This window comes from Pongo pygmaeus, chromosome 22, assembly GCF_028885625.2.
Source record: "Pongo pygmaeus isolate AG05252 chromosome 22, NHGRI_mPonPyg2-v2.0_pri, whole genome shotgun sequence".
In the NCBI taxonomy this organism is placed as follows: domain Eukaryota; kingdom Metazoa; phylum Chordata; class Mammalia; order Primates; family Hominidae; genus Pongo; species Pongo pygmaeus.
In genome coordinates, this window is record NC_072395.2 from 26,417,233 (window position 1) to 26,664,733 (window position 247,501).

The 247,501-nt window shown below is 38.4% G+C and overlaps 3 protein-coding genes across 4 annotated transcripts; 2 read left to right on the top strand and 1 right to left on the bottom strand.

Moving 5' to 3' along the window:
- Window positions 1-48,138: 48,138 nt before the first annotated feature.
- On the top strand, window positions 48,139-65,180 carry LOC134738938 (uncharacterized). The gene is made up of 4 exons (XM_063659621.1): window positions 48,139-48,309; window positions 48,800-48,882; window positions 52,842-53,036; window positions 64,145-65,180. The coding sequence occupies exons 1-4, from the start codon at window positions 48,139-48,141 to the stop codon at window positions 64,275-64,277; spliced, it is 582 nt and encodes a 193-aa protein (XP_063515691.1). The 3' UTR covers window positions 64,278-65,180.
- Window positions 65,181-84,216: 19,036 nt separating this feature from the next.
- LIPI (lipase I) lies at window positions 84,217-190,376 on the bottom strand. Of its 2 annotated transcripts, XM_063659625.1 has the most exons (12): window positions 189,585-190,368; window positions 185,205-185,358; window positions 159,406-159,456; window positions 156,816-157,201; window positions 153,750-153,858; window positions 151,531-151,632; window positions 142,300-142,389; window positions 141,139-141,306; window positions 139,320-139,424; window positions 128,547-128,658; window positions 120,613-120,789; window positions 84,217-84,487 (listed from the first exon to the last, which is right to left on the bottom strand). In XM_063659625.1, the coding sequence occupies exons 2-12, from the start codon at window positions 185,227-185,229 to the stop codon at window positions 84,400-84,402; spliced, it is 1,413 nt and encodes a 470-aa protein (XP_063515695.1). In that variant the 5' UTR covers window positions 185,230-185,358; window positions 189,585-190,368; the 3' UTR covers window positions 84,217-84,399. The 2 variants fall into 2 exon arrangements, with proteins under 2 accessions (XP_063515695.1, XP_063515696.1); XM_063659626.1 differs by lacking the exon at window positions 142,300-142,389 and having other exon boundaries at window positions 84,218-84,487; window positions 189,585-190,376.
- A 106-nt stretch (window positions 190,377-190,482) lies between these two features.
- Window positions 190,483-202,702, top strand: RBM11 (RNA binding motif protein 11). The gene is made up of 5 exons (XM_054468474.1): window positions 190,483-190,622; window positions 193,880-194,042; window positions 195,407-195,479; window positions 198,760-198,859; window positions 201,211-202,702. The coding sequence occupies exons 1-5, from the start codon at window positions 190,527-190,529 to the stop codon at window positions 201,622-201,624; spliced, it is 846 nt and encodes a 281-aa protein (XP_054324449.1). The 5' UTR covers window positions 190,483-190,526; the 3' UTR covers window positions 201,625-202,702.
- The last annotated feature ends 44,799 nt before the right edge of the window (window positions 202,703-247,501 follow it).

Genomic DNA, 247,501 nt, shown 5'->3' on the forward strand with positions numbered 1-247,501 from the left:
TCACATATCTCAATTTTTCCAGTATTTGTCCCTGGTGCCTTATTTAGCTTGCTTAGTGAGGTCATGTTTTCCTGGATGGTCTTGATACATGTAGATATTCATCTATACCTGGGCATTGAAGAGTTCAGTCTTTATTGTAGTCTTCAGAGTCTGGGCTTCTTTGTACCAATTATTTTTGGGAACACTTTCCAGGTATTCAAAGAGACTTGGGTCCCAAACCCAATAACACAGTAGTTTATGCAAACACATACAGATACTGCCTTGGTGGCCTTGGATTAACATCAAGAAAAATTCTCTTGATTTGTCAAGTAGAGACTCTTGTTCTCTTCCCTTACATCTTTCAAACCAGCAGAGTCTCTCTTTCGGCACTGAGCCATGTGGAGCAGGAGTTGGGGTAATATAAGCACCCCTGTGGCCACCACCATTGAGACTGTGATAGTTCACACCTGAAGGAGGCACAGAACTTGGTCTCACCCAAGTCCCACTGTAACCACTACTTGTCTACCATATAAGTTTACTCAAAGCCCTAGGACTCTATGATTAATAGATGACAAAGCCAGCCAGGTTTGTTTCTCTGCCTAAATAGGGTGGCAAATTCCTCTGGCCATAAGTGGGTACATAGAGGCTATCTGGAAGCCAGAGATTAAAGTATAGAATCTTCCAAATTTACCTGCTCTTCTATTTTACTGTAGCTAATCTGGCACGTAGGGCATAAGACAAAGTATTTTCTACTCTTTCTTCCCCTGTCTGCAGGCAGAGGAGCCTCTTCTTTTTACTTATTTATTTATTTATTTATTATTATACTTTAGATTTTAGGGTACATGTGCGCAATGTGCAGGTTAGTTACATATATATACATGTGCCATGCTGGTGCACTGCACCCACTAACTCGTAATCTAGCATTAGGTATATCTCTTAATGCTATCCCTCCCTCCTCCCCAGACCCCACAACAGTCCCCAGAGTGTGATGTTACGCTTCTTGTGTTCATGTGTTCTCATTGTTCAGTTCCCACCTATGAGTGAGAATATGCGGTGTTTGGTTTTTTTTTCTTGGGATAGTTTACTGAGAATGATGATTTCCAATTTCATCCATGTCCCTACAAAGGACATGAACTCATCATTTTTTATGGCTGCATAGTATTCCATGGTGTATATGTGCCACATTTTCTCAATCCAGTCTATCGTTGTTGGATATTTGGGTTGGTTCAAAGTCTTTGCTATTGTGAATAATGCCACAATAAATATACGTGTGCATGTGTCTTTATAGCAGTATGATTTATAGTCCTTTGGGTATATACCCAGTAATGGGATGGCTGGGTTAAATGGTATTTCTAGTTCTAGATCCCTGAGGAATCGCCACACTGACTTCCACAAGGGTTGAACTAGTTTACAGTCCCACCAACAGTGTAAAAGTGTTCCTATTTCTCCACATCCTCTCCAGCACCTGTTGTTTCCTGACTTTTTAATGATTGCCATTCTAACTGGTGTGAGATGGTATCTCATTGTGGTTTTGATTTGCATTTCTCTGATAGCCAGTGATGGTGAGCATTTTTTCATTGTGCTTTTTGGCTGCATAAATGTCTTCTTTTGAGAAGTGTCTGTTCATATCCTTTGCCCACATTTTGATGGAGTTGTTTTTTTGTTTGTTTGTTTTTTTCTTGTAAATTTGTTGGAGTTCATTGTAGATTCTGGATATTAGCCCTATGTCAGATAAGTAGGTTGAGAAAATGTTCTCCATTTTGTAGGTTTCCTGTTCACTCTGATGGTAGTTTCTTTTGCTGTGCAGAAGCTGTTTAGGTTAATTAGATCCCATTTGTCAATTTTGGCTTTTGTTGCCATTGCTTTTGGTGTTTTTGACATGAAGTCCTTGCCCATGCCTATGTCCTGAATGGTAATGCCTAGGTTTTCTTCTAGGGTTTTTATGGTTTTAGATCTAATGTTTAAGTCTTTAATCCATCTTGAATTGATTTTTGTATAAGGTGTAAGGAAGGGATCCAGTTTCAGCTTTCTCCATATGGCTAGCCAGTTTTCCCAGCACCATTTATTAAATAGAGAATTCTTTCCCCATTGCTTGTTTTTCTCAGGTTTGTCAAATATCAGATATTTGTAGATATGCGGCATTATTTCTGGCTTAGGATTGACTTGGTGATGCGGGCTCTTTTTTGTTTCCATATGAACTTTAAAGTAGTTTTTTCCAATTCTGTGAAGAAAGTCATTGGTAGCTTGATGAGGATGGCATTGAATCTGTAAATTACCTTGGACAGTATGGCCATTTTCACAATATTGATTCTTCCTACCCATGAGCATGGAATGTTCTTCCATTTGTTCGTATCCTCTCTTATTTCCTTGAGCAGTGGTTTGTAGTTCTCCTTGAAGAGGTCCTTCATGTCCCTTGTAAGTTGGATTCCTAGGTATTTTATTGTCTTTGAAGCAATTGTGAATGGGAGTTCACTCATGATTTGGCTCTCTGTTTGTCTGTTATTGGTGTATAAGAATGCTTGTGATTTTTGTACATTGATTTTGTATCCTGAGACTTTGCTGAAGTTGCTTATTAGATTAAGGAGATTTTGGGCTGAGACATTGGGGTTTTCTAGATATACAATCATGTCATCTGCAAACAGGGACAATTTGACTTCCTCTTTTCCTAGTTGAATACCCTTTATTTCCTTCTCCTGCCTAATTGCCCTGGCCAGAACTTCCAACACTATGTTGAATAGAAGTGGTGAGAGAGGGCATCCCTGTCTTGTGCCAGTGTTCAAAGGGAATGCTTCCAGTTTTTGCCCATTCAGTATGATATTGGCTGTGGGTTTGTCATAGATAGCTCTTATTATTTAGAGATATGTCCCATCAATACCTAATTTATTGAGAGTTTTTAGCATGAAGGTTGTTGAATTTTGTCAAAGGCCTTTTCTGCATCTATTGAGGTAATCATGTGATTTTTGTCTTTCGTTTTTTTATATGCTGGATTACATTTATTGATTTGCGTATACTGAACCAGCTTTGCATCCCAGGGATGAAGCCCACTTGATCATGGTGGATAAGCTTTTTGATGTGCTGCTGGATTTGGGTTGACAGTATTTTATTGAGGATTTTTGCATCAATGTTCATTAAGGATATTGGTCTAAAATTCTCTTTTTTGGTTGTGTCTTTGCCTGGCTTTGGTATCAGGATGATGCTGGCCTCATAAAATGAGTTAGGGAGGATTCCCTCTTTTTCTTTTTTTTTCTTTTTTTTTAAATATTTCAATTTTATATATGAACATCTTTTTCTTTTTGTTTTTTTCTCTTTTTATGTTTGTTTGTTTGTTTTCTGTTATTATTATTATTATTATTATCATTATTATACTTTAGGCTCTATGGTCCATGTGCGCAACATGCAGGTAAGTTACATATGTATACATGTGCCATGCTGGTGCGCTGCACCCACCAACTCGTCATCTGGCATTAGGTATATCTCCCAATGCTGTCCCTCCCCCCTCCCCCCACCCCACAACCGTCCCCGAAGTGTGATGTTCCCCTTCCAGTGTCCATGTGTCCTCATTGTTCAATTCCCACCTATGAGTGAGAATATGCGGTGTTTGGTTTTTTTTCTTGCGATAGTTTACTGAGAATGATGATTTCCAATTTCATCCATGTCCCTACAAAGGACATGAACTCATCATTTTTTATGGCTGCATAGTATTTCATGGTGTATATGTGCCACATTTTCTTAATCCAGTCTATCGTTGTTGGACATTTGGGTTGGTCCCAAGTCTTTGCTATTGTGAATAATGCTGCAATAAACATACGTGTGCATGTGTCTCTATAGCAGCATGATTTATAGTCCTTTGGGTATATACCCAGTAATGGGATGGCTGGGTCAAATGGAATTTCTAGTTCTAGATCCCTGAGGAATCGCCACACTGACTTCCACAATGGTTGAACTAGTTTACAGTCCCACCAACAGTGTAAAAGTGTTCCTATTTCTCCACATCCTCTCCAGCACCTGTTGTTTCCTGACTTTTTAATGATTGCCATTCTAACTGGTGTGAGATGGTATCTCATTGTGGTTTTGATTTGCATTTCTCTGATGGCCAGTGATGGTGAGCATTTTTTCATGTGTTTTTTGGCTGCATAAATGTCTTCTTTTGAGAAGTGTCTGTTCATGTCCTTTGTCCACTTTTTGATGGGGTTGTTTGTTTTTTTCTTGTAAATTTGTTGGAGTTCATTGTAGATTCTGGATATTAGCCCTTTGTCAGATGAGTAGGTTGTGAAAATTTTCTCCCATTTTGTAGGTTGCCTGTTCACTCTGGTGGTAGTTTCCTTTGCTGTGCAGAAGCTCTAGAGTTTAATTAGATCCCATTTGTCAATTTTGGCTTTTGATGCCATTGCTTTTGGTGTTTTAGACATGAAGTCCTTGCCCATGCCTATGTCCTGAATGGTAATGCCTAGGCTTTCTTCTAGGGTTTTTATGGTTTTAGGTCTAACATTTAAGTCTTTAATCCATCTTGAATTGATTTTTGTATAAGGTGTAAGGAAGGGATCCAGTTTCAGCTTTCTGCATATGGCTAACCAGTTTTCCCAGCACCATTTATTAAATAGGGAATCCTTTCCCCATTGCTTCTTTTTCTCAGGTTTGTCAAAGATCAGATAGTTGTAGATATGTGGCATTATTTCTGAGGGCTCTCTTCTGTTCCATTGATCTATATCTCTGTGTTGGTACCAGTACCATGCTGTTTTGGTTACTGTAGCCTTGTAGTATAGTTTGAAGTCAGGTAGTGTGATGCCTCCAGCTTTGTTCTTTTGGCTTAGGATTGACTTGGCTATGCGGGCTCTTTTTTGTTTCCATATGAACTTTAAAGTAGTTTTTTCCAATTCTGTGAAGAAAGTCATTGGTAGCTTGATGGGGATGGCATTGAATCTGTAAATTACCTTGGACAGTATGGCCATTTTCACAATATTGATTCTTCCTACCCATGAGCTTGGAATGTTCTTCCATTTGTTCATATCCTCTCTTATTTCCTTGAGCAGTGGTTTGTAGTTCTCCTTGAAGAGGTCCTTCATGTCCCTTGTAAGTTGGATTCCTAGGTATTTTATTGTCTTTGAAGCAATTGTGAATGGGAGTTCACTCATGATTTGGCTCTCTGTTTGTCTGTTATTGGTGTATAAGAATGCTTGTGATTTTTGTACATTGATTTTGTATCCTGAGACTTTGCTGAAGTTGCTTATTAGATTAAGGAGATTTTGGGCTGAGACATTGGGGTTTTCTAGATATACAATCATGTCATCTGCAAACAGGGACAATTTGACTTCCTCTTTTCTTAGTTGAATACACATTATTTCCTTCTCCTGCCTGATTGCCCTGGCCAGAACTTCCAACACTATTTTGAATAGAAGTGGTGAGAGAGGGCATCCCTGTCTTGTGCCAGTGTTCAAAGGGAATGCTTCCAGTTTTTGCCCATTCAGTATGATATTGGCTGTGGGTTTGTCATAGATAGCTCTTATTATTTTGATATATGTCCCTTCAATACCTAATTTATTGAGAGTTTTTAGCATGAAGCGTTGTTGGATTTTGTCAAAGGCCTTTTCTGCATCTATTGAGGTAATCATGTGATTTTTGTCTTTCGTTTTTTTATATGCTAGATTACATTTATTGATTTGCATATATTGAACCAGCTTTGCATCCCGGGGATGAAGTCCACTTGATCATGGTGGATAAGCTTTTTGATGTGCTGCTGGATTTGGGTTGACAGTATTTTATTGAGGATTTTTGCATCGATGTTCATCAAGGCTATTGGTCTAAAATTCTCTTTTTTGGTTGTGTCTCTGCCTGGCTTTGGTATCACGATGATGCTGGCCTCATAAAATGAGTTAGGGAGGATTCCCTCTTTTTCTATTGATCAGAATAATTTCAGAAGGAATGGTACCAGTTCCTCCTTGTACCTCTGGTAGAATTGGGCTGTGAATCCATCTGGTCCTGGACTCTTTTTGGTTGGTATGCTATTTATTATTGCCACAATTTCAGCTCCTGCTATTGGTCTATTCAGAGATTCAACTTCTTCCTCGTTTAGTCTTGGCAGAGTGTATGTGTTGAGGAATTTATCCATTTCTTTTAGATTTTCTATTTTATTTTCATAGAGGTGTTTGCAGTATTCTCTGATGGTAGTTTGTATTTCTCTGGGATTGGTGGTGATATCCCCTTTATCATTTTTTATAGCATCTATTTGATTCTTCTCTCTTTTTTTCTTATTAGTCTTGCTAGTGGTCTAGCAATTTTGTTGATCCTTTCAAAAAACCAGCTCCTGGATTCATTAATTTTTTGAAGGGTTTTTTGTGTCTCTATTTCCTTCATTTCTGCTCTGATTTTTGTTATTTCTTGCCTTCTGCTAACTTTTGAATGTGTTTGCTCTTGCTTCTCTACTTCTTTTAATTGTGATGTTAGCGTGTCAATTTTGGATCTTTCCTGCTTTCACTTGTGAGCATTTAGTGCTATAAATTTCCCTCTACACACTGCTTTGAATGCATCCCAGAGATTCTGGTATGTTGTGTCTTGGTTCTCGTTGGTTTCAAGGATCATCTTCATTTCTGCCTTCATTTCGTTATGTACCCAGTAGTCATTCAAGAGCAGGTTGTTCAGTTTCCTTGTAGTTGAGTGGTTTTGAGTGAGATTCTTAATCCTGAGTTCTAGCTTGTTTACACTGTGATGTGAGAGATAGTTTGTTATAATTTCTGTTCTTTTACATTTACTGAGGAGAGCTTTACTTCCAAGTATGTGGTCAATTTTGGAATAGGTGTGGTGTGGTGCTGAAAAAAATGTCTATTCTGTTGATTTGGGGTGGAGAGTTCTGTAGATGTCTATTAGGTTGGCTTGGTGCAGAGCTGAGTTCAATTCCTGGGTATGCTTGTTGACTTTCTGTCTCGTTGATCTGTCTAATGTTGATAGTGTGGTGGTAAAGTCTCCCATTATAATTGTGTGGGAGTCTAAGTCTCTTTGTAGGTCACTCAGGACTTGCTTTATGAATCTGGGTGCTCCTGTATTGGGTGCATATATATTTTGGATAGTTAGTTCTTCTTGTTGAATTGATCCCTTTACCATTATGTAATGGCCTTCTTTGTCTCTTTTGATCTTTGTTGGTTTAAAGTCTGTTTTATCAGAGACTAGGATTGCAACCCCTGCTTTTTTTTGCTTTCCATTTGCTTGGTAGATCTTCCTCCATCCTTTTATTTTGAGCCTATGTGTGTCTCTGCACGTGAGATGGATTTCCTGAATACAGCACATTGATGGGTCTTGAGTCTTTATCCAATTTGCCAGTCTGTGTCTTTATATTGGAGCATTTAGTCCACTTACATTTAAAGTTAATATTGTTATGTGTGAATGTGATCTTGTCATTATGATGTGAGCTGGTTATTTTGCTCGTTAGTTGATGCAGTGTCTTCCTAGTCTTGGTTGTCTTTACATTTTGGCATGATTTTGCAGCAGCTGGTACTGGTTGTTCCTTTCCTTGTTTAGCACTTCCTTCAGGAGCTCTTTTAGGGCAGGGCTGGTGGTAACAAAATCTCTCAGCATTTGCTTGTCTGTGAAGGATTTTATTTCTCCTTCACTTATGAAGCTTAGTTTGGCTGGATATGAAATTCTGGGTTGAAAATTCTTTTCTTTAAGAATGTTGAATATTGGCCCCCACTCTCTTCTGGCTTGTAGAGTTTCTGCCGAGAGATCTGCTGTTAGCGTGATGGGCTTCCCTTTGAGGGTAACCCGACCTTTCTCTCTGGCTGCGCTTAACATTTTTTCCTTCATTTCAACTTTGGTGAATCTGACAATGATGTGTCTTGGAGTTGCTCTTGTCGAGGAGTATCTTTGTGGTGTTATCTGTATTTCCTGAATGTGAATGTTGGCCTGCCTTGCTAGATTGGGGAAGTTCTCCTGGATAATACCCTGCAGAGTATTTTCCAACTTGGTTCCATTCTCCCCGTCACTTTCCGGTACACCAATCAGACGTAGATTTGGTCTTTTCACATAGTCCCACATTTCTTGGAGGACTTGCTCATTTCTTTTTATTCTTTTTTTTCTAAACTTCCCTTCTCATTCGTTTAATTCATTTCATCTTCCATCGCTGATACCCTTTCTTCCAGTTGATCGCATCGGCTTCTGAGGCTCCTGCATTCTTCACGTAGTTCTCGAGCCTTGGTTTTCAGCTCCTTCAGCTCCTTTAATCACTTCTCTGTATTGGTTATTCTAGTTATACATTCTTCTAAATTTTTTTCAAAGTTTTCAACTTGTTTGCCTTTGGTTTGAATATCCTCCCGTAGCTCAGAGTAATTTGATCGTCTGAAGCCTTCTTCTTTCAGCTCGTCAAAGTCATTCTTCGTCCAGCTTTGTTCCGTTGCTGGTGAGGAACTGCGTTCCTTTGGAGGAGGAGAGGTGGTCTGCTTTTTCGAGTTTCCAGTTTTTCTGCTCTGTTTTTTCCCCATCTTTGTGGTTTTATCTACTTTTAGTCTTTGATGATGGTGATGTACAGATGGGTTTTTGGTGTGGATGTCCTTTCTGTTTGTTAGTTTTCCTTCTAACAGACAGGACCCTCAGCTGCAGGTCTGTTGGAGTACCCGGCCGTGTGAGGTGTCAGTTTGCCCCTGCTGGGGGGTGCCTCCGAGTTAGGCTGCTCAGGGGTCAGGGGTCAGGGACCCACTTGAGGAGGCCATCTGACCATTCTCAGATCTCCAGCTGCGTGCTTGGAGAACCACTGCTGTCTTCAAAGCTGTCAGACAGGGACATTTAAGTCTGCAGAGGTTACTGCTGTCTTTTTGTTTGTCTGTGCCCTGCCCCCAGAGGTGGAGCCTACAGAGGCAGGCCTCCTTGAGCTGTGGTGAGCTCAGAGGAGCCTCTTCTATGACTGCCAACACCTCCAGACCATGGTGGGGTTCTGCCAAATCATCATCAATTTCTCACTTAAAGCCCAAGGACCCTTTAGTTAGCTTGTGATAAATTCTGCAATGCCTGGGACTTAACCTGTGGCCCAGGGCAAGTGGAGAAATGCTGATCCAGACCTTAGGCCTAGACTCAGGGACTCTAAGAATCTGCTTGGTGCTCTACCTCACTGTGACTGAGCTGCTATATGAGGTGCAACACAGAGTTCCCTTTACTTTCCCAACTGCTTTTCTCAAACAGAAGAAGTCTTTCACCATAGCTACCATGGCTGGAAATGTGCTGTGTCACACCAGAAGTTAGCACTTCTCAGATCCCAATACCCATGGCATATTACCTGGCTATCACTGTTTTTTATTCTGGGTACAGGGGTTCTTTAGTCAACAAGTGATTAATTCTTCCAGGTCTTTACTGACATGGCAGCACTGAGTTTAATGTTATGTCCTCCAGCCACTGTGCTCTCCCTTTCCCAAATTCACAGGTTTCTCTGTGTTGTGTGGCTGCTGCTGGGTAGGGGGTGGGGGAGTGGTGTTGTGAGCACTCCCTTCCTTAGCTGCTCTGGCTGGTGTCTCAGTAGGCCACATTCTCCCCACTCTCCACATTCCACTGGCTCTGAGTCCAGCTTGGCAGTATGGCTTGCCTAATAATGGAAGTCCTTTTGGCCTAGACTGCCTCTTAAGTTCCCTTAGGGTCCAATATCACTTCAACTCATGATGGCAAGGCTTGTAAAGACTCAAGCTCCCAACATTGAGATGGGAGATTTTCCTCTTGCTAGGGCAAATCCAAATGCTCCCTCTATTGGCAGATGTCAGCTGAGTACAATCTGGTTCTTCTTTTTACTGTGACAGGGTAGTACTGAGTTTATTGCAAAGCCTCACAAACTGTGCTCTCCCTCTCCCAATCTCTGAACTGTGAGGCCACTACTGGTGATTGAAAAAGAGGTGGCAGCGGTGTTTCTAGACTGTCATTTTTTTGTCTTCTCCAATGTCTCTTTCAGTGCTATGAAGTTAATACCAAGTACTGTGATTGCTCACCTAATTTTTGGTCCCTTTGACAGTGTTTCTGGAATATAGTGAGTTGTGAAAATTTGGTGTTTTGGTATGGTGGATGAGTGGTGTAGGCTTCTATTCTGCCTTCTTACTCTGTCTCTGCCTTAAACTTTTTAGATTCAGGGACTACGTTTGCAGGTTTGTTACACGGATATATTGTGCGATGCTGAGCTATGTCGGATATTATTGATCCCATTACCAGGGTAGTGAGCATATATTGTGGGATATAATTGATGCCATCACCAAGGTAGTGAGCATAGCACCCATAGTTTCTCACCCCCGTCCTCCTCCTTCCCTCCTTCATCTAGTAGTTCTCAGTGTCTATTGTTGACATCTTTATATTCATGAGTACCCCATTTATAGGCAAATTTTGATTAGGCTTCAGAGAAAATAAAATGCTTATACACTGTGGTAAGAATGTAAATTTGTTTAGCCACAGTGAAAAGCAGTTTGGAGATTTTTCACAAAATTTAAAACAGAAGTACCATTAAACCAGCAATTCCATTACTGAGTATATATCCAAAAAAAATTAAAAATTCTACAAAAAGAAACAGCGCATGCACTTGTGTATTCACTGAAGACTTGACAAGAAGGTTTGAGAAGGCAAGAGTGTGTGAACTCAGCAGATGTTTGTGACGCACCTACTGCGTGCCAGCAGCTATAGTGTCACAGCATCTGCCTGTCTCCTAGGAAAGGTGAACACTAAAAACATTTTAAGCAACAAAGAATGCTAATAATGCAAAGTGATGTAGAAGGAAAGCACTGGGTCCCAAGAGTATAATGAGCACTGAGCCTAGCTTAGGGTCCAGGCGTCTCTGGCATGGTGCTCTCCTAGGTCATGGTTGTCCCTCCTTGTTGCTCCTGCTGTCTTCTTCAGTTACATCTGCTTCTCTGCATTTCTTCATCTTACACTGTTTGGGATCCAGTTATCTCTGAACAGGAATAGGCAACTGTACACCTGTTATGCTGTTCTTGATGCTCTGCATTGATGTACACTCAGCCCAGGTTTCCCTGGTGGACTGCTTGGGCCGTTCTTGTCATCTGACTCTGAAGACTTTGTTCACAGAGGTGTACTTGCCAGACAGGGAAGCCAGAGATCTGGGGTCCTCTATTGAGGCCACTCTCACCCTGCTTATCTTCCCTGACTTACCTAACAGATGAAGCTCAGGTGAGTGATGCACGTCTGGTCACAGTGTGGACCATGTACAATTCTTCAAGCTCCAGCTTTAACTGTCTTTCTTATTGCTCTCTTAGGACAGTATATAAATGAAAATAATGTTATTAGGGGATAAGATTAAAATCGATCCCATTTGTAAAAAAGGAAGTAGATTATTTGTGAACTGTAATACTTTATTTTTAGTGAGAAATCACCTTAAAACTTGGAACCTGGATACAACATAATTACTTCATTCTGCAAATGTTTAGTAGCAAACTATATGCCAGGACTGTGCTAGGTACCAGGGATACATTGTTACATATATAGTATAAGACGCCTTGGAGTTTCATATAAATGGCTAATGCAATATATAGATAGTGTGGTAAAAAGAGACTTCTGAGATGCACAGAGGACAGGCAATAAAGGGTCTTTGAATGGTGGATAAATGTGTTTGGATGTTTCACTCAGGGCTGTTGAAGTTTTTGAAGGTCAGTGGTCTCAGAGTTTTGGCATTTTCAGGCCCTGCTAAGTACTTTGTTTCTAGCTGATTATTGGCCACCATTACTGATCATCAATTGGCTCTGTCTGATCCAGCAACTCCATGACTGGTTATCTGCACAAAGGAAAAGAAATAAATTTATCAGAAAGATAGCTGTACTTGTATGTTTGTTGCAACACTATTCACTGTAGCACAGATATAAATAGACCTAAATGTCCATTAACAGATGATTGGAGAAAGAAAATGTAGAAAATATACACAATGAAATACTATTCAGGCACAAAAAAGAATAAAATCATAACTTTTGGAGACACATGGATGGAACTGGAGGCCATTATTGTAAGTGAAACAAGCCAGACACAGAGTAAACATCATATTTTATCACTCATAAGTGGGTGCTAAAAGATGTGTGGGTATTGATATAGAGAGTGAAATGATAATAGAGACTCAATAGGGTGAGGGGATGGGAGGGGTGAATAGTGAGAAATTGCTTAATAGGTACAATGCGCATTATTCAGGTGATGGATACCCTAAAAGCCCTGATTTCACCACTATGCAATCCATGCCTACAGGAAAATTGCACTTGTAAGCCATAAATTTATATACAAAATGTCTTGGACCTCTCTCTCTTCTCTCATAAGCCTCAGAGCTCAGTCATCCCCTTGGATCTCCTCATCCTGCTAAGATTTGACTTTCCTACCTAAGGTGATTTTGGGCAGAGATAAGGGAGTGTTTCAGGAAGATGCTCTCAGGCACACTGCTTCTGAAGAAACATTAGAGGCTCTTCTGGTGGCCTTTATCTATTCACTGCTTTAAGCAAAGAATAAAACATCTGTGGCTAAAATTTTAAAAATTGTATTTCCCACACACCCTTCAGACCTGACAGAGATATTTTAGAATTTTAAGGGAACAGCTGTTTCCTGACCCAAAAGGGCACAGTAGTGCAAAGGCCAATGTCACGTAAGTACATTTTCCCCACCTGTAACATAACTCTCAGATTCTATTCCCACAGCTGGAATCAGTACAATGTTTTCACTGAGGTACTGGAAAAGCCTATGAGCTCATTATCATTTGAACATATGAATAACGTAAAATTTAGGCAGAATTTTATTTGAAAGAATTACTTATGCAATTTTTAGTTAACTGATTTATATTGTGGTTATTTCAAACAGTAGAAATCAGGTTGTTATGTTTTAAGCTAGAAATATTTACAATAACACATTGTCTTGATTATCTCACATGATGAACTGAAGATTAAAACAAAATAATTTATCTTAGGGAACTTTGTGACAGTTTCTGTTTAACTTTGCCTAATAATAACTTCAAACTGTTGTGCATATAGAGAGAACTCCTGACTGAAGAGACTTTTTTTGATTATTGTGCTACATTTATCACTGTAACTTTTTAAGATCTGGAGGAACATACATTTAGTCTCAGTTGGCCCAGTAAATGTTAGGAAGTCAGCTTCTGTGTTATGTGCTGAGTATTGAAGCAACAGTGGAGACAAGGCTGCTGCCCTCGCAGAGTCTGGGGGAGAAAACCTGATGGAGTATGGCAGGGAACATGCTGGGAACATCCCAGGATGCCAAAAGCACACATGGATGGAACACCTGCCTTAGAACGGGGGAGGGTCAGACAAGGAGAGGTGTCATGGAAAACAAGGAAAGATCTGCAGGAATAGAAACACACTTGAGAAATCCATGGGGAATGAAAAGAGAATGGCTGAGCAGCAGCAGATTGCCAAGAAGGAAACCAAGAAGGAGCAGCCGAAGAAGTCGATAGAGAATGAGGAAAAAGAAGGTGACACTGAAGCCAAGGAAAGGAAAGGAAAGGAAAGTGTTTCAACATTTCTGGAAAAAAAAATCACATGCTTTGTCTTAACTTTGCTGTTTTATGAGTCATATAACATTCCAGTTTCTGAGATGTCCAGCACTAAAGATGTTTCTTTTAGTTTGCTTAACCCGGCAGTTGCCAGAATAATCTGGGCTCAGTGTGAGTGTGTGCATGTGTGTGTGTGTGTGTGTGCATGCATGCCTATGTGTTCCACTAATATCTCACTGGGGCTAGTGTTCTATACAACATAATTTTTAAAACACTGGTTTTATCCATCCTATGTTCAGCTGCAGCAATACTTACAAAGGTCAACTTTGATCATATGTCTTAACTACTAAAGAAAACAAAACAAACTAATGAATGAAGCCCACACTGCAGTGGCTCCTCACTACCTGTACAATGGAGCCCACCTGGCTTGGCCTGGGTGCCCTGTGCTGACCTGGCCATGCTGCCATCTGCCTGCTCCTTTGTCTCCCCTTTCCTCCTGGAGAAGGTAGGGATGCTCTGAGATTTGGCCAGCATGGAACGTGTGTCCTTCTCCTAAAGCAGACCATGTTTTCCTGAGTCCACTTTAATCTCTTTTAAGGGTACAGATCAAACAATTTATGTTTTCTGGCCTCTCCTTGTCTCCCCTTCCAATCTCCATAAAGAGATCTGACCTTTCCTTAAAGCTTTTGGTCAGGTCTCACTCTGTAGGCAGTTTTCCTGCCACTTCTGCAATGTACGCACTTTACTGGTATGTAAATTGTGCTATACCAGACCAGGTTTTTCATTTCTGTATCATTTTATATCATCTTTTTTTCTTAGAGCTTACTTCACTTATTTATTCAATCTTTCCACAGTATAATTGTAGGTTATATAATTTTATACTTATTTTCATTGGTATTTATATATGTTTTGTATAAATGTAAAATACATTTATACAAAAGTCTCTGTAAAAATGGAGACTTTCTAAATATATCTTCATTAATGTTGAAAGAACAAAGTTTTAAGTCTTGGTCTCAGCCAAAAGGAGTTCCCCACATATCCAGGAGGGAATGAAACACTTGCATTGTTGCATTAGATATTATTACAGAGAAAGAGAAACACGTGTAATAGAAAATTGCTAACTCTGCCTCAGGGAGATCAGGTTGATTCACTGAGAAAGTTTGAAATGGTTTAGAAAGCATGGTTCTGAGTTTTCTAGGAGAAGGAGAAAAGTTAGGGTAGGGCATGAGAAGGAATGCCTATATCAAAAAGTTAGAAAGATCTCATATTAACAATCTAACATCACAACTGAAATAATTAGAAAATCAAGAAGAAATCTGGTCCTGGACTCTTTTTGGTTGGTAAGCTATTGATTATTGCCACAATTTCAGAGCCTGTTATTGGTCCATTCAGAGATTCAACTTCTTACTGGTTTAGTCTTGGGAGAGTGTATGTGTCGAGGAATTTATCCATTTCTTCTAGATTTTCTAGTTTATTTGCATAGAGGTGCTGGTAGTATTCTCTGATGGTAGTTTGTATTTCTGTGGGATCGGTGGTGATATCCCCTTTATCATTTTTTATTGCATCTATTTGATTCTTCTCTCTATTTGATTCTGCTAGTGGTCTATCAATTTTGTTGATCCTTTCAAAAAACCAGCTCCTGGATTCATAAATTTTTCTAAGGGTTTTTTGTGTCTCTATTTCCTTCAGTTCTGCTCTGATTTTAGTTATTTCTTGCCTTCTGCTAGCTTTTGAATGTGTTTGCTCTTGCTTTTCTAGTTCTTTTAATTGTGATGTTAGAGTGTCAATTTTGGATCTTTCCTGCTTTCTCTTGTGGGCATTTAGTGCTATAAATTATACCAGAGGTACAAGGAGGAACTGGTACCATTCCTTCTGAAACTATTCCAATCAATATAAAAAGAGGGAATCCTCCCTAACTCATTTTATGAGGCCAGCATCATCCTGATACCAAAGCCGGGCAGAGACACAACCAAAAAAGAGAATTTTAGACCAATATCCTTGATGAACATTGATGCAAAAATCCTCAATAAAATACTGTCAAACCAAATCCAGCAGCACATCAAAAAGCTTATCCACCATGATCAAGTGGGCTTCATCCCTGGGATGCAAGGCTGGTTCAATATATGCAAATCAATAAATGTAATCCAGCATATAAACAGAACCAAAGACAAAAACCACATGATTATCTCAATAGATGCAGAAAAGGCCTTTGACAAAATTCAATAACACTTCATGCTAAAAACTCTCAATAAATTAGGTATTCATGAGACGTATCTCAAAATAATAAGAGCTATCTATGACAAACCCACAGCCAATATCATACTGAATGGGCAGAAACTGGAAGGATTCCCTTTGAAAACTGGCACAAGACAGGAATGCCCTCTCTCACCACTCCTATTCAACATAGTGTTGGAAGTTCTGGCCAGGGCAATCAGGCAGGAGAAGAAAATAAAGGGTATTCAATTAGGAAAAGAGGAAGCCAAATTGTCCCTGTTTGCAGATGACATGATTGTATATCTAGAAAACCCCATTGTCTCAGCCCAAAATCTCCTTAAGCTGATAAGCAACTTCAGCAAAGTCTCAGTATACAAAATCAATGTACAAAAATCACAAGCATTCTTATACACCAATAACAGACAAACAGAGAGCCAAATCATGAGTGAACTCCCATTCAGAATTGCTTCAAAGACAATAAAATACCTAGGAATCCAACTTACAAGTGACATGAAGGACCTCTTCAAGGAGAACTACAAACCACTGCTCAATGAAATAAAAGAGGATACAAACAAATGGAAGAATATTCCATGCTCATGGGTAGGAAGAATCAATATCATGAAAATGGCCATACTGCCCAAGGTAATTTATAGATTCAATGCCATCCCCATCAAGCTACCAATGACTTTCTTCACAGAATTGGAAAAAACTACTTTAAAGTTCATATGGAACCAAAAAAGAGCCCGCATCGCCAAGTCAATCCTAAGCCAAAAGAACAAAGCTGGAGGCATCACGCTACCTGACTTCAAACTATACTACAAGGCTACAGTAACCAAAACAGCATGATAGTGGTACCAAAACAGAGATATAGATCAATGGAACAGAACAGAGCCCTCAGAAATAATGCCACATATCTACAACTATCTGATCTTTGACAAATCTGAGAAAAACAAGAAATGGGGAAAGGATTCCCTATTTAATAAATGGTGCTGTGAAAACTGGCTAGTCATACATAGAAAGCTGAAACTGGATCCCTTCCTTACACCTTATACAAAAATCAATTCAAGATGGATTAAAGACTTAAACATTAGATCTAAAACCATAAAAACCCTAGAAGAAAACCTAGGCATTACCATTCAGGACATAGGCATGGGCAAGGACTTCATGTCTGAAACACCAAAAGCAATGGCAACAAAAGCCAAAATTGACAAATGGGATCTAATTAACCTAAAGAGCTTCTGCACAGCAAAAGAAACTACCATCAGAGTGAACAGGCAACCTACAAAATGGGAGAACATTTTGTCAACCTACTCATCTGACAAAGGGCTAATATCCAGAATCTACAATGAACTCCAACAAATTTACAAGAAAAAAACAAACAACTCCATCAAAAAGTGGGTGAAGGACATGAACAGACACTTCTCAAAAGAAGACATTTATGCAGCCAAAAAACACATGAAAAAATGCTCACCATCACTGGCCATCAGAGAAATGCAAATCAAAACCACAATGAGATACCATCTCACACCAGTTAGAATGGCAATCATTAAAAAGTCAGGAAACAACAGGTGCTGGAGAGGATATGGAGAAATAGGAACACTTTTACACTGTTGGTGGGACTGTATACTAGTTCAACCATTGTGGAAGTCAGTGCGGCGATTCCTCAGGGATCTAGAACTAGAAATACCATTTGACCCAGCCATCCCATTACTAGGTATATACCCAAAGGACTATAAATCATGCTGCTATAAAGACACATACACATGTATGTTTATTGCGGCACTATTCACAATAGTAAAGACTTGGAACCAACCCAAATGTCCAACAATGATAGACTGGATTAAGAAAATGTGGCACATATACACCATGGAATACTATGCAGCCATAAAAAAGGATGAGTTCATGTCCTTTGTAGGGACATGGATGAAATTGGATATCATTATTCTGAGTAAACTATCACAAGAACAAAAAACCAAATACCGCATGTTCTCACTCATAGGTGGGAACTGAACAATGAGAACACATGGACAGAAGAAGGGGAACATCACACTCTGGGGACTGTTGTGGGGTTGAGGGAGGGTGGAGGGATAGCTTTAGGAGATATACCTAATGCTAAATGATGAGTTAATGGGTGCAGCACACCAGCATGGCATATGTATACACATGTAACTAACCTGCACATTGTGCACATGTACTCTAAAACTTAATGTATAATAATAATAAAAGAAAATCAAGAAGAAATCAACCACAAAGCTTGCCAAAGACAAGAAATAACTAAAATCGGAGCTGAATTGAAAGAAATTGAGACATAAAAAACTGTTCAAATGATGACTTAATCAAGGTTTTTTGAAAAAATTAATAAGATAGGCACTAGCTAGACTAATAAAGAAGAAAAGAGAGAAGATTCAAATAAACACAATTAGAAATGGTGAAGGGAATCTTACCACTGATGCCACAGAAGTAAAAATAACAATCAACAACTACTACGAACACCTCTACACACACAAACTAGAAACACTAGAAGAGATGAATAAATTCCTGGACACACACACCCTCTCAAGACTGAACCAGGATGAAATGACCAATAATAAGCTCCAAAAATTGAATCAGTAATAAACAGCCTACCAACCAAGAAAAAAAAAAAAAAAGCCCAGGACCTGATAAACAGTCAAATTTTAATGAATGTACAAAGAAGAGCTAGTAGCATTCCTACTGAAACTATTTCAAGAAATAGTGGGGGAGGGACTTCTTTTCAACTTGTTCTACGAGGCCAGCATCATCCTGATACCAAAGCTTGGCAGTGACACAACAAAAAAAGAAAACTTCAGGCCAGTATCCTTGATGAACGTCCATTCAATAATCCACCACAAAATCCTTGCAAACCAAATCCAGCAGCACACCAAAAGGATAATTCACCACAGTGAAGTAGGCTTCTTCCCTGGAATGGAAGGTTGGTCCAACACAAATAAAACTAAAGACAAGAACCACATGATTGTCTCAATAGATGCAGAAAAGGCTTTCAGTAAAATTCAACAACACTTCATGTTAAAAACTCTCAATAAATGAGATATTGAAGGAATATTTCTTAAAATAATAAAGGCCACCTAAGACAAACTCACAGCCAACCTTACACTAAATGGGCAAAATCTGGAAGCATTCTCCTTGAAACCCACACAAGACAAGGATGCCCTCTCTCACCACTCCTATTCAACATAGTATTAGAAGTCCTTGCTGGAGCAATCAGACAAGAGAAAGAAATAAAGGGTATTTAAATAGAAAGAGAAGTCCAACTATCTCTGTTTGCAGACAACATAACTCTCTATCTAAACCCTATAGTTGTGACCCAAAAAGCTCATTAATCTGATAAGCAACTTCCACATGGTTCCAATATACAAAATCAATGTACAAAATTTGCTAGCATTCCTATACACCAAGAAGAGCCAAACTGAGAGACAAATCAGAAAGGCAATTTTATTCAAAATTTCCACAAAAAGAATAAAATACCTAGGAATACAGCTAACCAGGGAGGTGAAAGATCTCTACAATGAAAATTACAAAACACTACTCAAAGAAGTCAGAGAAGACATAAATAAATGAAAATTTATTCCATGTTAATGGAGAGAAAGAACTAATATCATTTAAGTGGCCATGCTGCCCAAAGCTATTCTTACTAAACTACCAATGACATGCTTCACGGAACTAGAAAAGGCTATTTAAAAATTTATATAGAACCAAGAAAGAACATAAGTAGCCAAGGCAATCCTAAGCAAAAAGAACAAAGCTTGAGGCATCACATTACCCGACTTCAAACCATGCTACAGCACTACAGTAACTAAAACAGCATGGTACTGGTACAAAAACAGACACGCACACCAATGGAACAGAGTAGAGAGCCCAGAAATAAGACCACACACCTACAACTACCTAATGTTGGACGAAGCTGGGAAAAAAAAGCAATGAGGAAAAGTCTCCCTATTCAATAAATGGTGCTGGGATAACTGGCTAGCCATATGCAGAAGATTGAAGCTGGACTTCTTCCTTACACCATATACAAAAATCAACTCAAGATGGATTAAAGACTTAAATGTGAAACCCAAAGCTATAAAAGCCCTGGAAGACAACCTAGGCAATACCATCCTGGACATAAAAACAGGCAAAGATTTCATGATAAAGACACCAAAAACAATTACAACAAGTGCCAATATTGACAAGTGGGATCTAATTAAACTTAAAAGCTTCTGCTAAGCAAAAGAAATTATCGATAGAGTGAAGAGACAACCTACAGAATGAGAAAACATTTACAAACTATGTATCTGACAAAGGTCTAACATTCAACATAAGGAACTTAAATAAATTTACAAGAGAAAAACAAACAACCCTATTAAAAAGTGGCCAAAGAAATGTCTATTCGCCGGACGTGGTGGTTCACGCCTGTAATCCCAGCATTTTGGGAGGCCGAGGCAGGCAGATCACCAGGTCAGGAGATCAAGACCATCCGGGTTAACACGGTGAAACCCCGTCTCTACTAAAAATATAAAAAATTAGCCGGGCATGATGGCGGGCACCTGTAGTTCCAGCTACTCGGGAGGCTGAGGCAGGAGAATGGCATGAACCCAGGAGTCGGAGCATGCAATGAGCCACTGCACTCCGGCCTGGGCGACAGAGAGAGGCTCTGATGCCAAAAAAAAAAAAAAAAAAAAAAAAAAAAAATTGTCTATTCATGTCCTTAGCCTACTTTTTTATAAGATTGTTTGTTTTTTTCTTGCTAATTTGTTTGAGCTCATTGTAGATTCTGCATATTAGTCCTTTGTCAGATATACAGATTGTGAAGATTTTCTCCCATTCTGTGGATTGTCCGTTTACTCTGCTGACTATTCCTTTTGTCGTGAAAAAGCTCTTTAGTTTAATTAAATCCCACCTATTTATCTTTGTTTTTCTTGCATTTGCTTTTGGGTTCTTGGTCACGAAATCCTTGCCTAAGCCAATGTCTAGAGGTTTTTTTAGATGTCATCTTCTAGAATTTTTATAGTTTCAGGTCTTAGGTTTAAGTCCTTGATCCATCTCGTGTTGACTTTTGTAAAAGGTGAGAGATGAAGATCCAATTTCATTCTCCTACATGTAGCTTGCCAATTATCCCAGCACCATTTGTTGAGTAGGGTGTTCTTTCCCCACTTGGTTTTTGTTCACTTTGTCAAATATCAGATGGCTGTAAATATTTTGGTTAATTTCTGGGTTCTCTATTATGTTCCATTTCTCTGTATGCCCATTTTTATACCAGAACTATACTGTTTTGGTGACTATGGTCTATAATATAGTTTGAAATCAGATAATGTGATGCCTTCTGATTTGTTCTTTTTGCTTAGTATTGCTTTGTCTATGAGGGCTCTTTTTAGTTCCATATGAATTTTAGAATCATTTTTTGTAGTTCTGTGCGGAATGATGGTGGTATTTTGATGGCAATTGATTGAATTTGTAGATTGCTTTTGGCAGTATGGTCATACCCAATTCTTAGAAGATATACAAATGGCCAACAAACATGAAAAAATGCTCAACATCACTAATAATCAGGGAAATGCAAATTACAACCATGATGCGATACCACCTTACTCCCACAAGAATGGTCATAATGAAAAAAAAATTTATTTATTTTATTTTTTTAAAAATTTTAGATGTTGGTGTGAATGTCGTGAAAAGGGAACACTTCTACGCTGCTGGTGGGAATGTAAAGTAGTACAATCACTATGTAAAACAGTGTGGAGATTCCTTAAAGAACTAAAAGTAGAAGTACCATTGGTCCTGCAATCCCACTACTAGCTATGTATCCAGAGGAAAAAAGAAGTTTTTATGCAAAAAAGATACTTGCACACACATATTTATAGCAGCACAATTGGCAACTGCAAAAATGTAGAACCAGTCCAAATGCCCATCAATCAATGAGTGGATAAAGAAACTGTGGTATATATGTAGGATGGAATACTATTCAGCCATAAAAAGAAATGAATTAATGGCAATTGCAGCAACCTGGATGGGATTGAAGACTATTAATTTAAGTGAAGTAACTCAGGAATGGAAAACCAAACATCCTATATTCTCACTTATAAGAGAGAGCTAAGCTATAAGGATGCAAAGGCATAAGAATAACACAATGGACTTTGGGGACTCATGGGGAAAGGGGTAAAGGGGGCAAGGGATAAAAGGCTACAAACTGGGTTCAGTGGATACTGATTAGGTGATGGATGTACCAAAATTTTACAAATAACCAATAAAGAACTAACTAATGTAACCAAATACCACCTGTTGCCCCAAAACCTATGAAAATAAAAAACAATTTAAAAAGTGGGCAAAAGACATGAACACTTCTCAAAGGAATACATACATGTGACCAACAACCATAGAATACAAATCTCAATATCACTGATCATTAGAGAAATGCAAATCAAAGGCACAGTGAGACACCATCTCACACCAGTCAGAATGGCTATTATCAAAACGTCAAAAAATAACAGACGCTGGCAAGGTTGTGGAGAAAGACAACACATACACTGTCAGTTGGAGTGTACATTCGTCCCACTGTTGTGGAAAGCAGTATGGTAATTCCTCGAAAGAGCTAAAAACAGAACCATCACTTGACCCAGAAATCTCATTACTGGGTATATACCCAGAGGTATATAAATTGTTCTGTCATAAAGACACAAGCACGTGAATGTTTATTGCAGCACTATTCACAATAGTAAAGACATGGAATCAACCTAAATGCCCATCGATGACAGATTGAACAAAGATAATGTGGGACATTGTGGAGTAAAAGTTAAATATGAAATTTGAACTCAATTGAACATGGACACAAACAATGGTCACTAAGACCCGGAACAAATTGTGTGAGCCCCTTGAGGCATTCTTTCAGCACTGTTTCGGAGAAATAGTTATTGAAAAACAACAGACAATTGCAAAAACAATTGCACCATCACGCCGGGCTAAATTTTGTATTTTTAGTAAAGATGGGGTTTTACCATGTTGGCCAGGCTCGTCTCAAACACCTGACCTCAAGTGATGCACCCACCTTGGCCTTCCAAAGTGCTGGAATTACAGGCTTGTGAAGGTATGCTTTTGATGACCTTTTTGTATTCCTTGAGCCCAGTCAAGAAGGGCCCTCATGACTGGGCCTCATGTCAAACAACTTGTTACAAAAAGAGCTAGTTTTCCAGACCATGCTGAAGCTTCATGGGACCTCCTTTCGTCTGTGCGTGGACTAGTGGCCAACTCTGGAGCCCAGGTAGTTGCTTCCCGGTTTGGTGATGAATCCTCCATCATCTGGTGAGTATATATATATATACACACACACATACACACACACACACACACACGTATGTATATGTATATATATTATATATGTCTTTTCCCTTTTCCCCTTCCCATTGCAATTTGTTTATTATATCATTGGCTTATTAGATGACTTGCTTATTATATCTGTATTGCCATATACTTGGGATAAAGTCTGTTTACCCTTAACATTATTGTGTGTTTCTTTTCTTCTCTCCTCACACATTTCCCACACAGAACACACATATGCACCATAGAATACTATGCAGCTACGTGTTCTCACTTATAAAGTGGGAGCTAAATAATGAGAAGTTATGAACACAAAGAAGGAAACAACAGACACTGGGGTCTACTTGAGGGGGGAGGGTGGGAGGAGGGAGAGGAACAGAAAAGATAACTATGGGGTACTGGGATTAATACCTGGGTTATGAAATAATCTGTATAACAAGCCCCTGTGATACGAGTTTATCTATGTAACAAAACTTCACATGTACCCCCGAACCTAAAATTAAAAAATTTAAATCCCTTATGAAAGCTATAAGATCTGCTCCTGTGTGTTTTTATGTCTGTATGTGTTACATGTATGTTATAATTTGTAAATAAAGCTAGTTCTTAAATCATTAGTAAAACAGAAATGGCTTTACAATTATCAGTTAAATATAATTAGATACTTGCTTGATTTAACTGTGAGCTTATGTCTTTTGTTGAGAGTTTCTGGATTCAGGGGGTCTTGATAGGTGTCCATGATGAATTCTGGAGACATGTTCTCAGTGTCTAGACCAGCAGTTACAAGCCAGAATCAAGCCCAATTGGCCCCTTCTTTCTGTGTTTTTCCTATTTTGCTTCCTGGCTATTTTAGAAGGGATTGGATCCTCCAGGTATAGCCTTCACAGCTCTGTCTTTAGTCCTAATGGACTCAGGCAGGCCCTGATCTTCATACTTTTCCTGGGTGCCATGTGGCTACTTGGGACCTAAAATTACTGAGGGAAGACATTAGGGATGCTACCTGTGTCACAGTTCCAAAATTCTGTTCAGTAATTTAAAACCTTTAGGTCATGTTAAATTCAGTAATAGATAATTATAAAATGTCTTGAGTCATTTGTAAGCTAAAATAATGAAATATTCACCATTAAAAATTAGGACTATATACCATGACATGCTACTTGTATATGGTATAGAAAACCTAAATATCTTTAGTTCTGTTAATAAACAATAATTTGAAGAACTATATTTCTTAAAAACTATAAAATGTTTTTTATCTAAAAATACTGATTGAAAATCACTTTTTAGGGTTTTCACTGAAAATTGGGGTTACTAAGACATTAATTACTAGATATGAGAGAAACAATTCTGCATACAGAATGTATAAAAAAGCAAGATATGCTTCTTTTTATTTTTTTGAAACCGAGTCCTGTTCTGTTGCCGAGGCTGGCATGCAGTGGCCTGATCTCAGCTCACTGCAACCTCCGCCTCCCAGGTTCAAGTGATTCACCTGCCTCAGCCTCCCAGGTAGCTGGGATTACAGGTGCTCACCACCACACCAGGCTAATTTTTGTATTTTTAGTAGAGACGGGGTTTCACCATGTTGGCCAGGCTGGTCTCGAACCCCTGACCTCAAGTGATGCACCCGCCTTGGCCTCCCAAGGTGCTGGGATTACAGGCTTGTGAAGATACACTTTTGATGAGAAAACTTATAAAGGCATAAAAATGTGTTTTAATTTTTTTTGTTTGAGTTGCTTAAAGGTTTCAAATTGAAGAAGTAAAAAATAGATAAAACTAGATAAATATAGAAAGTTGGGGGGAAATGTGAAGCATAGGTTCACAAAAATCTGGGATTAAAAGATGACACATTTGATAAATTTATTTATAAAATTTTATTAAATTAACTTCAGAGGCCAGGCGTGGTGGCTAATGCCTGTAAATAATAAATGTTTCTTGTCAATTGTGTCTATGACAATTTAAAATCATTTCCACTGTAAATTGCTTAATTCTGAGGCAGTTTCTGAAAACTTTACAAGCCTGCAAAATTACAGAATATTGTATCTTTAAGGAGTTTCATGAAAGGATGGAAAAGGTCCTGAGAAGCACTCTTGAATACAGATTTTTGAGAACTTTAGAATCATATCATTTGAACTGGGTAAGTATTCCCAGAACTTTAATGAAGAGACTGACTGGTTTATAAAACTGCTAACCCAAACAGAAGAAAATCAATTGAATACCAAGAAAATACTTTGTCAGATTTTCATGCCAAATCAGCCAGTACTTAAATTGTCTAGATAAAGTATTTGAATGAACTCCATAGTCCAAGTCAAATTATCTATGATAATCCCTGGTTAGTCAGTGCTATGCACCTAAGTTGAACAAACAGTTCAGTGTTAAACATGGAGAACCAGGATGTCTTCCGTGTACTTCCTGAGTTCTGAAAGCTTTTCTTATTAAAAGCTCTGCATTCTGATTCTTGGGTGTGAGAGGAAAGCAAGATGGCAGAAAGAAGCCTCCGCTGATCATCCCTCCTGCAAGGACACCAGATGAACAACTATTAATATCTACATAGAAAATACATTCATAAGAACCAAAAATCAGGTGAGTACTCAAGGTACCTGGTTTTAACCTCATATCACTGAAAGAGGCACTGAAGAGAGAGAAAAAACAGTCCTGAATCACCAGTGCCACCATTTCCTCACCCCCAGCAGTGATGGCGTGGTGCAGAGATCAACTCTGGGTTCTGCAGGAGGGAGAACATAGCAATTGTGAGGCATTGAACTCTGTGCTGTCCTGTTAGAGCAGAAAGGAAAACCAGACCAAACACAGTTAATGCCCATCCACAGTGGGATCATTTAAACCAGCCCTAGCCAGAGGGGAATCAGACTCCAGTGGTTGGAACTTGAGTGTTTGGAAACCTGGCGACTGAGGGCTCCAGCACTCTGTGTATCTAAGAAAACTTGAAAGGCAGCCTAGGCCATCAGGACTGCAACTCTTAGGTGAGGCCTAGGGCTGAACTGGGCCCAGGAACAGTGGACTGGGGTGGGGAGGGCATGCAACATACTGAGACACCAGCTGGGGCAGCCACAGGAGTTCTGGAATTATCATTCCCCTAATACCAGGCTGCACAGTTCATGGATCCAAAAGGAACTCCATCCTTTTGCTTGAAGAGAGAAGGGAAAAGTGTAGGGCGGACATTGTCTTCCATTCTGGATACCAGCTCAGCCACAGCAAGGTAGCACACTGGTCAGATTCCTGAGGCCTCCTTTCCAGGCTCTGGCTCCTAGACATTCCTAGACACACCCTGGGCCAGAAGAAAACCTGCTGCCTTAAAGGAAAGAACGCAGTGCTGGCAGCATTTATCAACTGCAAACTTAACAACCTTTGGGCCCTGAATAACCAGCAGCCATACCCAGATACTACATCAAGAGCCTTGGGTGAGCCTCATAGACTTACTAGATTTAGGTGAGACTCAGAACATTACAAACTGTGTTGGCTAAAGGGAAAAACTTCTTTTACTTGGGAAAAGCAGAGGGAAAAGTAAAGGGGACTTTGTCTTGCCACTTAAGTACCAGCAAGGCCAGAGGTGGGTAGAGCACCAAGAAAGCTTTTGGAATCCCTCTAGGACTTGATCCTTGGTTGGCATGTATGAACCTGCCCAGGGTTCAGCCCACTGGCCTGAAAACAACAAGTCCCAGGCCAGGCAGCATTCATCACAAGCTGAAAAGAGGTTTTGGGCCTTAAAGGAACATTGGTGGTAGCCTGGCAGTACTCCTTGTGGCCTGGGGTGCTGGTGGCTACTCTGCCTTTGGAAAAGGAAAGGAGGAATAGGAAGGACTGTGCCTTGTGGTTTGAATGCCAGCTCAGCTGCAATGCAATAGAATGTCAGGTGGACTTCTAAAACTTTTGACTCTACTCCCTGACTTCTGAATGGCACTTCTGGACCCAGCCAGGGACTGATGAAACTCACTGCCCTGAAGGAAAGAACACAGATGTGGCTGGCTTTGCCATCTGCTAATTGTAGAGACCAAAGGCCTTGAGTGAACATAGACAGCCATCAGAAAGTGCATGCAGCAGGACTTGAGCAAGACCCGGTGATGTGCTAGCTTCAGGTCTGACCCAGGGCAGTCATAGTGGTGATGGCCAGGGGTGCTTGTGTTACTCTACTCCCAACTTTAGGTGGCTTAGAATAGAGAGAAACACTCCGTATCTTTGAGGGAAAATAAGGGTAGAGAACAAGAGTCTCTGGCTAGTAATCCAGAAAATTCTCCTGGATCTTGTCCAAGACTGTCAAGGTGGTACTTCTATGAGTCTGCAAGAATTACAGCATTATTGGGTATAAGGTGCCCCCTAAATCAGATATGGCTTAGATCACAACACCCGTCTTTTCAAATATGTGGAAATCCTTCCCAAGAAAGATGGCTACGAATAAGCCCAGACAGTGAAGACTACAATAAATGCTCACCTTTTTTAAAAAAAATTCTTTTTTTAACCTCTTATATGGTGCTGCATGCCAAAGTTTTAATGTCCAGACACTGAAGAACATCTACTGGCATCAACACCATCCAGGAAAACATGACCTCACCAACTGAACTAAATAAGGCACCAGGGACAAATCCTGGAGAAAAAGAGATATGTAATCTTTCAGACACAGAATTCAAAATGGCTGCATTAAAAAAAAAAAACCTCACAGAAATTTAAGATAACAAAGTAAAGAAATTCCAAATTTTATCAGCTAAAGTCAACAAAGAGATTTAAATAGTTACAATAAATTAAGCAAAAATTCAGGAGCTGAAAAGTGCAATTGGCATGCTGAAGAATGCACTAGAGCCATTTAATAGCAGAATGATGGATCAAGCAGAAGAAATAGTGAACTTGAAGACAGGCTATTTGAAAATACATAGTCAGAAGAGACAAAAGAAAAAGAATAAAAACAACAAATAATGCCTACAGGACCTAGAAAATAGCCCCACAAACACACGTCTAAGAGTTATTGGTTTTAAAGACAATATAGAGAAAGAGACAGGGGTAGAAAAATTTATTCAAAGGGATAATAACAGAAAACTTTCCAAACCTAGAGAAAGATATCCAAATCCAACTACAAAAATATTATAGAACATTAAGCAGATTTAACCCAAAAAAGACTACTTCAAAGCATTCAATAACCAATCTTCGAAAAGTCAAAGAAAAAGAAAAGTTATACAAAAGAACAATATACAGAAACAATATACAGGGGAGCTCCAACACATCTGGCAGCAGACTTTACAGTGGAAACCCTACCGGCCAGGAGAAAGAAGCAATAAATATTTAAAGCACTAAAGGAAAAGAACTTTTACCTTACAATAGCATATACAGTGAAAATGTTCTTCAAATAAAAAGAAGAAATACTGACTTTTCCAGACAAACAAAAGCTGAAGGATTTCATCAATACCACGCCTGTCCTACAAGGAATGCTAAAGGGAGTACTTCAGTGAGGAAGAAAAGGACATTAATGAGCAATAAGTAATCAACTGAAGGTAAAAAAAATCCTCGATGATAATAGTAACTATACAAAACAAAACAGAATATTATAACACTATAGCTGTGGTGTGTAAACTGCTCATTCTAAGTAGGAAGACTAAATAATAAACCAATCGAAAGTAATAACTACAAGAACGTTTCAAGACATAGTACAAAAAATATAAACAGAAACAACAAAAAGTTAAAAAGCGAAGGGATGAGCACACCCGTCCTGAGCCGGCCTGATGTGGCGGAAGCTCGGGAGCCGGGTGAAGGCCTGGAGCGTCCGCAGAAGGGAGGCGCCTTGAGAGCCCAAAGCCTGGGCAGGGGACGGAGGCCTCTGGCGCCCCCCAGCAACAACAGGGCGGCGCCACGGCGGTTCTGCACTTGGCCCAGCCGCCGGCGATGGCGGGAGGCTCTGGGAGGCTGGAGGAAGGCACAGAGCGGTGGCCGGCGATGCTCAGGGGAATAGAGGGGGAGAATAGCCAAGCCGAGGGAAAGCGGCTCGGGGATCCCGGATCCAAGCCTCGCAGCCCCGGGGTGGCGATGACGCCTGGAGTCGGGCGGGCGTGGCTGTGCCGGGCTCTTGCTGCATCCAGGCGCCACTGCCAGCACCTACAGCCATATCACCCTGCCCGTCTTGTCGGACCTCGAAAGCTAAGCAGGGTCGGTCCTGGTTAGTACTTGGATGGGAGGCCGCTTGGGAATGCTAGGTGCTGTAGGCTTTTGGCTTCCTCCTCCCTCCCTCTTTCCCCCTGTTGTCTCCATGCTTCACAACCTTCCCCTGACTCTGCTCCCACTTTTCCCCTCGCCTGCGGTCCCGAAGCAGCCCGGGACCTCCTCGTGGGGGTCCACCGCTGCAGCAAGGCCAGACAACAGCATCCCACATCTTCTGCCTTACTGCAGCCCCACCAGGAGCCCGGCTCCATCCAGGGCGGGACGGTATATGTTCCCTGAGGTACCTGGTGTCTTCACGCTCCCGGGACGCCCAGACAATTCAATTTATTCATCCCGTGCCATGCAACAGTTCAAGCCGGGGAGAAGTGGCGGCCAGGGGCAGAGGGTCCCACAGACGCCAGCCAAAACCTCTGCTCCAGGACTTATGGGCTGTTTTCCCCAGGGGAAGGACATTGCCATTGCCAGTCACGAGGAAATCCATCCCTGTGCACCCGGATTCCCATTGCCACCGACTTCGTGTAAACTCCGGTCCCCATGAAACGAGAGAAACCCAGGCCTAGGGCCCCCGTCGGCACGCTCAGCACCACGGCTCCCACAAGACGGACGGACTCACTCTCCAAATCTCGGGGTGCACCGCACCAAGAAGACAGCGAGTAGCCAACAAAAGAAGGACCCTATGCTTATACACCAATAACAGACAAACAGAGAGCCAAATCATGAGTGAACTCCCATTCACAATTGCTTCAAAGGGAATAAAATACCTAGGAATCCAACTTACAAGGGATGTGAAGGACCTCTTCAAGGAGAACTACAGACCACTGCTCAATGAAATAAAAGAGGATACAAACAAATGGAAGAATATTCCATGCTCATGGGTAGGAAGAATCAATATCGTGAAAATGGCCATACTGCCCAAGGTAATTTATAGATTCAGTGCCATCCCCATCAAGCTACCAATGACTTTCTTCACAGAATTGGAAAAAACTACTTTAAAGTTCATATGGAACCAAAAAAGAGCCCGCACTGCCAAGTCAATCCTAAGCCAAAAGAACAAAGCTGGAGGCATCACGCTACCTGACTTCAAACTATACTACAAGGCTACAGTAACCAAAACAGCATGGTACTGGTACCAAAACAGAGATATAGACCAATGGAACAGAACAGAGCCTTCGGAAATAATGCTGCATATCTACAACTATCTGATCTTTAACAAACCTGACAAAAACAAGCAATGGGGAAAGGATTCCCTATTTAATAAATGGTGCTGGGAAAACTGGCTAGCCATATGTAGAAAGCTGAAACTGGATCCCTTCCTTACACCTTATACAAAAATTAATTCGAGATGGATTAAAGACTTAAACGTTAGACTTAAAACCATAAAAACCCTAGAAGAAAACCTAGGCAATACCATTCAGGACATAGGCATGGGCAAGGACTTCATGTCTAAAACACCAAAAGCAATGGCAACAAAAGCCAAAATTGACAAATAGGATCTAATTAAACTAAAGAGCTTCTGCACAGCAAAAGAAACCACCATCAGAGTGAACAGGCAACCTATAGAATGGCAGAAAATTTTTGCAATCTACTCATCTGACAAAGGGCTAATATCCAGAATCTAAAATGAACTCAAACAAATTTACAAGAAAAAAACAAACAACCCCATCAAAAAGTGGGCGAAGGATATGAACAGACACTTCTCAAAAGAAGACATTTATGCAGCCAAAAAACACGTGAAAAAATGCTCATCATCACTGGCCATCAGAGAAATGCAAATCAAAACCACAATGAGATACCATCTCACACCAGTTAGAATGGCAGTCATTAAAAAGTCAGGAAACAACAGGTGCTAGAGAAGATGTGGAGAAATAGGAACACTTTTACACTGTTGGTGGGACTGTAAACTAGTTCCACCATTGTGGAAGTCGGTGTGGCGATTCCTCAGGGATCTAGAATTGGAAATACCATTTGACCCAGCCATCCCATTACTGGGTATATAACCAAAGGATTATAAATAATGCTGTTATAAAGACACATGCACACGTATGTTTATTTCGGCACCATTCACAATAGCAAAGACTTGGAACCAACCCAAATGTCCAACAATGTTAGACTGGATTAAGAAAATGTGGCACATATACACCATGGAATACTATGCAGCCATAAAAAAGGATGAGTTCATGTCCTTTGTAGGGACATGGATGAAGCTGGAAACCATCATTCTCAGCAAACTATCACAAGGACAAAAAACCAAACATTGCATGTTCTCACTCATAGGTGGGAATTGAACAATGAGGACACATGGACACAGGAAGGGTAACATCACACACTGGGGACTGTTGTGGGGTGGGGAGAGGGGGGAGGGATAGCATTAGGAGATATACCTAATGCTAAATGACGTGTTAATGGGTGCAGCACACCAACATGGCACATGTATACATATGTAACAAACCTGCACGTTGTGCACATGTACCCTAAAACTTAAAGTATAATAATAAAAAAAAAGAAAAGCACCCCCAAAGCAACCAACCAATCCAAGAAAAAATACGTCTCAGAGTTCTGTTGGTCTTCTTGCATGGGCGGCCCTGCCCCCATGTTCTGGCCTGGCTCAAGCAACCTCCACGCTACCCCAGCCTGCTCCGAGGAGCCCTGTCTACCAGAGCAGAGCGCTCCCTCTCCCAGGCTCTATCACTCTGGCTCTCTAGCTCTCTCACCCTCTCTCTATTTCTCTTATTCCCCCTCCATCTCATGGTCTTTCTGTCACTCTCTCTCTTTCTCTCTCTCTCTCTCCTTCCTGTGTCTCTCTCTACTGCGGTCTCTCTCCCAGTTTCTAGCTCTCCATCCCTCTTTCCCTTGCTCTCCTTCAAGCTGTATCTTTTTGTATCTGTGTGTGTGTGTGTCTGTGTGCCCGCGTGCATGCACCCGTGGATGTCTGTGGTTGTGGGTGTGGGTGTGGGTTTGCTCGTGGTGGTGGTGTGTCCGGCTGTCCATCAGCCTCTCTCTCCCGGGATCAGTCGCCAGCTCTAGTGGCAGCGCGGGGCAAAGCAGCTCCTCCCACTCACTTGGCCACGGGCCATGTCCTTGTCGGGACAAGCGACGCTGTTAGGGACGTTGTGAGAGAAAGGGCCCCTAGGGCTAGTGCGGCTGTTCACCCCTGGGCAGCCCTGGTAGCTCTGGGTGGGTGAGGAAAGGGGGCCTTGCAGGAGGGGCGGCAAGGGAACCAAAACAATCCCTCGGCGGCAAGGAGGAGGACAGGAGGGTATCCCAGGACCGTGGGCCCAGGGTCCTGAGGCCTGGGAGCACAAACTGTCCTGAGCAGGCGCGATGTGGTGGAAACTTGGGAGCTCAGGAGCCTGGGGAAGGCCTGGAGAGTCAGAAGAATGGAGGCCGCCCAGAGAGCCCGAAGTCTGGGCATGGGATGGAAACCTCTGGCCTCCCCACTCAACAGCAGGGCGCCGCCACGGCAGTCCAGCGCATGGCCTCGCCGGCGATGGTGGGAGGCTCTTGGAGGCCGGCGGAAGGTCCAGCGCGGAGACCCACAGTGCTGGGGCGTGGAGGGGGAGAGCAGCCCAGCAGCGGGCGAGTGGCTCAGGGGTGACCGATCCAAGCCCCGCGGCCCTGGAGTGGCGGTGATGCCTGGAGTCAGGCGGGCGTGGCTGGGCCATGCTCTTATGTCAGCCAGGTATCACTGCCGCTCTCTACCGCCATACAGCCCTGAAGACGCCTGATCTTCTCTGGTCTGTGAAGCTAAGCAGGTTGGGGCCTGCTTCAGTACGCGGGAGACCGCGTGGGACTACTGGACGCTGTAGGCTTTTGGCTTCCCGCTCCCTCCCTTTCCCCCTTTTGTCGCTCTGCTTCCCAACCACCCCCTGACTCTGCTACCCCTTTTCCGGCTGCCTGCGTCCCCATCGCACCCCAGGACCTCCTCGTGGGGGTCCACCTCTGCAGTACCGCCAGGCAGCAGCATCCCACCTTTTCCGCCTTGCTGCAGCTCCACCAGGTCCCCGGCTCTACCCAGGGCGGGGCAGGCCAGGACCAGACCCCAAAGGCACAGGCTCAGGTTCCCTGCCATCCTGGTTGTCTTCCTGCTCCAGGAACGCCCATGTAATTCAATTCACTCATCTGGCGCCACCGCAAACATCCAAGCCTCGGGAAGTTGCGAGCAGAGGCAAAGGGTCCCACAGATGCCAGCCAAGACCTCCTCCAGAACGCACGGGCTGCTTTTTCCAGGGAAGGACATTGCCTTTGCCAGCTACCAGGAAAACGTCCTTGTGAACCCGGATTCCCATTGCTACCGACTTCGTGTAAACTCCCGTCCGGAGGACACAAGAGAGACTCAGGCCTCAGGCGAGGATTCCCTGGATTGCACCCAGGGTGCGTGTCTCGCCCACAGGAGCACCCCAAAGCGGCAAGAAGACACCGGGTGATGGGAACAGGAAGCCTGGCTTTAAAGGGGATGTTGAAGCAGTCCGTGGAAAAAATTCCCAGGGAGGACAGTGCCTTCCCGACAGCCCCTGCGGCGGGATGGGGAGGGGAGCGTGGAGTCCCTGTCTTGCACACACGGTGCCTGTCTCGCCCTCAGGGGGCACCCCATAGCGGCAAGAATTCCCCCGGAGAAAGGTAACAGGATCCCTGCTTGAAAGACACGCACCCTGGGTGCAAGCCAGGGACTCCACGACCACCCCGGGCCCAGCACAGAGACTGCAGGGAAGACACTGTTCTTCGTGGGATTTTTTTCCCCCCCGGACTGCCTCAACATCCCCTTTCAAGCCTGGCATCCTGTTCCCTTCCACCAGGGGACATCTTGCCGCTTTGGGGTGCCCGTCGTGGGTGCGACTCTCACTCTGGGTACAAGCCAGAGACTCCACGACCACGCTGGGCCCTGCGCAGGGGCTGCCGGGAAGGCACTGTCCTCCGTGGGAGGGCCTGGCTCGCCACTTTTTCTCCCGTGCTGCCTCAACATCACCTTTCAAGCCTGGCGTCCTGTTCCCTTTCCCTGGAGGTCTTCGTGCCCCTTTGGGGTGCCCCCCGTGGGCGAGACACGCACCCTGGGTGCAAGCCAGAAACTCCATGAAACCCTCGGGCCCAGGGCAGGGGCTGCCAGGAAGCCACTGTCGTCTGTGGGAGAACCCCAGCGTTGACGTTGTTTTCCCCGGGCTGCCTCAATGTCCGCCTTCAAGCCTGAATTACTGTCTCCTTCCCCCGGGGGCCTACTTGCCGCTTTGGGGCGCACCCCGTGGGAGAGACATGCACTCTAGGTGCAAGCCAGGGACTCCCCGACGCCCCGGGCCTGGCTTGAAAGACACGCACCCTGGGTGCAAGCCAGGGACTCCACGACCACCCCGGGCCCAGCACAGAGACTGCAGGGAAGACACTGTTCTTCGTGGGAGGAACCCGGCTCGCCGTTTTTTCCCCGTGCTGCCTGTCTCCATTAAAGCCTGGCGTCCTGTTCTCTTCCCTTGGAGGACTTCTTGCCACTTTGGGGTGCCCCCGTGGGCACAACACGCACCCTGAGTGCAAGCCAGGGAATCAACAACCCCCCCATGCCCAGCAAAGGGGCTGCCAGGAAGGCACTATCATCCAGGGGAAGTTTTTCCCGGACTCCCTCAAAGTCTCCTTTCAAGCCCTGCGTCCTGTTTCTTCCCCGGGGGCTTTCTTGACACTTTGGGGTGCCCCCATGTGAGCGACCCGCACCCTGGGTGCAGGCCAGGGACTCCACGACAACCCCGGGCCCGGCGCAGGGGCTGCCGGAAAGGCACTGTCGTCCGTGGGACGACCGCGGCCCACTGCTTTCTTTCCCGTGCTGCCTCAACATCCCCTTTCAGGCCTGGAGTCCTCTTCCCTTCCCCCGGAGGCCCTCTTGGCGCTTTGGGGTGCTCCCCGTGGGCGCCACACGCACCCTGGGTGCAAGCCAGCGACTCCGCAACCCCATTGGGCAGGGCGAGAGGCTGCCGGGAAGGCACTGTCGTTGTTCGAAGGACCCTGGCTAGCTACCTTTTACCCCGGGCTGCCTCAACGTCCCCTTTTAAGCCTAACGTCTTGTCCCCTTCCCCCGGGGACCTTCATGCCGATTTGGGGTGCCTCCTGTGGGCGAGACATGCATTCCGAGCACAAGTCAGGGACTCCACAACACCGCCGGGCCCGGCCCAGGGGCTGCCGGGAAGGCACTGTCATCCGTGGGACCACCCCAGCCTCGCCGCTTTTTTCCCCGGGCTACCTAAACGTCCCTGTTCAAGCCTGGCGTCCTGTTGCTTTCCCACGGAGGCCTTCTTGCCGCTTTGGGGTGCCCCCTGTGGGCGAGATACGCACACTGTGTGCAAGACAGGGACTCCAGCATAGGGGCTGCAGGGAAGGCACTGTCGCCCGTGAGAGGACCCCAACCTCGCCTCTTTTTTTCCCGGGCTGCCTCAGCGTCCCCTTTCAAGTCTGGCATCCTGTTCTTTTCCCCTGGGGGCTTTCTTGCCGCTTTGGGGTGCCACCTGTGGGCAAGGCACGCACCCAGGGTCCAAGCCAGGGACTCCAAGATCCCCCGGGGCCGGGCGCAGGGGCTGCCGGGAAGTCACTGTCCTCCGTGGAAAGTTTTTCCCTGGACTGCCTCAAAGTCCCCTTTCAAGCCTGGCGTCCTGTTCCACTCCCCCAGGGCCCTTCTTGCCGCATTGGGGTGCGCTTTTAGGCGAGACACGCACTCTGTGTGCAAGACAGGGACTCCACGACCCCCCCTCCCCCCCGGGCCAGGCGCAGGTGCTGCCAGGAAGGCACTGTCGTCCATGGGAAGTTTTTCCCTGGAATGCCTCAACATCCCCTTTCAAGCCTGGCGTCCTGTTCCCTTCCCCCGGGGGCCTTCTTGCCGCTTTGGGGGGCCCCCGTGGGCGAGACACGCACCCTGGTTGCAAGACAGGGACTCCCCACGGGCCTGGCGCAGGGGCTGCAGGGAAGGCACTGTCGTCCCTGGGAGGACCCCAAGCTCGAGGCTTTTTTTCCCAGGCTGCCTCAAAGTCCCCTTTCAAGCCTGGCGTCCTGCCCCTTTTCCCGGGGAGCCTTCTTGCCGCTTTGGGGTGTCCCTCTTGGGCAAGACACGCACCCTGGGTGCAAGACAGGGACTCCACGACCCACCCCACCCCCCCACCCCCGGCCCAGCGCTGGTACTGCTGGGAAGGCACTGTCGTCCATGGGAGGATTCCGGTCCACCGCTTTTTTCCCCGTGCTGCCTCAACGTCCCCTTTCAAGCCTGGCGTCCTGTTCCCTTCCCCCGGAGGCTTTCTTGCCGCTTTGGGGTGCACACCGTGGGGAGACACGCAACTTGGGTGCAAGCCAGAAACTCAACGACCCCCCGGGCCCGGCGCAGGGGCTGCCAGGAAAGCACTGTCGTCCGTGGAACGACCACAGCCTCGCCGCTTTTTTCCCCGGGCTGCTCCAATGTCCCCCTTCAAGCCTGACGTGCTGTCCCCTTCCCCAGGGCCCCTTGTTGCCGCTTTCACGTGCACCCCGTGAGCGAGACACACACCTTGGGTGCAAGCCAGGGACTCCACCACCCACCCAGATCCCTCGCATAGGCTGCTGGGAAGGCACTGCTCTCAGTGGGAATTTTTTCCCTGGACTGCCTCAACGTCCCCTTTCAAGCCCGGCGTCCTGTTCCCTTCCACCAGGGGACTTCTTACCGCTTTGTGGTGCCCGTCGTGGGCGCGACACGCACCCTGGGTGCAAGACAGGGACTCCACGACCACCCCGGGCCCGGCGCAGGGGCTGCTGGGAAGACACTGTTGTCCTTGGGACAACAATGGCCCGCCGCTTTTTTCCCCGGGCTGCCTCAACTATCCCTTTCAACCCTGGCGTCCCGTACCCTTCCCCCGGTGGCCTTCTTGCCGCTTTGTGGTGCCCACTGTGGGCGAGACACGCACCTTGGGTGCAAGCCAAGGACTCCAGGACGCTCCCAGGCCCACTGCAGAGGCTGCAGGGAAGAGTGTTATCCGTGGCAGGACTCCAGCATCCCCTCTTTTTTTCCCGGGGCTGCCTCAACGTCCCCCTTCAAGCCTGATGTGCTGTCCCCTTCCCCTGGGAACTTACTTGCCGCTTTGGGGTGCCCCCCGTGGGCCCCTGGGTGCAAGCCTGTGACTCAACAAACCCCCGGGCCCAGCAAAGGGGCTGCCGGGAAGGCACTTGTCCGTGAGAAGTTTTTCCCCCGGACTGCTTCAACGTCCCCTTTCAAGCCTGGTGTCCTGTTCCCTTCCCCGGGGGCCTTCTTGCCGCTTTGGGGTGCCCCCGTGGGTGCGACACGCACCCTGGGTGCCAACCAGGAACTCCACGACAACTCTGAGTCTGGTGCAGGGTCTGCCGGGAAGGCACTGTCGTCCGTGTGACGATCCCTGCTCGCAGCTTTTTTCCCCGTGCTGCCTCAACGTCCCCCTTCAGGCCTGGTGTCCTCTTCCCTTCCCCCGGAGACCTTCTTGGCGCTTTGGGGTGCCCCCCGGGGTGCGACACGCACCCTGGGTGCAAGCAAGCGACTCCACAACCCCACTGGGCAGGGCGCAGAGGCTGCCGGAAAGGCACTGTCATTGTTAGAAGGACATTGGCCCGCCGCCTTATTCCCCGTGCTGCCTCAATGTCCCCTTTTAAGCCTAACGCCCTGTTTCCTTTACCCGGGGGCCTTCTTGCCACTTGGGGTACCCCGGTGGGAGAGACACACACCCTGCGTTCAAGCCAGGGACTCCACGACCCGCCCAGGCACGGCACAGGGACTGCCTGGAAGGCACTGTAGTCCGTGGGAGGAGCCCAGACTCCCCGCTTTTTTCCCCGGGCTGCCTCAACATCCTCCTTCAAGACTGACGTGCTTTCCCCTTCCCCTGGTGTCATTCTTGCCGCTTTTGGGTGCCCCCCATGGGGGCGGCACGCACCCTGGGTGCAAGCCAGGGAATTCACGACCACCCCGGGCCCGGCGCAGGGGCTGTCAGGAAGGCACTGTGCCCCGTGGGAAGTTTTTCCCGGACTGCCTCAACGTCATTTTTCAAGACTGGCGTCAGGTTCACTTCCCCCTAAGGCCTTCTTGTGGGTTTGTTATGCCCCCCGTGGGCGAGACACGCACCCTAGGTGCAAGCCAGGGACTCCACGATCCCCCCGGGATAGGCGCAGGGGCTGCTAGGAGGCAGTGTCATCCATGGGAGGGCCCCGGCCCGCCGCTTTTTTCCCTGTGCTGCCTCAACGTCCACTTTCAAGCCTGAGGTCCTGTTCCCTTCCCCGGGCGCCTTCTTGCCGCTTTGGCGTGCCCCCCGTGGGCACGACACGCACCCTAGGTGCAAGCCAGGGACTCCACAACCCCCCCAGACCCAGCGCAGGGGCTGTCAGGAAGGCACTGTGCTCTGTGGGAAGTTTTTTTCTGGACTGCCTCAACGTCTCCTTTCAAGCCTGGAGTCTGTTGCTTTCCACCGGGGGCCTTCTTGCCGCTTAAAGGTGCCACATGTGGGCGCGACACGCACCCTGGGTGCAAGCCGGGGCCTCCACGAACCCCCTGGGAACGGCGCAGGGGCTGCCTACATGATACTGTCGTCAGTAAGAGGACGCTGGCCCGCCGCTTTTTTCCCGGTGCTGCCTCAACGTCTACTTTCAAGCCTGGCGTCCTGTTATCTACCACCAGAGGCCTTCTTGCCGCTTTGGGTTGCCCCCTGTGGACTAGACGCGCACCCTGGGTGCAAGCCAGGGACTCCACGACACCCCCGTGCCCGGCGCAGAGGCTGCCAGGAAGGGACTGTAGTCCATGGGAGAATCCTAGCCTCGCCGCTTTTATCCCATGCTGCCTCAACGTCTCCCTTAAAGCCTGACGTCCGGTGCCTTTCCCTCGGTTGTCTTCTTGCCCCTTTGGGGTGCCCCAGTGGGCGAGACACACACCCTGCCTGCAAGCCAAGGACTCCACGACCCACCCCCGCTGTCCCGGCGCAGGGGCTGCCGGGAAGGCACTGTCATCCGTGGAACGACCCCGGCCCACCGCGTTTTTCCCCGTGCTGCCTCAACGTCCCCTTTCAAGCCTGGCGCCCTGTTCCCATCCCCCGGAGGCCTTCTTGCCACTTTGGGGTGCCCTCCGTGGGCGCCACAAGCAGTCTGTGTGCAAGCCAGGAACCCCATCACACCACCGGGCCAGGCGCATGGGCTGCCAGGAAGGCACTGTTGTCCGCGGGAGGACCACAGCCTCGCCGCTTTTTTCCCCGGGCTGTCTCAACGTCCGCCTTCAAGCCAGATGTGCTGTCCCCATCATTCCGGGGCCTTCTTGCCACTTTGGGGTTCCCCCTGTGGGCGAGACACGCACCCTGCGTGTAAGCCAGGGACCCACGACCCCTCCGGTTCCGGCGCAGAAGCTGCCGGGAAGGCACTGTCATCCGTGGGAGGCCACCAGCCCGCCGTTTTTTCCCCGTGCTACCTCAACGTTCCCTTTCAAGCCTGGCGTCCTGTTCCCTTCTCGTGGGGGCCTTCTTGCCCCTTTGGGGTGCCCCCAGTGGGCGCGATGCGCACCCTGGGTGTAAACCAGAGAATCCACGACTCTCCCGAGCCCAGCGCAGGGGCTGCCCGGAAGGCACTATCATCCGTGGGACTACCCCGGCCTGCCGCTTTTTGCCCCATGCTGCCTCAACTTCTCATTTCGAGAGTGGCGTCCTGTTCCCTTCCCCCGGAGGCCTTCTTGCCGCTTTGGGGTGACCCCGTGGGCGTCACACGCACCCTGGGTGCAAGCCAGAGACTCCACGACCCCCCAGGGCCCGGCGCAGGGGCTGCTGGGACGGCACTGTCATCCGTGGGAGGATCCTGGCCCACTGCTTTTTTTCCGTGCTGCCTCAACGTCCGCTTTCAAGCCTGGCATCCTGTACCCTTCCCCTGGAGGCCTTCTGGCCACTTTTTTGTGCCCTCTGTGGGCAAGAAACGCACCATGGGTGCAAACCTGGGACTCCACGAAACTCCCGGGTCCAGCGCCGGGACTAAAAGGCACTGTCTTCTGTGGGAGGACGTGGCTTGCCGCTTTTTTCCTCGTGCTGCCTCAACGTCCCCTTTCAAGCCTGTCGTCCTGTTCTCTTCCCCAGAAGCCTTCTTGCCGCTTTGGGGTGCCCCACGTGGGGGCGACACCCACCCTTGGTGCAAGCAAGGGACTCCGCGACCCCACCAGGGCCAGCGCAGGGGCTGCCGGTAAGGCACTGTCGTCCGCCGCTTTTTACCCAGCCCGCCGCTTTTTACCCGTGCTGCCTTAACTGCCATCCTTGGGAGTCCCTGGCTTGCACCGAGGGTGCGTGTCACGTCCCCGGGGGGCACTTCCAAGCGGCAAAAAGGCCATAGGGGGAAAGAAACAGGACACCAGGCTTGAAAGAGGACGTTGGGACAGCATGGGGGAAAAAAGCCGCGGGCCGGATGCATCCCACGGATGACAGTGCCTTCCCCGCAGCCCCTGCGCCGGGACGGTGAGGGGGGGGTCGTGGAGAACCTGGCTTGCACCCAGGGTGCGTGTCTCTCCCATGGGTAGCACCCCAAAGCTGAAAGAAGGCCCCCAGGGGAAGGGGACAACACGTCAGGCATGAAGGAGGACGTTGAGACAGCCCGAGGAAAAAAGGAGCGAGGCTGGGGTCGTCCCACGGAGACAGTGCCTTCCGGGCAGCCCCTGCGCCGGGCCCACATGTGTTGTGGAGTCCCTGGCTTCGCCGCTTTTTTCCCGGTGCTGCCTCAGCGTCACCTTTCAAGCCTGGCGTCCTGTTTCTTTCCCCCGGAGGCCTTCTTGCCTCTTTGGGGTGCCTTCCGTAAGCGCGACACGCACCCTGGGTGCAAGCAAGGGACTCCACGATCCCCCCCGGGCCAGACGCAGGGGCTGACGGGAAGGCAATGTCGTCCGTGGGATGACTCCGGCCCGCCGCTTTTCCCCCGGGCAGCCTCAACGTCTCATTTAAAGCCTAGCGTCCTGTTCCCTTTCCCCGGGGGCCTTCTTTTGGCTTTGAGGTGCCCCCCATGGGCGAGAAACGTGCCCTGTGTGCAAGACAGGGAGTCCACGACTCCCCCGGTCCAGGCGCAGGGGCTGCAGGGAAGGCACTGTCGTCGGTGGGATGACCCCGGCCCCCTGCATTTTTCTCCGTGCTCCCTCAACGTTCCATTTCAAGACTGGCGTCGTGTTCCCTTCCCCTAAAGGCCTTCTTGCCGCTTTGGGGTATCCCCCGTGGGCGAGACACCCACCCTGGGTGCAATCCAGGGAATCCACGATCCCCCCGGGCCCGGCGCAGGGGCTGCCGGTAAGGCACTGTTATTCACGGTAGGACCCCAGCCTCGCCGCTTCTTTCCTCGGGCTAACTCAACGTCCGCCTTCAAGCTTGAGGTGCTTTCCCTTTCCCCCGGGGGCCTTCTTGCCACTTTGGGGAGCCCCCCCGTGGGCGAGACACGCACCCTGTGTGGAAGACAGGGACTCTACTATTTTCCCGGTCCCGGCGCAGGCGCTGCCAGGAAGGCACTGTCATCCATGGGATGAACCCGGCCTCTACTCTGAGCCCGGGGAAGTCGTGGAGTCCCTGGCTTGCACCCAGGGTGTGTGTTGTGCCCACGGGGGCACCCCAAAGAGGCAAGAAGCCTCCGGGGCAAGGGAACAGGATGCCAGGCTTGAAAGGAGAAGTTGAGGCAGCACGGGGGAAAAAAGTAGGGAAGCCAGGGACTCCACGACACATGTGGGCCCGGCGCAGGGACTGCCCAGAAGGCATTGTCGTCCGTGGGACGACCCCAGCCCCGCTGCTTTTTTCAGCGGGCTGCCTCAACGTCTCCCTTCTTGCCTGACGTGCTGTCCCCTTCCCCTGGGGGCCTTCTTGCTGCTTTGGGGTGCTACCCATGGGCGAGACACGCACCCTGGGTGCAAGCCAGGGACTCCACGACCCCCCTTGCCTCCACCGTCCCGGCGCAGGAGCTGCCGGGAAGGCGCTGTCATCCGTGGGATGTCCCCGGCCCGCCGCTTTTTTCCGCGTGCTGTCTCAAAGTCCTCTTTCAAGACTGGTGTCCTGTTTCCTTCCCTCTATGGCCTTCTTGCCACTTGGAGGTGCCCCCCGTGGATGAGACACGCACCCTGGGTGCAAGCCAGGGACTCTATGACTTCCCTGGTTCCGGCACAGAGGCTACTGGGAAGGCTCTGTCCTCCGTGGGAAGCATTTCCCTGGACTGCCTTAACGTCCCCTTTCAAGCCTGAAGTCCTGTTCCCTTCCCCCAAAGGCCTTCTTGCCGCTTTGGGGTGCCCACCGTGGGCGCGGCACGCACCTTGGGTGCAAGCCAGGGACTCCATGACTTCCCCGGCCCGGAGCAGGGGCTGCTGGAAAGGCACTGTATTCCGTGGGAAGTTTTTCCCCCGGACTGCCTCAAAGTCCCCTTTCAAGCCTTGCATCCTGTTTCTTTCTCCCCAGGGCCTTCTTGCCGCTTTGGGGTGACCCCCGTTGGCGAGACACACCCGCTGGGTGGCAGTAAGGTACTCCACAACCACCCCGCGCCTGTTGCAGGGGCTGCGGGGGAGGCACTGTCGTCCGTGGGAGGACTCCAGCCTCGCTGCTTTTTTCCCCGGGCTGTCTCAACGTTCCCCTTCCAGCCTGACATGCAGTCCCCTTCCTTTGGGGGCTTTCTTGCCGCTTTGGGGCGCCCCCGTGGGCAAGAAACGCACCCTGGGTGCAAGCCAGAGATCCACGATCCCCTCGGTTCAGGCGCAGAGGCTGCCGGGAAGGCACTGTCGTCCGTGGGAGGTTCCCGGCCCACCACTTTTTCCCTGTGCTGCCTCAACGTCTTCTTTCAAGCCTGGCATCCTGTTCCCTTCCTTCAGGGGCCTTGGTGCCGCTTTGGGATGCCCCCGTGGGCGCGACACGCACCCTGGGTGCAAGGCAGAAACTCCACGTCCCGTCCGGGCCCGGCGCAGGATCTGCCAGGAAGGCACTATTGTCCGTGGGAAGTTTTTCCTTGTACTGTCTCAACGTCCCCTTTCAAGCCTGGCGCTCTGTTCTCATTTCCCGGGAGTCTTCTTGCCGCTTTGAGGTGCCTACCCATTGGCGTGACACACACCCTCAGTGCAAGCCAGGGACTCCACGAACCCACGGGCCCAACACAGGGGCTGCCGGGAAGGCACTGTCATCTGTTGGACGACACTGGCCCCGCCCTTTTTTTTTTCCGTGCTGCCTCAACGTCCCCTATCAAGACCGGCGTCCTGTTCCCTTACCCCGGAGGACTTCTTGTCGCTTTGGGGTGTCCCCCATGGACGTGACACGCACCCTGGGTGCAAGTCAGGGACTCCACGGCTTCCCAAAGCTCGGCCCAGGGTCCCCTGGCAGGCATTGTTTTCCTTGGGAAGTTTTTTCCCCGGACTGCCTCAACGTCCCCTTTAAAGTCTGGCCTCCTGTTCCCTTCCCCCGGGGGTCTTCTTGCCGCTTTCTGGTGCCCCTAGTGGGGTCGACAGGTACCCTGGGTGTAAGCCAGGGACTCCACGGCCCCCCGCGGCTTCTGTCCTTGTTTATGGTAAAAGTAGGGAACTCTGCTTATTGCACATCAACGGAATCATTATTATACGCAGAGGCCTTGGTCTGGGGCATTTTGTACCCCATTGGCTCACTTTTCGTATTACTAGAGAAGGCTTTCTCACTGAGTTTTGGTCACAATTCTTCCCCGCCAGCTGCCCCTCGTTGTGCCTGAAGATTCGCTCATGAACGCCTGAGGAAGAAAGTGGTCTGCCTTACGACCAAAAGCCTGTGGCAAATTTTGAGTGCTTTCCATCAGGGCCGTTGCCTGGTGTGCATGCACTCACCCCCAAAGTCCCTCCCTTTATCCACCTTTCTCTCCGGGGCAAAAGTCCTCTCCAAGGCCCATACACCACGATGGTACACAGAATCTTACCACAATCACTCCCACGACTTGCGCGCACTTGGCAGAGTGGAGCAAGGGACTTGCGCTGGACAGACAAGGCAGCATCTCTTATAGAGTGGGAGGGGCCTGCCTCACTCATCCGCCTCGCCCCACCCAACGACCTCTACAGGAAGCACTGGCAAACACCGTGGTGGCGGTTGTAGCAGAGGGCACTTGGGGTTGGCACAACCCGCCACCGTTTGTCTCGGGCACGTGGGGGCAATCTGGATCACTCCTGGATCACCACAAAGACCCAGGCGGTGCCAACCCTTTCGTATCCCAGAAAGGGCAGCATGACGTTTTGTAGGGACAGTCCCCCATGGCCGCAGAGAGGTGCCGGGTCCACCCCCAAGGCAACAACCACAGGAAGCCAGAGCAAAGGTGCCTGCTGTGTCAGAGGGCCCCACCAATCTTCTCGAAGCCACGAGGCACAAGGCATGAGGGCAGTGAGGTCATGCCAAATTCCCTGCCCCATGCCTCCCAACACACTACCCACGAGCGGGGAGGAAGGACGAGGGGCCCGCGGGCAGAAGGAGAAGAACGGTTCCATTCACCATCAATTTCCATCCTTTGCTCCTCGTGGCTTAGTCCCGACCTGGGAGAGCTCGACATCATCACATTGATGATGAAAAGCCCCATAGCGGGGCGGTGGTTGAGAGGGGGTCTGTCTTGACGAAGCTGATGATCATAACAGCCCAGCCAGCCTCGCCCCGGGATAGGGACAGCAGACAGTTTAAGGAAGAGAATGCCTGACGTGCACAGCACAAAGCCAACAGGATGGGGTTGTTCTGACCACCCCGTGTGCCCGCAGCGGGGAGCACACGGGTCAGGGGAGCCCATGCTGCCTTCCCCGCCAGGGTCAAAGGCCCAGAGACCCGGGGTGCCACCGATAGTTATGACACTAGGATGCATGAGAGCAGGCACACAGGTCCCAGCAATCAGCTCAAGCTGGGGCAGGGCCGGTTAGCCGGGTTACCGCTCTACCAGAGCTTCACACGCATCTAGAGGCCCAGTCTAATCGCCAGACAGCATGTCAGCAACAGTCTGGTGGCCCAAAATGCCAACTCGGAGTGAAAGACATACCTCGCCTGGCGGCGGGGTGTCGAGTCACCGACCACACCACCGGCCCAGAAATGCGCGACCTGGACATCTGTCCCCAAAAAGGCCACCATGGCAGCCAGACACGGAACACCCAGGCCTTCTGTTGACCCCAGGACACACACAGGAGCAGCAGAGGGTCAGGGACACCCTCCCGGCCACCCGTGCAATGCAGGGACTGGCCCATTTCTCCAGAGCGAGACTCGGAGTCATTTTCAGCCGGTCCCTCGCATGACTGGATCACATGAGTGACCCAAGCACTGCCAGGTGCCACCTCTCGAACCACATGCGTGCTCAGGGACTGCTCTCCAACTCCGCATGGGGACTTGGAAGAAAAGATCAGGGCAGAGGGACTGGGGCTGGGCCCGGGCCCGGTGACCGCTCCTCCGCAACCAAAGGACAGTAAAGGAAGGTCTCTGACTCCCCCGGGGATTTGGAAAATAATTCGGCAGGTGCCTCAGACGTCCAGAACCTGTACTGGCCTGGCACCAGGCCAGGAAGTTCGTCCCCAGCCACCCGCAAAATGCCCAATACGTCCCCGCGGGTCTCGGGTCAAGCCTTGGGAGTTGTGGGCGTGCTGTTCGACCAGCCAGGGCAGCCCCACACTGCCCTTGGGCACGGAAGCGCTGCGACAGCCTTCCCCCACAAGCCCTGCACGCCCGAGCTCTGACTCACAAGTGACGCGCCAGAGCTCCAGATGGCAGGGCAGCCCATGACTGGGAAACTGAAACCATGAGTGGAAGTCTTTTGAAGGTCGAAAACGCAGCACTTCCTCCCCAACTTCACAGAAACCGTTCCCCAACGTGTCTCTGCATAGGCTGCGACAGAGTCAAAAGACAACTTGTGGCACGTGGGAGTTTGAAGATGCATCTCGGAAGGACTTGGTCGCGGGTCGGTTAGGACACACGGAGATACAGAATGAGGAGAGTCTTCTAGAGTCCAGACAAAGACAGACAGAGGAAGGGAGGGAGAAAGGAAATGGAGAAAAGAGACAGACGGAGGAAGGGAAGGAGGGAGGGAAAGGAGCAGCGAGGGAGGGAGTGAGAAAGGAAATGAGAAACAGAGACAGAATTTTAAAAATATAGAGAAAGAAATATAAAGAAAGAGAGAAAGAGACATAGAAAGGGAAGAAAGATGAAAGAGATAAAGAATGAAGAAAGAAATAGAGGAAAGCCGGGAGGAAAAAACAGAGAGAGGAAAGAAAAAACAAAGAAGAAAAAAGAAAAAGAATAAAAGAGAGAAAAGAAGAAAGAAAAGAAAGAAAGAAAGAGAAAGAAAAGAGAAAGAAAGAAAGAAGGAAAAGAGGAGAAAATAACAAAGAGGACAGGGCATGGTGACTCACATCTATAATCCCAACATTTTGCGAGGTTAGTTGGGAGAATCACCTGAGCCCAGGAGTTTGAGACCAGCTCTGGCAACATAGCGAGACCTTGTCTCACTTAAAGAAAAAAAAAAAGGAAAAAAAAAGTTAGCCGGGCACGATGCCATGCGTCTGTAGTCACAGCTCCCCGAAAGGCTGAGATAAGACCATGTCTTGGACTCGGAAGGTCAAGGCTGTGGTGAGCCAGGGCCAGGCCAATGCACTGCAGCCCAGATGACAGAGCGAGACTTCGTCTGAAAAAACTTGAACGAATAAAGATTGCGAGTCCTGCAAGAAAAAGATATAAAGGAAACGAAGAAGGAGGTCGCGTTCCGAAAGGAAAAATATTTTAAAAAGAAACAATGGGCGGATGCGGTGGCTCTTGGCTGTAATCCCAGCAATGTGGGAGGTCAAGTACTCGAGACCAGCCTGGCCAATATGGTGAAACCCCATCTCTATTAAAATTACAAAAATTAGCCAGGCGTGGTGGCGCGCACCTGTAGTCCCAGCTACCCGGGGTGTGTGTGAGGCAGAAGAATCGCTTGAACCCGGGAGGCGGAGGTTGCCGTGAGTTAAGATGGCACCACTGCACTCCAGCTTGGGTGACAGAGCGAGACTCCGTCTCAAAAAAAAAAAAAAAAAAAAATCAAAAAAGAAAGAAAAAGAAAAAAGGAGGAAGAGAGAAATATGGAAAGAGATAGAGAAAGAAGAAAGAAAGGAAAAAGGAAGAAAAAGAAATGAAAAAGGAAATAGAAAGGAAAAAGGAAATAGAAAGAAAGAAAAAGAAAAAAGAAAGAAAGAAAGAAAGAGAAGGAAAGAAAGAAAAAGAGAGGGAACTGGAGAAATTAGGAAGACAGAAATGAAAGAAGAAAGAAAGATGAAAAAAAAAAAACTTCTAAAAAAATAGTAAGGCCCAGGGCGGGGCTATGATGCACTTTCCACTTTACCAATATGCTGGCCAGGGAAAGAAAATGTTAAACATAACGTCACGGTAAAAAGTGACTATGGCGGCTTAGCCAGGGTGGCTGAGTTTCCCTAGGGAGGAAGGGAGAGAGGAAGAGAAAACTGTCAGCGTCGAAGGAGAGAAACCGAGGTGAGGGGGAGGGGACAAAATAGGAGGGGGAAGGGACGGAGGGACAGTAGTTCACTCTGGAATGTTTTCTAGCCTGGGGTGGATGGGGAGACACGGAGGGCAACTCAGTAAACAAGCTGACTCCAGAAATGACACCGAAATCATAGTGCTGCCATCCCTGCCTTGAAAGGTGTGCAGTGCATGTTTCTTCCTCCACATAACCTCCTTCGGTCGTTTAGTCCCACACGCTTGACATCTACCTGCTTTCACAATATCTGGTGAGAATCAGAAAAGTCCCCACTAACGAAAAGGCCTAGGGTGGAGCTGCCATCTGTAAAACCCAGGCAGAAGAGTGCACGCGAGTTAAACACACAAATGAAGAAAAGGAACCAACTGATCAAAAAGAGCAACAATCTGGCCCAACCAGAATCTCCAGAGGTTTTCTGGGCAATGAAGGAGTGGGGAACAGAGGGACGGAGGTAGGGCGGGCCTCAGAGGGCGGGGTGGGGGCGGGGGGAGCGGAGAGAAGCCACACTCGTTCCTTACCATGGGCTGACGGCCAGAGCGTCCTGTGCGCCGCCTAGACTTCAAAAACGGTGACCGCTAGATGACGACGGATGACAACGGATGGAAGTGTCAGCCCGGCACCCTCCCAGGAGCTCCCAACAACTAATCGACCAGAGCCCCTGCGGGGGAAGAAGCACCATGGCTCGGGAAAACATGGAGAAACACATGCGCCTACGCACGTACACACGCGCACGACATATCCCACGATATAGACGAGTTTATACCGTGATAGTGAGAGAGCACATTTCTAGTAACAAAAGCAGCACGCTGGGCGCGGCGGCCCACGCCCGTCACCCCAGCAATCTGGGAGGCCAAGGCGGGCAGACCACCTGAGGTCAAGAGTTCCAAACCAGCCTGGTCAACACAGCGAAATCCCGTCTCTAAGAAAAATGCAGAAATTAGCCGGGGTGGTGGTGGGTTCCTTTAATCCCAGCTCCTCGGGGCGCGAGAATCACTTGCACTCGGGAGGTGGAGGTTGCAGTGAGCTGAGATCTAACCACCACACTCCAGCCTGGGCAACAGAGGAAGACTCCGTCTCAAAAAAAAAAAAAAAAAGAGTCAATCGCTTCCATCTTTAGACGAATACACTCTTACGCTTAGACAGATAGCTTGGAAGGAGCATAAGCTTTATAAACATTTGTAATTTTGAGTCAGTCTGGCGATATTTCCAGACCTTCTCCCTGTAAGTGGTCACAGAAATAAAAACTCCCTCCTTTTTCAGTTCATCTGCATCTCGTTATCAGGCCGCGAGAATAAGCAGCCCGACCCCCAGTTTGGCCCGGGAACAATTAAACTCCAGCCCGGGTGACAGAGGGAGATTTTGCCTCAGAAAAGAAACAAGAAAACAATTTTTAAAAAATGAAGATAATTAGCCGAGCGTTGTGCTGTGTTGTGGCTCGCGCCCGCGCCTGTAGGCCCAGCTACTCGGGAAGCTGAGTCAGAGGAGGATCGCTTTAAGCTCAGCAGTTCAAGGTCACAGTGAGCTATGATCCTACCACTGCACTCCAGCCTCCCTGACACAGGAAGACTCCGTCTCAAAAAAATACGTGAATGAATGAATGGATGAATGTAAAACAAAAATGCAAGGAGGTGGTAGAGCACGGGAAGGCTCCACTCGTTCCTAAAGACCAGAGCAGAAAAACAGGACCATCCGTTTGAGATATAGGCTATTCTGAATCACAGTGGAGGCCTTGAGGATTTCGGAGCAAGGCCCTGCCATTATCTGCAGATAACCATTCTTCTTTGGAGCCACAGGCTGTCTCAGCTAGCCTCTGGCAGTTGGTAGAAACCAAACGCCCAACCGTGGGGCCACGAAGTTATCATGTGAGCTGAGCCATTCATCACATACTGGGCGTAAGCGGGTGTGCACAGCAGCACTCCAGGGTGACACGGAAGTGCTGTGGACCGGATTGGGTCCAAACAGATCCTGAAGCGCAAGTAAGTTCCACGAGAAAGTGGCCCAAATGCCCATGGTACCCAGTCAAGAAATGAGCTAAGAAATTATACATAGCTGGGCACAGTGGCTCATGCCTGTAACCTCAGCACTTTGTGTTGGGGAAACCAGCCCCACACCATCCGGCGGGTACCCCGAGTCCAGTGGACACAAAGGAGTTAGAAAGAGACAAAATAAGTGTTTAAAAGGCGAGTCCAGAGGACCGGAGCATCGGAGGCTTGCTCAAGGCCCAGAGTTCTCGGGTTCCGCGGAATTCAATGGTTTACAAGCTCTTTGTTCTTAGGGCAGATGGGAGGGGTAGAAAGGGATGAGGAAAAGGATTAATCACTGAATCTTATTGAATGACTCGTGAGTCAGTTTTTGTGAATTTCCTTGAGCAAAGGTGTGTGTCTAAACTACTTAAGATCTGTAACTTATCCGGAATGAAATGGGAGGGAATGGGTTTCAGGAGGAGCCAAGATGTTTGATTATACTCCACTGTTTCAAGGGAGTGTTATCTCCCTCAGCAACCTGTGGAATGCCTCTGAGCTGTTATGCTCTCGGGGCATAAAGACATGAAGGCAATAACGAGAGTTTTCTTCTCAGAGGCTGCCCATGGCTCCCCATGGGTGTCTCACAGGGGGAGACCAACTCATCTGGCACCCCAGAAACTCTCTTTCCCACACTTTGGGAGGGTGAGATGGGTGGATCACTTGAGGTCAGGAGTTTGAGACCAGCCTGACAACCACGGCAAAACCCTGTCTCTACTAAAAATACAAAAATTAGTCAGGTGCAGTGGCGCATGCCAATATTCCCAGCTACTCGGGAGGCTACTCGGGAGGCAGGAATATTGTTTGAACCTGGGAGGTGGAGGTTGCAGTGAGCCGCGAGCATGCCACTGTGCTCCAGGCTGGGTGACACAGTGAGACTCTGTCTCCAAACAAACAAAAATTTAATTTAATTTAAAAAAATAAAGTACACATAGAAATTACACATAGCCGAGTGCAGTGGCTCACGCCTGTAATCTCAGCACTTTGGGAGGCTGAGACAGGTGGTTCACTTTGTAGCATCATTGCTGCCTTGAAAGGACAGAGGTGTGTGTTTATGTCACTATTGGTTTTATTTTTTTCTTTTTTCCTGGAAACTCATTTATTTTATCATTATTATTATTAGTAGTAGTAGTAGTATTAGTATTATTTTGGATACAGAGTTTCGCTCTTCTTGCCCAGGCTGGAGAGTAATGGTGCAATCTCGGCTCACCGCAACCTCTGTCTCCCAGATTCAAGGATTACAGGCAAGTGCTACCATGCCCAGCTAACTTGGTATTTTTAGTACAGATAGGGTTTCTCCATGTTGGTCAGGCTGGTCTTGAACTCCCAACTTCAGGTGATTCCCCTGCATCAGCCTCCGTAAGTGCTAGGATTACAGGCATGAGCCACCGCGCCTGGCCTCTTTGGTTTTGTTTTGTTTTGTTTTGTTTTTGAGACAGAGTCTCACTCTGTCACCCAGGCTGGAGTGCAGTGGTGCTATCTCAGCTCACTGCAACCTTCACCTCCCAGGTTCAAGCAATTCTCCTGCCTCAACCTCCTGAGTAGCTGAGATTACAGGCACGCCTGGCTAATTTTTTGTATTTTTAGTAGAGATGGGTTTTCACCATACTGGCCAGGCTGGACTTGAACTCCTGACCTCATGATCTGCCCGCCTCTGCCTCCCAAAGTGCTGAGATTACAGGTGTGAGCCACCTCACCTGGCATATTTATTTCTTTTTTAACTGATCAAAGAACAGTCAGACCCAGTCATCAGGGTGGCAATTCCCTAGGCAACAAGGGAGGGAGAAACTTGGAGGTGGGGGCAGGGGCAGTGGAGAAGACACAGTTGCCCCGGGCTGTGTGCAGGCACCACGGGCTTTCTTCCTCCTTGAGGCCTTGGTTTTCAGAGTAACAGTGGCTTCTAGGTGATGCCCAACGTCTGCCAATTAGAGTGTCAGCCTGGAATGAATTGGGATCACCCGGAGGGGGAAAGGGGAGGGGAAGAATGGAGGCACCCACAGTACAGTGGGTCACCGCGCCCTCCCAGGCAGTCCCCACAACTAAACCGGGGCCCCTGGAGGGACACAGCCTAAGTCCCCACCCATAGGATCATCTAGAAATTCCGTCCAGAGACCGATTGGAAATTCAGTCAAGTTCCAAACCTAAAAGAATCACTGGCACACCCACCAGGACTAAGACAACTTTTAAAAGAATCGTTTCTGTGTTTTGGGTGCATCCGTGTATTTCTGTACAACAAAGTTATTTATTTTAAATGTTACGAGTTTTTTACTCCTTTTTTTTTCACTTCTTACTTCCTTGATCCCAGGCAATCCAGACCAGCCTTGGCAACATGGTGAAACCTTGTCTCTACAAAAATACAAAATTTAGCTGGTTTCATAATCTGGACTCAAAATTAATAAATAAATAGATTGAAATTCAAAATTTAAAAAAATCTTAAATGCTGTATTCTGTTATTTTTGCTTTCTACCCTGAGAAGGAAGTAATATAGCTGTTGTCTGTCTGTCTGTCTGTTTGTGACAGGGTCTCACTCTGTCTATCGCCCAGGCTGGAGTGCAGTGACACCATCACGGCTCACGGCAGCCTCAACCACCCCAGGGTTAGGTGTTTCTCCCACTTCAGCCTCCTGTGTAGCTGAGACCACAGGCATGCACCTCGGGTTTTGGCCGTGTTGTCCAAGGCTAGTCTCCAGTTCCTGGGCTCAAAAGATCCTACCGCCTCGGCCTCCCAAAGTGTTGGGGTTGCAGGCCTGAGCCACCGCACCGGGCCTGACGTAATACATCTGTTCTCTCTATGTCCTGACCACACGCCCTTGAAGAACTCCAGTCAAGAGAGAGTCAGCAAGAGACTTTCAGCATTGTCTCCCGAAAGCAGAGAGGTGGATGGCGGTGGAGTGTCCCGAAAGCAGTGAGGTGGATGGCAGTGGAGTGTCCCGCGCTCCAGTGGTTTTAGGTGGCCACGCATGGAGGATAGATTTCAAATGTTTCCGGAGAGGCACGAGCCACAGTCATTCGGAGCATCCGAGCTCGCGAAGGGGTTTCTGACAGCGCCTTAAGGGCCAGGAAGGGCCAGGATCTGCCAAGGCCCGTCTTCCAGGATGGGGACAATGGAACCCAAGGTAGAGGGAGCCATCGATCTGCACTCAGCTCCAGCCCTAGGCCCCACCATGCAGACTAAGTCAGAAGGAAAAGTCCCTCGTCCTACAGGCCACATCCCTCCACTGAACTTGGGAGCAGATCTATTTTCCAAACATGAGGTGACCAGAGTTATCTGTTGTACTTTAGAAATCCCAAGTTGACGGTTAAGTCCAACGCTCGCCGCAGACATCTAGTGGACCCGGCGCTCGCGGACGGAAGCGAACAGACCCAGTTGGACCCGTATGACACGAAGCCGACCCACCTTTGCTGCCATCTAACTCCGCTGACCTGCCCACCGTTCCCCCACTGTCCGCTGGTTAACCCGGGCAGCGGAGAGAGGAGGTAAGGCACAAGGGCTGTGACTGGCTCATGTCCCATTCCCGCGCGCCTGGGGTGGGGAGAGGGGCCCAACGGCCACCACCGGGCATGAGTGAACACTACTGGGACAGGAACCGCAGGGGCACACCCTCCAACACCCAAGCGTCAGCCATTCTCAACAGGCTCGATGAATCCGATCCCAGCCCCTGGAGGAGTTCCCAGCGGGTTGCGGGGAGGAGGCGGAATCGGAGAGGTGGAACGACGAGCAGGGGCGCCAACCCTACATCAGCAACCCCCGGCGCGGCACCTTGGAAAGACCGCGAGTGGGGACGGGCGCCTCCCGAATGCACAGCGGGCGCCGATGGGCTTTCGCGAGAGACACCCGCTGAGTGCTCCGGGGCTCTGGGGCGGATGGGCATGAGCCGGCCAGGGAAGGAGGTCCCCGGGGGCGACAGGAGGGAGGAAGGAAGGTAGACCTCAAGGGCTGAATTACACAGGACACGCCATATCACCAGGTCCCCCGCACACGGGTGGAGAGAACCTTGTGTGGAGGTCTGACTTTCAATAGATCGCAGCGAGGGAGCTGCTCTGCTCCATAGAAAATCCTGACCCAGAAGCAGGGCGTCTACCGGTAGTTTAGCATCAGGTTCCCCACGAACACGTTACCTGATGGGTCAGGGAGTGACCGCCTTTCTGGCAGCAGCCCGTTTCCCAGGACGAGGGGCTGTCTGCCCCGGACCCCGGTTCCCGGTGCACAACGGGACATGCCCCGTGCGGGGCTGAGTGGCCCGCCGGCCGGGACTGCAGAGGACCGCCTATCCGAGACCAAAAAAGGCTCCGCGGCGCTGCTATATCGTTCCTCCTCGGCGGGATTCTAACTTAGAGTCGTTCAGTCATAATCCCACATATGCTGGCTGTACCCCATTGGCTCCTCAGCCAAGGACATACGCCAAATGTCTGAACCTGGGGTTCCTCTCCCACTGACCAGGATTACCATGGCAGCAACACATGGGCAGCAACACATGGGGAACACACACAGTAAAACTAACCCGTCTCACATAAGTCTAACCATAATCCTTTCCAAGGCATGCGCACCGCTCGCAGGTAAATCCATTCCAGTTTGCCTTGCCCTTTGCAAAGAAAAGAGAACTTTCCAGGTGCGGTGGCTGGTGCCTGTAATCCCAGCAATTTGGGAGGCTGAGGAGGGCGGATCACCTGAGATCAGGAGTTCAAGATCAGCTTGGCCAACATAGTGAAACCCTGTCTCTAGAAAAATACAAAAATTAGCCGGGCATGATAGCGGGTGCCTGTAATCCCAGCTACCCAGGAGGCTGAGGTGGGAGAATCGCTGGAACCTGGGAGGCGGAGGTTGCAGTGAGCCGAAATCGCGCCATTGCACTCCAGCCTGGGCGACAATAGCGCAAATACGTCTCAAAAAAAATAAATAAATAAAATAAAATAAAAAGATACAAATAATTAGATGGGCTCTATTGCCCAGGCTGGAGTGCAGTGGCTTGATTTCTGCAGCAACCTCCACCTCCCGGGTTCAGGTGATTCTCCTGCCTCTGCCTCCCAAGTAGCTGGGACTACAGGCGTGCATGCCACCACGCCCAGCTAATTTTTGTATTTTTAGTAGAAACGGGGTTTCACCATGTTGGCCAGGCTGGTCTTGAACTCCTGACCTCAAGCGATCTGATTGCCTTAGCCTCCCAAAGTGCTGGGATTACAGGAGTGAGCCACTGCACCCGGCCTATGTGTTTGCTTTTTAAGTCTCTCTTTCTAGGATCATGAGAATTCTTATTAATTCCACTTAGAGCTCCTTGAGAGAAAAGCCTCTATTATTGTCATTGTAACAGTAAAAATAGTAGAGCTTTTTTTTTCTTTTGAGACAGAGTTTCGCTCTTATTGCCCAGACTGGAGTGCAATGGCCCGATCTCAGCTCACTGCAACCTCTGCCTCCCAGGTTCAAGCGATTCTCCTGCCTCAGCCTCCCAAGTAGCTGGGATTACAGGCATGTGCCACCACACCTGGCTAATTTTATGTTTTTAGTAGAGACAGGATTTCACCATGTTGGTCAGGCTGTTCTGGAACTCCTGACCTCAGGTGATCTACCTGCCTTGGCCTCCCAAAGTGCTGGGATCATGGGCGTGAGCCACCGCACGTGGCTCCCAAGAACTCTTTAAATGCACCTAGTGTCACAAGAACAGATAGTAAAACTGTATCTGAAAAAGTGGCTCATGCTGGGAAATTTTTGGTGCATTTGGGCAAACTTAGGGCAAATTTTAAACATGAGGACTTTTGTCAGATCACTTACATTCCTTGGATTCTATGTGGGTTTGTCGCAGATGCTTGATGTGACAAATTACACGGTTTCTACCACTTCATTTGATCAGCCTCCCATTGACTTTCAACCAAGTCCTGCAGAATTGCTTCTCAGATTGCATCTTTCCTCAAGACAAAAATGTTTTCATAGTGTCTCTCTAACTTCCCCCTTTTGTGGCTATTAATTTATACTTGTATGTTTTTCAACTCCTTATTTTTGTTTTCTCTTTGTGAAAGCTTTTAACCTGTGCTATTCTTGAAGGAAATACTGATGCATATCTAAACTTTAGGGTGTTTTTCACCCTGGCTGCAGACACTCGGTGAGTAATTTTTCAGGTGATGGGAAAACCCATCATCATGAGAATGTAGCAACTTTTATTTTGCAGTAACTGTTAAAATTGTAGCCATAGTGCTCAGTAAAAGAGCACCTTCACCCTGTAGGTGTTTGGGGAGGAGTGAAGTCCTGTCCTCCATTTTGTTAGTAACCTGCTTATGGATGGGGTATTATCACCCAGAAAGGAAAGAGATACCATGGTATGCAGTTACAGGGAGCCGGGGAAAGAGCAAGACAAAAAAATTCCCTCATGTCTTCAATGCAGAGCCGGCGTTTAGACCTCTACTCCAGGCAGGGCCCACAAATCTCTGGCAGCCGTGAGCACCTGTTTTGCTTCTGCCTTCTTCCTGTTGGAAATTTTGGGTTTTTGTTTTTTTTTGTTTTTTTTTTTTTTTTTAAGACACAGTCTCACTCCATCACCGGGCTGGAATGCAGTGGTGCGATCTCGGCTCACTGCAGCCTCTGCCTCCTGGGTTCAAGTGATCCTCTTGTCTCAGCCTCCCAATTAGCTGGGACTACAGGTGCGCACCACCAAGGACAGCTAATTTTTGTATTTTTAGTAGAGATGGGGTTTCGCTATGCTGCCAAGGCTGATCTCGACCTCCTGATCTCAAGTGATCCGCCCACCTCAGCCTTTCAAAGTGCTGGGATTACAGGTGTGAGTAATCATGCCCTGCCTGTTGACAATTTGAGGGGCAGGTAAAATAATCTGCAGCCTTTTCAGCCAGAAAAACACAGAAGACTGTGTTATGTGGTTTCCCCATTCTCCCTCTTTCTCTGCTCTCCTAAATATTAAAGGGTTCTCCTTTTCCCAAGCCCAGTGGAAAAGCCTCAGGAAGCGTGGCGGTATCAGAAACATCCAAAGGGATCCCACCAAGTAATTCCAAATCATTCTCATTCACCCTGTTGGAAGTTCCTGCCATCCTGTCTGCCCTGGAGGCTTCCTAATGCAGGCAGATAATATCCTTGGTGTGCTGTTAGGCTGGAAGACTCCCTCATCTTTGCTCTTCTGTTTGAGAAAAAAAATGCCCAGGCACAATGGCTCATGCTTGTAATCCCAACACTTTGGGAGGCTGAGGCAGGCGGATCACTTGAGGTCAGGAGTTTGAGACCAGCCTGGTCAACATGGTGAAACCCCATCTGTACTAAAAATACGAAGGTTAGCCAGGAGTGGTGCCGGACGCCTGTAATCCCAGCAACTCAAGAGGCTGAGGCAGAATAATCGCTCGAACCCGGGAGGCGGAGGTTGCCGTGAACCGAGATCACACCACTGCACTCCAGCCTAGGCAACAGAGCAAGACTCTGCCTAAAAATATATAAATATAAATATAATATGTAAATATATATATATTTACATATTATATATAATTATATATAATTATAAATTATCATATATAATCGATTAATAATATATCATTAATAATTAATAAATTATTAATTATAATAATTATTGATTAATATAATTATATATTTATTATATATTTACGTTAACAATCTATATAATACATTATATTAATAATCTACCTAATGCATTATATTAATATTCATTATATAATATATTATTTATATTAATAATCCATATGATATTTATATTAATAATCTACCTGATATATTATTTATATTAATAATCTATATATTATATATATACTAATGATCTACATATGATATTATATATTAATAATCTCTATATAACGTATTATATATTAATAATCTACATAATATATATTAATAATCTATATAATATATTACATATCATAATCTATATAATACATGAATCTATATATTATGTTATATATTAATAATCTGTATATTAAGTTATATATTAATAATTTATATACTAGGTTATATATTAATAATCGATATACTATATTATATATTAATAATCGATATACCATATTATTTATTAATAATCTATACAATAGATCAGATTATATATTAATAATCTATACAATAGATCAGATTATATATTAATAATCTATACAATAGATCATATTATATATTAATAATCTATACAATCGATCAGATTATATATTAATAATCTATAAAATAGATCATAATATATATTAATAATCTATACAATAGATCATATTATATATTAATAATCCGTGCAATAGATCATATCATATATTAATAATCTATAGAATAGATCATATTATATATTAATAATCTACATAATTGAGCATATTATATCTTAATAATCTATATAATAGATTATTATATATTATATTCTATTATATATTATATGTTATGTTATACTATATTATATATAATAGATATAATATATGTATTATGTTATATAATATATATTATATATAATATGTATTACGTTATATAATATTATATATTATATATAATATATATTAAGTTATATGATATTATATATTATATATAATATATCTTACGTTATATAATATTATATATTATATATAATATATATTAGTTTACATAATATTATATATTATATATAATATAAATTATGTTGTATAATATTATATATTATATATAACATATATTACGTTGTATAATATTATATATTATATATAATATATATTACGTTGTATAATATTATATATTATATATAACATATATTATGTTATATATATTATATACGTATAATATTATATATTATATATAATATATTTTATGTTATATACATTATACATAATATATATTATGTTATATATAATATATAATATATATTATGTTATATATAATATATAATATATATTATGTTATATATAATATATAATATATATTATGTTGAATATAATATGTATAATATATATTATGTTGTATATAATATGTATAATATATATTATGTTATATTATATTATATATAATATATTCTAACTTATTTATATAATATATAAATATAATATATAATGTTATATTATATTTATGTATTATTATATTTATATTCATATATAATTATATATAATATATTATATATAATTGTTATATATTATATGAAATGTAATTATATATTATATAAAATATAATCTAATATAATATTATATATAATATAATATATTTTATATAATATATTTTATGATTATAATTATATTATAATTATAATTAGTATATTTATATTTATTATGCTTATTATAATTATATTTATATTTATTATATTTATAATTTATTATATTTATATTTATATATTATTATATTTATATTTATTATATTTATAATTCATTATATTTATATTCATACATTATTATATATAATATATATTTATTATTATATTATGTATATATAATATCTATAATAATATATATTATATATAATATATGTTATAATATATGATATATTATACAATATGTGTAATATATATTGTATAATATATATAATAATTATATAATAATTGTAATATATATAATTATATATATTTATAATTATATGAAATATATATATTATATAGTATAATATAATTATTATACTATATAATATATTATATAATTATATATTATTTATATAACATATATAATTTATAATATATTACATATTATGTTATATTATATATGATATATGTAATATATATTATGTTATATTATATTATATAGAATATATATTATATTATATTTAATATATAATACATTATATAATATAATATATAATATATTCTATAATGCATTATATACAATACATTATATTATATATATTGTATTTATTATATATAATTATTATGAATATAATAATTATTTATTAATTATAATAATTAATAAAGAATATATCATATAATAATTAATATAATCAATAATTATATAAGTATAGTGTATTTAATATATATGATATATAAGTATAATATATATTATGTATAATATATATTATAATTATAAATATATAATATATATTCATATTATATTTCTAAATATAATACATAATCATATAATTATATAATATATGATAAATTATATAATATGTTATAGAAATAATATATAATTATATAATATATTATATAGTATAATGTTTATATTATATTATATAATATATATTTTATATAATCATAAATATATACTTATATATCTTACAGTTACTATATAATTATTATATGTATTTTACAATATATAATATATATTATATTATATAGCAATATAAATATAATAAATAATAAATATAATAAATATAAATATAATCATATATAAATATAATAAATCATAAATATAATAAATCAAAAATATAGTAAATATAAATATAATGAATATAGATATAATAATTATAATTATAATATAATATAATTATGAAATATATTATATAAAATATATTATACTATATTTCATATAATATATAATTATATTTTATATAATATATAATAATTATATATGATATATTATATATAATTATACATAGAAATATAAATATAACAATTTGTAAATATAAATATAATAAATTATAAATATAATAAATATAAATATAATAATTATAATTATTATAAACTATATTATATTATATATTATATTTTATTTTAATTGATATATATTTATATTTTATATAATATATATCATTATGTAGAATGATATATATTACATATTACATATTTATCATATATTGATATATTATATATTATATATTATTTATTATATAATATATAAAAGATATATAACATATAATATAATTTAATATATAGAATATATAATATTATATAGAATATAATATAATACCATGTTATATTATATATTACATATTATATATTATATCATATTATATAATATATATTATATATTATATCATATTACATTGTATATATTATATATTATATTATGTGCTATCATATATATTACATATTATATTATATCATATTAATTTTATATTATATCATATTATATTAATTATATATTATATGATATTAATTATATATTATATCATATTATATTATATTAATTATATATTATATTATATTATATTAATTATATATTATATTATATCATATATAATAGATTATATTATATATAATAGATTACATTATATTATATACAATATAATATATCACATTATATTATATAATAGATAATATATCGTATTATATTATATAATAGATAATGCATCATATTATATTATATGATCGGTAATGTATCGTATTATATTATATGATCGGTAATGTATCGTATTATATTATATGATCGGTAATGTATCGTATTATATTATATGATCGATAATGTATCGTATTATATTATATGATCGATAATGTATCGTATTATATTATATGATGGATAATGTATCGTATTATATTATATGATGGATAATGTATCGTATTATATTATATGATGGATAATGTATTATATTATATGATGGATAATGTATCGTAGTATATTATATGATCGATAATGTATCATAGTATACGATCGATAATGTATCGTATTATATTATTTGATAGATAATGTATCGTATTATATTATATTATAATCTATTAGATTATATTACGTTATAGATAATCTATTATATTATATTATAGATAGTATATATTATATTATATTACATTATAGATAATAAATTATATTATATTATAGAGATTATATATTATATTATAGTATAGATAATATATAATTTTATATTATAGATATTATGTATTATATTATATTATAGACATTATATATAATAGATATAATATCGTATATTATATATAATATGATCATATTATATATAATGTAATATAATATAATATGATCATATTATATATAATGTAATATAATATAATATGATCATATTATACATAATACAATATAATATATTATAATGTTATATATAGTATAATATAATATAATATTATAATATTATATATAATATAATATTATATTATATATAATATTATAATATTATAGATAACATAATATTATAATATTATACATAATATAATATTAAATTATATTATATAATATATTTCATAATATAATATTATAATATTATATATAATATAATATTATAATATCATATATAATATAATATTATAATATTATATTATATATCATATAATATTATATTATATATAATATAATATTATAATATATATAATACAATATTATAATATATATAATACAATATTATATTATATATAATACAATATTGTATTATACATAATATATCATATATATTATATATAATATATATCATATATAATATATAATTATAATATTATACATAATATAATATTATAATATTATATATATAATCTTATATTACATATAATATAATATTATAAGATTATATATATATAACATTATAAGATTATATATAATATAACATTATAAGATTATATATAATATAATATTTTAAGATTTTATATAATATAATATTATAAGATTATATATAATATAATATTATAAGATCATATATAATATAATATTATAAGATCATATATAATATAATATTATAAGATCATATATAATATATTATAAGATCATATATAATATAATATTATAAGATCATATATAATATAATATTATAAGATCATATATAATGTAATATTATAAGATCATATATAATATAATATTATAAGATTATATATAATATAATATTATAAGATTATATATAATATATCATAATATATATAATATAATATAATATATAAAATACATAAAATATAGATAATATAATATAACATAAGATATATAATATAGAAAATATTATAGATATAATATATATGATATTATATATTATATAGAATGTATAATAGAATATTTTATATATTATATATAATTATATAATATATATTAATATATAATATATAATATATATTATATTATATTAAAGAATGTATTTTAATATATAATATATAATATACATTATATTATATTATATTATATAGATTAATATATAACATATTATATATTATATTATATGATATTTATTAATATATAGTATAGAATATATATTATATTATATAGATAATTATTATTATATATAATTATTATTATGTATATAATTATATTATAGATATTATATATTATATCTAGAATATAATATATGTTAATATATTATATATGATATGATAGAATATATAATATATATTATATACTATTATATATTATATTATATCATATATATTATATACTATATTATATTATATATTATATAATATTATATAATATTATATTATATTACATATATAATAGTATAGATTATATTATATATTACATATTATATATTATATAATATTATATAATATTATATAAGATTATATAATATAATATCATATTATATATTATATAATCTTATATAATATCATATTATATATTATATAATCTTATATAATATCATATGATATATTATATAATCTTATATAATATCATATGATATATTATATAATCTTATATAATATCATATGATATATTATATAATCTTATATAATATCATATGATATATTATATAATCTTATATAATATCATATTATATATTATATAATCTTATATAATATCATATTATATATTATATAATCTTATATAATATCATATTATATATTATATAATCTTATATAATATCATATTATATATTATATAATCTTATATAATATCATATTATATATTATATAATCTTATATAATATCATATTATATATTATATAATCTTATATAATATCATATTATATATTATATAATCTTATATAATATCATATTATATATTATATAATCTTATATAATATCATATTATACATTATATAATCTTATATAATATATTATATATTATATAATCTTATATAATATCATATTATATTAAATATGATATAATATCATATTATATTAAATATGATATAATATCATATTATATTAAATATGATATAATATCATATTATATTAAATATGATATAATATCATATTATATTAAATATGATATAATATCATATTATATTAAACATGATATAATATCATATTATATTAAACATGATATAATATCATATTATATTAAACATGATATAATATCATATTATATTAAACATGATATAATATCATATTATATTAAACATGATATAATATCATATTATATTAAATATGATATAATATCATATTATATTAAATATGATATAATATTATATATTATATTGTAGATTATATAATATTATATAATATTATATTATATATTATATAATACATAATAATATATTATATAATACATAATAATATATAATATATATAATATGTATTACATATTATATAATAGAGTATATATCATATATTATATATAAATATTATATATATTATATATTATATATAAATATTATATATATTATATATTATATATAAATATTATGTATAATATATTTATTATATATAATATATAAGTATAAATATATAATTATATAATATATAATATAATTATAAATATAAGATATGATCATATTTATGTTTATATATAATATATTTTTTGATAATTCATTTTAATAAATGAGTGGTATTCATCAGCTAACTTCTAAAGCTACTTCTGTTGATGAAATTCTGGGCACTTAGGAGTCAGCAGTGGTATATTGAGTGTGTGGCTCTTGCTCACAGGTGCTTCTCTTTTGTCCCACGGCAGGTGGCACCAACAGACGGCTTCTGCAAAGCTGAGAGCTCCTTTTATCCGTGGATCAGGAGCAAAGTTTGCATCTACACTGTCAGGCTGTGTTTGGATGTTAGCAGTTAGTTTAGCTTTGCGTCTTCAGAGTAATTGTTCTTAGCTACTTAAAAAAGAAAAGGAAAGAAAAGAAAATTTAAAATTTTCTTCATTGATCATTCAGGAGCATGTTTAATTTCCGTGTATTTGTACAATTTCAAAGTTCGACTTGTTGTTGACTTCTAGTTTTATTCCATTGTGGTCAGGAAAGATATTCGATATAATTTCAATTATTTTAAATTTGTTGAGACTTGTTTTGTGGCCTAAAATATGGTCTATTCTGGAGAACATTTCTTGTGCTGATGAAAGAATGTGTTTTCTGCATCTGTTGGATGAAATGTTCTGTAAATGTCTCTTTGTTAGTCTAAAATGCAGGGGTTTTTTTTGTTTTTTTGGGAGAGTCTCACTCTGTTGCCCCGGCTGGAGTGCAGTAACATGATCTTGACTCACTGCAACCTCCACCTCCCAGGTTCAAGCAATTCTCATGCCTCAGCCTCCCAAGGAGCTGGGATTACAGATGCCCGCCACCACACCCAGCCAATCTTTGTATTTTTAGTAGAGAGAGGGTTTTACTATGTTGGCCAGGCTGGTCTCTAACTCCTGGCCTCAAGGGATCCACCTGCCTCAGCCTCCCAAGGTGCTGGGACTATAGGTGTGAGCCACCGCGTCCAGCCTAAAATACAGTATAAATCTAATGTTTTTTTTTTTTTTTAATTTTCTATCTAGACGATCTGTTCAGTGCTGAGAATGGGGTGTTGAATTCCCCAGCTATTGTATTGGCATCTATATCTCCCTTTAGACCTAATAATATTTGGTTTATATTATATATCTCGGTGCTCCAGTGTTGGGTGCATATATATTTAGAATTGTTACATCCTTTTGCTGAATTGATCCCTTTATCAATATATAATAACCTTTGTCTTTTTTTAATCACTTTTGAGTTAAAGTCTGTTTCATCTGATATGAGTACAGCTACCCTGCTTGCTTTTGGTTTCTGTTTGCATGGAATATCTTTTTCCACCCTTTCAATCTATGTGTGTCTTTACAGATGAAGTGAGTTTCTTGTAGGCAACCTATAGTTGGGCCATGTTTTTTAATCCATTCAGCCAGTCTATATATTTTAAGGGGGGAAATTTAATCAGTTTACAGTCAAGATTATTACTGATAGGTGAGGACTTCTGTCATTTTGTTAATTATTTTCTGTTTTTTTAATATATCCTTTGTTCCTTTCTTCCCCTCTTATTGTTCATCCTTGTAGTTTGGTGGTTTTCTGTAGTGATAAAGTTTCTTTTCTCTTTCTCCTTTGTGTATGTGCTCTACCAGTGAGTTTTATACCTTTTTTTTGTTTTCTTGATAGTAATTATCATTTCATTTCCAGATGTGGGACTCCGTTGAGCATTTCTTGTAAGGCTGGTCTAGTGGTGATGAATTCTGTCAGTTTTTGCTTGTCTCAGATATGTCAGGCATTTAGCTTCAGGACCTGATTCTAGTTCCCTGCCCTGTGGTGACAAGTAGAAACAGATCCCTAGTACGCTGCTTAGGTACTAAGCCAGCTAGATGAGAGCAGATGAAAAAATCAAATCCTTCTATTTTGCCAGGGATTAATTCATTCCCAGGATTGTAAATATTACATTTCACTTTTCATCTCACATAACTGTGAGATTAGAAATTGAGCTGGGCAGCCTGCCCAGCAAGACATTATGATGTATACAACACAGTGAACTACTAAGGAGTTGTCTTTAAAGGCATTTACAGCACATAGCTTTTTGTTTTCATTTTAATTTTGCTGCTCTTTATTTGTAGTAGTAGATAAGGAATTAAGAAAGCAAAAATAAGTGCTTTGACTAGGTCTTTTGCCTTTGAAAGTAGCATTAGTAAAATCCCCTCTTCTTTTTTATTCTTATAAACTTCACCTAATTCACTCTGCCTCCCCCAGCCCATCTGTGTTCACTTGCCGTTCTTGCTGCTCTCAGTTTTTAAAAGCTTACTCTAAAATTACATGAAAGCAACCCCATTTTGACAAAATTAGAATTCTGGTAGGAATGGCTTACCATGAGGCTGTTGAGAGAAGCCCAGCAAGACTTTTGTTCTTTTTATTTCAACCTCTCTTGGTTAAACCTACAATTTGGTAGATGATATAATTACCTCCCTTGGACAGGTCTGTATCTCTGCCTTGGAGAAATAACAAAGTCCAAAGTAGTCTCCTCATTCAAAGATGTTGCAAATGAAGGCTGTTTTGATCTTTATGTATTAGCATTTGGGTTTTTATCTTTCTGGGGCTCCTGGCAGAAAATTTCTTTAAATTTATTATATAATTCTAAAATATTGGACATATTTGTTTCAAGCATCTGTCAATATCCTTATTCTTTTCATTAAACTCTCCGCTGCCCCCATTAGTCATCAAGTCCTACTGATTTTTAACTCCTAAGTATTTCTCAAATCTGTCTCCTCGATATGTATTGTTGGTTATATAACTCCATCTCCGTTGTCACTGTGCTGCTTTAGAGTATCTTTTCTTGTCTAGATCAGTGCCTGGCTTATATTATGAGCTTCTAAAAGTTGGATCAATGAATGAATGATTCCTATTCTGGACAACTGTACTCTAACACCTAACTGTAAAACAAAATCTTAGATCTATCTTCCATGTAAAAGCATCTATCTAAAATGCAAATCTTACTTTGATAATCTCCAGCTTAATAGCTTAGATGGCTCCCAGGCATCCCCAAAACCATTTCTCAATTCGCTGATCAAAAAAACAAAACTTAAAAATTTTAAAACTAAAACAAATAGAATATTTCATTGGTCAAAAAACAAAAACAAAAATGATCTCTCAGCATGCCTCAGTCACATCCCGCCCTGCTGTGCACCCCTCTCCCAACCCCAGCCTACAGGGACCACCCAATAACCTATTCTTTGCTCCATAAGCCTTACCCTCCTTCTTCAAGACTCATACGTTCTCCTTAGAAACCTGCCCGCCACTTCCTGGAAACAGTAGATTCTTTCTTGCTTATGGTTTTTGTAATGACATCAGCCATTTAGAACTCATGATGTGCCCAGGCCCCACTATCTGCTTCTCCACAGATCTTGCTCAGACAATCCATCAGGGTTCAGTCACAGATCCAAAGTAAGGAGTTAGAAGGGAGCTTCAGGCTTGGTCTCTTTGGGTTGAAGCTAGAAAATTAATCTATGCTGAACACAAAAAGGAAGCTGAGTAATAGCCAACCTACACATCCTAGGAATAACTATTGGTTTTTTTGCCCCCAGCCAGTCTCTCTGCAGTCCTTTCTCCTTCTTTACATTTCTTTTAAACACAGTATATTAACACAACACTGTGTAAGAACTGGGATTCAGAAAACCAAGATATAGGTCTCCACCAGCTATGCTATTGTGTCCAGAATTGGTGGGTTCTTGCTCTCACTGACTTCAAGAATGAAGCCACGGCCACTCGCAGTGAGTGTTACAGTTCTTAAGGTGGTGCATCTGGAGTTGTTCATTCCTCCTGTCTGGAGTTGTTCGTTCCTCCCGTCTGGAGTTGTTCATTCCTCCTGGCATGTTCATGGTCTCGCTGGCCTCAGGAAAGAAGCTGCAGACCTTCACAGTGAGTGTTAACAGCTCATAAAGGCACTGTGGACCCAAAGAGTGAGCAGCAGCAAGATTTATTGCAAAGAGCAAAGAACAAAGCTTCCACAGTGTGGAAGGTGACCCCAGCCGGTTGCCACTGCTGGCTCAGGCAGCCTGCTTTTATTCTCTTATCTGGCCCCACCCACATCCTGCTGATTGGTCCATTTTACAGAGTGCCAATTGGTCTGTTTTACAGAGAGCTGATTGGTCCATTTTGACAGGGTGCTGACTGGTGCATTTACAATCTCTGAGCTAGACACAAAAGTTCTCCACTTCCCCACTAGATTAGCTAGATACAGAGTGTCGATTGGTGTATTTACAAACCCTGAGCTAGACATAGAGTGCTGATTGGTGCATTTACAAACCTTGAGCTGGATACAGAGTGCCAATTGGTGCATTCACAATCCCTTAGCTAGACATGAAGATTCTCCAAGTTCCCACCAGATTAACTAGATACAGAGTGCCAATTGGTGAATTCACACTGAGCTAGACACAGGGTGCTGATTGGTGTATTTACAAACCTTGAGGTAGATACTGAGTGCTGATTGGTGTATTTGCAATCCCTTAGCTAGACATAAAGATTCCCCAAGTCCCCACTAGACTCAGCAGCCCAGCTGGCTTCACCCAGTGGATCTAGCATGGGGGCCGCAGGTGGAGCTGCCTGCCAGTCCTGTGCGGTGCACCCACCTGCAGTCCTCAGCCCTTGGGCTGTTGATGGGACCAGGTGCCATGGAGCAGGGGGTGGTGCTCTTTGGGGAGGCTCAGGCCGGGCAGGAGCCCATGGCGAGGTTGGGGAGACTCAGGCATGGTGGGCTGCAGGTCGCAAGCCCTGCCCCATGAGGAGGCAGCTAAGGCCCCGTGAGAAATCGAGCACAGCACCTGTGGGCCGGCATTGCTGGGGGACCCCGCGCACCCTCCGCAGCTGCTGGCCCATGTGCTAAGCCTCTCACTGCCCAGGGCCGGCGGGGCCAGTGGCCACTGTAAGTGTGGGGCCTGCCTAGCCCACACCCACCTGGAACTCACGCTGACCCACAAGCGCCTTGCACAGCCCTGGTTCCTGCCCATGCCTCTCCCTCCACACCACCCCGCAAGCTGAGCGAGCCGGTGCCGGCCTCGGCCAGCCCAGAAAGGGGCTTCCACAGTGCAGCGGCAGGCTGAAGGGCTCCTCAAGCGTGGCCAGAGTAGGCACCGAGGCTGAGGAGGCACCGAGAGTGAGTGAGGGCTGCAAGGGCTGCCAGCACACTGTCACCTCTCACTATGAATCAGCCATGAAAACTCTTTGGGCCTCATTGACTAAATCTGTAAAATCTGACTTTATGAGGATTATATTCATTGAACTCTGAGGTCCTGTCCATTTCTTACACCCTGATTCAAAGACCACATATAACCTCTAACCCAGATGTTCTTAACTAGGCTTCTTGTATGTCTGGGAAGATGATGAAAGAACTTCAAGGGGATCATGATCTCTTTAAATTCTATGTAAAATCCAAGGCTGGGCACGGTGGCTCACGCCTGTAATCCCAGCACTTTGGGAGGCCGTGACAGGCAGATTGCCTGAGCTCAGGAGTTCAAGACCAGCCTGGGCAACATGGTGAAACCCCGTCTGTATTAAAATACAAAATAATCAGCCGAGTATGGTGGCGCATGCCTGTAGTCCCAGCTACTCAGGAGGTTGAGACACGAGAATTGCTTGAATCCTGGAGGCAGAGGAGGTTGCAGTGAGCTGAGATCGTGCCACTGCCCTCCAGCCTGGGAGACAAGGAGAAACTCTGTCCCAATAAATAAATAAATAAATAAATAAATTAATTAATTAATTTAATTTTGTGTAAAATCCTGTGTGAGCTGGCTGCATCACCTTGCCCCACAGAGGGGGTTTTCTTATCTTTTTTTCTCTTCCCACGTAATGATAGTCTATGGTTGCCCTACTATGTACTCTCTTTTTATTATTTTATTTATTAATTTATTTTTTTAGAGACAGGGTCTCACTCTGTTATCCAGGCTGGAGTGCAGTGGCACAATTATAGCTCACTGCAGCCTTGGTCTCCTGGGTTCAAGCGGTCATCCCACCTCAGCCTCCTGAGTAGCTAGGATCACAGGCACACCCCACCATGCCCAGCTTATTAAAAAAAATATTTTTTTTAGGCTTGGCACAATGGTTCATGCCTTGAATCCCAGAACTTTGAGAGACGAATACAGGAGGACTGATTGAGCCCAGGAGTTCAAGAACCTGAGAAATATAGAGACCCCATTTCTACCATGGAAAAAAAATAAAAAATAAAAACATTAGCTGGGCCCAGTGTCATTCACCTGTAGTGCCAGCCACTTATAAGGCTGAGGCAGAGGATTACTTGAACCAGGAATTCAAGGCTGCATTGATCTATAATTGTGCCACTGCACTCAGCCTGGGTGACACGGCAAGACCCTGTCTTTAAAAAAAAAAAAAAAAAAAAAAAAGACTACAGGTAAGAAAGTACTTGGATAACAGTAAAAAAGTTAAACACATGACATTGGACCTTATGAAATGTGTTTACCCTAGAGCTGTTTATTGTATGATAAGTCCCTCCTAGATAGTATTCAAGGTTTAATGCAGAAACAGAGCAAGACTCTGTTTCAAAAATAAAATAAAATAAAATAAAATAGCTGGCCATGGTGGCTTGCACCTGTAGTACCAGCTGCTCAGGAGGCTGAGTCAGGAGGATCTCTTGAGCCCAGAGAGTTAGGGGCTGCAGTGAGCTATGATCACGCCACTGCACTCCAGCCTGGGTGACAGAGCAAGACCTGTCTCTAAAAAGATAAAATAAAAGTAAATAAAAAAGAACCCTGGGTGCCACATGAGAGATTCAAATTCATTTGGTTTAGCACAGGGCCATGGAATCTGTCCCAGCATCCTAAAAGCTGCCTCAGTGAGCTAACAAAAGGACTGGTATTGAAAGAGCTGTCAACAAGCTGTGACAAAGAGAAGGCTCCTCTGTGAGGCAGGGAAGTGGGGCCAAATAACAGGTTTTTGTTGTTGTTGTTGTTTTGTTTTTTTTTTTTGGAGGAGGAGAGGAGCTGATTTAGGACAGCTAAAATGGTTGTGAGAGAGCACAAGAATCTAGGGAAGCTTGAGACCGTGAGACTGTGGCGGCCTCAGCAGGTGCTTCTGTGGGCTCTCTCCAGCTCTCTCAGCAGGATGGAGTCAGGAGCAGAGAAGGCAGTTGGTGGGATGACCCAAAGTTGGGGTTTTATCAGAGAGGAGGAGCAGGAGGACAGGGTGTAAGGCAGATCAAGGAGTGTTACTAAGGGGCTCAGGTCCTAGACAGTGGGCCTAGCAGGTAGGCAATGAGGGTCATGAGGGATGGGGAAGATGCATGACAAGAGGCCCTGAAAACCAGGGGAATTTGACAACACCAGAGCCTTGGCAGTCCCAGGAGGGGAGCAGGTCTAACAGGAACACCCTTGCACCTGTGCAGGAGAGCAGCAAGGCTAGGAGGCTGCAGACAGACAGTGGATAACTAAAAAGTGAACTTTCTGCTGGACAGCAATCCCTGGATGCCATCCCGATGGAGATCTAAGATGAAAAATACCCCGCCATGAAAATGCCTTACATGGTCCTAACCATGAAGCATAAAATTGCCTTTTCACCTGAAAATGACCTGCAGCTTCATTTACCATTTTATGCTTTGGATGTCATGTAACATCCAGAAGTAATACCCTCCACCATTGCAAGTCAAAGTAAAATCAGAAAATGCTCAGTGGAAAGGAAAAAAACAACAAAATAAAACAAAAAAACAAAAACAAACAAACAAAAAAACCAGAAGACAAAAAACCAGCAATAGAATAAAGCTGCAAACCCAAAGCACCAGGAGAGGAAAGGGAAAAAAACCTGCAGCATACACAAGCTTTGATGTTGTGTGATCTGTGAAAATGTATAGAAATGTTACCTTACCCCAAAATTCCCAAGGTGCTTTACTTGCCAACCACTGGAAGGAAGTAGAAATTCCCACTCAGGTTGTTACTTTTAATTTTCGTCCTTTTTATGTTGTTTCCTAAAATAACAACAGGCATTCTAGAGATGATTTACCAAGATGGCTTAATGAGGTGTCAGATGAGTACCCGTGCCCACGAGCCCCTTTACCTCAGGCCTCCTTATACAAATTTGACTGACTCTTCTGAGCCCGACTAGATAAAAAAACAGATAATAGGAGCAGCTGGGCTGGAAGCACAGCTGGGCCGTCCCCATGGAGAGCAGACTCTAGCACCACGTGCTCTTCCTTGCCCCAGCGTTTCTCCCCACTCTTGCTTTTCAGAGCGGCAGCCCACCCGAACCTGGGTCTTCCTCAGATGATCTCCACATCAGTGCTTGTCAGCATTCATGTGCACACAGATCACCTGTGCAATTTGTGAAAATGTAGATTCAGACTCAGTGGCTGGGGTGGAACCTCTGGATCTATGTGTCTAACAAGCCCCATGGTGATGCACGTGGTCATCAGATGGTCCTTGTTCCACACTTGGACGAGATATTTAGAGCCTGTAAAATAGCTACTCCCCTATCCAGTGTTTGAGTCTCAGACTTCTGGATTCTGCCAGCACTCAGATGCTTCTGGGACAGGATGCTTCCTGTTCATCTTGGGTCAACACGTCAGAAAGACCTTCCTGTATTGAGCTGAGATCTGCCTACGTAGGGCTCACCTTCACCTGGCCTACTTCTGGGCCTTGGATTCTATGTAGCAGGCTTAAGGCCTTAGAAAGGGGCTGGCATGTCCCCCAGGTATTTTCTTCAGGTAAAACCTGCCAGGTCCTCTGGCTATTATTTTTTAATTTTTTTTAGAGACAGGGTCTCACCATGTTGCCAGGCTGGTCTCAAACTTCTGGGCTTAAGTGATCCTCCTGCCTCAGGCTCCCAAAATGCTGAAATTACAGGCATAAGCCACCATACCTGGTCTTGGCTATTCTTCTTATGCTATAGTTTGGTTATTCTGGTCATTTCTTTCTTTTTTATTTTTATTTTATTTTATTTTTTTGAGATGGAGTCTCACTCTTGTCACCCAGGCTGGAGTGCAATGGTGTGATCTCGGCTCACTGCAACCACTGCCTCCCAGGTTCAAGCAATTCCCCTGCCTCAGCCTCCCAAGTAGCTGGGATTGCAGGTGCCCACCACCACGTCCAGCTAATTTTTGTATTTTTGGTAGAGATGGGGATTCACCATGTTGACCAGGCTGGTCTCAAACTTCTGGCTTCAGGCGATCCACCTGCCTCAGCCTCCCAAAGTGCTGGAATTACAGGCATGAGCCACCGCACCCAGCCCTAGTCATTTCCTTCTGGATCCTGCTCTGTGTGTCTTTAGCCCTCTCCTCTTGTGATACCCATGCTGCAAAAAGTAGCTTGGGACTGTCACCACCTCATTACAGATAGCCTTCATGTGACTTGTGTTGTACTTGCTGTCAGCCATCATCCTTAAAGTCATTTTACGCATGCTGTGGATCAGCCACATTTCTTCCTAGTCAGTAATAATTATAATTATACTTAACACTTATGAGAATTAGTATAGCAAGATGGTTAAGAACATAGGCTCTGTAATGAGACTGCCTAGTGGGAAGCACTATGATTGGCACCACGTGTTATCTATCACCACCACCATCGTCATCATCCATCACCATCACTATCACCACCATCATCATCACCATCACCATCATCACATCACTATCAACATTATCATCACCACCATCAGCATCACCATCATCACATCACCATCAACACTATCATCACCACCATCACCATCACCATCATCACATCATCATCAACACTATCATCACCATCACCATCATCACATCACCATCAACACTATCATCACCACCATCACCATCACTATCACTACCATTATTACCATCACCATCATTACCATCACTATCACCATCATACCATCATCACCATTGCTATCACCACCATCATCACCATCACCATAATCATCAGCACCATCACCATCACCCATCACCATCACCACCATCACTATCACCACCATCATCTTCACCACCACCATCAACATCATACCATCACCATTATCATTGCCACCACCACCATCATCACCATCACCATCACATCATCATCACCATGTTAAGTAAGCACTTTGCCTAGATTAACTGATTTAATTCTCATAACAACTTCATAATGTAGGGGCAATTATTATCCCAGTTTTACAAGTGAGGAAGTAGGACCTCACAAGATTATGTTTTGTGCCAAGGGTAACAGTGACAAGAATCTAACCCTGGGCAGGGTCCTTTGGTTGGTTTTGTTTGTTATGTTGTTGACCAACGTGCAAGACCATTTCTGTTCCTGCTATTCATAAATTTCATCTTTTAGTCAGCACTTTATCCTTATTTTACACTATCTTTTGGATTCCTGGTTCTGTCATCCCAAGTGTATCTGCCTCCTAGCTTCATGCTGTCTGTCATATTGTGAGAAAAATATGTATCTTCACCTAGATCATGCACAAGGTCAGAGGCCATGCGGCAATTCCCTACAGATTCTGCTCACTGAAGCCCAGTGGTGCACATCTCCTGAAGCTCCCTGAGCCTGTAGTCTTGTAACCCACTCAGAGAAGCCTAGGGAGTGGTTGGACATGATTTGTTTTTGAACATATTTGTATTTGGTTCCCGGGAATCATGTTTCCTCCTCGCTTTCAGGTCTCCATTCCAGAATCTTTTCCAAGATGGACAGCTCCCTCCAAATTTATAGTTGCTGAAATCAATTCTTTGGGCAAGGTCAGATGCAAGGAACAAATAGAAAGCAGGGTCTGCAGAACACATATCCCAGAGGTGATAATGACCAGTTAATCCCTGCAGATAGTTAGATCTAGGAGACTGTCCCTGGGCTTCAGGGCTCCCTGCCTCTGAATCCAGCAGTGCAAATGCAAGCCTCTTATGTTCCCCCTAAACCATAGGTGGCTGAGCAGCCATGGTGTTGCCAGCATTTCTATAAAGGAGGAGCGCAGGGCAGCAATCTCATCAGAGGAGAGGCTGGGGCTGGCCTTGAATTTAGATTGTATGTATATTTGGGGCAATTTGCAAGGAGGGGGTGCCCTGATAGAGATTATGTGGGCTAAATCCCCCACATAAAGCTATCTTGTGCCACTGTTCCTGTGCCAACTCACCAGAAAGGCTGGACTGATTTCTCCCCTCTCTCCTTTCCTGGTTCTGTTCTCTGACCCTGGGTGATTAATGTAACCTAGCTATGTTCAATTACCCATCCTTTTCAAGATGTTGGGATGTCTGCCACCTGTCCCTGGTGCTCTTCTTGGCTTCCTGTGAGCTGTGACAATGGGAGACTTGTGGCTTTTGGAGGAGAGCTGGAGGCCCTGGGTCTGCCATCAGTCTGGGCTCCCTAACTGCATGATTATCACTGGAGCCTTCCCAAGCTGGGAAGTTGCAAAACAAGCACGCAGGGAACATTCTTCCACCCCAGTATGTTCCCCTCATGAAATCATCAAGCAAACCCTGAACGCTTTCTCTTGGTGTGGTCAGGCAGAAAGGCGGTCTCTCTCATACTAGAGCAGTCAGTGGCCATTGGCTGACTGAGACTAACGGCAGATCTAGAAGGATTTGGAGAATGCTGTCTTGGTTCTCTTAGAACAGCATGTGGCCCTAGTAGTGTGCTTGTTTTGGGGACAGTGGTGCCCCTGCAAGTCATGAAAACTGATGGGGCAGGAAGGGGAGCTCCAGCCAGAAATGGGAAGTGTCTCAGACCTTAGTGAAGTGATCTTGAATCTCTGATTTACAGGGCTGATTTTGACACATTTTTCTCAAGAAAACAGTGGTTTAGGGCATGGTCTCAAGCTCTATCTAGATTGAAATTCTGTCAGGCATGTTAGCTCACATTTGTAGTCCAAGCACTTTGGGAGGCCAAGGTGGGAGGATTGCTTGAGCTCAGAAGTTTGAGACCAGTCTGAGCAACATAGTGAGACACCATCTCTACAAAAAATTCAAAAATTAGCTGGGCATGTGGCACACACCTGTAGTTCCAGCTGCTGAGGAGGCTGAGGCAGAAGGATCACTTGATCCCAGGAGGTTGAGGTTGTGATGAGCTGTGATCATGCCACAGCACTTCAGCCTGGGCAACAGAGCAAGACCCTGCCTCAAAAAAAAAAAAATCTCTACCAGCTCTGTGATCTAGCACAATTTATTTGAGTTTTGCAGGCCTCATCCAAAGATAATAATTGGACTTACCTTATTGGTTGTGACAACTAAATAAAAAATAATACATGAGAAGTGCTTGGAACAGTTCCTGGCATTTAGTAAGAGCTTTGTAAGTATTAACTATTATTAGTACCATCATCATCTTTATTGCCACTATTTACTGAGTGTTTAATATGTACCAGAGATGTCTAAGCACATATAATACATGCATTATTAGCTCATTGAACTTCACTTTGTTTTTTTGGGGGGGGGTAGGGCGGGGTTTGTTGTTTTTTGTGACAGAGTCTCACTCTGTCACGCAGGCGGGAGTGTAGCAGTGCAATCTCAGCTCACTGCAACCTCTGCCTCCCAGGTTCAAGCAATTCTCCTGCTTCAGCATCCCAAGTAGCTGGGACTACAGGCATGTGCCACCACACCCGGCTAATTTTTGTATTTTTAGTAGAGACAGGGTTTCACCATGTTGGCCAGGCTGGTCTTGAACTCCTGACCTCAAGTGTTATGCCCACCTTGACCTTCCAAAGTGCTGGGATTACAGGTGCGAGCCACTGTGCCCAGCTGAACTACACTTTGAAGTAAGGGTTAATCCTGTGCTTCAGTTGAGGAAACTAAAAATGGGAGAATTCAGTACAAAGGTAAACCGGAAAGTAATTGAAGTCAAAATCTAGAATCAAGGGTTTTTTGTTTATTTTTTATTTTGGAGACAGGGCCTTGCCATGTCACCCAGGCTGGAGTGCAGTGGTGCAATCACAGCTCACTTTAGCTTCAACCTCCTGGGCTCAAGAGATCCTCCCACCTCAGCCTCCTGAGTAGCTGGGATCACAGTCATGCACACCACATCTGGCTAATTTTTGTATTTTTTGTAGAGACATGGTTTCATTATGTTGTCCTGGCTGGTCTTGAACTGCTGGGTTCAAGCAATCCACCATCTGCCTTGGCCTCCCAAAGTGCTAGGATTACAGGCGTGAGCCACTGTATCCGGCCTGGAATCGAGTTTTCCTAACTCAGGAGTTATGCTGTTATTGCTCTCTGCTACTGTCCATAGTAACAGCCATATTACTGAGTACTTCCCACTTGCTGAGTAGAGTGCTGAGCACTTTACATGCCTTATTTCATTTAATGTTCACAATAATCCTATGAGGTAGATTCTCTTGTTATTCCTATTTTACAGATGAGGTAACCAAGGATCAGAGAAGCTAAGCAGCCTCCACAAATTTACATGGCAAAGAAAGTCAGCATTTAAATCCAGGCCTTCCTGACTCTAAAATCTGTTCTATTGAGTTTGACTGCCAAACAGGTAAGCAGAATGCTCCTAAGAGGTTGGTAACAGTGGTTGGTGATCCATAACGTCTGGGATCCACTAAAACTCAGGGATACAGTTTGCCTAATCAGCCCTATTTTCTGAGCTGTCGTTAGGGACAATTTTCACTTTCTCTGATGCTTCATTTCCCTGCAGCTTCTGAAAGCTGTTGATTTGCTCAGAATAAGACCATGTTCTGTGCCTTTCACATCTCAGATTGTTGTGTACATGCTCAAGAGTATGGAGGAATCATAAACATTCCAGAAGGAGGCCCTGGTGTACTATGCAAAGTTTTTACCACATTGCTATGGGAGGAATCTGTGTTTCTTGACCAAACACTTGAGGTTATGGGACTGCAAGATTCCAAATGTGCGTTTCAATAGCCAGGGATGCATGGTGGGGCTTCAGAGGCTCTGGGAACATTCTGTATGTGTGTGTGCATTTTACTGGAGAGAGAGCTCCTAACTTTCGTAATATTCTCAAAGGAATTCATGACTCAAAAAAATCATTTACAAACCATTGTTCTCCGGCCAGGTGCCTGTAATCCCAGCACTTTGGGAGGCCAAGAAGGGCCGTTCACCTGAGACCAGCCTGGCCAAAATGGTGAAACCTGGTCTCTACTAAAAATACAATCAGCTGGGTGTGGTAGCTCATGCCTGTAATCCCAGCTACTCAGGGGGCTGAGGCAGGAGAATAGCTGGAACCCGGGAGGTGGAGGTTGCAGTGAACAGAGATCGTGCCATTGCACTCCAGCTTGGGCGACTGAGCAAGACTCCATCTCAAAAAAAGAAAAAAAAAAAAAAACCGGCTCCCAACTGCTTTTGCAGAATCAGAGAATGTGATCACTGCCATGGTTGAGGGGAGGGCGCAGGGGAACGAAGAGGGAGGTCCAAAGGCTGGAGGGACAATAGCTCACCCTGGAATATTTTCAAGTTTGGTGGGGACGACTCTGGAAACAAGCTGACTCTGAAAATGACACAGAATTCACAGTGTTATTGCTTCTTTGAAAGGTGGGCGGTCTGTAGTTTTTCCTCAGAATTCATTCATATACTTCTAGGAAGTGCCATTTAGTTTCATACAGTTTACATATACCTGGTTTTGCGGCATCTGGAGAGATTCAGGATAGTTCTTGTTAATGAGAAGTCACAGGGTGGAGCTATAATGCACTATCCATTGTGAACCCTGATAACTTGAGACAGGTCTCAGTGAATTTAGAAAGTTTATTTGGCCAAGGTTGAGGATGCACACCTGTGACACAGCCTCAGGAGGGTCTGAGGACCTGTGCCCAAGGTCGTCAGAGCAGTTTGGTTTTATACATTCTAGGAACACAGGAGACATCAATCAATGTGTACAAGATTAACATTGGGTCGGTCTGCAAAGGTGGGACAACTTGAAGCAAAGGCGGGAATTCTCAAAGCAAGGAGGGGACTTCTGGGTCTTAGATAGTTGAGAGACAAATGGTTGCATTCTTTTGAGTTTCTGATTACCCTTCCCAAAGGAGGAAATTAAATATGCATTTATCTCTGTGAGCAGAGGAGTGACTTTGAATAGAATGGGAGGCAGGTTGGCCCAAAGCAGTTTCCAGCTTGACTTTTCCCTTTAGCTTAGTGATTTGGAAGCCCCAAGATTTATTTTTCTTTTATAAAATTTTTAAAACCCAGGTAGAAGTATCCATGCTTGTTAAAGAAACAAAGGAAGAAAGAAAAGCAAATGATAGGCCGGGCACAGTGGCTCACGCCTGTAATCTCAGCACTTTGGGAGGCCGATGTGGGTGGATCACCAGATGTCAGGAGTTTGAAAACAGCCTGGTCAACATGGTGAAACCCCATCTCTTTTATAAACACAAAATTAGGCAGGTGTGGTGGAGGGCGCCTGTAATCCCAGCTACTCTGGAGGATGAGGCAGGAGAATCACTGGAAGCCAGGAGGCAGAGGTTGCAGTGAGCCAAGATTGCACCACTGCACTCCAGCCTGGGCAAAAAAAGTGAACCTCTGTCTAAATAAATAAAGAGGTAAATAAACAAATACAATTATTTTAATCTGCTTGTTAAAGGTATCTGATAGAATTTTGAATTTCTTTTTTTGTTATTTTGAATTTCTTTGTTTCTCTAATACAGCTGTTTGGAATTCTCTTTGAGAAAAATGACACATTTTTGTTTCTCCAGGATTGGTCCCTGGTTCCTTTTTTAGTTCATTAGGTTAAGTATTTTTTTTAATGATTTGTTGATGCCAGTAGATCTTTGTGGGTGTCTCACCATTGAAGATTTTGATATTTATTGTAGTCAACACTGCCTGGGTTTGTTGGTAGCCATTGTTCCTAGGAAGCCTTTAGAGATATTCAAAACGACTTGGGTGTTGTGATCTAAGCTCTTTCTGCTTTATGGGACATCTCAAGCCCAGTAACACTGTGGTTCTTGCAGGCTCACAGAGTTACTACCTTGATGGTCTTGGACAACATGGTCTTGCAGAATTTTCTGAATTATCTAGCAGAGACTCTTCTTCTTTTACTTTCTCCCAAACAAATGGAGTCTGTGGGTGTGTTTGTCTGTGTGTGTGTGTTCTGAGACACATGAAAGTGAAGTGGAATGACCCAAACATCTCTGTGGCCATGACCACTATGACTGCACTGTGTCAGACCTGAATCCAGCAGAGTGCTTGATCTCACCCAAGGCCTGCCATCACAGCTTCCTGGTTACTGTGATACCCAACCTTGTTTTAACCTGAATTGACTCTCCCTTAGCTGAGAGAGCCAGACAGACTCCATCTTGGCTCCTTCACTTACAGCCCCTTACCCACCCCCTTCCTCAAGGACTTAACTTGTGCAAGCAGTCTCCCAGCACATCCAAGGACGCAATTAACTAATAAGATACTGTGGCAAGCTGTATCCGCAGTTCCTAGGAATTCACCCAGTTGATAGAACCCAGAGCCCCCGCGTTTGTGTCCTGTTGATAACACCCAAAGCCCCCCATCTATCACCTTGTAATGGATTTAAAGCCCCTGCACCTGGAACTGTTTGCTTTCCTGTAACCATTTATCCTTTTAACTTTTTGCCTGCTTTACTTCTGTAAGATTGTTTTAACTAGACTCCCCCCACCTCCCCTTTCTAAATCAAAGTACAAAAGAAAATCTAACCCCTTCTTTGGGGCCAAGAGAATTTTGAGCACTAGCCGTCTCTTGGTCACCGGCTAATAAAGGACTCCTGAATTCATCTCAGCATGTGGCATTTCTCTGTAACTCACTCGGTTACAACTGTCTATGTTCATTCAAGGCACTGTGGCTCTACAATCAGCAGGTGAAAAAGTCAGCCAGGCCTCGATTACTCCCTTCAGTTTAGCAAGTTTCTTTAGGCCCTAGGTTGGTTCAGAGGTGCTATTCAGGAGTCAGGGACTAAAATAAAAAACTTCAGAAAGCTAAGGTTTTGGCAGTGAGAGTTTGGCAGAAGAGTGTGGAATAGATCTTTAAAAAGGTGAAAGTTTCTAAATAAAGATTGAAACCTGATGGGAAAAACAATAGAGAAATATACAAAAATTATGTTCATGCTAATTTTACTTATTTATTTATTTATTTTTGACACAGGATCTTGCTCTATCACCCTGGCTGGAGTGCAGTGGCCTGAGCTCAGCTCACTGCCAGCTCTGCCTCCCAGGTTCAAGTGATTCTCCCACCACAGCCTCCCTAGTAATTGGAAATACAGGCACGTGCCATGATGTCCAGCTAATTTTTTGTATTTTTAGTAGCGATTGGGTTTTGCCATGTTGGCCAGGCTGGTCTTCAACTCTTGGCCTCAAGTGGTCAGCCCACCTCGGCCGGCCTCCCAAAGTGCTGGGATGACAGGCATGAGCCACTGCACCCAGCCCAGTTTGTTATTTAATTACACCAGCCCTCATTCTGAAAAAAGACTAGATGCAGGGATTAATAACTAGTGCTTTGATTTTACTTGTAAAATGTATTTTCTTTTTTTTTCTTGTGGGAACCAGTAAATTAAACACTAATAAAACTATAATACAGGCCAGGCACGGTGGCCCATGCTTGTAATCCCAGCACTTTGAGAGCCCAAGGCAGGTGGATCACAAGGTCATGAGTTCGAGACTAGCCTGGCCAACATAGTGAAACTCCATCTCCACTAAAAATACAAAAAAAAAAAAAAAAAAAAAATAGCCGGGCATGGTGGTGGGTGCCTGTAATCCCAGCTACTCAGGAGGCTGAGGCAGGAGAATTGCTTCAATCTGGGAGGTGGAGGTAGCAGTGAGCTGAGATCGTGCCACTGCACTCCAGCCGGGTGACAGTGTGAGACTCCGTCTCAAAAAAATAATATATATATATATAAATATATATATATAAAATACATTTTCAGTCATGTAGTGTATGTGTGTGTATTATCTTTATATATGCTATATATTATGTATATATTATTTATAATATATAGATAAAATATACATTATATATAGAAACAGACAAAATATACATTACACACTCACACACTCATTAACACACATGTGCAATGTGGTCTAAGGTATTGCAGTGTGGTAACATGTACACATTTCACAAGTTTACATCTTTGAGTTATTCTGGAAGACTGTTATCACCTCTGGCAAGGAAGGTTCATTAGGAGGTTAATGGGTTCTAATGTACATGAAACGGTTGGCTACTGTCTTGTCTGTTACCCAGAGGCCCTAAGCAATCAGGAAGACAGGAACGAAATTTCTGCTCTTGGTAACATTTGCAGTGCATTTCATAAGTGTCATTAATGTCACAAGCTGAGATTGAAAAGCTTCTGGGGATATATGGAAAATTAATGGGGGGCATTAGAAAAGTAAAATAGCATGAGGTTGTGTGTGTGTGTGTTAAAGAATGTATGAAAATTGTAAGCAGATGCCCAAGGGGTGGAGAAGAGAGAAACAGTATCTCTGTGGACTGGAGAAAGGACTGTGGAGGGAAGGGCTGCAGTGTAAACTGAAGTAACTGTTTTAATGAAAATCTGTCAGACAGTAGAGGTACAGGCAGCACTGCTTAAATCCCTAGGGAAAAAGTAGAGTGTTTGCGTTTTTGCATAGAACATGTATCTAATACCTGAAGCACCTTCAGCTACTTCCAGGTGAGCACCAACAATGGCCCCAATTCACCTTCAAGTGGATTATTATCAAAGTACATCATTATGATACTATCAGGTCATGGCAGGTGTTATAAATTGTGTCCCCACAAAAATTCGTATTTTAAAACTCTAACCCCTAGTTCCACAGAATATGACTATACTTGGAGATAGGGCCCTTCAGTGGGTAATTAAGTTAAAATGAGACTGCTAGAGTGGGCCCTAATCTAATCTGACTGGTCCCCTTAAAAGAAAAGGAAATTTAGACATACTGAGACAGCAGAGATGTGCAGATACAGAGGAAATACCATGTGAGGTCACGGGCAAGACGGCGGCCATCTGCAAGGAAAAAAGAAGGGCTTCGTAAACATGTTAGTCATTATCGCACTGCTATAAAGAAATACCCAAGACTGGTAATTTATAAAGGAAAGAGGTTTAATTGACTCACATGAGGAGGCCTCAGGAAACTTAGAATCATGGCAGAAGGGGAAGCAGGCACCTTTTTCATAAGTGGCAGGAGACAGAAGTGTGAAGTGTGAGCACAGGAAAACTGTCACTTTTAAAACCATCAGATTGTATAAGACTCACTCACTATAACAAGAACAATATGGGAGAAACAGCCCCCATAATGCAATCACCTCTCACCAGGTTCCTCCCTTGACACATGAGGATTATAATTCAAGATGAGATTTGGGTGGGGACATAGAGCCAAACCATGTCAATAAGAAACCAAGCCTGCTGACACCTTGACTTGGACTTCTGGCCTCCAGAATTGTGAGAAAATAAATTTTTGCTGCTTAAGCCACCTAGTTTGTGGTATTTTGTTATGGCAGCTCAAGCAAACTAATTCAACAGGCAATCAAAGGCACAAAGGCTGTGACTGTGGTTGGCAGAGTATGTTACAAACACACACAAATCCTTGGGGTATTCAGACAAAAGTGAGAGAGAGCTCAACACTAGAAATTACTGGACTGAACAGGGGAATTAGAGAATGCTAAGAACATTTAGATTATGATTTTGAATGTGATCATTTGTAAATCAAGTAAACAACACATACTGAACTTAGGGGATTCACTTAACATAGGAGTTAAGAACATGGACCCAGACATCTTAGTTTTGAATTCTGGGCCTGTGCATGATTCTGGACGTGTTACTTGGCCTCTATCTCTTGGCTTCTTCATCTGCGGAGATAATATGGCTAACTGCATATGGTTTTCATAAGGATTAAATAAATTAATATGTATAAAGCATTTAAACTGTTCCAGGAACACAGTGATATACATAAGAGTTAGCTATCTTTTTATTATTGTCATTATGAACAGACACGGCTCAAAATACTTTATTAAAAGCAATTTTCACAAAAATTACTTGGGCAACTGAGATATGGTGAGGTAAATTAACTTACTCAAGATCACATCATTAATAAGTAATGGAACCAGTATTTGACCCATAGGTTATTTATTGTACTCCACAGAAACAAAGCCATTATTTGCAAAGGACTAAAAAAAGATGCCAAGTAGATGATTAAATAAGTGCATATGTTTACTAGGTTCACATTAATACAAGTGACTTCTCCAAATGAAAATTTACAAATAAAATAGTGTGTTCATTTATTTTACTACTGAGGTAGAATGATTCTGTTGAAAACAGTGAATTGAAGTATTCACTAAACTTGCCTATTTTTCAAAAGGCATTTATTCATTATTAATAAATAATTAAGGTAAACAGTCAATGATAAGTATAAATTGAGGAAGCAGAAAAAGTAAACAGAAATAAACAACTTTCAGAATATATTTGGAATGTTTAACTATGCATTTTTTATTTTCTTTATTTTTGATTCTTAAAATTTTTTTCAAGAAATAGAAATATCTGAATCTCAAATTGAACAGTGCATTATAAAAGAAAGACTGATTGCATTGTTTCATTTACAAGTCCATTAATTCACAAGCAAGTGCATTTGATGGAAGAAGGCATCTTATGTGTTCTTTGGTGTACATGTGTTTGGATTAAGAAACACTTCCTCTCTTTCTTTAAGTACAATATTATACCTGCAAAGTGGTGGTCTGAGAAAGAGAAAAATGGAGAGAAAAAAAAATAACTATTAGTAAAACAACAGAGTTGATTTCCTTCTCTCATAAATATTAGAATAGTCCATGCCTGTAACTAGCTAGTTCTCTAAATGTAGGGAGTTGGAACAAATATATGGGATCATTTCCATTCTATCTCATTTGGCTGTGTAGGGATGAAATAGACATAATGCTTATAAGAAAGAAAAAAATCTGTTTCAACTTCTTTTCTCAGTGCCTTATTGGAAAACTTAATTGTATGAGAGATACAGTTAGATACTGATACAGTTGAAACTTGAACTCAACTCAGTATCCAGGCCATTCCTTCCATCATGATGGTCACCAGATGAGAGTAGGGTGAATCACGTAGACAAAGTTTGCTGAAGCAATTTAATGAGTCCTCTTATGCCACCTACTAAAATGGAAATAATAAATCCTAAAGTATTCTATATCTTGGACAGATTTTATATTTAATATTTCAAGCTTTCCAAGAAGCCAAGTCACTGCAGCACTGTTCACATATTTATAATAAAATAGTAAGACAAGTGTGTTTTCTTTTTTCTGCAATAGACTAAAAGCTCATGAGCTTATTAGCATAGCATTGAATTATCTTCTATTAGTACATATATAGTAAATACATATTTTTCCAAATATTCTATATTTTACAAAGCCTCTACAAGTATTACAAAACAGCGTAGGCAGGTTCACAATGCCTATCAATGTTAAATTTTACCAAAGCCTTTGAGAAAAATTAATTTGCTGTCCTTTTACATTGTAAAAGTTCATCTAGTATCACTGTCATGAATTTTGATATCTTTTTATCTTATGTTTAATAGTTCCTTCTCCCAGGCAATAAAAAATAAAAACACTATAATTTTGTGATATATTTTGAATTACCAAGGGAAAAGAATATTATGTATTTATCTTTCTAATTTCAAAATGCATACTGAATTTGTACTTCTAATGCTTTCTTACCACACATTACCAAAAATGAACACATTACATTGATAAAGTATAAGATTGATCTAAAATAATAAAAAAGAAATATAGTAATAAAAATTTTTTTAAATTCAAATACAATCTAGTTTTCTATTTTAATCCATATATATTATACCAAAGTACAAAAAATATATAAGCTTCTTTACTTGAAAAATCTCCCTAAGGCTTTTGCTCAACCTATCACCACATCTGTCCATTTAATATTCTCTTTTTTTGCCATTAACATAGAGGCCCCTACATTTGACTTCTTTTTTTATTTATTTGCTTATTTTAAATTCATAAAATTCTATGTATTCATTATGTACATGGTGTTTTGAAGAATAAATACATTGTGGAATGGTTAAATATAGTTAATTAAAATACACATTACCTCATATAGTTATTTTGCAACAAGAGCATTCAACATCTACTCTGCATTTTTAAGGAATATAATATTTTGTTACTAACTGTGGTCACCATGCTGCACAATAAATCTCTTGAACTCATTCCTTCTATCTAACTGTAATTTTCTATCCTTTGACCAACATCTCCTTAACACCTTCCCCTCCCAACTGCCTAGCCTCTGGTAACCACGGTTCTACTCTCTGCTTCTATGAGATCAACTTTTTTAGATTCCACATGTGAGTGAAATCCTACAGTCTTTGTGTGCCTGGCTTATTATACTTAACATAATGTCCTTCAGGTTCATTCATGTTGTTGCCAATGATGGGATTTCCTTCCTTATTATGTCTAAATAGTATTCCAATTTATAGATCTCTATCTATCTATCATCTATCTCTCTCTCTATATATAGGTGATATATGTACCCATACTATATTTTTAATATATATAATATATACCATATACTATATGTATATAATATACATATTATATTTTTCTTACTGCTTCATCCACTATTGAAATCTTAGGTTTATTTTTTATCTTGGTTATAGTGACTAATGCTGTAATTAACATGGAAGTGCAGATATCTCTTCAACATACTGATTTCATTTCCTTTGATATACACCCAGTAGTGGGATTGCTGAATCATATATTAGTTCTATTTTTAATGTTTTTAGGAACTTCCAAACTGTTTTTCCTAACAACTTTACTAATTTACATTCTCATCAGTAGTTATCAATCATTCCCTTTTTTCCATGTTCTCACCAACATTTGTTATAACTTTTGTCTTTATGGTAATAGCCATTCTAACAGTTGTGAGGTGATACCTCATTGTGGTTTTAATTTGCGTTTCCCTCATGGTTAGTGACATTGAACACTTTTTCATATACCTGTTGGCCACTTGTATGTCTTCTTTTGAAAAATATGTTTTCAGATCCTTTGCCCAATTTTTAATTAGGTTATTTGTTTTCTTGATATTGAGTTGTTTGAGTTCCTTATATATCTTGGAGATTCATCCCTTATCTTATATATACTTTGCAAATAACTTCTCCCATTCTGTAGATTGTCTCTTACCTCTGTTAATTATTTCCTTTGATGAGCATAAGCTTTTTAGTTTAATGTAATCCCATTTGTCTATTTTTGCATTTGTTGCCTGTGCTTTTGATGTCATATCCAAAATATCATTGTCCAGACTGATGTCAAGATTTTCCCTATATTTTCTTCTAGCAAGTTTATAGTTTCAAGCCTTAGATTTTAGTCTTTAGTCCATTTGGAGTTGAATTTTATGTATAAGGTATGACATAAAGGTCTAATTTTATTCTTTTGCATGTGGATGTACAGTTTTTCCAACACCATTTATTTTCATTTTGTTTTGTTTTTTTAAAATAGATTCAGGGGGTACATGTGCAGGTTTGTTACAAGAATATATTGTGTAATGATGCAGTTTGGACTTCCTGTGTACCCAATCATCTGAATAGTGAATGTTGTACTCAATAGGTAATTTTTAAATCCGCATCCCTCTCCCACCCTAATCTCTTTTAGTATCCCGGTATTGATTATTTCCCTCTGTATTTCCATGGGTACCCACTCCAACACTATTTATTGAAGAGACTGTCCTTTCTCCATTGTGTGCTCTTGGAAACTTTGTTGAAAATTAATTTTTAAATGGGTGAATTTATTTTATTTCTAGGCTCTCTATTCTGTTCCATTGGTCCATGTCTCTGTTTTTATGCCAGTATTATACTACTTTGGTTACTACAGCTTTCTAATATATTTTGAAGTTATTTGGTGTGATGTCTCTAGCTTTGTTCTTTTTGCTTAAAATTGCTTTAGCTATTTAAAGTATTTTGTGGTTTCATACAAATTTTAAGATTTTTTTTTCTATTTCAGTGAAGAATGTCATTGGTATTTTGATAGAGATTTCATTAAATCTATAGATCCTTTTGGTTGTTTGGACATTTTTAACAATATTAACCCCTCCAAGGTACAAACATGGGATATCTTTCATTTATTTGTGTCTTCTTCAATTTGTTTCATCAGTGTTTTACAGTTTTCTGTCTAAGAATTATTTACCTTTTTGGTTAAATTTATTCCTAGGTATTTTATCATTTTATAGCTATTGTAAATACAATTGTGTTCTTGATTTATTTTTCAGATACTTTGCTATATTGCATTTTCAAAGCTATCTTTGAGAATGTTATATTAATATTTATACATATTCATGGATTTTGTTTTTAAAAATGGAATCATACTCTTATAAAACATCATGCTTTTCTCACCAGGCAATATATTATGAATCTTTTCATAAATATAAATAAGCATTTAAAATATATAAAAACAGAAAAACTACTAATTCTTGTATATTGATTTTGTATCCTGCAATGTAACTTATTCCTAATATTCTTTTAAAATGTTACTTGGATAAGGTTTCCAGCAATAATGCAGGGAAAAGAATAGTGCCTATTTCCACCTGCCATGTGAGAAAACCCAATTCATAGTTCACTGGATAAGGCACATAGAAGGGTCTTCTCTAAGTACTGGGAATCATTACACCTAGACTGAGCACTTATCCAAGCTAGCTTAATAAATTTTGAAAGCAGGACCTGAAAGGTTTAACCCCAGTAACATAACAGTATCTTGAGAATAGAATTTAAGAGTATTTGTAGGAATACAAAAATATAGAACATTCAATAAGATAAAATTCACAGCATCTGTGATCTAATTGAGAATTACTAAGCATTGCAAAGCTGGAAAATGGACCCATACGAGGTGAAAAATCAACCAATTGAAACTAACCCAGAACAAGCACAAATGTGAGACTCAGCAGTTAAATGCATTAAAACAGTTATTATACCTTTATTTCAGATGTTCAAAAGTGAAGTGGAGACATGAGAGATATAAAGAGGTGAGAACTACGATGTTTGAGATGAATAATACACTTATAAGATTAAAAGCAGAGGCCAGGCGTGGTGGCTCACACCTGTAATCCCTGCACTTTGGGAGGCCAAGGCAGATGGATCACGAGGAGTTCAAGACCAGCCTGGCCAACATGGTGAAACCCTGTCTCTACTAAAAATACAAAAATTAGCTGGGCATGGTGGCACATGCCTGTAATCCCAGTTACTTGGGAGGCTGAGACAGGAGAATTGCTTGAACTGGGACCCGGGAGGTGGAGGTTGCAGTGAGCCGAGATTGCACCACTGCACTCCAGCCTGGGCTGCAAAGCGAGACTCCGTCTCAAAAAAAAAAAAAAAAAAAAAAAAAAAAAAAAAAAAAAAGTTTTAAAAACAAAGATTAAAAGCAGATTAGATATTGCAGAAAAAAATCAGTGAACTTGATAACATAGCAACAGAAACTATTCAAAATAAAATGCAAAGAGAAAATAGAATTTTAAAATTAGCATAGCTACCATCACACTGTTATACTATCAAATATCAGATCTTACTTCAAGTAGCCAAAAATACTTAAAATTGGAATCCTCAGAGGAGAAGTAGTAGAGGAACACAGAAAAAAATCTCAAAAAAAGCTGGAAATTTAGATGAAACTTGATGAAAACTATAAACCTACTGTATTAGTCTGTTCTCACACTGCTATAAAGAACTGCCCAAGACTGGGTAATTTATAAAGGAAAGAGGTGTAATTGACTCACAGTTCAGCATGGCTTGGAAAGCCTCAGGAAACTTACAATCATGGCAGAAGGCACCTCTTCACAGGGCAGAGGGAGACAGAATGAGTGCCCAGCGAAGGGGAAGCCCCTTAAAAAACTTTCAGATCTTGGCTGGGCTCAGTGGCTCACACCTGTAATCCCAACACTTTGGGAGGCCAGGGCAGGTGGATCATGAGGTCAGCAGATTGAGACCATCCTGGCTAACATGGTGAAACCCCGTCTCTACAAAAAATACAAAAAATTAGCCGGGCGTGGTGGCATGCACCTGTAGTCCCAGCTACTTGGGAGGGTGAGGCAGGAGAATCACTTCAACCCAGGAGGCAGACGTTGCAGCGAGCTGAGATCATGCCACTGCACTCCAGCCTGGGCAACAGGGCAAGACTCTGATCTCATGAGAACTATCGCAGGAACAGGATGCGGGAACCACCACAGTGAATCAATTATTCAATTATCTCCACCAGGTCCCTCTCATGACATGTGGGGATTATGGGAACTACAATCAGACCCATCCAAAATGGCTACAGGCCTGTTTTGAAGACTATTGTAAGACTCCAGTGGCTCTAAAAAAACAAGGGACCATAGAAAAGACCCACAAAGTGCAGGCCCAGGAGAAAGAGCAGCAAGGAAAACAGGAAAAACCTGTCCTACAGGCCCTGCCAGAGGAGCTAGAGACTCCACCCCCTTATGTTCCAATTTACCCTTCTCTGGCAAGGCTTAGGCAGGAAGCCACTCCAGCAACTGCCTCTGGAGGGTCGGACTCAGAGGAGAGTATCCCCGAAACTTCACCACGTAGGGAAGAGCCAGGGCCACTGCCCAATAAATCAGAGGAACTCCAGGATGAGGTTGGCTGTCTTTGGTCAGGACATGCCTGAGTCATGCAGATGCCCCTCAGAGAAACTAGATTTCTAGGGTGGGGACATGGCCAAACCATGTCACCCACAGGTCCAAGAAAGCCAACAAACTTCAAAAAACAAGAAGTATGAAGAAAATTACAGCATGGTACATCATAATCAAATTGCTCAAAATCAGTGACAAAGAGAAAAATCTTAAAACGAGCCAAGCAGAAAAGTAGATTATCTTAGGAGCAACAAAGAAAGCATAGCAACAGATTTCTCATTAGGTTCAGTGCATGGTAGAAGATGGCAAAACAACATCCTTAAAGAATTGATAGACCAGCCTGACCAACATGGTGGTGAAGAAGGAATTCATGAAGTTTACAAGTATAATCAAAGACAACCAAGACATTTTTACTTTTTCCTTCAAAACCTTAGTGTAGCAACCTCCGCACCCCGCTCCCCACCCCGCCGTAGTCTAAGTTAGAGAAGAATACTAACCGCCTGTTTTTCCTTCTGTGCTCAGCAAGCCTTACCTGTACTTGCTAATTTCACATTCCCTGAGGCTCAGCGAGTTCCTGCTTCACCTCCCTAGCACAGCTGCAAAGTAACAAGGTTGATACAGAAACATAGTTTCCCAGGGATGTGGATTTATTTATTTATTTATTTATTTATTTATATTTATTTAAATATTTATTTATTTATATTTATTTAAATATTTATATTTATTTAAATATTTATTTATTTAAATATAAATAAATAAATATTTATTTATAAATATTTATGCTATTTATAAATTTATAGCATAAATAAATGTAAAAGACTGATCAACTGCCTTTGTTCTCGCTTCTGTAAGTAGGCTTCCTGCATCACATAGCTCCAGGCCACTGACTGCTTAAAAGGTGGCTGCTTTCTTTGTCTGGGGCTCAGACTTTTCTGGACACTAGTCCAACTGAGCCAGGTGATCACCTTTTAATAAAGACCTTTCCTGAGCTCTGTTCGGTCTCTCTTATCTCTGACTGTCCCACAACATTTCTGGGGGCTCATCTGGGATTGGAGATTGTAGGTCTCTGTCTCCTTTGCCTATGGGTTAGAGCCCCAGGACGTGGGAGATTTGGGACCCTTGGCACCACTGGGTAAGACAGCCCAGAAGGACAATGGCTTTCCCCTGTCTTGGAGACTTCCCTTGACAGTGCAAACGGAACCGACTCAGGAGTTGCAGGAGAGTCACAGAGCAGCGCACAGGCAGACTACTGAACCAAGGTAAGGTTGGTCCCTAGGAAAGCCTCTCCCATAAGGACAGAAGGGGAGCTTGATCACCTCCCAGGGAACGACTACTTATCCAACCCAGAGTAGCTGGGGGCGGCAGGAGTGGCTTGCCAATTTGGATGAACCTCGTGTCCCCACTCACACTGGAACTGGAAAAAGGGAGAAAATGGGCCGAAAGAGTGGCAAGTGCAGCAAGGTAGAGCTTGCTGGCAGGGTGACAAGAGTGGTTTGCCACCCGAACTGGGAGTGTGTGTGTGTGTGTGAACCTACCTGGGACATGAGAGAGGCTCATTTCATCTGATGAGGAGTCCTGGGGTAGGAGTGGTGTGTGTATGTGTGTGAATGTGGGAGCCTAACTAGGTTCACCTGGGACACGAGAGAGGCTTGTTTCATTCAATGAGGAGTCCTAGGGCAGGGGAGGTGTATGACAGTGTGTGAAAGAGACGGTCTCAGGAGAGGCTAATGTGGGGAGTGATGTGGGGAGGTGCAGATCTCTTAGTGCAGACTGTGTCCTCTGAGGCAAGTGTGGGATGAGCCAGACCTAGGTCACTGCGTAAGGCCTACAGGATTAGTTTCATAGCTTCACAGCAGTAGTTGGGTGTGACCTGGCCAAGCAGCATCCAAACCTCCCATAATAGGACCCGGTCTGGTGAATCTGAGAGTGAAAGTGAGAGTAAAAGTGTGCTGTGAGGGAGGAAATGGGAGAAAAAGCATCGAAGCCTACTCCATTAGAATGTATGTTGAAGAACTTTAAGAAAGGCTTTGATGGTGATTATGGAATGAAGTTAACACTGCAGAGGCTAAGAACCCTTTTTGAAATTGACTGGCCTTCTAATGTAGGTTGGCCAGCTGAGGGAACCATAGATATGGAAATAACTGGCCAAGTGTTTTGGGTGGTCACTGGGGTCAGACAACAGCCTGGGTACCCTGATCAGTTCCCATACATAGACTCCTGGCTGAATGTGATTCAGATCTATCCAAAATGGCTACAGGCCTGCTTTGAAGATTATTGTAAGACTCTAGTGGCTGTGAACAAAACAAAGAACCATAGAAAAGACCCACAAAGTGCAGGCCCAGGAGAAAAAGCAGCAAGGAAAACAGGAAAAGCCTGTCCTATAGGCCCCGCCAGAGGAGCTAGAGACTCCACCCCCTTAAGTTCCAATTTATCCATCTCTGGCAAGGCTTAGGCAGGAAGCCACTCCAGCAGCTGCCTCCAGAGGGTCAGACTCAGAGGAGAGTACCCCCCAAACTTCACCATGTAAGGAAGAGCCAGGGCCACTGCCCGATAAATCAAAGGAGGAACTCCAGGATGAGGTTGGCCATCCCTGGTCAGGACACACCCAAGCCATGCAGATGCCCCTCAGAGAAACTAGAGGACAGATCTATTTAGATGAACAAAATGAGGTTCAAGGAGGAGAACGGCTTTATGTTTATAAGCCCTTCTCTACTATAGACATTTTCAACTGTAAACAGCATACTCCCTCCTATATGGAAAAACCCCAGGCTCTTATTGACCTAATGCTGTCCATCTTCTTAATTCACAACCCAACCTGGCCTGACTGCAAGCAGCTCCTTCTGCACTATTCAGTACAGAAGAACGCTGCAGAGTAATACAAGTGGCTAATCAGTGGCTAGAAAGCAACGCCCCAGTAGGCATGGCAGATGTCAAACAGTATGCACAACAGACTTTACCAATAGAAACTGATCCAGGCTGGGACTGAAATCAGACCCAAGGGCTGCTAAACTTGCTGAGATACTGAGAGGCTCTGATACAAGGAATAAAGGCTGGAGGGAAAAAGGCAACAAACACTGGAAAGGTTTCAGAGGTTCATTAGAAACCAGATGAAAGCCCCAGTGAGTTCTACGAGAGGCCTTGTGAGGCTTACTGACTCTACACACCTTTTGACCCAGAAGTGGTAGGGAATCAGTGCATGGTTAATGCAGCATTCCTGAGTCAAGCACAAAATGATATTAAGCAAAAGTTGCAGAGGCTGGAGGGGTTTGAAGGTATGAACATTCCTCAGCTTATCCAGGTGGCAACCAAAGTGTTTGTAAATTGAGATGAAAAAGCAAAGTGGGAGGCCAAGCATAGAGTGAAGGAAAAGGCAGAGTTCCTGGCCACAGCCCTGGTTGAAAGAGAGGCTGGATTTGCAAGAGGACATGGACGTGTCATGGATGTAGTCACAGTAGAGGACAAGCTAGGCCAGATCAGGAGACCAGGACAGGTCAGGAAGGTCAGCCTAGACTAGAGAGAGATCAATGTGCAAGATGCAAGCAAAGAGGGCATTGGAAAGATGAATATCCAGAGAAAGAAAAGGACAAGGGCAACAACCAGAGACAGAATGACTGGACAGAGCCCCCTTCTGCCACTGGGCAACGCATAGTAAGATCTGACATGGATCTAATTGGGCTGGCAGAAGCCAATGACTACCTTGAAGACTGAGACAGATCAGGCTCCATCTCATTAGGCCCCAAGGAGTCTACGGTCTCAATTGCAGTAGGGCGCTGAAAAACAGACTTTATGGTAGACACAGGTGCTGAACACTCGGTTGTGACTCAAAAAATTGGGCCGTTATCAAAAGACTATGCTAATATTATCAGAGCCACGGTTATCACAGAAAAGACACCTTTTTTCAAATCAAAGTGATGTATGACTGGAGACCGAAAAGTCCAACATAAGTTCTTATATTTGCCAAACTGCCCAGTGCCACTATTAGGAAAAGACTTGCTACAAAAGCTGCAGGCTCAGATCTCCTTTACACCAAGTGGAGATATGACCTTAAGCCTAAGGCAAAGAAAGGCTATGGTATCAACACTCACAATCCCAAAAACAGAGGAATGGAGACTTCATGAAAGTAGTTGCCAGGAGTATGGAAAAAGATATAGTGTGGCTGAAGGTGGAAAACTATTCACAGAATTACTTCTTAAGTTACCAGGAGTCTGGGCAGAGGACAGTTCCCCGGGGCTGGTAGTGAATCAAGCACCTGTCATAGTAGAACTACTACAAGGAACCTACCTGGTGCAGATCTGTCAGTATCCCATTCCCACAGAGTTAACCGAGGGATTGCAAAGCACTTAAAATGGCTCCTTGAATTTGGAATAATAGAGAGATGTGTCTCCTCATGGAATGCTCCCCTATTGCTGGTGTTAAAACCTTCTGGTGACTACTGGCCTGTACAAGACTTACAGGCAGTCAATGAGGTGGCGGCTAAACTGCATGCTATTGTGCTTAACCCGTATGCTATGCTTGCACAAATACCTGCTAGTGCTGCTTGGTTCACATGCTTAGACATAAAAGATGTGTTCTTCTGCATCCAATTAGCCCCTGTAAGCCGCGACATTTTTGCCTTTGAGTGGGGCCCATCTCAGTATACCTGGACTAGACTTCCCCAAGGATTTAAAAACTCCCCAAGTATCTTTGAAGAAGCACTAGCCTCAGATTTAAAGGCTTTCACTCCATCTAGCGACTCATGTATCTTACTGCCATACATAGATGATTTGTTACTAGCTGCACCCACCAGAAAGGAATGTATCCAAGGAACAGAGTCTCCTTCGAGCGCTGTGGAAAGCTGGCTATAAAGCGTCCAAGGAAAAGGCACAGATCTGTGGCCAAGGAGTTCAATATCTTGGCTTTTACATCTCCCAAGGGCGGCATGAACTTGGGTGGAAGCAAAAGGAGACTGTCTGTAGCATTCCTCAGCCAGACACAAGGCGGCAAGTGCGGGAATTCCTAGGGGCAGCTGGTTTCTGCCACATAGGGATCCCCAACTACTCGCTCCTAGAAAAACCTTTATATGAGGTGATGAAAGGGCGGGGAAAGGAGCCCCTCCTTTGGGGAAAAGAACAGGATATGGCTTTCAAGGAAATCAAGAAAGCTTTAATTCAGGCACCAGCACTAGGGCTGCCAGACATGACAAAGCCCTTTTACCTGTATGTTCATGAAAGAAAAGAAATGGCTACAGTAGTCTTAGTGCAAATGCTAGGGTCATGGTATTGGCCTGTAGCATATTTGTTCAAGCAACTAGACTTTGTGGCTAAGGGATGGCCACCGTGTTTCAAGGAACTGGCTGCCACTGCCTTGTTAGCCAAGGATGCTAACAAGCTCACATTTGGACAGAAGCTGATAATTCAGGTGCCCCACACAGTTGTCACCCTGATGGAACAGAGAGGACATCATTGGCTCTCTAACCCTAGGATGCTAAGATACCAAGGGCTCCTATGTGAGAATCCACACATCACCTTAGAGACTGTGAATACCCTAAATCCAGCCACACTGTTACCAATAGAATATGTGGAACATGGGAAGCCCCCATTATGTGCCCCAGGGTACCACTGCTGTGTAGAAACAGTGGATGAAGTCTTTTCAAGCCAGAAAGACTTAAAGGATCAACTCTTAAAAGACCCAGATGTTGAATATTTTACTGATGGAAGCAGCTTCATATCCAAGGGTGTCAGAAAGGCCAGATATGCCATAGTCACATTAAGCTCGGTGGCCAAGGCCCGCCCCCTAGTGGTAGGAACCTCAGCACAGAAGACAGAATATCTCTCACAAGAGCACTACTTCTAGCAAAGTCTACTACTTCAGCTGACTGAAACCTGCAGCCTCAGTTCAAGACCAGTGGACAAGTCAGCAAGATCCAGATCATCCAACTTTTCCCTTCTAGCAAAGGGAAAGTCAGTGAATATTTATACTGACTCAAGATATGCTTTTGCCACCTTGCATGCTCATGGAGCCATTTACAAAGAAAGAGAACTGTTAACTACTGAAGGAAAGGAAATAAAAAACAAAAAGGAAATAGCGCAGGTCCTAGAGGCTGTATGGGCTCCAAAGGAAGTAGCAGTCTTCCACTGTAAGGGTCATCAAACAGGAGGAAGTGATGAGGCTACAGGAAACAGAAAAGCAGACAAAGAAGTGAAAAGGGCTGCAATGACAGAAATAAAGAAAGAAGAGACTTATGTTATGCCCTTATTAGAGCCTCCCCTTGCAGAGACTCCTAACTACTCATCCAGTGAGAAGGTGTGGTTCACACAGGAAAATGGGTGTTATCAAAAAGGAGGCTGATGGAAGTTTTCAGATGGGAGGCGTGCCATTCCAGAAGCCATTGCCCTCCAATTTATAAAGCAGTATCACCAAGGAACACACATGGGGAAGACAGCTTTAGAAATTATCATAGGTTGATATTTCTACGTGCCATGCCTAACTGCCATCACTCCAGCCATCTGTGAGCAGTGTGTTACTTGCACCCAGAATAACCTAAGGCAAGGGCCTACTCGGACCCCAGGAATTCAGGAGAGAGGAGCAGTGCCATGTGAAAACCCACTTGTAAACTTTACCAAACTGCCTCAGGCTGGAGGCTGTCAGTACATGTTAGTGTTTGCACTTTTCAGGGTGGGTCAAGGCATTCCCCACAAGGACAGAAAAGGCATGAGAAATAACAAGGATATTATTAAAAGACATTATTCCTATATTTAGAATGCCTCTACCTTTAGGCTCGGACAATAGACCAGCTTTTGTAGCAGAAGTAGTACAGCAACTGACTCAGATGTTAAAGATTAAATGAAAACTGCATACAGCCTATCACCCACAAAGTTCTGGAAAGGTTGAGAGAATGAACAAGACACTGAAACAACTGTTGAAGAAGTTTTGCCAAGAGACTCATTTAAGATGGGATCAGGTATTCCCCATGGTCCTTCTCTGAGTCAGGTGTACGCCTACTACATTAAACGGGTATTCACCCCATGAGATAGTGTACAGCCGGCCACCTGCACTTATATCTCAGGTAAAAGGAAATTTAAAGGAAATTGGAGAAATGACCCTAAGAAGACAAATGCAGGCATTAGGTGAGGTAATGCAAGAAGTACAAGGGTGGGTAAGAGAAAGAATACCTGTTAGCCTTACAGATGCAATACATCCCTTTAAACCTGCTGACTCTGTGTGGGTTAAACGCTGGAATCCTGCCACCCTCGGGCCCTTATGGGATGGCCCCCATATTGTACTCATGTATACCCCTACCACTGTTAAAGTTGCAAGTATTACACCTTGGATCCATCACAGCTGACTGAAACCTGCAGCCTCAGTTCAAGACCAGTGGACAAGTCAGCAAGATCCAGATCATCCAACTTGACCAATCTTGTGGAGTAACCAAGGCACAGCAGAAAAAGATGACCGCCCTGCCCCAACCACACCAGAGGCTGGTCGGTCAATGCACTGATGAAGCTTGAGGAAACGTCAAGCCCTGCTCTAGTCACACAACAGGAAGCTGACTAGTCTACGCACGGCTGAAGCCTGAGGAAGTTGGTGTTAGATAAGTAAATGTGGATTAAATTTGCAAGTGTAGTTATACTATTGCTTATACTCATTGTTTTGCTGTCATGCTATCTTTGCAATTGCTATCAAACTTGTTGCCCAGGAGGATGCCCGTGCATAGTGTAAACTTGATCACACTAGTGACAATAATTCTAACAGCCATGGGAGAAAACCAAGACAATTGTCATCATTATATGATAGAAGCTTGGTTTGGTAAAGGTATAACAAAAACCCTGTTATATCAAACTTATTATTAGTGTACAGGAATCCCCTGGGGACATGTGTTTATAATCAAACCAGCTACTCTGTCTGTGACCCAGGTCATGGGCAACCTCAAGTACGTTATGATCTAGGCCTCCTACCCTACAACTTTTGGTTTGAAATTCAAATAGGGAAACATTTGTTACCCACATATGCCAATCCTAATGATGTTGGAACTGGGAAACTCATAAGCAAAACACAGGTATTCCCTTATTCACATAAAGAATCTGTTTCTATATATTTTGATGCCTGTCAGGCTGCACACCTCAGCAACCTAATCCAGGAGAAGTCTTCAAGAACTTAGGACAAGAAAGAGTCAGCAGTAAGGCTGCTAAGATCATAATAGGAGAACCAGAAGAAGAATGTCCTGATTGTAACTTTCAATGGACCACACATGAGTTCAACCAACCCCTATATACAGGGGGAGTAGCTCTGCTTGCCAGCCAAAAAGCAAAGATTGGTTGTGTGACTAACACATGCAACCCCCTTAATCTGACCATATTAAAGCCAAACATGCCTTTTTGGACTAAAGGACATCAAGGAGAGCTAAGCTTTGATCAAGAAAGAGCAAACCTAGGTGTTTCATTGGTCGTTATTAAAAAGACTCAATGAGCTAAAGTTCAAGTCAGTCCAATGTCACAGTTCAGATTTTTCACATCCTTCAATAAACATTTTAACCCCAAGGATGCAAAAGTTCAGATTCCACCAATGTCAGCCAAGAACCTATTTACTCAGCTAGCTGAAAGTATAGCTACTATTCTTGGAGTCACCGCATGTTATGTATATGAAAGTACCAGTATAAGTAACCAATGGCCCTGGGAGGCTAGAAAACTAATGCCACAAGATAACTTTACCATACTGGAATTTGTTACAAGGTTCAGTGCAAATCCAAGTGTCTGTCTATTAAAAATTCCTATCATTGGAAGATACTGCATAGCATGATAGGAAAAGACTTGCAGACTCCAGTAGGAGATACAACCTGTTTAGGTCAGCAATATTTTGAAGAGTCTAAGAACAAGACACAGTGGAGAAGCTTCATAGACAATTCCTCTGTATCAGATTTTAACCCTCTCTCTCAGTTTCCAGCGCTGAATCAGTTGCAGTATCAACTAGACACTACAAATGTTTGGAGAGCACCATCAGGACTACATTGGATCTGTAAGACAAAAGCCTACCAACTATTGCCCGAGAAGTGGACTGGAGCCTGTGTGTTAGGGACAATAAGACCATCCTTCCTCTTGCTCCTACTGAAACAAGGGAAGATTTAAGTTACCCGGTCTATAATGAAGAAAGAAAAAGTACCAGAAGAAACATCTTTACTCAGATAAGTACTGTAGAAAAGATAAACACAAACATAAAGAAGGACATTTAGATAGATAGCTGGAAAGATAACGAATGGCCTCCTGAAAGAATTATCAAATGCTATGGGCCAGCTAAATGGGCCCAAGATGGATCATGAGGGTACTGCACCCCTATTTACATGTGAAACCAAATTATAAGATTGTCAAGCAGTACTAGAGATCATAGTCAATGAGACAGCTCGAGCCGTGGATCTGTTAGCCATACAAGCCACTCAAATGAGAGATACTATATACCAAAATAGGCTAGCATTAGACTACCTCCTAGCCTTAGGAGGAGTTTGTGGCAAGCTTAATTTAACCAACTGTTGCTCACAAATCAATGATAATGGAAGAGCTGTTATGGAAATTACTGCCAGAATGCGGAGGCTGGCCCATGTCCCAGTCCAGACTTGGTCCAGGTGGAGCCCAAATTCACTGTTTGGAGGATGGTTCTCATGGTTTGGAGGCTTTAAAACTTTGATAATTGGTTTTGTAGCTATAACTGGAGGATGTCTAATACTGCCTTGTCTTTTACCTCTCCTCTTCAGAAGCATCCAGTCTACTATTGAAGTAATAGTGGACCGAAAAACTACCACCAAAATGATGGTGCTACAAAAATACCAACCAATCCCCTGGGAAGAATATGTGCCTACACAGGAAGAGATAAATGATTGTGGTGCTCTTTATTAATCTACATTTATAGCGAGCACCAAAGGGGGAGATGAAGAAAGAATTCATGAATTTTACAAGTGTAATCAAAGACAAACAAGACACTTTTACTTTTTCCTTCAAAAGCCAAGTGTAGTGTAGCAACCTCACCCCCCACCACCCCGCCCCGGTAGAATACTAACTGACTGTTTTTCCTTCTGTGCTCAGCGAGCCTTATCTGTACTTGCTAGTTTCACATTCCTTGAGGCTCACTGAGTTCCTGCTTCACCTCCCTAGCGCAGCTGCAAAGTTACAAGGTTGATACAGAAACATGGTTTCCCAGGTATGTGTAACATGTAGTATAAATAAATGTAAAAGACTGATCAACTGCCTAAGTACGCTTCCTGCATCAAGTAACTCCCGGCCACTGACTGCTTAAAAGGTGGCTGCTTTCTTTGTCTGGGGCTCAGACTTTTCTGGACACTAGTCCAACTAAGCCAGGTGATCACCTTTTAATAAAGACCTTTCCTGAACTCTGTTCGGTCTCTCTTATCTCTGATTGTCCTGCAACAGTGAAACCCCATCTCTACGAAAAATACAAAAATTAGCCAGGCGTGGTGGCACGCACCTGCCTATAATCCCAGCTACTCGGGTCGCTGAAGCAGGAGAATTGCTTGAACCCGGGAGGTGGAGGTTGCAGTGAGCCAAGATCATGTCATTGCACTCCAGCCTGGGCAACAAGAGTGAAACTCCACCTCGACAAAAAAAATGTCAAACTAGAATTATATACCCAGAGAAATTATCTTTCAAAATGAAGATAACTTGAAGACATTTTTAGACACTAAATGTTGAAAAATTCACTACCAGCACTATACTACAAAAAAAGTTTGAGAAGCTCCTTCAATCTGAAGTTAAATTATACCAGATGAAAATACACACATACATAAGGTTTGAAAAGCACTAGAAATGGTAACTCTGTGGGTAAATAAATAAGCTTTTACTTAATTATTTATATCTCTTTAATAGAACAGCACAAAACCTGGGAAGAGAGAAATGTAAGTATACTACTGTAAAGTTCTCATCTTCTATGTGAAGTGGTAAAACTTACATGAAGTTAGACTGTAATAAAGTTATAAATCCTAAATAAATCACTAAAATAATAAAACAAAGAATAATAATTAGCAAACTGACAAAAGAAATAAAATTTAATCATGAAACTACTTGGTTCATCCAAAAAGGCAGACGATGAGGAAAAACAGAACAAAGGACAGATGGACCAAACAGAAAACAAAACAGCAGGATGATAGTGTTTTGTTTTGTTTTGTTTTGTTTTGTTTTGCTTGGCTTTGCTTTGACACAGAGTCTTGCTCTGTCACCCAGGCTGGAGAGCAGTGGCACGATCTCTGCTCACCGCAACCTCTGCCTCCCAGGTTCAAGCGATTTTCCTGCCACAGCTTCCCGGGTAGCTAGGACTACAGGCATGTGCCACCATGCCTAGGTAATTTTTTGTGTTTTTATTAGAGACAAGTCTTCACCATGTTAGCCAGGATGGTCTCTGTCTCCTGACCTCATGATCTGCCCGCCTCGGCCTCCCAAAGTGCTGGGATAACAGACGTGAGCCACCGCACCAGGCCAAGATGATAGTTTTAAACCCAGTTATATCAGTGGTGACATTAAATTAAAAGATGTAATTATCCTCAATTAAATGGCAGAGATCATCATCGTTTTTCATTTGAGACATGGAAATTTTAAGAAAAATGAGATATCTCTACACACCTATTAGAAAAGATAAAATGAAAACCAAACATTTAAAAAAAAAAAAAAAGGCTGGTGAAGGTGCAGTTTGGGTTTAGGAGACCATGGACTCTTACATTTTGCTGGTAGGAATGCAAACTGTACAGTCACTTTGGAAAAGAGTCTGGCAGTTTCTTATAAAGTTCAACTCACATTTACCATATGACCCAGATATTCCAATTCTAAATATCTATCCAAGACAAATGAAAACTTATGTTCACTTAAACACCTACATGTCCAATATTAACAGCAGCATTATTTATAAACATCAAAAACTGCAAGCAAACCATATGTCCTCTTACTGGTGGATGGATAAACAAACTGTGGTATATCTATACAACAGAATACTATTCATCAATAACATGCCATTGACATAAGTAACAACATAGATACATTTTATATGTATATGGTTAAGTGAAATAAACAATATTTAAAAGACCTCATGCTACACAGTCAACCCTCTGTATCTATGGATTATACATCCATGGATTCAACCAATAGCAGATCAAAAATATTTGGGGGAAAAATAGATGGTTGTGCCTGTATTGAACATGTACAGACTTTTTTCCTTGTCATTATCCCCTAAATAATTTAGTATAGCAACTATTTATATATCATTTATATTGTATTAAATATTGTAAGTAATCTACAGATAATTTAAAGTTTAAGAGAGGATATGCATAAACTATATGTAAATAGTACATACTTTTATATCAGTACTTGAGGATCTGTGGATTTTTGTATACACAGGGTTCCTGAAACCAACCTGCCACAGATACTGAGGAGCAACTCTAATTCTATGTATATGTCTGGAGAAGTCAAACTTGGGCACAGTGGTTGCCAGCAGGTGGACTTGAAACCCAAAAAGCAGCATCAGGAAGTTTTTGTGATTGATGAAAATGTAAATTTTGATTGGGGTGGTGATTATATAACTCTCTGTATACATGAAAATCCATAGAACTATACAACAAAAGAATAAATTTTACTGTTACATAAAATTTTTGAAAGTAGCTTTAGCACAACATTTTCTAGAAGTCATCTGAGGTCACCTCTGTCATGCATAATCCCTTTCAGCCCTAAGGTCTGAGGTCCTACTCTACTGGAAGCACCTAGAAGGAGAGCTCTGTTGTTGTCTCTATCACAGTTTGTTACAAAAAGATAATTACTTGTTGAGTGCATGCATAGTTTAATCTGGACCATAAGGCGTCACATTTTTATAACTCACATTCCCAATAATTTGGCAGTATTAAATCTCACTAATTGCACATTATCTGTGTGGACAGATCTAAATAGGAAAAGCAAATAGATGGTTTCAGCAATTATCTAGGTAATTAAACTTAAGCATACATTCATCCAAACATCTGTTAGCATCTCCAGCCAGCAGGGAATGTATAGAGTTTTGCTCAACAACCACAAAATGTATTTTAGTATTTTTTTCCCCAGAGTAGAAACAATTGCATCCAGATTTCATACATTTAATAAATTTTCATAGTTTATCCATGTTTAAATTTTACATAAAAGTTAAAATTGCATACTTGCTCTGTTTTCTTTTGCTCTGTTGTATATCCTAATGACTTCACCCTATTTTTTACCTAACACATGAATAAGTAAAATATAATATTTCTCTATGTAAAAATGATTAAGAAGACAGTGAGACAAATAAAATATGGACAGACCTGTTTGTCTTTCCCTTTCCTTTCTCTTTATAATAAGTGACTAAGAAAAAGAAATGTATGCGGAGAACAATGGTTGTGTGCTCACCAACATTCTGTACCAAGGTGTAAATATCATAACCCAAGATAGAAGATTTAAAAATGTTCCTCCTCCTTGATGTCTCTTCTAAGCATATATAAAAATGAAATTGTCTAAAATGAAGATAATTACATATGCATAGATATTAACTATTTATGATAAAACAAACTTTGGGGAAAAACGAAGGATCCAATAATAAAGGACTAAATTTAACAATCCACAAAAGATAGAATACAAGGTAGCCATTAACTTAGGAAAAAAAATGCTTACAACCCAGTTCATGATATAACATAGAACCAATAACGTTGTGTTCACCTTGTTTTCTATGTGAATAATGAGACTTGAAGATACTGCAGTGTAGGTTGAATGATGTATACACACAGACACTGTGTCATATAATGTAAAAAATTAAATGCATGTTTCAACTGTAACATATGTGTTTATGAGTAAATATAATAAAATATTAACAATTACTATCTCTTAGTTGCAGAATTACATATGAATTAAAATTTCCAAATCTTCCACAGTGGGAATAATTGACTATATTTCTTATTGAAAAAGCTGTTATTTTTAAAATAGTAATAACTAAAAACTAAAGAAAAATAAAACAAGGACAAATTAAAAACTCCAAGAAAGGTTGTAGTTTCAAATCATTGCAAAGGTGCTTCTGAGCTGAGAAACCTTAGATAGCCTATGTATCAACTCTAGATTTCTATTTCTTAAACTAATAGAGAAGATACCTCATAGATTTGTTGCAAGGACTGAAAAAATAGCATTTTTAATGTAGTAGACACTAATTAAATGTTTCCACTGTTACTCATCTAGAAAGCAGTTCACTAATATAAAATAATCATCAAGGATATATCCTTAAAGATGCCTAAATAGTCAAAGAAATCGTCAATCTTAGGTATACAATATATCTTAAATCATGTGTGTCATCCAAAGCATGCATCTTGGAGAAAACTAAAAATTCCTTGCTTACATATTAGTTTTCTATAGGAAATAATTAAATTTACTTTGGGGCAGATAACTCTAAAGATAAATTCTACTTTAAGAGATAAAATTGCAATCAACGCAGATTTTATTATCTAATTTTCTTAGTCAACTGTGCTCAGAGCCTTCCTATGTCCTTAACAACTCTCCTGGGTGAGAGTATTGATCATTGTAGTTCTCAGAGTGAGAAGGGTAGCAGAAGTGAATAAAGAGTTTCAACAAGAAGTTTAGAAAGTAGTCATAGTACAAATTTTCCAAGAATCTGGGAGTATTTATATAGTTAGAGAAGGAGACATAGTTTCACAGAAGTATTTGGAATAAGGAATTGTGATGATTAAATATTTCAACAAAATAGACAAGTATGTTTTATATAATTATGACGTGGTCAGCCTGTTCATTGAGCTGTGTATTTATAGATAAGAGAAGGCATAATGAAAGTCAAAATGGGGACCAATCAGGGAATGGAAGAAAAATGAGAAGAAATGATTTAGCACCTAATATTAACTAAACACTTTACATGTATTATACCACTGAAAATAAATGTACAGAATGACGAGACAAATATAGAAAGAAAAGCAACCATTTTATGAATAAGAATTATTGAATGCATTTATATATATTTGTAATATAGCTTAATCAAATTTTGTTAAGGTGTGTATTGATTATTGAATACTTAGGTAATAACTATAATTGTGCCCCACAAGAGTTAGTGAAAATATATGTGTTGTAATTTTCAGGATTTCAAACTAAAAAATTCTTAATTAAGATGTGTACCCAATTATACAATTACCATCTAGAATTATGTCATAACAACTTTTAGGCAAACTAAAGAGAGAATCATTTATTTAATTATTTGTATTTTTAAATTCTTATGTAATATAACTGCAGAAAAAAATTAATAAAACAGTTTGATGTCATGGAAGAATGAAGTCAGAAAAAAGAAAAAAATAACAATTTTAAAAGTTGATTGTGAATTAAAATATCCCTTAATATGATAGGTAAAATGCTGACTTTCAAAAAATACCTAAGTATAATAATCTTTTTGTTCAATAATGACTCTAATTGTATTTTTTTTTAAAAAAGCTTATTTCTCACTTGCCTTAAACAACTTGATTCTTCTCAAGTGAGGCACAACTCACACAACGTAGAAAAACATACATATACTACTCTTACTGTTCATTTTGCTTGAAGTTCCTGTTCCTTATTTGTATCACTTCTCAACATTTCTCTGAACCTGGACAGCATCATTTGAGGACCCAGGAAAAACTGGGGAGGGGGCGGTGGAGAGTGACAGCGGAGGAAAAATTTTAGGATTGATGAACAAACTTTGTAAAATTGTAAAGTTGGTTTTTAAAAAATTGCTACTTTTAGACACTCTTCAGAGTTCTAGAGTCCCAATCCCCATATTCTCCCAAAGTTTAGCCATAATGTTTAAGAGACAAAAGTGAAAGATAGCCGGGTGTGGTGGTGTGCACCTGTAACCCCAGCTATTTGGGAGGCTGAGGCAGGAGAATCGTGTGAACCCAGGATATGGAGGTTGCAGTGAGCCGAGATTGCGCTATTGCACTCCAGCCCAGGCAACAGTGCAAGACTCTGTCTAAGAAAGAGAGAGAGAGAGAGAGACAAAAGTGAAATATGAAAGATTTTAGCATCTGTGCCATGCCCTTGGACCAAGTTCAAGTTGACATTGCTACCACCACCACCACCTTGCCAAGGAAGGACGAGGAAACCAGGCTCTCTCTGCTCTGCATATCTAGGATAATACCCATTACCATGCTATGGGCTGCTGAGAGACCAAGACTTGAGCAGACTGCACTGCCCACAGTTTCTTGCTCATTCTGCACACCTGAGTAGAGCACCACCCTCTCTGGTCAGGAGCCCACACCTGGCATCATTTTGAGAGTTTAATGATATGCTGTGCCTGACCCTTGGGCCAAGTTTGAGGGGATGCAGCTGCAGCTGCCAACCAGCCAGAGGAGGGATGGAGAGATCAAGCTCTTCTAAGTACACTTAGGACAATAACTACTCCCCTAATGCCAGCAGCTGTGGGACTGAGGTCTAGCCTGCCCCATCCATCACAGCTACCAGGAACACCAACATGGACCAATTGTGTCCCAGTGCATTGCTCCACCACCACTATTGTCATCATCCACATGCTACCCAGAGATCTGAGAGCCTTCCCACACAGCTGGCTCACCACTCCCACTACTAACTTTTTTGTCGTTGTTGTTTTATTTTGTTTTGAGACAGAGTCTTGCTCTGTCACCCAGGCTGGAGTGCAGTGGCACGATCTCAGCTCTCTGCAAACTCTGCCTCTCAGGTTCATGCCATTCTCCTGCCTCAGCCTCCTGAGTAGCTGGGACTACAGGCACCCGCCACCACACCCGGCTAATTTTTTGTATTTTTAGTAGAGACAGGGTTTCATCATGTTAGCCAGGATGGTCTCGATCCCCTGACCTCGTGATGCACCCACCTCGGCCTCCCAAAGTGACCCACTACTAACTTTTAAACACGCTACTTGGAGGCCCCAAAATCATCCCTCCAGGACCAACTAGCACTGGGGCCAGTAGAGGCTGTTCTAGGGCCTAAAAACAGGCACATTTACCCCACTCTGCCACCACTGGGGTCTGAAGCCTGGTTCAGTTAGCATCCAAGTCCCCATCAAAACTTTGCCACAACATCAACTAATAACTCCACCTTAAGTCACTGAGGAAATCACAGTTAATACAGACTCTGTGTACTGCTGAAGAAGTCATACAAAATTATACTATCACAGGCACCCAAAATCAAAATCAATGTATCCTACTCAACCAACAATCTATAAACATCTTCAGGAAAAAATTCTCCCTTATAGAAGCAACTTTAAAAAACTCAAACAAGTGACTGCTACACCAGATGTGTAGATATCAGTAGAAGGACACAGAAACATGAAAAAGCGGGGAAATATGACACCACCAAGGGACCACAAGAGTACTCAAGCAATAGATCCCAACCAGAAAGAATTCCTTAAAGTGCCAGGTAAATAATTCAAAATATAGAATTTAAAGAAGCTCAATGAAATGTAAGAGAAACCTGAAAACTCATACAAAGACATCAGAACATCAAGTCAGGATATTAATGAGAAATTTACAAAGTTTCTTGAAAGAAAAAAAGCATAAATTCTAGAAGTAAAAATTTCATTGAAGGAAATACAAAATACATCCTAAAGCTTCAATAGGCTTCAACAATAAATTAGACCAAGAAGAAGAAAGAATCTCAGAACTCAAAGATAGGTTTTTAAAAATAATCCAGTCAGGCAAAAAACAAACAAACAAACAAAGCCTTTAACATCTTTTACTACATGAAGTGACCAAACTTATTGACTATTGGTATTCCAAAGGAGGAAGAGAGATCACAAAACTTAGAAAAACTACTTAAGGAAAGTGGATAAAAACTTCTCAAGTCTAACAGGAGAGTCAGACATGCAAATACAGGAGTCCCGCTATTTCCCAGGCAAATACACTGCAAATAGGACATCACTGTGGCATATTACCTTTAGGAGGTCTAAAGGCAAACTGAAAGAATTTTTAAATTAGCAAATGAAATGTTATCTAGTCACCTATAAAGGAAGTCCCATCAGAATAACAGAAGACTTTTTAGCAGAAACCTTATGAGCCAGAAGATAATTGAATGACATTTTCAAAGCACTGAAAACACACACACACACACACACACACACACACACACACACACAACTTTTAGCTAAAATATTTATATTCTTCCAGAATAAGCTGCATAAATGAAGGAGAAATAAAGTATTTCCCAGACAAGCAAATGCAAAGAAAATTTTTCACCAATTAACAGGTCCTACAGGAAATGCTCAAAGGGGTCCTAAACATGGGAACAAAAAGTCAATATTCACCATCAGAAAAACACACAAATATAAAACTCACAGTTCTTATAAAACACTCACGCAAAGGAAGAAGATACAGGAATAAAATGGCAACACTACAGAATCTCATAAAACCACAAAGTTCTTCAAAAAGATAAATAAAATTGATAAACCACTAGCTAGGCTAACCAAAAACAGAGAAGATCCAAATAAACACAATCTGTAAAGAAAAAAGGGATATTACAACTGACACCACAGAAATACAAAAGATCTTGAGAGACTATTATGAACAACTATATGCTCACAAACTAGGAAACCTAGAGGAAGCGAGTAAATTTCTAGAAACGTAAACCTCCCAAGACTGAACCTAGAAGAAATAAAACACCTAAACAGACCAAAAATGAGTAGCAAGATTGAATCAACAATAAAATCTCACAACAATGACAACAAAAATGCCCAGGACCAGATGGATTCACAACCAAATTCTACCAAACACACAAGAAACTAATACACATCCTCATGAAACAACTCCAAAAATTGAGGAAGAAGGAATTCTATTCTTTCTAACTCATTCTAAGAGGCCAGTATCACCCTCATATGAAAACCAGATAAAGACACAACAAAACTACAGATTAATATCCCTGAAGAAAATAGATGCAAAAAATAGCAAATCAAATGCCATAGCACATTAAAAAAATAATACACTGTGATCATGTAGGATTTATCATGGGGATGCAAGGATAGTTCAACATGTGCAAATTAATAAATATGACATATCACATAAACAGAATGAAAGACATCATCTCAATAGATGTAGAAAAAGCATTTGATAAAATTCCACATCTTTTCATGAGAAAAATTCTCAACAAACTAGACATAGAAGGAACATACCTCAGCATAATAAAGACAATAAATGACAGACTCACAGCCAGCATCAAACTTAATGGGGAAAAGTTGAAAGTATTTCCTTTAAAAATTGGAAAAATATAAGGATGTTCACTTTCACCACTCTTATTCAACACAGTACTGTAAGTTCTCACCCCAAATAAATCAAGCAAGAAAACAAAATAAAAGGCACACAAATTGGAAAAGAGGAAGTAAAATTATCTTTGTTTGCTGATGATATATTCTTATATCTCAAAAATCCTAAAGACTCCACCAAAAAAACTCTCGAATTTAATAAGTGAATTCAGAAAAGTTTCAGGATACAAAATTAACATAAAAAAATCAGTAGTGTTTCTATACACTAATAATGATCTAGCCAAGGACAAAATTAAAAAGACAATTTCATTTTGCAATGCTACAACACATTAAAATACCTAGGAATATAGTTAATCAAGGAGGTAAATCATCTCTTGGCCAAGCACAGTGGCTAATGCCACTGTGGGAGGCTGTGAGCTCTTTGGGAGGCTGAAGCTGGAGGATTGCTTGAGCTCCAGAGTTCAAGATCAGCCTGGGCAACATAGGGAGAACCCATTTCTACAAAAATAATTTAAAAAAAAATGGGCATGGTGGTGCATGCCTGTGGTCCCAGCTACTTGCGAGGTTGAGGTGGGAGGATCACTTGGGCCCAAAAAGTCAAGGCTGTAGTGAACTGTGATCATGCCAGTATACTTCAGCCTGGATGATAGAGTGAGATTCTGTCAAAAAACCAAAACAAAAACAGAACTCTGTAAGAAGAACAACATACTGATGAGAGAAATCATAGATGACACAAACAAATGGAAGATGGCCCATGCTCATGGATTGGAAAAATCAATATCATTAAAATGACCATACTGCCCAAAGCAATCTATAGATTCGATACAATTTCTATTGGATTACCAAAGTCATTTTTATAGGATTAGAAAAAAATCTAAAATTTGTATGGAATCAGAAGAGAGCCCAAATAACCAAATCAATCCTAAGCAAAAAGAACAAAGTTGGAGGCATCATATTACCTGACTTCAAATTACACTACAAGGCTAGAGTAGCCAAAACAGCATGGTACTGGTATAAAAATAGACACACAGATCAATGGAACAGAATAGAGAACACAGTAATAAAGCCATACCCTACAACCAACTGATCTCCAACAAAGTCAACAAAATAACACACTGATAAAAGGACACCCAATTCAATAAATAGTAGTAGGAAAATTGAATAGCCATAGGCAGAATAATGAAACTGGACCCCTGTCTCCCACCATATACAAAAGTTAATTCAAGATAAATCGAACACATAAACGTAAGACCAGGAACTATAAAAAAAAATCTTAGAAGAAAACCTAGGAAAAACTATTCTGGCCATTGGCAAAGAATATATGGTCAAATCCTCAAAAGCAAATGCAAAGAAACAAAAATAGACAAATGGGACTTAAACTAAAAAGCTTCTACACAAAAAGGAAACAATCAACAGAGTAAACAGAAAACTTACAGGATGGGAAAAAAATCATATGCAAACTATGCACCTGACAAAGGGTTAATGTTCAGAATCTATAAGTAACTCAAACAGCTCAAAAAGCAAAATAGTAAGAATAATCCAATTAAAAAGTGGGCGAGGACATGAACGTACATTTTTGTAAAGAAGACATACAAGCAACCAAGAAATATATGAAAAAACACTTGACATCACTAATCATCAAAGAAATGCAAATTAAAAGCACAGTGGGATTTTGGGAGGCAGGGCAAGATGGTGGAATAGAAAGCTCCACCATTCCCCACTGCTAAGACATAAAGTTAACAAGTATCTACACGGAAATAAAACACCTTCGTAACCAAAAAATCTGATAAGCACTCATAGTACCTAGTTTTAACTTCATCTCACTAACAGAGGAATTGAGGAGATAGAAAAATTGGTTCTGAGTCACTGGCACCACTCCTCCCCCATCCCCAGGAGTGGCAGCATGGTGCAGAGACCCTCTCTGGGTGCTAGGGGAAGGAGAACACAGCAATTGAGAGGCATTGAATTCTGTGCTGTTCTGTTAGAGCAAAAGGAAAAACCAGACCAATCTCAGTTGACACCAGCCCACGGAGGGAGCATTTAAACCAGGCCTTGCCAGAGGGGAATCAGCAATCCCAGTGGTCTAAACTTTAGTGTCAAGAAACCTCACCACTGAGGGCCAAAGTACTCTTTGCCTCTAAGTAAACTTGAAAGGCAGTCTAGGTCTTCAGGACTGCAACTTGTAGGTGAGTCCTAGGGCTGAACTAGGCCCAGAGGCAATAGATTGAGGGGCCATGTCACATACTGAGACATCAGTTAGGGAAGTTAAGGGAGTTCTGGCACTACCCCTTCCCTAACCTCAGGCTGCACAATTCGTGGCTCCAAAAAAAGACCCCTTCTTCCCACTTGAAGGAAGGAGAGGTAAGGGTGGGGAGGAGTTTGTCTTGCATCTAGCATAGCAGCTCAGCCACAACAGGATAAGGCAACAGTCAGAGTCCTAGGGCCCCCTCTCCCCCGTTGCAGGCTCTAGCTCCTAGAAAACATTTCTAGACATGCCCTGGCCCAGAAGGGACCCCACTGCCTTTGAGGAAAGAACCCAGTCCTGACAGCATTCATCGCCTGCTAACTGAAGAGCCCTTGGGCCCTGAATAACCAGCAGCAATACCCAGGTACTACATGCAGGGCCTTGGCGAACCTCAGAGATTTGCTGGCTTCAGGGACAAAACTGCCACAGGAGGGTAGAGCACCAAGTGGGTTCGTGGGGTTCACGATTCCAGGACTTGATTCTTGGATGGCATTTCTGGACCTGCCCTGATCCAGAGGGAGCCCACTGCCCTAAATGGTGAGTCCCAGGCTAGTTAGCATTCACTACCAGCTGACTTAAGAGAAATTGGGACTTAAGGGAAAATCACTGGTAGTCTGGCAGTACTTCTTCTATCCAAGGGTGGTGGTGCCTATGGGGTGAGGCTCTCCTGTCTTTGGAAAGGGGAGGGAAGAGGGGGAATGACTGTGTCTTGTAATTTGAGTGCCAGCTCAACTGCAATACAGTAGAATACCAGGTAGACTTCTAAGGTTTTTGACTGTAGTCACTGACTCCTGGACAGTACTTCTGGATCCACTCAGGGCCTGGGGGACCTCACCACCCTAAAAGGAAAAGCACAGGTCTGAATGGCTTGGCCACCTGCTGATTGTAGAACACCAGGGCCTTGAGTGAACATAGGCAGTTTCCAGGGAGGGGTTACAGTAGGTCTTGGGCAAGACCCAGTGCTGTACTGGCTTCAGGTCTGACCCAACACAGTCATAGTGGTGGTGGCCACAGGTGTGCTTGTGTCACTCCACCCCCAGATTTAGGTGGCTCAGAGCAGAGACAGAGAGACTCTGTATGTATGGGAAAATATAAGGAAAGATAACAAGAGTCTCTGCTGGTAATCCGGATAATTCTCCTGGATCTTGTCCAAGACCATCAAGGTGGTACCTCTATGAGTCTCCAAGAACCACAGCATTACTGGGCCTGGGGTGCTCCCTAAAGCAGAAACAGCTTAGATCACAACACTCAAGTTGTGACCCAAGTGCTTTAAAATATCTGGAATGCTCTCCTAAGAAGGATGACCAGAAATAAGCCCAGAAAGTGAGGACTACAATAAACACCTAACTCTTCAATACTCAGACACCGAAGAACATCTACTAGCATCAACACCATCCAGGAAAACATGACATCAACAAAGGAACTAAATAAGGCACCAGTAAACAATCCTGGAGAAACAGAACTATGTGACCTTTTAGACAAAGAATTCAAAATAGCAGTGTTGAGGAAACTAAAAGGAATTCAAAATAACACAGAGAAGGAATTCAGAATTCTATCAGATATATTTAACAAAGAGATTGAAATAATTAAAAAGAATCAAGCAGAAACTCTGGAGCTAAAAAATGCAGTGGCACACTAACAAAAGCATCACAGTCCTTTAATAGCAGAATGGATATAGCAGAAAGAAGAATTAGTGAACTTAAAGACAGCCTATTTGAAAATACACAGTCAGAAGAGAAAAAAGAATATAAAGCAATGTAGCATGCTTACAGGATCTAGAAAATAGCCTTAAAAGGGGAAATATAAGATTTATTCACCTGAAAAAGAAGGTAGAGAAAGAGATAGGGGTAGAACGTTTATTCAAAGGGATAATAACAGATCCAAGATAATAACAAATAACAGGGATAATACCCAAACCTAGAGAAAGATATCAATATCCAAGTACAAGAAAGTTATCGAATATCAAGCAGGTTTAACCGAAAGACTACCTTGAGGCATTTAATAATCAAACTCCCAAAGGTCAAGGATGAAAAAAGGATCCTAAGAGCAGCAAAAGAAACAAATAAAATGTAATGGAGCTCCAGTACACCTGGTGGCAGACTTTCAGTGGAAACCTTGTAGGCCAGGAGAGAGTGGCATGACATATTTAAAGTGCTGAAGGAAAAAAATAAGTTTACCGTACAGTAGTATATCCAGGGAAAATATTTTTCAAACATGAAGAAGAAATAAAGACTTTCCCAGAAAAACAAAGCTGAGGGATTTCATTGATACCAGACCCTATTGATTACAACGTTCACCATTGAGGTTTTGGGCACAGTAATAGCCCAGACTTCACCACTCCACAATATATTCATATGAGAAATCTCCACCTGAACCCCCTAAACATAGATAAAAAATAAAGATTAAAAAATTAAAAAAAGATTTCAGGACAAGTAATATAACTGGATAGATAGATAGAAAAATAAAGATTTCAGGACAAATAATATAACTGTATATTGGCTGTCTGAGTTTATTCTCTAAATTAAAGACAGCTTTTTGGCTGTTCTTCAGTGAATACGTGCTCTCATTTATCTAAAGAACAGCATAATATTTTTAAAAGAATCTGGAAATGATTGAACTAAATCCAATTAAGCTGAATAACTAGAGGAGTTAAAACAAGTGTGCAAGGCACTCAGACTAAAGCTGCAAAATTTTGGTATCCATATAAATTTTATTAATTTTTTATCAAGGTATTTTTATAAGAAAAAGTCACCTGATTTTCTCCAATTATGGAATACTCATATATTTATTATATATTTGGAAAAAATTGTCCTTAGCCATTATTATGTTGTGATAGTTCTGCAATTTTAATGATTATATAACATTTAATATTACAGCTATTCCATAATCAATGCATAAATTACCCTATTATTGAGCAGTCAATTTATTTATAATTTTTAGCATTGTTAATCAAATTGTAAATGTCTTCTATAGAAATACATACGTGCATTTTAGACCTTTCGTTTTATTTATTTAACGAACATTTACATAACACTTATATGCCAGGCAATACATTACATTCTTTATAAATATTACATTATTTAATCTTCTTAACAAGTCTGTAAAATAGACTATAACTATTCCCATTTTACCGGTAAGGAAAATGAGGCACAGAAAGGTTAGTCATATTTTCAAGGTAATAAAGCTAGTAATTAGCTGAACTGAAATTCGAGCCAGGATACTCTGGCTCCAAAGCTGACACTCTTAAATGTTACTTTCTGCTATGTCTCTGAAGTATAAATTCTAGAAGAGGATAGGGCCAGAAGTATTAACATTTGGGGATTATTAGAGTATTTTATTCGCTTATTTCCAAATTGTATACTGTACCCAGTATACAATTTATTAGTGTATTTTATTATTAGTGGGGATTATTAATGTATTTTATTCACTTATTTCCATTATATGTATACAATTTTACATACGTACAATTGGTGAAACAAGATGGCAATTTCAGTATAACTTCAACAATATACTTTTTTTCCATTTGGGAAGAGATATATTATGTCTCATTGCCTTCTATTGGGGTTAAGCATTTAAAAACATGTCTATTAATCATTTTTTCTTTCTTTTTAAAATTGTTCCCTGCCAATGTATTTATTTCTGCATTTATTCATTCAACAACTATTCATTTAGTGCCCAATATGTACCAGGCACGGTTCAAGGCACTTGAAATAAGTCTTTGAAGAAAATACATAGACTCAACGTCCTCAAGAAGCTTATCTTCTACCTGCAGAGATACAAACAATAAACAGCAAATATAAGTACAGAGGACAGTATAGATAATAACTCCTACCAGAACAACAAAAATAATTCCAGGTAAGAGGATTGAGAGTGGAAGAGCTGCTGCTCACAACTGTAAACAGGATGATAAAAGTAGGCTTCATTGAGAAAATGGCATTTGAGCAAAAGCTTGGAGGTAAGAAAGTTAGCCATCGGCACTTCAAGGGGAAGAAATTTCTAGGCAGAGGGAACATCCAGTACAAAGGTTCTAAGGAGGATCCTACCTGGTGTGTCCAAAGAACAGCAAAGAAGGCTGTCAGGATATAGCTAAGTGTACAGGTACAGTAGTCAAGACATTGAGATTGGGAGGTATGAGGCAGTGGAGATACTAGCTAGGTCATGTGGAGTTTGCAAGCTATTGTGAAAACTTTGGCTTTTCTTTGAAATGTGAAGGCAAGACTTTTGAGATTGTTGAGCAGAGGTGTGACATAACCCACTTTTAAAAGGGTCACTCTGGACACTGTACTGACAACAAATTATAGGACACAAAGCTAAAAGCAAGAGAACACTTAAGAGGCTATTTTAAGAATTCAAGGAGAGATGATAAAACTTAGTGAGTTTGTAGTAGTACAGGTGGTGAAGAATTCTGGATATTTTCAGAAGGTAGGAACAAAGAGATTTCATGATTGGATGATGAGTGAGAAGAAAAAGACTAGTCTATGATGAACCCAGGTTTCTTGGCTTAAACAACTGGAAGGATATTTCTTTCCATGTTTCAACTAGAATGTATTTTAAAAATATTTTTGTAAAATTTATTTATATATAAATAATTTAAATCCATCTATGTCATACACATTACAAAAGTTTTCTCAGTTTACTTTTGTTAATTTTGTTTGTGACATACAGTTTTAATTTTGTATATTTGTAGGCAACCGTAATATTTTTCTTTCAGTTTCCTGTCTTGGCTTTCATTATTGTGCAAATATAAACATTTGCCTAGATTTTCCTCCATTTTTTTGTTTACCAGTATACATTTAATACTTTACCATATCTAAAATTAATCTTGATATATGACATATCAAAGTCCTTTTCACTTGTCATTTATTCCAGCATCATTTTCTGTAATGCTATTCTTATCATCTACAAAATTCTATTTTGGAATTTTCCATTTATTCCATTATATTCTTCCTCAAGTATCAAATATCTTTATTGTTGTTTTGGAATATTACTGTTTCATAAAGCTGTGAACATTACATTCATTATTCAGTCCGTTTGGCTCATCTTATTATTTGTAATTCCAAATTGATTAGGAACAACCAAGCAACATCTACCTTAGATTTTGATTGGAGTCATGTTAATCTTGTAGGTGCATTTAACAAGAATGGCTATTGCTATAACATTGAATCTTCTACTCTGTTGATAATTTTTTGAATATTTGCAGAATTCCCTTCATCATCAAAGTTTTAAAATAAAATTTATAAGAATGGGTCTAAATGTTTGTTCTTTTCATTCTTTTAGTTCCTGGTTTTCAGTTCATCCTTTCCATTTGGGATCTGTATTTTCTTTTCCTCAGTTGAAGGGGAATTTTTTTTATTACATCTGCAGTTAGTTCTTCTGCTGTGTCTCCTCTTCAGCAACATTAGGTATCCAAAATATTGCATTTCAGTTATTTTACCCTAAGACCCTATTTTCTCTATTTTTATATCTCCTTATTCTATAAGTTATCGATAAATATATTTTCTACATTATTGGTTAAATCTATTATTTACTATTTTAATGTTGATACCAAATAACTTTAGTTTTTGTTTTTTTAACTCAGCCAACTTTCTTTTAACTGCAATCAGTTGTCCCATCATCTCACTCTTCACCCATTCTTACATGGATTTTTGTTTTCTTAAATACCACTGAGAACACTGAGCAATGCTTTATGGAACTTTCTTCTGTTTCCTGTTACACATCTTTTAACAAGTCAACTTATTTGTAAATCTTGATTGTTATACCTTTTCTTCTTGCATTGCTATGCTGCATTAGGCCTCATTTTGTTGTTGTTTTGTTGTGTTTTTCCTGTCCACTTCTGCTTAAATGATGAAAGTGGTAGCTGCCCTGGCATTTGCCCATGTACACAGAGGGTGGATTATCCTTGGTTCTTTTTACTGTCCCCATGAATGGAACTAAATTTCTGTTTCTCATCTTGAGCTTATGTGTTGTTTTATATGCAAATATTCTAGCTAAATTTCTGATGTCTGGCCAAGATTTACATTGTGTGCTGCCTCTGGACTGAGGAGGAAATTCTCTTGTATTTATGATACCATAGGGAGAAAACTTCATCCCTGGATAATATAAATTCTTTCAATTTAAATCCCAGGAAGAAAGCATGCACTACAACTTCTAGACATCTCTATTTATACTCCAAGTTTACATTTAGAAGGTATTAATAAGGCAACTAGGGGACAACAACCCCTGTTACAATGATGCAAAAAATCCTGGCCCCTTTACAGCCTAGCCTTAGTGAACTACAAATATAATTTCTATTCTTATGTTTAGTGGAGGCTTTGCATCTTCAAAATAATAGTCGGGGGTTGGGGGACTAGGGGAGGGATAGCATTAGGAGAAATACATAATGTAGATGACAGGTTGATGGGTGCAGAAAACCACCATCGTACATGTATACCTATGTAACAAACCTGCACATTCTGCACATGTATCCCAAAACTTAAAGTATCATTAAAAAATAGAATAAATTGAAATAACATTGAATAAATAAATGAATACATAAACTAACCTAAAGGAAATAAACAAAAATGTCAGCATATTAGGTCAATGGCTTAATTATAGATTATAATAATTATGTATTATATAAGTATAGTTATAGATTATAGATAATAGATTTTATATATATATATTTTGAGACAGTGTCCTGCTCTGTTGCTCAGGCTGCAGTGCAGTGGCACAATTATGGCTCACTGCAGCCTTGACCTCCAGGCTCAAGTGATTTTCCCACCTCAGCCTCCTTAGCAGCTGGGACTACAGGCACACACCACCGTGCAAGGCTAATTTTTTAAATTTTTTGTAGAGATAGGATTTTGCCTTGTTGCCCAGGCTGGTCTCAAACTCTTGGCTTCAAGTGATCCTCCCGACTTGGCCTCCGAAAATGCTGGGATTACAAGCGTAAGCCACCACTCTTGGCCAATTTATATACTTATAATTTAGATTTTATATTTATACTATAATTAGTATATTAACTTACACTTATATTTGATATATATTTTAATATCTATCAACTCAATTATTTGCATTATCTGTCCTAGGAAGTACTTTCCTGACATCAAGTTCCCTAAGATGTGAACTTCAATCAGCATGCTACTTGAATTTTAATCAGAATCATAGAGTAAAAATTGCTCTGGAAGAGTGTTTTATAGAAACTCTAGAAAAACCCAGCGAAATATGCCTACTCCACAACTGTATATGCTGTTCTAATGACCAGATAATGGAATCCCCAAATACAGTAGCCCTTTACCATTAAAAGTATTAGATGTTTTGGAAAAGAGAGAGTGATAAGAAGCAAAAATAACAATAATAATAATAGATACAGAGATTAGTTGAAGATTGAAAATCTTACAGGTCTAGTCCTTTAAGGCATGATCTCTCCCCACTATATACTTTCATAGGGAATGATGTTGCTAATGTTCCTGCCAAAAATGTTCAGATATTTTGGTGTTTTCAAAGGCAAGGAATGATACAATTACTCTTAGATTTTTGCCATTATAGCGACATCTGATTTACTGACTTTTCAGTAACTTAATAATATCACACCAAAAGTTATAAAATGACTTCCCAACTCTCTTCTGTTGATATAGACCTCATCTAAATGTATATTATTATCATTTATTATTTTTATGTTTACTCTCCACAGGTTCTTGTGTACTATGTTCAACATTGACAAGAAGATAATTAGGAAATAAATATATATAAATACAGGAACATAAAGAGAAATAAAGAGGAAGCACCACAGTCAACTAAAAAAGAGAGATTCCCAGCAATCTACACACCCATTTCTATAGGCTCTCAGCTGATGCTTAGTGTTTGGACAACTCATACATGCAGATTGACAGATGACCAACTTATAAAAGAGATTTTTAATAATTCTTAATGATTTCACAGGGTGTTGTCAATGGAAATATGGATTCTTCTACAGCAAACATGTACACTGATACCATGTGGAACAAGGATAGTGGGAAAACCTCTGATTGTGAGGACGTAGAACTGAGAAGAGCATATTAAACGTGATTAAAAAAACACTTCTGGAGCATGTTGTCTTCAAGAAAGTGGTGCCCAGACAGTCAGGATTGTGTTACATTTTAATAGGAATGGGGATATTTGTGATATACTGACAAACTAAGACAGGTGACTATAAAACTGCAATGTAAAGTGTCAGCTTCTCCTCGTGCCTTTATAGTAGACATCTGAGAACCTAACCCCTGTCAGTGTATTCTTGGGGTTGAATCTCAAGTGATCCATAGGATCTTAGATACAGCAGATGAAAATGGGCTTTTCTATCTTCCTAAGTAAACAGCAATGAAGCTGAGAGAAAGACGATATTGCTGGAAGTCATGATAAAGTCTATCTTCTGTGACCATATGTTTCCTTAGAGAGTTTTAGACATTGACCCTCATCTAAAAAATTGTGGAAAAGGACTCTCACCAGTCTGTTAATATGCATGTATATGAAAGAAATTACTGGTAAACTTCTAAGGCAGGCATTGGTGTTACTTTATCTTTATTGTGTCTATGAAATGATTGTGTGTGTTTTTTCTTTGATTAGACAATGAGATTCCCAAATAAATTTTATTAAAACCAAAAAAACCTTTAAACCTTTTTGAGATTCTAATATTTATGTAAAATATAGGCTGAAATACACAATAAACAGATATTTGAATACATGAATTTTTAAAACATTACTTAACAAACCAATATTTTCAAGTTTAAAAGATAACATGTTGAAATCAAAATTTAATTTTCTTACCTTTCTGGATATGTAAGTGATTTTAACATGAGACTCTGGATCTTGTATGTGCATGTGGAACACTGCAGATTTGAGCTCTGGAAATATGTCAAACCAATGCTTGAAATATTTACAAAGTCATTGTAAAATTGAGCAAGAATCTTGATTTCTTGAAGTTTATAAAATGGTTTGTTCTTTCTAGAGAGAAAATTTGATACACTGAGCATATTAATAATTTGAAACATAATTCAATTCTAAAATCAATATAATCCTAATAAGGGAGGCCACAGAGAACAATATTATAGGGAAAAGGCCAAACAAAATATTATTGCAGTATTTACTAAAATAATTAAAGCCATAATTTATAACAGAACAAAATAATAAATGCATTCCCTCATAGAACTATTTTGAAAATGCTTCTTTTGGGAAAAAGTGACATGTCTTTCTGAGTAGATGTCTAGATTGTACATTTGACTAGAATTAGAGAAGTCATCCTATATGTGTTTTTTAGACCCTTTAACAACTATCATAGTTCCCTAAATAGACTAGTTGCTTAAGGGATAACTTAAAAATATTTTATCAAATATTTTTGACCTAGAACAATAACTTATAAAGGCCTGAGATTCAAAACAGAAATACAGTGTTTTATAAGTACAAGTTTTTGTGCATTTACAATGTAATTAAGCTTTCCATGCTTAACCTAATTTAACTACCTGAAAAACTCCTTTTATTAGGTACTATGAGTATTACCATTTTACAGATAAGAAAACTGAGCATCAGAGCATATAAGTGTTTTTCCCAAAGACACAGCTAATAATGATCCTCACTGCTCTGCTCAATTTCTCATCCCTATGTGCCAGAAATGTGGGTCCCTGGAGTCATTTATCTCAACCTGGGCTTTCATGACCCCAAGAGGAACTCCAGCTACTCTATTGCACTTTTTCTCACTAGATAAAACTGATGGCAAAGAGGAGAAAGAGAAGAAGGAGGAAGAAGAGGTGTAGGAGGAAGAGGTGAAGGAAGAGGAAGAAAAGTAGAAGGCGGAGGTGGAGGAGACAAAGGAGGAGAAAGGGAAGGAACTAAAGAAGAGGACAGAAGTGAAGGAAAAAAAAAGTTTAAAAAAAAATCAGTTTGAAGTTTCTCTTTTGAGCCAACAACAACTTGGTTAATCAAAGGTGACAATCACACAGAGAACAGCTGAAGAGCAACCAGTAGGGCACCCAGCACTCCCTGCCATCTCATATTTTTTCCTGCTCTCTTTTTGATTCCTTGCAGCAGTTAGACACCAAAAAAGGACATGATCATTCCGCTCAAAGTCCATTTCTGCTACCTCCTGGCAGGGTTACCACCTTCTTTTTCACAGACTATGTCATTAGATATATCACTAATATCTTTCCATGAACATATCCAAATTTTTCAGCGATAATTCTAATTCAACATATCCAGATAGGAATGTGTTATCTTTCCATACAAACTCACAGCCACACCAGTGGTTTCAATTACCAACAGTTTGCTCATGACTACAAAATCTCTACCTTCAGCTACGGCCTGTATACTAAGTTTTAGTTACATGTATCCACTGTCATTCACCGTGTCCATGTGGATATCTTAAGGATGCCTGAAGCTCACTAGGTTCAAATCTAAATGACTCATCTTCTCCAACACTTTCTCCAACCAAAAAAAAAAAAAAAAATACTAAAACTAAAACTTACATTGTCTCAGAGTATTAAATGGCACCGTCACCTATTACCCAAGTCAAATAACTTGGACTCACCCTTGATAGTGCCCTTCTTTCAACCTCCACATTCAATCTATCAGAAATTTCTGTTGACTTTACCTCTGAAATATCAAAACTGATTTGAACCCCTCATTTTTCCATTTCAACTATAAACCTTCAAACCCAGGACACCATTGTGTCATGTCTATATTCCTGCAACAGCATCTTGCTTTGTATCTCTCCAATCCACTGTGGTTAAATTGTTTTTCCAAAAGAAAAATCCAGCTGTGGCCTCAACCTGACTGCCACAACTAAAATACTTCAGTGGTTTTCATGTGCCCAGTGAATAAAATATAAATTCTGGAACATGGCCTATGAGTTCTAATTTCTATAATGCATCTAAGTGTTCTCTAGATTTCTCCTCTCTTTCTTGCTTTCCCAGTCTCTATTCTTTTTTTTTTTTTTTTTTTTTTTGAGATGGAGTCTCGCTCTGTCACCCAGGCTGGAGTGCAGTGGTGCAATCTCGGCTCACTGAAACTTCCATCTCCCAGGTTCAAGTGATTCTCCTGCCTCAGCCTCCTGAGCAGCTGGGACTACAGGCATGCGCCACCACAGCCAGCTAATTTTTGTATTTTTAGTAGAGACAGGGTTTCACCATATCGGCCAGGCTGGCCTCGAACTCCTGACCTTGTGATCCACCCACCTCGGACTACCACAGTGATGAGATTACAAGCGTGAGCCACCACACCCGGCCCCAGTCTCTATTCTTAAACACACTAAATTGCCTTCAGCTGCTGAAGTGGGTCATGCTTCTCTACGCTTCAGATTTTCTGTATTTATTGGTCCTTCTGCCTGGAATGCAGCAGGGCAATGACTCCTGTTCACCATTTAGGACTCGACTAATATAAGCACCAATAGAGAAACTTTTAGTCACCCCACTAATTTACATCCCCTATTTTAATTTTCTATATACACTATGATTTATGTCAAGACATTTTTTTCATGAACAGATTTTACTTATATAATTTTATAATTATTTGACTATCCTTATATGTCTCATTATGATACAAGCTTAATGAAGGTAAGACCATGACTGATTTTCTCACCACAGTATCCCCAGCACTTAACACAGTGCCTGGCTCAGTGTAGATACTCATTAAAAACTGTTTGAATACTAGAATGATGGACATCATTGTTTTATTTTTATTATTAACTTAAAATCTATCTGCTACAGACATCTAATTTATATAAGAACAGACATTTAATTTGTCCAGAATTGTATCCCCTATTCCTAGTACAGATCCGGGTGTATAGAAGAACTCAGTAATTTGTAATTAATGGATTAAATTCGATTCTCTCCATGTATCTTTTAGCTCAGTATAATAGTATTATACTTTTTAAATAGTCACAAAGCTCAAAACTTGAAGTCACTGTAGATTGGTTTCTTTCCTTAATGTTCACTTATTCAATTAACCATGCAAACACACAACATGTCTATTCTAAAGCCCCAAAACCTCTAGAATCTCCCTTACCCTGTTTTTTTATTCCCACTGACTTGGATCCAGACTCACTTTATCTTTCATATGAATTATCACAGTAACTACGTCTGTAGCCTACTATCTCATGTCTTGCTCCCTCTAATCTCTCCATTACTCATATGTCTGGGCCATGTTTCTATCCTGAATATCCAATATTGACATTTCCCATTTAACATCCTATATTGGCATATTAATATATCTGGTCCAATGAATCATTAGTAGTATACGAAAAATAACATTCAGTATAAAAATCAGGATGCAGAACACATTTCAATCAGATCCTAATTTTGCCAAATAAAAAAATCATATGTCTGCACATAGGGGCATGTACAAGAAGGAGGAAGGGGAAGAATGATTATACACCAAATGCAAAGTGTAGGTATTCCTTGATGGTATAATTATAGGTGATCCCTATTTTCTATTATATAATATTATACATTTTCTACAGTGAGTAAATATTCCTGTTTCCATTTTAAAAAGGAAAATAAAAGATCGTTTAAAATTCTTTGACTCCTGTGCCATCTTAAAGACAATTAAAATCCCAAAACATAATTAAATGTATACTCATGTGCTGCATAATGATGTTTTTGTCAACAAAGGACTGAATATATGACAGTGGTCCCATAAGATTATGACATTATATTTTCACTGTACCTTTTTCTATGCTTGGATATTTTTACATAGACAAATATTTACCATTGTGTTACAATTGCCTCCAGTATTCAATACTGTAGCATGCTGTACAGGTTTGTAACTTATTGCTTCTAGGTTATAAATCTATGCTACACTCCATATAGCCTACATGTGTAGCAGGCTATACTATCTAAGTTTGGACTCTATAATGTCCAAGCAATGACAAAATCACCTAAATATGCATTTCTCAGAGGATATTCCCATTGTTAAATGATGAATGACTGTATTAGCAAATAATTATTAATACAAAAACAGTAAACCCATTAGCCAAGATTGGGTGGACAGATTATAACACATGTGTATATGTTCCCATATTTTATATTCCTTCACAACAATGCATTAGTCCAAGTATCTGAATAAAATTAATCACTATTTCATGCTCCACATAGAATATAATGTTTGTAAATTAACTCAAGACCAACAGTTTCTTTGCCTTCTGAACAAATTTGAAACATCTGTTCTAGGCCTGTGTTCATGTGCAATTTTTGAATTTAGAAACTGTATTAGTCTGTTCCCATGTGGCTATGGAGAAATACACAAGACTTGGTAATTTATAAAGAAAAGAGGTTTAACTGACTCAACAGTTCTGCATTGCGGGGGAGGCCTCAAGAAACTTACAAACATGGCGGAAGGGAAAGCAACATGACCTACTTCATATGGTGGCAGGAGAGAGAAGAATGAGAATCGAGCAAATAGAGAAGCCCCATATAAAACCATCAGATCTCTTGAGAACTTACTCACTATCAAGAGAATAATATGGGGGAAACCACCCCGTGATCCAATCTCCACCTGGTCCCACTCTTGACACGTGGGGATTATTACAATTCAAAGTGAGACTTGGGTAGGAACACAGAGTTAAACCAAATCATTCCACCGCTGGCCTTCCCAAATCTCACGTTGTCACATTTCAAAATACAATTATGCCCTTCCTACAGTCCCCCAAAGTCTTAACTCATTCCAATATTAACTCAAAAGTCCAAGTCCAAAGTCTCATTTGAGACAAGGTTAGTCCCTTCCACCTATGAGCCTGTAAAATCAAAAGCAAGTTAGTTACTTCCTAGATACAATGAGGGTACAAGCATTGGGTAAATACACCCATTCCAAATGAGAGCAATTGGCCAAAACAAAGGGTCTATAGGCCCCATCCAAGTCTGAAATCCAATAGGGTAGTCATTAAACCTTAAAGTTCCAAAATGATCCCCTTTAACTCATGTCTCACATCCAGGACACGCTTATGCAAGAGATGAGTTCCCACAGCCTTGGGCAGCTCCACCCCTGTGACTTTGCAGGGTTCAGCCCCTCTTCCAGCTGCTTTCATGGCTAGCGTTGGGTGTCTGCAGGTTTTCCAGATGCATGGTGCAAGCTGTCAGTGGATCTACCAATCTAGAGTCTGGAGGAATGTAGCCTTTTTTTCACAGCTCCACGAGGCAGTGCCCCAGTGGGAACTCCGTATAGGGCTCCAATCCCACATTTCCCTTCCACACTGCCCTAGCAGAGGTTCTCCATGAGGGCTCTGCCCTTGCACCAGATACCTGCTTGGAGCTCCAGGCATTTCCACACATCCTCTGAAATCTAGGTGGAGGTTCCCAAACCTCAGTCCTTGTCTTCTGCAACCTACAGGACCAACAGGAATAGTATGGGGGAAACCACTCCCATGATTCAATTATCTCAACCTGGTCCAATCCTTGACACGTGGGGATTACTACAATTCAAGGTGAAATTTGGGTGGGGACAAACAGCCAAACCATATCAGGTACTCTCCTATCTCTAGGTTTTTGATACATCCTTTCTGTTCCCTGACTGTATTGCCTTGCTTTCAAATACTTCCTTGATTCTTCTCTGTGCTCCAACAGTACATTAAGTGATCTTCTTTTATAAAACATTCTACTAAAAGCTACAATTATGCATGAGTCTCCAGTATTCTGTGACTTTTTTGAGAACAAAATACTGTCTGTGTCAGTTTGGCTCCCCATTATTTTTGAGAAATGCCTGAATAAGTTTGATGCTGAATAATTCAAATAAGTAATTGAATCCATTTAATAGCCAAAAATCATGTTTTTGATAAGAATAAATAATATATCATGTGTGAATGTATATGTATATACATACATAAATACAATTGTAAGTAATTTAAAATAATGAACAATTATGGAATAATATTAGTTATTATTTTAAAACATTCAGTGTTCAAAATTAGGTGAAAAGGGCCAAAAAGTTTCTCTCAATGAAAGATGGGTCTTGAAGAAAGTCAAGAATTTGGATTGGAATTTTTGTTTAATTTCTTTTATCTTCTTTGGGTGACTGAAGGTTAGTTTAAAAAGGGAAAGGAAAACGGATAATTGTTACTCTTTCACTACCAGTTCTACACAACTGTTAAATCATCTGCAATGTCTTTATTAACTTTAAGAAAATTACATTTATACAATCTAATATTAAACATATGTTTATCCAAAATTTTAAACATTTTGCTGGACTTGTAACCCAGGGTATTATCTCTAAGGATAATCATGGCATCCCTTGATGGAACGGTTTTTATGTTACTTCAGTACACAGGTATTTTATATTTTCATTATGGTGAACTTACCATTATTTTCTTTGTGGATTCCAATGTTTGAAAGGTTTACCTACTATTATGAGCTATGGCTACTTTTTATATTTTAATATCGTTTCAGATTTTACCTGTGCTAATAATACTGTAACATTAAATACTTTCACTGCCATTGTTTGTGAATGTGCAAATAAATAAGTAGTCAGGGACTTTCTCCTGGCTCACAGAGTTTGGATGTCACTATGTACTCAGGTCCAAGGTCCATCACACATTAATTTAGTTAATTAGTTAATTCATGTACTGTAACTACCTATACTGTGACAGCAGTAAATGTTGGAAATACCAACCGTGCTTCCTGAAACCCTAATGTGTTCAATAACCAGTCAAAACTTAAGCCAAATTGCTCTGTCTATCCACAACAAAATACACTTTTATATTTTTTTAATCACTAGATATGGTGCCTGTGAGCCTTTTGAAAATCGTTTCATTATTTAATGGCTAGTTAGAAGTCTAGCACAGCAGGTTGGAAACCACAGCTATATAGTAGTGTGCCCATTTATATCATTCTTTTATTTAAGAAAAAAATAATTTTCTAGTTTAAGAATTTATTAAACACAGAAATATATATTCAACAAGCTCAAGCCAAGAACATTCTTTTATATAATTATATAACCTTAAAATATGTATACACACTTGCACATACATATGTACATACATAAAAAGTTAAATAAAAGATTGAGAAAAAAACAAAACCCTCCCCTATTGTTTGGGAGCCTTGTAGGTAGGAATAGTTCTCTGAAACACTAAAATTGTGTCACTCTATTTAAAGAAGTCACTAAACATTTATTCACATCACTGAGAACATGATATTAACAGAAAACTGGAGAGAATTAGAAGGCAATATGGTTAGGAAAAACACTTCAATGAGAGTCAAAAGAGAGAGAAAGACACAAAGTCATCTTTTATTCTTTAACTTATTTTATTTATTTATTTATTTATTTATTTGAGACGGAGTCTTGCTCTGTCACCCAGGCTGGAGGGCAGTGGTGCAATCTCAGCTCACTGCAACCTCCACCTCCTGGGTTCAAGCGATTCTCTTGCCTCAGCCTCCTGAGTAGCTGGGACTACAGGCACGTGCCACCCATGCCCAGCTAATTTTCTGAATTTTTAGTAGAGACAGGGTTTCACCATGTTAGCCAGGATGGTCTACATCTCCTGATACTCTTATAACTTTTAAAGTCACTAGTTGTTTAGAGTAAGGGAGCCTCTTTAACATATGTTATGTTTCTCTGTAAAATAAAGGAATTAGAATATAACATATGAGATCCTTTTAATATTTAACATTTTAAGACTCTCTAGATGAAAAATAAACTATACTATTTAAATTATCTGTTGGATGGGATACTGAAGAAAGCAAATATTGAATATATGAGAAAAGAAAATAGTAAATTTTACTTACTCATAAAGCCTTGGCTCTTCAATCATTCCAAGCTGGTTTAATAATTTAAATGAAAACGAGCCATCCATCATAGTTTTATCTGGAACAATTATACTGAGAACAAAATAATAGGCTACAAAATAAAAACGTAGAATGCAACTCACATTATTTTTTAATTTTTGGTTTTGGTACATATTCAGATATATATATATGTGTATGTATAGATAGATATGTAATTTAGGCTCATATTACACACGCAAATAATATTATTGAGAGGACTCATTTGGTAAATGGGTAATATATTTTACCTTTTGTTTGTCAATTTTTGACTACTCTTAAACCTGAGAGATGAAAAAGCCTTCCAGCCAGTAATGGGTATGGTGAAGTATTGAACAAATAGCTCCTAAATACTGGCTTGTCTGAAAACCAAAACTTTTCAGAAATTAGGCCAATTAAGCAACTTTTACTTTTAAATAGCAGATCTAAGGTAAATATGGTAAGATTTCTTAATTATCTGATTAATAGTACCAGCTATTGCTTGCCAAACATAAGTCCTAATTTCACTGGCTGTTCAAGAATGACTGTGAAATATATATAAGGTAAGTTCATAGCAGTTCTTATTCAAATTGCCTTTACTAAACTTTGGTAGAGTATATCTTTCACAGGCAAGGATGCTGAACTTACTTCTATATATTGCCAGGCCTGTACAGGAAATTTGGACTATAGGAGTTATCCCAAGTTTGGTGCACCCCCCTTCTAGAACAGAACGGATTTATAATTGGATTTTCCCGATTTCTGACACAAGAGGTACAAGGAAACACTTCTCACTTTGAAGTTACTTCACAGCCTTAGGCAAAGTACTTTCATTCACCTTGCCCATAAAAATGGCCATTCAGACTTGTTCAGATTATTTCTGACAGCATAGAATATTGAGATGTTACAGATTAAGCCACCCTCCCACTATAAGTACATGGAAATGCTAGGTGTACAATCCATGTTTCAATATACAACCAAGCTCAGAAGAAGGAAGGGGAAGTGTCAGAAAGCAGAAGCAAAGAGAAATTAAAGCCAAGGCCAGAAAAACTGAAGCCCTGGACCCCTCTGGGACTTCAGAGCCTGTTGTAGCATGAAGATGGAGGCTGAAGTGTCAACCTCCATGCAGGAGCAGGAGACGTGATCCTAAAGGAAAAAGCTGAAATGGAGGTCCCTGCACAGAGCCATAAACCTCATAATTGAAATTCCCTGACCCATCATTGAAAGAGGAACTAGGAAAATCTTTCTGTTTTTTCAGTCTGGGTCTTACGTGAAAACATAAATTGTTTCTTGAGATTAAATGAAACTCCAGGAAACATGAAATTTAAGTTCACACTAGTTATATGTTGAAAGACCCCCACAAATTTACATTAAAATGCTTCAGGATTGTGGTAATATGGTTCTGAAAAAAGAAAATCTGACTTGTTCTGAAGGAGAACTTTGAAGAAGAGCTGATTTCTGAGAGTTTTCTATATCAAAGATAGACATGAATCTCTATTTTGAAATAGCACAAATAGTTTTTTTTATTAATTTTTAATCCAGACTTGAACAAACCATTGAGACTGGAAAATAACAATATAAAAAAAAAATCAATGAATACATTCAGTCTGATGAAATGATAGATTATCTTCATGGAAAAATTAGATTGAAGATAAATGAAAAAAAGTGTGTCTGAAAACAAGAGAATTCGTATTTTCAATGTGCTGAGCATATAAACTTTCAATATAGAATTCTGTCCTAAACTATCTTTTCATTCCTGACTGAGAGAAGGATAAGGACATTTTCAGGAAAGACAAAAAAAGAAAAAGACTAAGAAAGACGGCTATTGAAAAGCTACTACTAGGATATACTTCAGCAAGAAAAACGTTAAACCCAGAAGGAAGGAGTTGAAGGAGGGGATAAGACAAAATGTAGAAAACTGAAATTGGTAAATATAAGGAAGTATTTGATGATACTATTTATAATTAATATGTATCATTAAATAAGAAATGGAAGTAAAATACTACATGATGTAATATTGAAGATAGAAAAGAAGAATAAAGATTCTAAGGCTCTCTGAGGCAACTTGTAGCTGTGACAGAGTCTGATAAAATAGTTTGTGAAGCAAGATCCATATTCATGTATAAATGCATAAAAAGCAAAAAAAAAGTTAGTCGCTGAGAAAATATGATGTCCCGAAAGTTTTATGCATCTAAAAATCACAGCCTTAGAATATCTAAAGCCAACACCTAAACAGGGGAACTGCCCGCTAAAATAAATGTTTTAAATAGATCTCAGATTCTGACACAAGAGATACAATGTCCAAGACATGATCAAAAATTGCCCATAATACCAAGAACAAAGAAAATCACAACATTGTTAAGAAAATTACCTGATGCTAACCCTGAGATAAATTAGTTGCTGAGATTATCTGACATTTATTTTAAAGGAGCCATCACAATAATGATTCAAAGTTAACATGTCTCTTGAAAAAATTAAAACCTTAGCAAAGAAAAAAAAGTTGTAAAAGAAAAAATGAAATTACAGAAACAAAGGTGGCTCCATCGTGCAATGAATAGTGCACTGGACTTCCAAAATTACAGAAACAAAAAATACAATTGCAGATACAAAACTCACAGGATATACTCAATAGTTAGTGAAGATAATAAAAGAAGAAATCAGTGAACTTGAGGGCCAATCAATCTTAACGACAGAGAGAAAAAGATGGAGAAAAATAAATGAACAAAGCCTCAGGGATCTGTGGGACTATAATAAAAGATGTAATATTTGTGCTATTAGAATGTCAGAAAGAGAAAAGAGTGTGGGGCTGTGACATGATGGCTGAAAACTTTCTAAATTTGGTGAAAAAAATAAACACAGATTGAAAAAGCTAAGTGAACCTGAAATATAGTAAACCTCATGAAATTCTAACCAAGAGACATCATAATAAAACTGCAAAAGTAAAAACAAAGAAATAAAAGTCTTGTAAGCAGCCGGAAAGAAATGATGCATTACCTACAGGAGAACACCAATTTGAATCATAATGGATTTCACATCTGAAAGTCATGGAGGTCAAAAGAAAATATAACATTTTTCAAGTGCTGAAAGAAAATACTGCCAACCTCAAATCTTACATCCAACAAAACTGTCCTTTGAGAATGAGGGGGAAATAGAGACATTCTCAGACAAAGAAACAGTAAAAAACAAATCTCACTAGCAGAATTATCCTTAGAGATTGTCAGAAGTAATTTCTTCATACAGAAAGGAATTAATGAAATAATCATGAATCATTGTGAAGAAAGAATGAACAATGGGAAGAGAATAAATATGGGTACATACAATAGGTTATCTTTTTTCTCATTGATTTTGTAAATGTTAAGGATTGAAACAAAAATTATTACACAATCTAATATTCAAAATCATGATAATTAAAAGTGGGGAATGTAAAGGGGCCTACATGGAAGTGAGGTTTCCACATTTTACTTGAAATGGTTAAATGTTGGAATAATTAAACAGTGATAAATAATGTATGCACATTGTAATTGTTGTAGGCCTCCCCAAATATATCCTTGTTCTAATCCCTGGAACCTACAAGTATGTTATCTTGCAAAGGATAATTAAGATTGCAAATAAAATTAGAGTTGCTAACCAGCTGTTCTTAAAATAGTGACATTATATTGAATTATCTAGGTGGACCCAATGTAATCACAAGCGGCCTTAAAAGAGGAAGAGGAAGACAAAAGAGGAGAATCAGAAACAGAGATGTGGTGCAGAAAAAGGATCAAAATGATATAATATGAAGACTCAGCCCACTAATGTGAATGAAAAGGCCACAAGCCAACAAATATGAACAATTTCTAGAGCTCGAAAAATTAAGAAAGTGTATTCTCCCCTGAGCCTCCAGAAAGGAATGCACCTGCTAACACCTTGACTTTAGCACAGTGACATCTGTATTAGACTTCTGGACTACCAAACTTTAAGATAATACATTTGTGTTGTTTTAAGCCACCAAATTTGTGGTAATTTGTTAGGGCAGTTATAGAAAATCAATATACATTTTGGTACAAATAATGTGATATAGCTATAAAAAACATATACAAGTGGAAAAGTGGCTTCTAAATTAGAAATGAGAAGAAGCTGGAAGAATTTTTAGGAATATAATAGGAAAACCTAGATTTCCTTGAATAAATTGTTAGTAGAAATGTGCTAGTAAGGACACAGGAGGAAATAAGGAACATGGCAGAGAAAATACACATTGCAAAAAGGCTGTTGGTGAGAAATATGGATGTCTAATGGAATGAATAAGGATGTTAATCTTGCCGTTGTTGAGGACTCAAACGGAAATTAGAAATACAGTATTGGAAACTGGTAGAAAAAGAATCCTCACTACATCGTGGCAGGTAGCTTAGTGGAATTATGTACTGCAATTTATGTGGAAAGCAGAAATTGTAAATGAAGAAATCGGAAATTTAACCAAGGGGATTTATAAGACAGGGGTTGAAAGTGTGGCCAGATTTCTCCTTGGTGCTCATCGTGAGTTGTGTGAGGAAAGACAGAAATTGAGATGAAACTGTTAAATTAAAAAGAATCCTGACTTGCTGATTTGGGAAATCCTCAGCCTGGCAAGTTTACTAAGATACTCACGTTAAGAAACTTATCAATGGGAAATGAAGCTCTAGAGAAAAAGCTGAGGGTGTAGCTGGGACAACCTTTTCCCTCAGAAAGATTTTAAAAATCAGAGCATTTAGTCACACAAAAGGGTCTTTTAAAATATTAAGCACATGACTCACCGATTCCTTTAGCCATCTCAGCAGAGGCCAATAATAGAGGCAGGATTGTCTAGAAAAAATATGGAGGAGTCTCTTTTTTAATAGAATGACTCTCTGTAATATATACGGAGATCCACCAGGCTTTGGAGAATGTTATAGTGGTATAAATAGTGCCAACTTTTTTTTTTAATTATACTTTAAGTTTTAGGGTACATGTGCACAATGTGCAGGTTAGTTATATATGTATACAAAAAAAGAAAAAAGAAAAAAGAGAATGGTAGGAAATCCAGTATACTAAATAGCACTATGGTGGGATTGTGGGTAGTTTATGTCATTTTTCTATAGGTTCAAAATTTTTCAATGTGGTTATGTTATTTTAAATAAAAATATTTGAAGTTTAAAAAAAAATAGTGCCAACTTGGACTAAAAGCAACAGAGTATAAAATGAGAGAAAGTTTTGAGGCCTGGAAAATTTCTACAAACAAGAAACAAGATGAAAAAACTACTCAGATGCAAACATATGCTACCATTTATACGTTTAAAGAAGAAGGCGGTGAAAGAGAGAGAGAAGGACTCTAAGAGACGAACACGCGAAGCCAAGAACCCAGGGAGCAGAGCCGTGAACCACAGAGAATTATTCCCAGGCCTTTAAATCAGATGGAGCTTGCCTGGCTGAATTTAAAAATTGCATGGAGTGTTGACTCTATTTTTCTTCTACTTTTCTTCTTTTTGAACAAGAATGCCTATAACTGGTATCGTATCCCTGTCTCATCATTGTATTTGGGGAGGAGGTAATTTGATTCCTGAGATTCACAGGTTCACAGATGAAGAAAAATTATGTCCAAGTACTTATATCCAGAGCTTTAGCCAAATCTGATTTAGATGAATTAGACAACAAGATTTAGAACTTTGTATCTGTTGAGTTTAGAGGAGATTTTTTACTTTAAGTTGATGCTGTAATGACTTGACGATGTCTGAGATCAGCCAACAAAACATTACTTTATACCCAAAAAAGCAGCATACACATGTATTGCCAGTACCCATGAAGCATGAGCCTAAAGAGATCAATCCTTGACTACTAAAATACCTCAGGACGTTGTTAAAAAATTTATACAGAGTTTGATTTCTAGCCATAATAAAATTAAACTAAAGATCAGTAACAGAAAGACAACAGGAAAATTTCTAAACTGTGGAAATTAAACACCATAGTTATAAATAACCCATGGACAAAGAAGAGTTCTCTAAAAAACACATAGAACAAGATAAAAAAGATACAACATATCAAAACACATGAGACACAGCTCAAGCAGTACTGAGAGGAAATTTCACAGACAAAATGATTACATTAGAAATGAAGAAATATCTGAGGCCAATAATTTAAGTTTCTGCCTCAAGAAAATAGAAAAAGAACAAAATAAACCCAAATAGAGAAGAAAAGATGTGTGTGTAGAAATATATATATTTATATATATAATATATATAAAAATATGTGTGTGTAGAAATATATATATATAGAGAGAGAGAGAACAAAGCAGAAATTAATGAAATTTAATAAAAGAACATGATAGAAAATTAAACAAAAATCTGATTCTTGAATAAAAAACAATAAAATCGATAAACCATTTTGTCTAGCAAGACAGACAAAATAAAAAGAATCAAGACACAAATCACTGTTAGGAATAAAACAAAAGGCATTACTAAAGATAATGCAATCATCAAAAAGATTATTTTAAAAACCTACTGTTCATAATTCAACACCTTAAAAAAAATGGACCAATTCCCCAAAAACCACAAACTACAAAACCTCAACCCAGCTGAAATAGATAATCCAAGTAGTCTTAAAATTATTAAATAAATTAAATTTGTAGTAAAAACTTCCTCCCAAAAAAGTCTCCAGACCCAAATGGTTTCACTGGAAAATTCTGCCAAACATTTAAAGAACTAACACAAATCTTGCATGATCTCTTCCAGAACAGACAATAGAGAAGGGAAAACTTGCCCACTTTTTTTATGATGTTGTATTATTACAGTAGTATGAATACACTATTACTCTTATGCCAAAACCAGACAAAGACAATAAGAAAGGAACACTACTAACAAATACCTCTTATGAACTTAGAAAAATTCTCAACAAAATATTAACAAATGAAATTCAACAATGTATTTAAAAATACGCACTAAGCCCAAGTAGAATTTATTACTGGAATGCAAATCTTGTTCAACATTCTAGAATCAATTAATGTAGTTCAACACATCAACAAACTAAAGAAAAAAATTATATGATCATATCAATTATGCATAAAAAGTATATGGCAAAATCCAACACATATTTATGAGGTAAAATTCTTGGCAAGTTAGGAATAGAGGGGAACTAACTCAATTTTATAGTGTATCTACAAAAAAACCTATAAGTCACATCACACTTTAATGGCAAAAGATTGGATTTTTTTTTCTCTAAGGCAAAGGTATCTGTGCTTACCACTATTATTCAAAATAGCACTGGAAGTTCTAGCCATGGCAATAAGTAGATTTAAAAAAATTAAATGCACACAGATTGTAATAGAAGAAATAAAAGCATTCTTATTTGCAAAAAACATAATTGCTTACATAGAAAATTCCAATAAATCTATTGTTTTAACCTAGAAACAATAAATGAATTCAGTAAGGTCCCAGGAAACAAATTCAACACAAAATATGCAATCTCATTTCTATATACTAACAGTGAATGTGGAGATACCAAAATTTAGAAATACATTTTACAATTACTCCCCAAAATGAATATGTGGTATACACATAACAAAAGATGCACAGGATCTGTATGTTGAAAATCATAAAATGCTGACTGAAGAAATCAAAGAATCAAAGTATATGGAAAGACATATCATATTCATGAATTAGAATATTCAGCATGGTAAAGATATCAGCTCTCCCCAAACTGAAAGATATGTTTAACGTAATTTCTGTTGAAACCTCAGATAAATTTTTGCAGATATAGACGTTATGCTAAAATTTATATTGAAATGCACATACACTAGAAGATCTAAAATAATCATGACAAAGAAGAATGAAGAGGAAATAATCAGTCTACTTGATATTAATGCTTACTATATAGCTACATTAATTAAATGCTATGTGGTACTAGAAAAACAAATGAACACATACATAAATGAAAAAATATATATATCAAAATACAGACCCAACACAAATAGGTACAAAAACATGTCAATAAACATATCGATATATATTGATATCTATATTATATATCTCTATCTACAGAGATATATTTTAACCAATTGTTGATAAAGATGCAAAAGCACTTAGTAAAAGAGAACCTGTCAACAAATGATGCTGGAGCTATAAAAAAACTAAATAGAAATGGATTTCAGATGTAAATGTAACACATAGAACTATATTATTTTTAGAAAAAATTATAGGAGAAAACCCTCAGGATCTAGGGCTCAACACAGAGTTATTAGACTTGACACCTAAAGTGTGATACATACCTAAAATAATGATCAATTACTCCTCATCAAAACTAATCACTTTTTCTCTGCCAATGCTTTTGTGAAACAGATAAAAAGACAAGTTACAAACTGTACAAAAATATTTGTAGATCAAATATTGACAAGGACTAGTTTAGAAATTATATAAAGAATTATCAAAAGTCAACAGCTTAAAAAAAAGCCCAATTGAAAAATGTCCAAAAGACATGAACACACATTTCAGCAAAGATGATAAGTAGAAGAAATAGTCAATATAATCAGCCATCAGGGCAACGAATACTAAAACCACTGAAGTATCACTGTATGCTTGTCAGAATGCTTAAGAATTTTTAAAATAATGACACCACCAAATTCTGAAAAAAAATCAGAAAAATTAGATCACTTATATTTTAATTGGGATAATGTAAAGTGGTACAGTCACTCCAAAAAAATGTCAAATTTTTTCAAAGCTAAATGTGCAATTAGTTTCTGTCCCAGCAATAATACTCCTGGGAATTTATGACAGATAAATGAAGACATATTCACACAAAAACTTATATACTATATTCAAGCAGCTTTATTTGTCGTAGTGAAAACCTAAAAACATCCCAGATGCTCTTCAACAGGTGATTGGTTAAACAAATGGTGGTACATCCTGTATCTATGTAAATGTATATGTATATTCCATAAATAGTATCTATATATAGATATATATCCCTATAGATATATATGTAATGTATAGTTATATATAATATATAGTAATATGGGTAGATAGTAATATATCTTTATCTATAGATATATAATATTATATATGACATATAATATCTATGTTATATATGTATATTATATATACATGGGTATATCAATATATATTATATATAGATATTATATAGCTATTATATATAAAAATAGATCTATATATCTATAATATGTAGATATAATATAGATATGTAATATTATATATTAATATATAATATATACATTATTATATATAATTACATATAATATTATATATTATATTAATATAATACAGATATATGATATATATAGATATATTATTTCACTCAGCATAATTCCCTTGAGGTTCATCCCCGTAGCATGTATCAATGATTCACTATACTTTTACTTGCTGAGTAGTATCCCATAGGAATATATCTCTACCCCTATCGTTAGATAGATAGATCGATATACATTGATATATATATCATATCTCTGGATATATTACTATAGAATACTACTCAGCGACTAAAAGTATAGTGAATCACTGATACATGCTACATGGATGAACCTCCAGGGAACTATGCTGAGTGAAAAAATAAGCCAATTAGAAAGGTCACATGCTGGATGATTCTCTTTATATAACAATCTTGAAATAACAAAGTTCTAGAAATGTATGAATGGATACCAGGGATTGGAAACCAATAGGTGGGCGGATGGGGTACCTAGTTATAAAGGCACAACACAAGGATTCCTTGTGGTGATGAACTGTTCAGCAGCTTCATTGTGGTGGTAGATACAGAGCCCTATAAATATGACTATTTTGTATAGAGCCAAATACACATACAGCCACACACACAGGCAAGTGTATAGGAAAATCAGATTAAGATGGGTGCATTGTATCAATGTCAATATCCTGCTACTACTCTATGGTACTGCAAAATGTTATCATTTAAGGAAACTAAAGTATATACAGTATCTCTGTATTATTTCTTACTTCTACATGTAAATCTAAAATTAACTCAATAAAATTTTTAATTTGAAAAATGGACAGCCCCAATTCTGTTTGATAGGACACATCACTAATGTTTGAAGAATAATATATTGAAGTTGGTAGTGACTGTGACTGGAAGACATTAAAAATGACTGACCTAAAATATTTTATGAGAATCTATTATAAGTACTTATCTCTCAGTAATCAAAATTAATGACAGTAATTCAAAACTTCCTCCATAAGATTCTTCACATAAAAAGGACTCATTTTATTTACAAACCACTTCGAGTTTTTCATTTCCAAACAGAATAATTTTGCTTTCTTTAATACTTCCTTATAAATCTAATTATTTATTATATTTCTATGAGATTCTCTCTGCTTCTACAAGTTTTCTCCTCTCATCTAACTCTAAATGTATTATGAGGATTACTACTTTCTTGTCCTTTTTTATATTTATATATTAATAATCTAGTTTTATTAATAATGGGTGTTCATACTGTATATATATATATAGTAGGCTCCTTGATATGTTACATGCCAAAATAACTCTAGAGGTGAAAAGGGCAATATGCAAATTTAGGATGAAGGAGTGCGACCATGATTGTTTCTTTCAGAAAATATTACCCAAGCGTCTCTCCATTTTATCTAAAAAAAGATCAAGTCCTTAGTTGAATTTGTCCCACTGGCTATAGCAAATTTTAAATTTGCCTGAAAGAACATGATGGAATTTGAGTGGGTGCAAAGAACACTTTGAATCAAATGTAGATTAGTGAAAAAAAACTAAAAATGTGTTTATTTGTTAAAATTGTTAATAACTTACTGCAGAATGGATATGTGCCACTTGTATCCAAAAACACAGTGGTCCTAAGAGGTCTTCCTTCCATCCTTTCTTTTAAAACGTCTTTAAATAGGTTGGCTTGATAACCTGAGATTTGAGAAATAGAACATTAGAAATTGGATTTCCATCAAATAACAAAAATGTCAAATCACTAAAGTAACTAAAAGATCAGTGTGTATAATCATCATCCTGATCGTCATGGATTGTGATAACTTAAAAAGCATTTTTTCAAATAATGTAGCATTCCATTTATTTTAATTACAATAACAACTCTTAAATTCAGGATTCACAAATAACTCTGCTCCCTGAAAATCTTATCAGAGCTTAGCATACTCCATCCATATGGCTATAGTCCATTTGTAGAAGTTTTTCTGTTATAAATTCAGAATTTTACCTGTAATTCTTTCTAATAAATTCAGCAGAGTAAATTGACTACATAAAACTTAAACATACAATATAGCTCCATGAGTATAGCTCCCTAATTCTCCAACACATATAATACATACAGATACGGCATGTATGTGTATACATTATATATATTATATATATGTAGTATAGGTATACTTTACATGTACTATATGTTGTGCATATAATATACATATTTCAGATACATATATTATGTGTACATATAGAATATTTATTTTATATATGTTGATATATTGATAAAAAATACTTATAAAATAAACTTTATATTAATATATATTTCATATGCCTCATGTATTTCTTTGTTCCCACATTGCTACCTCCAAATTTGAGATTTGAATATAGTAGAAAGAATAGTAAATTAAGAATTCAGAGGTTTTACTCAAGTTCTAACTTATGCCTTTATGTAATTTATATATTCACTCTGGGTTACAATTTTCTCATTACATGGAAGAAGGATGGGGCCAGAAAAGCAATCCGCAACAGGAGGTCTGAAGAAAACTAATCCCACATGATGTCTTATAGACAGAAGGGTCTATGAGAAAAACCAAATTGGCAATGCCTGAATAGTGCATACCCCTCCTAGGGTGTTCTCAATGTGTGCTGATCCTGTTTCAGCATTTGGTTTAATTTAGCCTTTGTAATCACTACCTATTCCTAGAACCCCTTTGGCTTTGGAAACATCTCTGGGGAATTCTGCCATGATACTGACCAGATGTTTACATGCTCATGGCATGCTTGGATCTGGTGCTCTTTTTGAAAAACCCTGAGCAAACAGCCTCTGAAATTCTTTCCAGTTCCCATATTATATTTTTATGTGGATTTTTTTCTCTATAATTTCCTATTGGCAGGTTTAACTTATCAGAAGTAGCAATACTTAACTGCTTTTAGCAGGTTTATCCATTTAGAAGGTGTGAACCATGTTTCATGTCTACTTGCTGATAGCAAATGAGAAGCTAACCATGGCTCACACCTCTTCACTTGTTCCTAAAACCTCAAAAAAAAAAAACCTCAAAAAAAAAAAAACCTCAGTGTTGCCAAGACTGTGCAAGTTTCTTTCTTTAAGTGAAAATATAGTTGGATGATAGTTAGATATTTTTGTACATCAGGAACAAGGATCATTATAAAGCCACCTAATCTGCTCACTACACTGAACATAAAAAGGCAGTTGATCATGTTCTTCTCTTTAAATATATTAAAAATGTTTAGCAGGGAATGAAATATTTACTCTGTACCACATCTCTACAGATGATTTTTCCATAAAATGGTCATGTATTAACAAGTAAACAGAGTGCACAGTTTAGCTTCCAGCAGAAAATACTACCAATTATGTTATTCATATTAAATATGAATGATAGTAACTATAATAATCTCTTACCTAGCTGAGGACATGATTTTTCCTTAAAACAGTCACAGTCCATACATAAGCTAGCCGTGTAATCTTTGTATGAAGGACAAGGAAATGAAATAAAATTGCAGTTTGTTTCTAAAGATGCCATGAACAAGTGAACTGCTCTCTGGTGGTTGCATTTAATGAATTTCATTCCTTAAGGATTAAAAAAAAAAAAGCAAAGAACTGTAGATGTGTTAAGCCATGTTCAAGTACATTTAAAAACAAAGTAAAGATGAAGTTTTGCTAAATACTATGTACCTTATGAATATTACTGACTATAATACACAGTTTTATGTCAAACCACTAAACAAATAGTACCAATGAAAACTTAAATTTAGTATGTCTTTTGCATGAGATTTATAATAAATTTTTAAAGTAATAATTAACACAGCAAAAATGTTTCATTTCAGTGTTTCACATGCTCTACACAGTGCTACTATACTTAATAACTAGCGTACACATCTTTTCCTTCTAATCCTGCACTCTTAACATTTCCACCTAATGACAAAGATGACCATGAAACCAGCTGACATTAAAACTTTATTACCTTCCTTTTCTTTTCCAACCCCTTTTCCAACCTTGCACATCCTCATCCTTTTCACCAAACTTCTTTAGCTACAGTGGCCTTTGGTCACGTGTTATTTGACCAGTTGCCGTTGTGAACCTAAGAACACTTCTTGCAATGGCTCTGATGTGAGCCAAATTCCACACCTGGGGAAGTTGCTCAGCTATCTTTATGTACAGAACAATCAAGTGTCAAGAGTTTTTAAATTTGTCTTTGTACAGTAATATTGTGATGGTTAAAATTAAATCCTGAGATCAAAGTAGTATCTGATACTTTGTATTATGATACTTGAGCTACGTGTGCTTCCTCAGTGACTTACAACTTCTCCTAATGTTTACAATGATGAAGTAAAATTATTAAAAATATAAGAGGTCTCATCCATGACCAAATGGATGTCTACTGGTAACCTTTATGAACTAAGCATGGTCAAATTAAACCATTGTTAACCAATAACTCTCCTGAGTCATGGGCAATGATGATGAGATCAAAACACTGCCTACAGATTAAGAGGGGAAAAGTAAGTTATTTTCTTTCATCATTTCAAATATTATGTAATTCATTCAAAAATACTGTCAGTATACCTGAGAAAATTGATTTAGGACAGCCAGGTTGTTTATTTCCTCCATTTGGATAAAAATCTATATGTCCCAAGGGCTCTTGAATGCCTAAACCTGAGAAGAAAGGCACCCAAGAATCATAACGTGTATATAATCAGGTGAGTATCTTGCATAAAACAAAATATCCTATAAAATCCATTGAAAGTTACTCTTTAAATATTAGAATTGAAAATAAGTGCTGTTTTTATGAAGATAAGTTTTTCTTCTATAAATTCTTCATGAAAAGTATATTTCATTAATTTAATATATTTGCCAGTCACCAGTTCACTATGGGTCAGTCACAGTTTTTTGTGGTATGAACGCATAAGTGAAAAAAGAAATAGAGCAAAATTCCTTGCAGTCGAAAATACTTTATAGTGGAAGGAAACCATAATAAACAAGTAAATACAGAGTATGTCAAATAATAATAAGTGCTATGGAGAACAGTTAAGCAGAACAAGAGGACAGGAAGGGTATAGTGAGGGTGGTAGCTGCATGTTTAAGTTATTTGGTTTAGGAATTTGCCACTTGAAGAAGTTGGAGTGGAGCAAAAATGTGAAGGATGTGAGGCAGTGAGCCCCGTGGATATTTGTGTGAATACGCTCGGGGAAGAAGCCAGCGTGGCTGAAGCCTAATGTGTAAGAGGGAGCTTCGGAGCAAAGGAAGCCAAGTCCTACAGAGCCTTTTCGATCAGTGTGATGATTTGCTTTCACTTTGGGTCATAATTTCTAAGACCTGCTGGTGCTGGATTCACTAACTGGAAAAAATCTAAAAGCTAAGATGCCTTGGCTGGAGCAGTTTGAGTCAGAGTGACATGAAACACATAGCTTTGATTCAAGGGTTTATGTAGCCCTGTAGATCATTGGACCACTGGTGAATGTACAGATTCTGAGCCCATTACCAGCATATAACTCAGAGAAGCCTTAACAGTGAAAAGGGCTAGCAAGCTTAGAATACTCAGGACTGTGATTTGATACAAAATTGTGTTGCTAAATAAGATTACAATGCTTTCATCTGAGGCACAAAAGATTTCCTACAACACAGTGAACTCATGAAAGACATCAGTAATAGATTTAGCATAAAACAAAGATAAATAGATGGTTCTGACAGTAAGGGTTTAGATGCTGCAACTTGACTTAGTTCTAGGATGTAACAGAACCTCTAATGAGTTGTTAGTAGCACATGAGAACACTGGGCATGTACACTGAGGCTGGGGAGAGGGGAGATGAGCACTATTTAATGGGTAAGGAAAGACAAACGTCAATGTAGATGACTTCATGACAGGTCCCTAGAACTCAGGAAAGCATATATATGACTTGATTGGGACAATGGTGAGGGTATGCTAGCCAGTCTGTCTTAAAATCCCATCATCTTCTCAGCCTGTGAAATTTAAGCAAGGAAGGGCATGCTTCCCAAATAAGACCAAAAAGTTTTTAAAACAAGAAAAAAATTTAACAGTGTCAGAGATTTGTGAAATTTCCTCATATATGAACTCGACAGGGAGTTCCAAGACTACGGGTTTCCAGTTTGGAAGTGTCATTTTCTCCAATCTGCCACTGAAGGAGACTCAAACCAACAGGACTGCTTAGGAATCAATGGGAAAAAAGAAATTTGTCATTAACTTAGAAGCAGCCCTTGATTCAGGCATGTCATTTCCCTTTTATCAGATGGGGTGGGGGGCAGCAGCTTGGTCTGCTTAGATCATTCATTCTCTTGGTTTCAAGAAGGGTGGGGAGAGCAGCTATGACTTTTTAATTTTCCTTTTATTGTAAAATATAAGACACATGCAGAAAAAGAACATTAAACATAAACTATAGGCTAATTAATTATTATAAAGCAAACAGCCATGGGGCTACCACATTAATGTAAAGAAATAGCACCTAGGAGCTCCCAGTGTGCCCTTACCCAGCCACAAGTGTCTCTCTGTCCCCTAATCGCTAACGCATCCTCTTTTTTTAAAATAAAATCATCTGTTGTTATTATCTTATTTTATGTTATGTTTTTGAAATGGAGTCTGGCTCTGTCACCCAGGCTGGAGTGCAATGGCATGATCTCCACTCATGTGATCTCTGCCTACTGGGTTTAAGCAATTCTGCCTCAGCCTCCCAAGTAGCTGGGACTAAAGGTGCATGCCACCATGCCCAGCTAATTTTTGGTATTTTTAGCAGAGATGGGCTTTCACCATGCCAGCCAGGCTGGTCTCGAACTCCTGACCTTGTGATCCCCCGCCTCGGCCTCCCAAAGTGCTCGGATTACAGGCGTGAGCCACCGCACCCGGCCTGTTTTTATTCTTTACCTTCTAAGGATGACTCCCAAAACCCTGTAGTTTAGATTTCCCCTTTGTGAAAAAATATATGAACTTACTCATATTTTATGTAGGCTTTTGTTTCTGGCTTTTTAGATTATTAGTATGTTTGTGCTATTAATCCACATTGTCAGGTGTAAAAACAGTCATTTATTGTCATATAGTATTTCATTGTATGAACATATCACAACTTATTTTTCCATTCTCCTATTGTGGTACATTTGTACTGTTTCCGATTTGAGGCTAATGTGTTCAAACTATGAACATTTTGAACACATACATTAATGCATATGTGAAGGTACATCTGTTGGTTATAAACCTAGGAGTGGAATTGTTATAGAATATGAGTGTCTTTGATTTTAATAAATAATGCTGAATAGTTGTACCATATCTTTGCCAATAAATGGTCTTGTCAAGCTTTTGAATTTTAAGCATGTGTCTTCTCATTTGGGTTTTAATTTATATTTTTTTCTTACTAACTTTAAGAACTTTTTATATGTTTATTGCCTATTCAGAATGTATCCTTCATAACGTCCTGACTTTTTCTTAACTAGGTTATCTTTGTCTTTATTACTGACTGATAGTAGGTCTTTATCTCTTTTACAGCTTTTTTTTATGGCTTGCTGTTCACATTCTTAAAGTATTTATAACATTCTCAATTTTTATATAATCTGACATTTTAATCTTTTCATTTGGGTTAGAAATTTTTGTGTACTTTGGGAAAATATTATTCATTATCCCAGTGTTATGAAGGCTTTAAAAATAATAGCTCATAAACCATTTATTTTCCTTTCACATTTATGCATACCACAAGGAAATAATTTTTGTGTTTTACATGAGTTCAAGGTTTTTTTCAGCTTCAGAATCCAGTTAACTGAAACAGAACCAGGTAATTACTGATACTAGCTGTGTCTTCTCTTTTTGTTCTTTCTGTTTTTTCTCTCCAATAATTTATTTTTAGAAGAGGTGTATGAAGTTCAAGCATTCTATGTTCCCTTCATTGTATGGAAAGAAGGCAAAAGTGGGCCGGGCGCGGTGGCTCAAGCCTGTAATCCCAGCACTTCGGGAGGCTGAGGTGGGCGGATCACAAGGTCAGGAGATTGAGACCATCCTGGCTAACACGGTGAAACCCCGTCTCTACTAAAAATACAAAAAATTAGCCGGGCCTGGTGGCAGGCGCCTGTAGTCCCAGCTACTCGGGAGGCTGAAGCAGAAGAATGGCGTGAACCTGGGAGGCGGAGCTTGCAGTGAGCCGAGATCGCACCACTGCACTCCAGCCTGGGCAACAGAGCCAGACTCTGTCTCAAAAAAAAAAAAAGGCGGCAAAAGTGAAATAAATAAATTTTAAAATAATAATTAATTTTTATCTTTTCTAAAGTGCAAAATTTTGGCTTTTTAAATCATCTGCAATTCATAATTTTTATTCCATTAATTTCTTTATGTTTAATATTTGCTTCTTTCTCCATTTCTGTGTGTTAATATTGTTTAATTCTTAATTTTTCAAGATAGACGCTTAGATTATTGATTTTCAGCCTTTTAAAATAGCTGTACTCAAAACTATACATTAACTTCTAGCCATGGCCTTCGCTGAATCCAAAAAGTTTTAATATGCAATAATGTGAATATTCAATTCAAAATATTTGATTATATTATTATTTATTATTGTATTCATTAGTTATTTTTAAATGTGATTTTTCACTTTCAAAAACGTATGGATTTTAGTTATATTTTTTGTTATTTATTTGGATTAAGTGCATTAAAGATAGAAAAGATTACTCTATGATTTCTACACTTTGAAATGTTTGAGAATATTGGTTTTTTTTCAGATCCAAATATTTTTATTTGCTTTCAATTCTTTTTTTTTTTTTTGCTACATTTGGCTAATAATGCCCTCATAGCTCTGATTTTATTTATTTATTTATTCTTTTTTTAATATTATTATACTTTAAGTTCTATGGTACATGTGCACTACGTGCAGGTTTGTTACATATATATACATGTGCCATGTTAGTGTGCTGCACCCGTTAACTCCTCATTTACATTAGGTATATGGAAATGTTTGAGAATATTTTTAAGGCTCGGTATATGCTTAACTTTAGGTAAAATATCCATGTGTGTCTCAGAAGACTGTAAATTCTGTAGTTCTCAGGTGTAATGTTCTATAAATGTCTATTAGATCAATTGTGTTAATTAAAATTATTCACTATGATTGTGTAGTTGCCTTTTTTTGCAATATGTTATTGTTAATATTGCATTATGTATTTGAAGCTGTGTTATTAGGTACATACAAACTAGAATTGTTATATCTTCTTTGTGAGTTCAAAGTTTTATTATTTTAAAGTCTGTCCATATTTTTATTAGTTTATATAAAATCAAGTTTGTCTAATATAGATTTACCACCATTTGGAGGATAAATTTGCATATTTTTTTATCACCCTTCTACTTTCAAATATTTTGCTTCCTTGCTTTTATATATGTCTTTAATAAATAAGAGTTGGATTTTATCTTTTTAATCAAGTTTGACAGCCACAATATTTTAATTAGAGCATAAGTCCATTTATCTTAATTGTATAGTTGTGTTTGATTTTACTATCTTATTATCTACCTTCTATTTGCTTTAGCTGTTGTATGCATTCTTTCTTTTCTTGCCTTCTTTTAGACTTCATAAAAAGTATATTCAATTTTTGTCCTTCATTAGCTTGGAAGTACTCTTTTTTCTTTTCTTGCTAGATACCCTAAAGATTCAACATGAATACTATACTTATGAACATCAATTACTGAAGGTCATTTTCACCTTCTTTCTATACAATGAAAGGAACACAGAAAGCTTGAAATTCATTTGTCACCCAAAATCATATGCTATTTTTAGCTTATTTTAATTCTTTCTATATTTCAAGTCCATAAAACACTATTAACAGTATTTTATGCCATCAGCATATGCTTAGATTTAACTAGTTCATTGTTCTTCCTTCCAAAATAGCCACAATCTAAGAATAATTTTCCTTCTGCCTGAAGAATACACTTCTGCTCATGAATGTCTGAAGAGTAACCTTTCTGCTCATGACAGTTTCTCTCCAGTTTAAATTTGTCTGAAACAAAATACATTTATTCTTGAAACAGATTGGGATACTATCTTAGCAGTTGTTTCTTTTCACTATATGGAAGCAATCATTCTGTCGTTTCCTATATTCCATTGTTTCTGTTGAGAACTCAATTGTAACTCTGGTCAATTTTATTCACCTTGTTTAAATAAACTTGTATGGTTTGATGATGGCCTTTTCTGCAATTCACTATCATACATCTCAATGGAGATTAATCTTTATTATTTTTCTTATTGAATGGAATTAATTGGGCATTTTGAACTTGTAGACTGATTATATTACTCAGTTTGGGAACATTATGAGATAATATCTCTTTAAATATAGCCTCTGTTCCATTTTTCTGCCTTTTTATTCCAGAATTCTAATACAATGTAATTTACCATCTCATTGCCTATCCTGTGCATCTCTTAACTGTTGGTCTGTATTGTCTATTCTTTGGTACCCATTTGCTTCAGTCTAGAAATTTACTTTTCACCTACTTTTTAGGTCACTTGCTCACTCTCTCTTTACCTACTTCTAATTTTCTGTTAAACCCATTCAATGGATGTCAATTATTTTACTTTTTAGGGTAAGAACTTTCATTATTTTTGTCAAATATAATTGATAAATTTATACTTACTAATTTTCTGTTAAATTTTTCAGTCTTATCTTCTACCTTTTTGAAAATATTAATAGCAAAAACCACAATTACTTTTGCACCAACTTAATAATAAGCACATTTTTTATAGCCAGTATATAATAATTCCAATATCTGGAGGCGTATGGGTGTTGTCTATTGACTGTTGTTTCTGCTGTTTCTCATTCATGCTGTCTTGCTCCAAGTGTGCCTGGTTATCTTGGATGCTAAACATTTATTTTAATTTTTTTTTGTAAAAATAATTTGAGATTGAATTATGTGAATTTCCTACAAAGAAGGCTATTGTTTGCTTCTGTCAGATAACTAGGAGCTCTAACAATTCAGAATCTACTTAAACAAAAAACTCAGTAAATGTGATTTTGGCAGAGGCAACTCAGACAACGAGAAGCCTTCTGCAGACCGTAAGAAGGCTGGTTTGTTCATCTTTACCCATGCTTCTATAATGTCCTTTGGAGTTCCAGACAAGAATAACAGATGAGATATTTTGCAAACCCAATATGAGGGTTTCAAAAGCATCTATCTTTTGGATATTGGACTCATAATTTTCCCCAATATCTCTGCAAGAATGTGTGCCCTAATTATCTAATCCACAAATTTGAAAGGCCACATGGCTTTCTGAACACTCACAACTGAATAAAAATGAGGATTATTGGCAAGTAGAAGATGTGGTCATTGTCTAGTATTCAAGGAAAAGGCAGTTCACCAGGTATGAGCTGAGTCCACACATATCATTCAGAAATTTCTCAGGACAGGTACATATGCAGCTTCAAAAATCTGTGTTTCTTATTTGTGATAGTCATGAAAAGATCAATCCAACGCTCCAACTATGTGGCCTCTAGTGACAGATTAGATCTGATAGGTTGCATCATCAAAAGATGTTGTGAATATAAGACAATCCAAGGCAGTTCATTAGGATAAGTCAAAAATGCAAACAAAAATAATAAAAAGTATGAAGAGCTAAATCAAAAGGCCATGGGCAGAATTGAAGTTAGTGTTGCAGGAAGTCAGGGACCCCAAATGGAGGGACCGGCTGGAGCCACGGCAGAACAACATAAATTGTGAAGATTTCGTGGACATTTATCAGTCCCCAGATAATACTTTTACAACTTCTTATGCCTGTCTTTACTTTAATCCCTTAATCCTGTTATCTTCGTAAGTTGAGGATATACATCACCTCAGGACCACTGTGATAATTGTGTTAACTGTACACATTGACTGTAAAACACATGCGTTTGAACAATATGAAATCAGTGCACCTTGATAAAGAACAGAATAACAGCGATTTTAGGGAACAAGGGAAGACAACCATAAGGTCTGACTGCCTGTGGGGTCGGGCAGAAAGAGCCATATTTTTCTTCTTGCAGAGAGCGTATAAACAGATGTGCAAGTAGGAAAGATATCACTAAATTCTTTTCCTAGCAAGGAATATTAATATTAATACCCTGGGAAAGGAATGCATTCCTGGGAGGAGATCTATAAACGGCCGCTCTGGGAATGTCTGTCTTATGTGGTTGAGATAAGGACTGAGATATGCCCTGGTTTCCTGCAGTACCCTCAGGCCTACTAGGGTGGGGAAAAGCTCCGCTGTGGTAACTTGTGGTCGGACCAGTTCTCTGCCCTCGAACCCTGTTATCTGTTGTTTAAGATGTTTATCAAGACAGTACATGCACTGCTGAACATAGAACCTTATCAGTATTTCTGCTTTTTGCCCTCTGAAGCATGTGATCTTTGTACCTACTCCCTGTTCTTACACCCCCTCCCTTTTTTAAAACCCTTAATAAAAACTTGCTGGTCTGAGACTCAAGCGGGCATCGTGGTCACACTGATATGTGATGTCACCCCCGGCAGACCAGCTGTAAAATTCCTCTCTTTATACTGTCTCTATTTCTCAGCCGGACGACACTTATGGAAAATAGAAAGAACCTACGTTGAAATATTGGGGGTGAGTTCCCCCAGTAAGAGTTTCAGAAAAAATTCAGACAAGGGACTACAAATTAATTGGCCAATAGGTGTGTTGTATGTGGATGTGCCAAGCTGATATAAAGAGTTAGAGATAATAAAGACATGAGAGGTTTGGATAACACTAAAACTATGACTTCTTTGGTTTTGACTGCTTATAGAAGTAGGTGAACCTAGATTCCAAATAAGGAGCAGAATTGTTACCACTGGAGTCTCAATCTATTGACATGTAGTCATGGGGGTTGAAAAATTGCATCTATGGCATTTACGTATCTCACACACAGACACATAAACCCAAGTATGGTAGTATAGATCACCACAAGATAAATTCAGAGGAGCAATCGTAGTGTCACTGCCCTTGTCTCTATCTTAGCACCATACCCTCTCCTGATTTGGTTTATAAGAATAATATACTGGTTAAGTGCATCATCTGGAATCAAAACATATGATTTCAAATTCTGACTCTGCCACTTACTGACCTTACAACCTTTATTCTAGTTTCCTCAACTGTAAAGGGAATGATAGTTGTTATTTATCTAATGGAAATTTAATAGAATTCACTAATTAATTCATACAAGCACTCAAAACACTGCCTAATGTATAGGAAGTGCTCAGTAAATATTAGTATCAACAAATTCAAATCAGGAAAGGCATGAGGACAGTCTGTTTCTTAAAAGTGTCTGTTCAATTGTTCTCTGGCCAAAAATCCAATACCCTGTTAGAGATTTTCAGCTAAGATAATTAAAAACAATAGAAAAACTATTTCCTTACATTTAAGGAAGACTACTCTTTATTTGTGGCTGAAATGCTGTGTTCAGTTCTAGTTGATATATATCATATCAAGAAAATAAGTGGGGAGAATGGTAACCTAAATACATCAGGAATATTAAACATGGGGGAAAATGTGATCAAATCAATAAAATTGTCAACAGCATGAACAGAATGAACTCTTAGTTATCTATTTCACTGTTTTAGGATGACATGACACATCTTGAAACCTGAAGGAGGCAAACTGAAGTCAAAGAGTGCCATTTGACAATGTGGGAAATCAGTAACCCTAAGAAATATTGCTTGGGAAATGTTATCATTCCATAATGACAGATTTAAAATCATTTTATCCATGATGTTTTTTCTTCTTATGCTCTCCTCTTGCCCAGGGTCTACATTTTCCTTTTCATTTTCAAATAATTAGGTAATAAATCCTGATTTGTTACCATTGGAGTCAGAATGGATGACATCCACGAACTTTGCATCTGTGTAATCTAATCTGCTATATGGTGGTTTTCTGGAGAACCTTGGCCCAGCAGGGTCAAGACCTGGAAAGCAAGAAAGAAATTATCAGTCTAATCAAGTCTACAGAGCTCCTTACATTGCATACTTCCATTATTACTACATTATAAACACAAAAAGCATTTATACTTTTAGTTTAAACCTATCCAAAAACATATCTAAAAACAAATGAAAGTGAATGAATAGCAGGTAACTTCATTATTTGAATAATACTACTAAACTTCAGAGCTTTTCAGGTTAAGCCGCAACAAAATATTGTAAGAATTTTTGGAGCATTTTTATGTGAGACTGAATTAGGAGTAATACAGTAGTTTATATTTAATAATAACTACAACTATTTCTCCCAAAGGAAAAAAATAATGAATACCATCTGGTCCTCTCTTGAACTCTTACCTTACTAGCTCACTCTGGATTTATCTGTAGATAGACCTGAAAAGCTTTTTTAGGTGCCAAATATAATTTGGGCTATGGGATAAATCATGTTATCTTATCCATTTCTCATAAGACTTTCTCACACACTCTTAAGAAAAGAAAAAATATATTTTAAATTCCATGGAGTATGAATATTATTTCTGGGGTATCTTAATTTCTAAATAAAAATTCTAGACTCATGACTTTCTGGGAACTGTCAAAAAGAGGAGAGGGAAGATAAAATTCAGTTTTTTGAGAACATCTATACAATGAAGAAACAATCATCTTAAAAAGATATTTGAAAGTAAAATATAATGTTTTTCATTTCAAACATCTCTATTATCCCCATTTTATTTAACCCACCTGACTGAATGAGACAGAATCACCTATCTTCCTATAAATTATTCTGATGTAGAACCTCCATGTTTGGTGGCCTTTTAGTCCCTGGTGATTGCCTGGTATTTGGGGCCATTCAAACTAGACTAATATGTGTAAACACAATTTAAAGTACAAATTGAGAAAGTGTGGTTTTTGAAAGAGAATGAGCTTTAAGCACTAGGGAACTTTGTATAAATAAATCCTGGCTAAACTGCTACTTCTTGACCCTCCTACATTCATTCAGTTAATTTGTTTTCACACATGTTTGATAACATTAAAACTAATCAGAGTAAGTAAGGGTATGCATAAGGTTTGTAAAGATAATTATCTATCTGTTATTCACCTCTTTCCCCCTTTTTTGAAACCTAACTAAAGACACTATTTTCTTTTATCTACACTTAAAGTTATTATAAGTCTTCTATGGCCATATATATAAATAATTGCTTTTTTTTCAAAACAAAAAAAGTAAATTGGTTGAAAGGAATATTATCCTCCTATTCCTAAAATCACTACCACTCATAGAGGAAAGAATGAAAATCCATGTCAGCCTTATTAGATGACTGAGCTTTCTGGATGCAGTAACTTTGTTATAGAAATATGAAGGGGGACCCAGAGTCACTCAAATTGGATACAACTCCTGATTCTTTTGTAGCATTCAAGTAAAAATTTTTAGAGAGTTGAAATGCATCAAAGTTTGTGATAACTAAGTAAATAGTTATATTCTTAGCTAATACATAAAGTATTTTTGTTTAATGGGTCATATTTACTTCTGTATTCTTATGATAGTATGTCCTTAAAATTTAGCTGGGACTGCAGAAATAGATATTTTTCTCCCATTTCCATTTGGGTAACTTAAGCTCTGTTGAGAACTTAACAAAACTTTACAGTCTAACTAAAACAAAGCCAATATTTAAATATAACATAGAAAAAATAAATGTTTGTACATAATTTCTATTGAAATTATTGTACCCACTAAATTTTAAGCAAAGTGGCTGGGCACAGTGGCTCATGCCTGTAATCCAAGTACTTTGGAAGGCCGAGGCGGGCAGATTACTTGAGGTCAGGAGTTAGAGACCAGTCTGGCCAACATGGTGAAACCCTGTCTCTACTTAAAAAAAAAAAAAATTAGCCGGTGTGGTAGCAGGCACCTGTAATCCCACCTACTCGGAAGGCTGAGGCAGGAGAATCACTTGAGCCCAGGAAGCAGAGGTTGCAGTGAGCCGAGATCGCACCACTGCACTCCAGCCTGGGCAACAGAGCGAGACTCTGTCTCAAAAAAAAAAAAAAAATTAGCAAAGTAACTTCTGATACTTAAAAGTATGCTAAAGCAATAATTTTATAAAAATAATTTTACCTGTTATTCTTCCAAGTTGACCATGAAATATCTTTCCAACAAATCCACTGATATGAGCCCCTAAGCTCACACCTATGAAATGAAAATTGTCAAGAGATGCACCATGTTTCTGCAATTAAAAAGGAATATTACGGTATTCATTTCAAGTAATAACAAATCAAACCTCCCTCATATATCAACATTTTACAATTCATTATTTTTCTAGCTTGATTCATTTCGGGGATATAGAGAAAGAGACTTTATAATTTCAAAACAACTATATATTTGTTCAATTTTTGCCACAAAATATTTGATTTTTCTTTATTCATTTTTAATATCAATTTATTTTAAAATTGCATCATCTCATGCAGAACAGTATATGCAAAATACAATTAATTAGCAAAGTGTTTTATAATAATCAACATTACTAGGTGCTTACTTTCTGCTAGCTACCTCGATATGGGCCTTACAAAGTTCATATTTAATACTTCCAATTTTGTTATGAGTTATTCTTTTTTTATCCTAATGCCTAAAACTGTCAGTAGCACCTATTAAATGCTAAATAAATAACATTGGATCAATTCCCATTTTATTAAGGAAATAGTGTCAGAAGTAACAGCTTTCCCAAAGCCACATAGATTCATAAGAGGAAAAGATGGATTCCAAGCTGCTATGGTCTGAATGTTTGTGTCTCCCTAAAATTCATATGTTGGAATTCTAATCCTCAAGGTGATGATACCTGGAGGTGAGGCCTTCTTGTGGGTTGGGAGAATTATGTCATGAGTGTGGAACCCTCATGAAAGGGATTACTGCCCAGATAGAAGAGACCTGAGGGATCTCCTTCTACTCTTCCACCATGTGAGGACACAGTGGAAAGGCATAATCTATGAACAAGGAATTGGGCCCTCACCAGACACTGAATCTGCTGATGCCTTCTCCTTGGACTTCTCAGACCCTGGAACTATGAAAATAAATTTTTGTTGTTTATAAGCTACCTACCCTATGGTATTTTGTTACAGCAGCCCAAATGGACTAAAACACAAGCCTACGTCTCACTCCAAAATTTATGCTAATTTGCCTTCTTGTTTTATCTGATCAGGCTGTGTCAAAAACCTTGGGAAGAGTCACAAAAGTTCAATAATGATTCTCACTTCAGAGATGATGAAATTAATTTCATGGATTTTAGGTGACTTCCCCTAATCACCAGCTCAGGAGTGATGCGTCCAATCTTCCAAGGCCAACATCTGAATACCTCTTAGTCTCAGCTCCAGGAAGGGAAATTAGAAGACTACATGAGAGTGTACTTCCACCACACTCTTAGGGAGCTATTGTGAGACTTGTGGGCAGATCATGGTCCAGCCCACACAGTGATATGTCTGATGGCTTACAGAAAGATGTGGAGCGCTTGCCACTAATGAAAAACTACACTCAGGCTTTCAAGGCACAAGGTTATGATTTTCTTCAGATTTCTCACAGCCAAGCCCCAAAACATGAGGGAGTATCTCTCGAAACTCCAGTGCTGCTGGTCATTTAAATCTTCCTCTGTAATATGAAGCCTCTGTAAGCAAAGGCACTGTTAGAATTTTATCTAATATTACAAATTTTCCTAAATATTTCTATTTAATATTCACATTCTCCACACTTTGAGGCACATATTTATTAGTTGAGAAAACACCAGTAACATCAGGAAAAATCAATGACGTAATTAATAGTCTGTTGGTGGGGATGGTGGAATCAATTACCTCTTCTGTCTCTCTACAGCAATGGTATTGTTTTGTCCAAACTTGGGGGTGTAAAAATAATAATGAAAGTTGATCTTACTCAATGATTACTAAATGTCACCCACTGATTAAGCACATATATATTAATTCAATATTCATATAAATATTTTTGTAACATTTTGTTATTCTATATGTACAAATAAGGAAATGCAGCACAGAGAGGCTATGTAATTGTTCAAAATTATGCAGATGATAAAAGATGGACATACACTTTGAACCCATCCAGTCTGACCCCTGGCCACTACATATAACGGCTTCTTGGAAGCGTTGTTATTTGTTCAATTTTTAGCACAGTCTTGAAAGTTCAGCACAACACAACTCAAGTTCAAATTTCAAGCCCAATAATGCCACCAAATCAGATATCACCCTTCTTTCTCTCAAGTACCCACAACTACCTACTTTCTTTTAGGATAGACATGGATCTCCCTAAGGGTTGACTTAGTAAACAAAAATCATTCACAATGCAGATAACATAGAACTGGCCTGAACTTTATTTGATCCGTTCAAATCCTGAGCAGACTTGAATGAATCTGAGGTCCACCTCCAAAGTTGACAGAAGTATGCTACTTTTCAAAATGATTTTTTGCCTGTAATCCCAGCACTTTGGGAGGCCAAGGTGGGCAGATCACCTGAGGTTAGGAGTTTGAGACCAGCCTGGCCAACATGGTGAAACCTCATCTCTACTAAAAATACAAAAATTAGCTGGGCATTGTGGTGGGCACCAGTAATCCCAGCTACTCGGGTGGCTGATGCAGGAGTATCACTTGAACCTGGCAGGTGTAGGCTGCAGTGAGCCGAGATTGCGCCACTGCACTCCAGCTTGGGCAACAGAGTGAGACCCTGTCTCAAAAAAAAAAAAAAAAGATTTTTCTTTACTTTTACCAATTCACACTTGATTATATGCAAATATTTTAGCCATATATTTTAAAAGATACCTGAAGAATGTAATAATTATAAAGTTTATTTCTCCCACCCACATAGGATAACTATTTTATTCTGAGGTTGGTATAGGTAGAGTTAAAAGAAATCTCAGAAGATTTTTAAATAAAACCTAATAGTTACTAAATTTTAACATAATGTTTTAAAAATAGCACAGGATATGTCTAGGTACAGAATTATTCATTTAGGCAGACAAAGAAAAGATGGCTGCATACATTGGTATATCAAACCAGTAATTGTTAATGCTTATGAGGAAAAGTATATAGCTTATTATCACTTTGTGGTATTGAATGTAACACACTGTATATTGTATAGCATGTATAATATATTGTATAGCATGTATAATACATAAAATTCCCAGACTTACCAAAAGATTTTTAATGTGCACACTCAAACTCACAGCAACTTTTCTGGTGTTTTTAACTGCTCTATTATAAATAAAAGTTGTAGCACCCCGGCTCCAGTCTACTACAATTACATTCATGTCTTCTTCATTCAGCAAAATCCTTAGAAAGTTCTGAAGCCATGATGGGACGGAGCCTACTAGTCTGTATCCATGAATAAGCCAGACTGTTTTCTTTTGTGTGTTGAAATTAACATTAAGTGAGTTATTGCGTTCAAACAGTGGCTCAGCACAGTTTAGGTTGTTCCTTGTATACATCATCAGAATGGTCTCTATTTTTGGAATAAATAAATCTCTGAAGGAATCCTTTACACTTAGCTGAGAGAATTCAAGGCATGGTCTTTTATTCTCTGAAATAAGAAAATGTCAGTCAAGCTGAGTACTGGGATAGTATTTTATTCCTGTTGCTATTGCAAAGAACAGAATTAAATGTGGAGGATAGGGAGGGTTTCATTTCATGAGCCCTTCAACATAATTTACTGAGCAACTGCAATGTTTAAGGTAATGTATTAATTATGTAAAAAGATTTTCTGAACCAAAAGTAATGGAAAATATAAATGTGATCAGTCAAAAAATTAAGAAGAGATTTTTATCTGTAGAAAACATAATAGTAATGGGTGTGAGTGAAAATAAGATTGTTAATAAAGTGCAATGGGTACTAATCAAAATTGATACATTGATTATAAACTTTAACAAAAGTTTTACAGAATAGTCCTTGTATAATAAGCATTAGAATAAAATATATTTAACTTGTCTAGTCATCAATACAAAACAATAAAGTAATATTTTCCCCATAAAATTTAAAATGTTTCAAAAAATTAAATAATAAATATTAATATAACATGAATGTTGAGATCATAAGTTGACACAACATTCCTTTGAAATTTTGCATGTGTGTTTACTGTACACAAAAACTTAACAAATCCTTTTCTTAATTTTCTTTCTAGGACTTACAAACCATTTGTAATAAGTGTAAAGACATTAATCGCTGGGTTATGTATAATGGGACAAAAATGTAAAACATCTTAAATCTCATCCTTATAGTATTTTCATCCATGTGTGCATTCTATTACTATTAACTATCTATCTATATATTGCTCTATATACTTATCTATCTACCCTAGAAAGAACTAGGGCAGAAAATAAAATAACTAAACCAGATGAATAGCAATAGTCATTGCTAGACAATGAAATGATGACTGCCTTTTGTTTTCTTTTTCACAGATTTTTGTGATTCCATTTTTTTTCATAATAAGCAGATAATCCCCATAGTGGTTTTTTTTTCCAGATGATAGTATATGTTCTTACTGCTTCTAGCACTTTAATTTGATAAGAATATTTAGGAAATAATTTTTCAATCCATACCAAAAATTAACAAAAGTATTAATGCACTTTATGCCAGTAATTCCACTTTAAAGAATCTATCCCAGAAAAACATAGCAAAACAAGAGGTAACATGTATTATTTTAATACTGAGATAACATGCATTTCTTACAATAATTCTAGTTTTCAAGTATATACACAATATTGTCACAAATGATTAGATGAAGAGAAATAACGAAGGCAATGAAGGAGAAGCAAGACTTGCATTCCATTCCTATGTTAACAGCTGAGAGATATTTGGAAAAATTATTTCATTTGTTGTAAATATCAGAGAATGAGGAAGAGAAATATATTGAAACACAATACAATATGAATGCATGCTACACTGTGCAAATTGTGTGGGAAATCTATACATCCACCTTCCCACCACCTGGAATTCTGACAAGAATTTAATACATATCAATACCAATCAATACATCCAAAGTGCTGGTCCACTCCAAGCTAAAGTCAATTTTACCTGGCCCTAGAATGAGTAATGAGGAATAAACCAGTAGGATCCTGGTGATAAATATAAGAGAAAGAAATCATCACCTAATATAATCAACAAACATATCTGTTACCTATTAACAGATATAAAATATTTTTCATTAGAATGCAAGAAAAAATACATCTCAAAAACCGGAGCAGGAGTAAAACATACAAAAATTAGCCAGACATGGTGGTGCATGCCTGTAATCCCAGCTACTTGGGAGGCCGAGGCAGGAGAATCGATTGAACCAGGGAGGCAGAGGTTGCAGTGAGCCGAGATCGTGCCACTGCCCTCCAGCCTGAGCAACAGAGCAAGATCTGTTTTAAAAAAAAAAAAATTAAGAAAACAACAATAGGATCAGATGAAAAACCGAGTAATGAAATATTCCAATTCAGAAAAAGTAAAAATGCAATTGCAAAATTAAAATTTGCATTATAAATGCTATAACAAACATGGAAAGCTCTTCTTATAGTAAGAAATGAAGAAAGAAAGATATTAAAATTATTAAGGGAAACATAGATATAGGACAGTGTCTGCTTATTCAAATTAAAAATGATTGCTGTTCCCCTGAAGTGGGGGTGGCAAACACTTGAGGGTAAGAGAAAGTAGCAGCTACAACAACTAAGGAAATCATTGTATACAGGGGTTTGCACATGAAAAAGACCCACCATAATCTAGATAAAATCAGTTAATCAGACTCACCAAGAGACTTCATAGAAACTGGTTTGGATTTCGATGAAAGAGAAAAATATCCTAAAAATATCAAGGCAGAAAATCCAAGTTACAAATCTCTATTTGTATGAAGGAATAAAGTTATAATGACTTCATAATTCTCTTTTTTAAAGCAAAACATGAGATAGATAAAAATGTCATAAAGTGGAATGTTTTGTGGCCTAATCATTTTATACCTTTCCTAAAGTACACCACTCATAAAAAGCATAGTTCAGTCCCTGACATTGTCACTATTAAATAAATGTAGATTTATCAAAGACAAGATCCAGAGAAACCTTCAGTATACAAAGATTGAAAATGAGTATGGAATAAAATTAGATGCTGATTTTAAATTTATGAAACTGGGTAAAACATGAATGCAGTATCAAAAATCATTCTTGCACAGTATTTCCAAATTATACTAACAAGATGAGATATAAGTTAAAAACATAGAGGAAGTAAGCTTGTTGCAAAAATTCATCAACTGAGGGATTTGCAAGATTATTATTTTTCAACATTCATAAATACATAAGTAGGGGTTTTAAAAAGATATTAAAAACCTCAAATGTTAACTGCTGTGCTATGTAAAATAGTACACATGAATTTCTACACACCAAAAAATATTAAGTTATAGCAAACAGTGTATACATATACAAGAAGAAGAAGTGAAAATGGAAATATATAAAGTAGAAAGAATGAAACAAAACAATGAAATTACACTAGAGAAAAGAATATATATAATATGTGAGCAGTTCTGTACCTTGCCTATTAAAAAGCAAAAAATAAAAATAAACTTGTTTTAAAAAGTAACAAGATATTTAAAGGAGGTACACAGGCAATTTTAAATAAATACAGAACTAAGTATATTCTATACAAAATAAAAATAAAATAGCTTGGTGTGTTATAGTGCAATAATGGCACCAATTCACCACTCCTGAATCCATCTCATTTCTCTTAGAAATTTTAGTTACATCATAAGTGGGGTGACTTGTTCCACTCCTTGATATGGACACAAATGTAGGGCTTGCCCTAGAAAATAGAACCTTAGGAAACTTAATGCAAGCAGAGGCTTAAAATCAGCTTGTGCATATGGGCTTGGACGTCCTAACCTCTGCTATCACCACAAAAGCATCCCTAGTCTGGCCTGTTAGAAAAGGAAAGACAGGTGTAACAGTGCAAAGTCCTCCAATGTGCTAGGTTCTAGTCACCCCAGCTGACTGACAGTCATTCAATAGCCAGACATACATTGAACCAAGAAAAACAGTGTTACTTAACCAACTCCCATATGACTCCACAAGTGTGAGTAATAGCTGCTTAACATCAAATCCCACTGAGGGTTAAGAGTTTTATTTTATTTTTATTTTATTTTGGCATTACTGTGACATCATATAGTCGATTTCATCAGCAACATTAATATCAAGTAAAGAGAATAAAAACAAAAGTCATCAAATGATACAGTGGGCGCAGTGGCTAACGCCTGTAATCTCACCACTTTGGGAGGCCGAGCTGCATGGGTCACCTGAGATCAGGAGTTCGAGATAAGCCTGGACAACATGGTGAAACCTCATTTCTACTAAAAATACAAAAATTAGCTGGGTGTGGTTGTGGCGCTTGTAATCCCAGCTACTTGGGAGGCTGAGGCAGGAGAATCGCTTGAACCTGGGAGGTGGACGCTGCAGTGACCGAGATCACACCACTGCACTACAGCCTGGGTAACAGAGCAAGACTCTGTCTCAAAACAAACAAAAAACTAAACAACAACAACAACAGCAACAACAAAAACAGTTATCAAATGACACAAGTTAAACTAATGTATTGTCAAACTCTTAAGGAACATTAAATTGATTCAATTCTGCTAGATTTAGGAATAGAAAGAAAAATAAAATTCTAGACAACAAAAACTTACAGGAATCCCTGATGAGATTATAAGTGGACTCTTCAGCAGAAAACTTTGCAGGGCAGAAGGCAATGGAAAGATATATTTTAAATGTTGAAAGAAAAACTATCAACCTAGAATTCCATATCCAACAAAATTATCCTTTAAAAATGAGGACGAAATTAAAACATTCCAACATTCCCACACAAGAATAAGCTGGGAATTCCTTACCTCCAGACCCACTCTACATGAAATGTTAATGCAAGTCCTTCACATTTAAAAGAAAGTATACTAGACAAGTAACTAGAAGTCATAAAAAAATCCAAAAATATAAGGTTCTGTGGAAAAGACAAATATATGACAAATAAAAACAATTTTGCTTTGTAACTTTAGTTTTTATTTTGTACAGGGCTTAAAAGACAAATGCATAAAAATAATTATGAATGCATGTTAATGGGTACACAATATATAATGATGTAATTTGTGTCATCGGTAAAATTAAGTAGGGGAGAGTGGAACTGGAAAGAAGTAGAGAATTTTGTTATGGTATTGGAGTTAAGTTAGTATCAATTTTAAAAAGGTAATGATTTTTGGCTATTATTTGCAATCCTCAATGTAATCACAAAGAAAACATCTATAGAATATTTAAGAAAGAAAATGAGAAGAGAATCAAAACATGCTGCTACCAAAAAAATCAATTAAACACAAAGAAAGGCAGTAGTGGAGGAAATGAGGGACAAAAAGGCTTTAAGACATACAGAAGACTAATAACAAAGTGGTAAAAAATAAGTGCTTTGCTATCAATGATAATTTTAAATGTAGGTAGACTAAACAACCCCCCCAACTGAAAACATATTGGCAGAATGAATAAAAATCAGGATCAGACTGTTATCTACAAGAGACTCAGTTTAGGTTTAAAGACATATAGGTTGAAACTTAGAGAATGTAAAAAGATATTCAATGCAAAATGTAACTAAAAGCAAGCAGAAATGCTGCACTAACATCAAGCAAATTAACTAAGTTAAAATCTGTTACAAGAGACAAATATATTAAAATGCTGAAACAGTAAAAATTCTTAGAAGAAAACAAGGGGGAAACATTCATACCTTGGATTTGGCATTGATTTATTGAATGTTACAAGAACAGAACCACAGGCGACAACAAAAAAAAAAATGAGTAAATTGGACTTAATCAAAAGTAAAACTTTTATGCATCAAAAGACATTATCAACAAAGTAAAAAGGCAACCCACTGAATGTGAGAAAATATTTATTAATCATATATCTGATACGGATTAATTCCAGAATATTATAATGAACTGCTATAACTCAACAATGAAAACACAAACAACCCAATTAAAACTGGGCAAAGAACTTAAATAGACATATCAATGAAGATATCCAAAAGTTCCATAAGCTTACGAAAAGAAGCTCAATATCACATCACTAATAATTGGGGAAATATAAATCAAAAGCAGAATGAGATGCCACTTCCTACCTATTATGATACTTGCTAAAAACACACACACACAAAAATGGAAAATAACAACTGTTGGTGAGGATGTACAGAAATTGGAACCATTGTGCATTGCTGATGGGGATATAAAATGGTGTAGCTGCTGTGGAAAGTGGTATGGTGGCTCCTCAAAAATTGAAAATAAACTTACCATATTATCCAGCAATTCCACTTCTGTATATACACCCAAAAGAATTGAAAACAGTAACTGGAAAATATATTTGTATACCCATGTTATAGAAGCATTATTTACAATAGCTAAAAGGTGGAAGCCACACAAGTATCCATCAACAGGTGAATGGATAAACAAAACCTGGTAGATATCTAGAATGGAATATTGTTCAGCTTTGAAAAGGTGAAATTGACACATACTACAATAAGAATAACTTTGAAGACATTATGTCAAGTGAAAATAAACTGAACATAAAAGGACAAATACCATATGATTCAATTTAAATGAGATACTGAAAGCAGTCAAATTTATAGAGACAGAAAGTAGGATTGTGGTTGCCCTGGGCTGAGGGAAAAGGGGAAATGAGGAGTTATATTTAATAGATATAGAGTTGATGGGTACAGAATTTGAGTTTTGAAAGATAAAAAATTCTGGCGATGGATGATGATCATGGTTGCATGACAGTGTGCATGCAGTTAATGCCACTAACCTATAAACTTAAAAATGGCTAAAATGATCATTTTTTTCTGTGTGTTTGACCACAATTGAAAGAAAACAAAACATTCAGAATCCAAGTCCTGTCATTATAGATATCTCATCCCAGATTTGCCTTACTGCTGTAAACAACCAGAACAGTGGATAAAATATATGGGAAAAAAATTTAGACACTGGACAACAAAAAACACAGAATTGTGATTGCTGAAAGGGAAGCAATGTATTTGAACCCTATAAACTCACAGCTTTCTGCTTAGAGGCCGTTTCCAGACTGCTGTTTAAAAAGGGCTCAATTAATCAGAGTATAGCAGTCTTGTCAAGTTGGGGAGAAACATCAGACTCTGGGAAGTCTGAGACAACTAGAATTTGAAAGGCAAAGTGTCAGAGAGGAAGGAGCGAGGCAGAAGAAAAGCTCTGAAATCTGCATAAGGGTCTCTTATATCTGGATGTTGCTGGATCCACATGTTGCTGGATATGATCCTTTGCATACATGGGATAGAACCACAAAGAGCTGAAAGCTGAACAATTTTCAAGGTCACATTAGACTAGGAGAGATTGAAGTTGCAACCAGGCAAAGTAGGAAGACCTTAATAAACGGCAGGGACATTCAGTAGGATCCCTAGAATGGTCAGACTTTAGTTTAAATGGCACTAAACCAAGTCTAGAATAAAAGAGAACTTAGAGCCATCCTCCTTCTCTCATTCTCCAAGCTCTGCTTGCTTTCATTCAGCCTCATTATCTGGCAAAGGACAGGCGATGTATATAAAATATTTAAGGAAAATGTTAACAATCTTGGCACAGGCAAAGGACTCTAAGATACATAGCAAGCATGAAACAGAAAAAAGTGACAAATTGGACTTTTACATAATAATACATACCTTCTAAAAGGACACTGTTAAGAATATGAATATGCAGACTTGTGTATCCGAAAAATACTTGTATCTATACTAACATGTATATGTATTATAATACGAAAATTCAATGTTTCAATCAGCAAAAGAATTAAAGACATTTTACAAAAGATGGCATAATGTCTAAGAAGCTCAAGAAATAATACTCGACATCACTAGTCATCAAAACAATGTGAATTAAAATCAAAATAATATACCACTACATACCCAGGAGAATGGCTAACATTAAAAACTGACAAAACCAATGAGGATGTAAAGCAACTGAAACCCTTGTACATTGCTGGGGGAAATGACAAAATGATACAATTATTGTTAGTTTCTTATAATGTAACATGCACTTACATGACCCCAAAAATTAACTTGTGGATGTTAATGCATGAGAAATAAAAACATGTCCTTACCACATTTATGAGTTCATAGCATTTTCTTTTTTTTTGTTGTTTTTTTACATAATGACACCAAATTGTTTAAAAAAAATCAATCAAGAATTATATGGGTAAATAATCTGTGGCATGTCTGTGTAATTTAATACTACCCAGCAATAAAAAGAAATAAACTTCTTATGCATGCAAAAACTTTGATGAATCACAAAAGCATTATGCTGAGCAAAAGACTCCAGAAACAAAAAAGCACATATTTTAAATTTTCATGTATATGAAATTCTACAAAAGAAATATTTAATCTAGTGTCATAAAGAAGGTCTGGGTTATATCAAACCAGAGGTATAGAAGGGATTAATTGCAAAAAGCTAACTAACTTTTAAGGGTGCAGGAAATGTTTTATATCTTGACTTTGTGGTTGTTATATATCATAAGAAGTATGGTGCACCTATTTTTTCAAAACTCATTAGGCCTGGTGCAGTGGCTCACATCTGTAATCCCAGAACTCTGGGAGGTCAAGGCAGGAGAATAGCTGGAGGCTAGGAGTTCAAGACAAGCCTGAGTAAGGTAGCAAGATGATGTCTCTACAAAAAAAAAGTAAAAATCCAGGTCTGGTAGTGCACATCTGTGGTCCTACCTACTCAGGAGGCTGAGGTACGAGGATTGCTTGAACCCAGAAGATCAAGGCTGCAGTGAGCCATGGTAGCACCACTGCACTCTCACCTGGGCAACAGAAGGAGAACCTATCTCAACAACAACAACAAAAAATAATCAAAGTACATTTAAATATGTGTACATTTTATTGTATTTATAGTAAACATCAATTAAATTAATTTTTAAAAACTTATAGTAAAGGTCCAATGCTTTTTCAAATGATAGAAAAAATGTAAAGTTCAACAAATAATTCTTAAAACCTGGAATAACCCTAATATCAAACATAAAGATAGGACAAATACACACACACCAGATAAATGAGATATAAGTCATTCCAACCCATACAACAATCTAATGGCAAAATTCCCAAATCACAAAAATACAGAGCATAAGAACAAAAAATTAATATATACTATTTTAAATATAAGTTAAAATAGAAATATAATTTATTAAAATAACAGAATGCTTTTTTATTTTATGCCAGTTGAAATCATCATACTAATGATAAAACACTAGTGCATATTTCTATTAAAATTAAGAAAGTATAAAAAGTGTCTGCTATCATACTACATATTATTTTTTAATATTCCAGCTTAGCATTAAGATTTGAAAAGTAGGAAGCTAAAAATCATGATAAAATGTTGCAGGTGCTGACAGACAAAATAGCCAGGATAGAGGATAATGTAACTGACTGGCTAGAGCTGAAAAACACACTACAAGAATTTCATAATGCAATCACAGGTATTAATAGCAGAATAGACCAAGCAGAGGAAAGAATCTCAGGGTTAGAAGACTGCCTTTCTGAAATAAGACAGGCAGACAAGAGCAGAGAGAAAAGAATGAAAAGGAAGAACAAGACCTCAGATAAATAGGGATTATGTAAAGATACCAAATAAATCTATGACTCACTGGTGTATCTGAAAGAGATGAGGAGAATAGAACAAAATTGGAAAACATATTTCAGGATATCATCCAGAAAAATTTCTCCAACCTACCGGAGAGGGCAACATTCAAATTCAGGAAATGCAAAGAACCCCAGTAAGATACTTCACAAGAAGATCATCCCCAAGACACATAATCATCAGATTCTCCAAGGTTGAAATGAAAGAAAAATGTTAAAGGCAGCCAGAGAGAAAAACCAGGTCACCTACAAAGGGGAGCCATCAGACTAACAGAGCACCTTTCAGCTGAAACCCTACAAGCCAGAACAGATTGGGAGCCAATGTTCAAGATTCTTAAAGAAAATAAATTCCAGTCTATAATTTCATATCTGGGCAAACTAAGCTTCATAAGCAAAAGAGATATAAGATCTTTTTCAGACAAGCAAAGGCTGAGGGAATTTGTTACCACCAGACCTGCCTTACAAGAGCTCTGGAAGAAAGCACTAGATATGGAAAGGAAAGATCATTACCAGCCATTACAAAAATATACTGAAGTACACAACCAGTGACACTAAAAAGCAACCACATAAGCAAGTCTGCAAAATAACCAGCCAATATCATGATGACAGGATCAAATCCACATATATCAATACTAACCTTAAATGTCAATGGGCTAAATGCCCCAATTAAAAGACACAGAGTGGCAAACTGGATAAAGTGCCAAGACCCATTTGTATGCTGTCTTCCAAAGACCCATCTCACATGCAATGACAAACATGGGTTCAACATAAAGGGATGGAGAAGAATCTACCAAGCAAATATAAAACAGAAAAAAAATAGGGGTTGCAATCCTAGTTTCTGACAAAACAGATTTTAAACCAACAAAGATAAAAAACAGACAAAGACATTACATAATGGTAAAGGGTTCCATTCAGGAAGAAAGTCTAACCATCCTAAATATATATGTACCCAACACAGGAGCACCCAGATTCGTAAAGCATGCTCTTTCTCAGAGACCTTCAAAGAGACTTAGAATCCCACACAATAATAATGGGAGACTTCAATAAACCACTGACAATATGAGATACATTATTGAGACAGAAAATTAATAAGGATATTCAGGACCAGAACTCAGCACTGGGTCAAATGGACCTGATAGATATCTCCACATAAAACAATAGAATATACATTTTTTTCAAGGCCACATGGCAAATACTCTAAAATCAGATACATAATTGAAAGTAAAACACTCCTCAGCAAAGCAAAAGAAATGAAATCATAACAAAAAGTCTCTCGTACCACAGTGTAATCAAATTAGAAATTAAGACAAAGAAATTCACTCAAAATGATACAATTACATGAAATAGAGTAGCCTACTCCTAAGTGAATCCTGGGTAAAATTAAGGTTTCAAGAAATTATTTGAAACTAATGAGAACAAAGATGCAACATACCAGAATTTTTGGGACACAGCTAAGGCAGTGATAAGAGAGAAATTGATAGCACTAAATGACCACATCAAAAAGTTAGAAAGATCTCAAGTTAACAATCTAACATCACAACTAAAAGAACTAGGGAACCAAGAACAAACAAATTACAAACTAGCAGAAGACAACAAATAACCAAAATCAGAGCTGAACTGAAGGAGACTGAGAAATGAAAAACTATTCAAGAGATCAATGAATCTAGGAGGTGGTTTTCTGGAAAAAAAAATACAATAAATAGACTGCTAGCTAGACTAATAAAGAAGAAAAGAAGAGAAGAGTCAAATAAACAGAATCAGTAACAAGGGTGATATTACTACTTAACCCACAGAAACACAATCATCAGAGAATATTATGGACACTTCTATGCATATCAACCAGAAAATCTAGAAGAAATTGATAAATTCCTGGACAAATACATCCTCCCAAGACAGACTCCAGGAAGAATTGGAATCCCTGAACATACCAATGATGAGCTCTGAAATTTAGGAAGTAATAAATAGCCTACCAACCAAAGAAAAAAAAAAAAAGCCTGGGAAAAGTCTGGGACCAGATGTATTCACAGCTGAATTCTACTAGATGCAAAAGAAGAGCTGGTACCATTCCTACTGAAACTATTCCAGAAAAAATGAGGAGGAGGGACTCCTCCCTAAATCATTCTATGAGGCCATCATCATCCTGATATCAAAATCTGGCAGAGATTTAACAACACCACAAAAAACTTCAGGCCAATATCCTTGATGAGTATCAGTGCAAAAATCCTCAACAAAATACTGGCAAACCAAATCCAGTAGCACATCAAAAAGCTTATCCACCATGATTAAGTAGGCTTTATCCCTGAGATGCAAGGTTGGTTCAACATACACAAATCAATAAATGTGATTCACCACATAAACAGAACTAAAGACAAAAACCACATGATTATCTCAATAGATGCAGAAAAGGCCTTCAATAAAATTCAACATCACTTCATGCTAAAAACTCTCAACAAACTATGTATTGAAGGAACATGCCTCAAGATAATAAGAGCCATATATGACAAACCCACAGCCAACATGATGCTAAATGGGTAAAAGCTGAAAGCATTCCCCTTGAAAACCAGCCAAGACAAGGATACCCTCTCTCACCACTCCTATTCAACATAGTTTTGGTCCTGACCAGGGCAATTAGGCAAGATTTGAAAGAAATAAAAGGCATCCAAATAGGGAGAGAGGAAGATGAACTACCACTGTTTGCAGACAACATGATCCTATCTCTAGAAAACCCTACAGTCTCTGCCCAAATGCCTCTTAAATTGATAAAGAAGAACTTCAGCAAAGTCTTAGGATACAAAATCAATATGCGAAAACCACTAGTATTCCTATACACCAACAAAGTCAAGCCTAGAGCCAAATCAGGAATTAACTCTCATTCACAATTGCCACAAAAAGAATAAAATACCTAGGAATACATCTAACTAGTGTAGTGAAAGATCTCTACTAGGAGAACAACAAAACACTGCTCAGATAAATCAGAGATGACATACAAAAAAAATCGAAAAACATACCATGCTCATGGATAGAAAGAATCAGTATCATTAAGATGACCATACTGCCCAAAGCAATTTATAGATTCAATGCTATTCCTATTAAACTACCATTGAGATTATTCACAGAATGAGAAAAAAAAAACTATTTTAAAATTCACATGGAACCGAAAAAGGGCTCAAATAGCCAAGGCAATCCTAAGCACAAAGAACAAAGCTGGAGGCATCACACTACCTGACTTCAAACTATACTACAGGGCTACAGTAACCAAAACAGCATGATCCTAGTACAAAAAGAGACACATAAACCAGTGGAACAGAGTAGAGAACCCAGACATAATGCTGCACACCTACAACTAGCTGATCTTCAACAAACCTGCCAAAAACAATGGGAAAGGATTCCCTATTGAATAAGTGGTGCTGGGATAACTGACTAGCCATATGAAGAAGATTGAAACTGGACTCCTTCCTTACATCATATACAAAAATTAACTGAAGAGGGATTAAAAACATAAAATGTAGAACCCAACGCTACAAAAACCCTGAAAGACAACTTAGGCAATACCATTCAGAACATAGACACAGGCTAAGATTTCACGACAAAGAAACCAAAGACAATTGCAACTAAAACAAAAATTAACAAGTGGGATCTAACTAAACTAAAGAGCTTCTGCACAGCAAAAGTAACTATCAACAGACTAAACAAACTACAGAATAGGAGAAAATTTTTGCAAACTATGCATCTGACAAAGGTCTAATATTTAGAATCTATAAATCTATAAGGAACTTAAACAAATTTACAAGAATAAAAACTAACAACTCCATTAAAAAGTGGGCAAACGACATGAGCACTTTTCGAAAGAAGACATACACGTGGCTAACAATTACATGAAAAAAAAAACTCAACATCACTGATTAGTAGATAAATGCCAATCAAAACCAAATGAGATATCATCTCACACCATTCAGAATGGTTGTTATTAAAAAGTCAAAAAATAACAGATTCTGACAACGTTGTGGAGAAAAAGGAACACTTATATGCTGTCAGTGGGAGCATAAATTAGTTCAACCATTGTGGAAGACAGTGTGGCAATTCCTCAAAGAGCTAAAAAACAGAACAACTATTCAGCTTAGCAATCCCATTACTGTGTATATACCCAAAGGAATATAACTCGTTCTATTAAAAAAACACATGTTCACTGCAGCACTATTCACAATAGCAAAGACATTGAATCAACCTAAATGCCTATCAATGATAGACTGGATAAAGAAAATGTGGTACATCACCCTCCCAAGACTAAACCAGGAAGAAGTTGAATCTCTGAACAGACCAACAACAGGCTCTGAAATTGAGGCAATAATTAATAGCTTAATAACCAAAAAAAGTCCAGGACCAGATGGATTCACAGCTGAATTCTACCAGAGGTACAAGGAGGAACTGGTACCATTCCTTCTGAAACTATTCCCATCAATAGAAAAAGAGGGAATCCTCCCTAACTCATTTTATGAGGCCAGCATCATCCTGATACCAAAGCCTGGCAGAGACACAACCAAAAAAGAGAATTTTAGACCAATATCCCTGATGAACATTGACGCAAAAATCCTCAATAAAATACTGGCAAACCGAATCCAGCAGCACATCAAAAAGCTTATCCACCATGATCAAGTGGGCTTCATCCCTGGGATGCAAGGCTGGTTCAACATATGAAAATCAATAAATGTAATCCAGCATATAAACAGAACCAACAACAAAAACCATATGATTATCTCAATAGATGCAGAAAAGGCCTTTGACAAAATTCAACAACACTTCATGCTAAAAACTCTCAATAAATTAGGTATTGATGGGACATATCTCAAAATAATAAGAGCTATCTATGACAAACCCACAGCCAATATCATACTGAATGGACAAAAACTGGAAGCATTCCCTTTGAAAGCCGGCACAAGACAGGGATGCCCTCTCTCACCATTCCTATTCAACATAGTGTTGGAAGTTCTGGCCAGGGCAATCAGTCAGGAGAAGGAAATACAGGGTATTCAATTAGGAAAAGATGAAGTCAAATTGTCCCTGTTTGCAGATGACATGATTGTATATCTAGAAAACCTCATCGTCTCAGCCCAAAATCTCCTTAAGCTGATAGGCAACTTCAGCAAAGTCTCAGGATACAAAATCAATGTACAAAAATCATAAGCATTCTTATACACCAATAACAGACAAACAGAGAGCCAAATCATGAGTGAACTCCCATTCACAATTGCTTCAAAGAGAATAAAATACCTAGGAATCCAACTTACAAGGGATGTGAAGGACCTCTTCAAGGAGAACTACAAACCACTGCTCAAGGAAATAAAAGAGGATACAAACAAATCGAAGAACATTCCATGCTCATGGGTAGGAAGAATTAATATCATGAAAATGGCCATACTGCCCAAGGTAATTTATAGATTCAATGCCATCCCTATCAAGCTACCAATGACTTTCTTCACAGAATTGGAAAAAACTACTTTAAAGTTCATATGGAACCAAAAAAGAGTCCATATCGCCAAGTCAATCTTAAGCCAAAAGAACAAAGCTGGAGGCATCACACTACCTGACTTCAAACTATACTACAAGGCTACAGTAACCAAAACAGCATGGTACTGGTATCAAAACAGAGATATAGACCAATGGAACAGAACAGAGCCCTCAGAAATAATGCGTCATATCTATAACCATCTGGTCTTTGACAAACCTGACAAAAACAAGAGATAGGGAAAGGATTCCCTATTTAATAAATGGTGCTGGGAAAACTGGCTAGCCATGTGTAGAAAGCTGAAACTGGATCCCTTCCTCACCCCTTATACAAAAAGTAATTCAAGATGGATTAAAGACTTAAATGTTAGACCTAAAACCATAAAAACTCTAGAAGAAAACCTAGGCAATACCATTCAGGACATAGGCATGGGCAAGGACTTCATGTCTAAAATACAAAAAGCAATGGCAACAAAAGCCAAAATTGACAAATGGGATCTAATTAAACTAAAGAGCTTCTGCACAGCAAAAGAAACTACCATCAGAGTGAACAGACAACCTACAGCATGGGAAAAAATTTTTGCAATCTACCCATCTGACAAAGGGCTAATATCCAGAATCTACAATGCACTCCAACAAATTTACAAGAAAAAAAAAAAAACAGCCCCATCAGAAAGTGGGCGAAGGATATGAACAGACACTTCTCAAAAGAAGACATTTATGCAGCCAAAAAACACATGAAAAAATGCTCACCATCACTGGCCATCAGAGAAATGCAAATCAAAACCACAATGTGATACCATCTCACACCAGTTAGAATGGCAATCATTAAAAAGTCAGGAAACAACAGGTGCTGGAGAGGATGTGGAGAAATAGGAACAGTTTTACACTGTTGGTGGGACTGTAAACTAGTTCAACCATTGTGGAAGTCAGTGTGGTGATTCCTCAGGGATCTAGAACTAGAAATACCATTTGACCCAGCCATCCCATTACTGGGTATAGACCCACAGGATTATAAATCATGATGCTATAAAGACACATGCCCACGTATGTTTATTGTGGCACTATTCACAATAGCAAAGACTTGGAACCAACCCAAATGTCCGTCAATGATAGACCAGATTAAGAAAATGTGGCACATATACACCATGGAATACTATGCAGCCATAAAAAAGGATGAGTTCATGTCCTTTGGAGGGACATGGATGAAGCTGGAAACCATCATTCGCAGCAAACTATCACAAGGACAAAAAACCAAACACTGCATGTTCTCACTCATAGGTGGGAATTGAACAATGAGAACACATGGACACAGGAAGGGGAATATCACACACCGGGGCCTGTTGTGGGGTGGGGGTAGGGAGGAGGGATAGCATTAGGAGATATACCTAATGTTAAATGACGAGTTAATGAGTGCAGCACACCAACATGGCACATGTATACATGTTTAACAAACCTGCGTGTTGTGCACATGTACCTAAAACTTAAAATATAATAAAAAAATAAAGAAAGAAAGAAAATATGGTACATACACACCATGGAATACTATGCAGCCTTAAAAATGAATGAGATCATAGCCTTCGCAGGGACATGAATGGAGCTAAAGGCCATTATCCTTAGCAAATTAACACAGAAACAGAAAACCAAATGCCACATGTTCTCACTTCTAAGTGGGAGCTAAATGCTGAGATCACATGGACACATGGGGGAGAACAACACACACTGGGCCCTGTTTGTGGGGGTTAGGGGGAGCGAGAGCATCAGGAAGAATAGCTAATGGATGCTAGGCTTAATATGTGTACTGGTATAAATAAATGTAGTGGTATTTAATTCAAAAATTTTCAGTTATATGATATAATCAATTCCTATTTTTTGAAGCATAAGTGGGTTTAAGCTGGTTTAAACTAGGTTCCTATGATTTGCAAATTAACTAGTCTTTTTTTAAAAAAAGAGGTAGAAGGGTTGGGGAGGAGAGAGAGAAAAGAAGGAAAAGAGAACAGAAAGAAGAGGAAAAGAAAAAAAGAGGAAAAAATGAAAAAAGAAATTTTTAAAAATACAGTACTGAAATACACCATGATTGAACATAAGCATTAATATCTTGAAGTAAATTCTGCTCAAATTAATTTATATGTGCAATGCAATTCTAAAATAATGTCTCAATACAATAACTAAGGAGAGGCAGAAAGTGTATAAGAAAAATAAATGACATTTTGAAGATAATAGGACTATGATTAAAATTATGTTCACATAATAAACCAATTAAAAAGAGGCCTGTGAAACAGAACAAAAAATTGATAGGCAGTTTAATGAAATAGAATGGGGACACCCATAAATATACCATTTTAGCTATAATAATTATGGCAATTAAAAGCAGTCAAAGGTGATGGATTTTTAAATAAACAATGCTAGGATAATTATTTGATTCTAGTTATATTAAAGTATTCCATGTAAAAGTAAAATTATATGAACTAGAAGAAGGATACAGTTCATATATATATGATCTCAGATTGAAGAATAATTTTTCAGCATAAAAACAAAGGAAGAAACCAGGAAGCCAATAGATTTCATAGCACATACATTTAAAACATCTGTACATAAAGAAACATTATAAACTAGAAAAAAGACAAAAAATGAACTATGGAAGTGTTTTCAATATAAGGTAGGAAAGGAACAAATATACATATACAAAACTATAAATGAGAAAAAAGAAAAAGAATACTATAGTTGAACACCAGGTGAGGGATATAAACAGATATTTTCTAAAAATATTCAAAGAGCTCATAAATACATTAAACATATGCTTAGTCTCCTTAAAAAATCAATAAATTTTAATTAAAATAAAATTACTATATCATTTTTACCTTTATACTCATTGACTACTAACATTAATGTGTATCGCAATATTTCAGTACAGAATATTTAGGATTCAATTAAATACACGGAAATTAGAGACTGGAAAAATAAATTATCATGTATTTCTAAGATGGGGACTATGCAGCATTTAAGAAATTATGTTTCTGAAAACTAAGGATAACATCAGAAAACACGTATAATGTAAAATGAAATACAATAAGAAGATAATGAAAACCATACACATGAACCATATGAATATATATTTCTATATATACAGCCCATATTTATATAGTACTAATTTTATCCATGATATAGCATATATATAATACACTGTAAACACATGTATATATTTGTGCACATACCTCCCCCCCCACACACACATCTTTATTGGGTAAGATATTAACCAACACAAATGTAGTTTGCAGTGATGCTGATTAAATTGTGTTCTCAGTTTATCTGTATTTCTCTGTGTGATTTCTATTGTCTGTATTTTAATATTTTTTAGTTTTCTATATCTAAAATATTCATTTCTTAGTTTAATGAGAAAAAATAGATTTAATAGACTTCAATTAATTAAGAATAAAAATTGCCAAAACGAATGGTATCAGCAAAAAACTGAATATATCTAAAACAGAAAGATTAGTATTAATTTTTGTACCTGTTTGAAAAATTAACAAATTGAGGATCTGAGAAATAGACTAAGTAACCCTATTGTGATTCAAAATTCACTAGCAGGTACATAATACAAGATTTTATTTCCAAAGATGTAGGAAGATAATGACTCTAGCAGTAATCTCAACAGAGAGGTAAGCTGAGAAATAATACTGAAAATCTTATTAGGTTTCAAATTACAGAAGCAGCAAAAATGTTAAAAATACCAAAGACACATGGGGAAGTTATAAATAATCATTGTAGATTGTCCAGCATTCTCTCTGAAACATATTTCCATTACAGTTACAATGCCTGTGAAATTGAGAGCAAGGAGATTAAAACAGTCCAGAGGCAGGCATAGTGCTCTGGACGTGAGCAGCTGAGACTCAAGTACCTCTAGCCTCTCTCAAAAATCTCTTGTGACTCTGAGCAAGTTATTTTACCTCTCATCTCTGAGTCTCAGTTTCCTCATGTTTAAATGGAAGGAGTTGAAAGAAATGGTCTCCTGTTACTGTAACATTCTTTGATTTCAAATGCTTTTTCATGCTGGGCAAGCTGCTGAGACAAGTTTGTCTTGCAATTTTCAGTGTTTTCATTATTGATTTTATGGTGTATAAAGATAACTTAGTTTGTAATCAAAATGAACAAAAAAACCACTAGTTTTGCTGACTCAAGAACAGAGAGCCTTAAAACTTAGCCATGAAAAGCTACAATCCTCACACATCTTAGAAAGATTTAACCCTTTTTTTCTGATAATCTAAACCCCCATTCTCATCCCAAAAATCCTACATGAAAACCTCCTTCATTCTCTTTCCTCATTTCTGGAAAAAAATGGATTTGTTAATAACAACAATATTAACCATATGATAATAATTTATATTTAGCTATCACTTCATGGCAAACCCAGTGTTGTTCTATATTTCCTCTTCTTTTCTTCATTTTATATATGAATAAGGTGAAGTTAAAAGAGATTACATGATCTCAGGCACACAACTAGAAGCCACAGGACATTTCTGGGTGAGAACTGGAAAGCATGAGCACTATATTTTTGGCACAAGTTATTATATAAACATTTGAGCAACATAAATAGGACCCTATCAGAAGTTCACTAGCTCTTGTGTATTCATGTGTAATAAGAAGGAAGACCCTTTTGGGCCAGCAGAATTCCAAGTACGAAACAATTGACCCACTTTATGCTACGAAGACAGTGGCTTCTATGGCTGCAGAGCCGGTTAAGACACAACACTGTAGGTAAAATGTTAAAATCCCTGAATGCTAGTGGCAGAAAGCAAAATAAAAGGCAAATATAGCTTTAATTATGTAGTTGTGAAGCAATCAAAACACACATTTAGAAAGAATACAAAATTATAGCTAGATAGGAGAAATAAGTTCTAGTGTTCTACATCACTGTAGAATGACTATAGTTAACAATAATACATAGTTTCAAATAGCTAGGAGGATATTGAGTGTCCTCAACATAAAGAAATGATAACTGTTTGAGATATCAATACGCTAATTACTTTGATATGATCACTATGCATTATATCTATCAAAATATTACTATGTACTCTAGAAATAATAGGTCCAACTATGTCAATTAATTTTTTAATGAAAAAACAAGATAGCAACTCATTTATGCAAATGTTAGGAAAGCTGCTGAAAATGAATCTGACTACACAAGCAAAATAAAGTAGGTGTCTAACAAGTCTTTGTACCAGGAATTCCCAAGAATGATTTTAAAAATGGATGTGAAAAAAAAAGACTGGGAACATCAGAATTTTCAGAATGTAATTTCCTGGGGCCATCCCCAGAGATTCTGATTTGGTAGATATATCTGCATTTTTTAAGTGGGTAACCCAGAGAATTCTCATATGGTAGTTCATGAACCACACATGGAGAAGTCTTACATCTGGAAATTATCTAAAAGAATTAAAGAGAAAATGAACATGGAAAAAAACACAGTGGATTATTCTAACCTAATTTATATTGCTTTCTATGTGACCAAATCAACATTTATGTTACCTTCTTTGAGCTTCACGATAGAGTGAGATAGTATTACAGCTATTAACTGCATTTAGAGGGTTAAGTGACTTGGCACAAGATGACATGCCACCAGGACATGAATCTGGGTCTTTTAGTTCCAAATTTCATTTTCTTTCACATGATCCTTGTTCAAAGAGATTTTGGTACAATAAATTAAAATTCCTTGAGGGCATCTGATTTTGGTAAGTCAAGAAAAATTAAACATGGATCATATCAGAAAAATACTGACACAATTTAGAGAAAAATAATGATTTTGTTGAGGCACTCAGCTCAGAATCCCATGGGTTCTGGAAAGATTACTGCCCTACAAACAGGCTTCTAAAGTTCTATAACTTCCAATACCCTTATTACTCCAAGGTGGTCCGCGTACCCATAGGCATCACCAGAGAGCTTAGCAGAATTGCTAATCTTGGGCTTCACCTCCAGCCTATGGATAAGAATTCGCATTTTTATCACATACTACAAGTTCTGTGACTTTACAAAAATAACTCCATTTTATTCTGTATTTCACTTTCCTCAACTGTGAAATGAGAAACCTGAATTAATCTACCTTTAACATCTCTTCCAAAGCACACAGGAGTGGGAAACTGTCCTGTGGTCAAGTCTGGTTGGCTAGCTAAGAATGTTTTTTACATGTTTAAATGGTTGGGAAAAAAATCAAAATTATAATATTTGGTGACATGAAAGTTACAACAAATTCAAATGTGAGTGTCCATAAATAAAGTTGTATTCATGCACATGCACCTTTACTTGTTTATGCATTATCTACTGCTGCTTTCTTGCTTTGGTGACAAAGCTGAGTAGGTCCAAAAGAGACTGTACGGCCAACAAAACCTAAAATATTTACTATCTGGTCATTTACAAAAATATTTCCTGGCTGGCTCAGTGGCTCATGCCTGTAATCCCAGCACTTTGGGAGGCTGAGAAGGGCAGATCACTTGAGCCCAAGAGCTGGAGACCAGCCTGAGTAACATAGCGAAACGCTGTCTCTCCAAAAATAACAAAATTAGCCAGGCATGGTGGTGTGTGCCTGCAGCCCCAGCTACCCTGCAGGCTGAAGCCAGAGGATTGCTTGAACCTAGGAGGTCAAGGCTGTAGTGAGCCATGAACTTCACACTGTACTCCAGCCTGGGTGACAGAATGAGACCTTGTCCAAAGAAAAAAACCAAGGCTCGAGAACTACGTGAAGAATGCAGAAGCCTCAGGAGCCGATGCGATCAAATGGAAGAAAGGGTACCAGCCCTGGAAGATGAAATGAATGAAATGAAGCGAGAAGGGAAGTTTAGAGAAAAAAGAATAAAAAGAAACGAGCAAAGCCTCCAAGAAATGTGGGACTATGTGAAAAGACCAAATCTACGTCTGATTGGTGTACCTGAAAGTGACGGGGAGAATGGAAACAAGTTGGAAAACGCTCTGCAGGATATTATCCAGGAGAACTTCCCCAATCTAGCAAGGCAGGCCAACATTCAGATTCAGGAAATACAGAGAACGCCACAAAGATACTCCTCGAGAAGAGCAACTCCAAGACACATAATTGTCAGATTCACCAAAGTTGAAATGAAGGAAAAAATGTTAAGGGCAGCCAGAGAGAAAGGTCGGGTTACCATCAAAGGGAAGCCCATCAGACTACCAGCGGATCTCTCGGCAGAAACCCTACAAGCCAGAAGAGAGTGGGGGCCAATATTCAACATTCTTAAAGAAAAGAATTTTCAACCCAGAATTTCATATCCTGCCAAACTAAGCTTCATAAGTGAAGGAGAAATAAATTACATTACAGACAAGCAAATGCTGAGAGATTTTGTCACCACCAGGCCTGCCCTAAAAGAGCTCCTGAAGGAAGCGCTAAACATGGAAAGGCACAACCGGTACCAGCCACTGCAAAATCATACCGAAATGTAAAGACCATCGAGACTAGGAAGAGACTGCATCAACTAACGAGCAAAATAACCAGCTAACATCATAATGACAGGATCAGATTCACACATAACAATATTAACTTTAAATGTAAATGGACTAAATGCTCCAATTAAAAGACACAGACTGGCAAATTGGATAAAGACTCAAGACCCATCATTATGCTGTATTCAGGAAACCCATCTCACGTGCAGAGACACACATAGGCTCAAAATAAAAGGATGGAGGAAGATCTACCAAGCAAATGGAAAACAAAAAAAGGCAGGGGTTGCAATCCTAGTCTCTGATAAAACAGACTTTAAGCCAACAAAGATCAAAAGAGACAAAGAAGGCCATTACATAATGGTAAAGGGATTAATTCAACAAGAAGAGCTAACTATCCTAAATATATATGCACCCAATACAGGAGCACCCAGATTCATAAAGCAAGTCCTGAGTGACCTACAAAGGGACTTAGACTCCCACACATTAATAATGGGAGACTTTAACACCCCACTGTCAACATTAGACAGATCAACGAAACAGAAAATCAACAAGGATACCCAGGAATTGAACTCAGCTCTGCACCAAGCAGACCTAATAGACATCTACAGAACTCTCCACCCCAAATCAACACAATATACATTTTTTTCAGCACCACACCACACCTCTTCCAAAATTGACCATATACTTGGAAGTAAAGCTCTCCTCAGTAAATGTAAAAGAACAGAAATTATAACAAACTATCTCTCAGATCACAGTGCAATCAAGCTAGAACTCAGGATTAAGAATCTCACTCAAAACCGCTCAACTACGTGGAAACTGAACAACCTGCTCCTGAATGACTACTGGGTACATAACGAAATGAAGGCAGAAATAAAGATGTTCTTTGAAACCAACGAGAACCAAGACACAACATACCAGAATCTCTGGGACGCATTCAAAGCAGTGTGTAGAGGGAAATTTATAGCACTAAATGCCCACAAGAGAAAGCAGGAAAGATCCAAAATTGACACCCTAACATCACAATTAAAAGAACTAGAAAAGCAAGAGCAAACACATTCAAAAGCTAGCAGAAGGCAAGAAATAACTAAAATCAGAGCAGAACTGAAGGAAATAGAGACACAAAAAACCCTTCAAAAAATAAATGAATCCAGGAGCTGGTTTTTTGAAAGGATCAACAAAATTGATAGACCACTAGCAAGATTAATAAAGAAAAAAAGAGAGAAGAATCAAATAGATGCAATAAAAAATGATAAAGGGGATATCACCACCGATCCCACAGAAATACAAACTACCATCAGAGAATATTACAAACACCTCTACGCAAATAAACTAGAAAATCTAGAAGAAATGGATAAATTCTTCAACACATACACCCTCCCAAGACTAAACCAGGAAGAAGTTGAATCTCTGAATAGACCAATAACAGGAGCTGAAATTGTGGCAATAATCAATAGCTTACCAACCAAAAAAAGTCCAGGACCAGATGGGTTCACAGCCGAATTCTACCCGAGGTACAAGGAGGAGCTGGTACCATTCCTTCTGAAACTATTCCAATCAATAGAAAAAGAGGGAATCCTCCCTAACTCATTTTATGAGGCCAGCATCATCCTGATACAAAAGCCTGGCAGAGACACAACAAAAAAAGAGAATTTTAGACCAATATCCTTGATGAACATTGATGCAAAAATCCTCAATAAAATACTGGCAAACCGAATCCAGCAGCACATCAAAAAGCTTATCCACCATGATCAAGTGGGCTTCATCCCTGGGATGCAAGGCTGGTTCAATATATGCAAATCAATAAATGTAATCCAGCATATAAACAGAACCAAAGTAAAAAACCACATGATTATCTCAATAGATGCAGAAAAGTCCTTTGACAAAATTCAACAACCCTTCCTGCTAAAAACTCTCAATAAATTAGGTATTGATGCGTCGTATCTCAAAATAATAAGAGCTATTTATGACAAATCTACAGCCAATATCATACTGAATGGGCAAAAACTGGAAGCATTCCCTTTGAAAACTGGCACAAGACAGGGATGCCCTCTCTCACCACTTCTATTCAACATAGTGTTGGAAGTTCTGGCCAGGGCAATTAGGCAAGAGAAGGAAATCAAGGGTATTCAATTAGGAAAAGAGGAAGTCAAATTGTCCCTGTTTGCAGATGACATGATAGTATATCTAGAAAACCCCATTGTCTCAGCCCAAAATCTCCTTAAGCTGATAAGCAACTTCAGCAAAGTCTCAGGATACAAAATCAATGTACAAAAATCACAAGCATTCTTATACATCAATAACAGACAAACAGAGAGCCAAATCATGAGTGAACTCCCATTCACAATTGCTTCAAAGAGAATAAAATACCTAGGAATCCAACTTACAAGGGATGTGAAGGACCTCTTCAAGGAGAACTACAAACCACTGCTCAAGGAAATAAAAGAGGATACAAACAAATGGAAGAACATTCCATGCTCATGGGTAGGAAGAATCAATATCATGAAAATGGCCATCCTTCCCAAGGTAATTTACAGATTCAATGCCATCCCCATCAAGTTACCAATGACTTTCTTCACAGAATTGGAAAAAACTACTTTAAAGTTCATATGGAACCAAAAAAGAGCCCGCATCACCAAGTCAATCCTAAGCCAAAAGAACAAAGCTGGAGGCATCACGCTACCTGACTTCAAACTATACTACAAGGCTACAGTAACCAAAACAGCATGGTACTGGTACCAAAACAGAGATATAGATCAATGGAACAGAACAGAGCTGTCAGAAATAATGCCACATATCTACAACTATCTGATCTTTGACAAACCTGACAAAAACAAGAAATGGGGAAAGGATTCCCTATTTAATAAATGGTGCTGGGAAAACTGGCTAGCCATATGTAGAAAGCTGAAACTGGATCCCTTCCTTACACCTTATACAAAAATCAATTCAAGATGAATTAAAGACTTAAATGTTAGACCTAAAACCATAAAAACCCTAGAAGAAAACCTAGGCAATACCATTCAGGACATAGGCATGGGTAAGGACTTCATGTCTAAAACACCAAAAGCAATGGCTACAAAAGCCAAAATTGACAAATGGGATCTAATTAAACTAAAGAGCTTCTGCACAGCAAAGGAAACTACCATCAGAGTGAACAGGCAACCTACAAAATGGGAGAAAATTTTCGCAACCTACTCATCTGAGAAAGGGCTAATATCCAGAATCTACAATGAACTCCAACAAATTTACAAGAAAAAAACAAACAACCCCATCAAAAAGTGGGCGAAGGACATGAACAGACACTTCTCAAAAGAAGACATTTATGCAGCCAAAAAACACATGAAAAAATGCTCACCATCACTGGCCATCAGAGAAATGCAAATCAAAACCACAATGAGATACCATCTCACACCAGTTAGAATGGCAATCATTAAAAAGTCAGGAAACAACAGGTGCTGGAGAGGATGTGGAGAAATAGGAACACTTTTACACTGTTGGTGGGACTGTAAACTAGTTCAACCCTTGTGGAAGTCAGTGTGGCGATTCCTCAGGGATCTAGAACTAGAAATTCCATTCGACCCAGCCATCCCATTACTGGGTATATACCCAAAGGACTATAAATCATGCTGCTATAAAGACACATGCACACGTATGTTTATTGCGGCATTATTCACAATAGCAAAGACTTGGAACCAACCCAAATGTCCAACAATGATAGACTGGATTAAGAAAATGTGGCACATATACACCATGGAATACTATGCAGCCATAAAAAATCATCATTCTCAGTAAACTATCGCAAGAACAAAAAACCAAACACCGCATATTCTCACTCATAGGTGGGAATTGAACAATGAGAACACATGGACACAGGAAGGGGAACATCACACTTCGGGGACTGTTGTGGGGTGGGGGGAGGGGGGAGGGATAGCATTGGGAGATATACCTAATGCTAGATGACGAGTTGGTGGGTGCAGCGCACCAGCATGGCACATGTATACATATGTAACTCACCTGCACGTTGCGCACATGTACCATAGAGCCTAAAGTTTAATAATAATAATAATAATAATAATAATAATAAAGAAAAAAAAGAAAAAAAGAATTTCTGACCCTTGCAATATAATAATAGCAACAACAAAAATTTCAATGTAAATGGTTACAATAAGTTGGCAACTGTACTAAGAATAAATATGCATATATGCATATAATTTGAATATATAGATACATAGATGTACTATACGTTTGTATAAAGTTTTTTGATCTATCTCTCCTCTCCCATTTTATTCTACTTACAATTTTTAAAAACACCTGACTAAACTGCTTTTCGTTTCTTTATTAAAGGCAGATGTAATCAATGATTTTCATGTTGACAACCATGAAACATGCCCTCCTTGAGGTATATATCAGAATCTCTAGTGGGGAAGAAAGCAGCATGTGTAATAAATAAAACATACTTGTATGAAATAAACTACTGAAAATCAACAAAATTTTTTAATCAAGTAGAGATTCAAGGAAAATGAGAGAAAGCATAGAGTCTACATGGGTTAAAAATGAATTTGAGGATCAGTAAAATCTGTAATTCACTTATTTTCTATTTACTACTGTTAATATCTAAAAGTTCTACCATTGTATTTTAATCATCATTACACGAGAATTAGCAGACAGAAACATACAAAGCAATTATGTTTGAATTTTCCCAACTGAAAATTTAGGCAACTGACTAAATAAATACTAATCAAAACAATAATATCAGAAAGTCTGTCCAATAAGTTTTGAATGTAAACTATGATATTAAAATGATTATAACTGTATTAAAAATGACACATAAGATTAGGGGCCTATACTTCAAATTTCTCCGGCTTTCAACTTAAAGTGCCACTATTATACATTATAATAACTTAAAATCCCTATCAAGAAACTTAAGAGTAATAATATAAATTATAAACTGCATATCAGTATCATTTAGATTCTATATTTAAATATAAAATTCAAACATTTCCAGAATTTGTGGTTATCTCAAATAGCCAATTGAAAACATAAGAAATAATGTTAATTTCTAGTTAATTTTAAAGTTATTCAAGTATGCATTAACAAATTTCAAATAAATATAAAACATAAAGGAAATAATCTGCTCTCATAAAACTCCTACAGAAAACTATCATCTTGAATTTTAAATTTGCCACTGTTATTACCATAAAGTAGAACTAATTGTTCCACTTATCAAGTCGAACAAGTAATTCTACTTTATCATAAAGTAGAAAATGATACTCTTAATATTGATAAACTTTATTAATGTACACCAATAAACCAGAATTAAGTTCTACCTTATTACCATAAACCAGCTTTGTTTTTCGTCATACTGAATGAGAGCAAAAGTTGTAGTATATGGTTATTTCGTTTGTTTTGCAATCAATAATTTATCCAAGTAAGAATCTTCTTCAAAAGTAGAGCTAGTTAAACAAATAAAATTGAAACAAGATATTTAAGGCATAATTTTAAATACCAAATTAATTTCTCCATTACTGAATTTTTTTTCTCTTGAGTATTTCTATTTATTCTCTATTTACATCTTTTTTTAAAAAAAGATTTTCTAGTTACTAATTATCTGGCAAGTAAATACAATGCAAAATGTCAACTTATTAAACAAACACATGCACACACACACCTACACACACAGAAGTTTTCTTAATAGTAATGTTTGTTAGAATTAGTACCAATAATCATAACATTTTTATCCCATTATATCATAACATTCTTTATCCCAGAATACAGACCACACTATTTTATATGCAATTTTTAAAGATAAATCAAATTATTAATTAATATCTTACCAGATCTTACCCAACACATCAAACAAAGAAAAATGTATACTCTCATTTGGAATCTGAGAAAAGCAAAAACAGCACTCAATTCACCAAAAAGGAAATTCCGTAACTCACTGAGGTTTCTCTTTGGTAGGATCATCACAGGCTGGCAGGTTCTTCTGTAAAAGTTCACTGATTTTTGCTCCTCCCTCTTGGTTGAAAAGGTGAGGTAGTTTGTTTTCTCCCATTTTAGCTTGTGGTTGTGGGAAGGATTTTTAAGTCACAGGCTCTGTAATAAGTCACAAACAAACCTTCAGCTACACAAGTTGAATTTAAGGGAATGATAAATCTAATTACATCTTTTTGTATTCCTTTTAACCTCAGGATTTCAGAAGCGGTCAGGAAAAATATGAGAATGTGATGTTAGAAAATGCTAGAAATGGAAAGAGTCAGAAAAAATTGTGGTTTATATTCGCTTTGACTACAAACTAAGATATCTTTATATACCATAAATCAATAATGAAATCCATATCCATCAAGCTCTTTCAAGTATAAAATATGAGCTTTTCATATTTATGTTATTGTACATCCCCAAAGCAGGGGCTATTTTAACATTCAAAATTTTGGCTCATCACTTGAGGCTAAAAGGTGAAAATTATCAAAAAAAAAAGTCTTTAATATGATGACCATTTTAAAATTAGCATACATTTTCTTTTTACATGTTTACTGAATTATCTTCTTTTCTTTCCAGCAATGGACTTTAGTAAGAAAGAAAAATTGGGAGTTGTTCTAAGTACATAAATTGCAAGTTTAAAAATTAAATTCATTTTAAAAAAATTCAGGTTTCTCTAAAGTTCCAAAAATACAGTAAGAACAGAAGTGTTTTTTATATGTCATAAATCTGCAGAAACTAATCTGAGGTCTGGGGAAGTATTTGAGAAAATTCACAAACAAAATGAGGTATTAGTTTTAAAAAATCATGAACATTTAACTGCTGAGGAAGTTCCATCATTATTTTGAACTGTTTGATCTCTGGGTGTTTTACATGAGATTTCCATTTTTAAAGAAATACCACCACTACAATTTGTTTGAAGACCAAAAATAACCTAGGTCCTTCCACAGCACTTAGCTGTAAGAACTGCACCTCTCTAACAAAGATATAAATAAGCCACATCATTTCAGAATGTGGGAAGAAAGATAACGTGTCATACATCCTAGAACAAATTTTTCCTAACAAGTTTTACTTGATAAATTAAAATACAAATCTTTCCTCCTTCACTTATAATTCCCTTTTTTCTTTGTGCTTTCAATGTGGCATTATAATATGACTCTTGCACATTTACTTTCATCTTTACAAGTTCATACTGAAAAATACTGGCATATCAGGCAGTATAATACAGAGTTTCAAAATTAAAAATCATGCTTCTTCATTATCGTGTATTTTGCACACTGCCAATATGAGAAAGATGAGGTTATTAATATTCATTGCATTAAATAGGAAAATATTGGGGGATGATAAAGTTACAAAATGCCAATAGTTTCGTAAGACATAATCTATTTAAGCACCTCCTTGGATATAAAAAATGATTGTAAGTAGCTTACATACACACTTACAATGTAAACATTAACTCAAAGGGGATGTTCATGATGATGATGTGATGATGATGATGAAGATTTAAAATTTATTGAGCCCTATGCACCAGTCGTTCTTCAAGCACTTTACAAGTAAGTTAATTAGTGTTTATTGAGATGGAAAATCATTGTTTATCACAATATATTTTGTCACAACCTTTTATTAATTTGTCAATGTGTCAAAATGTTTAATAATCTTACCCTTTGACTCAGCAATTAAGCAACAAAGATACTTCCTACAGAAATCCAAGACACTTTCCTACAGACACATCCAAGGTCCTTTTATGTGGCAAATGGCCCACATGTGCACAAATATATGAGCAAAGACATTCATCTCACCATTCCAATAACAGTCAAAAAATGAAAGCAATATAAAATCCAACAATGAGAGATTAGTCTAATTAGGTATCTACTGTGGATTAAAACTAATGATACAGATAGATCAGTATTTATTGGTGTAAAAGGCCTTCATTACAGTTTTAGAGGGCAGAGGGCAAGCTAAAAAAACAGTATTATATAGCATGGTTTATTTTCCTAAAGTGTGATATATATATATATATATTCCTAAAGTGTAATATATATATATATATATATACATACGTGTATATATATATATATATATACATACACGTGTATATATATATACACGTATATATATATATTTCAAAGTCTGGAAGGTTTTCCTCCAAAATAGTTATCTCTGCATGATAAATTTGTCAGTAATTTTTACTTTATTTCCTTAAATTTTAAAAATATTTATTTATAATAAACATACACATAAAACAATTTAAAAACTGTATTTACTTGACAAAAATATGGTTAGGAAAAAATCAGAATAAAGACAAAATAAGTGTTTAAAAAAGTGAAGACAAAAATGAGTTCAATTTAAAAAAGCATCCAATAAAATCCCTTAATAGTAATCGGCCAACTTCCTTTCCTTCCTTTCTTCCTTCCTTCCTTCCTTCCGTTTCAGTTGTTCATTCATTTATGCAATTTTTATTAAGTACCTATTGATTTCCAGGCACAGACTTTGTTGTTGGGGATACAAAGTAAAGACATTCATTTATTTAATCTTTATTCTTTCAATAGCTATTTATTATATACCTACAGGTGTGTCAAAGATTGTCCTAGGTACTGAAATATATGTACCTAGGGAACTCTATACTAGTTCCTGGTGAGAAGGAGTTGACACAAGTGTACCTAGGGAACTACGGAACCACACAAGTGGAGTGGCCAGCTAATTTGGAAGGCAGAGTTCAGAGAAGCATTGCAGGCCATGTTGCCTGGGCTTGACTACAAAAGAGAGTAAGAGTTGGCTGCGCAAGGCTGGGCACGGTGGCTCATGCCTATAATCCCAGTACTTTGAGAGGCCAAGGCGGGTAGATCACCTGAGGTCAGGAGTTTGAGACCATCCTGGCCAACATGGTGAAACCCTGTCTCTACCAAAAATACAAAAATTAGCTGGGCATGGTGGCACACACCTGTAATTCTGGCTACTCGGAGGCTGAGGCAGGAGAATCGCTTGAACCTGGGAGGCGGAGGTTGCAGTGAGCCAAGATTGCACCATTGCACTCCAGCCTGGGCAACAAGAGCAAAACTCCATCTCAAAAAAAAAAGAGTTGGCTGGGCAAAAGAAGATAAAGAAGGGAGCTCTAATTATACATATATAGACATACAGAGGTATACATGTATATATACATATATTTTCATTTATTATATGTTCATTCAGCTAGGGACATCAGACATCCTGATATAAATGAAGAACGGCTAGCTCTTTATAGAGTGTTACATGTATTTAACTCATTAAAACCTGATATATGACTAATGGTCCAGTAAATACTGAAAGTGAAGTGAATTATTTTTAACCTACTACTAGATTTATTACCACGCATGCATTCAATATGAGTTAAGAAACACAACATGCTTACATTAGAAAAATTATATATTGAGATCATATTCTGAAAAAATTGCTAACTACAGGAGCTGACTTTCAGAGCTTATAATATTAACTAAGTACTCTAGAATTATAAGCACTATAAACTTATGTATGGCCAGAAGAGGATATTATAACACCAAAATTATGCACATTTGTAGACAAAGAAGAATGCAAATTTCATTAGAACAATATAATATGAACATTAATTACAAGTGTAATTAAAGGTTTGTAGCACACGCACTCATATACATGCAATGGTTTAAAGTGAAACCTGAAGATACAGCTTGCATTTAAGAAGTGTCTGAGGGGAATTCAAGGAGGAAATATGTTGGTTTGATAAGATTTATGAAGTAAATGAATACAGATAAATCAAGAGGTATACACATAACAGAGACTTGCAAGTATCCATTCATTTGATCAACATATATTTATTTGCCTACAATATGAGTGTTTCCTTAACTCCTTCTTACTGTACCACAACTCTACTGATGATAGAGGAAAGAAAAAGGAAAAAAAAATGGAGACAGGACTTATATCAGTTGAAGGTAACTACTGAAGTTACTAGCATTTATATTATATTTGTGAGGGTAGAAAGGTTGTCTCTCCCAAAATATAAGCTTTAGGAGGTCAGATTTTTATATTTCCCTTTGTTTTCCAAGAATTAAGCATTCAGAAAATACCTATTAAATGAAGTAACTATATTTAGTCCAATCCATTCCTTAAGAAACAGAATCTGAATTCCAAAGGGAAATTACTTGTTCAAAGGAATAAAACTATGTAATTAATGTCAGAGATCAATTAGAAATTAGGATTTCCTAAAATGTGTACCTTTTCATTAGAAAAGATGACTTTTTTTGGTCCATCGACCAGACAAAAGCATGCCTCCTCCATTCGAAATGAAATTTTATCACGATGCCAAACTAAAGGCCAAATAATGTTCTGATTACCTATATGATATTCATGGGATGATCTCAAGGTCCTATGTAGACGTATGGTAGCTTCAGAAAGGAAGCCAAGTTAACAGTTGACAGTTGATTTATCAAAGTACTGAGATTCTAAGTTTTCTTTCTCCTTTCTTGTGATTTTACTGTTCATAAGACTTTTATTAAAAACAAAAATTATCCCCAAGAAAGAACTAAACCTTTAGCCTGGTACACCATATACAAAGTATAGCCCTGAAACAAAGTGCAGTCATTCGATCCTGACACAAACCCTAGCTGCCATCCTCAAAAATTCTGGCTTAGACACAAAACTGGCTCACTCTCACCAGTATATCCCTTGGTATTCGCTTTCTCAAGTTCCTTTTGGAGTCCACTTCAAACCTCTGTGACCAGTTTCAAAAACTCATCTAGGGAGCACTTTCTAGGAAAATAAACTTTAATTCTAGTTTTCTGTTGTATCCACATCCATGCAAACATCTATTCTTTCAAAAATTATTTATAATTTAATATCTTCATGATTTGTTCATTTATTCTTCGGACCCAAAGAAATATATCTCCCCGCATTTGCCTGGGAGATTCTGCAATGAAGTTACCACAATTTAAATCATCTCTACAGTGACTATATTTAAAATGTTGATTGAATAAATCCAAAATCAATTAATGTGCCAGAAAAAAAAGGAAGCCACCCCACTAGCTAAAGCGTAAAGCCCTTTCTGCATTCATGTTCCTCACTCTCACCCACTCTCCCACCGCCCAGCCCTACGCCAGGCGAGAGAGCGGTGCGGTGGGCGGTTCCCTACGGCCGCTGGGGGCGTGGCCCTGAAGCCATGCCTCGCCCCCAGCGCGCGCTCCCGGCGCCGGCCCCGCCCCGTCACCCAGGCAGCGCCGTAAAGCCGGAGAAGGGGCGGGGTCTCAGCTCCTACTTCATTCTACTGCCGAGACCGGAGGATGTTCCCTGCCCAGGAGGAGGCCGACAGGACCGTATTTGTGGGGAATTTAGAGGCCCGAGTTCGGGAAGAGATTCTGTACGAGCTGTTCCTTCAGGTACCGTCCTCTGGGAAGGGGCGGCGGAGGGGCGGAGCACGTCGGGCCGGAAACATAGCGCGCACCTGGACCACCCGGAGCCCGGCCCCCTTCCGCCCCATCCTGAGCAGGGGTTTTAATTTCCTTTCCCCTTGGCGCACCTGTCTCCAGGTGAGCGGCTGGGGAGTGAAATGAGGGAGCGTTCCCCATCCCCATCCGTGCTGCAGAGTCCTGGCGGTGGGCAGGGACGGGGTTCCCTCAACCCCCGTTTCTGATTAAGGGCTTCCCAGAGGCTGCCTGGGCCTCGGGTGTGCTCGGGCAGAACCGAAAACAGCCTGGTCACTGTTCTCCGTCAAGTAGTAAGCACGCCTGACATCCCCCAAAAGGAGAGGGGTCGCTTTTATAATGTTTCCTTTTACACCTTGCTCCTTCCTTCAAGCCCTTTTATGCGGAGAGTATTTTTATTCCAGCATGAAAAGTGAGATTTGAGATGATTTGGCAGCCAACTTACCGTGACTGGGACCAGGTGATTCCCTGGCCAAGCCCCTTTAATTCATACCAAAAGGACCTTTGGAAACTTTGAGACCTGGTACCTCTAGGATTAAGCCTGCTGTGTCCTGTATACAAGCTCACTTATCATATTGTCCTATACAGCTAGGTCTCACTTCCCAAAAAGATACCCTCATTCAGCCATTCCCCTAACCGTGTAATGATCCGGAATTACGGGGCAAATACTGAGGGTGCTGGGAATACAAATTGAAGAGACATCCTTTCATCTTCCTAACAGGGAGAACTTAAAATTACAATGTTTAGGATAATCTATAAAAACGGAAGGGGACATAGATAGAAAAGTGGTTCCGAGTGCGAGCTCTGAGGTCAGCAGTGTGACTCTGAGCCTGTCAATGAATTCCTCAGTGCCTCAGTTTCCTTATATGTCAAAAGAGAGTAGTCGTATCTGCAGTATAATGTAGCTGTCGGAATATGTGGCCTAATGGTAAAATGGCTACAGCTGAGTCTAGCGCTCACTGCTACCGCTACTACTGCTAATGGTACTGCTGTTATTATTAGTAATAATACTAACATCCAGAGAAATCAATAGTTACTTCCTCCTATCAGAATAAGGGAAAGTTCCGAGGGAGGCAATTGCAGAACTAAACTTTCAGGACTGAATGGGTCAAAGGGGTCCTTTATTTGGTTGTGAAAGGACTTTTGTCTCTAAACTTAACTAAAGCAACCCTCTTTTAATTACAGATAAAATTTGGTAGAGAGGGTTCTTTCCAGGAATACAGTTTCCTTTCCTGGACGTCAAACTTTTTTATTATTTGAAAAATATTATTGATATTAAGACTTTTAGTTTCATCCTTTTAATTCATCTTTTTAAACTTGCCTCCTTTTTTATGAACTAATCCATGTCTGTTTTTTCATTCCGTATCATTTAAAACTTACTATATTAAGTTAAAAAAAAACACCAAAAACCGAAAGAAATATAAAGTAAACTTAGAGTTGTTTTCCTCCAGAAGACTTCTTTCACTTTGAGCCTCCAAAAAAAGGAGAGTGGAAGACTGGGGTGGGATTGCATTATCCAGTAACTATTATTTTTAGTCAATCAGGACTCGATCAATATCAGTTGTGTGGATCCACAAGACTATATATTCTCATTTTTTATCATTTCCTTCTTCCACCTAAGCAAAATATAAATTTTATTTAATCAGGTAAGAAGCATAAGTTCTTATTTTTGTGTAGATATTGAAAGGAATTACCAAAGTGGAGTTTCTTTTCCACTTTAGACTTCAACACCCCTCAAAACTTGACAACTATCACACTATGTATTTCACTGTGATTTAAAAAATACTGTAAGATAATGTGATTGTTGCTAAAAGTAAGTCTTCACGTTGAATTTTATCTTTACAAATGCTTTGGATTAGCTAAATTTGTGTCAAAATTCAAATCACATAAGCATGTTCTGTCCCATAGTGATACATCTATTTAATATCTGTATAAAAATCACCAGTTTTATTGGTTTTTATATTACAGTACATTTATCCTTTTACTATTTTCTTTCAAATTTCTGATTATACTTGGAAATGAGAAAATCAGATTTATTATCATTACACTTTTAATACTAGAGTTGAGATTTAGAGAAAATATAATGAATTCAGTTTCAAATATGTTGAGATTGAAGTACAAAAACATAGACGTCTCCAGGAGGTGTCTCCATGAAAGAGACACGGTGGGAAAAGTAAATTTGTTGATGAGGTGGTCCTTGAAGCCAGAAGGGAAGGGAAGCTAGTCCCTGGGAGAGCACAGAGAATGAAAGGAAAAGACTAAATCTTAACACACAGAATTATTTTAAAGATGATCATTAATATTTTTCTTTAGCATAAAAGCAATTTTTTTATTTATGCAACTCTACAGGGAAAAATAATCAGTTATTAAAGTCAACCATTCAGCATTAAATCAGTTGTTTGTGTTTGTAAGTGCCTCCTCCAATCATTATCATGGCTGTGATGTAATTTTTTGTTAGTTGTAATTAACAATTTTCTATGATATTTGGCTCTGTGTTTTTAAATCTTCATTGCATATTATAGGTTTTTCTATCAATATAATCTGAATATTTATAATTTATATTTTATTCCATTTTAATAACACACCATGGAATAATATCTCCAGTTGTTAGATTTAGAGCCTCTCTAATTTCTCACACTTATAAACAATGCAATATACTTAAAAGTCTTGAACATGTTTAAACATTTTTCCTTTGGACATTTACCAGATGGAGTTTCTAAATCAAAATGCATGCTAAATGTATTTATTCTTGAAAAGATATTTAATCTTCATGACAGAAAATTTAAACTATGATATAACATTGCCAGCTTTTTTGAGGATAACTCAACCAGCATTGAATTTCTCATTTCAGTTATTTTTTGAATTCAACACTGCGAATATGTGTGGAGACAAAGTAGTATTTTAATCTTAGATTATGTGTTTTCTAAATTGGTTTGTTAAGCCTAACAGAAGGATAGTCTACCATTTCTTTTACAGTTTGAAACTAATACCTAGAATTTCCTGTTCTTAACACCATGTATGTTTCCCCAATGAGCCAGAAAATACAAAGAAAGTGTGAGGAAGTGTAATATTTATTATTAGAAAGATACATTATTAGCAGAGCTACATAAAGATATTGCTAACACGTTTCTTTAGTCTAAAGTTGAATTTACTTATTTGAGTATAAAAAAATCTTTGGATTTATGAGAAAATAATTTTTAAGTTTCTTATAGGCGGGGCCACTAACCAAAGTGACTATATGCAAAGACAGAGAAGGAAAGCCAAAGTCTTTTGGATTTGTCTGCTTTAAACACCCAGAATCAGTGTCTTATGCCATAGCTTTGCTGAATGGAATTCGTTTATATGGAAGACCAATTAACGTGCAGTATCGATTTGGTAGGTCCTGTCACTGATTAATCTTCAAAGTGTTTTGTGATTGGTACTATTCTCAGAGTTGTAAGCAATTTGTTTCCTATGTAGTATAAGACCAAAACAAAAAAAAGTACCTTCTACCTTCTGGTCATTGTTAAATATTCTCAGAACACATGTCTAATTCATAATGTTATATAGTTAATTAGTCTTGACAAACCTGTAGCATCTTTTCTAAAAATAAAATGTAAGATAATCGTTTTAGTATCAGCCAGCAAGTAGCTATGATGGTTGCTATTGGCCCTTATAAATTGAGCAAATCTAAATGAACTGGGGTCACACAACTGTAACATTTATATAGCAAGGGTATTTACTAATCTTGTTACTGCTAATGTATGGTACTGAATCTGTACTATTTGGAAGATAGACAGAGGGCATTAGTCCTCCTGGGGCAACCTTTCTATACATGTTGCGCAGGATTTTAAGCCCCTGTAAGAGCAAAGTGGTGAAAGGCAACGTAGAGTTACCCTTAGTAGTGGTGGAAAAAACTTCCTGACAAGAATGGCCTCAACAACTTCTGCACACATATCAGGAACAGATCATTCATGATTAGCTGCCAAGAGAATGTTACACCATTACTGTAGCTCTTTCATGTTTCAGGAGACTACTAGAGGCCATCTGGTAATTCTTGCAATATGTACGCAGCCTCCTCTAAGTGGTCAGGCTTATTGATCTATCACTTGTCAGTTTTTAAATTCCTCTTGCTATACTAAAAGCAAACAAATACTAATAACAAAAACAATGCTTTGTTGCAAAGCAAAAATGCGTCTCTTTGCATTTCTTTTTTTCTTCGTTTCTTTTGTAATACATGGTTGCATCATGCTCTCTGGTACTTTCTGGTTAACTTACACAGCCTGGTATTAGGTTAGTGCAAAAGTAATTGCAGTTTTGCCATCACTTTTAATGTCTGTAGAATAGGCCAGGGTATATTATGTTCTGGCACATCATGTATAAGATTGAATTGGCTTTTGTCCATGAGGGTTAAACTCCTGCCTTGTACACTGGAAACAAATAACACTTGTTTATTTGCCATTTTTAGTTTACAGGTGTCTGGAACAAACCATCATGTATCTTACAAAGTCCAACGTCAATGTCATTCTTATTTACAGTCATTGATTTAGACAAAGCTTGATTTTAATTCATTGATATATAGTACTGTAAACAATCTGTAAATATGATTTGAGAGGTCAGATATGCATATATCTTCTCTGAGTATAGAATTTTAAAATCACTACTATGTCCTAAAATATTTTGAGTCATTTTATGGTTTAATATTAGAACTCCAAAAAAAATGCACTGTGAAGTAACCTGTTACTCTGTTTCTTTTAAAGGGAGTTCTCGCTCTTCTGAACCAGCTAACCAAAGTTTTGAGAGCTATCTTAAGATAAATTCACATAACTACAGGTAATTTTAAAAATATTTCTCATCAAAGGTAAAGCAGATATATTCTTATGCTAAGAGGAGTTTTTATATATTTTGGGCTATTGTAAAACCTTACTTTTTAGGCCTAGGATAAAATTAAGGAATATCTTTTTTCCGAGCCCATGAAAAGTGATAGAAAATATTCTCATTTAAAATTCAGTCTTAATATTTTCAGTAGTAGGGGGTAGAGACTTATATTTGTAGTTTTTTATAGTTTTCTACATGCTTTTCATAGCTGTTAAATCATTTAAGCATACAAGATTTCATCATGGATCACAGAGATACTGTTATTTATATTTTATATTTGAGTAAATGGAGTTGCAAAAGTTAACCAGTTCTTAAGGTCACAGGATGATAAAGTGCTAGCTTTGAAACTAAGCCTTCTGACATTAAGCCATTCAATTAATTATTTTACTTTTTGAAATAACTTCTCTGTGTTAATTTTCAAACTCTTCTAGAATTTTGTATAGCCTGATTTATTGATGCAATGGTAGCCTCCACGTACACTATCTGGCAAGCTATCCCAGAGGTCATGAAGCTAAAAGGCTCCCATGCCAAATGAAAATGTTCAAATTACACCTTTTGTTACATCCATTTTAAAAACAGTGAAAAGCAAGAAGAAAGATATTGGATAGCTTAGCACACTTAGGAAAAGGTGCAAGTAGGCAGAAGGACGAACTGGCTGAATTCTGGTTACACTAATAAACACATGCCCTGTTTCTCTCTGCTGTATCAGCCTCCCCTGCTGACTGCAGTACTTCTGCAGCCTCTCTAAGTGGTTCAGGCTTTTTGATGTATCACTTGTTGGTTTTTAAATTTCTCTTGCTATACCGAAAACAAATATGAATAACAAAAACAATGTGTTCTTGCAAAGGGAAAGTGCTTCTCTTTGCATTTCTTGTTTTTTTAATGTTTGGCTTCATCATGCTCTCTGGTACTGTCCGGTTAACTTACACAGGCTGAAAGAATAGGTCAGGGTATATTATGTTCTGATATATCATACAGATGTATGATATAGATAGATATCTATATCTATATATAGAGGAGAGGAATAGATATACTCTATTCAGAGTAGAGATATAGATCTATGTATCTCTATATAGATATTTATATAGAGAGAGAGAAGTATAGCTCTACTAGCTACATTTCTAATGTTTATCATAGTAACAGTATGAGTGTCATCCATACTGCTTTTTTTCTTGTCTTCTTTAGCAGAACTGAGTATTCTCAAGTAAACTAACAATAGCTGACCCTCCTATCCCTTTTAGTTATATCAACCCTCTGAACATAGGAGAGTGGCCCCTTGGGACTGTCAAATAGCCAGATTTATCTTTCAGAGCATTATTGCACCCCAGATAAAGCAGTGTGCTCCTCATCTTCATTCACCCCAACATTTCTACATCAGTGAAATCAGAAGTTAGGAAAGGAGGTGGTGAAATTAGATTGCCTGAATTTGCATGTTAGCTCTGCCACTTTATTAACGTCAATTAACAGTTTATTAACAGTCAGTTAACACTATTAATAAAGTAGCAGAGGCAAGATGCAAATTCAGACAAGAACTGAATATGTTATTTTACCACTCTGTTCCCCATCTCTAAAATGAGGATAAAACTTTGAAAGGTTACTGTGAGAATTGAATTTTATAATTAACACAAGGTGCTTACAATACTGAGCATACAATGTTCCGCAAATGTTAGCATAAAGGGGGGGAAGCACTATCTAGACTCATGTGTTCAGCCATGTGTATAATGTAAGAACTCCTTTTTTCTACTAGTACCAAGTGGGAAAAGATATCTCTTCTTCCTCAGGAGTTAGGAAGGAACAAGCTATTGGTAAGATTTAGACGGAAGAGAAAAGACTAGATGGGCACTAGAATATAGCAGTCAAACTCTGGTATTTTCTAGTTATGTTTGATACACTGACCCTAAGTCATCACAAATTCTAGAGTAGACAGCCTGAGTTATGTGTATGTTTTGGATATGACATTTCATTGATAATACTTTATTCTTCTAGTATTTCTGATATTATAAAGAAAGTATATAAAATGGGTTATCATGTCCCCAAAGTGATTTGCAGAGAAAAATGGTGCTTATTTAACAGTTTAGTCTTTGCTCTTCCTTGAAAATGGATTTTTATGCTTCTTGTTGTTTCTTGTACCTTCTGCTTTTAATGAATATTCCCTGTATTAGTTCGCTAGGGCTGCTGTAACAAAGTATCACAAACAGAGTACTTAAGCAATAGCTATTCATTGTCTCATAGTTGTGAAGGCTAGACATCCAAGAAAAAGGTGTCAGCAGCATTGTTTCTTTATGAGAGCTATCAGAAATAATCTGTTTCATGCCTCTCCCCTAGCTTCTGGTGGTTTGATGTCAATCTTTGGTATTTTTCAGCCTGTAGAAGCATTACCAAGATCTCCACCTTTATCTTCACATGGTATTCTTCCTGTGGGTAACCGTACTGTAGTTTGAATGTGTCCCTCAAAAGTTCATATGTTGAAATTTTGGTCCCCAATGCAGCAGTGTTGAGATGTGGGACCTTTGGGAGGTGATTGGGTCATGAAGGCTATGCCCTCATGTATATTTTAATTCATTAATGGATTATTGGATTAATTGGTTATTGAGGAAGTGGGTTTGTTATCACAAGTAGATCTGTTGTAAAAGCCAGTTTGGCCATCTCTCGTGAGCTCCTCCTGCCTGTGATGACTTCTGCCATGTTATAACACAGTATAGCTCACCAGAAGCTAACCATAACCACCTTCACCAGAAGCCACCTGATCTTGGACTCTCCAGCCTGAAGAACCATGAGCTGAAATAAATCTCTTTTCTTTGTTATATAATATAATACCAGTTTGTTATATTATTGTTATATAATACCAGTTTGTTATAACAAACAGGTATTGTGTTATAACAACAGAAAATGGACTAAAACAGTCTGTCTTCAAATTTCCCTTTTTTAATCAGGATACCACTCATATTGGATTAGGGACCCATCCTGTTCCAATATGACCTCATCTTAACTAATGATATCTGCAGTGACCCTTTTTCCAAATAAGGTAACATTCTGAGATACTGGGATTTAGGACTTTAACAGCTGAATTTTGGGGAGACATGTCAGCCCATCACACTTCCGAATTTACATGTGATTCCTTTATGCAGACAACTTTGCATCCCCTGAGGAAAACTAGTGGTTTTTCTTAAGAGAAAATGATGTTTGTAATAGGAATTTTAAGATTTTATTACTTCTTCTTTTCATCTCCTCAAAGGAATGAAGAAATGGTGGTGGGCAGATCTTCCTTTCCCATGCAGTATTTTCCAATTAATAATACTTCTTTACCTCAAGAATATTTTCTCTTTCAGAAGATGGTAAGTTTAATATGCATTTTATTCAGTATATAATATGATAAAACTATGAAGAACGTAAAAGCTATTTGTAACATATGGTGCCCAAATCTAAACTGGGATGAAGGCACAAGATGTCCCAGCACTGTCCTCCAGTGGTGTCCTGGCCTAACACCATCATCCTAAATTTCACTTCTAATGCCTTAGCAAATGGCCAGGGGGTCAACAGAAAAGGGATGGATGGCAGTGACGACACACTGCAGTCCAAGTGAAATTTGAGTAGAGAGTTCTAATATAAATGACTATTTTAAAAGACGTTTGCAGTGGCCAGATGTGGTGGTTCACACCTATAATCCCAGCACTTTGGGAGGCCAGGGCAGGATCAATTGAGGTCAAGAGGTCGAGACCAGCCTGGCCAACACAGTGAAACCCTCTCCATCATAAAAGTAGAAAAAATTAACCGGGCATGGTGGTGCACACCTGTAACCTCAGCTACTCGGGAGGCTGGGACATGATTGCTTGAACCTAGAAGGTGGAGGTCGCAGTGAGCCAAGATTGTGCTCCAGCCTGGCCAATAGAGCAAGACTCTGTCTCAAAAGAAAAAAAAAAAGATGTTTGCAGAATTGCATAATTTGAATAATTTCACTTAGTGAAGTATTTTTATATAATGTCATCAATCCCAAATAGATTGCTTTTGGACATGGATTTTTAAAGTAAATTTCTCTTTTTAATTAAAGACAAAACTATCCTTCCTGAGTATATACTTAGTCCTTCATGCACACATCACAGGGGAAGGATATCACAGGAGCAATGAAGGTTCTTAATTGGTCGAGTAAACTAAATTATTTCCAGAGACTACCAAAAATTGGTTTTGACCCAGAAATCTTAATTATGGACTTCATTGTTAAAGGGGAACTCATTTTTTTTCAATTCTTAATAAATAAGAAGTTGAAGTCCAGGGTTGTTAATCAATGTCCTAAGATTTTCAGCTTGTTAGTGACAGGTGTAGGACTAACCCAGGTCTTCTGACTCACAGACTATTATTTTTGCAAATACCCAATGTATACGTGAGCTTTAGATTTGTTAAATATCCATTTTCAATTTTTAAACAGAAATTTTCCTGTAAATTGATACTTTTTAACTTCTGCTAAAAAAAAACCCTTTTCTTAACTATGGTAAAACATGAGTAAACAATCAGTTCTCATCTGAAACTATAAATGTCTTCATCCAAGCATTTTTTTATCTTTTGGTAGAGATGGGGTAGGAGAGAGACACAAGTTCATGGTATCTCTATTAATCTTTAATTTGCTTTGAATAGTTAGAAATTTGAGTTAAGAGCTTGTTTGTTTTTAAAGGAAGCATCTCTCTATCTAAACAGTAAAGAACTATGCTATAAAATATGGGGGCAATTTGCCACATATGCACCTAGGAAGCTGAGTTTTAAAATTTTATTTAATTTTAATTAATTAAAATTAAAATTTAAAACCGATACGTGGTTCGGTTTTCAGAAAACTTTTAAGTATATTTGAAACAACTTGGCCATGTGAGTATATATTTTTCAACTCTAAATTTGATGTAATCTAAATTCAGATCAGGTATTTTCAATAAAAATTTAGCATTTAGATTGAGATATGCCATAAGTATAAAATATACCTCATATTTTGAAGACTTCATGTGAAGAAAAAGTAAAATATCTCATTAATTTTATATCATTTACATATTAAAGTTATAACATTTTAAATGGATATATTGGGATAAATAAAATACATTGTTTAATTTCACCCGTTTCTTTCTACTTTTGTATTGCAGTTACTAGATTTAAAACTACATGTGGGCTGGGTGCGGTGGCTCACACCTGTAATCCCAGCACTTTAGGAGACTGAGGCGGGTGGGTCACCTGAGGTCAGGAGATCGAGACCAGCCTGACCAATATGGTGAAACGCTGTCTCTACTAAAAATACAAATATTAGCTGGGTGTTGTGGCGTGTGCCTGTAGTCCCAGCTTCTTGGAAGGCTGAGACAGGAGAATTGCTTGAACCCAGGAGGCGGAGGTTGCAGTGAGCCAAGATTGCACCACTGCACTCCAGCATGGGCAACAAAGTGAGACCCTGTCTCAAAAAAACAAACAAACAAACAAAAACTATTTCCGTTGGATAGCACTAATCTATATTGTAGTGAGCTATACACAGCCTCAGCTCTTTATATTGACCCTTTAATGAAACACCTACCTTTCTGCTATGAGAGGTCACTGTCTTTCTTATACCAAAACACAGTTTTGTTTACTCATGGCTATTGTATAATACATGTAAACTGTTAACTTTTTTCCTTAACCTTTTGGATTTGTTTTGGTAGATGAATGTCTTTTGTTTTCACAGCAGTGGCATGTGTATAATCCAGTGCTGCAGCTTCCTTACTATGAAATGACAGCTCCACTTCCTAATAGTGCATCTGTGTCTTCCTCACTGAATCATGTTCCAGATCTTGAGTCTGGACCCAGCTCATATAAATGGACTCACCAACAACCAAGTGACTCTGACCTTTATCAGATGACAGCTCCACTTCCTAATAGTGCATCTGTGTCTTCCTCACTGAATCATGTTCCAGATCTTGAGGCTGGACCCAGCTCATATAAATGGACTCACCAACAACCAAGTGACTCTGACCTTTATCAGATGAATAAACGAAAGAGACAAAAGCAAACAAGTGATAGTGATAGTAGCACAGACAACAACAGAGGCAACGAATGTAGCCAAAAGTTCCGAAAGTCTAAGAAGAAGAAAAGATACTAGTATTACCTACAAATGAAACTTACCTACACTGATCTTAGTTCTCTTATGAAAAAAATAAGATGTTATTCCATCAAATAACCAATGTCATGGCTATCTTGTCTTTTGAAATATATAGTAATAAGACTTATCTCTGGTTTGCTGTTCAGTTTTTGCCTTGAACGACAAAAGCTTTCTAAAAATAATATAATGTACCACTTTTTGTATTTGTCATGATATTTTTGACCCATTGGCAATAAATAGACTATTGTCATTTTATTAGTACCAATGATGAAATTTCACCAAACTATTAATCAAAAGTCACTTATTGAACACATTGATAAAGCATCATGTTCCCTTTGATTATCCGCTGTAACCAACACTCAACTACAAATAGGCTGGGATTAAATGTGGAGTGGTGGATTTCCTGAAAGAAAGTAGTGCAGATATTTAAGGATTGCATATTATTCCTAATGAGGATGTAATAAACAGGCATTAGTACCCCTTTCTTGTAGTACCTAAATATGTTGTTTCTGAGCCATATTCTTCTTCAGGTTTATTTTATAAAGTGAGGACATATGATAATGATACCAAAGGAAAGATAATGATCATGAAACCAACTTTTGGATCATTCCCTTTTTATACAATTGTGTATTTATAGGGATACCTGCCTCTTCTCACATATTAATTGTATGTCATTAAAATCAGTTGGCTATGTCAGTGTGTATTATTCACCTCTTTCGCTAGCAAGGTTTGAGATGATATATTAACATTTAAATAGTGAAAATGAGCAAGTAAATAGAATAATATTAATGTATGATATGTAATACTTATTGTCTAAATCAAGTTTCCTATTTTTGGCTAATTTATTTTAGAAGAAAAGTAAAATTCATTATTTGGGCATTTTTGTTTATAGCTCATTACAAACTAGAGTGATGAATATATATATTTACTAAAGCTAATTGAAAGAGTCATGCAACTCAATTGGGAATTAACCACTCAATTCAATAGTAAAAGCCATGCTTGGATGTTTCTTTTGCATGTTGCCTAGCATTTTATAGATATTTATTATTTAAAAAAATAAAGATATGTTTTTAATGAAGAGAGTAACTGAATTTTAATCTTGGTTATAAATATATAATATAGTGAAGTTTGAAACATAAATATTAGTCTATTTCTACCTAATCAAAATGAAAAACTAAATTTTGCTTTATGTAGCTGATATGGTTTGGCTCTGTGTCCACACCCAAGTCTGACCTTGACTTGTAACCCCCATTATTCCCACATGTCAAGGGCAGGACCAGGTAGAGGTAATTGGATCATGGAGGCAGTTTCCCCCATGCTGTTCTTGCGATAACGAGTGAGTCTCATGAGATCTCATGGTTTCGTAAGCATCTGGCATTTCCCCTGCTATCACTCACTTCATCCTGCTGCCTTGTGAAGAAGGCGCCTGCTTCTCCTTTGCCTTCTACCATGATTATAGGTTTCCTGAAGGCCTCCTCAGCAGTGCAGAATTGTGAGTCAATTAAACCTATTTCCTTTATTAATTACCCATTATCAGGTATTTATTCATACCAAATACAGTTATTTGGTACCAGGAGTGGGACACTGCTATAAGGATACCAGAAAATGGGGAAGAGACTTTGGAACTGGGTAACAGGCAGAGGTTGAAACAGTTTGAAAGGCTCAGAAGACAGGAAAATGTGGGAAAGTTTGGAACTCCTTAGAGACTTGGAGGGCTTAGAAGACAGGAAGATGTGGGAAGGTTTGGAACTTCATAGAGACTTGTGGCATAGCTTTGATCACAATGCTGATAGTGATATGGACAATGAAGTGCAGGCTGAGGTGGTTTCAGGTGGAGATGAGGAAGTAGTTGGAAACTGGAGTAAAGGTCACTCTTCTTGTGCTGTAGCAAAGAGACTGGTGACGTTTTGTCCATGCCCTCTATAGATAGAGATCTGTGGAATTTTGAACTTGAGACAGATGATTTAGAGTATCTGGTGGAAGAAATTTCTAAGCAGTAAAGCATTCTAAGATGTGACTTGGGTGCTCTTAAAAGCATTCAGTTTTATGCATTCACAAAGATATGGTTTGGAATTGTTTAAAAGGGAAGCAGAGCATAAAAGTTTGGAACATTTGCAGCCTGAGGATGAGACAAAAGAAAAACCCATTTCTGAAGAGAAATTCAAGTCAACTGCAGAAATTTGCATAAGTAATGAGCCAAATGTTAATCACCATGACAATGGGAAAATGTCTCCAAGGGATGTCAGAGGTCTTCATGGCAGCCCCTCCCATCATAGGCCCAGAGGCCTAGGAGGAAAAAATGGTTTCATGGGCCAGGTCCAGGGCCTTGCTGCTTTGTGCAGTCTCAGGACTTGGTGCCCTGCATTCCAGCTGTGGTTAAAAGGGACCAACATACAGCTCAGGCCATTGCTTCAGAGACTGCAAGCCCCAAGCCCTGGCAGCTTCCATGTGTTGTTGAGTGTGTGGGTGCACAGAAGTCAAGAATCGAGGTGTGGGGATCTCCTCCTAGATTCCAGAGGATGTATGGAAACACCTGGATGTCCAGGCAGAAGTTTACTGCAGGGGCAGAGCCCTCATGGAGAACCTCTGCTAGGGCAGTGCAGAAGGGAAATGTGGGGTTGGAGCCCCACAAAATTCTTCACTGGGACATTGTCTAGTGGAGATATGAGAAGAGGGCTACTGTCCTTCAAACCCCAGAATGGTAGGTCTACCAACAGCTTGCACCATGCACCTGAAAAGCTGCAGACACTCAACACCAGCCTGTGAAAGCAGCCAGGAGGGGGGCTGTATTCTGAAAAGCCACAGGGGCAGAGCTGCCCAAGGCCATGGGAGCCCACCTCTTGCATGACTTGGATGTGAGACATGGAGTCAAAGGAGATCATTTTGGAACTTTAAGTTTTAATGACTGCCCCTATTGGATTTCAGACCTGCATGGGTCCTGTAGCCTCTTTATTTTGGCCAATTTCTCTCATTTGGAATGGGTGTATTTACCCAATGCCTGTATCCTCGTTGTATCTAGGAAGTAACTAAGTTGCTTTTGATTTTACAGGCTCATAGGTGGAAGGGTCTTGCTTTGTCTCAGATGAGACTTTGGACTTGGACTTTGGGTTAATGCTGGAATGAGTTAAGACTTTGGGGGACTGTTGGAAGGGCATGGTTGTGTTCTGAAATGTGAGGATGTGAAGTTTGGGAGGTCCAAGGGCGGAATGATATGGTCTGGGTCTGTGTCCCCATCAAAATCTCACCTTGAATTGTAATCCCCATTATCCCCACATATCAAGGGCAGGACCAGGTGGAGGTAATTGGGTCATGGGGATGGTTTCCCCCATGCTGTTCTCATGATAATGAGTGAGTCTCAGGAGATCTGATGGTTTTTTAAGCTTCTGGCATTTCCCTGCTGATATTCACTTCATCCTGCTGCCTTGTGAAGAAGGTGCCTGCTTCTTCTTTGCCTTCCACCATGATCATAAATTTCCTGAGGCCTCCCCAGCAGGGCATAACTGTGAGTCAATTAAACCTCTTTCTTTTATAAATTACCCAGTCTCAGGCATTTCTTCATAGCAGCATAAGAACAGACTAATACAGTAGCTTTATCTATAATTCATGTTTTTGAAAATTTAAACTGGAAAATACAAGATTTTTTTCTTTTAAAATTCACATTTTTGCAACTTGGAATCATGCCAAAGGGAAAAATATGTTTCTGAGTAATTAGAAAATAATAGATCTTTAAACAACATATTAACTTCCACTCAGCCTTTCCTTTAGTTCTTCTGAAGTTTACCTTAGCTCTAAATTATTTCATTGTGATTGGCATTTTAGGAAATATGTATTAAGGAATGTCTCTTAGCAGTTAAGGATAACATATGTCTAAGAAAATTATATTGAAATATTATTACATGAACTAAAATGTTAGAACTGAAAAAAAATTATTGTAACTCCTTCCAGCATAGGCAGGAGTATCTAGATATCAACTTTAACAACTTCGAACCAACCAGATGGCTAGGAGATTCACCTATTTAGCATGATGTCTTTTATTGATAAAAAATATATAAAACTTCCATTAAACTTTTAAACTACTACAATCCTATTAAATTTTAACTTACCAGTGTTCTCAGTGCTACATAATTTAAAATCATTTAAATCTTCTGATTTTAATTCCTCAGTCTTGAAATCTATTTATTTTTAGTTACATATATATCCAATCTACTGCCGCTAGTAGAAGAAGCTTGGAATTTGGGAACAAAATCAGATGTTTTGTATATTCTCATATTCACTAATTTATTTTTTAAATGAGTTTCTGCAATGCATCAAGCAGTGGCAAAACAAGAGAAAAATTAAAATTGGTTGAAAAGATATGTGTGCCAAACAATCCCTTGAAATTTGATGAAGTGACTAATCCTGAGTTATTATTTCAAATGTGTACCTGTTTATATAAGGGTATCACCTTTGAAATCTCAGCATTAAACAAAATTTTTATAAGCAATTTTTTGTAACATGATTATTATAAAATTCTGATATGACATTTTTTGTTACCTGTTTAGAGTTTAAAGAGAGAAAAGGAGTTAAGAATTATTACATTTTCATTAGCATTGTCCAGGTGCAAAAACTTCTAACACTATCTTCAAATCTTTTTCTCCATTGCCTTCTGAACATACCCACTTTGGATATCTCATTAGCACTGCAAATTCAACATTTTCAATTGCTAATTTTTCTCCCTAAATATTTACTTATTTTCTCAGTTTTAGCCAATGTTTCACTATTGACCATTTGCTCAAGTATAGTGACCTTGCTTCAATGACCTTCAAAGAGCTGTGTCAGTCCTTCCTGGACTACTTGCATGCTTCCAACAAAATGAAACACTCTTGATGTCAGTCACTCAAATAAATGGAAACGGGCCCATTTACTAGGAATGCTAACAGAATAAAAAGATAGACGTGACACCAGTTGCTTCAGTCCATCTCCATTTACTTGCTTAAGGCCTGGCCATGTTTCTCATGGTTGATATGGCGCAGGGCACATGTTTAAATGGCTGTTCTTGTAGGATGGTTTGGCTGTTGGATTCCTCATCTTCCCTCTCCTTAGGAAGGAAGGTTACAGTAGTACTGTTGGCTCCTGGAATATAGATTCATAAAGAACTAATGGAGTATCATCTCCCACTGCTCTTGTGTGTGGTCAAAGTTCAGATCCTTTACAGTTTCCACATTCTACCTCTATTTCTACTCATCCTAGTAAAGCCAGTTACTTCAGAAATTAGTCTGTCTCTCATTAATTTACTCCTCATTAAGAAAAGTCAACTAATAGCCTGGGCTTGATTTTGGGGAAAATGAGCACTAATATATAAATCTCTATGGAAATCTTATTTTACTTTACAAAACTCAAAAAGCTTTTTTTTTTTTTCTTTTAACAAAGGATACTATTTGCTTCCATACCTCAAGCCCAGGTAAGTTCAGTGAGTACAGTTTCTCCAGTTTGCCCTGAGATTTGCTGAGGTACTTGGTGAAGATTCTATTTTGCCTGGACAAAATGAGTTCTAAAAAGTCACAAAATGCCCCAGCTGTGAGCTAAGTATTTATTCACAATCAATCATTCCCAACCCACAAAAATTACCTCATGTACATGCAGAACCTGCTGTAGCAAGTAAAGGCAAGCAATCTATTATCTGGTTCCAGGTGAAATTTTCTTTTGAGCTTCTAATACCATCTTCACACCAACAGGTTATGTAAGGATTGACAAAAACACATACATACTTACATTGTAATTAGATAACATAACCAGTACATAAAGATGCAAACTAATGTACTCGCTGTGTTAAAAACTTGGAATGATTGGTCCCAACAAGCCTTTATAACAAGTTTCACTGCAAGGAATCTGAATCTAACAATAGTTGGCTCAACTACTTTACCTTGTTTGGGAAACTAATCAAAACATTCTCTAAATGATAGTGTTGATCAGTCCCAACACACTATATGAATCCTAATAATGTTTTTGCTTCTATTTTCATGTGAGAAGAGTAACATCCTGGATAGGAAAATAACCTTCACCCCAGCCACATACCCCAAGCTGACTATGTCTTCATTGATTTTATTCCAACCTCCAAGGTTAATCACAAGGGAAACATTGCAGACTCATTCTGCAATCAGAACTTCTCAATCAGAATCCTAAGAGTTATTCTAGACAACTTCCCATGTACATTTCTAGGAGGTCATTAGCTCCTCATTGTGACCTTGTTCAGTTTCTCTTTATTTCCTGCTTAGAATATCCATTAAGCAAATCAATCAACAATGAATGAATATAATTCTAAACATTAATTTTAGTGCTGAGGCTACATTACTGAAAATGTATGGTCCCAACATTCGAGAAGCTACTGGTCTACTGTTACTGATGGAAAGATAGATGACATCAGGATAATGCTATAATATAGGTAAACACAGAGCACAATGAGAGTGGAATACAAGCTTCATTCCTCAAGAAAATAAATCCTGGGAAGAAAAAAGGGAATCACCTGACTATACAGAATAAAGGAGGTAATCCAGGAGTTCGACAACTTTCTGTACAAACTCTCAGCCTTTCTCATATCTTCAGCTCTGCACTTCATCTTTCCTTAGAAAGGTGGCCTCAAGTTTTAAGCTTGTGCAAGTAAAATGGTTTGCCGCTTGCTAGTTACCACTCCATCGCCTTGAGAATATAGGGGCTTGGGATATGGCAGTACAAAAAAAAAAAACATAAAAATCCCTGCTTTCATGGAACTCATATTCTATCAAGAAGATAGAATAATTAAGATAAATAAAATATAAAGTTATATTTTAATAACTGATGACTGCTGAGGAAATGCAGGGAAAGGTTTAGGGATTAAAGAGCCAAAGCCGGAGAGAGAGTAAGCCATATGGATAGCTGAGGGAAGAGCATTCCAAGCAGAATAAACGGCAGATGAAGGCCCACAGAGGAAGCATTCCTGGGAGAAAGTGAAGGAAGCCAATGTGGTGGAGGAAGTTGACTAAGGGACCTTAGAAGTTATTGTACAGGCTTTGACATATATTCTTAGTGAGGGTGCTTTGTGAATGGGAGTGGAGACAAGGATAAAAATATTGAGACCATTGAAGTTAGCCAGCCAAGAAAAGAGGATTGCTTGGATCAAAAGGTAGAAACAGAAAGGTAAGATGTTGTCATATTCTGGATATACTTTAAAAGTAGAGCCAACAGTTAACTAAGCATCCTAATATTGAGAAAGAATAAATGGCATCAACAATGATTCCAAGGGTTTTGGTCAGAGCAATTGGAAGAATGAAGTTACTTATTGATATAGAGGAAACAATGTAGGAGCAGGTTTTGGAGAAAAATCAGGAGCAGAATTTTGGACATGTACTTTCTGATTTGCATATTAGGCATCTAATAGGAGAAAGGAGTTTGTACACAGAAGTCTGGAATCCAGGGGAGAGGTCTAGGTTGACAATATAGGCATTAGAATTATTGGCATATTTGTGGTAGTTAAAACCTAGAGACTGGATGAAATTGCCTTAGAAGTGAGTGAAGATAGAAGGGAAACGAGTCCAAGGATTGCCCTGGGTCTTACCAGTCGGTATTTGTACCTCAAGGAGATGAGGAACAGCCAGCAAGGTATAATGACAAACAGAATGCGATGTCTGTGAAACCAAATGAAAAAATGTTTTAAGGAGGAAGATACAGTGAGTTGTGTCATATTCTATTGACAGATCAGGCAGGGTGAGGACGCAAAATTGATCATTGGCCAGGTGCAGTGGCTCATGCCTGTAATCCCAGAAATTTGGGAGGCTGAGGTGGGCGGATCACTTGAGCTCAGGAGTTCAAGGCCAGCCTGGCCAGCATGGTGAAACTCCATCTCTACAAAAAAATATAGAAATTATCTGGGCATGGTGGCTCGTGCCTGTATTCTCAGCTACTTGGGAGGCTGAGGCAGGAGAATCGCTTCAACCCAGGAGGTGGATGTTGCAGTGAGCCGAGATTGCGTCACTGAACTCCAGCCTGGGCAACAGAGTGAGAATCAGTCAAAAAAAAAAAAAAAAAAAAGAGAGAATTGACCATTAAATTTAGCCATGATCCTTGATCTAAGACATTTTGAAAGTCTTGATTCTGACAAAAGCATGATTGGAGTTATTTCTAGTGAGAATAGAAGTAAATAAGGGGAAGACTGCAAAAAGGAGATAACTTACTCACATGTCTTGTTGTGAAGTGGTGCAGAGAAGTAGTACCATAACTCAAAGAAGATAAATGATCGAGAAAGATTTTTGGTGGGTTTGTTTAATCAAATACCTAAAGAATTTCTAAAATTTAGTGGTTTATTTTTTCATTCTCTGTGATTAAACAGTTTTTTAAAAATTATTTACATTTGTGGTAATTGGATTTTTGGAGGAAGAGGAGTTAAAACTGTCTGCTTTTCATATGTCATGTTTAAAAAGAAGTTCTGTGTACTTATTCACTTGTTTTTAAAATCCTTTTTATTAAGGTCTTAAGAAAATTAACTGTTTGTTTTTTGCGTATGTTTCACAAAATTTTCCAGTTTGCTTTTCGTTTTCTTTCAAGAACAGAAGAGTTTAATTTTCATATCATTAATATGTAGTCAAACATCAGTGTTTTTTATGGTTTCTAGGTTTTTATAATTATGCTTAGAAAACTCTTTTACAATCAAAAATTAAGGGAAAACATCAATTATGTTTTCTCTTAGAATTTTATTACTTTTAATATTACATATTGGATCATGGACTATTGCATTAGGATATAAGGAGGTAAAATCTTTAGATTTTAAAAAGCACAACTTAACCAATTTTGAATTTGTTTTTCATTTGTTTGTTTTTCCGAACGCCTGCTTGAAGGCTTATTACACCAAAATACGTAATTATATTCTGACTTTAGGTAATCCTGCAGAAGATGCAGTCCTGATGAAAGAAGTGAATATTCCAATTAACTTAATTTATTCCCACCTCAGCCATTGGAATGGGAGTTTGAAGCAGAAAGTAAGTTGAAGTAAAGAAGGTTTTACCTTAGCTGAGTTCGTAGAATGAGATGCCAGCCTTCTGCATAGAACACATACCACACTCAGGAAGGGGTTCCAGTGAAGCAGATTCCATTTCCACCTGAGGTAACAAAGTAAGTTTTATAGGTGGCCACATTAAACTCGAATTTAGAAGAATTAGTGGTATTTTAAAATATCCAGAGTAAGGAGATTATTTAAATGGCCAGTTTAGAGGCAGAAAAATAAAAGGCATAATACAAACATGGAAAATAATATTGGGGGAATTTAAAGAATTTAAGTAAGATATGGTTAAAGACATTTTGAAATGTGAAAGCCAACTAAATAAAATTTAAGCAAGAAAAATCTGAAGAAATATGATACACTTCAAAATAATGTAAGAAATTTGGCTGCTATCATTAATTTTTTTAATAGATGAGTGACTCTCTAAGGAAAGTAAACTGTCAGCTTTTTGCAAGGAGCAAGACTTTCTGAAAATGACCCAGGTGTCTGTTCTTGACAAAGAAATAGCTGAAATGAGGATTTTCTCCCACTTCTCCTAGCCAGGAAAGTAAAATCCAAGCCCAATTTCCAATGGAACAAGAGGCTTCCGCAGTTCTATCCACAAGAAGTGGGGACTGAAACTTCCCATGTGACCAGGGTCTTCACATTCAAGGCAGTAGTGACCTCTACAACAGCACACAAACCCACAAGCACACAGCTTCAGCACACTTCTCTGAGGGAATAAATGGAGAATGGTAAACTGTGCCTTATCTTGTCTTGCTCTAAACTTCTCCAATGAAGTCTATTCTTTAACCCATGTATACGATGGTAAGAAATTTATGCCGAGTCCTGTTGTAAGACAAGTGGTGATTCCAAAGGGACCCATCTTACAGGACATCAAATCATAAGAAACAAGTGTTTGAAACCATGGACACAAGAAATTAATGGATCTCTTTTTCAAATGTGGATCTATGGAGCTATAATTTGTTTTTCTTCATAAAGGTGCAAATCAGAACAGCCATTTGCTGCAATTTCCACCTTTCAAATAAATGCATACAAGTAAAACCTGATTAAAATAAATATCACATTCAGAAAACAACAATATAAGAAACTCCAAAAGATCAGCCTGTGAATTTTACATGAAAATGGAAGAGGGGAAGTTACAGGTCATTACTTTGACGAAAATCCCAGACCTGTTTTTCCAGCAAACTGGGTCCACCTCCACCTTCTACCCATAGAACATCCAGCCACCTACACGCTAGCTTCTTCCCCCTCACCAAGTCCATCCAAGTAGAACTTAGCCAGTCATTCTGATCCACTGCACCCTAGGAGTAATTGAGAACCATATGAAAAAAATGTGTGCCGGATACCATAATGTACTTTTCTGAAGAACATTAAAGCTAAATTCACTGAACTGTATCAAAGAACAAAATTTTCAGGCAATAGTATGAAAATAATATTAATCAAGCTTTCTTTGTTTACTGCTGAGTAATTGAGTAACGTTCATTACTCAATTTTGGGAGTAGGAAAGTGAATGAATGAATGAATGAATGAATGAATGAAAGAATGAGAGACTAAGCTGTAAGAGGTTAATAATCACAATAACTACTATTTATTCAGGCTATTGCACTCCAAACATTAGCCTTGAGAATAACACCATAGAGATGAGGAAATTGCAGTTCAGTTGCCCAAAAACACACATCTTTTTTTATCAAAGAAAAGCTAGAATACAAATCTTGTGGGACTTGTTCCAGTGCCCTTAATATTTATTACCACACTGGTGGTACTAAGGATTTACCTGCAGGGTCTACAATAGATGGAAAGTGATTTTGAATGAAAATTTGCTTAACAGAAATGATAATTAACTCTTGCTAGAACTGATTTCATTGTCACTAGTCTCCTAGATATAATCCTGGGCCTACTAGACTAAGGATGAAGCTCTATGTAAATATTCTGGCTTAGCTTAGTGTAAATTTCAGATCTGTTAAACTTACTTCAGGAAAATGAAATGGAGGCTTTCCTATAATATTCTGTGCAAGAGAACCATTTTATGATAGAACTGCTTTTTTATTCTTTGACTACCTAAATTGTCCTACTTTGCTCTTTATTTCTCCAAGTTTCAATAACATTCACTATTTAGAAAATATGTTTTCTTGATATAATATGCACTATTTAGAAAATATAGATACAGGAAATTTTTTAAAAAAACTAATGAAGTGAGTGTGTGCTTAAGAAAAGAAGTATCATACCCAAACAAAACAATGCAAATAAATTTTGAATGCAAAAAAACCTACCTTTTACAAAGATGAATGACAATGAAATGTCACCTTCTTAACTATTTTTATGTACTTCACTTTTTTGTTTTTGCTTCATTCAATTTTTATTGAATCAAACTTCAAGCAAACTTGCTTAATGAAATCTGAAATTGGGGAGTGACTGTATTGAAATTTGAAAGAAAGCTACAATGTAAGGCAGGGTTATTGCCCAGCGAGCCTAGCAGCTGCCTGACAAGACACCTGACAAGTTGGAATTGTTGAATTCAGCAGAGTTCAGGGCCTAGTCTTTCATTTTGAAGTTCAGAAGCCTGGTTATATCTGCACATCTATTACGGATTGCTTCACATTAAATAATCTCATTTACAAACCAATCCCTCTCTCACCATGATCGACATTATAACAACCATTTTGATTAAAGGCTACAACTACTTTAGGTCACATATTTCTAAAGTAGCTAAGCATACATGACCCACATCAGGCTAGTCTTCCTTGCAATCTTCCTCTTCTAGCCAAAAGTGATAAGTCAGTATTGGTGCTCAATCCAAAGTGGGCCAATCATGGTTGGCTCTGCTGGAAAATACAAAAGAGAAAGAGTAGCTATATTCAGAAAATGTAAATCTAAGGGCTGTCTGTAGCCATGTTTTCATCTTGTGGATAAATGAAACATGAAGCCCTTTACAGAATATATTAACATTGATATGCAGAGAAAGCAGGAAAAAAGAAAATAATAAAGGCATCTGAGACTTCCTAAGACCTAGTAGTTTTACAATACGTTCGCTCTTTTTGCTTAGGTATTTGATTTGGATTCTAAGTAATACACTCTTTAATACAAATTTTTTTTGTAAAGTAAAAATCATAGATCTAGCTGGTAGAGATCTCTCTGTTAAAATCTGAATTCCGTCACTTCTAATCTTTTACTTAGAGGAAGTTGCTTAATAGTGCTTGTCTGGGTTTTCTCTTCAGAATGATTATGGTAATTTACATTTCTACCAGCTGTTTGTGAGATATTTTCCAACAGTTTTACCCTCACTAGATATTTAATGTCTTTAATATTTGCTAATCACCAATCTAATAAATGTGCTATGTTGTTGATACTTACATTTTCATATGCTTTATTATAAAATAACACATATGAGGAAAAGAAGGTTGAATTTTTTTCTTGTTTATTAATCATTTCCTGATTCATGTGAATTAAATTCTTGGTCCATTCTTCCTATTAGGGGCTCATGTTTTTCTAAATTATTTTTAAGAGGTCTTTATATAGCAGGAGTAACAACTATTAGCATCTGTAATTTTTGCAAATATAGTTTCCCTGTTTGTCACTTGCTTTCTATTTTGTTCAGATATCTTTGAGCTGGAGAATTTACAGTGTGTACTCAAGCCTAAATCTGTTTTCTCTATTTTGGTGTATGCCTTGTTTGATTTTCTCAGGAAGGCTTTTTATTATTAAATTATGTGACTATTTCTAGCTTTTCCTCTGGCATGTTATTTCATCTTTCACATTTGAATGTTTAATCTACCTAGAATTAATGTTATTGTGTGGTGTAAGTTAAGGGCCTATCCTCATCTATGCTCCAATTGGTTAAAGTGACTCTTCAGTTGTATAGTAAATCCTTACTTATTTGTGTCTCGGTGTTTTTTACTCTAACTCATTCAACTATCTGGCTTTATAATACTGCATTGTTTTAATTACTCTAGCTTCCAAATAGTGTACTATTTCCATAGGCTTTTTCATTTCCATAAAACATTTAAACTAATAAAGTTTTGTTGCAATTAAAATGTGTTTTTCTGCTTGTTTTATTTGATTGATGTAAAATACTTTAAATTCAGTAACTTCTTACCAATAATTTTATAAAGAACCTGACAAAATAATCACTTTGAAGAGTTAACTTTGCTGTGAATTCCTGTCCCCTCTTTTCTAATGTAAGGTGAAAGATCTACAGTACTGGCAATCCATTTTAAAAATATATATGAAAAGACTGCCCTTTTGTGACAATATAATTCACACTTCTACCAATTTTACTAGTTTTCAGTAGACTTCAGGGTGAAGAGGATAAAACAGCATCCATACTTTCAAACATTTATGTAAATATATCATTAGAAATAAATAATAAAGGGAAATGTATTTCCAAATCACTCTCCTTTTTTCTTTTCTCACTTTTTTCTTCTCTCTCTCATCTTTGTTCAACTGATAGCTCTTGTAACATGGAAATTTATGTTTCATTATGCATATTCTTTACCAATTATAAAAATGGGCCAATCCTATTTCAAGTGGTATTGATACCTAATACTGAAAAAAGGGCTTAACATCCCATAGTCTTTGAATATCTTTATGTTAAAAAAAGTGTTTTACTACGTAGAGAGCTTTATTCTGTGACTCTGTGGCATCTAGAAACCAGGAAGAGCCTGCTCTGGAATTCACATAACATGGCCTCTGGCTAAAGAGTGGAAATATCAAGTCTTATTGGAGAGAGTCTAGGTGGTATAATTATTAGGTATAATTATTACAGGTAGACATGTATATGCCCACTGTGTCTTAAGTGAACATGTATTTGAAAAGGAGGAGGAACTGTAGCAAGTGGCAGAGTTATCTGTTCTCTCTAGGCTGCTAGATTTAAGAACACCAGAAACAGCAATCCGGCTTCAACTGAGAAATCTGCTGAGGAAGTTTTTTCTAGCTGAAACAAACATGAAGGCAGGAAGGTCTGCTATAGACTGAATGTTTGTGCCCCCACAAAATTCATATGTTGAAGTCTAATACTCAGTGTCATGGTATTTGGAAGTGAGGCCTTTGGAAAGTAATTAGGTCATGAGGATGGAGCTTACATGAATGAGATTACTGTCCTTATAAGAAGAGATATAAGAGAGCTTATTTCCTCTCTCTTTCTGATCTCCACCATGTGAAAATATAAGGCTGTCATCTGCAAACCAGGAAGTAGGCCCTCACCAGATACCAGATCTATCAGCACCTTGATCTTGGATTTCCCAGCCTTCAGAACTGTAAGAAGTAAATGTTTACTGTTTAAGCCAGCCAGATTGTGGTATATTTGTTATAGCAGCCTGAACTGACCAAGATAATGCCTAAGCAAATCTATAACAAAGGGTAGAGGCAGCAGGCTAAAAACGCCTTCGCACTTATGGAAGTAACATTCTTTGACAAAGCTCCCCTTTAGTGCAGCAATGAAATTTCAGAAAATGAAAATTAAAAGCATTTTCCGGATTGCAAAGATAGACATCCACCTTTGCAAATGTCTAGTCTTTGTAAGATATAGTAGCAATATTTCAAATGACACTTGCAGAAAAAGAAGAGAATATGTTTAAGTGACTTTTCCCCAAAAATGTCGTAAATATGTTCATGAGAATAATTTTTCTACCAGGAAACATCCTTAAACGACTTTAAATTTGCAATTTATGTATCTATAAAATGAGCACTGATTGCCTGGTATTAAACAGCCCTAACATTCTGTCAGAGCTGAAACCAGATTCTTGCAATAGACTTGGCAATGCTAAATACTGGGCTCTGTAATTACAGCCCTCACAACTAGGAGTTGGCCTTTGACTAAATTGGCTGGTCAGTGCTATGAGATTCATGAGCGTCCTATTAGCTACAAACATTTGAAAAAAATGTAGCCAAAATATGGAATCAACCTAAGTGTCCATGAATGGATGAATGAACGAAGAAAATGTGGTATATATGCACTCACACACACATGCACAATGGAATATTATTCAACCATAAAATAAAAAGAAATGTTATTTAAAACAACATGGATGAGCCTGGAAGACACTATGTTAAATGAAATAAGCCAGGCACAGAAAGAAAAATACTGCATGATCTCACTTCTGTGTGGAATCTAAAAGTTAAATTCGTAGAAGAGTAGGATGGGGGTTACAAGGGGTCACGGTGATGGGGGTATAGAGGAGAAATGAAAAAATATTGGTCAAATTGTACACAGTTTCAGTTAAGATCACCACTCAATATCTATTGTTCAACATGATGACTACAGTTAATACTAATGTACTGAATACTTGAAAATTGCTTACAGAGTATATTTTAAATGTTGTCACCACAAAAAAAATAGGTGCATGTGGTGATGGATATGTTACGGGGCTTGATTTAATCATTCCACAATGTATACATATATCAAAACATCATGTTGCACCCCATACGTATATATGCTTTTAAAAAGAACAGAAACAAATTTAGACTTGGGGATGAATTAACTCTCCTCTAAGAAATCACATACATTTTCAGTGATTTTGTACTGTGTGAATATAACTAAGCTAGTGCTACATTTTCCAGAATTCTCTTCTCTGTAATTTCAGGCCAGGGCACCCATATGAGAAACGATAATTGGAACGCGGCCCCAAAGCAGCCACCACTAGGCTTTATAGTTCTATGCAGGGCATCAGGCAGTGTTGCAGCGCAGAGAACTTTGTTACTGGTCTGCTGGCTCACGTTGTTGGTGTGGGTCAGCAGGCAAGCCCACAGTGCCTCCACATCCCATGGATCTCCCGGTTTAGCTTTTCTGAGTCCTGAAGCAGGCATGTGTACAGTTCTGTAGTAAACACAGGAGCTACGCATACAAATCACTCACATCATCATGGTTGGATATTTTGAGAAGTGGGTATGGTTTCCAGTTTGTCCTAGGTCACTCTGATCGTGTGTGTGTGTGTGTGTTTGTGTGTGTGTGTGTTTCCACTTCTGGCCCTATTGATCTATAGCAACTTCAGGCTGACCACCAAATGCAGTGGTAACATTCTTCTGTGATTTGTCTACCCTATATTAAATCCTGATTCCTTATCACTCATGGTAAGTCTTCTTCCCTGGTTGTAACCTATAAAGTTGGGTGCCTGGAATGAAGGTGTTACCACAACAAAAACCCAAGCCCATTGACTCTGGGAGAAGATAGCAAGAAGAAGATGAAAAGGACTTGAGAAGACCTTCAAAGCTGGAAGGGGCTTCACGAGACAATGAGGATGCCAAAAATATTGAGGATATTGTTATTGGAAAGTTCGGTCACACAGCTCCCTGTTGTAATATGGAAATTAAATAGGATCTCTAGCACACTTTTTGATTTAGTTGGAGAGCTTTGCAGACAGAATAAGAAAAATGCCACCAGGCTTTTTCTAGCTTCCTGTAATTAAGTACAACATTGGTTGGGGGAGAGAAGTTAGGAAAGAAAGAAAGAAACGGTTCCATTTTAATTTATATTTTAGGAATTTAGAAGAAATATAAAGGACCCAGAGACTGTTGGGTTTGAAAAGAAAATGTTTTTTCATCCCCAGTTATTGCAAGCAAAAATTCTCAAAAAGAAACAGCTTCAGCAAATATAAAATCCAGCACACTAAAAGAAACTCAGGATAAAAATCACAAGTATATGGCTGCTATAAATCCCTTTGTTGAGACCTCAAAAACTGTAAGGATGAAATGGGAGAGTTCCCTGATCACCCTCACTGGACATGTGACAGGGGTGTGGCTCGCCTGTTCAGTTGAGCTGTTTGATTGGAAAACATGGCCGTTCTGTGTGGAGGAGGACCCAGAGGTCAGAATCAATAGCACAGAAGGCAGTAGCAAGAAACAAGGGGAATCATTTCCAGGAAGCGGACCTGTTCCCAACCCTGAATGTCAGAATTACTAATGACCAATAACAGCCGTGCCTCTGTATTCCCTCCACTTGTGAACTGGAGTTTCTACTGCACTTACCTTTCTTCATCTCACCATTGTGTGGAGGTAGAAAAAGTCTTTTCAGTTTACAGCTTATCAGATACAAAGGAACCAGGGCCAACTGGCCAGATCACCTCTTCCATACCTGGATCTGAATTAGATGATAGCCCCTTGAAACCTGGCCTAAGAATGGTGCTATAATGCAATGAGAACTTCACAAGGCTCATGGGAAGGGTTAAATGTATTTTGTGTATGGTCAGAGGGAAGGCAATGGCCCATTAAAGATGACCATAAATTCTTTGACATTCATCTCATGTACTTATGGGGTATACATACCTTCCCCCTGAACCTAAATGGGCTCTTTGACTGCTTTGGCAAATAAAACACAGCCAAAATGACGTTATGTCAGTCCCTGGGCCCAGGACTTAAGAGATGAACATTTTTATTTTGTGTCTTGGAATACTTGCCTTTGTAGTCTTGAGTCTTCACATAAGAAGTACAGTTATCTTGCTAGAAGGACCACTTGGAGAAGTTCTAAGACTACATGGACAGGGAAGAGAGCTCAGATGAGCCCAACCTTCCAACAATTCCTGCTATGGCTAGGCCTGTGAGTGAACCCGTTTTGGACCTCTGAATCAGCCCACCAGCTGAATATTACCACATGATGCCCATCAACATCACAGGGAGCAAATCATGAGATATAATTTTTTTTTGTTTGTGTAAATAAATAAGGCTTGGGGTAATTTACTACACTGAAATAGATAACTGAAATTATATCTCAATGTTAGACATCCCAGGCTTCAGCTGCTGGGACATGGAAAAAAAGCCATCCTTATCATTTTATTATGGCAAAGGCAAAGCACTTCCCCTTTTCTTGGCCTTCCTGGCAGTGAGTTGGCCTCAAGGTGTAGCTATTCTTTGCTCCCCATACTGTAAATCTTACCAGCACCATTCTTACTGGGTTAGTAAGCTTTTTAAACTTTGGAATCCAATAATTGGAAGCCATTTGTATCTCATGCCCAGATACATCCCCCTCCCAAGCTTTAACAGCAATAATTGTGCTTTGGCCTCCATCTACACTCTTTTGTTGTATTTCTCTTACCTTCAGAACTCAGGTAGATATGGGAGTAGGGGAAGGAGTATTTCCTTCATCCCATCCTAAACTTCATCAATGTGTAGTATTTCTGCCAAGCCCAACATTCAGAATTTTAATGCAATCAGATTAGTTTTATTTGCTTTTAAAAGTCAGTAAGATGAAAGGAAAGAACTGATTTATTTGTCATGTTCCATTAACCAACTCTAATAACTTTCTATATGCTCTCTAAACAATTTAAATGCATTTCTGCAAATTGACCTGCCTTTAATCTCTTTGATACATATCTGTTAACTGGGAGGTTTATATCTACATAGACACCTATACCTCCCCATAGTTAAAGGGTGAGTAAAATTATAGAGCTTTAATACTTATTTTGTAAATTTATTTACCTCTCATTTCATTTTAAACATAAAAATTCCATTTAATCATATGCTATATCCATAAGCCAATATGTTTAAAACTTAGTCTGAAAAAGTCATAGGAAATAATTTACATTAAAGCTGTTCTAAGAATTCACAACCTCTGCTTATTGTTGGCTTTTGGTTTCCTTTCAGAGTTGGCCATCTGGGTAGCTATTTCTTGGACTTCTTCCCTCACACCTATGCTCCAGCTACCACAAGCCACATAACCTAGAAAGCTTCAAACCTGGTTTAATCTTCTTAGGTGAAGTAAGATTACAAAAGCACTGTTTATCTCACTAAAAACCTTTCATTTGGATTACTTGGGAGTTCCTTCCAAAGGGACAGGTGTGTAATGACAAGACATCCCTTTCTTTGGTCTCCATGCTTTCTTCAGCAGGTGTCAAGGAGAGCCCCATATCTCTGTGTTCTGGTGAGAGACTCACCACTCTCTCTTCTCCCAACGCTAACCCCTGTGCTCAAAGCTTCTTCCTCACTATTTTCCTTAAGACCATTAAGATCAATTTTATTATGCTGTTTGTCTTTATTTACCTCAACCACTACTAAAAACACAGGTCATCCCTCATTTCCCATACCATAGGCACCATTAGGTATGTGAACATCCCTATGCAGATTCATATCCCACCCCTTCCCATTTCAGAGATTTTCTGCTATGTTTTATGAACTCACAGTCATTCAACAGCAAAATCCTCTGTGTCCTTAACTTATTTTCTTACCTTCCTAGTCTGAAACTAGATTCTCTCCTAAAGACACTTGTTCCTTTGCAGCTTTCTTGAGTAATAACTGTTTTCTCTTATACCCTCCTCATACAACTTGGCCTGGAGGAAAAAAAGTTGCTTCTTTGCTCAACATTGCTACTTCCAGATCATGCTCCTTTTTCCCTGCCATTGCGATATATTACTATCACCAGCCATGCCTCCTCATTGTAACATTCATAGTGCTCTCATGTCTTGAATTTAACACCTGGCTCACTGTCAGTCTTTTCAACACTGTTCCTGCCAAAATTCTCAGTGATTTCAAGTATAAGACCTAGTTGATCCTTCCAAATCACTGGACCTTTGATTTCCTAAACTTTTCTCTAATGATTTCAACTCTTACCCTACCTAATATATTCACTTTCATCATTGTATGTAAGACTTGGCCCCATCAAAAAAAATGCAACTTCTCCATATTTAAATTTCAAGAATCCCACTCTTCGCTGACCACCTCCTATTTTTCCACTAACAGATATGGACAAGAGCAAGATAGAGTTTGTGAGAGCTGATATGATCATGTTTTAAACCCTAGGCCAAGGCAGCCTAAAGAAACTGCATTTTATAAAATTGTTTTATTACTTTATTTTCAGAAATTTGAATATTTTTCACCTCTGTGTGTAATACTATACTAGATATCTTTGTGCAAATTGTTGATTTGTGTATGTATTATATAACAACTTACATCTCCAAGAGTTAATGGATGCAGAAGGATTCATTTTAGTACTCCTAGTATATTATTTGAAAGTGGTTAGCTTTGATCTAAAGAGTTATGATTATGATGAGTGCTGGAGAGATAAAAGTCTTATTTTTCCCTCTATAATTCAGTATTGTTTGAACTTTTAAATAAGAACCATCATATATGAGTCAGTTATATAACTAAAAGCTTTTAGTTCTAAAAATAGCAAGTAACATTAACCAGTGATTCACAAAAGAAAAAAAACTATCAATGGATATATAAGAAAAAATGTCCCAAAGATGAAGTCTGAAGCCAGTATGAATATTCTTTTATTCTTTGTATCAAATTAATTATTCTACCTTCATAATTTTAGAATTTTTCTCAATACTTGTATTAGTTTGTCCTCACACTGCTATAGATAAGTATCCAAAACTGAGTAATTTATAAAGAAAAGAGGTTTAATTGGTTAATGGTTCCAAAGGCTGTAGAGAAAGCAGGATGCTGGCATCTGCTCAGCTTCTGGGGAGGCCTTAGGAAACTTACAATCATGGCAGAAGGTGAAGCAGGAGCCAGCACCTCACATGGCAGGAGCAGGAGGAAGAGAGAGAGAGTGGGGAAGTACTACACACTTTTAAACAACTAGATCTCCTGAGAACTCACTATAGAATACCAAGGGAGGATGGTGCTAAACCATTCAGAAGAAATCACGCTCATGATCCAATCACCTCCCGCCAGGCCCCACCTCCAACAGTGGGGATTACAATTCAACCTGAGATTTGGATAGGGACACAGATCCAACTATCAATACTATTGCCATCTTATTTATAGAATATTTAAAATGTGACATTCTTCTCATTGATTTTACCTGAAATACACTTCATTCTTCTAAACTGGCCTTTTTTTCCACTTATGGGGTACACAAAAACACTCTTTTTCTCATCCATCTCTTTTTAAATTACATCTTATTCACTTTCATACCAACCTGTTCCTTCTTTGTAGTCTTCTTCTCATATTTAATTAATATTGAAGCATCTTGTGTCCTGAAGAGAATAATAAACATGCTCATTACTACATTTCTTAAAGTAAATATTTTTGGAGTTTGCCTCTTCTCTGAAATATCATGATTTGTTCTCTGTTGCTGTATAATACATTTTAATATTCCCTCTTTCATAAGTACACTCATTCCTAAATGAGGAGAACTCTCCCAGCTGCAGTGTTTACCCAATTACATGAAGTGAGGAATTAGTTTACGTCCATTGAGTTTCAACTGGGGTACAAATCCTATTCTTACCTGGAATCAGAGGGCTATGGGTGGACCATGGGCTGAGTTCATATGCTCTTTCATTGCTATGAAGGCTTTTATCTGTTTGGGTTCTGCAGAAATTAAATGAGCTCTTTCTATGTTCACCTCTGGCTTTTTAACATTCCTACCAGATAATGCACATGGATCTGTAAAATCCCCAGTGTGCACCATGAGAGAAGGTCTTCCTGACCCCCTCCCTGTTTCTCATGCTTTTGTAGACATTACATCTTGCAGAAAAGAGTAAGCTGCCACCACCAGTTTACTTTCAGATAGCCCTTGGTTCCATCCCATTTGTATGATAGGAATTTTGGTCTCTAAGGTAATGTATAGAAAAAGTTCACTTAAAATTTAGATGTTGAGATGACAAAGTAGCATCGAGGCAGTAGATCAATGGCTGTCAAGGTTACTATTCAATAACGATATCTGCATTTAGAAACAGGAAGAAAGTGGCAGAGAATCAAGAAAGGATGGCTGTTGTGGGAAGTCAGAGACCCCGAATGGAGGGACGGACTGGAGCCATGGCAGAGGAAACATAAATTGTGAAGATTTCATGGACATTTATCACTTCTCTAATAATAGTCTTATAATTTCTTATGCCTCTTACTTTAATCTCTTAATCCTGTTATCTTCGTAACAGGTCACCTCAGGACCCTGTGATGATTGCTTGTTTACTTCTGGGATAATTTGAAAACAAAATCAATCTTTGTATGGTATTTTTCCCCCACCTGCTTGGTTTGATTTTTGTTTATTTTATATCTCATGATTAAAAGTGTTATTTCATAACTTCTTGCCATTTTAAGAACATGACTGTAATTAATTTGCTTCACTCAGCTTCTAAGATAACCACTAGTAGAAACAGAATAAAATAAAATTCACAAATTGTACAAATTGATTGTAAAACATGTGTGTTTGAACAATATGAAATCTGATTGTAAAACATGTGTGTCTGAACAATATAAAATCAGTGCACCTTGAAAAAGAACAGAATAACAGTGATTTTAGGGAACAAGGGAAGATAACCGTAAGGTCTGACTGCCTGCGGGGTTGGGCAAAAGAGCCATATTTTTCTTCTTGCAGAGAGCCTATAAACGGATGTGAAAGTAGGAGAGATATCACTAAATTCTTCTCCTAGCAAGGAATATTAAATATTAAGACCCTAAGAAAATAATTGCATTCCTTGTGGGAGGTCTATAAATGGCTGCTCTGGGAGTGTCTGTCCTATGTGGTTGAGATAAGGACTGAGATACACCCTGGTCTCCTGCAGTACCCTCAGGGTTATTAGGGTGCGGAAAACAGAATCCTGCCCTGGTAAATTTGAGGTCAGACCAGTTCTCTGCTCTCGAACCCTGTTTTCTGTTGTTAAGATGTTTATCAAGACAATACATGCACAGCTGAACATAGACCCTCATCAGTAATTCTAATTTTGCCATTTGCTTTGTGATCTTGTTTTCGCCCTTTGCCTCGTGATCTTTGCTGGACCCTTATCAGGAGTTCCTGATTTTGTCCTTGCCCTGTTTCCTCAGAAGCATGTGATCTTTGCTCTGCCTTTTGCCCTTTGAAGCATGTGATCTTTGTGACCTACTCCCGGTTCGTACATCCCCTCCCCTTTTGGAATCCCTAATAAAAACTTGCTGGTTTTGCGGCTCAGGTGGGCATCACAGACCTACCAATGTGTGATGTCACCCCCGGCGGCCCAGCTGTAAAATTCCTGTCTTTGTACTGTTTCTCTTTATTTCTCAGACTGGCTGACACTTAGGAGAAATAGAAAGAACCTATGTTGAAATATTGGGGGCGGGTTTCCCGATAGATGGCTTGCTGTTTCCCACAGCTGAACTCATTGGCCACTTATTTCCATCAGCCAGGCAGTCTGCAGAAAATTCTCCCAGACTCAGACAAGGTACTACCATGGCTGTTGTGAGTTTTATTTTCTTCTGTTTCTACTAGTGGTTATCTTAGAAGCTGAGTGAAGCAAATTAATTACAGTCATGTTCTTAAAATGACAAGAAGTTATTAAATAACACTTTTATTCATGAGATATAAAATAGACAAAAATCAAACCAAGCAGGTGGGGGAAAAATACCATACAAAGACTGATTTTGTTTTCCAATTATCTCAAAAGTAAATTTAAGCTACTGATATTTTTTGTAATTTTCATTTTTTTTAACTAGGAAAATCATATAAAGACATGCTAGGACACAATTCATTTAAACATAAAAAATAAACATTTCATAAAAATCACATTAGTGCTGGTGACTTATCTTAATGGCAGCCTAATATCCTGAAAGTAAACTAATCTTTTCTGTCACCATAGCTTTTTTTTTTTTTTTTTTTTTTGAGACAGAGTCTCCTCTATCACCCAGGCCAGAGTGGTGCAATCTTGGCTTACTGCAACCTCCGCGTCCTGGGTTCAAGCGATTCTCCTGCCTCTGCCTCCTGAGTAGCTGGGATTACAGGCATGCACCATGAAGACTGGCTAATTTTTGTATTTTTAGTAGAGACGGGGTTTCTCCATGTTGGCCAGGCCTGTCACCATAGCTTTTGAGGGCTATTTGGTACCTTTAAATCAAATAAACTGGGTATTAATTCTTCTTAACACTCACCTGAAGATTCATTGTTTATTAATACTTAAGTCACGTGTGTAATGATAAGTAATCTGATTGCAGGCACATATGCATTTAATTTGATTTATATGGTTACTTAGAACATTTTCAGAAATTACCATATGCTAGCAGTTCTAAGTTCCCTATATAACAGGTCCTTTAATATTTCTTCAAGAAATGGAATACTTGAAATCTATATCCATCCCATATTAAGTACAGAATCATGGACCGATGAAATTTGCATAATTTTATATGCAAAGTAGGAGACAATGATCTATCCCCACGTTGGGGCTAAAGTACTAAGATTGTCCTAAGTACCTTGTAAATGCTTAGTAAATATGATTTTCCCTCTAGACCACAATAATTATGCCACATTTGTTCAAGAGTTCTATTTGTACTTATGAGAGGGCACATGGAAATGGACCAACATTCTGTCAGTACAAATACTGAAAAGCAAAGCTTTGTTCCCCAAGAATGAGAAAACACTCAACACAGCAGCATGGTTTAACAGCTTGCAATGTTAACAAAAGGACATGCTACAGTATGTTCAGCTCTCCATATCTCTGTGCCTATGTTTATCCATTGAATCAGATAATTGATATCATCCTTTAATTCAGTTATCTGTGCAAGAATCTATTTTAATATTTCTTTACCCTGTAGAAAACAGGATTAGAAGAGGACTATACCTCATTTCCTCAATTTTTGAAGTCCATTATCTAACTAGCGTATTCAGATTGTGAAGGAAAAGTTGCTATAATGTGATATAGCAGGAACAGTGAATTAAAATTCTTCCTAGCAAATCCAAGGCAACTATATTCATATCCTAGAGTGCAGTGATGATGGACATAACTAGATATTCAGTGTTCAACATATCATCTTACTTTATTCTACAGTTTTCTCTAAGCAAAGACGATGTTCGTGTTCTGACTCATCATCTCCTCTGCTACCATGGAGACACCAATGTTTAAAATACTTTACAAAATTCATTTTTGCAGTGAGAAATAGAAGAGCAATATATGTTTTACATGTGTCTGAGAATTGTTATACTATAATCCTGCAGCTTTCTGAAAGACAAATAGCAGTTGATAAATACAGAATGGTTATACAGAATTATCAATCCTTCTTAGTAGCTTTCAGAAGGCTAAGGAAATCATTTCAGACTTAAGAACTATGAAGCCAAACTAAACACTAATCCCAGAAAAAGACTCCTTGTCTTGCATTCTAACCATAAGTACTTCCTTTGAGATTTTGTAAAACGAGAAAACAAAAGCAAACAAACAAACAAAACCCTTAAAAACAGGGTTTGGCTATTAATCCAACTAATTCTTATATGCGGAATTTTTTTCTGATTTATCAAATCCAGTAGAGAGTAACAACCAGTTAACTACATAGTAAGCAAACTTCACTCTGACAACCTTAATTCAAAAAGCTGTAGACATCAAGCTTCTAGTAAAAGGTACAGAGTCAGGGGCATTCAGTATATGTTAGGACTGATCAATAACTCTCCTTGACCCTTTGCTCTTCTCTCACGATGCTTTTTGTCAAAAATACAGTCATCATCACTTAATCATGGGGATATATTCTGAGACATGTGTCATTAGGTGATTTAGTTGTTGTACCAACATCTTAGAGTGTACTTACACAAACCTAGATAGAATGACTAACTACCCACCTAGGCTATATGGTATAGCTTATTGCTCCTAGGCTACCACCCTGTACAGCATGTGACTGTCCGGAATACCGTAGGCAGTTGTAACACAGTGGTATCTGTGTATTTAAACATATCTAAACATAAAGAAATACAATAAAAATGCAGTATTATAATCTTATGTGGTCAGCCACCGTATATGCTGTCACATAGTTCGGTTGTTGACTGAAATGTTGTTATGTGGTGCCTGGCGGTATCTCATCCATCACCTCTGTGAAGCACATCTGTGTCCATATTCCATCCGCCAAGTTCACCCTGAATACCAATCCCTTATACAAAAATGCCTATTGTGTGCTTTAACTGTGGATATTGGATGTTGTTGATTGCTTGGAAAACAGAGGGGTGAAAAGCCAAGATTCAAAATAATAGGAAGTTCTGCTTCAAACACTAAGCACTCCTCCCTAAATTCCCTCTCAGGAAGGGAATCCTTCTTGAAATGTATCTCAGAGGTGACAATGGACAGCTTTTTAAAAAACTCCTTTTAATCACACACTTGTGTGTGTATAGGTATCTGGCTGACACCTGATTATTAAGAATAAAATAGATTATTTTGGTCCACAGAACTTCACAGATGGGTAGTGAAAGTCAGTTGCCAGTTCCATTAAATAAACAAAACAACAACAAGAAGAACCTTAGTAGAGCTCCTTTATAAATGATTTCTTCTACTACACAAAACAGAGTGAATCACTGTGAAATGTGGCCAGGTTAATTAATCAAAAGGAAGATGCTTGTATTTGATACTGTTCATTGACAGAATTTTTTTTTCAGAAAAGCCACTTTTGCAAAATATGTAGGAAAAATACTTAATATAATTCTAATTCCTCAAGAACTTAAATACATTTCAAAAATATTATCTAAAAATGTGCTACAACTAGCTTAGTCTATTTCTAGTGAAGTGTTAAAAAAAGAATTAAAGAATTAATCTTAAAAGATAGCATCTGTGTTTTCATTACATAAAATCTTTGTTTAGAAAAATACCTTGAAAAGCCACTAGAGGGCAATGATTAGCGAAAAACTAGGAAATGTAAAATGTACCAGGACCGGATAGAAATGAATAGGATGGTGTGGGAAAGAACAAAGAAGAAAAACTGAGGGCAACTGAAAGAAAAGCAAGAGAGAAGACAGTTATAAACATGGTGCACTACTTCATCCATTGTTGGCAGAAAGTGCCACAGGACAGTGTTCAATATTCAGTTTCAAATTTGCAGCAATATCAACCTAGACTGTCTGTCGAGAGCATCAGTAAAGTTAGCAATGCCAGCAAAGGCCTTCTGTGAATAGGGTGTGTGTGTGTGTGTGTGCGCGCGCGTGTGTGTGCGCGCGTGTGTGTGTGTTGACAATAAGGAAACCTCTGGAGTCGCTATCTGAGTAAACAATGTTCGGAACAGTGCTAATACATTGCTGGTATTAACTTAGTAGAAGCAAGAGTTTGAAAATAAAGATGGCTATGGCAATGACTATATTGAGTATTCCTAGAAATCTTGGAGATGCCCTTAAATTTTTCACAAGACATGAATTTAGGGTTTGAACCAATCTTGTGATCTTAAGTGGCAGGAAGAGTTTAGCTATCACAAATTGTAGATTAAACACAAATACACAGAACACTCCTTAATTATTGAGGAAAAGATTAGCACAGGGCTTTTAAGGGGTTGCTGGTTCACAGTGGCACATAAAACAGTCATATACATACACACATACATAAGGCAAATTTTGGCATACAAAACAACAGGTATACATGCTTTATTTTTGGCATATATATGTATATGTGTGTGTATGTGTGTGTATTATATATATAATATACATATGTTGTTTCATATGCCAAAAATAAGGCATATAAAACAATAGGAAGTCCCAGAAGAAAGAAGAGCCCAGTACATTTATATAATACACTGTTCCTAAAAGTGGGGGCAGCAATAAAAGTACTCTAGACCCAGAGTCTGCAGATACCAGGAATAAGAAAGTATCCAGGAGCAACTGCCAGTGTGATCTGTTATGTTATTTGCAGAAGGATCCCCTGGGCTGGTTTTCCTCTGCCCATCTCCTGTAGGATCCTCCTGTGGGGAGCAGCACCACAGGACTTATTTTTAAATCAATCATTTTAACAGGTATGTACTGGTATCTTACTGTGGCTTTAAGTTACATTTTCCTAATGAATAATGATGTCGAATATCTTTTCATGGCTTTTTGCCACCTGAATATATTTTCATTGGTCTGTTCAACTCATTTAAAAAAATTGGTTGTTTGTATTCTTAGTATTGGGTTTTGAGAGAATTCTTTTTATATTCTGGCTATAAGTCCTTTATAAGATGTGTAATTTGCAGATATTTTCTCCTAGATGTTGCTTGTCTTTTCATTCTCTTAACGTGTTGTTTGAAGAGCAGAAGTTTTGAATTTTACGAAGTCTAACATCAACTTTTTTCTTTAACTTTTATTTTAGCTTCCCAGGTACATGTGGAGGATGCTCAGTTTTGTTACGTAGGTAAACATGTGCCATGGCGGTTTACTGCACAGAACAACCCATCACCTAGCTATTTAGCTCAGCATCCATAAGCTATTCTCCCTGATGCTCTCCCTCCCTCCATCCACCCAAGACAGGCCCCAATGTGTGTTGTTCCCCACCATGTGTCCATATGTTCTCATCTTTCAGCTCCCACTTATAAGTGAGAACACACGGTGTGTGGTTTTCTGTTCCTCCATTAGTTTGCTGAGGAGAATGTCTTCCAGCTCCATCCATGGCCCTGCAAAGGACATGATCTCATTCCTTTTTATGGCTGGGTAGTATTCCATAGTGTATATGTGCCACATTTTCTTTATCCAGTCTATCGTTGATGGGCATTTAGGTTGATACCATGTCTTTGCTATTGTGGATAAGGCTGCAGTGAACATAATCATGCATGTATCTTTATAATAGATTGATTTATATTCCTTTGGGTATGTATCCAGTAATGGGTTTGCTGGGTCAAATGGTATTTCTGCTTCTAGATCTCAGAGGAATCACCACACTGTCTTTCAGAATGGTTGAACTAGTTTACATTCCCACCAACAGTGTAAAGGTGTTCCTTTTTCTCCACAACATTGTCAGCATCTGTTGCTTCTTAACAAAGATGGTTGTAGGTGTGTGGCCTTATTTCCGAGTTCTCTATTCTGGTCCACTGGTCTATATGTCTGTTTTTGCACCACTACCATGCTGTTTTGGTTACTGCAGCCTTCACTTTACAAAATTTCTAACATATCTAAAGGGTTACTAACTTCTCTTACAAGTTAGGGAAGTCAGTATACCATAAAGCACTTGGGTGATACTTTGTGCCTTCCCTTAGAGAACCATTTCCTTAGAAATCAGAAGCCTATCTCTGAGTCGGGGTAATTCTCTGTCACCTTGAAACTCACTTTTGGGTTCATTGTGATTCTGCATTCTGTCCCGTTTCATGGCTTCCTGGGAAGAAAATATAAACTGGTTACTAATAGGCCTAGGAGGAAGTCCAAGAGTGGTGTTTGGTTTTGGAGGAATTCGCTTTTTTTTTTTTGAGACGGAGTCTTGCTCTGTCGCCCAGGCTGGAGTGCGGTGGCGCGATCTCGGCTCACTGCAAACTCCGCCTCCTGGGTTCACGCCATTCTCCTGCCTCAGCCTCCTGAGTAGCTGGGACTACAGGCGCCTGCCACCATGCCCGGCTAATTTTTTGTATTTTTAGTAGAGACCGGATTTCATCGTGTTAGCCAGGATGGTCTCGATCTCCTGACCTTGTGATCCACCCGCCTCGGCCTCCCAAAGTGCTGGGATTACAGGCATGAGCCACCGCGATTCTCTTTTAAACGTGAAAGCTGTTTGCCCTGAGAGAGTACTGTTCTCTTCTTCTCAAGAGAACTATCCTGTTCTTATTTGGCCACCGAACTAATGGTTAAGTACAGTGGGTTAAGAGAACAAAAGGCCTAGAGATGTTACAGAGAATATGTTGTTCCCTCTGCTCATGTTTCTACTCTGTGGATATCCCAAAAGGGATTATTTTTTTTTTAATTTCTTATTTCTATAGGTTTTTGGGGAAACAGGTGGTATTTGGTTATATGAGTAAGTTCTTTACTGGTGATTTGTGAGATTTATATTTAGAATTTATATTAATAAATATAAATTTATTTATACTATATATAATTAAATCTACATAGTAGATTTATATTTATGTAGATTTCTACTATGTAGATTTATATGTTATAATATAAATATATAGAGATTTATATGAGATTTACCTAATAATTTATATTATAATAGATTTACACAAATAAATATCAATATATTAATAAATATACATTTATTAATCTACATAGTAGATTTATATTTGTACACATATATCCTATTGATCATATTTCTCTGAAGAACACGGATGACTACACTACTGATTTTATCATCCTTCCACCCTCACATTTGCCCGTACTTTATACAAACGTTTGGTATTGCTATCTCACTCTTTAAGGGGTGTATCACAGGTTGGGTTCTACAGGAAGTAGACTCAGTGATGGAGTTTAGCATATAGGATGTTTCCTAGAGAATGCTCTTGGGATCACCACCAGTGGCAAGGAAGAGATGTGAGCAGCAATGGGCAGAGGAAAAGGTGAAGAGCGAAGGAGGCCACTGCCTCCTCATAATCGGAGCTATCCTGTTTTGGACTGAAGTGGGCTGGTCTTTGTACCCCAACCTCTACCAGTCACTTACTGTAGGACACCACAGAAGTGTGTGGCCTTGGGCCAGACTGCTCTCAGCAGCTGAGACAACCCTGTGAGGCCTTGGCAACTAAAGGCTCTCTGCTGGCACCTATCCCAGCAAACTTTGGGGTGACAAATCCTCCTTGAAGGTCATCTGGGTGGTGCAGCTTCATGTCCCCCCCGGGTCATTCCCTGATTTTTTATTACAGATTCTCTCCCTGCAGTTTTTCTTTGTTTCTTTTTTTTTTTTTTTTTTTTTTTTTGAGACTGAGTATCACTCCTGTCGCCCAGGTGGGAGTGCAATGCAATGGCGCGACCTCGGCTCACTGCAACCTCCGCCTCCCGGGTTCAAGCGATTCTCCTGCCTGTAATCCCGAGTAGCTGGGATTACAGCCACCCGCAACCAAGCCCAGCTAATTTTTTGTATTTTTAGTAGAGACGGGGTTTCAGTATGTTGGCCAGGCTGCTCTCGAGCTACTGACCTCAGGCGATCCACCCGCCTTGGCCTCCCAAAGTGCTGGGATTACAGGTGTGAGCCACCGCGACCAGCCCCTCCCTGCGGTTTTGAAAGAGAACTTATTCATAGTTACTACCTATAGTATTGATGGAGAATTTATCAATAGTTTCTATCTGAAGTTTTGAAGTAGAACTTATTGATAGTTTCCTAAATTTTGGCTCCTTCTGGGAAACATCTAACCTCTTCCCTTTTTTCTCTAGTTGGATCTCTTGAGATTCCTCTATATCACCTTCTTTCCCCCTGGAATTACTCACTAGCTTGCTTCTTGAAACTAAGTCAGTCTAGGTATGTTGTTTGAGTTCCAGTCCCCTTTTCTCTCTCATTATGGGTCTAGTTTAGCTTCTGAATACTCAAACACCCTTTGTATCTTGAAGTTTTAGCACTCAGCCAGCTTGTCCTCTGTTGTTTCTTAGAGCTAACTCTGTTATCTGAGTCACAATCCATCTCTACAAAAAATACAAAAATTAGTCAGGCGTGGTGGTGCGTGCCTGTAGTGGTGGTGCATGCCAGCTACTTGTGGAGTTGAGGTGGGAGGATCACTTGAGCCTGAGAGATCGAGGCTGCAGTGAGCCATTTTCACCCCACTGCACTCCAGCCTGGGTGATAAAAAGAGAGATCCTGTCTCCAAAACAAAACAAAACAAAACAAAACAAAAAACAATCCAACTACCAACTATATGTGACTTACAGTAAACCAACTAATGGAAAAGGAAAGGTATACTGAAATATTGAAAGCACCAAATACAAAATCACACACCATGCAAACATAAACCAAACAAAAGCTGGTATAACTTTATTAATATCAGGAAATAGAGACTTTAAAGCAAACATTATTACACACATGATAAAGAGTGCACTTGAAAATAATCGACGATTCAATTCACTAGTTTGAAATAAATTTAATGTTGTGTGTACTTCATATCATATTCTCAAAACACATAAAGGGAAAAGTGCCAAAAGCACAAGGAAAAATACACAAATTCACAATCATAGCAAAAGATTTTACACAGATTTATGCATAATGGAAAAAGCAAGCACACAGACAAATTAATAAGGTATTTAGACGAATTGAATAATGCAATTAGCAAATTCAATATCTTTGTTTATCTTTCTGTATCCATCTGGCTGCCACCCCACAAACAAGAACACTGAACATTTAGAGAGGGAAACTTATACAAGGTCATAGAGCAAGTCATTAAAAATTGTAGAGTTTTAAATCATATGTATATCAGAGGTTGGTAAAATATGGACCACAAACCACCTCTAGCCTGCTGCCTCTTTTTGTAATAAACTTTCATTGTAATAATACAGCCTCACTCATTCCATCACTATTGTCTGTGGTTGCTTTCATAGTACAATGGCAGAGTTAAGGAATTATGTCAGAGACCTAATGTTCCCAAGATTTGGGGTTCTGCTAATTTAGTGATCTTGGTTTCCAAGGGAGGAATGCTTCCACCAGAGATGCTTTAATATGGTTCCATTAAACTGGAAGCTGAGCCCACACATGGCCACTTGGAGCTCCCCATGCTAGTAAATCAACAGGCAAAGAAGAAAATGAATGTTATGGCTGGGAAATTAATTCTGACTATCTGGAGGATATGGATTGCTACTACAAAAAGTGCTTAAATAGAAGTAGGTCTGAAACGGGGATTTCTGCGAATAGCTCTTAATATTCCCAAATCCACAGTAAGTTGGTTGTTGTTTAATGTGTCCAGTAGATGGTGCCAAAGTAACATTCGTAGATGATAGTCGTTCTCACAGGCTATTCCAAGATGAAGATTTGTTTCCACAGCCGACCATCCTTTTTTGCCTTGGAAAGGTGAAGTCTACATTTGCAATTGCTAATGCCAGCTGGACAGCCCCCTGCCTGTATATTGAAACTGGATGGTAGTGCTAGTTTTACTTTTGGTATTGAAAGAACAAAGGTCAAACCATTATCTTAGAGCTTTTATAGCCCTTTACTGATAAGTTTTTACAAAATCATAAAATAAACATATTCTGAAATTAAATCAGAAAGTGTTGTGAACATGAAGTCAACAATTTACAGTCATATATCATATTTTTAATTTTAGAGGCTATTTGAAAGGTGTGCTCTATTATAAATTCACACTACATACACTGTTTTTTCCTAGTGTTAGCTTTTAATCCTAAGCAAGAGCACTTGTTAAGTATGTTTGATCTTTTATAGAGGCTGTTCCATCAGCTGAATAGTCAAGATGCCGTAAAGGGTTTCAGTTTAAATTTACAAAGCTATACATAATAAAAATCATTTGCTAAGCAAAGTAGAAGAAAAGTCAAAACATAAAAGTATTTAATTGTTTTTGGCAAAATGGTTGACTGCACAGACTCTGGAGAGAAAAAAATCTGGATTCCAATGCTTGTTCTGTATGATCTGGGACAAAGTTCTTAGGTTTTATTCTGAACCTTTGTTTCCTCAGCTATATAATGCAGGTAATAATGGTTTCTTCCTCATAACTTTGCTCTAAGATAACATGAGTACAAATCCCTGGGAATATGCTTAGCATGTAAGTCCTAAATAAATGCTAACAATATTAATTATATTATTATTATTTAACAAATGTTGAACTTTGTGAACTCATGTCTAAAATATCAAAATTTTAATGTGCAATTTGGACCTTTCATCTACAGTAAATTTGTCTTTTTTGTTTTTAAAATATCTATGGAAATCATCTTTTGTTATAGAATGCAATGCTATCTTCCATTTAAATAGCATGACACTGAGTATATTTAATTGAATTTGAATGGATTTCAATTAAGTCAGGATTTAATTTGTAAGTCAGACAATTTACTCATTCTTTTCTCTGAATGACACATTCTGGTTCAACAGACCAATGTTTATATTCTTGAAAATGTAAATATAATTGCAAATTTTGTATTAAAATATAAGAAATATTTCGGAACTCATACCTCATGGATTTCAAATAAGGCATCCTACAATATAGTTCCATTGATTCTGTAGCTACAATCAGACACGCGTTTTTTTCGAGTTCTAAAAGTTCGCTCGAGCCAATTTTAATGGGACCACTGAAACTTCCCAACAGTTTCATTTACGGAGGTTGCTGCACCTGTGCTACATTGAGAACACGTCAAGAAAGCCTTGACAACTTTGAGACAGCCAATTAAAAAGAGCTCCCCAGAGAATCTCCAACCGGCCTGTGCACTGGGAGGACAGACAGAGTGGAGCCTTGGGAAGTTCCCCCCATTTGCAGGGGGAAGGAACCTGGCCCCTCCTCTTCCTGTGTGGTAACCTGGGATTCTATTTGTGAGATGGGGGCCTGTTAACAGGAACCCGTCTTGTTTTACTGTATTATTTTCCTTTTTGCCCAATAAATTCCGTAATCCCCGCACCCTTCAAAGTGTCTGTGAGCCTAATCTTTCCTGGTCCTGTGACAACCCAATTTTTAGCTGAACTAAGGAGAAAGTTTAGTAAGGAAATTATAGTCTACCAAAGGATTAAACATATTTTGATGCAATAATCATTGAAATCTTATTTATTATGTTGGCACAAAATTATATCAATGAAAAAATAGAAGGTTCAGAAATAGACACAATGGATTATGATAATTTAGAATATAAAGAAGTACACATTAAATATTGGTGAACTGAATAGCATTTAATCGATACTGTGATAAATGAATTGTTCAGAAAAGACTAGATGCACACATTTTAGCATATTAAAAAATAAATTCTAGAAAGATTAAAAGGGCAATTTTTAAATCAAATGTTAAGAAAACCAATCTTTTCAAAAATTCTGCAAGAGTTTTAGTACTATTTGCATAGTATGACTGGGAAAGTTTATCTGAAAAAAGTTAAATGGCCTGCCCGGGCCACAATGTTAATTAGCAGAAGAGCAAGGAATCAAATACAAATTGATTTGAATATAAAACCTACAATTGTTCATTAAAATTCTATATAAATTACTTAGAAGAGTCCTCAGCATGTTTTAGACTAGATATTATTATTAGTGGTGGTGATGTCATCATCACTGTCATTATTTCCCACAGAGCAGGAAGATGATTGTAAAGTTAAGTGAAATAAATTTATCAATTTATAAATAAATAACATTCTGGGGACAATGTTAAGTTGCTAGTATGCTTTTGGATAATGTTGCCAAAGGTTAAGCAGAACCATTAGAATGCTGAAACCTCCTGAACTAGTAATTCTTTGTAATTCATTTCAAAGTAATAAAAAGAAGTGAGTAAAAACACTTTCTGCACAAAGAAGCTTTTGTAATGGTAAAAACTTGGAAATAATAAGATGTTGAATAATTGACATTATTAGTTAAATTATGCTACATTAGCATAATAAAATATTAGGTAGTTATTCTTCATGACAATTATGGGGATAATGCAGGAAAAACTATTTGTGAAACCTAAAAACGGAAAAAAATAAATGTAAACATGGTAAAATTGTAACTAAATGCAGTAATAGAGTTTATTTAAGAACTGGAGCACAGAAAATTACACATAGAATTGTCATGGGGTGGAGGTGAGGATAGAGTTTAGGCGATCTTTTTCTTTGCTCTTTTTAATGTTTTTAAATGTTTTTTAATTCATAAAATAGGCAGTAATACATTTAGGCAATTTGCTTGATATATTCATGGATATAATTATAATTTCCAAATATAAATGTAAGTATATTTGGCTAAGTTCAAAATAATGTGAGCTTTAATTAATTGTTTCAGCGATTTCAAAGAGAGAAATTCAACATATTAAATAATATAGGTTTTCAGATTTCTCTTTCTTTTTGTTCAAATTTGGCAAGTTTTTTTATCCCTAAATTAATTCTCAGTTAATAATCATTGAGGGAGAAACTGTGTCTATGTTTTTATAGGAATCTTCTGTAATGAAGGTTAATCACTTTGGTAGTCTTTGAAGAATTTAAAAACTTTTCCGACTTCTCTCTCTGTTCACTAATGTGCCATTTTGAAAGCCAAATTAATGAAACTTTTCCTTGTATAACTCATCCTTATCCCATAAATTCATCTAGTTAATGTTAATAGGAAGATAATGACTACATTCTTGTGTCATAACCACCACCTTTGCTTTAATATATAAAGATTGATGGTGAGTCGAAGTGTGAGCACACTGACCAAGGAAGAGGCTGGAAATGAGGTTGAAATTGTGAACTAACCTGTTGTGACCTTTTTTTAAACCTTTCAAGTACACATGATTTTATTGTGTCTACTTCTATACTTAAAAGATATTAGCCTTAATTTGAAATGATTTTTTAATGATAAGACTCCTTTGTCAATCGTCATCCTTGACTGAATTCCATCTGCTGTTCCTAATATGATAATTCATTGGATCTAAGATGTCAATGATTGTGAGCCTTATCATTATTTCATGAACTACTAAGAAAAAAATCTACAAATTAAACTATAACCAACAATGCTTTCTTAACTATGAGATGTGTTATTTTATACTTATTTAGATCACTTGTTTAGACTTTAGTCAGGATAAAACTTCTGTACAAAGTCTAAACAAGCACTGTGTTCTTGGGTTTCTTCCAAATTCTAACACCTGTTCTGCAAGTTTAAATGCCAGGGTTTCCTTGAATATTACCAAATAACCATATTTCTTGCTCCTCTTCTCTCTCAGATATTTTCTTAAACACACTGAAGGAATTCAGAACATGATGCCCCACGATATACTGCTTGGGTATATGGATTATTTTTAGCTGAAGGCTCTTGAAAAACAGCAAAGGCAGGGAGAAACATTTGCTGAACTCCCTTTATCTACATAAAGAAAAATCCTCCATATGAAACAATTGTCATCAATCACTTTTACAGGAGTTTCGTCAACCAGGAAAGATTGACTCATCACAGGAGAGGGGACTAGAAGTTGACGCCACACCCAGCTGAACTTTTTCACAAGCTATCATATCCACCCCTTCTTCTTCTAAAGTCCACTCACCTTTCCTAAAAATTATTTACCCTTCCCTAAGTTGTCTATGCCTCCCTCTATTTACCTGTATTCTCCTATATATTATATCCCTTCATATATGGTATATATGCTCCAGAATCTCACTGCTTTCTTTTTTTTTTTTTTGGATATTCACTTTTTCTCTGCAATGTCCCTGCACACATATTACTAAAAACTAAGAAACGTACATTCTTTATTCTTTTTCTCCTGTTAACTTTGCCGTTTTCAGTTTATTTCACAGCCTCAGCTATCAAACCTACGAGGGTAGAGAAGGAAAGTCCTCCCTCTAACTCTTTTTCAGTGAGTCCTTCCCTGATCACCATATACAAATTGTGACAACATTACCCATATTCCTATCCCTCTTCTCTTCATTATTCTTCTTAACACCACTTATTGTCATGTGATATCAAAATCTTTCATTATTTGGGTGTGTATTGTCTGTTCCCCAAACACACTAGAATATACATTTTATGCTGGAGGGATTTTTCTTCTGTTTTTTCTTTCCAGCACTTTCCACAATGCCTACCCCTTATTATAATAGGAATGCAATAAATACATGATGGGTAAATAAATGACTATTCACCTAAACTACAGAAAATTCAGAAAATCTCTTCTAGTTCACAGTAATCTCCTTACCCTTGAAAGACAGACTACTCACACTGAGAAAATTCATTTCTCTCTTAACCCTATTCGATGCTGACACGTATAGCTGACGCAGTCTTTTCATAGCTGTGTTAATATTAATACACATGCAAGTTGCCACAGCTCTCGGGCTTTGGGGGCACCATCTCCTTCCATTCTGAATAAATTGATGATAAAACTACTTCTGGTCAACTCTGGGATTATCAGCCATATGACTCTTTCAAGTTATTTAATTTCTGAAAAACTCATGGGTTTGGTTGTATGGACTCAATTAAATACTAAATATAAATAACATAGTATAACATCTGACATATAAATGCACTATACATATTAACTATTAGTAAGTTTTGACCTTAAAGTCCTCAGGGCTCTGTTCTAGCACTCTACATTAGTTTGATCAAAATATTCAAATCTGTCTGAAATGCATTATGTACAGAAAGGACAGATTCGTGGGGCATGGCTCAATACATATTCACTTAAATAGAATAAATGTGGAATTTACTCCATTGATGTCTCCCTGGAAACCAAATAATTCAGAAGGTGGTGGAGAAAGATAGATGGAGAAATAAAGAATACAGTCCTGCTCCAGGTTTAGCAATATTTAGTCATGGACAGATTACATATTTTCAAATAATTTACACTCTAGAAAGAATGAAAAAAGCAAACATAAAGAAAAGTGTTTAGACTTCTGTCCATGTTATTCCTGTACCTGAAATGGTTTGCCTTCAACTATTTTGTAGCCAGTTTATTCATCATGTTTGGCTTTTTCAGAGAGCCTTCTCTAACTAATCTAGATGGTGGAGTGATATGGTTTGGATCAGTGTCCCCGCTCAAATCGCATATCAAACTGTAATCCCCAATGTTGGCGGTGGGACATGGTGGGAGGGGAATGGATCATGAGGACAGTTTCTAATGGTTTAGCACCTTCCCCCTGGTGCTGTTTCCCAACTGAGTTCTCACAGGATCTGGTTTAAAAGTGTGTGGCACCCACCCGCTCTCTCTCTGTCTCTCCTGCTCCGGCAGTGTAAGAAGTGTCTGCTTCCCTTTCGCCTTCCTCCATGATTGTAAGTTTCCTGAGGCATCCCCAGCCATGCTTCCTGTACAGCCTGTGGAACTGTGAGCCAATTAGGCCTTTCTTTATAAATTATTCTGTCTCAGGTATTTCTTTATAGCAGTGTGAGAATGGACTAATACATGGAACCTTGATAAATTATTCTCTAATATTATATCCTATTCATTTTATCTATAGTACTGTACATTTTTTGTTGTTTTTATTACTATTTTGGTATACTCATTTCTTCTGGGTTTCTTCTACTAGTGTAGAATCTAGTGAGGACAGGAACAAATTACTACACTTCCGGCATGTACCGGAAGGCTTGACACACAAAAGGTAGTCAATTAATACTTGTTAAATACATCAATTAAATAAAGAACAGTGTTCAGCAAAATACAGTCGAGGAGATTTGAAGAAATTCTTTAAAAATATTTGAAAAATTGTTTTGCTAAATCATATCCAGACAACTTTAGGATCACAATAAAAAATGATTAAAAAAAATAAACTGTATTACCCTTTGTTAATGTAAAAATGAGCAGATTTTGTATCCTCTCTCTCACATTTGCAAATCAGTAAGTATGTGAGGCAAAGGGAGAGTGTCAGATTGGCGTAGTGGAAAAATAATCACAAAGATCCTGGATTCAAGGAAATCTGATGTTTTTCTCTGGCTTTTCTTCCAATTGTAATGTTGGCAAAGTCACTGAACTCTCTCGGCCTTGTCTCCTCCTCTGTTACCTGGTAGGCATCAGATAAACCTTGAGAACCCTGCAGTCTTGTCTACTATTACTTTGATTTTCATTTCTCTAGCACTGTTTTTTAACTCAGTCAAAAACGGTGCAACTTCCACTTGCTTTTAATAAAAAGAAGCACAAAGTAACTTTGTGACTTTTGCTAATGTTCTTCTAACTTCATTTTACTATCAGCTCTCATCTTAGGAGGACTGGGGAGAAAAAAACTTGGTGATTTTTCCTAACGCTGACAGATCTTGAGGTGTGAACTTCACAGACAGAAACCTGTGCATATTTAATAGAAATAAACCAAGAAGTTAATTTTAAAAGCATGTTTAATTCTCCCTGTGGAAATCAACACCTGCCCTTTCGCTGCTTAATGTCATTATTACGATGAGTTTGGAAGTTCTGAATAGACGCAGCCAGGCTTATTACTAGGAAAAATGTGATAGCCATGTTCAATAGAGAATAAAGTTGTCAACCCCAGATGACAGACCTGCATGTAGATTTCCCATAAGACGATCTTTATGTCCAGTAAAAGACAGCCAAGTCCCCCTTTAACAAGCAGCACTCTTGGCAGAGACAGTAGACTATTGCCTGGTTTGTCACTCCAAGGGCATATTTGAATTGCATTCTGTTGACTGATTGTTTAAATATAACTCATAAAAGTTTATCCTCCTTGAGACATTCAGTACTTTGACCCTGACCTCAGTTCCCTATCACTTTCCTAGCTTCAGCTTTGTCTCTGTCCAAACAAAATGACCCCAGTGACAGACATCCTCACAGCCACTTTCGATTCTTGCTCCTTTTGGACATTTTACAGATCCTCTATGTTAAGTGCAATCATTTCTTTTGTCACTACTGCTCCCATGTTTAAAGCATATCTAGGACGACAGCCTTAGAGTTATGCCCAATTGCTGTGCTTCACATTTATGGTTTCCAGCCTCAGCTGAGCCTTCATCTCTATACCTTTTAAGACATGGCTCTAAATAATGATTGTGGTGTTTACTGCATTGTGTACATACAACACGTCAGGGTCTGTATGCTGCATTTTACATTAAGTATCTTTTTCAGTACTTTGGACGCCCTGTGAGGTAAAAATGAGGCTGAGGAAACTGAGGCAAAGAAATAAGAGGTTACAAAATTTGTCTTGTTTTATACAGGTAGAAAATGCCAAACGAGTTGCATGCTCTGGTTTCTCCCACACCTACACGCCTGCTTACAAGCAAGCCCTCAATCAGCTCCTTCCTCTCTATGCTGAGACAGTTGGCAAAACGTAGGGCTGGAGGTCCTGGCAAAGAATTCTTAAAGCATGTGTTGAAGAATTATGTATGTATTTAAAAATACATCAGCCTAATGGAGAAATCTCAGTTAATATTTATTTTTGTCTACTTTTATAACTAATGCATGATGGCTGTAGAAAATTTTGAAAATGCATTAAAAATATATATATGTATATAAAGAAAAAAAGAAAATCATTTATAATCTCACTACCCAGAGGGGACCACTATTAACATCTGATTCTTTGCAATGTTAAATAATTTAACATCTTTAAATAATTTGACATTTTTAAACAAAAGCAACTTAATTATTATTTATATAATTGATATATAATTGTGATATATATATAATACAAATACACAGGCATTTGGAAGATATTTATAACTCAATGAACTAATATTTCGAACTACCAATACATGATGTTACAAAATTATGAAAGAATAAAATATCCACTCAAAATGCAAGATAGACCAACAGTTTTAATATAATATAGCACAAAAGATTTACCAATATGGTTTCAGATTCCACATTGTAAATAACTTTGAAGACGCTACCAAAATTTTGGTGTTATCTCAAAGAAAAATATACAGAATTTCCTGAAAGCTAATTGAAGTTGTCTGCCTCTTCCAACTACATATGTGTATACATCCAGGCTTTCTTCATCTACTTCGATCAAAACAAAATATCTCAACAGATTGAATAAAGAAGCAGGTATGGGAGTCCAACTATCTTCTACTAAACCAGACATTAAAATGTTAAATTGAAACATAAATGTCAAAATGATATCAAACCAATGGCAACCTTCTCAAAGTTTTGAAAATATATGGATTTTTAAAAATAAGTAATATATCATTTATGACAACATGCAATAGGTTTATCTTTAAATAAATTGACAAATAAATATATTTTAATTTAAATTTTAATTTCTAATTTGACAAATATAGGTAGATAGAGTATACATAAACTGAAGTTAATTGGGTCCTCAACAATTTTGAAATATACAAAAAGTCCTACATTCAAAACCTTTGAGAACCATGATTTAAAAGAAATGCATGGCCAGGCATAGTGGCTCACGCCTGTGATCCCAGCACTTTGGTAGGCCAAGGTGGTCGGATCATGATGTCAAGAGATCGAGACAATCCTGTCCAACATGGTGAAACCCCGTCTCTACCAAAATACAAAAAATTAGCCGGGTGTGGTGATGCACACCTATAGTCCCAGCTACTAGGGAGGCTGAGGCAGGGGAATTGCTTGAACCCAGGAGGAGGAGGTTGCAGTGAGCTGAGATTGCACCACTGCACTCCAGCTTGGCGACAGAGCGAGACTCCATCTCAAAAAAAAGAAAAAAGAAAAAAGAAAAAAAGAAAAAGAAAAAAAAGGAATGCACATGCCAGTCTTCAGAGAGAGGTGTTTATCACAGCACTGACCACAGAGTTAGCCTACATATTCATCACAATGTGACTAGATAAGTAATAATCGTAATACTTTATGCAGTCTTTACCATGTCCCCTTTTTGTTCTAAATGTTTTGCTTATTATATGATTAAGTCATGTAATTGTTACAACAAACTTATGAGGAAGGCATGACTATTACTTATATTTTATAGATGAGAAAGTGAGCCTTGAGATGTTCATGACTTGCTGGTAAGTAGTGGAGGCCACAATTTAAGCCCACAGTCTTACATTAAAGTCTATGTGCTTAATCACTCTGCTATGGGAGTTCCTCTAGAATGTGGTATTTGCATGGAACAAAGCAGCATGCAGTAGTCAGAAACCATAGGTGAGGACTGCATAGCCTCGCATGGGTAAGGTGCCTTACAAATAATGTCATTTTTTAAAATGTGGGAAGAGGGGTTTGTATGGTAGAAATAAAGAGATGATCAAAGTACATCACAAATTGCAGTTTATTGCTATATAACATGGTTTGAATGTCTGTCCCTTCCAAAATTCATGTTGAAATCTAATGTCCACTTTAACAGTATTAAGAAGTGGGATCTCTTTTTTTTTTGAAATGGAGTCTTGCTCCATCATCCCGGCTGGAGTGCAGTGGTGCAATCTCAGCCCACTGCAACCTCCACCTCCCAGGTTCAAGCGATTCTCCTGCCTCAGCCTCCTGAGTAGCTGGGACTACAGGAGCCCATCACCATGCCCAGCTAATTTTTGTATTTTTAGTAGAAACGGGGTTTCACCATATTGGCCAGGCTATTCTCTTACTCCTGACCTTGTGATCCCCCCACCTCGGCCTCCCAAAATGCTGGGATTACAGGCATGAGCCAATACGCCCAGCCAAGAAGTGAGATCTTTAAAAGTGATTAAGCCGTGAGGGTTGGGTGGAATTAATGTCATTATAAAAGGGCAAGTTACACCCCATTTTGTCTTTTTTCCTCCTACCTTCCACCATGTGAAAACACGGTGTTCCTCCCCTTCTGAGGATGCAGCGTTCAAGGTACCATCTTAAAATCAGAATCACCAAACCAATAGTGCCTTCATGTTGGCCTTCACAGCCTCCAGAACTGTGAGCCAAAGAATCTCTGTTTATAAATTACCGATTTTGTGGTATTCTGTTGTAGTAGCAAAAAATAGACCAAGATATCATATAAGAAGAAATTTTTTTTCCTTAGGTTCACAATACTTAAAGAGACGAGGAATAGGAAGAACAAATCTCACAGGGAATATGCTTGATAGATGAGATACATTGACTACATCGTGAGTGAATTCCAAAATTACTGAAGTCTAATTGCTCAATTAGGATGGAAGCAGGCTTCTGTAGAAAGTAAAGTTTAGTTAAAGTTTGAGGTGTATATTTACATAAGTGGTTCTCGGGTGAGACTGTCATGAGTGACAAAGCAGAGATCTTAGATTACAGGCAAGGTGACTGGTGTTGGCAGGGCTTCAGAGATTAGCTCAAAGGCTAACAGGGTACGGCTGTCAAGGCTGAGGGCTCAGTCTTCCGAGAAGCAGCTGACAGTGTAGCCCTGAGTCAGCATATGTAGGGAGGTAGCTCGCAGAGCAGACTACCATGGTCTAAGCTCTCAGATTGTGTGTGTGTGTGTATATATATATCTATATATATGTGTGTGTGTGTGTATATATATATATCTATATATATACATACACATATGTGTGTGTGTGTGTGTGTGTATATATATATACATATATATACACATATATATATACGTGTATATATATATATATATGTGTATATATATATAGAAGTCATATATATATATATACGTATATATATATATATAGAAGTCCAGTGGTTGAAATCAGTAACTCACAAATGGGGTATGATAAGGCTAAGGCGTGGTGTCACATTCCTGAGGGCAGGGGAAGATCACTCCAAGTTCTCACATATGGAGTAGGATAAGACGTCACATTTTTGAGAGGCTGAGGAAATACACTTCAAGTGCTTATCACAGCAAAACATATATCGCTCACATAGCAGAGTACATGTTTGGAATCATTTCAAAGCTACATGACAGGAGAGAATTGTTATCACTATGACTTTATAGCAAAATACCACTTGTGCCTATTTTGAAGGCACATAAAACAGCACCATATATTTTCAAGGATAAACAAGAATCTCAATAAATTTGTAGAAGGTGAATTGGAAAGATACTTACTAGTTGCTCCAGATGATTTCTGTTGGGGAAAATAAATGGACTAGAAAATAAGCAGATGAAAAATATAAATAAAATAGAAAGGCCCTTCACAAAATGATACTGATAATATGCAGTGAACTGAATAATATTGTTAATTTAATTTTTATACCAAAATTAGCAAGAACAATGAAAATAACATCTACCCAATCTCCCACCCCTCATAAAAACATAACCTACAATTGTCTTGAAGAAAGAGATTCTCCCCTCTCTTCCATAGTGACAGGTATATGCCCAACTAACTGTGGAAAACAGTCAGCTCTTTCTTTCAACCTTACTCATCAGCTTCAACAGTCTGTTTATGAAGTTCTCTTCCACCAGCCAGAAAGGATGACGTGCCATATCTGCAAAACTTATACAGCATCAACAGAATGAATCTTTCCAACAAGCCGAAACATTGACTATTGTGGCACAGAATATGCCCCACCCATTACTAAATCTAGATATCCTTTTATTCCACCATCTCATGATTTTCTTTTTCCTGGAAAACAAAAGTATTTCTTTCATAGTTGAGCTAGCACAATAAATCAGCGAGTCAGAATTCTAGCTTTGTTGTAAGGTTTTGTGAATATCCGATCCTCTTATTTTGTACTTTTCTATTTCCTAGGCAAATCTGAGTATTTCACCCAGTTTTCCTTAACTAGGCATTGAAAACTCAGTTTTTTTCTTACAAACCTTCATGTCTTCCTGCTCATCTGCACAGTCTTATCTTGCACCTCCTATAAAATAGAGAAACTTGACATTAAAATGTAATTTTTATTACATTTTGGGGGATTCCCAGAGAATTTTTTCCCCAATCTCCTTAGGTAGGGACTTCTTTACTATAGTTCCCACACACATCTATTACCCTGCCCAGCTTCTACACAATTTTGGGGGGCATTCCTCCCTTCCACCAATCAAGGAGCCAGGTATCTCTACCGAGCTGAGTAACTGTAGAAATCGTTCTACTCCCAGTTTCTAGCACCAGCATTACCTGAGGGGATTGATTCCTAGAGGTCAAAGACAAATGCTGGGTTTGGTGCCTGCATTGTTTTTAGGCTTCTTTTTCTTCCTGGCTTCCTCCTCCCTGCACAGGTTCAAAGTTGTTTCTTTCCTCATAACTCTATCTGAAAAAGCAAGGCCCATTCTACTAGAAGACCTCGTATTTTCCGTGGAGAATCCACAGAGTGAGTAGTTTGAAAGTGCAGATAGGAGGAGGGCTCTTCAGGCTGTGGCTGCTGAGTGAGAGCGAGGTGTTCCCAAATTGGTGCACACATTTGTGGAAATGAGACAAAGTTTCTAAGTCCTGAGCTGCACCCTTAATTCTTCACAGACATGTTGATTTTTAAAGTTAAACCTACAACTTCCTCCTTGCATAGGGCCAAACAAGCATGGTATTAAGAGAGGAAGACAAATGAATAGTGTTCTAAACATTTCCCAGGACTTCAGTTCCATAAGGTGTCATCTGGTCGAATTCTTATGTGGAAGTTGTCTGGTTCCTCAGTTTCACCCATTCTATGGCCAGCCCAGACTTCCCCAGGTAGGATTTATGCCCCTTCCTCCAGAAAGCAGGACTTCTCCTGTCCTAAATCCTTCATTCTCTCCATCTAGCAGTTAAATAAATCCCAGGAAATATACGGACTGTTCTTGTCCTAAAGTATAATACCCATCCTTGTAATATACTACATGCCCTTATCTTTATCCTTGCATTTAGGAATTTCTAATATTTCTCCCTTTTTTGTTGCTTCAGGTGTCAAAACAAAATGCTTCATCAAACCAATGACGTACATCATGTGTCAAGTATCTGCCTCAAAGTAACTTGTTGCATAGTCTTTACTTCTATATACACGCTCACAGTTTCTTAATATTTACTAAAAATCAGAATGCAATTC

What these genes read in the sequence shown, in the direction of transcription:
- LOC134738938 (XM_063659621.1), top strand. Translation starts at nt 48,139, where the DNA reads ATGGAAGTGTCAGCCCGGCACCCTCCCAGGAGCTCCCAACAACTAATC. An exon ending in GACGAGTTTATACCGTGATA is followed by an intron (nt 48,310 to 48,799) that starts GTGAGAGAGCAC and finishes CTCCTTTTTCAG; the next exon opens with TTCATCTGCATCTCGTTATC. An exon ending in CCGGGCAGCGGAGAGAGGAG is followed by an intron (nt 53,037 to 64,144) that starts GTAAGGCACAAG and finishes TCTTGCTCACAG; the next exon opens with GTGCTTCTCTTTTGTCCCAC.
- LIPI (XM_063659625.1), bottom strand. Translation starts at nt 185,229, where the DNA reads ATGATCCTACCAAAGAGAAACCTCA. An exon ending in TGCACATTAAAAATCTTTTG is followed by an intron (nt 153,859 to 156,815) that starts GTAAGTCTGGGA and finishes TTTTAATTGCAG; the next exon opens with AAACATGGTGCATCTCTTGA. An exon ending in TCCTAAATCAATTTTCTCAG is followed by an intron (nt 141,307 to 142,299) that starts GTATACTGACAG and finishes TTAATCCTTAAG; the next exon opens with GAATGAAATTCATTAAATGC.
- RBM11 (XM_054468474.1), top strand. Translation starts at nt 190,527, where the DNA reads ATGTTCCCTGCCCAGGAGGAGGCCGACAGGACCGTATTTGTGGGGAAT. An exon ending in ATAAATTCACATAACTACAG is followed by an intron (nt 195,480 to 198,759) that starts GTAATTTTAAAA and finishes ATCTCCTCAAAG; the next exon opens with GAATGAAGAAATGGTGGTGG. An exon ending in ATTTTCTCTTTCAGAAGATG is followed by an intron (nt 198,860 to 201,210) that starts GTAAGTTTAATA and finishes TTGTTTTCACAG; the next exon opens with CAGTGGCATGTGTATAATCC.